Here is a 258,900-nt window from a genome sequence, read left to right as displayed (position 1 = left end):
CAGATAGGGACAGACAGACAGGAACGAAGAGAGATGAGAAACATCAATTCTTTGTTGCGGTTCATTAGTTGTTCATTGATTGCTTTCTCATATGTGCCTTGACCGTGGGGCTACAGCAGACCAAGTGACCCCTTGCTCAAGCCAGTGACCTTGGGTCCAAGCTGGTGAGCTTTGCTCAAACCAGATGAACCCGTGTTCAAGCTGGTGACCTCGGGGTCTCGAACCTGGGTCCTCAGCATCCCAGTCCGACGCTCTGTCTGCTCTGCCACCTCCTGATCAGGCCAAAGTAGTCTTGAACATGCAATATGGTGTACAGAGAGGTCTAGTAGAATTGGGCACCTAAAACCTATAGAATTATGTTAACTAGTATCTCCCTAATAAAAAAATTAAGAAGTAAATCAATTCATATTAAGAAAATAAAAAATAAAATCAAAGTAGTCACTCGTGGTGCCTAAACATAAGCCTACTTATGTTTAACTGAGGCCGATTAAATTGTGTGCTTGAAAAGAAAGAGAAGGGAAAGTATAAATAATTGTAACATTGTGAGTGATTGTGCCTGTTTTATTACATGAGCCTATGTTTCTTTGCTGCCTTGGATTAAATGTGAGTTGGGACTCATGGAGGCTCAGTTCCCTCAGTCTCAGGTCCTGAGTGTCTCTCGTAGCCTGAGCATCTTGCTGGGCTGAATATAGCTTTTGTGTCTAAAGGCATGTAGGTTTTGTACAAGGAAGCCTCTGAGCCTAAGCCATTACCTCATCTGGTGCTCGAGAAAAGCAGACTGCATCCGGTTTATTCGTAGATTTGTTCCTTCCTAAGGGATGTTAAAACTCTTTACAAAGTGAGCAACGAGAAATAATATAGTATAGACACAAAACATGGTAATTACACACAAAAAATAAGCAACAGCGAAATATTTAACAAAGCAAAAATCTATATAATCAGCACCCCGTCAAGGAATACAGCACAACACCAGCACCTCATAAGCCTGCCTGTGTCCCCTTCCATAACAACAAGCTCATGGCCAGTGTATGATCCAGTTTTCATGCATGTTCCTGGTGAGTTTAAAAAGAATGTTTATTCAGCGATGTTAGAGTTCTCCGTATGTGCATTAGGCCATAGTTACTGATTGAATTGTTCAAATCTGTATTGTAATGATTTGGTTTTTTTTTTAATCAGTTTACATGTTTTTTAGAGGTGTACTAGAATTAAAATCTCTTATGACCATGGATTTACTGACTTCTCCTTCTAGTTCAGAGAGTTTTTGTTTGATATATTTTGATAGTGTTACTAGGCACATATGAATTTAGATTCTATTGTCTTCCTAGTAAATTGTTTTCCAATTAAGAAATGTTTCTCTATTTTTAGAAAAAAATTTTTTTTTTGCCTAAATGCTACTTTGTCTAACACCAGCATAATGACCCCAGTTTTCTTTGGGTTTAGTGGTCACATGGAATATCTTTTATCATTATTTTACTTTTTTTTAGCAAGAGAGAGAGAAAAAGAAAGATAGGAAGGGAGAGAGATGAGAAGCTTCAACTTGTAACTACAAGTTGTTCATTGATTGCTTCTCATATGTGTCTTGACCAGGGCCTCCAGCCGAGCCAGTGACCCTTTGCTCAAGCCAGTGACCTTGGGCTTTAAGCCAGTCCATTGGGCTCAGGCCAGTGACCATGGTATCATATTGATGAGCCCATGCTCAAGCTGGTGACCCTGCACTCAAGCTCGTGAGCCTGAGCTCAAGTCAGATAAGTCCATGCTCAAGCCGGCAACCTCGGGGTTTTGAACCTGGGACCTCAGCGTCCCAGGCTAACACTCTATCCACTGTGTCACCATTGGTCAGGCACCATCCTTTTATGTTTAACCTTTGGTAGCTTAGTTTTCTTCTAACATTTTATTTTGACCAATTTTAAACCTACTAAAAAGTTTAAAGAGTTGGCCAGTGAACATACATATGCCTGTCAGCTAAATTTATCAATTGTTAACATTTTGCCACATTTGCCTTTCCTAAGTATACATTAAATTTTTTTTTTAATTTGGAAATAGTGCCCTAGCTGGATAGCTCGGTTTGTTAGAGCATTGTCCCAAAGAACAGAGGTTGCTGGTTCGATACCTGGTCAAGGGCACATAAAGGGACAAATAGATGTTCCTGTCTCTCTCACTCTCTCCCTTCCTCTCACTAAAAAATCAATATAATAAACAAAAAAATAATTTGGAAATAGTTTCAGGTTTACAGCGAAGTTGCATCTATTATACAGAATTCCTGTATACCCTTCATTAAGTTTCCCCTCAAGTTAACATCTTACGTAACCTTGGCTCAGTTGTCAAAGCTAAGTAATTAACATTGCTACATTACTATTCACTAAATTATAGGCTTTGTTTGGATTTCACCGTTTTTTTCACTAATTGTCTTTTTGCTGTTATAGAATCCTGTCCAGAATACCACCTTGCATTTAGATTCTCAACCTGTGGGTCGCGACCTCAACGGGGGTCGAATGACCAAAACACAGGGGTCGCCTAAAGCCATCGGAAAATACATATTTCCGATGGCTTTAGCCGCTGAGAAGCCGCGCTACAGTCTGCAGCAGCGCTTGCTATTCAGCTTGAACGCATGCCGTTATGGTATAGACGTGCGTTTCAAACTGAATGCCTGTGGTCATGCGCAGACATGATTGCATCATCCGTCTGGGGCCTAAGGGGCAGGGGAAGCCGGGGAAATGCTCCACAGTACATAGCAGCGCATTACGTGTGTCCTGTGTCCGGCGCTTGCTGACATCATCAGTGGGTGGGTGCAGCAAGTGCCGGAGGACAGAAGCCTAGGAGGCGGAGAGGCAAGAGGCGGAGAGCCAAGAGAGCCTGCGAGACAGCCTGCTGGTGTAAAAAAGGTTAATGTAAAAACAGTACACACACCATACACACAATACTGTGTAAGTGTAAAGTGCTTTGTGTGTAATCATTACACAGTACACAGAGCAGCTTACACTTACACAAAGCACCATACATTTACACAGTGTGAACTACATCGGTCTTATACTATAAGAGACCACTATAAGATGTAGTTCACACTGTTCCCCAATGTATAATTATCTCCCATGTCTCCCACTATTTTCCCATATTCTGAATGAGGAAACTGCTGAAATCAGCGGTTTCCGGCATTGAATCCACCTCCTATTGATTTCATTGGGAGTGCGGCAGATTTTGTGGAAGAGAGCTCCCGAGAATCTCGGGTTACCACACAATCCGCCACAGCTTCCTTTTGATTTCAATAAGAGGCAGAGAAATGACAGTTTCTGACACATTTCTTCCTCTCCTATTCAAGTCAATGGGAGGCCGCAGCAGATTCCGCTCAAATATAGAGCATGGTGCTTAATTTTTTCCACACTAGAACTTTTTCTAGAGCAGAAAAATTCCGAAGATGGAATCCGCCACCCCCAATAGACTGAAAGAGGCTTCACACTGAGGAATCTGCTGTGCGGATTCTGCAGTGTAAAAGATCTGCCTCCTATAGAAGTCTATTGGGGGTGGCGGATTCCACCTTTGGAATTTTTCTGCTCTAGAAAAAGTTCTAGTGTGGAAAAAATTAAGCACCATGCTCTATATTTGAGCGGAATCTGCTGTGGCCTCCCATTGACTTGAATAGGAGAGGAAGAAATGTGTCGGAACTGCATTTCTGCCGTACAGGGGATCTACTGCGGAATCCACGGGTCTCCCATTGAAGTAAATGAGATGTGGACTCCACCACAGAAACCGCTACTTTATAGTGTGAAAGAGCCCTGGAAGATGCCATGCTGTGCAGAAACTGCAGTGTATCCTATGACGTAGTTCACACTGTTCTATATAGAAAACTTGCCACTAATCAGAAAAACAGATCCATTAGTTAAGCAGCTATTTACAGAATGGTAGCCCCAATACACTAGGTAAGGAGGTCCATTAGTAATAAATATTTCTCAATATATAATTAAATATTGTTTTTGTGATTAATCACTATGTTTAAATTATGTTTGATTTGTAGCAACGAGAACACATAATTCATATCAGGTAGTTACATTCCAAATCATAACTGTAGCAAAATTACAGTTATGAAGTAGCCACCAAAATTATTTTTTGGTTTGGGGTCACCACAACATGAGGAACTCTATTGCGGGGTCGTGGCATTAGAAAGGTTGAGAACCACTGATTTAGAATATACTTTTTAAAAACTCTGAACCATTTGACAGTAAGTTGTTGACACCATGGCACTTGTCTTTCGCTGCTTTAGCCTGTTCCTCCCCTAAGAACTAGAACATTCTCATATACATCTATTTTCCTCAAGAAATTTAACATTGCTGCCATAATATTAGGTAATGCGCTTTCCTAATAAAAATGAAGTCATAAAATTCCCCACTGTCTTCTCAAGGATGGCTTGTTTTTAGCCTTCAAGATCCAATCAAAGATCAAGCTTTTGCGTTTTGTAGTCATGGCTCTTGATCATCCAACTCAGACGGTTCTCTGCTTTCTTTAGTTTTCTTTGTCGGTTTGTCACAATAATACCATTTTTGAGGACTCCATGCCAGTTGTTAGTAGTTGGCCTCATGATCTGGGTTTGTCTGTTTCCTCATGTTTAGATTCAGATTTGAAAGTCTTGGCAATGCTGCTGCATGGGTGCTATTTCCCGTTGTATCACATCAGGACTTAGAATGTCACTGTGTTCCCATTACTTGTGATACTAAGCTTGATCCCTTAGTTAAAGTATCTCCAGATTTCTCCATTGAATTAATAAGTCATCTCTAAGGTGATTTGTTGAGACTTCCCTGAACATTCCTGCTTACCAGCGAACTTTCATGAAATGGGCCATCTTTCTGCTGGTCATCATGACACTGGTGGTTGTAATAAGGTGAGTTCTTAATTTTATTATTTCTTCTACACCTATTAGGTATCATTTTTCTGTAAAGAAGAGGTTTCCCCTTCGCTCCCATTTTTTTTTCTTTCGTCATTCTTTTTCAACCACCGTGGACAGATGGATTTTTTTTGTAAGTGCTGTAATTTATTACCATCATTATGCTTTGACTGCTCAAAATTTTCTACATTACCCCCTGGCGGCCCTGTTCAAGCTGGTTCCTGTCCTTTTGACATCTCCCCAGGAGTCTTGGAATATTTCGTTGCTTCACGGTACAACAAGAACTTCCCAGCTCACCTTGTATTTTCTGGTTCCAGAACTGGAATCGGCTTTTTTTTTTTTTTCTTTTTTGTGGAGAATGCTATTAAGAAACCAAGGCCTGCCTGACCAGGCGGTGGCACAGTGGATAGAGTGTTGGACTAGGATGTGGAGGACGCAGGTTCGAGACCCCGAAAATAGAAATGAATGAACAACTAAGGAGTCGCAACGAAGAATTGATGTTTCTTATCTCTCTCCCTTCCTGTCTATCTGTCCCTATCTGTCCCTCTCTCTGACTCTCTGTCTCTGCCACAAAAAAGGAAGTATAAATATGTTTTAAATCATAATTTTATCTACTATCACAATTCTTTCTTGCCCTCTCCCCTGAAATGTTTGTATCTTCTCACAAAGTGAGAATTGGTTCCCAAGAAACTCAATATATTTACTCATTTGTTTTATTAATAATTTCAGAGTTACCAATCAATACTAGTATTAACAACAAACATGTTATGTAGATATATATATATAAATTTTTGTAGTATTTTGTATCTTTAAAACACAGAGCACTATGTCAAATGTTACTTGACTGAATTCTTTTTGTGTGTGAATGAATTCTTTATTTGAGGTTTTAATATAATCATTTGTTTCTCTCTTTATTTAATTTTGTTTCCTTTTAATTGTCAAAACTTTTTTATCGATTGATTTTAGAGGGAGAGGAAGAGAGCGAAACATCGATTTGTTTCATTTTATCTATGCATTCATTGGTTGAGTCTTGTATGTGCCTTGACCGAGGATTGAACCTACAACCTTGGTGTATAGGGGCGATGCTCTAACCAACTGAGTTACCCGGTCAAGGCCTTTATTTATTTTTTGAATTAAGTAAAATATGTGGTTTAAAAGTAAAACTATGTATATTTTTTAGAGAATTTTTACTCTGTACCACATTCCTCTATAGCTAAACTTTTTCATTAATTTCTGAATTATCTTTCCTGTGTTTCTTTTTCTGTAAATAAGCAGATATTTATGTATACTTTGATTTCTCCTTTCTCATGGGAAAAGTATCATGGTATGTCTAATTATTTTACACCTTGCTTTTCATTTTTATTTTATTTTTTTATTTTTTACAGAGACAGAGAGAGAGTCAGAGAGAGGGATAGACAGGGACAGACAGACAGGAATGGAGAGATGAGAAGCATCAATCATTAGTTTTTTGTTGCGCATTACAACACCTTAATTGTTCATTGATTGCCTTCTCATACGTGCCTTCACCGTGGGTCTTCAGCAGACTGAGTAACCCCTTTCTCGAGCCAGCGACCTTGGGCTCAAGCTGGTGAGCTTTTGCTCAAACCAGATGAGCCCTCACTCAAGCTGGCAACCTCGGGATCTCGAACCTGGGTCTTCCACATCCCAGTCTGAACACCTTGCTTTTTAAAGTTAACAATATAGCTTGGACATTTTCCTACTTTAGTTCATAGAGATGTTTCTTTCTCCTCCTCCTTTCCATCCCTTCCCTCTCTGTCCCTCCTCCCCTCCCCCTGTGTACTATAATTAGAAAGATATATCATGTATTTAAGCAGTCTCTTATGGATGGACATTTAGGTTGCTTCTAATTTTTTGATATTTTACAGGCTCCATATAGAATTATATAGTGAGTAACTGTGAATATATATGGTTTTCTATTTGTGGAGGTGAATCTTAAGAGTAAATTTCTGGAAGTGGACTTGAAGGATAAATGCACATGTAGTTTTGTTCTGGGCAAAAAAGCATTCTATTTATTTATTTATTTATTTATTTAGTATTTTTCCAAAGCTGGAAATGGGGAGAGACAGTCAGACAGACTCCCGCATGTGCCCGACTGGGATGATCCACCCGGCACGCCCACCAGGGGCGACGCTCTGCCCACCAGGGGGCGATGATCTGCCCCTCCGGGGCGTCGCTCTGTTGTGACCAGAGCTACTCTAGCGCTTGGAGCAGAGGCGGAGGAGCCATCCCCAGCGCCCGGGCCATCTTTGCTCCAATGGAGCCTTGGCTGCAGGAGGGTAAGAGAGAGACAGAGAGGAAGGAGAGGGGGAGGGGTGGAGAAGCAGATGGGCGCTTCTCCTGTGTGCCCTGGCCAGGAATTGAACCCGGGACTTCTGCACGCCAGGCCGACGCTCTACCACTGAGCCAACCGGCCAGGGCAAAAAAGCATTTTAGAGTGAGGATACAACAGGTATAAAGGCTGTAAGGCAGGGGCGTGTAGCTGATGAGTTGAAGAAATCGCAGAGGCCGCATAAATGAAGCAGGCCTAGGGCTGGAAAGTGACCTGCCCAGATCCTACACCCCAGGGGCAGAGTGGAATCAGAGCCCTGGCCTGCCTTGCCTTTCCAGTCCCGTGTAGCACACTCGTTAAACAGGGAAGGCATACCTGGGAAACAGGAGTGTATTTGACCAAGGCCGATGTTGTCAGGATGCTTAGATCGGAGGAGGGAGACGTTTACATGGGGCCAGAGTCAGAGAGGACTTCACAGATGAGGTGGGAGTGAAGGGTTATCAGGACTGGAATAGCAGTGGATGGAGAGCAGGACCCCATTTCTGGCATGTAGAACCAGGCATGGATGAGGGCTCGGAGGTGAAAACAGAGGCATGGCTTGTTTGGGAGATGGTGCCAGGAATGGAGTGTTTATCCTGGGGGAATGAGAGAAGACTGAAACAGGTAAGTAAATTGGATGGTATTATAAGATTCTTGGGTTCCAGGATGAAATTCAAAGTTAATTTCATTGTCTGAAGAATCGCTGCAGATTTTTGAAGTGGGAATGAGACAATGTGCCTTCATGTCTTCTGTGGTTTGTGGTAGCCGTGTCCAGGATCTAATGACTGTTTATTAGCTGTCCATCTGCCTGGCTCTGGTAGCGTTCAATGTTAGCTGATACTTTGATGAACTCTTTTTCTCCTTAATATCTTTGACCATAACTTAGCATCTGTATTAGAAAATATCCAGATACCACCCAAGACTTGTAGCATCAATTAAGTTTTCTTATTGCCCACTGTGGTGCTTAGAGCTTAATTGGTTATAAGATGGGGAAAATAGCCTGACCAGGCGGTGGCGCAGTGGATAGAACATCAGACTGGGACGTGGAGGACCCAGGTTCGAGACCTCGAGGTCGCCAGCTTGAGCGCAGGCTCATCTGGTTTGAGCAAGGCTCACCAGCTTGAGCCCAAGGTCGTTGGCTTGAGCAAGGGGTCACTCGGTCTGATGTAGCCCCTCAGTCAAGGCACATATGAGAAATCAGTCAATGGACAACTAAGGAACTGCAACGAAGAATTGATGTTTCTCATCTCTCTCCCTTCCTGTCTGTCTGTCCCTATCTGTCCCTCTCTCTCTGACTCTCTCTGTCTCTGCCACACACAAAAAAATTTTTTAAAAAATGGGGAAAATAAACTCCATATACATGAAAAACAGAAAAACAGCACAGGATATGATCTTTGATCCTAAGGGCTTAAGGAGGATGACAAAGGAGTACTTCCTGTACTTTCAGTTGGGAGGAGAGGGCGGTCATTTGTTATTCTGTCCTCGTTTGCCGTGTATTGGAGTTGAGACTAGAGCTGTGCCGTCCAGTGCCTTAGCCAGGAAGCACGTGTCTGTGGAGCACTTGGAGTGTGGCTACTCTGAATTGAGGTGTTCTGTAGAAGACTACATTTCCAATTTCAATGACTTAGTATGACAGAGAGAACACAAAATATCTCAATAATAACTATACTGACTACATGCTGAAATAATGTTTTCAATAAATTGGGTTAAATACATTAAAATTAGTTTCATCCAGTTTTATTTTTTATTTTTTTAAAACTAGAAAATTTAAATTGCATATGAGGCTGGAATTATATTTCTGTTGGACAGTGGTGGTCCAGAGACAATAAAATTTAGGTTAAATATTGTTTCCTATTGCATCATATCAAGAAGTGTATAATAGCCTGACCAGGCAGTGGCACAGGGGATAAGAGCATCAGCCTGGGGTGCTGAGGACCCAGGTGTGAAACCCTGAGGTTGTTGGCTTGAGCGTGGGGTCATAGACATTACACCATTGTTGCTGTCTTGAGCCCAAAGGTCACTGGCTTGAAGCCCATGGTCACTGGCTTGAGTCCAAGGTCATTGGCTTAAACAAAGGGTCACTGGCTCAGCTGGAGCCTGCCAGTCAAGTCACATATGAGAAAGCAATCAATGAACAACTAAAGTTCCACAACTATGAGTTGATGGTTCTCATCTCTTTCCCTTCCTGTCTGTCCACCCTCCTCCCCCAAAAGAAGTTTATCCCACTCGTAGTGGTAACTAAATTTGATAATTTTCCAAATCTCTATTTTAAAGATACGTTTCAACCACTTCCAGAACTTTCCATTATAAAGATATATGTATTTAAATCACTTCCAGAGTTTTTGTTGTAAAAAAAAAAGAAAAGCACTTTTAGAACTTTTCATTGTAAAGATATATTTTGAATATTTCTGGACCCCTCCCGAGACATGATACATTATTTCTTTTGCAAGTAGAAATCTGTGGAGTTTCCTTTCCGCACCTGAGGAATGTCTTGTTCTCAATTTTTTACCTTATGGTTTTCATATTCTTGGAAGACCCTTTCCTGAAGAAGTTATACTGGGGGCTAACCAAAATGATCATTTTCTGATGCTAGCATTTCTTTTTCATAAATAGTTGTCATTCTTCTATAAAGAAGAGCATTCCTTTTTCTCTTTTTCATTTTATTTTTTAGGTGAAGGAGTTGTGTGACATGTGGATTAGTCTCTTCCAACAATAGATGTTTGATTAGAAAAGTTGGGTACAACCTGACCAGGCAGTGGCTCAGTGGATAGAGCGTCGGACTGGGATGTGGAGGACCCAGGTTCGAGACCCCGAAGTCACCAGCTTGAGCGCGGGCTCATCTGGTTTGAGCAGAGCTCACCAGGTTGGACCCAAGGTTGCTGGCTCGAGCAAGGGGTTACTCGGTCTGCTGTAGTCCCACAGTCAAGGCACATATGAGAAAGCAATCAATGAACAACTAAGGTGTTGCAATGAAAAACTAATGATTGATGCTTCTCATCTCTCTCCGTTCCTGTCTGTCTGTCCCTATCTATCTCTCTGACAAAAAAAAAAAAAAAGTTGAGTACAAATGAAATGTTAAAATATGGGCATCAGCATACATGTATGATGATTCCCTTTTCAAAGGAATCTTATTGTGAATCTTTTTAGCAAAGCAAGTAATTACCTCTTAATTTCTGTTATTCTTATAAACTTGAATTTTCACGTGTACCATGTTTATTTGATGCATTATTGAGTGCTCATTGTTTCAAACACTGTGTTAAGAACTTGGAATAGAGTGTAGAGCTGAAGAAACATGGCTACTCTTCATGAAGGATGCATTCTTATAGTTAAGAAGACAGTGAGTCAAGGCAATTAGGAAGCTATAGCTGAAGAGTCTTGATTTGGGAGGTATGGTACAAGTCTTTGTTAACAACCCTGCTCAAGTAGATGCTTTGACGTTCAGAACCTAAGCAATCCTCCTCTGGGGGTCTGATGACAGAACATAGAGTATAATTGGCAGTTTTCTCCTATCGTCTTTGTAATATCACATTGAATTATGATCACAGATCCCTCCCTTCAGTGTGCAATTTTGCTAATTTTTTTTTTGCCTCTAGGGACATTTCCCAGTGTTGGGGGATTCGCGCCTCCATAAGGCAGGCCCTGGAGGCATATGTCAGAGGCTCCTCAGACCCTGAAGGTTCCGAGTGGTGGGGAGGCGATCACCAGCCCCTCCATGCCTGCTTTTTGTTCACTAGATGCCCTTTGAGCTGGGTGGAGCAGCAGCAAGCGGCCCCACTTCCCTGGCATGATCAGTGAAGTCCATGAGTAGTAGATTTCTAGTTCTAAAAAGCCTTAGGAGCTTAGGACAGCCTAGCGTAGTTCAAAACTTTAAAGGCATTCTTTCATGAGATAGATTCAAGTCCAATATGTGGGCTGGAAGACCTTTTTCTATGTCTGATTTCAGCTTAGTTAGGGGACTCATCTTGCAGAGTTGGACCGTCAGTCCTGGGATGACGAGAGGCCCCTGCTGTTTTTCAGCTACACTGCATGGCAGAAGTCTAGCCTTTCGAGTCCCCTAAGGAAATGTCAAGTGACACCTTGCTAGATAAATGCTTACCAGAGTTATCAAAGTAAAGGGATCTCCCACCAAGGATAAGTTATTTTTTTAACTTGCACTCTATCCTTCAGCAGGGTCTCCCTTTGGATTAGTAAGCTGGACATGCCCGCTGTTAGAGGTGTACCTGTCTTTTAAGAAATAAGACGTCTGTCAGTTACACTGTTATGACCTCAGGTTCCGGAATGTCAAAGTAACATTCTTTAGAAGAGCGGTTTCACTTTGAATTGAGCCTAGTTTAGAATCAGCTTACTGTCAGAGGGAAAAGGATAGCCCATGTGACAAGAAAACACCTATCCCTATGAATTGGTTTGGAAGTGACTTCTTGAAGTTTCCTAAGGATGTTTCCTTACTCAGAGTATACTCACCTCTGCCGCTTTCACTCATGGCACCTGAGGATGAACAACATTTTATTTCCAATCTGAGGTAGGAGTGATTGCCACCCCCCCCAGCTTCAGCTTTTGATCTTTGGTTGGAATGTCAAATCAATCTCTTCTAAGGAGCCAAGGACAAGAAAGGTGGACCTGGGAGGAAAGTTGCTGTCGTTTTCCATGTGTATTTGATCGAGGTGCCACTGATTACTTCCTTCTGGCCTTGCCTGGCTTGTGAGAAGGGCTGGCGTCCGTGAAAGGGATGTCTCTTTATTCTTAAAATGTTGACCCTGACCAAGTGAAACTATTTCTGATGGCTGCCAGTAGTTTCCACCCTTCTGAACTCAAATGGTGATATAACGTTCTCTGGGATAACAGAGCTATGAACTGTGCAGGGAGCTATAATAGCTACTTTAGTCTGATCCCTGTAGCTGCCCCTGAATAATTAAGGGAGCTACCAAGTGCCCTGTATGCAGAAAGTGCTCAGCGAAAGGTAGATATGATTGTTAGTTTTTTTTTAATGCCTTTTTTTTGTGTGTGTGTTTTTTAAGTTTATTCATTTTATTTTTTTTATGTGCCTTGACCGCGGGCCTTCAGCAGACCAGTTTATTCATTTTAGAGAGGAGAGAGAGAGAGACAGAGAGAGGAGAGACAGAGAGAGAGAAGGGGGGAGGAGCTGGAAGCACCAACTCCCATATGTACCTTGACCAGGCAAGCCCAGGGTTTCGAACTGACGACCAGCATTTCTAGGTCGATGCTTTATCCACTGCGCCACCACAGGTCAGGCAACTTGTTAGTTTTTTTTTTTTTTTTTTGTTTTTTTGAAGCTGGAAACGGGGAGAGACAGTCAGACAGACTCCTGCATGCGCCCGACCGGGACCCACCCGGCACGCCCACCAGGGGCGGACGCTCTGCCCACCAAGGGGCGATGCTCTGCCCCTCCGGGGCGTCGCTCTGCTGCGACCAGAGCCACTCTAGCGCCTGGGGCAGAGGCCAAGGAGCCATCCCTAGTGCCTGGGCCATCTTTGCTCCAATGGAGCCTTGGCTGCAGGAGGGGAAGAGAGAGACAGAGAGGAAGGAGGGGGTGGGGGTGGAGAAGCAAATGAACGCTTCTCCTATGTGCCCTGGCCGGGAATCGAACCCAGGTCCCCTGCACACCAGGCCGACGCTCTACCGCTGAGCCAACCAGCCAGGGCCTTGTTAGTTTTTATTAAGACTCATGAGCTATAATATTTTTTTTTTGTATTTTTCCGAAGTTGGAAACGGGGAGGCAGTCAGACAGACTCCCGCATGCGCCCGACAGGGATCCACCCGGCATGCCCACCAGAGGGCAATGCTGTGCCCATCTGGGGCATTGCTCTGTTGCAACCAGAGCCATTCTAGCGCCTGAGGCAGAGGCCACAGAGCCATCCTCAGCACCTGGGAGAACTTTGCTCCAATGGAACCTTGGCTACGGGTGGAGAAGAGAGAGACAGAGAGGAAGGAGAGGGGGAGGGGTGGAGAAGCAGATGGGTGCTTCTCCTGTGTGCCCTGGCCGGGAATCGAACCCGGGACTCCTGCATGCCAGGCCGACGCTCTACCACTGAGCCAACCAGCCAGGGCTATGAGCTATAATCTTGAACTGAAATGTTTTAGCCAGTGCTTGATAATTCAAACATTTTTAGTATAAAAATCACCAAAGAATCAGGGTATAAAGAAAAGAAGCTCAATAATGTACTTCCTGAGGGCAAAATTAGGTAAAACGCCTCAAAAACAACTTTTATTTTCACTAAGGAAAAGATATCCTCTTAGTTATTTGATTTGGAGTAGATAGAGAACTGGCTGCCTCACCGTAATAAAAGGTGTTACACACATAATGCTCAGTGAGATAGAAGCAGCAAATTCTATTCTAGGGCTGCAAACTGCGAACGGTTTATTTCAGGGGAAAATTGAATCCAGGGGCTCAGCGCTGAGAAGTTCCTCTACTGAAAGTCAGAGATAATTGGAAACTGTTAGTATAATGATGGAAATGCCAACTTGTGGGCATCATCACATTGAGAAGTAAATCCTCCGATTGTGTGGAGGGATGCAGGAAGCGTTCAGGCTACTCCGTTTGTGACTCTCAGTTCATACCTGAGAGCCGTGCCTTTCCTAGAGAGTGAAACACAGTGCAGGTCATATAATTAGCAGCTAGATTTGAAGAGGACTCAAATATACGGAAGAGACCTGCAAATTCCATTTAATCTAATCCAACAAATACATGCGCCAGTTAAGTTCAGGGGAGCATGCTGGATCCTGGGGCTACAGGGCGAAGCAGCATGTGCCCCAAACCCCCAGAGCTTACATGGATTAGAGGAAATGTGTGTCAAGGTAGTTTTTTCAGGGCAGGTTGAAATCCTCATAAGTTTCTTGTCAGCTTGGGCTGCAATGGCAAAATACCATAGACTGGGTGGCTTCAAGAACGGAAATCTACTTTCTCACAGCTCTGGAGTCTGGGACTACAGATCAGGGTGCCAGCCTGGTCGGGTTCTGGTGGGAACTTTCTTCCTGGCCGGCAGCCTTCTCACTGTGTGCTTACACAGCCTTTCCTGTTCTTCTAAGGCCAGCAATCCTATCGGACTAGGGCCCTACTGCATTCCTCAATTAACCTTAATTATCTCCAAAAAGCCCTATTTACCAGTATAGTCACATTAGGGATCAGCTTCAACATTTGAACTTGGGGGGCACAATTCAGTCTATAGCAATAGGTCCTCAGCCCATTACAACAAGTATATTAAAATATACTCATACCATACATTATAGCCATGTGGTTTTTTTCCCTGTACAATAAGTGAAAGTGTGTTAGTAACTTTTGCTTTGAAATTATTTGACTGTAAGTCATTTATTCATTTTTCATTTAAATTTTTTTTTTTTTTTTTAGAAAGAGAGGGTCAGATAGGGACAGATAGATAGGGAGAGAGATGACAAGCATCAACTCATATCTGCAGCACCTTAGTTGTTCATTGATTGCTTTCTCATATGTGCTTTGACTGGGGGACTCCAGCCAAGCCAGTGACCCCTTGCTCAAGTCAGCGACCTTGGGCTGAAGCCAGTGACTTTGGGCTTCAAGCCAGTGACCTTTGGGCTCAAGCTGGAGACCCTGCACTCATGCTAGTGAGCCTGCACTCAACCGGATCAGCCCATGCTCAAGCTGGCGACCTTGGGGTTTCGAGCCTGAGTCCTCAGGTGATGCTCTATCCACTGTGCCACTGCCTGGTCAGGCTGGCTGTGAGTCATTTATGATCGGCTGCTGCTTCTCAGCAGTCATTTGTACTTGGGATTTTTTTTTTAATGCGAGAACTGTAAATTCTTTTCAACTGTAATAAAATATTGCGAATTCTAAATTTGACAGTGAGTGGAAGTGACATAATGCTAGATTTTTGTGTTTAACGGAGCATGAATTGATTGCTACTGTACAGTTTTCTATTTAGGTCTTACTTCTGTAGGTTCTTGCAGAGCTTGTCAGGCCCTTCAGCACGGTCTGTGACACCTAATGGGTCATAGGTGGGTTGGCCATGGCTCAGAGCCCCATTTTTCGCTTCTAGACAGGCAGCTCCCAACCCTAAGTCCTTTGATGCAACCCTTCCAGCTGTTGGTCCCCTGCTGTCCCATTGGCCTCTGCTGCCAGCAGCCTCTTCCCTTGCACCTGCTGCCTCTTCCGTGAGCTGGCGTGCTGGGATTTGAACTGAGGCCTCTGGCTTCCCAAATTGCTGAGCCCTGAGGAAGTAGACTGGACATTGAGTTGGACGGGCAGGTGTGAGAATAATGATGCTGAGATGAAGCACGAGGTCAGAGAGGTACAATGGAGGAGGAGGGAGGGAGATGGCCAGGCCAGGTCAGCTTGGGTGCGGCATCAGCGGGTCCCTGTCTCCTCTTTCTGACTCTGCCTTGGCTGAATGGGTGGCCTTCTGAACCACCTTCTTTGTTGTCTGACGGATGAATCACCATCCTTGATTCTCCAGGAACCACACCCCAGCCCCAGCTGTGGTGAAGCAGCCTGTCCCAGGAGCCAGAGGCAGGACCACAATCACAACCATTGTCCAGACGGGCGGGCACTGGAGCACCGGCCTCTTCAGCGTCTGCAGAGATAGGAGAATTTGTATGTTTTTCCTTTTCATTTACGTCCTTCACTATTTTCTTTCCCAAGATAGCAATGGGGAGAAAAGCAGCATCAGGCACAAGGACAGAAATTAAATGGTTTCAGAAGAACTAGACTAATTCTCTAATGACTCAAATGGACTTTTTGGCAGGAAAACCCTTGCCTTTGTGACTTAAAAATTTTTTTTAAACACTGTTGGCAAAGACACATGAAATGGGCTCTCTCATCAGGGGGAATATAAATTGGTACAACCTTCCCAGTGAGTGGTTTAGCAATACATATAAAAAGAACCTTGAGTATTACATAGCTTTTGACCCAGTAATTACATTTTCAGGCATTTAATCTAAGGAAATAAATCACATGCAAAGATTTAGCAGCGACATTAAATTTTGCAACACTGGTTATTACAGCAACAATCTGGACGACCTAAAATGTTCAATGAGGGCATCATACAATGAATTATTATGCAGCCATGAAAAGTCATGTCGGAGGATAACATTTAATGGGATGGAAAGATGTTTTGGAATACATTTTTAAGTTAAAGAAGCAGATTGTAAAACTGCACCGTAGACATCATTTGGGGGGGGGTAATACTTAGAAAAAAAATATCTGGAAGGATACAAATATAAATGTTTACAGCCAGCATCTCCAGATGGTAGGCTAATGGATCATTTTCATTTTAGTTTTGTTTATCTCTAGTAGTTCTATGGGGAATGTGTGGAACTCTTATAACAATAGGAAACATTATAACAGAAGCCCCCTTGACTGAAATCTTTGCAGACGGTGGTTCAGAAGGACCAGCAGCACTGTCCTGTAGCCACGTGATTTCCCCTGGGTTCGAGGTTCAAGCTCATTGAATCTATTTTTACCTGAGGACATTCTGACCCAACTCTGGTGCCACATGTCAGTATCCTCTTGCAGGACCTGATGCTCTCGCTCTAGGGAGCAATTTGATCACTGAATTTTTCTTGGACTCTGTGTGTATGCCTGTGTGTGTGTGTATGTGTATGCCTGTGTGTGTGTGTGTTTGTGTGCACACGTGTGGGGTTGGGTTCCCTTTGATGATCCAACAAATAAATAAGTTCAAAATTTAACAGACCCTGGATCTTATAGTTTTGAAGAATATGGCTCTCCCCACTCTTTGGAAAATCTGAATTTGTCCAGAAGTCTACAGGATGGGTCAATGAGAGTTCTGAACTGTTACAGGATCCACGTCCTTACTTAAGCAAGGGTCTCGTGGAGGGAAGTGTTCTAACATTCCTTGGTGCTCTGATCATCCAGGCTTGCGCCTTTGCTCCCCAAGAAGAGCCTGCCCAGCACCAGGCCCCATCTGCCTTCTATTCCTCTCTCTCTGCCCACCTGACCCAGAGCTCAGCAGGTTTCTTCCGGCCACTGCTACCCATGTGGACATCTGACCAGACCATATGACAGTTCTCTGTTTCTCTCAGGGTCCTTCCTGCTTTTCATCCACATTTTCTGATGTTGGTCGTCACCTAGGGCTGAGGAACAGAGAAGGCAGAACTGCCACGTGGAGATGTGAAGACCTAGCCTCAGATCGGATGAGGACCATTTTTCTTAGCTTGTAGTTGAGGGTAGGAAGCCATCAGTACATTTTGAAGGAGAGCAAAGCCCGTAATATAATGTGGTGGTTAGAAGAATGTGTTTGTATCAGCTATAGACCTTGCCTTGAAACTTAACTTTTTTTTTTTTGGTATTTTTCTGAAGCTGGAAATGGGGAGAGACAGTCCGACAGACTCCCGCATGCGCCCGACCGGGATCCACCCGGCACGCCCACCAGGGGGCGATGCTCTGCCCCTCCGGGGCATCGCTCTGTTGCACCAGAGCCACCCTAGCTCCTGGGGCAGAGGCCAAGGAGCCATCCCCAGAGCCCGGGCTATCTTTGCTCCAGTGGAGCCTCGGCTGTGGGAGGGGAAGAGAGAGACAGAGAGGAAGGAGAGGGGTGGAGAAGCAGATGGGCGCTTCTCCTGTGTGCCCTGGCCGGGAATCGAACCTGGGACTTCTGCACGCCAGGCTGACGCTCTACCACTGAGCCAAACGGCCAGGGCCTGAAACTTAACTTCTTTTTACTGGTTATTTGACCTCAAAGGCCTTCTCTAGGTCTTCATTTTTACCCTCTAAAAAGAGGGTAATAGGCCTGACCTGTGGTGACGCAGTGGATAAAGCGTCGACCTGGGATGCTGAGGTTGCCTGTTCGATACCCTGGGCTTGCCTGGTCAAGGCACATTTGGGAGTTGATGCTTCCTGCTCCTCCCCTTTCTCTCTCTATTTCTCTCTCTTTCTCTCTCTCTCTCTCCTCTCTGAAAATTGAATAAATAAAATCTTTAAAAAAATAAAAAGAGGGTAATAAAGGTGCCCACGTCCAGCGTGGTTGTCAGGATTAAAGCAGATAGTGTATAGAACCCACTCTGAACAGTGGTTTGGAACATAACTGGATCAGAGATTGTTTTGGGTTTAATAGTGTCCCCTCAAAATCCATGTCCATCTGCTACCTCTGAGAGTGACCTTAGTTTGAAACAGGGTTTTTACAATCTAGTCAAGTTAAAAAGAGGTCATACTGAGTAGGATGGGCCCTCATCCATAGCTGGTGTTATTGTGGGAAGAGGGAAGTTTGGTCACAGCACCCAGAGAAGAAGGTCATGAGAAGGCAGAAGCAGAGACCAGCAGCCAGCAGACTCTCGGAGAGAGGCACCGGACGAACTCTCTCCTCAGAGCTTCTGGAAGGAACCCATCCCACCAACATGCTGAGTTCAGACTTCTAGCCTCCAGAATTCTCCAGCGGGAGGATAATTCCTCTTGTTTTACGATGTCCAATTTATGGTATTTTGCTCCAGCCACCCTAGGAAACTCATACACAAGCAAACATTGGATTTCATTAGACGGCTATGGGAGAGCTTACAGAATCAACACATCAACTGAAAACTAAGCTCAGAAGGGATAAGATGTATTATCTGGAGCTAGCTGGCAATCTGGTCAACTCCAAACATTTCTACCTTCTTGTTTTCCAGTCTGAGAATTGATGTTTCAGCAGACGGAGCCCCGTTCGCCCAGCTTAGGACACGTGCTGCTGCTTGGCCAGGTCAGGTCGTTTTGAGTGACAGTTCTATCAATATTGCCCACAACAACAAGGAATAATTTTTTAAGTTTTTCTACTAGGGTGTTGTTACCAGGAAGATCCCAATATATGTATGTAAAATGCACTTAGTGAATCTTAGGTATTATTATTATACAATTTTATTATCTCTCTGCATGTAGAGAGCAATGAGTAGAATCAGGAGACAGACTGGCCATTGCAGAGTGATTTCCACCCAATCCCAAGATTGCCAAAAAAGTTGGTCAAGGGAAGGACCACTCCTCACCACCCCCTCTGCCTTCACTGCTGAGCTCTGCACCCCACCCCCATCACGTTCAGATCAGCCGCACTTGTTCTTCTAAGAATTCCCTGCTTGTCCACTCAAGAGCCCATTCTGGGGGCAAGGAGAAGAGGAAGGACACGTGAAGAAATATGGACGATATTTTTTACAATTGTGCACAATCTATGGAGGACAGGCCACAAATACCCAGTACAGTGATCTCAAATGTTCCATGATCTATTTGTTGTTCCCTAGATGGGCTTCCCCTTTGTGACTGCTCCTCGTTTCTCCAAGCTAACTGTCTAGAGGACAACTTACAGGCAATATGACTCGATCCATGCATTATTGATGCCATAGTTCCCCGGAGGCAGCTGGAGCGTGAGTGCCACGGGTCCGGGGTTTCTTTCTGTCCTTGCTCTAAAGGGCACTTTATCCACACAATTTTATTTCCAGAATTTAAATCACCATGAAACAGTTGTGACAAACTCAGGAACAAAAAGGAGAGCTTCCTGCCACTATTTCATCCTGGGATAGTTGTCCATTCAATGTTGAAAGTTATTGGGAAGGGTACATTATGAGCAGTGGTGATTTCCATTTCTTCTTGACATTTTGCTTCTTCAATTGATCATAATTATATATATATATTATTATTATTTCTTGGCAGATAGAGATGGAGAGAGGGATAGATAGGGACAGACAGACAGGAAGGGAGAGAGATGAGAAGCATCAATTCCTTGTTGCGGCACCTTAGTTGTTCATTGATTGCTTTCTCATATGTGCCTTGACTGGGGGCTACAGCAGACTAAGTGACCTCTTGCTCAAGCCAGCGACCTTGGGCTCAAGCTGGTGAGCCTTGCTCAAACCAGGTGAGCCCTCGCTCAAGCTGACACCTCCAGGGTCTTGAACCGGGGTCCTCTGCGTCCCAGTCCGACGCTCTATTCACTGCGCCACCGCCTGGTCAGGCATAATTCTATATTTTTGAACTGCCTCCCTCTCGCCACCTCTGTGCTTTTATCTGATTTCTCACTGCACTGGTGTGAGCAGACCGGCGCTTCTGTGCCTGGTGAAGACGCGGGTGCCGAAAGCTCGGGTGTGAAGGTGAAGCCGAGGTGAATGGAGCAAGTGCCTGCTGCGTGGCATTGTGGGTAAGAGGCCGGGCAGTCCAGCTTCGGGAATGTTTGTGATGTTGTCCCAGGAAAGATGCACATGTGGATGGTGTAATCAACATTGATTTGTAATTCAATCAATATTTATTGAGTTCCTATTTCTGTGTAGACAGACACGTCATGGGCGTTACAGACAGGACAGTGAATGAGACAGAAGGTTTCTTCGTGGAGATAGGCAATAAGCAAATAACTCAGTCAACAAAAGAACAAGTTGTGATAGGTGCAGTGAAGGAAACAAACAGGGTGTTATGAAAGGAGAGCGCTGGGGTGTGGGGTAAAGGATTGATTACCTCTCCGAGGAACTGACCTGAACCGATACTGAAAGACGGGAAATAGTGAACTGCTCAGCCTTCCCTGCGGAGGGCGCCGCGGCTCCGGGAGCGGCAGGCGGGCGAGAGCTCCGTGTGGACGAGGAACGACTAGATGCTCAGGGTGGGTAGAAGGAAGTGGGCCAGGAGTTTCTTTGGTTTTCTGGGAGGGGAAGGAAGCATGAAAAGGCCTCAGACTGGGATTCACGTCCCCAAACTGTGTCTTGGGTAAACTGTCCACTCTCTGAAAATCAGGGACCACCATTGTCTAGTTCACTGCCCGAATGCCCAGGAAAGCATTGGACAATTTGGAGGTGATTCATAGGAGGCATTGTATTGAGAGAAAGGAAGTGGAGGGAGGGAGCGCGAGAGAGAAGCATCAACTCGTTGCTCACTTAGTTGTGGTCCCATTGATTACTTCTCATACATGTCTCGACTGGGGATCAAACCAGCGGCCTCAGCACTCAGGGATGATGCTCTGTCCACTGTGCCACCAGCCAGGGCTCCTGCATGAATTTTAACCTGTATTCTCACTTGCTTCATTCTTTCTCACACTTCACTGAAACATCATAAGGCCTCAGCGTTAGAGGAAATACGGGCTCAGCTGGCTCAGCTGCTGAACTGAGTCTCCTGCCGCACACATGGCAGGGCCTGACAGCTTCACCTTTCTGAACATTTCCAGGGAGGAGAGCGTCTCCCCTTTGGAGCCAGCTCAGTACTTAAAAAAAAAAAAAGATTTTGAATAGGTTGCCATGCATATGATGCAAAATTCAGACGTGTTTTCTGCTTTGGAACAGGAAAAGCATTGCCCTCTCTCTACCCAAGTTCTCCCCAGAGCAGCAGTTCTCGCCTGAGTCCAGGCGCAGTCTATGTGCTTGTACAAGTACACACAAATTCAGTGAGGATAGATTAATTTTTTTTTATTATGAAAGTACCATTGTAGAAAAGAAACAAAAAACTATGCAAGAAAAAAAGCAGTATTCTGTAATTTCAACTGTCAGACATTACCATGGTTAGTATTTTGGTATCCTTAGAGATTTTTTTGCAGTATGTGTATGTACACAATTTACACAAACTTGCACATTTGTTTTAACAACTTACTATCTAGGTGATCAGACCCTATCAGCACTTCTGGAGCTAGTATTTTAAGTTACAGCATAAATTCCACTATATGAATGTACCATAACTTATTCAAAAATTCCCATTGTGGGCCTCTATGTGGTTTACAGATGTTTTGCTCTTCAAACCAATGCTCTGTGAATATCCTCATATCATACCGAGGTCATTTTGCATGTGTGTGACTTTCTCTGTTGGTTAATTGTTATAAATTGTACATTTACATGTACCATTTTAAAGCTTGCTAGATGTTGCCAAATGGCTCTCCATTTGGAAAGTGTACTTAATTTATACTCCCACCCACAATGCATGAGTGTGCCCCATTCCTATTTGGAGCGATGGTTCTGCCTTTTTGTAACAATTGATCTGCAAAGTGCCTGGCTGCAGTTTCCACCCACCTCTCCTACATGTGCTCTCTGGGCTCCACTCTCTAGCTTTGCGTGGGCTTCTTCTTTTTATCTCAGCTCCCCCCTGTGTTGGAACAGTGAATAATGAACCAATAATGAACTTGGAACGGTGAAAAATGAACCACAACCCATGCACCAGGGTGGAGCCCATCTCAGAGAACAGGCTCTCAGAGAACAGGCCAGGAGCAGTTAGGCTGTGGGAGCTTATGTAACCACCAGGCCTCTGAGTGGACAAAGAAGAGGCTGAATTTCTGGCTCAAATTCCTTTTGAGCCTCAGCACCTTAACTCTTTAAACGAAGCACAAATGGTATTATGCTGTACATATCATTACACAGTTTTATATTTTGTAAGTGAAAGGAAGAGACATAGACAGACTCCAACATGTGCCTTAACTGGGATCTACCTGGCAACCCTGTCTGGGGCTGATGCTCGAATCAACTAAGCCACTGGCTGTGGGAGGGAAAGAGGGAGAGAAGGGGAGAGGGAGGGGAAAGAAGCAGATGGTCGCTTTTCTTGTGGGCCCTGACTGGGAATCAAACGTAGGATGTCCATACGTTGGGCTGACACTCTATCCACTGAGCCAACTGGCCAGGACAGAAGATATTTTAAAGGTTATAATTAGCTTTTTTTTCTGTTTCATAGTTCTAATTAATTTGTATTCATCAAGGTTGTCATCTTTCCCAATGTGCAATGACAAAATGTCTTAACATCCGGGTTTTGAACCTGAGTCCACTAATAGTTTTCAATGGATTCTGAACCTTGTGGAATTGAATGTGTGGAATTGAACAGTTTCGCATGTCTGTGTGTATGTATTTTTCTTTTCCCTTAAAGAGCGAGTTCACAGTTATCTCTATGTTCTCAAAATAGTCTATGATCCAAAACATACTTAAAACAGAGCCTCTGTGTGTATGTAATACCCAGACACAGACAACAGTGTGGCGACAGCAAGAGGAAAGGAAGGGAGGTGGCAGAGAGCAGTGGCAGGGGATGAATGGGGACGGGAAGACTTGACTTTGGGTGATTGACACCCGATGCAGTGTGCAGATGATGTTTTGTTGAGTTGTACACTTGAAACCCCTATGGTTTCGTTAACCAATGTCACCCCGGTAAACTCAGTAGAAAAAATAAAAGAGAAGCTTCAGGGTTAAGATGGTTCACACAGAATGTGTAGGAAACAGTATCAGTAGTTAAAGATGAACGAAGAAACGAATAAATGACACACTGTTTCCAACTGACGTTCAAAGAAACAAGCCTCTTTCAGTTTATAGATTAAAACTGGCTGGTGTCAGTGGCTCTCTTAAACTAGCAAAAATTAGAGCAGCCTCCTGACCTGGGGAAGAGGAAAAAAACAACAACCCTCAGAACAGCAGGCAGAATCAATGTACCATTTAAAGAGCTTTCGATTCCATTTATAGAACAAGGTGCTATATGTGTCTATATTAAATATTGAAATTAGCTAGATATAATAGCAACAGTTGTGATTCAACTGGAAAAAAATGATTTAATGCTTTTTCTTGACAGTAAAAAACAATTACCATAGTGAACACCAACAGAATTGTATCTGGTTCAGTTATGCTGGTGTTTAACAAAAGGAGACAGTTTTGACATGGCTCAGTTATGGCAATTTTCATACGCTGAGTTTTGAGCACTGGTTATTCCTTCTCGGTCCCTGATTACAGGGAGACTGTGCAGCAGGAAACTGATGGCATAGGTTGTAAGTGCTCTTTGAGGTGAGCACTTTCTCTGATCACATCTGAGACCCTCGGCTTTCTTTTATGTGGTTATTGACAGGTTTCTGTGGTCTGTTTTGCCCCATGTGTCTTGAGTGTGACGTCGCCAGGCATTACGGAGAGTGTTTTTGTTGGCCGTTGTTACCTGGCTCCACCTTTGCACTGAGAGTTGGCATCAGAGAGCGACATAAAATATGGGTAAGTGACTTTGAATGTGTACGTCAACCTGGATCTGTGTGAGAACGTGGATGCCTTTCAACCCCACTTTTCAAAGAGAGAGAGAGAGAGAGAAAGAGAGAGAGAGAGAGAGAGAGAGAGAGAGAGAAGTCTTGGCAAGACTGCTTAAAAAGGCACTTAGTGGAAGACTCTAGGAGAGGGAAAGGAAGAAATTTCTGATTTCTTTGTTGCTAGGATGTATACTAACCAGAATGTCACATTGTGAAGGGTATTTCCAAGGGGGACTTATTATAATGCAGATTATTGGTCAGTGGGTTCCTTTTGTTTCTTTCCTTGCATCCCAGAGAAGATGACAGAATTGCATCAAATTTGGAAGATATATTTGGGATGGTCTGACTTAAAATATAGCCTACGGGGGTCTATGTAGTGTTCACTTTGGGTGTTCCCTGGGGCCCTTCAAATTTCCTGCGCAGCTAAGACTGAGTTACAATGAGAGATTGAGGACAGACAGCATACATACTAAGATGTGGACAGTTAAAAAAAGCACCTCTTTATATATTCATATGAAATGGCCCCTAAGATTTTTTTTTTTCATTTTTCTGAAGCTGGAAACGGGGGAGGCAGTCAGACAGACTCCCACATGCACCCGACCGGGATCCACCCGGCATGCCCACCAGGGGGTGTCTCTCTGTTGCATCCAGAGCCATTCTAGTGCCTGAGGCAGAGGCCACAGAGCCATCCCCAGCGCCCGGGCCATCCTTGCTCCAATGGAGCCTCGGCTGTGGGAGGGGAAGAGAGAGACAGAGAGGAAGGAGAGGGGGAGGGATGGAGAAGCAGATGGGCGCTTCTCCTGTGTGCCCTGGCCGGGAATCGAACCCAGGACTTCTGCACGCCAGGCCGATGCTCTACCACTGAGCCAACCGGCCAGGGCCCTAAGATATTTTTAAGTGGAAAAAAGAGCATGCATAAAAGCATAGTGGCACAGAAGTATGTGACTATTTGCATAAAAAGACTATAGATCTGTATATACTTGTGTGGACAGAATTTACTTGGAAGTGATAACAAACTGGCAATACTGCTTGTCCCTGGACAGGTACCTGAGTGGCTGGGGCACCTGAAGAAGGGACATTTACTTTTCACTTTCTCCCTTCTTACTGTGGAAATTTGGGACCATGTGGACTTATTACCCATTTCAAAGAAATAAATAAAATAATTATAAATATTCAGTCCCAAGAGGAAAAAAAGATGGTGACAGAGACAGCAATGGTTTTAAGTATGAAGCCTTTATCAAAAGCTCAAAGGGCAGGTCTTTGAATTTGCAAGGACTGATTAGCCATGGAGCAGCTTGGGACTGCGGTAAGCTGGGAGTGTTGCTGGACTTTGGAAGCGGTACGTGGGATGGGCCCCTGGGTGGTGGAAGGAGCCTGAGCCATCGCGCCAGGACGGACACCCTCTCCCCCCAGGGCACGCTGTGTGAGGACTGGCTGGCCGTGCACTGCTGTTGGCCTTTCTCCATCTGTCAGCTGGCCCGGGAACTCAAGATGAGGACCTCCCAACTCTATGAAATTTCAGCAGCCTCTTCAGCGAAGGACACTTTTATTTGACAGAGCAAGAAAACCCCTCCTCCCTTCCCCTGGCCCTCCTCTCAGAACCCTTCTAAGTAGAGAGATTGTTCTTCTTGTTTTCGCTGAACTAGATGAAAATAAACAACCCCAGTGTCTTTATAGTTGCTCTGTCTTTACTCACTCCCCCCCAGGGAGACTGTTACTTGTCTGGATTCGCTAGGCCTGAAGTTTCGGAAGGCTGCAGTTCAGTCCCGACTGCGTGGAGGAGAGAGCCTCACTTCTCTAGAATTTGCAGATCTTCAGCCCCAGGCTGGTTGCCTCACTGAGGCAACCGTTCTGGTTTGAGTTGACTTGTGTCTCTTCCCTACCCCTTGCCAAAGATAATGCTGAAGTCCTGACTTCTGGTGTCTGTGAATGTGACCTTATTTGGAAATAGGGCGTTCTGGGTGTAATTAAGATGAGGTCATCAGGGTAGAACCTCCTCTAATATGACTTCTGTGCTTATAAGAGGCGAGGGAGAGACACACGAGCAGTCCTGTGACTGTTGGGGCAGAGATTGGAGTGATGCTGTCTTAAGCCACGGACAGACTGGGGCTTCCAGAAGCTGGGAGAAGCAAGGTTTCAGGAAGACTATGCCCTGCCAACATCTTGACTTGGGACATGGTACTTTGTTGCAGCACCCCTGGGAAGCTGAAACACCCACCATCCACTTGTGTGACTAGAACACTCTTGCCTCTATTCTGCACAGCACACTGCTGAGAAGCCTGAGCTTTGCAGCCTGAACTGTCTGCTTCGTACACTAATTGAGACTATAGGCAAATTTGTTCATCTCTCTGTGCCTCGGTTTCCTCATTGGTAAAATGATTGTTCTAACCCAGTGGTTCTCAAACTTTTTTTTTTTTTTTTGTATTTTTCCGAAGCTAGAAATGGGGAGAGACAGTCAGACAGACTCCCGCATGCGCCCGACCGGGATCCACCCGGCACGCCTACCGGGGGGGTGACGCTCTGCCCACCAGGGGGCGATGCTCTGCCCCTCCTGGGCGTCGCTCTTCCGCGACCAGAGCCACTCTAGCACCTGGGGCAGAGGCCAAGGAGCCATGCCCAGCGCCTGGGCCATCTTTGCTCCAATGGAGCCTCGGCTGCGGGAGGGGAAGAGAGAGACAGAGAGGAAGGAGAGGGTGAGGGGTGGAGAAGCAGATGGGCGCTTCTTCTGTGTGTCCTGGCCGGGAATAGAACCCAGGACTACTGCACGCCAGGCCGACGCTCTACCATTGAGCCAACCGGCCAGGGCTCAAACTTTTTGAAGTTGGGGCGCATTTAAAATCCTACAAATAATTGTAGGCACACTATATACAAATTTCTGAGAAATATGTTATAATAAATCAAATATTAAAGAAAAAATATAAAGTCCAAGCATGCTTTTATGGTAAATGAAATAAATGAGACAAAATTAAATTTATTCTGACATTAAAAAACATTTTTATGTTACATTTTTTGAGTTATGCTTTTTAGAATTTGTAAAAAGAGTTAAAAATTAAAAACAAAAGTTATCTTTTTATATATATAGATACATTCTTAGTAAGATTTAGTAAATTCAGCAGGTCCTGATGCGAATGTGTTAAGTTTTTTCATTCTTGTGTTTATGAGAAACATAAGCCTGATGTGTCCTAGTGATTTCTTCAATGTTTGGGTATATGTTTGAAAGGCAAACTTTCATTTCCTCATCAATACATTGAACAATTCCTCTCTTTTTACTCTTAATTGTGCTGAGTGCAGAAAACCCCCACCATGCATATCATCTTAACTTTACACCAAACAAAGGATAGAAGAAACTTGCCTCCAGTCTTTCTGGGGAACATGGGGGGTAGTATAAACAATCTAGCACCACAGCTTAACAGCCTTTTGCAACCTAATCAGGCAAGTGAGGTGGGGGGTTGGGCAACTGTCAGCTTATAGCCAATTCCCCACACTTGTCCCCCCAAAATCTAAACTCCAAAAACCCTATTGGTTTTTTGGTCCCCAACAGGCACATATTTCTCTGGGATACCATAGGGCACACCAGGAAATCTTCTAGGATGCACCAGTGTGCCCTGGAGCACACTTTGAGAACCACTGTTCTAACCTCATAGGGCTGTGAGGACTCTAACAAGTCCAGATACTCCGCACAGTGCCTGGCACGTAGCAAGAACTCTGGACGCGTGAGCTCTTCTGCTGCTACCCGGTAGTCAGGGCACGTTATTCCGTTTTCCCATTTACAGTTGAGGTATAAAGTGTCTCATTAAATTTTAAATTAAAACTGAGTCAGTTAAAGAAAGAATACTAAGTAAATAATAATGTGATACAGATGATGTAGTATAGAATTGCACACTTGAAGCCTACACAATTTTATTAAGCAATGTCACCCCAATATATTTAATAAATATTTTTTTAAAGTAAAAAAAAATTGGATGTTTGGTGGTAAAACACTAATTTTATTATTCGTGTATGCCAAGCATTGTTTTAAGCACTATGCATGTTTTAAGATATTCAATCTTTAACAAACTTCGAGTAGATGGTATTATAGTTTTGTTTTTCAGATAAGAAACCTGAGCCACAGAGAGGTTAAGTGATTTACCCAAGGCCACACAGCTGGTAAGTGATGGGCTGTCAGGCTCTTGAGGCTGTGCTACTAAGCAAGCAGAGGAGACTTCTGGCCAAGAGGCTTTCCTGGGCCTAAGTGGTTGTACAAACCAGGGTTAGTTCTGTGGATGTGGCTCAGCCTGGTTGGAGGAAGTGGTTGTCACTCATCCCTGCTCCCGGCCATGCCCACAGAAACTCAGCAATTCCCCTCCTAGAAAGGGATCGCTCTAGTCTCAGCCCTCCCTTCTGGATGCCCAGAGCAGCTGCCAAGAACCAAAGCCCTTTGGGAAAATTAAATGCTCAGAGCTGATGTTTAATCTATGACAAAGTCCTCTCCTCTCCAGCTACTGAAAAAACCAGGCCTGAGGGACAGCTCTGTTAAGTGAAAATAAATGTTTTATTGTTTCCCACTAAAGTACAGATTGGGCTTTTCAAGCTTACAGCGGGGAATAACATGCGTTTTTGGCAAAGGAGACTTGGGTCATCTCTCCTCTTGCACATGACCGACCCCTCCCTGCGTGGAGAGCTGGTGGTGCTTCGCACACTGGTTTCTGGCCCACTCCTCTCGGCTGATGGCAGAGGTAGGTACGAGTGGACCAGCAAGGGAGTCCCCACGCCTTTCCCCCTTTTCCTCCTCCTGACTGCCTGGGTGGGGAGGAGCCAACTTAACACTGCGTTAGAGCCAGAGCCCCAAACAAGCACAGCTCTGGGTTCTAAAAGCATTGAGCCCATCACCGAATCCACAACATAAAACAGAGAATTCCGACACAGATAGTTCTTTGAAATCCCATGCGGAGAGCGGTCCCGAAGCAGGTGGTTTAGGGCATGGCTTCTGGTTTCCTCTAGAACACATCAGGGCCACAAAAGAAGGGACTTACCCAAAGCATGACACTCCTTCCCAGGAGAAAAGATGTCCAACACCGACTGTTTAAGCAAGAGACAACTCTGATAGTGAACTTCCCATTTCCTCCGACTTACGACAAGCAGTCATGGGCCCAGCCGTGACAGTCACCCAACAGCGAAGGCGTGTTCTGTGTTTTCCTTCTCACTAGAAAGTCCCATTTGGTTTTCCAAGATGCAGAGTGTGGAGCAGATCCCTGACGACTCCGTGTGAGTAAACAACACACAGGCGGCAGACGTGGCCAAGTGATCCACATGAAGGACAAGTTGAAAACGAGAAAACAAGCAAACAAACCCCCACTGGACCTTTTGGCTCTTCAGTGGTGTAGTCTAAGGAAATAAGCTGTCAGGCCTGAACTCGCTACTTTTTTTTAGAACAAGTCTATGAAAAGTTTGAAAGTCTTTAAGTGTCCACTACCCTATACAATGATTTTATATATGTTTATATATTTCATATATCTAGGGCTTATTTATACAATCGTCCAGGATGACTAATATATTATACACTTTTTACAAACATTATTCACACACGTGTTTCCTCACAAAGATCTCTTTTGGTCTATACTGTACTTAAAAAACACTATATTTAAATACATGGCACTTAAAAACAACAACAACAAAAAAGCAGAGACATGGGAGAGTCTGTGGCTTTTCTGCTCATATTTCCATGGAGGAGGGAATTTTTTTTCTCTTTCCTCTCCTCCCCCCCCTCCAAACAACACCCTCTGCCCCCTGACCCAACATGGAGTCATAAGAAGCAACAGTTCCCAAAGATGAAACTCAGACCTCATGGTTAGTACACTCTTCTGGGGCAAAGGTCTGGGCGGACCTCATTCCAAGCATTCTAATTCATCCTCCCCCCCCCCCCCCACCTCCGCCATCTTTTGACTCCTGACTATTTGGAATCTACATCCTGGAACTGACAGTCCAGAGATGAACACTTTAGGAGAATTCTGAAGCTTCTGGGAAGAAATCGGATTCATTTTGTGTTTTCAAGAAATATTTGGTTGCTTGGTTAAGCAGGTTCAAAGGAAAAGCTAACTCTTCGTGAAACCTTCCACCATAGACCCTGGGAAGTGCCCAGAGACTCAGAAACCAGCAAGTCCGAAAATGAAGAGTGGCGGCTCTAGATGAATTAGCGGTTGCTGTAAGTCGGAGAGAGGGATGCCAATGTAAGAAGGAAGACTGAGCGAGAGGGCCTTGGACACAACAAGGCCATGAGTAGTCAGCACAATCTAACGGTTTCTGGGGATTAGAAGTTATGTTGTCTCCCCCGGTTTCTAGAACTTGCTTTCGTGTGGGCAGCTTGCCCTGGCTTACCCCTTCCATACATCACCTATAAAAGCAATAAAAGCATGATTCCTTCCAACTCGGACATTCTATGACTTTACCCTGGAAAATGAAACCATTGAACCTTATAGGTGGGCTGTCAGGCCTCATGGTGGTAACAAGCAGATTCTAGAATCTGAAGGCAGCATCCTGCATTCATTGCTGCTGAGGCTGATGAGGAGCTGACCAAACCAGAATTCATCTCAGAGGAAATGGAACTAACATTCTAGTCTCAGTAGTTCAGAGAAAAGGGATGACCGACGATTGGCAGCACCATCGTTGATCATGTGTAAGAAGATGTCATCAAGGAATTATCCTTTCTGTGGTCTCATCACACCTCCTGCTTTCTCACTTACCACCTGGCAGATAAAGCCAACACTCTGGGGCTTCTCATTGCTTATTATCACCTTCCCCTAGGTTAACTGAGAGAATGAGGAGGTTAAGACGTTCACGTTACTCATCCCATGAAGAGATGGGTGCCAGCTTCATGGAGAAGAAACCATTTCTGTAACCACCAAATACAGTCCTCACTCCGCTCACGGTTTGGCTGCAGTTTGCTCCTGCCTACAAGCAGGACGGAATGAAAGACTGAGGATGCTTCAGGGCCAAATTCTGACCCTGAACTTTAAAACAGCCAGCGTATCCAAATGATGCTGCCTTCTTGTCATCATCTTTGGAAATCAGGGCAGCCTGTGCTTTTAAAAATGAAACTCTTACTGATGTCTTAAGGGAGAAGAAGACAACATGACTCAAAAGACTCAGGGGATTTGTGAATTGCATTTATCTGTGTTAGCACAGATAATTTAAAATAAAAAAATTTTTTTAAACAAGAGAGAGATGGGAGGGGGGGACAGATGGACAGAAAGGGAGAGAGATGAGAAGCATCAATTCTTTGTTGTGGCGCCTTAGTTGTTCATTGATTGCTTTCTCATATGTGCCTTGACTGGGGGACTATAACAGAGCAAGTGACCCCTTGCTCAAGCCAGTGACCTTGGACTCAAGCCAGCGATGTTGGGCTTCAAGCCAGTCACCCTTGGGCTAAAGCCAGTGACCATGAGGTCATGTCTATGATCCCAAACTCAAGCTGGTGAGCCTTGCTCAAGCTGGATGAGTCCGTGCTCAAGCTGGTAACCTGAAGGTTTCGAACCTGGGTCCTCAGCATCCCAGACCGATGCTCTATCCATTGTGCTACCACCTGGTCAGGCTAAAATTACAATTTTTTAAAACCAGGGGTAGATTATTTAAAAAATTTTTTTATTATGTGTGCACATGCGCGTGCGCGAGAGAGGGAGACAGACTGACAGGAAGGGAGAGAGATGTGAAGCATCAACTCACATTTGTAGCACTTCAGTTGTTCAATGATTGGTTCTCATAAGTGCCTTGACCAGGGGGCTCCAGCTGAGCCAGTGACCCCTTGCTCAAGCCAGTGACCTTTTGGGCTTAGGCTAGTGACCATGGGGTCATGTTGATGATCCCACAGTCAAGCTGGTGAGGCTGTGCATAAGCTGGTGACCTCAGGGTTTTGCACCTGGTACCTCAGCATCCCAAGTCAATGCTCTATTCACTGCACCATCACCTGCTTAGGCAAAACCAGGGGCAGACTATCTTTTAATGACTTATCCTTTAAGATGACTTATTTCTGAACAAAAATAGAACACACTTTTTATATTGTTAGACTTGAAATATCCTCTCTGTAAGCATTGCAGTATGTGGCATCTCTCTTGCATCATGGGATTTCTTTTTATCCGAGATTCTTTAGGTACCAAGTCCCTGTTTCCTTGATCAGGATGTTTTAACAGAAACCCTCTGGATCTGAAAGTGTCGGAGGGAAAAGGCAGAATGGAATCGGAATGGAAGAGAATGAGGATGTGGCAGAGGGATGCAGGATGCTCGGTCAGGAGTCAGGGGTGGGGGTAAGGACAGGCACACGCTGAAGTATTGGCCTCTGGCTTGAGCTCCCAAGAGAAGAACACTGTGCTCTCTGCTGCACTGCTCTAAATCTGAGCTGGAGTGTCCGGCCGGCATGGAGATGAAAGGCATTGGACGTCCAGTCTTTCCTTTGTCAGTTAGGCACCGAAGTGTGAGAAATTGGCAAGATGAAATTTGGCTCTGACAACAGAAAGAAGTGACAGGAGGGATGGGAGTCTGGTGTCACCTGAAACAGCACATGACTCCTTGCTTCTCTCTATCCTGGCTCACCACCCATTGACACTGTGGGTAGAGACTGATTTGTTCTTTCTCCTATTACCCTCTGTCTTTTCTGTCTTGGAGGCCAGCCTATGGGTATTTCTGTACCATCCCCGATGTCCAAGCAATTTCACATGGTCCACGAACTGCATTGAGCAGTTTCCATACAATCAGATCATGTGTTCTCGTCAGTATCCCAGTTGTTGCCAGCTCCTCCCGGGAAGATGACCAAGGCAGGGTCTGCGAAGGGGAAAAAGATTTCAGAATCTCTTCTGTGTGAATGCATCCTGGGAAGACTATAGTTCTTTAAAATTCTTATATATGTACTATATAAACATAGTAAAACATTCATATCTGGGAAACCTACCTAAAGACTGTACAGGACTTCTTTGTGCTGTTTTAGCAACATTTTTGTATGTCAAAAATTCTTCTAAATATAAAAAACTTAAAATCCACAAGCCATGAGAATTTTTCTGGTGCCTCAAATGGTCTATTTGGATTACCAAACTCACCCAGCACCCCTCTCACCCCCACGTCTGTAACTATTGTCCTCCCCTCCCTGCCCAGCCCGTAGCCCCTTTTTTTCTCCCTGAGACTGAGAATGGTCATAAGGAGATTCAGCCAATGCCTTGGGCCACACGTGTCCCCGGGATGGCATGGGGTTTGAACGGGCATCACAGGAGGTGGCTGCTCCCTGTGACTTCGTTGCCAGTGCTTGGCTCTTGGCCCTTCTGAGTGCAAATCAACTCCCAGCTGACCATGCTGAAGGGGAACAGAAGGAAGCTAAAAGGATGGTGGGAAATTAGTCCAATAGCATTTAGAAAGACCTGCATGCTAGGAGACCCAGCCTCAGCGTTTGCCCGCATATGAGTTCCCATGAAAACCCAGTAAAACAGGAAATGAGACAGGAGAGGGAGTTTTCCACTTTCTGCCCAATTTCTTTCATCTGAAGCCTGATTTCTTTTCTCACCAAGCACTCTTGCTGACTCAACAGGACCAGTTTTCCCTTTGGGAGAACTTGAATGACGATCACGGCCTCGTTGTTGGAGGGGTGGCGCGGGGCAGACAGACCTTGCCAGCCATAGTTATGGGAAACACTAACTTGGGGATTATTACCCAAACCCCCCGGTCTCCAAAGGCAGCACTGTGATCCATGTCTCCAGAAACAGGGTGTACTGAAGAAGCCTGAGCTTCTAAGCAGGCAGCTACACTGGGACTCAGAACTGAGCTTCTCTGAGCTCCCACAGCCGGCACATGCCACCTGGCACTGACTCATGGGCTGACGAGCCCCACTCAGCACAACAGCAAGTGAGGCTGGCAGAGGCGCCAGGTGGCTGCTTTGCATTCAGCGGAGAGGCAGGCATGAACACAAAGTCTGTGACTACTAGGATGCCTTCTGCATCCCCCATACCGAGAAGTCACACAGTTTTGGAGCCGTGATGTCTTCAGTGTACACCACCAAACGCGGGAGGGAGTTTCCTCCTCCTATTTGCGATTTTACTCCGTAAAAGGAAAGGCGCCTGTGTAAGACATAACCTGCTTCTCTTCCCTGTGCCTAAGCTGGTGCCGGCACGGATGTTGGGCATGTGCCTTTGGAGACGGGTCAGCCCATTACTATCGCCGTGGACCCAGAAATGGCCACTCGGATCTGCCAAACAAGCCTGGCACAGGCAGCTGGGATCCTGTCCTTCCGAGACTGAAGGCCAGGTGGTTTGAGATTACTGCTTCTGGATCCCAAGGGAGTGGAGGGGATTTGTTGACTTTTTTAAAATTTATTTTTATTAATTTTTTTTAAATTTATTCATTTTAGAGAAGAGAGAGATGGAGAGAGAGAGAGAGAAGGGGGAAGCAGGAAGCATCGACTCCCATATGTGCCTTGACCAGGCAAGCCCAGGGTTTTGAACCGGCAACCTCAGCGTTCCAGGTCGACGCTTTATCCACTGCACCACCACAGGTCAGGCGATTTGTTGACTCTTTTACCGACATGATACTCGCTATGATGTAGCATTTCTGACTGAGTGAAGGGGCAGGGAAGTCATAAGGAGATACCTGCTGACCACACATGGCTCTGACCCTCTGGGTTGTGTGCTAGACGATGAAGAAAAAACTTCAGCTCTAAGACTGACTGACATTTTCATAGGCACCTGAAAATCCCATCAATGGCAGGAGGTGTGAACTGACCTACGGCTGGCATTGCGCAGTGCTGGGTGGCAGCCCTGGTTAGTGCTCTGTCTGCAGCCCAGGGGGGTAGGATTTGGCAGGTAATAATTCTTGACTTACTGAGCACTCGGAAGATGGGTCTATCTGAAGTGGAAACTGATGTTGGCAGGAAAGGTTGCATCCCATCTTAAACAAGGTTGCCAGTGGTGAATGCCATAGTCAGAGTCCAGGCAGAGTCAGATTGCCTGATTCCATTCCCAAACTCTCATTCCCAGCTGGGTGCCCTGTGGAAATTGCTTACTTAACGGCTCCAGGTTTTAGTTTCCCTTTCTGTAATATGGGGATAGCAACAGTATTTATTTACTTTGTATGGTTGTGGTGAGATTTTTTAATCAGTCAACATAAGGAAAGCCCATAGGACAGTGGGTGGCACATAGCAGGGTGTATCATTGTTGGCTCACAAGTATTATTACAAATTAAGAGATGTCTTGAAGGCTATTTATTGTGATTCTGCTTTTTGATTGCCTCAGTGGGAAACCTTCCAGGTGACTTCAGATCATTCACCTGGCTCATTGTCTCACACATTACTAGAGTTGACTGTTGTCTTAAAAAACCTAAGTCTCAATTTCCTGATTTGAGGTCTTAAAATCTTACACCCTAACCTACAAAATGAAGGTAATGATAGCTCAGTATTTATTTTATGTGATTGTTATGAGATGACCTTTACTTTTTAATCTCATTTTATAGGTGAGAGAATTGAGATTCAGAGAGGTGAAGTGACTTGCCTAAAGTCACACAGGGAGTCATTTAAAATATTTTACAACCGAGGTGTTCCATCCAATTCCATAGCCTGGGATCTTAACTGCTGGGCCAGAGAAAGGTGGGGAGAAGAGAGGGAGGAGGGTGGGGAAAGAAGGAAGAGGAAGATGAGGATGAGGAGGAAGAAGAGAAAAAGGAGGAAGAAGAGGAGGAGGAGAAAGGGTGGGATGGGGAGAGAGACTCACAATTAGCAGCTAATAATAAATATGTTCAAATGAATAAGTGAGCGTGGAAATTCAGTAACTATACTGCTCACAAAAATTAGGGGATATTTTATAGCTTCATATTCATTTTGAAATATCCCCCAATTTTTTTATTATTTTTATTTTTTTCATTTTTCTGAAGCTGGAAACAGGGAGAGACAGTCAGACAGACTCCCGCATGCGCCCGACCGGGATCCACCCGGCACGCCCACCATGGGGCGACGCTCTGCCCACCAGGGGGCGATGCTCTGCCCATCCTGGGTGTCGCCATGTTGTGACCAGAGTCACTCTAGCGCCTGGGGCAGAGGCCACAGAGCCATCCCCAGTGCCTGGGCCATCTTTGCTCCAATGGAGCCTTAGCTGCGGGAGGGGAAGAGAGAGACAGAGAGGAAAGCGCGGCGGAGGGATGGAGAAGCAAATGGGCGCTTCTCCTGTGTGCCCTGGCCGGGAATCGAACCCGGGTCCTCTGCACGCTAGGCCGATGCTCTACCGCTGAACCAACCGGCCAGGGCATATCCCCCAATTTTTGTGAGCACTATATACCCCAATAATAACAAAAGAGATGACATTTCATATCACGGCTACACAATTCCAAACAACAATTTTGCTTTAAAAAGCGAGTGCTTTTCGCCAGCTATGGAGTCATTGCTTTAAAGCGCCACGAGACCCAATATTTTTGGAAGAAGGGGAATTCTTAAGATCCTGCAGCCCCGGAATGCCAGTGCCTGAGCCAGTCCCCTTGTTTTAGAGATGGGGAACGAGGTTGGAGAGAAATGCTTGTGACATCACACACAAGTCCATCCTTCTTACGAAGGCGCTTCCCTGCAGGAAAAACTAGATTCGGCTGTCCTCCACTTACTCATTCCACACGTATTTATTGTATGATCAAAAATGTTTTTTGATTAGTGAATGAATTTCCCCGACATGGGCTTGTTCCCATTCACCTTGCCAAACTGTGTGTCTGGTTCCTTCTTAGTTTTCAAATCTCAGTACAAATGTCACCTCCTTAGAGAAACCTTTCCTGGCCACCCTACCTAATGTAGCTCCTACCCCTCACCCTTTTTCTGTCCCATCACCTTGTGTCCTTTACGATAATGTCACACAGAGATGATTCTGTGTTAAACTGTCTACCATTTACCCCCACCCACAAAGGCAGGGACCTCAACTGTTTGGAACAAAATCTGGCACTCAGTAGATGTTCAATCAATATTTGTGTAATGAAAATGAATGAGGTGACATTGATTTCTCCCCAGGAAGAAAACACTCTGCAACGTGACGTGGTGATGGCGGGAGAGGTAGGACATTGGCCTGGAGCCCCTTGGCCATAATGGCATGTCCAGCAGGGGTCTAACTAATCAGCGCATGCATTTTCTGAATTACAAAGTGTGCCAGGGACATTTAATTTCTATTAATTGGCACCAAGGAGGAGGGGTTGTTATTGAGATTGCCAGCCAGCTGGAAGCCTGTTTGTATCAGACCTCTTTGCACATCAGAATGGACATTTTGTAAACCCTGTCAACCTTGTGAAGCTGCAAGTCCCCCCAAGAGGGGCTGCTTCCAGGGGTCTCAGACAACAAACACTACCTCGGTGACAGAGGAGGAGGTGAGGTCATGGTGGGGACAAGCAGAAGAGAAAAGACAGCTGAGGGTTATGGCGGAAGATGCATTTAGAAATAATTGTCATATCGCCTCAACCCTGGTGCCATTCACCAGCGTATATGAAAGGCACGGAGCGTGAGGAAGCTGCAATTTCAGGGGCTGGTCCTGCTGCCTCCTCACTGTGACCTTAGACGAGCAATTGCTCCTCGGAGCCTCGGCTGCTTGGTCTATAAATAGGGGACAATAACACCTGCCTCATGGGGTGGTTGTGAGGCTCCAAGGATAAAACGCAATATGATAACTAACCTTACAGAGAATTTCCTATGTGCCAGGCACTATGTGATGGCTTCATGCGACTATCTCGTTTGATCCCCACCTAAGCACTCAAGGAAAACAGTCCCTGCAGTTTACAGGGAGGGAACTAAAAGATTGGGGAGGTTAAATGACTTGCCTGTGGTGATACAGGGAAGAATTCAGACACCTGACTCACTGTAACTGCCCCTCTACAGGGTTACCTCAGTACGTGGCACTTATTACATGTCTGATGAATGACAGCTAATAAGATTCTGTTCTCACTGCTAGCATTTCTCTTGCTCACTGGCTTTCAAGCCTCTGCTGCGCCTGCCAACTCCTCCTCCAACGGCTACCGCTTCTAGGTCCCTACTGCTCCTGGGTCTACCTGTCTCCCTTGCTCTTCCCAACACCCCTACAAAGTGCCCATTATTATTTCCACTCCTCAGATGAGGAAGCCAGTCTCAGAGAGGTTAGTTAACTTGGTCCAAGGTCACACAGCTGAGAAGCGGCGGGGCCAGGATTTGAACTCAGACACATGTGGTTCCAGAACCCAGGTGCTTTTCTCTCCACGTAACATTTCTCCATGTTATCTACCATCTCTCAGAACCCATTTCTTCTCACTGAAGTCCTCCTGACAGCCCAAACCTCCTTGTCGCTCCCCTTTCTCACTTCTGCCTCACGATGGAGCCTCGCTCTCTGTGGCCCTTTGGGTTTGAATTGTGCCTCAGTGCCCGTTTCCTGGGAACAGCCGCCCATCACTGGACACTTCCCTGTACTTAGGACCATGATCAGAGCTGTACATTCATGATCTCAGTTTACCCGCCGAGAACCCTCGGAGGCGGAGATTCTGGTCCCCATTTTACAGAAAACAAGTCTAGGGAGGTGTTGTAACTGTTCCAAGTTTCTTTAGTCATTTGCCAAGGGAAACATTACTAGTGACAAAGCTGGGACAAAACCCCAAATGATTTGGTTCCAAACACTCAACTATCCTAGCTATCATCTCCTAGTGCTTCTCCATCTCTTGTCAAGTTCCAGTGGGTTGAGAACTTTCCTACCCTCTCCTAGTATAACTACCCACCCTCATCCTTGGTGACTAATGCTTTACAATCCAGTCCTCTCTCACAGGTCTCCATGATGAAGGCCTAAGCTCTCAAATGGGCCAACATCTCCAAACAACTTAAGCTTAAAAAAGAATTCAGCTCATAAACAGAATGTGCAAATGGAGTGTTTGGAAATGTGGTTCTGATATCTAAAATTAGCCTTCCCTTCCAAACGGTATCCCCCTCCCTCCCGACGGCTCTGTTTCTTGTCATGGAAGCTGGTGCTATCTCTCCTGAGCTGTGACTGATGTGTCCTATTCATGCGATGTGGCTCTCTAGGTCTCCTTGACAGACATGCAAAACATCTTTCCCCGAGGAACTGGGGCTGGGGGGGGGTGGGGATCAGGATATAGCCCTCTGAAGGTGATATTTATTTGAATTCCTCTTTGGTCCTCCAGGCATTTTCCCTGCCTGCTTGCATTTTGATTCGAGCTTGCTTTTGCTTATTTGTGAGGGTCTCCCGAAAGAAAAGAGCTCTCACTGTCCTCTTGGGTGGTCCAAGGAATCTTTGTTTTCATGGCAAGGACATTAGGGTGGCTCTGGCCTCCAGGACACAGACTCCACAGCAGTCAGACTGACATTGCGAACGGCTTCACAGAGGCAGCCAGTCACTCTAGCACTCAGCCTAACAGCATCAGCGAGGACACAGAATGGCCTTGGCAAATGCCTTTGCCATTTTCCCTGGGTCTCGGCTGGCATCCTTTTCATCCTTACCAGACTGCAGCTCTTGCCCATCCAGCAGTGACCCTATTTGCATAATTAGCTTGCATCCCTGGGTATGTATTTACCCCCACAAAAGCAATTGCCTTTGAACTTTGGATAAGTACCAGCAGGGGACACTGGAAAATGTCAGCTCTTGAGCCCTCTTGTTCCCACAGAGAAGATGACAGTGGGGGTCATTTTGGAGATCGCATCCCCTTCTGCTCTGTGTCTCATTGAGAGCAAGGACAGGCAAAACCAGAGATGAACTCACCAAGAGGGAGGGACTGAGGGAATGCAAAATGATCACCATGTTTTGACGTCAGTGATCCAGAACCGCGTTGTCAGCTTGGGCTCTTTGACCATCGGCTTGGCTGCGTCTGGCTGCCTTTGCAGCAGGGGCAGACGTGTGTTTGGGATTTCTCTGTACAGAACACTCTGTTCCCTTCCTTCCCACGTCTGCTTCTGGGATGACAAGACCCTTGCAGTTTTTCTGGAGGGCTTGACCCTCTGACCCCCTCACCCCGTCTGCATCTCCATGCCTGTGACCTCAGCATTACGTGACCATTTGTCTATATCCTCTCCAAACTCAACCGTGTTATGCATTTATAGTTGTCATGGAAGAAAAGGGACATGGTGAGATAAGATTAAAGTTTAAACTTAGAGACCTGGGTTTAGTCTTTGTTGCCTAGGACAGGTCACTTAACCTCCGAGCCTTCATGCTAATTCTACAATGGGATATCAGCAGGACCTCCCCTCCCTGGTTGGATAGGATTTGATGACATAATGCATGTAGGCACATAGTAGGTGCTCAGTCAATGGTGGCAATTATTGCTGAATGAAGGGTTAGAGATTCTTTTTTTTTTTAAGTCTCCCATCTCAAACTACTTATGTGACCTTGAGCAAGGCATTGAAACATTCTGAGTCTCAGTGTTTTGACCTGTAGTCTGGGGACAGAAAGATGTTTTTCTTGCATATTTCACTAGGTTCTTAGGAAGATTTGTCAGGAGCAGGAGCAGCCGCTGCCACAAGATCTGTTTTAGTCTCAGATTCTGAGGAGTTGCTTCTGCTTTCTGCAGACCACTGCCCAGAGGTGCCAGGCAAGGCCCAGAGGGGCACTGCCTGCGAGCTCTGTGCTCAGACAATCTGGGCACAGCCATCGTTTTCTCTATTCAGGAGCAGCAAGATCTTCCAAAACAGCTGTACTTGGAAGAACTCTACTAAAAATCCTTCTAAACTAGAACTTCTCAAAACCAGACATGCTGTTGTATCAAAATCTCAACTCTAGGCAACTCAAATGCTCAGACTGCCAGTGATGGAAGCCAGGTGGGAGTTGGGAGAGTCAGGCGGGGGAGCTGAGGCCTTAGGTTGCAGTATTCGTTCTGACTAGTGTTCACTGAGCCCCACTATGAGCTACACTGACAATCCATATGGTACACGTGCGGGAAACGTACAAGCGGATGGTAAGTGTGGAGTTTGGGACAGTGGTTGGGGGACACGTAGGAGGAGGGGAAGAAAGGGTGAGAAGTACCCAGCAGGTTTCAATGGTTTTGATAACTATCCTTTTTCTTTTTTTAAAGCTAGGGGGTAGGTGTATGGTTTTATGATCCTCTACAATTATATGTGTGTGTATGTGTGTGTGTGTGTGTATAATTTAAAAAAGGAGGAAAGCAGAAAGGATCCCCAAATCCAAAAAAAATTTAACAAGAAACTACACTCTGAGGGCCATATGTAGTTCACCTATCCTGTAAAGCACTGTATCCCCATTGCTGCTCACAGAGCCTGGTCCAGCGTGGGTAGTGGACAATGGCTGTGGAATGAATGGATGGGTGGGTGGATGGATGGATGGATCTGTAATGCTCCTCCATGCCCCTTACCCCTGTCACCTTTAATCCCACCTCTGTTGCATTCTACTTGTCCAAGTGTAAGCCAGTAGGCAGAAGGGTTTCCTGGGAACATTTTGTTTCTGTTCTGGTCTAGGACACAATACTATGACCTGGCAACCAGATGGACGGATCATTTAACATTGCTCTATTTCAAGCACAACATCCTGGTGAGATTGATTCTCAAGGACTCCAAACTGCTGCAAGGATCTTTGGAATGACTTCCCTTGGTTTGGTTCTGCCTGCCAAACACATTCCCTAAGTGGCTGTCCTTCATGGTCACCTGAGAGTTTGCTGGAAGCGCAGCCACTCCCTTCTCTTAGCCAGAGGGAGAATGGGGTCTTCCCTCCAGAGCTACCAGGAGAAGCGGCAGCGTGGTGGCTGCCGGCCCCGGGGGAGCCCAGCTTGCTAAGCGCTGTTCCCTCCCGGAGAGACTCGGTAGGACTTGGCCATCTTGTCTGCCTCCGCTGCTCTCCTCCCAGGAAGGAACGCTGGAGGCTGAGGCACTGGCCCATGTGGACAGAGGCAAACGACCCCCATACACCTGCTGCCAAGCCAAAGCCAGCGGCACTGGGCAGCTGCAGGACACTGCTCCTGGCTGTGACAGTGTGGGCTGGGAGAGGCGGACTGGCGAGCAGGGGATTGTCCACCCTCCAGGTCAGCTCCTTCCCTAAGACAAGGGCCTGATGAGGGTGACTGTCAAGTTGGGACAGTGGGGAGACTGCTGGGCTTGACAGCAGTGTTCTTGGCCTCTGAGTCACTCTGTGTGCCTTATTCTGTATAACAAGGTAGCAGTCAAGATATTTAACCGTATGGGGTAGGCACTAGCCAATCAGAATGAAGAAGGGCTCTCTTGCCCGAGGTCTCAGCTGCACCTGGCCCTAACCCTTTAGCTGCTGGATCACAGAGTGATGGGGAGGGCTAGGGGGAGGGCCCAGGGTGCAGGGGTGGGGAGAGGTCTTGGGGAGCTCAGAGCAGCCAGTATTTACCTATCAGTACAGGCCTATTTCATATATTAATAGCCAGTGTGGCCATACTCCTGCTGACTGTCAGCTCTGCTATAAAATACGAGAAGAGCAGATTCAACTCTCATACTTGTGGCGCATAAGAATCACTTGGGGAGCTTGTTGAAAACACAGATGCCCGGTTCCCACCTGAAAACTATTGAACGACATGGTCAAGGGCCCAGGTGAGGCTCCCCACGCCCCTGAGACCTGCCTACCCTGAGTCCGCTGGTCTCCAAGGAGCCAGCTCTACTTTCAAGGGGTTTATGATGACTCTAAGATGAAGCCCAGCACACGGTCTCTAGGGGAACATAGCCCATTCAGGTGCCGGGCATGTGACTGAGCGAGGCCCTGGCTTGTGTCTCACTGAAGCAGCCTTGACCCTGACCCAGTTGCCCTGGATTGCTGCTGCTCAGGACCACAGGCCCAGTGTGAACAGACCCGAATGTTCAAGAGAAGTCGGAAGCCAGCAGCCACGTATTGTGCGCTGCGTCTCACCGAGTCACAGGTAGGACACTGCTTTAAACTCTCCTGGCTCTGGCTCCAAAAGCCCTGTCTGTGGGTGGGGAAGGGGAGGGGCGGGGCAGCTGGTCCCACACGGGGAGGGACAGAGACAAGCCCTACGGGAGGGTCTGGATGTGCTTATGAAGAAATCCATTTCCTCAGTGGACCTCAGAGTCTGCCCGCGGCCGGCTGTGCCCTCCTGCACCTCTCAGGTGTCCCCCTCTGCCCCTCCCCCCATTACAGCCCCCTTTGGCAGTTTTCCTAGCACTGAGGTGCCAGGTCTGATCACAGGGCTAAGGGGCACCCCCCTGGGGACTCCGCGTCTCATCTGGTGGGATAGGGCTCTCCCAGGATGGGGTATGTGGGCTCGGATGTGAGGTGCTAGAGTTCTTGGGATTCCTGGAACGTTCCTTGAAGGAGTGGCTTCCTCTACGTATGAGAGAACTTGTCTGGATTGCTCCATTTAAATCCAATTGCCAAACGCTTCCTCTGCTGCTCAGGACGCCCTTCCTCCTAGGTGGTTTCTCTACCTGACTTACTTGTCCTCCAGGACGTGGCTTAGATTGTACTATGACCTCCCTCCATGCATTGGCTATGTTGGTCTCCTTTTAACCCCATAGCTCTGGGCATGCCCTTATTTTCGATTTTCTCACTTGGAATTTCAATGGCGTACTTCCTTAAAAATGGTCAAGTCTAACACCTGTGTTTATGCCAGCATAGTTTAAATCATCTCAGTTATAATATCATCTCAGATATTAATCCTCACACTAGCTCAATGAGGTTGGCACTATTTATCTTTTCTATTTAAGAAAGAAAGGCTCAGAGAGGTTAAGTAACTTGCTGGACATCACAGGGCCGGTAGGTGGTAAAGGAGGCCCTGAATCCAGTCTGTGTGGGGCGGAGTCTCCGTTAGTATCCACAGCACTATGTATGCGCCCTCCCCACAGTCTGAAGTCCGCATCCTCGGTTCATGCAGCGTAGTCTCTAAACTGGGCTTTGAAGTGTGATAGCTTGAACTTGAGGATGTGGGCAGCCATCAAATTCACTCTGCCACTATCTGTGGTTACTCTTCAGGCCTCAGTTTCCTCGGCTCTATAATTTAGAAGGTGAAAGTGGACGTCTGTGGGGTGCCTGGCACACAGGCAATGTCTGAAACAGGGCGGTGGGATAAATGATTGGAGGCACCACTGAGTTAGAGTTTGCTTGAAAGTAACACCCTCTTGTCCTTTCAAATCCAAGACTCCCCAGACACGGGATTTGGTTTGACTCTGGACGTGGGTGAAGAGGTTGGAGGGAGTGGGCGTGGCCAGCCTTGGAGTTGTTTACAGTTCTCAGAGAGAGTGCACAGTGGGAAGAATGGTCTGTTGCATTTGGAAGGCATGGACTGCGTCTCTATGATGCCCAAACAACCTGCTTATCAGACCCAATAGTTAAAAATTAACTGGCTCCATTGTTACCAAGTTGGCTGGTCATGCTATGCCTGCCACCCTGGGTGCAGAGTAGATTCCTAAGCTTATCAAGGGTGCCTTTTTCGGGGAGAGATGAGGCCGAGGAGCTTGTATTTTGACAAATCATACCGTGTTTCCCTGCTCTTGGGACTCTTTCCCATTTCTCCAAGTGGATTATCCAGCTCAGTGGGGCACGGAGTTGGGCAGGTGGATTTGGTGGAGTGGACACGGGCCAGACAGAGGTCAGACACATACGCACTACTCCTTGGAAGGATTACGGTTTTGTTTTTGTCTGATTAAAGGCCTGAAAAAGTCTGTGAACGATTCACTTTCTCAAGTGTGTGAGTGGGTAAAACATCTATGTTTTTATCCCTGGATCTTGAAGAACTGGGAATTCTTCAAGAAGGGAAAAGTTCTAATCAGAGCTGCCCTTTGATACTGGCACCCCGCCTCGGCAGCAAATGGCATGTATGCGTTGAAGTGCCCGCAGTGACGGGCACGCAGTAAATGCTAAACCACAACGGCGAAGTTTAACAAGAATGAATGGCTTGTCTCACAGCACTGCTGTGGCTCTCTGGGATGCCTCTCACCTGTTTACAGGGTTCTGCCTGGGTGGTCCTGCTCAGTCCAGCCCCTTCTTAGTGGGGTCACCTAGTTCTGCAGACTATGTCCTCCATTTCCCGCCTGTCAGAAATGTCACAGCCAATCTCTCCTCTTTGACCTTTCTTGATGCTTTTTCCCAATCCTATCTCTCTCTCATCACCTCCCCACTGCCCCTCTCCAGTATTTTCCTCACCCTCCCTCCTCTCCTCTTCCTCCTTTGTCCATCCCTTTGAGAGCAGTTTTCCCCTAAGAAGGGGCCCCACCCCAGTCGTGGGCTGGCCAATCTTCTCACAGACACTGCTGCCTTACCAGAGACACTATGGTCAAACAGCTAGTCTGCCCCAAATGAGAAGAAATCAGAGAAAGTCAAGGACATTGCAATACAAACAGAATATCTATCAAAACGCAAACCCCTTCCAAGTTCTTCTGAAGCATGCTGTGTTTTCTTGGGGAAGTCAGACTACAGAGCTAGGAAGGACTGTCCCCAAGTCCGTACAGGACCATATCCATGGCTACGTGCTTCCTGCTTCTCTCTCATGTAAGATCGCACGTGGCACAACAGATTGAAATGCTTAAAGCATGGTAACCTTTTGATACTTGGTAGTCGGCTTTCTCTCTGACCTCTTTGTAGCAAGGCCTTTGGTTTTGGAGGTTTTCAGAAGGTTCAAAGGATCCATCTCACACCCTTCCCAGAATTCTCCCTCTGCCACCAGGACTGCGACTCTTTGGAGGAGGGAAAGGTAAGGCGGCTACTAGTGGCCAGTGTACAGGCCCCAGAAGGTGGCAGAAGCTGTTCCAGTACTTGGTGAGAATATGGTGATGAAGTCAAAAGAGCAATGCTAACATTCCCACCGTTGTGACACCCCTGGATAAAGCCCCTTGTAAGATGCCACAGAAATTCTACACAGAGCACTGGGCAAGAGGCTACACACTCCAGGCTGGGAACAGGGTGGGCAGGATGGTCGCCCTCTCCTCGGTCCGAGCAGTGGGCCTTGCTGTGTCAGACCACTGTTTTGGAAAGCCATCAATCTCTCCTCCCAGCCAGGGCAGCAACCCCCACTCCCCCCTTTCCTTTCCTGGGGGTAAAACGGTCAGAGCAAAGACCCGGGCTCCAGTCCCCGAAGAACAGCAGGACACCCTCAGTGGAGGCAGGCTGTATTTAAATGCAATTCACCTCTTTGGGGTCTAGGAAAAGCCACCCGTAGACTCATTTGCTGGAAAACACGGTCTGTGTGGCTGAGGCAGTGGCCACTGGGGTCACGGTCTTGCTGAAAGTTGACTTCCTCCGGGGGTCTGTCTGCTGTCCGGAGTGGCAGCCGCTTCGGTGGGCGAATAGGATGGTCATCTCTGGGCCCAAGGGGGATGCTTCAAGCTGGGACCCCTTAGGGGTGGCTGGATGTTCAGGCTTTCCAGAGAGGTTGTGTTTGGTGGGAGGAGGGCTGTAATTCTGAAATCTCACGGTTTTGACTTGCTGCAAGAGAAAGAAGAGCAAAGGCACACAGGTGAGCCGGGAGGCGTGCTGTTGTCCCCAGGGACTTGGTTCGTGCTGTTTCTCTACATGAGTCTCCACTTGGAAGCCTCATTTACATGTTCATTCAGGAAATATGTGTGTTCTGTTAGGTGCTGTGAATCTAAGAGTGAGCAAAACCATCCTCGACAAGAGGCCAATTTTAATAAGAAGTGCCATGATGGAGGAAGTATAGATGCTAAATGCAAATATGAAACTAAAGCTGGAAGGGGGCAGAGGCAGTCAGGGAAGGCTTCCTGGAGGCAGCACTTTTAAAATTGAGAACTGAAGAATGATTAGGAATTATCCAGAAGGAATCTGGTAGGCCTATCTGAGAAAGGGCCTGAGGCAAGAGGGTATGATCTATTCTAGAAGGTATGAGTTCACCTCCCCTCTCTCCACCTGCCAGTAAGGCCTATTTCAAGGCCACCACTTCCTGCAGCCACCCCTGCCTTCTCCATTTCCAGAGCTTCAGAATGGCCTGACAAGTCCTAGCAGAGTTTGCAAATTGGACAACCACTGGTTGAACTGAATCTGAAGAATGGTTGAGAGGTTTAGTTGCTGATACAGAAAAATGGGGAGACTGCATATTGAGGTCAGCCTTCATATGTCTCTTTAACAAAATCAGAGATCTGGCACACTGGGCCTGTGCCCCATTTTGACATCAACCAGCTGGAGCTGGTTAGCAGTCTTCTCTCTCTATGGGAGGTATGTCTCCTGTTCACACAGCATCTCCTTTCCTTCCTCCCCCCATCCTAGCCTGTTACCTACCTGCCTGGTGCTGATAGGTATCAGCTTTGTTCGTCCCTCTCAGAGGGCTAAATAAAGAGGATACTGCTTAGAATAGTTTCTTTTTTCCATGAAATTTAATCCCACTATGCCCCCCCCCCCCGAGAATCCAAGTTTCTTTATACTTTGACCTTCACCATATCTAGCAGAGGTCTGGGTGTGTTCAATAAGCTGAAAGATAATAAGCATCACCTAATTTCTTTCTCTTTTTTTTTGTGACAGAGAGAAACAGAGAGAGGGACAGAGGGACAGAGAGGAAGGGAGAGAGATGTGAAGCATCAATTTTTTGTTGCAGCACCTTATTGTTCATTGACTGCTTTCTCGTATGTGCCTTGACTGGGGGTCAGAGGGGAGGCTACAGCAGACCAAGTGACCCCTTGCTCAAGCCAGCGACCTTGGACTCAAGCTGGTGAGACTTGCTCAAACCAGATGAGCCCGTGCTCAAGCTGGCAACCTCAGGGTTTCGAACCTGGGTCTTCTGCGTCCCAGTCTGATGCTCTATCCACTGTGCCATCGTCTTGTCAGGTACCTAATTTCTTAGTGTCACCTCCTCCATCTACCATCTCTCCTGCTTTAAGGATGTTACTGAGAACATGCCAAATCTCTTATGTCTTCTAGTGGGAAGAGCCCTGACGTGGAAGTTAACAGGTCTGCCCTTTGCCACAGAGGGCACACTGACCGTTGTAGGAGTTGTCATCCTTCCGAGTGACCTTCCTGAGTCACTGCAATCCCCTGTGTCTCAACTGCCTCTTCTACACCAGGAACAATTAGGTACCAAGCCCTCTGTGGGCACTGTACCTAGCTTATGTCACTTAACCTCCAATCCAATCCTATGTGGCTGCCATTTTATAGATTAGGCAAAAAATAAGGCTCCGAAAAGTGAAGTGTTTTGGCCAAAGGCACCAGCCTGCAGCGGCAGGACTGGTATTCAAATCCAGATCTGTCTGATGCCAAAGCCAAGTGCTTTAAAAGCCACCTCGGGCCTTGAAAGGAGCAGGTATGCCATACTCCGGAGGCATAAGAGGAGCCTAGGTGACACGTCTAGCGAGGCTGTGCGGGTGCCGAGGGGGTTTGTGGGTGACAATTCTTTTGAGGCTCTAATTTTGATGCCTTGTCCACTAAAACCAAAATCTTGGGAGCTGGGCCACCAGGGGTCTAAGAGTCCTGCGCCTCCCCCCAAGGTCACCTCCCGCTTACCTTTTCGCTGCCATTTCTGGAGTTTTCTGGTTTCACCAGGATCGATGGTGGGGCAGACGCAGGCGGTTTGGGCGGAGGCTCACTCTTGACGGGGACTTCCTTGCCTTCCATGATGATGGAGCTGGCTGCTGAGTGGATCCTGGTGTCGCTGCCTCTGCTGACGCACGTGAGGGCAGGCTCCCCAGTGGGAGCCGGCTTCGATCCCACCTCCACCACCACTGGCAAGGGTGAGGAGGGGGCCACCTGTGGCTGGTGGAACTGGAACTGCTGAGGCCGGACAATCATGGTGGGGCTGCGTCGGAGGGAGCCCACCACGAGGGTGGGGATCCCTGACTGCACGGGTCTCTGCAGGGAGCCATCTGGGGAGTCACGTGACAGAGAGATCAGTGGGGGCGGGCAGCAGGCCGGGCTGGGCTGGGGCGGGGCGAGCAGTGTGTCCTGATATCCCAGAATAGCTCAGTGCTTTCTCAGCCTGACTGCACGCACATTCTCTTAGGGTCTCTCAAAGGTGACCTTATTCTTTTTTTTAGTGCTGTTTGCAGAAGCTGCAGCAAATAACTGTATAGCTGAATGTTGGGGACGAGTGTTGGAAGGTATATTACTTTCATTTGCGCCCTCTCTCTCTCTCTCTCTCACACACACACACACAACCTACTCTCTCCCTCCGACCTTCAAGATGAAAAGTGAAGAAGTCAGACCTAGAGATGGGGTTACAGAGAGAAGTGAACACAGAGGTGTGCAGACCAAAGAGGAAACAAAAGGAAGAGAATGGGAGAAACAGAAATTGAGAAACGGAACATAAGTCAACTGAGAGGGATGAGAGGGCGGGAGGGAGGGCAGAGAGGAGGGGAGAGGACTCTGACCAGGTGCTTGAAGAAAATTCTAACAAAGCCTTAGGCTGGCGGGATGGCTTTTAGCTGGGTGAAATGGGAGGAAGGTGAGTGGGGTACCGAGTGTGTGTGTGCTAGGCCAGTGTGACGCCGGGGGAGGTAACTTTGGGAAGGTTACTCCAGAGTTAGGGCTGCGTGTGGATGAGCCCTGCAAAGGCTCCTGACACGGGCCCCAGCATCAGACCTGCTCCCGGGAGGCCGGGACGAGTCAGTCACCTCACCTCCCTGTACCTCAGTCCCCTCATTTGTAAACTGGAGTGAGTAACAGCAGCTCGTAGGGCTGGTGTGACGGTTACAGTGTTAGGACAGCTCCTGGGGCCTAATAAATGGCTGTTTGTTAGATCTCATTATTTGTGGGTACAGGGTAGCAAACCTTGAAAATGCAAGGTCCAGGGGTTTGGTTTTACCCCCTCCCTGAACTTTTATTGTTGTTCACTAAGATGGTTTCCCCTCAGAGGCCATTCCTTCTCCTCAGCTAGCTCCTCTAGGGACAGGGAGCCCCACCTGTCCTGTAGGAGATGATGTCCTGTAGTATTCAGGGAACAATTGGGGTTTCACTGCACTCTGGGGGACGTGGCAGAGACACCCCTGAGGAGCACGTTGGCCATTTCCCCATAAGGGCCTCCTGGCCTCAGAGAACAGAAGGTGACGTCCAGTCAGAGAGGTTAGTTCTCTGCGACACTCCATGGACCCGTGTGGGATCAGTCACCATGTCCAGCATGAAGGGCTCGAGCCAAGGCCATGTTTCGCGCTGTGACTCTTCGTCAGGACGAACGTGAACATGGAAAGCAGAACACTGGCGACACCCGGTCAGCCTTCTCAGCTGCTGCAAGCAAGCCAGTCTCCATTTACAAGCCTGACCTTTCCATGTAGACATTTATTTTCCCACTGCCAGCCCTGTGCGGTGCACGCAGTCAATCCTGCTGTCATTTCTCTCTGCTTTGGGGAGATTGATGGCTTGACCAGCCCCACCTCGGGAAAGGGGGGGAGGGAGTGCCTCCAGGTTCCGGGAGAGCCATAGCCGCTCTGGGCAGACGCAGCCTCGGGCTCCCGGAGACATGTGAAAGATTGGTTTTATGCTTTATCTGTTTGTTTTGTGGGTTCCTAATTTCCAAGAGAGCTAATGCTTTTTTATTACATTGCATGCAATGCAAACAGAGCTCTGAGCTGATCAAGACGTATGCCAAGGAAGAAAGCGAGCCTATGGAACATGAGCGATGGCCAAGGGGACGCTGCCCGGCATTCCTAAGTGGTCTCGGCTGAGGCTCCGGGAGCCCACGCTCGGCATGGAGCAAAGATGATCTGCTAGTGGCAGTAGCAATGATCATACTGATAAAATAATGATACTATAACGAGAGCTAATATTTCTTGAGGGCTTATTACGGGCCAGGCCCTGTGCCATCCGTCTTATGTGGCTTATTTTATTAAATCCATACAATAACCCTGATGAGCTTGGTACTGTTTGTATTTCCATTTTATAAATGAGGAAACTGAAGACTGAGGAGGTCAGTAACTTGCTGAAGGCTGTTATGGTAGAATCAATTATTGTGTGTGTGTGTGTGTGTGTGTGCGCGCACAAGCATGCACGTGCGTACGTGTGGGAATGGGGATAAGGTGGAGGAAGGTATGTGGGGGAGGGAGGACAGTCGGGGAGAACTGAAAGGTGAAACTAGTGGCACTGGGGTCTGACAGGTGATCAGATAAAAGTGCTGGGAGAGGGTGGAGCTCAGACAGTGAATTTTCTTGGGACATTTTCCAGGGTGGTATATTGTCCCACGTGTTACTCTTTTGCCCTGACTCGGTCCTATTACATTTTCACATGGAATCATATTTTTTTTGACAGAGACAGAGAGAGAGAGAGAGAGAGAGTCAGAGAGAGAGACAGAGAGAGGAACAGATAGGGACAGACAGGAAGGGAGAGAGATTAGAAGCATCAATTCTTCGTTGCAGCTCCTTAGTTGTTCATTGATTGCGTTCTCATATGTGCCTTGACCTGGAGGGCTACAGCAGAGTGAGTGATCCCTTGCTCAAGCCAGTGACCTTGGGCTCAAGCTAGCGAGTGACCTTGGGCTTCAAGCCAGTGACCATTAGGCTCAAGCCAGTGACCTTTAGGCTTAAGCCAGTGACCATGGGGTCATGTCTATGATGCCACACTCAAGCCAGTGACCTTGCACTCAAGCCTGATGAGCCCATGCTCAAGCCGGTGACCTAGGGTTTTTTGTTTGTTTGTTTGTTTTGTTTTGGTATTTTTCTGAAGCGAGAAGCGGGGAGGCAGACAGACTCCTGCATGTACCCGACCAGGATCCACCCGGCATGCTCACTAGGAGGGGATGCTCTGCCCATTTGGGGTGTTGCTCCATTGCAACTGGAGCCATTCTAGCACCTGAAGCAGAGGCCATGGAGCCATCCTCAGCACCCGGGCCAACTTTGCTCCCATGGAGCCTTGGCTGCAGGGGAAGAGAGAGATAGAGAGAAAGGAGGGGGGGAGGGGGGGAGAAGCAGATGGGCGCTTCTCCTGTGTGTCCTGACCGGGAATCGAACTCGAGACTTCCACATGCCAGGCTGACGCTCTACCGCTGAACCAACCAGCCAGGGCACGACCTCGGGGTTTTAAACCTCAGTCCTTCATGTCCCAGTCTGATGCTCTATCCACTGCGCCACCGCTGGTCAGGCTGGAATCATTTTTTTAAAAGCAGAGCCCAGTTTAAATCAGAGGACACAGAATGAATCAAGTTTACTTTGCACGGCTCATTGTTTTCTAGAGAGGTGTATAAATAAATACAGAATCTCACTGTGTTGTAGAACAATGGGTCCCACACACTTGATAAAATCCCTGGAAATGAGGTCTTAGGTAGAAGTTCAATGTGTTAGGAGATCAAAGCATGGCCTTTTTTTTTTTTTTTTTCCAAAGCATGGCTTTTAAGAGGAAGGCTCCATATGACTGCCATGTGGGCAGGTGGCTGTTACATAAGTAAAAATAAAAACAAGGTGCATAGCAGTGCAGTGAGTATGATTACAAAAATATATGTATATGAACGAGAACTTGAGACAGGAGGTTAAGGATACGGAGGAGATTTACTTTCGTATACATTTTTTTTTAACCTAGTGCATGTATTAGTTAAATAACAAAGTGGGATTCAGGGGCTCTTAGCATTGGTTTCTTAACTCTTTTTTTTCCACCTCCTTCCTTCTTCCCTTTGTTTCACTTTCAGCAACCCCAAGGGGTTCCCTGGAACACAGTTTGAGAAACACTGACCCAGCAAGTGTTTTGATTGTTCCATGTTAATAAGAGCCAGCATCCACTTGGCTGTGTTCTAACTGCGTGTTGGCACTCAGGGCTGCCAGCATCCCAGCCAATCAACATGCATGTATGAAGTGGCCAGAGGGCAGTGACGTTGGGTTGGTCAGGCTTTATCCAATAAAACACCTCACCCTCTGGGAATCATAGCAGACCCTTCCCAGGGCTGTGTTTTAAAGCCCAGATCCTTGTTTTTGCAGAAAGCACTCTGTCTGCCAGGGGCCAATCCACCCCCCCATCCCCATCCCTTAGCTGTAGGCACATTACATACCTCTCTGCCGCCACTTACTCTTTCTCATGCTGCCCCGCCCCTTGCGAAGAGAGCCCTGTGCTGAAGTCCCCAGGCTGGCGGTGCTCCTCACGGGGTTGACGATGGCGGTGGGTACGAACACGGACTTGAGGGGACGGCTTTGTCGGGGATCACCTTCTGAGATGCTGCCTTGCGAGGACACAGAGGAAGTCGACAACGTCCATGTGGCAAAGAGACCAGGGTTCCGGGAATCTGGAAAACTAGATGTCTTTCTGGTTGTGGGAATAGTTTTCAAAAGCAATAGAGAAAGCGCATGGTCAGTCAAGGGTCCTATTTAAAAAAAAACAACTGCCAGTTCCCAACCTTAGACCAGATGTGGCTGTTCCCCACCATCTTCCTCCACATCAGTATGCTTTTCATCACCACATGGGCTGAACCAAGTGGACCTCCTCCCTCCACCTGGATAACTGGATGTGCTGGAGGGAAGGCGAGGCTCTCTTACTGAGGCCCCGGCTGAACTGGAAGACTTGAATTTCATCATCTCTCACTCCAGCTCCGTCACTTCTCACCCTGCATCCCTTTAGCCCTTGAGTTTAGAGCACAGGTTGTTTATGTATTCACCTTGCTTTGCGACGGTGATTCCTTATTCATGCAGAGACGCTTCCTCTAGATTCTTTATACTCTTTGAAGGCAGAGATTTTATATGACTTCTCTTATGTGTTCTGCATATCTTATTAATACATGCTGGCTGAACGGCTGCCAGGAGGCTTTCCGCACTGGCGCCAGTCATTCTGGCTAGCACATATTGAGCACTTGCTGTATGCCAGGCAGTGGCCAAGTGCTGCTTTGCCCACATTATTTCATGGGCTCTTCAAAACAGCCTTTCGAAGTAAGTTACTATTAGTGCCACTATTTTATAGAGTGAAAAACAGAGTTTTATAGGCACTTGATCAAGCAACTACTACACTCATGAACCCAGGTCCAGGCTGGTTCTCTGCTCTACCACTAAGTGACAGCACCTGTGCTCTTACCACTGAGCTACATTACCTTCTGGCTTGTTAGAGCCTTTATAAAAAAAAAATTCGGCATCCTGCTTGAAAGAAACTCACTAAAGCTGTGAGTTAGCCCTACACATGCCGTCAACAGACACTGATTCTTCAGCCTGGGTTGATTTTAATTTTTTTAAAAAAGATTTTATTTATTGATTTTAGAGAGAGAGAAAGGCAGGAGAAGCAGGAAGCATGAACTCATAGTTGCTTCTAGTATGTGCCTTGACTAGGCAAGCCCAGGGATTCGAACCAGGAACCTCAGCATTTCAGGTCCACTCTCTATCCACTGAGCCACCACCTGGTCAGGTTCTGAGGATCTGATTTTTAAGACTATTCAAGTTTGGTAAAATAGAAAGCAACCCCTGGTCCATTGTTCCCAGCTTGCCAGTCCCTGAACCCCATGGGGAATGGCTGTCATTCTATACGTCTTTCTTGCCCTTGGACCAATCCTACCTCAACATCACAGCCTCTACTAGGCAGTTAATCAATCACCTTGTCACTGTTGATTGACTAACCTTGGCTAATTACCTGGGAACAACCAACGTGACCATGGCCCCCAGCACAGAGATGCCCTCCCTCCTGGTTTCCTGCCTGTCAATGTCTCCAGGTTTCTCTTTAGGTAATTTACCCCTTATTTATCTCTTTTTGCTCAAAAAAGTGAAATGTGGTTTAATAACGAGCCAGCTAGTGTTGCATAAAGATGAATAAGGCATCATTTAATGTGATCAACCCTGCCCAAGACAGATATGCAGCCTGATGTCTGGGAGCCGATGTTTGCAGCAAGGGGACTTTCTCCATAGCCATCAACCTGCCCCTGGTCCCTGGTGATGTGGTCGGTAAAGGGGAATGGCCTGCCCCCGAGGAGAGCGCAGACGACATTGGAGGTGAGGCTGGGCGGTAGAGAGAGACCCCCAGCCCTGGTTCCCACAGCAGCAGCTGCATCTACCTGCCTTTTGAACCGAGAGCTTAAGGTGCTGGATGTTGCAAAATGGGTTGAAAACAGAACAGAATGGTACCAGCAGCAGCAGCAGCGAAGACAAAATACAGTTCGTTAGACCCAAGCCGGCTTTAGTCCACCAGTCCTATCTTCAAACAACTGTTTCCAGACTGAGGTGTGACTCCTTTTTCTAGTCCAGCACTAGGCTGGATTCCAGGTGCTCCGAAATCCCATGTCCCCATCTAACAGGTAGCCCCTCTGTGTCTCTGGCCGAAAGCTCAGCACTTTGAGCACTTCCTTCTATCATAAAGCACTTGGCTCACCTACGTTAACGAAGCCCGGTGCCGTCCCTGACCGGCAGACGTCATCTTTCTGGATGGAGAGACTGAAAGACATTCTGGGTTTGAGGGCAAGGCATCATGCTGCCTCTCATGGGCTCCATGTGCTGCAGAGTGTGCGGGTCCCTGTGTCCCCCTTCCTACCTGTGACCCAGGCCCTTAAGAACTCGCCCCTTGTTCAAAGGGGCGTTACAGATGGCTGCTCTACTGTGCTCATCATCAGCAGTCGTCACCTGGTAAGGCAGGAACTTGGATCTTGACAATTTTTATGCACTTCAAAGTGGCCCCTGAGTCACTAGGAGGGCACACGTGTCAGGGGAAGGTTGTAAGGAAGAGAGACACCCTGGCCACCCGGGCAGAAGGGAGTTTAAGGGGAGGACAGGAGGGTGTGGAAAAGGCTTGGAAACAGGCCCAAGGAAGGTGGCTGTGGAGTCTGAGGCGGGAAGGGTCTGAGCATCTAGATGTTCTCGCCACGGACGGTCTCCTGCTTGACCCACGTACTTCCCTCCCTTGTTCAGGTTTCCAAGTCCCAAGAGGGACTGTCGGGTTGTCAGAGCCTGTCCCTTAGCTGTGGTGATGGATTGAGGAGGAGGAAGGGGAGGGGGAGGGGGAGGAGGAGGAGGAGGAGGAGGAGGAGGAGGAGGAGTTGTTCATTTCTTCAGCTTCTGAACAGAGAGGAAACTTCTGCCTCCCACCAAGACTATGCACAAAGAGGGAACCCAAAGGGTGCCGTTAAGAAGGGGTTTGCATGAAAATGTGACAGACGTTCTGTGCAACCTGAGCCAGTGGATGCCTCCAGGACCTGGGAAAATACAGCACAGTGGCAGGGATTTAGCTGTGGTCAACACAGGTTGGCATCACCATCGAGCAGAGAAGGCCGGGGCTCTGGATAGCACAGCAGCCTTGGCCGCTCTTGGTAATGAAAAGGCTCACTTGCAGAATCTTAAACCGAAACCCTGGCATTTTGGTCAACTCTGGTCTATCCATAGTTAGTTCCAACACTGGCTGGCTCAGTTCATGAGGGGATGATGCTCATAAGAGCAGTGGTTCAAATGCTCAGCGGGTACCTCCTACCTTTGAGCCTGGCTATTTACAAATGGCTGCACTGAACACCAAGGGGCTGGTGCCAGGACAGAGCTGTCATTACAAACAGAAAACAGTGGGGCTGGGAGAACTTCACACACCTGTAGAACCAAAGAACAGAAACGTGTAGTCCAACCCACTCTGTTCTAACATTACCAGTTTAAAGTAGCAGAAAGCCAGTGGACATAGGACAGCATCATTCAGCCCTAAGAAGGGGGAGGAGCTAAACCTCCCACAGTGAAATGGGTGCTTAGGAGCAAGGGTGAGCCACTCCCCAAATAGACACTGGACATAAGTTATCCACATCCAAGTTCAGTGGGGACGGGGACTTTCCTGTTTCCATCAAGGAAAATGGACACACAGAGAGCATTGATCCTCTGTCACCAAATAGCATTCAGGAGAATATACTGTGACAGGGACTTGTTCTTCTTGGACATAATTGTTCTTTGGAAGCAAAAGCACCCATCAGCATAAGTAGCACCTCAATATATGCATCTGTTCAGATGACTGTGAGCTGGGGGTGGGGGAGACAGACTCAATGGCAGTCCACGATGCTGAAACTCTCCCCATTGTCTGACATGGAGCCATACTGGAGGGCATGAGTCTAGATGCTCTGGATGTGCTGAGGCCACAACAGGACAAGAGGAAGGAGCAGAGAAAGGGAAGCAGAAGCCTGGAGATACGCTGGAAAGGAATCCTGCATGCCTTCGAGGTGGGGCGACACGTGTTCTGACTTCCCCAGGAGAGTCTATACCTGCTGTGTTAACGGTGTCCCTCTCATCTCAGAAGTGCCCTAGTTCGGATGATAAATTATATGGCCACTCTTATTCTAACAGTTCTTTCATGGCATCACCAGGACTGGGCTAAGGCCAGAGGCATAAACAAATGTCCTAGTAGTTGGCATGGCCCAAGCCTAGAGAATTCATGTTAGATTCCACAAAATAAATTGTTCATGAGCTTGGGCAGGCATCCTCCTAGCTCCTCACTGTCACTTTCAGACCATTCTCCCGCCCTCCAGACCTCCCAACTTTGACTCATACTGTCAGACTCGACCTTCTTGCTGCAGTCATCATTTCTCCCCAAGTCTCTCTGCTCATTCTTGGAAGATTCTAGCTCCTGGCTCGCTGCCCTTCCCTCTATGACACCTGATCTTACCATAGCGACTTTACCTAGTATTAGGGCTTTCAATGACATCTCAAGCCTGGACCTCTTTCTTAAATCCTAGGCTTGCATTCTTAACCGACATCTTGACTAGGATCACTAACAGGCGTCTGGGACTTAACCTGCTGCAAACAAAGCTTTGGCTTCCTTCCCCTCCCCCAAAACCGGTTCCCAGGTTGGCTTTCACCTCCATCTCAGTAAAAGGCAACTCCATCATCCAGTGACTCAGGGCAAAGAACCGTGGACTTGCCCCAAGTCCTCTATTCTTTCACATCCAATGTTTGGTTTGTCAGAAAATCCTATTGTCTTTACCTTCAGAGTGTAGCCAGAATCTAATCACGTCTCCCCCTCCCACGGCTCACGCCCTGGCTCAATTCACCGCCACTTCTCCCCTGGATTATGACAATATTCCCCTTGTCTCTCTGCTTCCAGCTTTTCCTCTCAATGGTTCATTTCCAACCCAGCAACTGGAGGGATGCTGGTTCAAACTTAAGTTAGACCATGTCACTCTTCTGCTCAAAACCCTGCAATAGGCGAAAGTCAAGTTCCTCATTATGACCTAGGAGGTTCTCCATGATCTGACCCCGTGACCATTCTGACCCCATCTGGCTTTAATCCAGTCTTGTTGGCCTTCATGTCAGGCACAGTCCTACCCCAGGGCCTTTGATCAGGAACTTGCTGTTCCTTGGGCCTGGAATACATTCCCTTCGGAGACTCACCTGGCTTGCCCCCTCATTTTCTTCATTCCTCCTCCTCCTCCTTTTCAGTCAGGCCGTCCCTGCCCAACCTGTTAAGTTTAACCACCCCACACGAGCTCTATCCCCCTTTCCTGATTTATTTTTCTTTTTAGCTCTTATCATGAACACACCAAATACATTACTTTTATACCTTGCTTTTTTTTTCTGTCCCACTAGAGTATACTCTCCTGTGGGCAGGGATTTTGTGGATTTTGTTCACCGGTGTTTCCCCAGTGTCTAGAAAGGTGACTGATAGCTGTCAGTGCTTAGTAAATATTTGTGGACTAAATGAATTAAAGTAACAGTGATAGACACCCTTTGGGAGATTTTGGAACTTGGTAACAAATTCTGAGAACCTTGCATTGAAGGGAATGACTATGATCTTCTGCTCCAACTTTCTGCTAACCTTTTTATACAACAAGCCTGGTACTCTGGGAATACAGACTTTGCCTGTATTCTTAACAAGGGGTGCACCACCTCACCAGCTAGGCTGATGGGAAAAAATGATCTATGCATTAGAAAGTGCAGCCTTTTACTGGAACCAAAACCTTCTAAGTTATGGCCACTGGCTCACTGTCCCCTCAAGGAACACATTGATTTCCTCATGTACACAGTCTATAATGGTCCCTCTGACCCTTCTTTCTATAGTTTAAATAATAACCCTAGTTTATTGGTTTCTGTTGTGATATGGGTTTATCTCCTCACCATTCTTCTTGCCCTCCTCTGGACTCAGTGCCTCGCCTACACGAAGGTCCCCCAAACTGACTCCCGGAGTGAGCCCTACAGAGGACAATGACATGATCACTTTCCTTGGAACTATGACTCACTGCTATGTCATAGAGACAGCAGTTGATGTGTGCTGATGGCCTCATGGGCTTGTGACAGGCTTTTCCTGGGCCGGCTGGAATATAGGCAGGGTAGCGTGGGCATCCGTGGGCATTGCGGTTATGACATGGGTGGCTGGACAAACTCTGGGCCAGTGAAATGAACAGTTGTGCCAGAGAATGAAAAAGGTTTGGGAAAGCTGTTTGGGAAGACCTGCAGGGTCACGAACGCTTGACCTGGGGTGTGGATGGACAGCAGGTAGTGGTCTGGGTTCAGAGCAGCTCTGCTCACGGCCCAGCATACCAGCAAGTTTCCCAGACACTCTGGGTGATCATCTGACCACCACATTTTCCCATGATGCCGCTAGATGGAGTGCCAAGGAGGACATGAAGTGGGATTTTTAGGGTTTGTCCAGAAAACCTGAAATCTAGTTCTTGGGCAGGCTGCTTAACTCTGCCTAGTTTCCTCATCTTTAAAATAATATCTACCTTAAAACAGTGGTCCCCAACCCCCGGGCCATTTGGTACCGGTCCGCAGAGAAAGAATAAATAACTTACATTATTTCCATTTTATTTATATTTAAGTCTGAACGATGTTTTATTTTTAAAAAATGACCAGATTCCCTCTGTTACATCTGTCTAAGACTCTCTCTTGAAGCTTGTCTCGGTCACGTGATATATTATCCATCCCACCCTAAAGGCCGGTTCATGAAAATATTTCCTGACATTAAACCGGTCCATGGCCCAAAAAAGGTTGGGGACCACTGCCTTAAAAGATTCTTGGACATAGCCAGAGAGTTAAAAAATACAAAAGTGCTCGTAAACTGTGAAGAGCTATAAAAGAGATAAGCATTTTGGTTATTATTATTATTTAACTAAAGTGTAAGGAGGGTACTAGAGCTAAAGCTATTCCTTGGCTCACACTCTGAAAGAGGATCAAGCCCTTCAGCAATTCAACCCCCAGATGGCCCCAGCCTCAGTGACTGACACCCGATGCCTGAGATTGGAGGGGACGCACCTGAAAATGGGGATGACGTGGCTGCTGGGGAAGACGCCGATGCGCCCGGTGACCAAGGAGGCGCCCCTGAGCCAGCCATCCTGGTACTTGCCCAGGACCCTGACGCCTTCTCCCTTCTGCAGGTCCAGCTCATCGGGTCCGTGCGCCGAGTAGGAGTGCAGGGCTACAAACCTGGGGGACACAGGGGACCGGTGGAGCACAGAGGTGTACACCCCTGGGGTAGGGCAGGGAAGCAGCCAAGGGCAAAGGGAGGCATGACCTTCAGCCCAGTGGTTAGCAGTAACAACCCTTTAAAATGAAACCTCCATACGTAAGGCAGATGCAAGTGGCAGAACCTGGTGGAAACAGTGGAGGGGTTTGATTTCTGCCCTGTCCATCTCCCCCCCCCCCCCCCCACGGAGTGTTACTCAACAGCAAGTCACTAATTTAGATCACATCAGCATTTTGCCATGAGGAAACTGGCCTACAATAGAGAAAGTAGTTGGTAGCCAGGGATTAGTGGCAGAGCCAGGTCTCAACCCCAGACGTGATGGCTCTACCGAGGATGCTTAGAGTACTACCCAAGAAAACAGTTGCAGCCAGCAAGGTGCAGGGAAAGGAGAGGTCAGCCTCTTGTTCCACTCTGTCTCCTGAGAGTAAGGACCTGTTTGTTCCCAGGAATGGCCCGAGGCGCTGACTTTAACAGAGCCAGGGAAGTGGGCTTCGGGAAGGGGGTGCACACAGCGGAATCCGGCCACGTGGTGCAGTGGATGGGAATGGGCTTAGTATGGCCAACATGTCCTGGGGTTAGAGCAGTGACTTTCCGCTCCGAGGTCCACACAGGAGTCGGGCAGGTCACACTCAGGGGTTTCCAGTACATGGCCCTCAGGCTGGACCACAGGAAGTCCTTCTAGAGTCTCAAGGCTGTGAAACATTGGAAAGTCTTATCAAATGGGCTGGGGGTGGGTGGCAATGTGTCTCATCTGCAAGTTTTCTTTTCAGAAAATGCTACATTTATCAATATTTTTCATTGATTACTATATCAACAACTATTTCCAATCTAACGTTTTGAATCTAAAGGAAAACAATGGCAATTGCTTCCTAGACACTCGCCCAGCAATGGTTTGGTGTGTAACCTGCCAGTCTCTCTCTACTGTAAAATGAGTCAGGGTGATGCGCTTTGCTACTTTGTCCTTTTCAGCATTATTTCCATTGGCAGTTATCACGGGGTGGTTGGGAGTAGCGATGCTCCGTGGCAGAGGGACGGCAAAGATGACGCCCCCATGTCAAGGCCAGGCGCGGTGGGCTGAGCTGTTTACTCACATGTTAGTTGAGAGGTGCTGCTGGGAGCCCGGCAGACTGACGATGGCAGTGGAATGTCCTGGGGGGGCCAGTGTGGGGTGGAACGTGCCGACCTGCACAGACAGGAAAGACAGCCACGCTGAACGGTGGACGCCACCATCCAGGCCCTGATGCAGCTGGAACCCAAGAGCCATGCCCAGCGCCACCCATCGGCGCCCCCCTGTGGTTTGTGGCTCTGGGAAGAACAGGGCAGGGACGGATTGGTTTATGTCCAGCGGCGGTGGGGAATGGCTTGCCAGGGCTGCGGTCCAAAGGACAGCTTGGATCGGGCAGATGGGTCAAATTCACAGTCAACAGGGCACCCCAGACTCCTGAATCTGCTCCCCGCCCCCACCCCCACCCCCTGCACTCACCTCCCGCTATGAAAACCTGCTCTTGGAGTACAATACAACGGCTAATAATGACTGAGAACTTAACACATGCCAGGCAGTTTGAAGTGCTTTGTAAGCAAATTTAATCTCTTATTAAAGGTACTGTTATCCCCATATTTGGATGAGAAACTGAAAGAAAGGTCACCTAACTAATATGAAACAAATGCAAAACCAGCTGGTCTAAGTACCCTCCTCTGCCTCCCCCCCTCCACCAGCTTATCCAGGGACTCACGGAAGGTGAATCTCAATTCTTTTCCCTTTTCCGGGATGGAAGAGAGAGCGATAATGCGCTAAGCTCCTGGATACTGTCTACCATCCTGAGACCTTGCCTGTTACCTAACTGACCACCTGGCTTATTTCCTTCCTGGAAGGGATCACAGATTGGGATTGTTTCTGTACTTCCTGTCCATCCCCCTCAAGACTCTGAGTTCCATGAGCAGGGACTAGGTCTTGTCCATCACTGTATTTCTTATGTACTCAATATATATCATAGTTGTAGCTTGAAGAATACGTAAGTGAAAAAGTTTTCCTACCCAGTACACCAAGGACTACTGACACCTCAGTCGTCTCCACACCACCAGAGTAAATACATTCCATCTGTCGTTAGTGACCACATATAGAGTGGTCACTATATATGTGTGCCTTTTTAGGGCTCTGTTTCTGTGGGTGTGACTACTGTTGTGGACCAGTGTTTGGGCAGGTATGACCGTATTACTGAGAGCATGTGTCTCTGGCTCTCTGTGTAAGTGCGTATGTCTGTTCAGATCCCCTGACTGCTGTATGTAGGTGTGTGATGGCATTGGTCTACTATGTGTCTGATTATGTTCATGCATGTGGGTCTCTGAATTGATATGCACGTGTGCTGTGTGTGTTTGTACGTCTGTGTGGTTGTCTATATGATTGTAAATGTCTATCTTGATTCTGTGCATGTGTACGCACACTCTAGAGGTGTGTACAGGTATATATGGTTATAGTTTTGTGTGTGTGTGAGTTGATGGTTGTGTTGATGTATATGTGGTTGTGTATGTATGTGTGACATTATGAGAATCCAATTATAGGATCAGAAACCATTCCAGTCAGATAATAGCAACTGTTGGCAAGAATGTAGAAAAACTAAAACCCTTACACAGTGCTGGTGGGACTGTAAAGTGGTGTAGCCCCTTCTGAAAACTCTGGAAGTCCCTCAAATGATTAAGTATAGAATTACCATATTACCCAGTAAGCCCACTCTCAGTACATACCCAAGAGAAATGAAAACAGAAATTTGTACACAAATGTTACGACAGCATTATTCGTAATAGCCACTATGTGGCAATAACCCAGATGCCCATTAACTGATGAATGGATATACAAAATGTATATTCATACAATGGAACATTATTCAGCCATAAAAATGAAGTATTGATACATGTTAGAATGTGAGTAAACCTTGAAACCATCATGCTAAAAGAAGTCAGATGCAAAAAGACTGCATGATTCCATGTCTATGAAATGTCCAGAATAGGCAAGTTTATAGAGCTAGAGAGTAGATCAGAGGTTTCTAGGGGATAAAGACATGGGTAGATATAGGGTGATAGTTAAAGGGTATTATAGTTAAAGGGTCCAGGGTTTCTCTTTGTGGTAATGAAATGTAAAATTGTGGTAGTAACAGTTGTAGCTGTTTGTGGATATATCCTAAACCACTGACTTGTATACCTTGAATGGGTTGTATGGTATGTGAATTATATCTTAATAAAACTCTTAGAAAAAAGCACTCCATGGTCACACATCTGAGGCTCTCTAACACTGCATTAGATGTTCCAAGCTTCCCAGTCAAATATTGTCACACCAGTTCCCTCAAACAAAGAGGAAAAGGAACAGGTTTTGGGCTCAGCAGCTCCTTTCCTGTGACTGGGCAGGACACCCCTGGCAGGCTGGGGAGCTGTGCCAATGGAGAGCCCTGTTATGCGAACAACTAATCTCATGTTTGTAGAGACTGTTAAACCTCTGATTAAGCAGCATGAACTTCATTTAATACCCATGACTTTCCAATGTTATGTTTGAGTGAAAAGCCCTTCCATCCCTAAACACTATCCTTAGGGAGGAGGAGGATGCCAGGATGCACAGCCACCCTCCATTACACCCGGCTCTCTCTCTCTCTTTCCTTCTCTGGACCTTTCTCTGGGGAAGGCTCCTTCCCCTTGTTCTGAATCTGGCCAGGACTGCAGTTGGTGGGTTTGTGATGCAATTCTTTCTAATACAGGACAGGAAGGGAAGTCAGAGTCTCAAGTTTTAGAGGTGTCTGGGAGGAAAAGGGTGAACACAGGGGAGAAGGAGGCAAAGGAAGAGGAGAGAGCGGGGAAGTAGTGGGTGACTCAGAGTGGGGGAGTCAGGAAATGATACAGAGGCACAATGGGAGAAAGGGGTCCAGAGGGTTGAGGGAGGAGGAAAGGAGAAGTGGAGATGAAAAAAAGACTGGAAAAATTCTTACAACCCATTCAGAAGAAGAGAAATAACCTAGTAAGAAATGGGCAAAAAGAAGACATATTGAATGGTTAATAGTGCATAAAAAGATTCTCAACGTCAGCAATTATAAAAAAAATGCAACTTAAAACCACCATGAGATACCCAAGACCCAAGAGAATGGCTAAAATGATAAAGACTGACCATACCACATGCTGGCGAGAATGTGGATCAACTAGAATTAATACACTGCTGGTGGGAATATAAAATGGTGCCCCCACACTGGAAAACAAGTTGGCCATATTTTTTGGGGTGTGTGTGTGTGTATTTTTCCAACGTTAGAAGTGGGGAGACAGTCAGACAGATTCCCACATGCTCCTGACTAGGATCCACCCAGCATGCCCACCAGGGGGCGATGCTCTGCCTACTTGGGGCACCGCTCCATTGCAGCCGGAGCCATTTTGCACCTGAGGTGGAGGCCACAGAGGCATCCTCAGTTCCTGGGCCAACTTTGCTGCAATGGAGCCTTGGCTGCAGGAGGGGAAGAGAGAGACAGAGAGGAAGGAGAAGGGGAGGGGTGGAGAAGCAGATGGGTGCTTCTTCTGTGTGCCCTGGCCAGGAATCAAACCCAGGACTTCCATACGCTGGGCCAACGCTCTACCACTGAGCCAACTGGCCAGGGCTGGCCATATTTTTAAATAAAGTTACATATCCATTCACCACGCTACTCAGCAATCCTACTCACAAGTATTTAAGAGAAATGAAAACATGACCCTACAAGGACCTATACCTGAATGTTCATAGCGGCTCTAAACCTGGGAACAACCCAAGTGCCAATCAACTGGTGAATGAATAAACAAATTGTGGTATAACGATGGTGGCATATGTCCCAGCAATACATACAATGATATACATGAATCTTAGCATCATCCCAAGTAAGAGAAGCAGGACCCATGAGACTACATGTCCTCTAATGTCATTTATATGACATTCCTAAAAAAGGGCAAAACTAGAGTGACAGAAAACAGGAAGGATTGCCAAGAGCCAGGGGTGGGGAGAAAGGATTGCAGAGAGGCGCAAGGAAACTTTCTGGGCTGATGAAAATGTGCCTGCCCTATCTAGGTTTTGGTAGTCATTACCAAAATCACCTGTATACATTTGCCAAAGTTCACTGAACTTAAAATGGTTCAACTTTACGTAACTAGCTCAATAAAACAATTAATAGGGATATATTGCCTATTTGGCAGGAAGCATCCAACTGGCCCTTGCTTGACCAAACCCAAGCTCTGGAGTGGTCAGCAAAGAGTATAGGGACGGCTCAGCTTAAGAGTAGGCTGGCAAGTGACCCCCATGTCAGGGGCCACCTGAATAGGAGGAAAGCTACGGATCAGAGAAAGGCTCAGGGAGGCAAAGACAAACAATAAATGAATGAATGGATGGATGTATGATGGAGTGAAAGGAAGAGAGAGGAAGGTAAGAGGAAGGTAGATAAAGGCAGAGAAGAAAGACACTGGCAGGGGGGAAGGAAGACAGAACGAGGCAGAAATGATGACCCTACTCGGTAAATGAAGGCAATCATATTGATGGCTGACTTCTGAGGAGGCAAGTCTGCTCCTGCTGCTGGGATTGGAGATGGAGGCCCAGCCCTGCTGAGTGCAGGAGCCTAGTGCTGGTGCCCCGGGGTCAACTGTGACCTCAGGCCCCCGTGCCACAGAGGCTTGAGGCTGGATGTGGGAGCCTGTGGCAACTTGGTACTTCCTGGCACAGGGTATGGGGACCTGAGCAGGATTAGAGTGGGTGTGTCTTTGAGGGTGGGTATTTCTGCTCTGCTCTAAAAACATTTTTCTTCCCTTTTGAAGGAAGTGACTCATGTAAAAGAAGTCTTTATCAGGAACAGAAGAATCCATAGCTGTGTGGCCCCTGGGTGTTTTCAGGTCATGAGGTATTAAAGGAGGGAGGAAGGTGGCATGGAGCCTGGCACAGGGTTGACCCAGCGTCCCGCTGCCCCTGCGCCTTTCCCAGCAGCTACACGGGTGTAGGGAATGGGCTCCCTTCCGGGCTCAGGAGAGGAGGTCCAGCTTCGTGCTCGGGCCTGGGGCTCTAGCATTTACCAGGATGTGTGATCTTGGGCAAGTGATGGAATTCTGGGGTCCTCCATTTCCTTACCTGGACAATGGGGCAGCAATGGTATCGCTCCCCTAGAGTTATCAGGATTCAGTAGCACAACCCCTGTAAATCGGTTAGCACATTGGAAGTGCTCAATAAATATGACCTATTTGGGTCTGCAAAGAGATTAACTGCTGCATATAGTGTGGGGCTGGGGTGGATGGAGTTCCTCCATGTAACAGTCCTGCAAGGTCTTGGCCTGAGAGCAGGACCCAAGAGTGTGGTGGGTGATGGGAACAAGCAACCCTACTCCCCTCGCTTCTGGAGGAAATGTCTCCAGCTTTTCCATACGTGGGTTTGCTGTCCCCCTCACTCCTCTGGCCCCTACTGTGAAGTACAGCTATTTCCTCCAGGGCTCATGCCTTGGCGGGCATGGGGGTGACTGTCTTCCTCAGTAGAGTGTGATCTACTCAGAGGAGCCCATTGTGGTCCTGCCTGTCAGTATTCCTAGGAGCTAATGAGGGCCTGGAACCTACACAGGGTTCCTTCAGGGCTCAGAAAAGAGTTGCATTTCAGAGACAGAAAATGAGGCATTATTTGGTAGTTTCTATACTCACCACTATGGATAATCTAAAAGCTCCTTCCTCTCTATAGATTGAGAGACATAAGAGCCACAGACAGGATTTGCAGTGTGTGAATCTTATTTGGTCCTAAGCACTGGGGTTAATGCAATAACAAAACATGCAAGGCTCCTTTCCCATGTAGAGCTCACCACGTATACCAGGGAAAGCAATTAATCCCATAGTTACATAAGCACAGGGCATTTTGGGGTGGGGGAAGTGCAAGGAACTCTGGGTGCCACCGTGCCTGGAGAGGGTCATCTTGAATGTCAAGAGGAATTTCACTCTCACAGCTATGGTTCTGAAGCTAACTTATTGTACACAGGCCTCACTGTCCTTATCCTCATATATACAGATGAGGAAACTGAGATAAAAAGATTACATGATTTTTAGCTTGACCAGAAGTGGTGCAGTAGATAGAATGCTGATCTGGGACGCTGAGGACCCAGGTTTGAAACATTAAGGTCACTGGCTTGAACATAGGCTCATCTGGCTTGAGTTCAGGCTCACCAGCTTGAGTGTGGGGTTGCCAGCTTGAGTGTGGGATCATAGACATAATCCCATGGTCGCTGGCTTAAGCCCAAAGGTCACTGGCTTGAGCCCAAGGGGTCACTGGCTGGAGCCCCCCCCCCCCCAGTCAAGGTATATATGAGAAGCAATCATTGAACAATTAAAAATGCTGAAACTATGAATTGATGCTTCTCATGTCTCTCCCTTTCTGTCTGTCTCTCTTGCTTAAAAAAAAGATTACATGATTTTCTGGAGGTAGCCAAAAATTGGGTGGTCAAGTGGATATCAGAAACAAAGACTCAGGAGACCAGGTTAACACTTACCATTTCCGGACCTCAGTATGGCTGAGAGGTATATGTATGAGGCCTGTTTGTACATCCCAGAAAAACAAAACATCCAGCCAAATTCAAGGTTCTGTTTTTAGGCTCCTGGATATATTTTATGTTCATGATGACCACTGTCCCTATCAAGTGTCCCTTGTAATGTGCAACAAACAGATTTAGTGGCAAGTGGAATGTCAATTTTACATTGTGCATCCAAATAAGTGCATATAACTTTATGAATCATTTAAAGAAGAATATAACCAACACCTGTAGAAAAATAGAAATTGAATGTTGTACTTAGGGCTCCTCTGCATATTCCTCTAAAATCAGATCTCCGCAATAACTACAATGCTGAGATTTGTGTTAATCATTCCAATGCTCTTCAATGGGATTTTTACCACCTTGGAATACATCTCTAAATGATGTTGTTTGGGTTTGCTCGTTTTAAACACAATATGAATGGATCCACATCCATTGAGAATTCTTCTGTGACTTGCATCTTTTGCCCAACACTTAAGTTGTGTGTATTTGTGGCTAATTTTCACTGCTGTCTCATATTTCATTATATGCATATGCTGTAATTTCACAGTTCTACCACTTATGTGTCATTTGGGCAATTTTTGGTTTGGGACTGTTATGAATGATGTTGCTATGAACATTCTTGGATATGTCTCCTGTGCACACACATACAAGACTTTTTTCTAGGGTATACACCTACAAGGGGAATTGATGGGCCATAGAGTATCAGCCTGCTCGGTTTTATTAGGTAATTACAAACTTTCACCCAGTGTGGCTGTAACAATTTACACTTTCACAAGTAGCGAATAACAATTACAGTTACCCCAGAATCTCACCAGCATCTGGTAATGCCCAGCTTTCTCATACCTGTGGTAGCTGAGAAATGGTATCTCATTGTGGTTTCAAATGAATCTGAGTAGAAAGAAGCTTGAGTTTCTTTTCAAATGTTTATGGGCTATTCTTGTTTATATTTTTTAAAATTAAATTTACTGGGGTGACATTGGTTAATAAAATTATACAGGTTTCAGGTATACAATTCTACACTATATCATCTGTATATTGTATTGTGTGCCTACAACCCAAAGTCAAATCTTCTGTCACTATATATTTGACCTCCTGGTTTTTTTTTTTTTTGTTTGTTTTTTATGAGAGATACAGAGAGAGAGAGAGAGAGAGAGAGAGAGAGAGAGAGAGAGAGGAACAGATAGGAGCAGACAGACAGAAAGGGAGAGAGATGAGATGAGAAGCATCAATTATTCGTTGCAGCTCCTTAGTTATTCATTGATTGCTTTCTCATATGTGCCTTGACCAGGGGGCTACAGCAGAGCCAGTGACCCCTTACTCAAGCCAGCAACCTTGGGCTCAAGCCAGTAACCTCGGGCTTCAAGCCAGTGACCTGCAGGCTCAAGCTGGTAAGCCTGCGCTCAAGCTGGCAACCTCAGGTTTTGAACCTGGGTCCTCTGCATCCCAGGCCAAAACTCTATTCCCTGCACCACTGCCTGGTCAGGCTGACCTCCTGTTTCTTATATGAAATGCCTATTCATGCCCTTTGTCTATTTTCCCCTCCTACTTGGTTATCTATCATTTTCTTGTTAAGTTATAGAGTTCTAATATTTTGGATATAAATTATTTGTAACTTGTCTTTTAACTCTGTGGTATCTTTTGATTAACTGAAGTTCTTTTTAATAGTAGCTTTATAAGATATTCCCTTATGGGAATCTTAAACACAATTTAAAAAAATCTTGAACATGATCTTTTTTTTTTTAACCTCAGGGTCATAAAGATGTACTTCTATATTGTCTTCTAAAAACGTAGTAGTTTTGTCTTTCACATTTAAGTGTTCAATTCACCTGGGATTGATTTTTGACAAGGGAGGAATCCAATTTCATCTTTTTTTCCACATGGATACCCAGGTAGCCCAGAACCATAGTTCATTCTTCCTCCTGATCTGCAAAGCCCACTCTGTCATAAATCAAGTCTCCATATTGTGTCTATTTCTGGGTTCTCCAGGAAGTGCTGTTGGTTTAATAGAATCCCTATGCTATATCCATGCCCTCTTAAGACTATAGCTTTATAAACAAAATCTGACATCTGATATGGAAGATCCTACTCCTCAACCCAACCAAATTCCATCATCTTCTTCTTTAGAAGCATTTTGGGGGCTCTGGCCAGTTGGCTCAGTGGTAGAGTGTCAGCCTGGTGTGTGAATGTCCCAGGTTCCATTCCCAGTCAGGGCACGCAGGAGAAGCGCCCACCTTCTTCTCCTCCCCTCCCCCTCTTGCCTCTCTCTCTCTTCTCCCCTCCTGCAGCCATGGCGTGATTGGAACAAGTTGGCCCTTGGTGCTGAGGGTGGCTCCCTGGCCTCTGCCTTTGGGGTTGCAGGGAGGAGCTCAGTTGCTCAGCAATGCCCCTTATGGACACCATTGCCCCCTAGTGGGCTTGTCGGGTGGTTCCTGGTTGGGGTTCATGCTGGATGGAGTCTATATCTGTTTTGCCTCCTCTCACTGAATAAAAAAAAAAGTATTTTGGCTGTCGGCTTTTTATTTTTTCATTTAAAATTTAAATCACTTTTATAGTTACAAACAAATGACCCATTGGGATTCAAATTTATAGGTATATCTGGGGAGAATCAATATCTTTAAGGTATTAAGTCTTCCAATCCAAGAACATGGCATAATTCTTCATTTATTTTAGGTCTGCTTTAATGTCTTTTAATAAAGTTTTGTAAATTTTCTCCATAAAAGACTTAAATGTTTTTTGTTGAATTTATTCTCAGGGACTTAAAGAATTTAGTAGCTGTTGTAAATGGCATTATAATTTTTTCTCTACTTGTTTTCTTTTTAGAATAAATACAATTCCCTTTCTTGTATTGATTTGTATCCAGTAACCATGCTAAGCTCATACATATTCCTAATACATTTGTTCTAGTTCTTTTGAGTTCCTTATATAGATAATAATATAATCTGCAAATAATGATAGCTATGTTTCTTCCTTTCAAACACTTAACCTTTTATTTCTCTTGCCGGCTTTATTGTACTGGCCAGGCATTCCGGGAGGGACAGTGTTGAGCAGAAACACAATAGGCATTCTGATTTTTTTTCTTAATCTTAAAGGGAATGACTTCAACATTTCATCATTAAGCATGATGTTTGCTATTGATTTTATATAGATTTCATTTATTGTGTCAAGCCAGTTCCCTTTTATTTCTAGTTTGCTAAGGTTTTATTTTTATATTTATTTATTTATTTATTAGAAGACTTTATTCCTTTTAAAGAAAGGGGAGAGAGAGAGAGAAAGAGAGAGAGAGAGAGAGAGAGAGAGAGAGAGAAGGTGGGGAGAAGTAAGAAGCATCAACTCCCATATGTGCCTTGACCAGACAAGCCCAGGGCCTCAAACCAGTGACCTCAGCAGTCCAGGTCGACGCTTTATCCACTGAGCCACCATAGGTCAGGCTAGTTTGCTAAGGTTTTTAAAAAATATATAATGAATGAATATATAATTTTATAATTTTTCTCTAGCTGTTGGAAAAGATCACTTAGTTTTTCTCCTTTAATCTGCTAATATAATAAATTATGCTGATTAATATTAAACCAACCTTTCAATCTTGGAGGGGAAAAACCAACTTAATCATGATGTATTTTATTTTCCTATATCCCTGGGTTTAGTTTGGTAATAGACACTGGGAGTTTTTGCATCTATGTTTATGAGTGGAGTAGAACTAAAATTTCCTTCTTTATGTTGTTTTTCTGTTTTTGATATGGATAATATCTTAGCCTCAAGAATACATTGGGGAGTGTTTTCCCTTCCACTCTTTGGAAGAGTTTGTAAAAAGTGAAAGTATTCCCTCCTTGAAAGTGTGAAAAAGTCACCTGTATAGCCTGGGGTTTTCTTTGTGGGAAGATCTTCAATTATGGATTTAATTGTTTTATGGTATAATAGTATTCAGAGGGGTTATGAAGACTTATTTACCAGATACCAAATATTTCCTCATAAATTCTGTTTACTGAAGATCATTTCCTGATTTATTTATTTTTCTGCTGGCCTTTGTTGAGGGGAAAGGTGGTGGATCTGCATAGAGGCTTGAAAAGCCCCAGCTGGTATGGACCCTCATGCGGGCAGTTCAAGTCCTCTGATAACTCCCTGGGGGCACTCACTGACTAGGTGGATTTCTATAACTTCTGGGAACATTCTATAGCCATTGTTAAGGGAATGGACTTGTGGGGCCATCTGAACCAGGTTTGAGTTTTGGCACTGTCACCTACTGGCTGTGTGAGAGCCAGACTTAAGTCCTCTGAGCCTTAGTTTTCTCATCTCTCAAAGGGGGCAATAATAGTAGTTACCTCATGGGAGTCATGTGAGAATTCAATGAGGACATGCATGTAAAGTACTTTGCGTGATGTGTGGTATGCATGAAGTACCCAATGAACAGTTACCATCATCGCTACCAAGAGCTGGGGACAGACAAGGTGGATGTGTGAGGAGAGGCCGGCGACAGAACTTTTTCAGGGGACTGATTTAAGAAGGAAAGATGCATTCTCTAGGACATAAGAGCCAGCCACAATAGTCCAGAATCCCCTTGGGTAAGACCCAGTGATGGGTGATTGACCCTATGTGAGGGAACACACAAGGTTCATCCTGCTTAGGTGAGGTTTAGTAGGTTTTTGTCTGAGGACCTACCAGTTTCTAGAGGTCTACAGGTCTCCCTTTGGGAGAGATAGCTGGAGAAGCCAACTGAAGTAGGACTACAAGGGAAACAAATTAAAAAGAAAAATCCCTTCTGAAGACTCTGGTGAGCCCAGAAGTCATTTAACAATGTCAAGTTTACTTGGCCCCTTCAGAAGTTAACTTCTTGACATGTTTGTTGCCACTTTTATAGATTTCATAGATATAAGCAGTAGGGTGGGCTTTGGCTCTGCACAGAAGTTTGGCATTTGCATGGTCACACATGATGCTCGGATGGCCACTAGTCAAAACAAATGTCACTACACCCAGTGTCACTCTACCCCATCACAGGCCAGATAAAATGGCTGTCTCTCATGTAATAGCCACGGGACATAGACTCATTGTGTTCACCATATGAATCTTCAAAAACCTGACCTCTGCCTGACCAGGTGGTGGCGCAGTGGATAGAGCATTGGACTGGGATGCAGAGGACCCAGGTTCGAAACCCCAAGATCTCCGGCTTGAGCACAGGCTCATCTGGTTTAAGCAAGGCTCACCAGCTTGAGCCCAAGATTACTGGCTCAAGCAAGGGGTCACTCGGTCTGCTATAGCTCCCTGGTTAAGGCACATATGAGAAAGCAATCAATGAACAGCTAAGGTGCTGCAACGAAGAATTGATGCTTCTTAGCTCTCTCTCTATTCCTGTCTGTCTGTCCCTATCGGTCCCCTCTCTCTGTCTCTCTCTCTCTCTGTCTCTGTCACAAAAAACAAAACAAAACAAAAAAACCTGACCTCCCCTTGGCTTTAGAGCCCTAGAATGAGACAGCTGGAAGGGATCTAACGATAGTTCAGTTTAACCCTCTGAGCTTCAAGAAGGGGAAATGGTGTGCTAAAGGTCACATGTGGGATCTGGTGGCCGAGGCAGATAAGGGCCACCATTGGCAGGAGGAATCATACCTTGGTTGCTAGCTGACGTGGTTGATTTATGTACTTGACTTGTTTTCCAGAGTATATTTCACTCATTTTCAACAAATATTTACCAAGATTTCCACGTGCCTGGCTCTGTCCTCATGGAGCTTATAGTTTAGTGAAGGGGCAGGCAAAACTACAGTCACACACAAAGCAAAGAGCAAGGAAACAGATTCATCAGATATGGCTATACAAGGAAGCAGAGGATAACCGGAGAGGCCTGCTATAGATAGGGGGTTTTTGATTCTGGCTAGGATGACCCTGGCCATGAGCGTCCCTTGCGCCTGGATAGTATGCCTTTGTGGCTCACTCAGCTTTAGAAATAGGTCCTTTTTACCTGCAGTGCATGGAAAGGATGGGGCTGAGGACACATCAGCAGAAGGCTCAGTTTTTCCACATATGGGAGGCCACAGTCTCGGAGGCACGGCTGCCTGGCTTCAAGCCCAGGGCTGCAGGTGCTTTTGTCCTTCTGACAGAAGCCCCAGATGCGAAGGCACTAAAGCATGGGCATGCCCTGAGCAAGGGAGGGTAGGGATTAAGCTCAAAATCCCCATGGCTGGCAGGGCATGAGCAAGCAAGGCAAAACGATGAGCTTAGCAGAGCTTGGCAGTGACACCCTTGATCCCTTTTATGTGACATTGGTAGAGACCCCCTTGCCTGCCTTTATTTGCTTACTCATCCTACAAATCACATACGTATGTATTTCTTTATTGCTCACTCTTATAAGAACTCCCTCACTCATACTCATTTATATCTTCTCTCTTTCATCAAGTCATCCAATCACGTATTAATTCATACATTATGCAGTCTCCTGTTTGTGTTTACTGACGCACGTGTGTTGGTACATTCACCCATTCAACTAGCCTTTACTAAGCATTTCTCCACTACAGGATCATTTGCGGTTAACCCTGGAGGGGCCAGGGAGCACCAGCTATTCTATCCTTAAAGGGTCAGACAGTAAATATTTGTAGGGACTCTAAATCTTTATTGAATGAATGGATGGTGGGCATGGTAGGCGCACCACGTTTGCAAACAGGCCCAGGAAGGCAGTGCGCTTTCCCTAATCATTGCTGGCTCAGGACACATCCAAAGCGGTAGGGAGAGGCTCAAGAGCTCAGTTGGGCAATCTGAGCTGAGCCCAACGAGTGGGAAGGATTTGTCTGCATTTCTGACTCTGCTGTCTGTGTCCTCAGAGTTGCCGCAATCTCGGAGGCCGTGAGAAAACACACCTTCCCCAGCCGAAGTGTCTGGAAACAGACAGCCTGGTGTTTGCGATGTTCTTCGCATATGCAAGCAGGTTTTATTATGCATCTCATTGTGCAATTTTCCACCAGGGCTTCATTGTTTTTGGAGTGAGAAGTGAAGGAAGAGGATGGACAGTGTATCTTTCCCAAAGCCTGAGCTTTGATATATACATACAAGCAACATTCTTTTCCGATGGAAAAAAATATGGTTCCTTCCTTAAAAACTTCCCTTTCCTTTTCTTTTTGTAGAACATGGTTACTCACCCAAAATAAAATTCCTGAAGCATTAACAAGGAGCTGTGTTAGGGGCCCATATCTTGCTTTTCCATGGGAACAATCTGTTAAGAGCATGCCCCTTTTGTGCCCTCTGTTGAAATCCTCACAGAGAAACCCTGAGGAGAAGACCTGACCTTCAGCTCACACCCTGCACAGCACACCGCACCGTAGTGTCTTTGCTGAATAAACCCACTGGGTCGTGGATCATGGGCCTGGACATAGATGGCAAACACATAGCAGAAGTGCCTCCATTTCCCACGGCCTGGCCAATGACAGACACTGCTAATTAGTCCCATTGTTCTTTCCACTGACCCTGGGTGTCACCCCAGAACGGCTCCTAAATTCTCATGGTGAACAATGAAGTCAGCGTGTGAAAAGCCCCATTTCTGCCACTTAGCTAGAGATGGAACATGAGTTTGGAAGAGAGTCAGACCTAGGTTTTGACCCAAACCCTGAAATGCGCTTGCTGAGTAGCATTGAGCCAGTTACTTAGCCCCTCTGAGTCTCAGTTCCTCCATCTAACGTGAAATAATGACATCTGTTCACATACCCACAGAGGCAGGATGTATGTAAGACCCAGGCACTGGGTTTGGCACCTGCTACCCATGCCATAAAATTAGCTCCTCTTCCTTCAGACTGAGCATAGTGGAAAGTAGACCTGTTCCGACAACCCACTCAATATGCAAATATTGTATTTTCAATGTCTCCAGCCGGGGGCACACCATCTCTCTGTGCATATTTCTAGTGACAGCATTGGCAAGTCTACCTGCCCCACCTTTGCAAAGTTCCAGGTGTCTCCAAAGCCCTTATATCCTTGGCATGTATTTGGAAAGAAGGGCCAGCTGTGGCTCTTTGGAAGGGGCGACCGTCTCACCGGGTCTTATGTTAGCTGCCATGAATTCTGCATTTCTTTGTGTCAGGCCCTGCGCCGTGTCCTGCAGATCAGTGGTTCCCAACTGGGAGGCCATTGGACATTGGACAATATCCAAAGACATTTTTTTGTTACCACACAGAGTGGTGGGTGCTACTGACACTAAGTGCGTGGAGGCCAGGGAGGCTGTGAATTACCCCAGAATGCACAGGGCAGTCCCAACATCAAAGGATTATCTGGCCCCAAATGTCCACAGTGCTGGGGTTGAGAAAGCCTTCTGTGTATGGAGCTCTCCTTCAGTCCCCTTACAGCTCTCTGTGAAAGATGCTATTGTCCCATTTTAAGATGAGGAACCTGAGGCCTTGCAAGGTTGAGGCCCCAGGCCACGTTCCCTGTGCTGTTAAGGAATGTTTGTGCCCCTGTTTTTCTCTCTACGACCGTCCCTGTCCCCCACGACCCTCCTTGTCTCCACCGCTGCCCTGTACACACTGCTTCTCTCCTTTCTTGCTCCCTTATTTTGCTTCTCTTGGTTTTCCTTCTTGCTGAATTCTACGGGAGAGAGAATGTGTGTGTGTGTGTGTGTGTGTGTGTGTGTGTTGCGGGCAGCCCGCCTTACAGGGGCCCCAGTGATCCCTGCTCCTGGCTCCCAGAGCTGTAGGGTCTGTGCTAAAACATCTGAGGTTCAGGCTGGGCTGCTCCCTCCTTCACCCGGGCAGGGCTGGGTCTCCAGGGCAGCTCACCTGCCAGGATTAATTGGGCAAAAGGATGATGTAAAGCTTAACCTCCCATTGGAGAACTGCTGAATCAAGGAAGCAAGCTGAGCAGCAGGATTAATTATTGAATCTGCTTCGGTCACCAGAAACCAGAAAGGCTCTCCCCAGAGGACCCCAGGGAGCCTGGCAGGGCTGGCACCATAGTGCGCCAGAGTGCCAGACTTCTGGGTTGACTTTGGAGTAAAGGGGACTGGGCTGCTGCAGCTGAGGACAGGTGTTGCAGGGTCTCATCTCACCTTTTGTCACCTGGCTAAGTTCTGTCATCCTTCCCTACTTCTGCAATTGTCACTGCATACCAGCAAAGCAGAGGGACTTTGGATGCCTTTGCTTTCTCTGGCAGGCTCCAACAGGTCGTCCTTCTGCTGTGTGTGGCTGGTGAATGTCATTCTCAGAAAGGCCTGTTTGCACAGGCCAGCCCTGGGGTGGTGGGGATAGGAGACAGTTATAGCTCCTTGACTTGACCCAACATTAATAATAGAGTGAACAGTTATTGAGCAATTCACCATGGCCAGACACTGGTCATTATCTCATGGACATGCATTGCCTTGTTTTATCTTCACAGCAATCTTGTGAAAAAAAAAATTACCATCATCAGTTCTATTTTACAGATGGAAACACAGAGGCCCCGTGAGATTATGTAACTCACCCAATGTTATATCTCTCAGTAAGAGGCAGACAGAGAGTTTCATCCCAGAGCTGGCCGACCCCAAAGCTCATAATTTCTGACTATACTCCCTGTGCTGAGAAGCTCTTTGCCTCAGAGAACTCTACCTGACACCAGCTTTGCAGGGGAAAGAAAGGAAACAGGTCTCTGGTGTGAGGTGTGTGTGAGCAGAAGGCATTGTGACATCAGCTGGCATTAACTAATAGCTCCTCCTGGTGTTATCTGTCTTCAGAGTTGTGCTGTTAACTAAGTAATCAACAGGATATGCAGCCAGGTCAATTTTGTCATTCCACCTAGAAAGCACAGTGCCTCGCCCAGGGCCATGCAGTTAATGGGTGGGAGATGGGTCAGATTCTCTTACTTTTAACTGATGACTTGATGGAAACTGAGGTGGTGATGGCTCTTGACTTATAATAATGGCTACTGCAACTTGGGCTATGCAGTCAAGGATGAGGCATGAAATGACATAGGGACTTTCAGTTCTATCTTAAATGCAATTTATTTATTTATGGGGGGGCATAAGACCTCGAATACGTTATGGAAATATCATTTTCTACCAGTTCTCTTCCATATAAAATGAGTCACGATCACCTTCTTATCTGTTAGTATTTGTGAAAAACGCGCCTTAGGGATTGTGATAGGAAGGGTTGTCTAGATTGTGGAAAATGCATGGCTCCTGCCCTAAGTCAGGAAGTCCCTGCAACGACACTAATGACTTGTACTCCAAAGCCTCTGCTTGGAGGAAAAGAGGTACTAGCAACGACTAGAGCTCACTGCGTTATGGCTAATCCTTGCAAAGGCCCTTCAATGAAGGATCTACCCATTTTGCAGATAAAGATACCGAGGCTCAATGGGTACTTAGTTCAATGCCAATTATTAGGCAGCAAAACCATGACAAGAAGTTTGCCTGTCTCAAAGCCTTTTTATTTACCCCAGGCTGTTTTTCCCTACAGAGAAAAGTAAAAAGTAAACCAAAGGCAAACAAGAAGAGCTCCCACAGGCTGCTTCAGCATGTTCAGAACTTAGTTTCTAACAATCCATGTGATGGGAGAGATCTCCCCTTGCACCTCCTGAAATTCTTGATGTTATGATTTATGCCCCTTTTCTCTTCTGAACACAGCAACACAAAACCACTATAGAAACCGAAATTTGGAAAAATAAAGCCATTGCCCGTCCCTACATCAACCCTGCAGCCTTCTGTTCTCCAGGCTGAACAAGCCGAGGCCTTTTCCTCCCAGTCGTACTGCGGTGTGGGAACTGGACCTCAGGAGGGGCGGCAGAAGGAACCCATGGCTGGGGGGGGGGGCAGGACACCGAGGTCAGCCCGGGGGCAGTGATAAGGATATAAACAAGGAGACTGGCACAGACGGGCGGGGAAAGATCAGCCCAGCTGGCAGTGGCCAGTGGAAAAAGGGGCAGCAGTGCGTGCCAGGCAAGAAGGTGGTGAGAAAAGAGTCCTGTCTGTGATTGAGGAATTCCCAGGAGCCAGCAAGAGGGGAAAGAGAGTGAAACAGAGAGAGAGAGAGGGAGAGATGGATGGAGAGAGAGTGTGGTGGGTGAGGCATGAACTTTGCTTTCCCCAGTATATGCTAGGCCTAGGATGTGCAGTTTTTTTAGATCATTATGAGATAATTTAGGTGAAACTCACAGGCTAGCATCTTACACATCATCAGCTCTTAGGAAGTAATCTTATAGAAGACAGGCAGGAAGAATGATAGATTTGGGATGTCACCGTTTTCAATCCCAAATGAAATCTGTTCGTGAATAATACCTCAGATCATTATGTGAAATCCTGGTGGGGAAACTTATAATGGATAGAGAAGGCTGACAACAATCTGAAACAATTTTCATGCAAAATGAGAGGCATTCTTTTACCTTTAAAAGATGGCATTTGGACCCCTGGCTCATGACATATGCGAAAATTAACTCCAACTGTATCATACAACTAAATATAAGTGTTAGAACTATAAAACTATTAGGAGAAAACAGAGAGGTAAGTCATTGTGAACTTGGACTAGGCAATGGTTTCTTAGATAAAACAGCCAAAGCACAAGCAACAAGGAAAGTAGGTAAACTGCACATCATCATCATTAAAAAGCTTTGTACTTCAGAGGACACACCAAGAAAGTGGACAGGCAGCCCACAGATTGAGAGCAGATTTTTGTACCATGTATCTAATAAGAGACTTGCATCTAGAATATGTAAAGAACACACTCAATAAGAAGATAAATCACTCAGTTAAGAAATGGGTGAAGGACATGAACAAACACTTCTCTAAAGAACGGATGTCCGAGAAACACAGGAATAGCTATCATTAGCCATTAGGAAATGAAAATCAAAACCATAATGGGTACCACTTCATACCTACTAGGATGCCTATAAAAAAGAGGCAGATAACAAAACAAGTGTTGGTGAAGACCTGGAGAGACTGGAACCTCGCACAGCGCTGATAGGAACGTAAGAGGGACCAATTACTTGGCAAAATAGTTGGCCGTTCCTCAAACAGCCATAGAGGTATCATATGATCTATAATTCCACTTCTAGGTATAAATTTACTTTTGTAAATTACCTTAGAAGCAGGATTAGCTAAGCAGCTTAACCATAAATTAGGCTGAGAGTGTGTTCAAAGGAAAAAAATATTATCTTAATATTAAGTAAAAACCATCTCTCATGGCACTCCTGAGTACCATAAAGTTGGGTTGGGAGATTCCAGTGAAAGATAAAGACAATGATCCGATGGTAAATCAGAAAAAACCAAGAACTGCATGATTCCATACAGAGGTGGGACATAAAAATGAGACTAAGAGACATGGACAAGAGTGTGGTGGTTACGGGGGGGGGGGGGGGAGGAAGAGGGGGAGGGGGAGGGGCACAAAGAAAACTAGATAGAGGGTGACAGAGGACAATCTGACTTTGGGTGATGGGTATGCAACATAATTGAATGACAAGATAACGTGGACATGTTTTCTTTGAACATATGTACCCTGATTTATTGATGTCATCCCATTAAAATTAGTAAAAATTTATATATATATATATAAAAGATAAAGACAAAGGGATATCCCAGGAGAGGATCTGGACTTACAGTTCAAGCTCCTTGAACTTGAATAAAGTGAATAAAGAAATCACTTTATTCAGAATAGTTCTGAAAGGAGAGTCAGCTTACAGACCTCAGAATTCCCCAAGGTGCATGACAGTTCACCTTCCCAGGGAAGATGCTGGGACTTGTCACTATCATCCCGGGATGGGATGGAGTAGGAGCGGGTGGCAGGGGGGGACAGGGAGTTCTATTCCTTACACTGACTTCGGTGACCTGCCTTTCCCTCTCTGTTATTATATCTCTTGTTTTCTGGATAAACCAAAGAGGGGAAAGGGAATGGTAATTATTTTACTAAGCCAGAGGCTGCTGTTTTGTTTTTCATTCTGGAGGCAAATATGTTATTAGAAACCTTTATTGGGGTCTTGGAAAGTCAACAGCAATGTCAATGAATAGCACACCAGCCTTGCTCTTAAGGCATCAATCTAGTGAGCAAGGTGGTAAGCTTATACACGGTATTTACAGTACGAAGAACAAGAGTGTAAACCGTGCACTGTGAAGACAGAGCAGAGATATTAATTCCACGGTGGAGGGGAAGCAAGATCTCCCTGGAAGAAATGGTATGCATACAGGACTTTGGGGTATGGATAGAATTGTGAAAGGTGAGTGCATTAGAAATAAATTCCTCAAGAAACAGCATTTAATTATTCCACGAACATTTGTTCATTGCCCAGAATAATGCAGGTACTGTGCTGGGTCCAAGGACAAAAAGCAAAGAGGTGGCCTAGTATACGCCGGGCTTAGGAATGTTGAGTAGCTCACTGCAACTTTTGTGTGAGTGGACACTTGTGTGTATCTATGTGTTCACGCACATGCGCGTGGTGAGTTTGCAGTGTGTATAGAGGGCTGAGCGTGCTGAAGGGGCACTGTAGCCAGATCATGGAAGGTCTCGAATGCCTTTGTTTATTTAGGGGGAAAGCACAGGTCTGTCCTCAACTTCTGGGTGTTTCTAGCTTTGAGACTTTGGGCGTGTTATCTAATCTTTCTATCCCAAAGATTTCCCATTGGTAAAGTGGGCATACCAATGCCTATTGTAGTCATAATGTCTGTAAATCATTGATTATAGTTTCTAGTTTTTTTTTTTTTTTTTTTTTTTTTTTTTTTTTTTTTTTTTTTTACAGGGACAGAGAGAGTCAGAGAGAGAGATAGATAGGGACAGAGAGACAGGAACAGAGAGAGATGAGAAGCATCAATCATCAGTTTCTCGTTGCAACACCTTAGTTGTTAATTGATTGCTTTCTCATATGTGCCTTGACCACAAGCCTTCAGCAGACCGAGTGACCCCTTGCTCGAGCCAGATGAGCCCGCGCTCAAGATGGCGACCTCAGGGTCTCGAACCTGGGTCCTCTGCATCCCAGTTCGACACTCTATCCACTGTGCCACCACCTGGTCAGGCAGTTTCTAGTTTTTGAGGGCTTTGGTGAACCGTGGATGGTTTGGGGAAGGAAAACTGACAGAGATTTGAGTTTTTTAGAGCTCCTTATGGAGGCCGTGGTTGGAAGGTTGAATGCGGGTGAGAGGGTGGGTGGGGTGGGGTGTAGCGACTGAGCAAGGTTCTGGGAGACCAGGGAGGAGGGCTGAAGCAATAGGCAAGAGCTGAGGACCAAAACTGAGGCAGTGAACAAACGGACAGAAGTAATAACCATTTAGGTGGCCAAACGAGCTTGCGGACTGTAGGAGGTGAGGGTAAGAGAGAAATCAGGAATGATGACAGGCTCCTGGTTATACCGCAGTTCCGCTAACCTGGATCTGTGACTCAGGGGGAGGGGCAGTCTGCAAGAAGGGGTGGGAAGGATTGACAGGAGGGAGGAGGTGAGAGAGAGGCTGGTTCCCTGGAAGGGAGGTTGAAGGAGCAGACTCCCTCAGAAGGCCAACGGTACGAGAAAATGTGAATGCCTCATTGTTCTGTGAGTGTGGGACACGGGGCCAGCAGGCCCCCATCCCGAACAAGCCAGTTGCAGAACTGTCAGGGTGGGCCTGATACTAGGACTTCTCCTTAAAAGGCATTGATGAAGGGCTTCTTTCTGACCTGTGTCCCATGCAACTGACACCCTTTCTTCTTCTAAGGCAGACCTGGGAATAATCCGCAGGGTTCTTCCGAAGGCCAAGTGCACTGGTTCCAATTCTCCTACGAAACCTCTTCCACCCCAGGTTCTCCCAGAACCTACTCCGTGTTTTCAGGTCTAATTCTGAATTGTTTTCAAGGACAGTTGTTTTTATTTTTATTTGTTTTGTGACACTGTTCCTTCCACTTCCCAATAATGGTGGGACAGAAGGTGGGTTGGAGTGGGGGGGGCAGGGAGTGGCTAGCAGCAGTGGAGTTGGGTGAAATCCAGTCATTGTAGAGGGAAGGTGCAATTGTCTTTAGCCCAAAGCTCATCTCTGAGGTGGTCTGACATTCCACCCAGAGGTGTCAGGTGGTTGCCCGCAGGTGAGAAGACACAGTGACAATAGGAAGACCAAGTTCCCTGCTCGGGCTTCTCCTTATGAGAAGGTAGAAGTCACTGCCCTTTAGTGTTTAAGACTTGAAGGACAACCCAAGGCTTGTCTTTACCCGCAGAGGGGGACGGGGCTATCTCACTAGGGTGACTTTAGAGGTATTTTCAGAAAACTGACTTCATATTCCTGCAATTTCCCTCTGCTGGGTTGGTGGGTCCTGGGCACAACCTCAAGGGACTCTTATCTACAGAATTTCCCTGGACTTATGCCCCCACGGTCACAGAAGGGGCTCACATTCAAATGCTATATGTAATAAAAGCATACAGCGTGGTTCGATTCAGATATGGGCAGTATGTCATTAGGCGCTCCGCATGGAAACACCCAGGCCTGGCTTCAGGGGTGTGTGGCATGTGCCGTCACACAGGGCTCTGTGCTCAGAAGGGCCCTCCACTTGGTTTAATGCTCGACTGTTGCCATCTTGATTCACAATCATTTCTGAGTAAGAGAGCTGCAGTTTCATGTTTCACGGGGCCCTGCAGAACTCTGAGCCTGGTGCCCTGCTCTCTTGTCCTGCTAGGAGGGCGAGCAGCAGGCGGTGGAGAGGTAGGTGTTAAAGGCAGACGAGCATCGAACTGAGGCCTAGTAGCATCAGGGGGCTTGGGGGAAATTGCAAAGGGAATGACTTGCTCAGTCTCCAGTTCTGTGTGGTTAACTTCTGAGTCTCTTCTCCAAGTCAGTCAGCATGGGTGCCCTCGGGGTCCTCATCTCCCTTTAGGAAGCCTAACTCCACTAGAGTCGGTCATTAATTTTTTTGTATCCCTGCTGGATGGTGAGTTCCTTAGGGGCCAGAGCTCACTCCTAGTGTCTGCTGCACCATACGCAAAGCTTGGACACAGTTGGTAGTTTATAAAGAAATAAAATGATAGCAAATTAAAATCTTCTCCAGGTGCAAATGACTTAGGGGTGGGTGGGGAAGAGAATGTTGATCGGCCTTGAAGTCAAGAGAAGATTTCAAGAAAAGAGGGTGCTACAGACAGACATCCAAGACAAACTGCACCAACATAATGATGTTGCCTGACGAGGTCTCTGTTGGGGGCATAGTGTAGTGACAGGGCTTATGCTCCAGACGCAGACAATTCCTGGGGCAGCCCAGGCTCTCACTGTTTACTAATTACATGAACTTTGGCTGAATCATTTTCTTTTGGGGACCTTGCTGTAAAGTGGTGAAAACAATTCCCCTACAAAGACTCTTAGCATATTTTAGGATGGAGGTCAGGGCACAGGAGACTGGAAACAAAAAAAGACTTTCTTATCAGAGGATATCACTCTATCTATGTATCTGTCTATGTATGTATGTATGTATGTATGTATGTATGTATGTATGTATGTATCCATCTATCTGTCCATCCATCCATCCAATTAGATTTAATAAATATTTGAGATTATTATTGCTGTTCTTGTTTTGGTAGTAGAATCCCCAGTACTCATCATGATTATTAGTAGATTGCAAGCACTTAACAGATGTTTATTGGTTGAAAGAGTTACACTGACCTATGAACTTCCTATAGGAAACTATTCTTCCTTCAGTATTTCCTGAGTATATGCCACCACCATCTGCCCAGATATTTTAGTCAAAAGTTTTCATTCTTTGGCCCTGGCTGGTTTGCTCAGTGGTAGAGCGTTGGCCTGGTGTGTGTAAGTCCTAGGTTTGATTACTGGCCAGGGCACACAGGAGAAGTGCCCATCTGCTTCTCTACCCTTCCCCCTTTCCTTTCTCTCTATTTCTCTCTTCCCCTCCTGCAGCCAAGGCTCCATTGGAGCAAAGTTGGCCCAGACATTGAGGATGGCTCCATGGCCTCCACCTCAGGTGCTAGAATGGCTCTGGCTGCAACAGAGCTATGCCCCAGAGGGGCAGAGCATCACCCTCTAGTGGGCATGCCAGGTAGATCCTGGTCGGGCACATGTGAGAGTCTGTCTGACTGCCTTCCTGCTTCTACCTTAAAAAATAAAAAAACAAAAGTCTTGATTCTTTGACTTATGGAGCACCTATTAGGGACTAGGCACTGTGCAGGGTACTGGGATGAGGAAAGCAGGGGAGCTTGATCAGCTAGACCCAACCACAGCTCTACAGGATGTCAGAGAAAAAGGAAACAGGAGAGCTTATCATTTGTTCAGTTTTCTATTCACCATTAGATGTAGCTCAGCTCGTAAGTGGAATGTTTTTAAGAGTTCTTGGCCACACCTGGGAAAAGGTGTAGAGGTACTTATAATCCACAGCCATCTGAATCAAGTAAAAGCCAGTGACACAGTGCAGTGGTTCTCTGGGAATCGGTAATGCATACGCCACATTTTGGAATCCTCCCTGTTTGTGAAAACTAGGAAGAAATACTACTTGTTTTGAATCCTACTGGGATTCCCCATTTCTGTCCAGCCTCTCTGTTAGAGGAGGTAAATGAGCAGGAAGAAGAATTAAAAAGGTACATGGAAAGTGACTTGGCTAAATCTTTGGAGAAGCCAACTGAGTGAGCTAGCTGAGTGAGCTAGCTCCTATCTGCTGAGTGTGGGCTGTGCTTTATATATCTCTGTCTATATATAAAGAAGAGTTTCAGAAAAATTCTGTCACTCTTTGGCTTGTGAGTCAACAGGCCCGTGTGAGTGTGTGTGTGTGTGTGTGTGTGTGTGTGTGTGTGTGGTGGAGGGAGAAATTTGGGCACAAAGCATGTATGTACTTGTAAAAAAGTATTTGGAATGTGTGTGTGTAGAATGGGAGTTTTATGTATTTTTTTTTAACGTGAAGAGAGTGTATATGAAAGGGAAAGTTGACGTGTGTGTGTGTGTGGGGGGGTGCAGGTGGTGGGCAGAGTCAAGGGAACAGCCAGCCTCTCCCAGATGCAGACAGTGGTCTGAGAGATGAAGTGTTATAAAAGGTGATTGTTTTCCTTTTAGACCAGCACACAAGTCTTTCAGAAGCCCTTGACTTCTCTCCTCCTCCCTGTCTTGTTAAAAAGGGATTAGAGTCCAATTAAGCCATTGAATCCCAAGGTAGAGATTCCTGTTTAAAAACAAGACATACAGCTTCAAAAAAAAAATACATCGGTGCAAGTTGAGGTTTGTCCTATCGAGTTGCCACCTGCATGGTTCCAAAGAGTGTTTTCAGCAGAATACCCACCATGCAGTTCTTAATTACTCCACCTCATACCTCCAGTCCTTCACCTTCTAAAGGGCCCTCCAACCTAAATAGCCACATGCTGTAGGAGTCCTTATGCTGCTGGAGTGCCACATCTGCCCCTTGGCTGATCTGCTTCAGTGGGCAACTCAGTGACCAGGCTTATTAGTAATAATATTATTAGCCGATGCTTATCAGGTACTTAGTATGTGCCTGGCATCGTGCTAAGCACTTTGTGTACAGAATCTCATCAGGTGCTCCATATGGAAACACCCAGGCCTGGCTTCAGGGGTGTGTGGCATGTGCAGTCACACAGCGCTTTGTGCTCAGAAGGGCCCTCCACTTGGTTTAATGCTCGACTGTTGCCATCTTGAAATTCACAATCATTTCTGAGTAAGAGGGCTGCAGTTTCATTTCACTAAGCCCTGCAAATTATGTGGCCGGTCCTGAAAGCACCCAACAACCTACCATTCCTTTTTCTTTTCTTTTCTTTTCTTTTCTTTTCTTTTCTTTTCTTTTCTTTTCTTTTCTTTTCTTTTCTTTTCTCTCTCTCTCTCTCTCTCTCCTTCCCTCCCTCCCTCCTCTCTCTCTCTCTCTTTCTTTCTTTCTTTCTTTCTTTCTTTCTTTCTTTCTTTCTTTCTTTCCTTCCTTTCTCCCTCCCTCCCTCCCTCCCTCCCTCTCCTTCCTTCCTTTCTTTCTTTCTTTCGTGAGAGGAGGGGTGATGCAGAGACAGACTCCCACATATGCCCTGATCAGGATCCATCCAGTTGGCAAACCCTGTCTGGGGCCAAAGCTTTGCCCATCAGGGGCCATGCTTGAAATGGAACTTTCTATAGTGCCTGAGATGGAGTCTCCACAAAGCCATCCTCAGTGCCTGGGGTCAATGTGCTCAACTCAATCAAGCCATGGCTGCGGGAGAGGGAGAGGGAGAGAGAGAGAGAAAGGGGAGGGGGAGAGAAGCAGATTGTCACCACTTCTGTGTGCCCTAACTGGGAATTGAACCAGGGACTTCCACATGCTAGGTTGACGCTCTACCACTGAGCCAACTGGCCAGGGCCCTACCATTTCTTTTTATTCTTTACACATGATACATCATACCTTGCCAGAGGATGGAACAGTAAAATTTCAAACTGTGATGCCAGGATCCTACCTAGAAAATGGGTGCCATTTTCTCCTTGAAGGGCAGTTCTTTAAGGGAGCAGACCCATGTAAAGTCACTTAATGTGGGAAAGCAAAGTATCTGTGAGAATTTGACAAGTGGTTAAACTCCTCTAAGCCTCAGTTTTCTCACCTGCTAAGTGGGAAAAACAACAATAATACCTAATGCACAGGCTGTTTCAAGGATGAAATGTCAGAGATCACAACTCTGACACATACTACATAAGGCATTAGTTATTATTATGCATTATGGATGCCTAGAAGGAACTAAATACACGCTTTTGCTTGTGACATGGTGTGGATCACTTGCCCAACTCCGAGGTGCCTGATCCCAGGGCTTTGCTCCCTACCTGTCCCATGGAGCTAGGAAGAACATCTGCTCTCTCCAGGTGCTGGCTGACCACAGAGGGGTTGCTGGAACTGATAAGCACAGGGGTGCTGATCTCCACCATGTGGCGCCCTGAGGGGGAGTGGACCATCCTGTTGAGAGTGTTCAAAGCGGTTGTGATGGAGAACTGCCCAGACCCCTTCCTCCTAGAGCCAGGGCCCCTTCGGAGGGTGGACATGCTGGCAGCTTTGCCTCTGGACGATGAGGACATCAGGGACATGCTTTTTGTGCGGGATGGCTGACGGCCTTTGTGCTTCTCCAGCAGGTGTCTTGCAGTGAGGTTTGGCTGAAAAGACAGAAGGTTTGATGAGAAGTTGGTCCTTCTGATCTGACCTGAGTAGCTAAGCCTCACCCAGGCTCGTCTGAAGCCGGTTCTGAGGCCACCACCTCACTTGCCATTCCTTGCTCACTTCTATCTTTCATCAATCTGTTCCAGTGTCTTTGCTATAGTAATAAACTCTCACACCTCTCTTGAGAGGAGGTCTACTCTTTCTCTCTTCTCCTCAGGTCCAAAGGGTTGATAATAAGCCATGATATTTTTCCCTGGTCGGGAGCAACCCCTCCTTTCTGCATTTCTCCCAGCCACACCTTTCTTTCCACCCGGTGGACTCCCCCTCCCCCTTCGGCCACCCCTCACTCCCCCACGGGGGTGGCTGCTGCTCCTCGGTGTCCCTGTGGCCTCTGTGCTTTCCCATCGTGGCAGCTTTCATCCCTTTCTGTAACCACTGACTCTCCTTGCCCCCACTGGACTGTTAGCTTCTCTGCTGTACGCCAGAGTGGGTGCTGAGTGTTTGTGGAATAACGCGTGAATGAAGTTGCTCCAGTTCATACATTTGGTAAGTGTTTGAGCCAGAATGTAAATCCATTCAGGATCCTGAATCTTTATACTCAGACCATCTTTAACTAGTTTTTTAAAATACTTCCATCTTATCATCATTTTCTTTTGCTCTCTACTTCTTAGTGGTGTGCTGGTAAACCAGCAAAACTAACAAACAAAACCCTGATCTGTAGAGTCTACCAATGTCTCTGGTGTAAATATCTACCAATAGCTTAACAACGGACTAGCAAAATTCCTGAAAATATAACAACCAGTTCTTGCAATCTATTACCAATCTAGTTCCAGCACAACCACTGACCACATTATATTTTGATACCTTGCCCACCAAGGGCCCCTGTAAGTTCATTTCCTTTAGAAACCTAAAATATGTTGACAAAACAGGGGTTTGTGTGAATAAAAGTTTCCAGAACAATTACTTAACTTTGTATTATTATGAGTGTCACCAGTTGCCGCCTAAAACCAAAGGTCTGTCTCGTATGCCCACCTACAAACTTTTCAATGACAATGTACAGATGATGAAAATAGCAAATTAGGACATTTTAAAGCAGATGTAGTTTCTGCCTCAAGAAGCTTGTAATATTGTTGGGGAAAAATCATCAAGTATGAGTTGGATTATTATAACGTCCACTTTAAAGATAAGAATGCTGAGGCCAGGTCGGGGTGACTTATACATGGCAAAGACAAGCATGGAACAAGCGAACAAGAAAATACCTGATAGTGGCCCTGGCCGGTTGGCTCAGTGGTAGAGCGTCGGCCTGGCGTGCGGGGGACCCGGGTTCGATTCCCGACCAGGGCACATAGGAGAAGCGCCCATTTGCTTCTCCACCCCCACCCCCTCCTTCCTCTTTGTCTCTCTCTTCCCCTTCCGCAGCCAAGGCTCCATTGAGGCAAGGATGCCCCGGGTGCTGGGGATGGCTCCTTGGCCTCTGCCCCAGGCGCTAGAGTGGCTCTGGTCACGGCAGAGCGACCCCCCAGAGGGGCAGAGTGACCCCCCAGAGGGGCAGAGTATCGCCCCCTGGTGGGCAGAGCGTCACCCCTGGTGGGCGTGCCGGGTGGATCCCAGTCAGGCGCATGCGGGAGTCTGTCTGACTGTCTCTCCCTGTTTCCAGCTTCAGAAAAATACAAAAATAAATAAATAAATAAATAAATAAATAAATAAATAAAAATAAGTAAATAAATAAAAAGAAAATACCTGATAGTGATATGTGTTCTTCTGTGATAGAGAGTGACGGGGGGAGGTAGCTACTTTGGATTGGGGGATCAAGAAGAACCTGCTGAGAAGGTGATATTTAAACTGAGACATGGCCTGACCAGGCGGTGGCACAGTGGATAGAGCATTGGAATGGGATGCGGAGGACCCAGGTTCAAGACTCTGAGGTTGCCAGCTTGAGCACAGGCTCATCTGGTTTGAGCAAAGCTCACCAGCTTGGACCCAAGGTCGCTGGCTCGAGCAAAGGGGTTACTCGGTCTGCTGAAGGCCCGCGGTCAAGGCACTTATGAGAAAGCAATCAATGAACAACCAAGGTGTTGCAATGAAAAACTGATGATTGATGCTTCTCATCTCTCTCTGTTCCTATCTGTCTGTCCCTATCTATCCCTTTCTCTGACTCTCTCTGTCTCTGTAAAAAACAAACAAAAAAACTGAGACACGGAGAAGAAGAAGAAATCAGCCATGTAAAGCTGAAGGTAGAAACATGCCAGCAGAGGGAATGTAAACTAGCAGAAAGGTCTTGAAGAGGCGGGGGCAGGGCAGGGCTGGGCACACTCAGCCCTCTGAGGGGACGACACAAAAGAAACGGAGAAGGCAGGAATGGAGCGAGCGAGACTGTAGAGATAATCAGGGGCCCAATCACAAAGGGCCTGGGAGGCTTCAAGTTTGTTGTACGCATAAGGAAGCCTTTGGCAAAATTTAGGCAGAGGAGAGACATGATCTGATTTATGCTTTTGAAAGTTCGTGCTATGCTTTGGCAGTTTCTTACAAAGTTAAACACATACTTAGCATCCAACCCAGCAATCCCACTCCTAGATAATTACCCTGGGGAAATGAAAACTCATGCTCATTCAAAAAATGATATGCAAATGTTCATGGCAGCTCTAATTATAGTTGCCAACACCTGGGAACAGCCACAGTGTCTTTCAACTGGTGGATGAATAAACAAACTTTGGCACATGGTACAACGGCATAGGACTCAACAATAAAGAGGGATGAACTACTTGCTACATGCAACAGCATGGATGTGTCTCAAGTGCATTATGCTGAAGGAAAGAAGCCAGACTCAAAAGGCTACATTCTGTATGATTCCATTTCTGTGACATTCTGGAAAGGGAAAACTATATCAACAGAAAACAGATCAGTGGCTGCCAGGGGTTGGGAGTCCCGGAAGGAGCTCTTTACAAAGGGGGAGCATTACCTCATGTTTTTTGGGACTGTTGGAACTACTCTACATCTTAATGATGGTGGGGTTATTCTGAATGCATTAATCAAAACATGTAGAACTGGACACCAAACAGTAGATTTTACTGTATGTAAATAGAAATAAAGATATCAAAAGCTGTTATTCCAGACTACAAGGAGGCAGACCAATTAGGAATTTATTGAAATTGTTTAGACAAGCTCTGATGGCTGTCTGGATTGGGGACAATGTCCTTCCACTCCCCAGAGCACCTATCCCTCCATTGTAAGAGGACAATATACACTCTTTTGGTTTAATGAGTAAAGTTCTTCACGGTCATTCGCAGCTACAATGAAGTTAACTTTTTTTTCTGCTTGCACCTAATTGTCTGTCCCCAGGTGAGCAACACCATCAGCATTTCCATCAGCAGCCCTGACAAAGGGCTCCATGTGACTCGTGTTCTGCCCTGTCCTCTGCCAACGTGATTAATGGCTCAGTCTGGGAAGGATTGCACATCTCTTAAATTTGCACGCACTCACTTGAAACAGTATCCTTCAGGTTCATTGGGCTGAGCAAGATTCCTTTGACCCAGGCAGGGCCTGTCGGAGAAGTCTCGACAAGAATGGGCGTGAGCTCAGTGTTTGTTCTACCACCTTTTCATCCAGGTGCAATTCAATAAATCAAATGTTACATTAACAAGAAAAATCTTGTTTATGCCAACCCCCCCCCCAAAAAAAAAACCCCACGTCCCTCTCATAAGAAAGCTGTCCTTCCTTCCGATCACTTTGCGTGGCACTAGTAATTCAAAACTTCTTTAAAGAGCCTTCAGCAAGTGCTCGTCTTAATAACAGGACCAAAGTAAAAATCTAAGCACTGCTTTAGAAAGCTCAGTTGAGATTTCAAGTTATTTTTGAAAACCAGGTTCCCAGATTAGAGCAGCCACTTGATCATCTTCTTCCTTTCCTAGCAATTAGGAGAACGAATGAAGCCATGCCTTAGTTTGATGATCATCTTGAGGATTCTTGTGATCATCAATTTTTAAAGGATGGGGAGTACTCAATCATTAAATGTATAGGTTTTGGGAAAAAAGGGTGTCAGAAATGGGTACTGAAATCATTGGTGCTCCCCTGCCCCAGTTATGAAGAAGCTTCTTAAAATAACATAAGGGACCGTGTGAGCTCTCATCAGTGGAAATTTTAGCACTTCCTAGGTGACCAGGTAGATATTAGTTGTAGCTGATCTCTGTCCTTAGACCCTTAACCACTGTCTCCCAATCAACAAAATTGTTGCTCTTCAGCTAATATTGCTTGCTGGACCCAGGAAATGGCTTCATCACTAACCTAGATACACAAGTCAGAAAGAGGGTTGGGTCCTTGACCACTTCCTCTCCTTTTTACCCTACTTCTGTCCAAGTCTGGTGGATCTGCCTCTAAAAAGGTCCTTGAATCTGGCCACTTATTTCCAATCTACTGGTTAAAGCTCATGTCACCTTCTAACTGAGCCAGGCAGTAGCTCCTAACTGCTCATTCTGTTTTTCTTTTCTCTCCCTTTTCTTCAAATCATTCTTTCCATTGTCACCAGAGCAGACTTTAAGAAACCCAATCTCATGGAATCATCGACTCACTCTTTCAACAGCTTCTATTGACTTCTGGATCAAGCCCAAACTTCGATGATATGGCACAGACAATAATATTCACCAAATATTCTACATATTCTTCCATATTTCTCAGCTGACCTAAAGACAGGTAGGGCTATACTATATGACTGGTTCAGGCCAATAGGCTATAAGTGGGAGTGACAAGTATCACTTCAGAGCTGAGGCATTTGCTGATATACAACTCACTCTTCCTCACTCTTCCCCTGCCACAAAAATTGGGAAGTCCATGTGATCCAGATGTGCCGCTTACAAGATGGCCCAGCCTTATTAGTCTGGGATCTCGAATGAGTTAGGTGTGCAGAGCCTCTCACAATTCTGTGTTAAACATATAGTGTGAGTGAGCAATAACTTTTTCTTTGTTAAGCCACCCAGATTTGGGGGCTGTTTATTACCGTAGCATAACCTCACTCATCCTCATTAATATAGGATGGTTTACAAAACTCTTGGAACCCGTCTCCCGTTTATTTCCCAGGCTTTATTTTTTAGTCGGTCTATTACACTCTAAGCTCCAGTTCTAGTATTCTTATGGTCCGTCGGATACATCACACTTTCTCTTCCTGCAGGACTTGTGCACATTTCCTGGACCACGCTTCCCTTCTTGCTCACCTACACAACGCCTAATCATCTGTCAGATCTTGGCTTAAGAGGCTTTTGCTAACCCCCAACTCAGACAAGTTGCACATCAGACACTTCCTCCCCGTAAAGTTCCCTTTGCTTCAATTATCACACTTATCATAGCTTGGTTAATATCTGACTTTACAATCTGAAAGTAGGGACCCACATCTATTTTGTATCTTTAGAACTTAGCACAGGACCAGACATAGCAGACATCCTTTGAAAAATTAGTTGAATGACTGAATATATGTTTAGGATGGGGGGGGGTCACATAGTAGTTTTCTAATTTTTTTCTTGGTTACTCTGACAACCTCCTAAATATTTTTCCGTTCATTCACTTGTTAAGCAATTTTTTTTAATGGAGTACTTGTTCTGTGTTAGGCTAGCTTGTAAAGTACAAGTAATATACCCATCAGGTGTTTAGAGAAGATATAAACGAGTATTCAAATAGTTGCTGAAATCTTTTGGAGAAAGCGGGTTTCTAGCTGAGCCTTGTAGAACGAGTGAAATTTGATCAGGTAGAGAGAACTGGGTGGGTGTACCTCGGATGGACCTCAGCAGGAGGAAAGGCATTGGGAGACTGAGTATTTATTAGAGATAGAGGACCGGCCTCTCTGGACACTTCTTCCATCCCTCCCTTCCACTTTTCATCCCTTCAGTGCTGATCCAGTAGATGGAGTATAGAGAACCTTGAAAGCAGTATAGTATTCTGGACACACCATTCACTTCAGAACCTACTTTGGCTCTTATGAATAAAACAACTGGTTCCTTTTCTCCAATTATGCCTCTGTTCTGTTTTCACCCTTCTCTCCTAGAGGGCGGGAAATATGCCTCTTATTTCTTTCATAGCTCCCCACTGCTTACTGTCAATGCTGTATGCCTGGTAAGGACCCAATAAATGTAGTTCATCAATGAATCCTCTCTTAAATTTTTAATGACCTGCTTCAAGCTAAGGTGAGGCTAAAATCTACAGAGGTTAGGGACTCCTGGTTATATTAGGTAAATAGCCCAGCACGTGTTCTTTCTTTCAAAAACAAACAAGTATATACTATGTGCTCATGTCAGAAGATTTACCAAATACAAGCCAGCAGAGAAAAATGAAAGTCACCTAGAATTTCACCATCTGGTCATCACTACTGGTAATATTTTGGTACGTTTCCTTTAAGTTCCTTATCCATTAATACACACACACATATACTTATAAAGCTAGTTTTATATAGTTCAATTTGTTTCTTTTGATTGCGATAAGAAACATGTAACATAACATTTACCCTATGAGCCCCCCCCTTTTTTTGTATTTTTCTGAAGCTGGAAACGGGGAGAGACAGTCAGACAGACTCCCGCATGTGCCCGACCGGGATCCACCTGGCACGCCCACCAGGGGCGACGCTCTGCCCACCAGGGGGCGACGCTCTGCCCCTCCGGGGCATCGCTCTGCCGCGACCAAAGCCACTCTAGCGCCTGGGGCAGAGGCCAAGGAGCCATCCCCAGCGCCCGGACCATCTTTGCTCCAATGGAGCCTTGGCTGTGTGAGGGGAAGAGAGAGACAGAGAGGAAGGAGGGGGTGGGAGTGGAGAAGCAAATGGGCGCTTCTCCTATGTGCCCTGGCCGGGAATCGAACCCGGGTCCCCCGCACTCCAGGCCGACGCTCTACCGCTGAGCCAACCGGCCAGGGCCCCTATGAGCCCTTTTTAAGCATGCATTTCAACAGTGTGAAGCATATTAACATTGTTGTGACACAGATCTCCAGAACTTTTTTACCTTCTAAGTGAAACTCTATACCCATTCAACTTTATTTTACTTAACAACAGATCATAAAACATTTTCCCATAATACTAAATAATTTGTGATACTGAGTATTCTTCTCTAACATTATTTTTAATAAGTATATATTTTTCCAATACCATTGTTTTTTTTTCTTTTAAATACTAAATCCTTATTGTTGTTTTTTTAAAAAGATTTTTTAAGGTTATTTCTTTTCTTTCTTTTTTTTTTTTTACCATTATACACAATGCTAAGATGAATACTTTTGCACATTTTATACCTGTATTTCTACATATTTGTTTTAATATTACCTTACCATAAACTCTCAGATGTGGAATTGTTGATTCAAAGGAGAAGTACATTTTATTTTATTTTATTATTATTTTTTTTTGTATTTTTCTGAAGCCGGAAATGGGGAGGCAGTCAGACAGACTCCCGCATGTGCCCGACCTGGATCCACCCAGCACGCCCACCAGGGGGCGATGCTCTGCCCATCTGGGGCGTTGCTCTGTTGCTACCAGAACCATTCTAGCGCCTGAGGCAGAGGCCACAGAGCCATCTCCAGCGCCCGGGCCAACTTTGCTCCAATGGAGCCTTGGCTGCGGGAGGGGAAGAGAGAGACAGAGAGGAAGGAGTGGGGGGGGGGGTGGAGAAGCAAATGGGCGCTTCTCCTGTGTGCCCTGGCTGGGAATCAAACCCGGGACTCCTGCAGCCAGGCTGACGCTCTACCACTGAGCCAACCGGCCAGGGCCAGGAGATGTACATTTTTAACATTCTCGAAAGGAGCTTGAGGTTTTTTTTTTTTTTTTTTTTTTTATATTTCTGAAGCTGGAAACAGGGAGAGACAGTCAGACAGACTCCCGCATGCGCCCGACCGGGATCCACCCGGCATGCCCACCATGGGGCGACGCTCTGCCCACCAGGGGGCGATGCTCTGCCCATCCTGGGCGTCGCCATGTTGCGACCAGAGCCACTCTAGCGCCTGGGGCGGAGGCCACAGAGCCATCTCCAGCGCCTGGGCCATCTTTGCTCCAATGGAGCCTTGGCTGCGGGAGGGGAAGAGAGAGACAGAGAGGAAGGCGCGGCGGAGGGGTGGAGAAGCAAATGGGCGCTTCTCCTGTGTGCCCTGGCCGGGAATCGAACCCGGGTCCTCCGCACGCTAGGCCGACACTCTACCGCTGAGCCAACTGGCCAGGGCCTGTGGAGCTTGAGTTTTGATGTGAGAGGCTATACCAATTTACATTCCGATCAGCAGAAGGAAAAGGCTCATTGCCCCACACTCTTGCCAGAACTGGATGTTATCATCTGACATCTTTTCTTTAGAGACATTACTTAGTTCTGAATAAGCCTCAGATCAAATAGAAATCGCTCTCAGGAATCACTGTGGGATGTGCATCTTCCTGAGTAAGCTTGAATCAGATGTAGAATCGATACTCACGTACCTCAACAAACAAGATTGGGAAGATGCCTATTTTATCGCCTAACTTTCCTTCTGCCCAGTTCTCGTCCACTCGGCTGATCACAGTGATGATATCATCCTGAAAGAGAAAAGGCCTCATGGTCAGTGAGTATTCACAGTTCTCACGTGGTGAAACTTCTCTGTGGACACCAACTTGGAGTCCCAGATGGTGTAAGGTGCTAGGAATGCAGCTCTTTCATAACTTAGTTACATAATTTTTTTGCTAACTGATCTTTCTTCATAAAGGGCAGGATCTGGATCACCAAGACAAAAGAGAAATACCTTGGAGGATCAATGGACTTAGAGATGTTTCTCATTTTCAATCACTAGCAGAACCTGGACTTTTCATTTAAATTAATCTGATGAGGAAATCAGAATGAAAGCTATCAGGAGACCGACTGATCTCTTTGCAAAAGGAAGAATGAATTTTATTCTGATTTTGAAGACTTTTCGGAATCTATCAACATTTAATGTATCAACTGCAGAGTGACTTTTAATTCAAAATTTTCTTCTTGCAAAAGGTTATATAATATGTTTGCATTGATTGTAGAAACATTTGAAAATACAGGTAAACAATACAAAGACAAAATTCTACCACAAGGCAGGTATAATCACTGTTTATACCTTGGTTAATACCCACCCCGGATCCTTTTCTATGAAGATAAAACACATATTCATGTACATATAAACGTGTTCATTTAAAAAATCTTTTCCAGAAACATACAAATGAATATAATAAAGTAATACATTTTAGCTGTAAAGCTTGGTGAATTTTTACATTGACATGGAACCCCCATCTAGATCAAGAGTCAAAGAACATTGCCGGAATCCAGAAGACCCCTTTGTTCTCTTTCCAATCACCTAGCTAGAGTAACCACTCTCCTGACTCCTAGCATGCAGGTTCATTTTGCCTATTCTTGTATTCATACAAATGCGGGACATGTTGGTTTTTCACTTGATACCATATCAGGGACGCTTTTCCCCATCTGTACCTGCTCATCTGTCTAAACCTGAATACTTATCCACGGATCTCTTTGACCTTCTGATCCACGGCCCTGAGTAATTTAAACAAATCCAGATCTAAATTTGTTTACTGCATTAGGTCTTTTCTTAACTTTCCTGTCTTTATTGCGATTTGCAATTGCACATTTAGAGGTTATTATTTCCTTAATGCCTATCCTTAATGCCCATCGGGACAAAAAGTCTATGTGTGCAGGGCCTGTGTCTATTTTGTTTATTTCTGTGTCCCCGGCACCTAATACGGTGGCTCCCCGTTAGGAGTCATCCACTAAGCTTTCTTGAATGCATGCATCCACGAATAAATGAATGTGTGAATAAACTGTACGACTGAATAAGACAGAAAACGCGAGGGGATGATCATGCATTTAATTTGGATATGCTGAGTTCAGAAAGACCGTGAGATTTCCTTGTGAAGTCTCAGCCTCCCAAAGCCTTCCAGAATGGATTAAATCCTTTCTTCTGGTTCCTCGTCATCATTTCCCATTTCTGTGTTTGTTCCCTCTACTAGACTGCTGGCTCTGTGAAGGTAGGGACAGTGACTCATTACCTTATCCCCAGTGGACAGTGTGGCATGAATGAATGAGCTGGTGGAGTAAGTGTCCCAGTCTGCAATTCCCAGAGGGGGGGGCAAAACAAAAGAAAATAAACAACCCCCCCAAACAAATAATGCTACCTGCCTATGTCTTCCTCCAGCTGTGTCCCCAGAGCCCAGTGTCTAATGTCTGGCACAAAGTAAATACTGAATAAATGCTTGTGGAATTGAACTGTCCTCCCTCTGGCTGTAGCTGATGTATAGACTTGGCGGTTTGGGCTACAGAATGACCTTCCTTAGGGGACTCACTTGGACATGCCAAGACAATAATGGTCAGTATTTCAAATACGGAGGACAGCGAGGTTATCTAGTATGAGGGAATCTGAAGTAAATCTCACTTCTGGTAGTGGTGGGACAAAAATGATTTACAAAAGAGAACACTGTCCCTGACCCAGTCTAGGAGTGCCGTTTTTTTTTTTGTATTTGATTTATCATACAAAGTAAAGAATAAAAACCACACTGACTACGGTGTATATGAGAAAATTTGAATGTTTAAGAAATAATAAATACTGAACACAGGGAATTAAAGTAGTCTAGAGAAGTATAAAGGCCAAAATAAAATTTAGGGTAATTAATGTCCTTGGAAAATATATCTTGTAAGAGGTTATCTGTTTGAAAGGTATAATTATGTTATGGTGTGTGTTTGGAATGTTTGACATGCAATGTTTACAACAAAATAGACTTGTAAATGAGAAGCATTAGTTGATGAGAACTTGGTCAGCAACAACAGCCTTATAGATTCATGATAAAGAGGTGAGAATGGTAGTTTTGCAAGCAGGCTATCAAATGATGTTTGTAATTTTTTGTCCACCTGTCTGTTTTTCCCACTACTCTGTCTGAGGGCGGGGACTGTGACTTGTTCATGCTGTGTCACTGTGCCTGCAAAGAATAGGTTCAACGTGATTGCAGAATGAGTGAATGAAGGCGTAAACACTTATTTTTGTAATTGCAATAGAAAAGGCTTAAGGATTTATATCAAACTGTTATTAGTAGATTTCTCTAGTGACTTCATGTCTGTGTAGTTTGAATTATACACACATATGGCATATATAATCACATATACATATACATACATATATACACTTATGTATAATTAAAAAATAAGCAATTATTAAGCAAACAACTCCAGGTTCTGCCATAGTCTGTATGGGGTCACTTATGACATTGGCGGCTGCCCAGAACCTTACCTTAAGGAAGGTCAGGCAGTCCTGGTTGTCACTCTTGTCTTTATTTCGCAGGTCGAAGTTGTAGAGGGCCCGGCAAAGGGGGGGTGGCTGGGGCAGCTGCTTGATGACTTCTACCGAGTTGGCCGGGAAGAACCCGCTGACTCCATTGACCTCCCCCTGGTACCAGTTCTCGTCCAGCTGTCGCCGGAGGAGAATGACGTCTCCCTTGTTAAAACGCAGGTCACCGGGATTCTGCCCTCGGTAGTTGCGTAAGGCCTTTGCTCGGGGCACCTGCAGTGGCACAGACCAATAAAACAGGTACTTGGCTTAGAGGCTGGAGGGACAGAATGAATCACATTAACAATGAACCACTGAGCACTTCTAGTCATCTTGTGGATCTGTAAACAATGTTGCCAACAAAACAGAGTGTTATGTATGAGTAGAATGAGGCGATGAATTACATGTAGAATTACATAGTAGAATTATATAGTCTGTGGATTGTATCATTGAGATGTACACTCTGATCACCCCCATTTCTAAGTAAGGTGACTGAGGCACAGAGTAGTTTAACACATAACTTGCCTAAGGTGACACGGTTGGGAAATGGCAGATATGAGACCTAAACTCAGGCTACCTGGTTTCAGAGTGATTAAGAAAACTTAATCCCTATGCAGGGAATAGAATTTTGGACTTGACTCCATAGCTATGCGAACTTGAGTGAGTCAGTGACTCTTTCTGGGGCCCGAGCACTGATTTTGAATTCTGGCTCTACCTTTTTTCCCTTGTGTGACCATGATCAAGTTCTTTAATCTTTCTTAAAGCAAACTGACTTATAAAATGGGATAATAATAGAATACCCATCTAATTAGGTTAGTTGCAAGGAATAAGTAATATTCATAATACTTTTAGAATATTGATCGGTGGGTAGTATGTGCTCAATAAAAGACATCACCTATTATCATCACCTGGAATGGAGGGCTAATGGTATCAGTTCTACATGGTCCTCAGTATCTATGGAAAGAAAACTGAGCTGAAAACTCCCTGAAAATAGAAATTGTTATATGATGGCGATGCAATGTAACTTGTCTTCAGCCTGTTCTAGAAACTGTAAATCTTACAAGTGTTTGCATCATTAGGAAGCACAAATGACACAAAGAAATCATTAGTCAGAAATCAATCATCAATTTAAAAAAATTAGCAAAAGAATCGTCACTTGTCAAATTGGTTGTCCATCTTAATAATGATTTTAGTCAAATGTATTCTTTTTTTTTCTAATTGAAACGAGTTTCTCCACACAAAAATGGCCTCACTCAGGCCTTCTTGAAGTCAGTTTGGCAAACTGAAAGTTCTAGTAGCTTAGGTTTAACAGAAAGCCTGCCAGGGTCACCTGGGATTGTGTTTTATTTTGGGCTTCTCTCAGCACCGGGGTGAAGTAGCCCCTCTCCTGGGGGCAGTCTTGCTATTCGTCAGGGGGTGTAAGAAGGCATTAATTCAGTTCTTCAAGGACCTTTCGAGTCTGCAGTGTTCATTTGAAAAGAAATTTGAAGCAGCTTCAGGGCAGAGATGAGACCTGCACATCATCATATTGCTGATGGATGGCAGAGCAGCGCTTTCCTGCTGGTCCCTGGACACCGTAAGGAGAGCCCAAGGAGGGAGAGAAACCGCCGGAACACAGCTCATCCTCCGGAAGCCAGTGAGCGAAAGTGTGCATGCTAGGAGGTTTATCTGTACAGTGTTGTGAATAAATGGAATTGGCTGAATAAATTATGATGCACCCATACAATGCAATACCCTGCGGTTATTAAAATTGATGATGTCGATCTATAATTAATCACATTGAGGTACTCATACTGGTGAATATAATAGAAGAGGTTAAGACAGTTGTGTAGACTAGGTAAAAACACATACACATTTTTACCTGGGGGAAAATACTAGGGGGCTATACTCCAACATGATAAGAGTGGTGATTTCCAAGTAGTGAGATTTTTTAATATTCAAAAAATTGTTTCCCTAAGTGCTTAGCTGTGCTTTCAAACTTTTCTACAATGAAATGATTGTGTTCCTTATTAAAATTGGATAGTAAAAATAAAATAAATAAACCTGGGGATGTAAAAGACGTGGGAGGAATTTAGGAAAAAAAAAATAAGCCACCCTAAGTAGGATCAGCAAACCACACAACCAACTTTTTGGAGACGTTCCTTACCTGAAAAATAAGCTGATAGATGCTAGATGAGAGCAGAGGATTTGTGGGGAGTGATCTGATTCTGATAAACTCTTAGGGTTGGCTATATCAGAGAACAAAGCCGTCCCTCCATATTTCTTCTCCCCAATTTTCCATTGAAATAAATCACATTTTTTTCCCTCTGGTTACACAACCACCTATAACTGTAGTCCCATTTTCCAGCTTCCCTGGCAACTAAGTTCTGGCCAATAAGGTCTAAGTAACCTTTAAGAAGTGTTTTTACTAGGAAAGACCAGTATTCTTTTTGCTTTCCTCCATTTTGCTATGTGGAATGCAGATGTGATTGCTGGAGCTCTAGCTGCCATCCTGAGCAACGAGGATGAATGTCACAGCTAAATAGGAAAGGAGGTAGTCTGGGTCGCAGAGTTGCTACTGAGGTCCTGTACTGCTTGACTTCCAGGCTTCTGCCTGAAAGCTAAATAAACATTCATCTTGTCTAATGCACTGTTATTTTGGATTTGTAAAAGGAAAAGAAACACAAAGAAAGGAAGAATTTTAGGTGATGGCACATAATCAACAGTTAAAATGCTATAGAAGTGTTTACCTAAAACTCATGTACTCTTATTAATCAATGTCACCCCATTAAATTTAATTTTATAAATAAAACTATAAAAAAATTAAAGCCCCTTTGACTTTGCATAGTAATAAGACCAATAGCTGATATTTACTGAATGTTTCTTCCTATGTGCCAGGCACTGTGCTAAGCACTATATACAATATATTTATTCAATTTTCGTAGCAAACTGTGATTGGAAAACCAGGTATCAGAGTTTAAAAAATTGCCCAAGTTCATGAAGCTAGAGAGCTTTAGAGTTGATTTGAGCTCAGGTCTGTCTATCCTCAAGCCAGCCTCTTAACCAGTGTTTCTCAAAATGAAGTCTGGGGTTTACCTCTATTAGAATCCCAACAGATGTTAAGAGTGCAGATTCCTGCACCCCATCCTGGCCTGTTTGACCAGAATCTCTCCAGCTGTGATTCAAGCATCTGCATTTTTATCAAGCTCCCCAGCATCCAAGTTTGATGCCCTCCTGGTCTGAGTTATATCTTATTCTGTTCAAAATAGGAGCAATGAAGTTTTGAGGTGGTTTTGTAAATGGCTAAGCTGATTTTTCTCTTTCTCTTCTGAAAGACAGCCAGTGTGAGTGGCTTATGTATGTATATTTGAATGACTACTGAGCATGCATATAAAGCTAAAATTGCACTAAATACTTCAATCTTTTTGGAGACGCATTAACTTTGAAACCCTAAGATAGTACTAATGGTTTTTTTTTTACTATGAATGAGCCTAGGGCACTGGTGGATTGTCCAGTGGGAGTTGGAGAGAGCTCATAACATCACATGTGTTGTTAAACATACCTCATCTCCCGTAATCTGACACCAAATGTCAACTGTGGTACTTTCTTCACCTAGGATGTTAATTCATAGCTGTTTTTTTTTGTTGATGGTTGATACCCTTTTTACTGATTAAAATTTATCCATTACTTCTACTGTTTGTGCCCAGTAGTAGTCCTATATTCCAAAGCCACTGGACCATTTGCTGTTTAATAAAATACATATATTCAGGCCTGTCACCCCCACAGTGTGACTTGGACTGCTTCCTACAGGTGACTCTGACTGCTGGGTATTCACACGGACCATGGTGATATCCAAAAGAAAAAAGGTTATTTCATTAAACTATATAAAATGGGTATCATTAAGTGTATTTACTCTGCCCCCAAGAAACTCACCATCTTTTCTCTATCTCCCCTTCTATAGATAAGTGTTGTGAAAGTGAATTGTAAATTCTACCTTTAGAATTTACAAAGAAGATGAAAAGAGTACAAAGACTCTTTTCGTCTTCTTTCTCTTCATGTTGGATAATCCCTCCCCTGAGATTCTCAGTGCTGCATTCAAACCTATAGGAAACACTGGCTTCCACGCTGCGGAGAGAGAGGAGAATCTGAGAAGGGGAAGACAATTAACATTTATCGTGGTTCTGGAAAGCCGTAAAAAATTTTCCATGTTATTACACAACTGCACTATCTATGTATATGTCATTCATATGATCTCAAAACCCAATGACGTAGGTGGTATCAGCCCATTTTATTGATGAAGAAGCAGAAGTTCTGAGGGGTCTGACGTCACCACGCAAGGTCACACAGCTTGTGTGTGGCAGCCCCGAGAATGACTTAGGCTCATTTGACCTCAAAGCAGCCTTGCTCTTTCATCCAGCTGGAGTCACCTAAGTATGTTTTTCCATCATAAACCTCATCCGGGGCTCTGTTTTGTAATCAAAATTGGAAGAGAGTGTGAGTATAATTTGCTAGCAGCTGGCTGCATTAGCATGAATTATTGAACTCCAGAGCCCTCACATAAAAGTTAAGCACCTGAAGGCACTCGGCTGGTTGATTCTATCCGGTCCTCAGCTGCTCTCAGGGGAAAAGGACTCTGAGTGCCACATCAGCAATCACCGTTGTCTTGTTGGTGACAGTGTTTGTCACCCATAATTGTTTTCCCAGGTGTGGGCAGGAGGGGGGGGGGGAAGTAGGCACAGAGGTCTCCCAGCCAGGTCATTACCACACTCTCTTTCCTGGTGTTCTCCAGAAAGGCAATCATCCAGGGGGAGCTGGTGTGTCCCTTCAGATTCAATAACATCTGAATACCTAGATCCAGCTATGCCTGAAGCACACACAGTAAAATTAGATTATATCCCCAATGCAGTGTTTTCCGACACTTGAAACTGAACAAGTCCTGACTAATACACATTAAAACCCCAGAAACAACAAGACTGCATGACAACGGAATATTCAAATAGCAGACTTCAGAAACAGCAGGAGGGCTAGCTGCCAATGAGCCTTGTGTCTATTTCCAATTTGAAAATAATGAAAGAGGTGTGCGGATTGATAAAAGGTAAGATAAAAGGAGCCCACGTGGAGCAGAATCACCAAAGTGATGCACAAAAGGGAAACAGGTCGCTGGAGCTCAGAACTCAACCTGCCACTAAGTGACCAGCTCTTCGCCAAGCACTGGTGACCCTGCCCACTCATAGAAAGGAGTTGGCCTGGTTCTCTGTACTCCTGGTATCAGGTGGGGCCACAATCAACATGCTGAGCTTACTGCTCACTTCCCTGAGCTGGTCCTGAGATCACCCATCACTGCAGAATGGAGTCGGAAAAAACATTCTAGCCTTTGGCTCAAGTGATCCTTCACCAGGCTCTGAATTTTCTGCTGGAGAATGCAGGACTGGCATCTGAAACACCTCTGCTTCTCTATATCTGAGTCCTGAACATAAACAGGTGTTTAATAAATGCTTGATGGATGCATGAGCATGTGAATTAATCAAGAAACACCCAGGAATTACCATTCCTGGAGAAAAAGGATGCATGCAAGGTTAATAAATATGACTGATAATAATTATTTCAAATCAGATCTATGGGCATGAGCTGGAAAATAAAAAAAAATGAGAGTTTGATCGTATTTTCCACATTGCCCTGAATTTGGACAATTTGGTGCTACACACACTTGGAAAATGGTCAGTAGTCAGATAAGCTCAGGAAACACTGAGTTAAACAAAGTCACCAGGTTTCTCTGCTGACTGTCTTCTCAGAAGGTTTATTCTGCTGATGGGAGTCTGTTTTTTGCATCTGGCCCACTTATCAGGATTCGCAGAACAGGCCTTGGGAAGGCTGGGTAAGGTCGATGTGACTTCCCGCATGTTTTCACTCTGCTGGTGAGACGAAAGGTCAGCTGACCGTCCTGGATCTCAGCTTCCTAGCCTCTGATTAGCCAGCTGAGCCAACCTGCCTCCCTCCCTCCCTGATACCCCTTTTGGAGTGGCTTTGTGAGGGGCAATGGAGCATATATTAGAAAGTGCTGGCTGGCCATTTGCATGTTTGCCTTCTCTGCTGAGGTGGGAGAACTTCCCAGCAGTCACTCAACAGGACCAGGTCTGGCTGCCCTTGGCCAAGCCAGACTACAGCCCAGAGCCAAGCCATCTGCTGCCTGGGGGTTTGAGATCACCAGAAGGCAAACATTCCTGTGATCCTTCTAAGTGTAAATTCCTGAATGTGGGCGTTCCAGTTTGAGGCCAGGCTTGTGAGATGCTCTAAGTGAGTTTCTTTTTTCTTCATAGAAAATTTTAGTGGTCAGAAGCAGCCCTAGGGTGTGAGAGAACACGGATATTAGAGTCAAGTAGGATGTCACTTTGCATTCTGGCTTCTGTAACTTTGGCCAAATCCCTTCCTGATACTTAGTTTGTGTCACCCACAGATACTAATACTTTGTGCAATAAACGCAGCCAGTCTGGGTTATACACACTGTACCTGTTCCAAAGAAAATTTCAACCCTTGACTGGGATGATAACTTTTAAGCCCTTGAAATATCTTGCCTGATCAGATGACTTTAACTCGCTGCAGCCTTGGGACACACAGGGGAGTCTAAACTGACAATGTGAGTATGGTGGTGGGTGTGGGTCATGCAGCAGAACCTTGACACCTGGAGGGGCGAGGGACTAAGGTCATGTGGGAAGTCAGTCATGCCTACCTAACCAAAACCAGCACAACTCCTAGGACATCCAGTCTCTGGTGAGCTTCCTTGGTTGGCAATATTTCTTTCTTCTTTAAAAAAAATATTTATTTTTAATAGATTTTATTTATTGATTTTAGACAGAGGTGAGAGAGGTAAGAGAGAGAGGGGAGGGAGCATAGTTGCTTCACTTGAGTTGCTCATTGATTGATTCTCGTATGTACTTTGACTGGGCAAGTCCAGGGCTTCGAACCAGTGACCTCAGCATTCTGGGTCCATGCCCTATCCACTGTGCCACCACAGGTCAGGCTTGGTTGGCAATATATCATGTGTGTTGTCACGTGCTATTGCTGGGCAAAATATGTGCTCTCTGCACCACTCCTCTGGGAGAGGACAATGGAGAGCCTGGGTCTGGGCTCTCCTGGGCTCTGCTCTATGTAGCTTCCCCCTTTCCCACCTGAATCTCAATTCTTTCATTGGAATAAATGATCACTGTGAGTGTAACAGCTTTGAGGGTTCTGTGAACCCTTCTAGTGAATTGTTGAATCCGAGGGAGACTTGGGGACCTTTGAACACACTTCCTCATGGATTCAGACAAATTACATGGAGTACTTAGTAGAATGCTCAGCAAATAAGAAGTATTCAATAAACAAGGATTCTTAGAGATTTTGCCCAAAGGAGGTGAGGGGAGTAAAGAGCTTGCAGTGACTCCTTGTGGCCTGACTTTTCCAACCCTACTTGTTATTCATTCTCTCAGTAATTTTTTTTTAGCACCAACTATGCCAACCATTGTGTCGTTGGGTAAAGAAAGGTTAAACTTATAAATAATAGATGAATATATCATTATAAAGTGGAGTGAGTTTTATGGAGAGGTGAGAGATACCGATTTGGGAGAGCACTGATATGAGGGGGTTCTATATAGTTGATTCTATTTCTGTATCTAAGACTCTTCTGTTCTATGATTTTTGTCACGTATTTCTCTATTTCTCCTTCCCCCAGTCTTTTGTCTCACACCCTCTTCTTCCAGTCCTAGGTAGAGAGCTGGGTCATCACAGCTCTCCATTCTTCATTTATCTTCTGCCATTCTGAATCGGTGGGTATTGTTCGCATTCTTTCCTTCCTCTCTTGACAAGTATCAATTTTAAGCACTCTCCCCTTTAGTTCCAGGATGTGCCAGACTTCCTCCCCGTGGTTCCTCCTGCCTCCCATCAGGGGTCCTATAGCAGGGAAAAGGCGAAGGAAGCAGGAGTTCACCAGAGGGCAGAGAAAGAAAAACTCGCCATCGTTAGCCTCTTTGGCATGCTTTCATTTGTCCCTTCCAACATCTTTCTGAGACTGCGCTGGGGCGAGCTCATTCCCTCAGCACAGGAGGTAATCCCTGCCATGTTCATAGCCATACCGCTGGCTCCTAGCATAAGCTGGTTCTTCATAAGTAGCTTGTGATTGCTTCTGAAATGGGCTGGGTGCCAGGGCCCAGAAATGTTCAGTGGAATAGCACTGAATTATCCAGGAAACCAAAGCATTTCCATTGCCATCTCTTGCTGCAGGAGGGCATGGGGCACTGTGAGGAAGGCCGGAGGGGTGCGGCAGCTGGGAGGGCCAGGGGAGGAGCTGCCTTCCTTTCCTGGGGGAGGTGATTCGGCTCCCTTCCATTACCCGCATTTCCAGAGCGAGCTTTCCCTAAAGGTGTGGCTCCTGGTACGGGAGACTTTCCAGAAGGTTTGAGAAACTGAGCCAAATCCACCATGCTGAGGGAGGGAGATGAGTCTAATGACGCTCCCATCCCCTCTGCCCCCTTCACTGCCCCTGACTTACATGGTCACTGCCCCCCCCCCAAGTTGTTTCTCTCTTTTATCTCCACGTGAAGATCTCTGGAGCTGAAGGAGGAATAAACTAGTGACAACACACCCCAGGAAAACAGAGCGTTTCTGATAATGGGGCCATCTCGTCTGGGGCTGGAGTTGGCCCCCTAGATGTGATACCGAACCTGAGACTTGTGTCCTCGAGTGAGGCACTGAACCTCTCTGGGCCTCAGTTTACTCAACTGCAGAGAATAGGGGACTTTTTAAAAAAAGCCATTCTTTCCAACTCTAAAGGTAATGGGATGTTAAGGCAAATGATCAATGCTCAGGAGTATCTTTATAGTACTGCAGAAATAAAGGTGATAGATTTGAAAGCAAACCAAATTGGCAAGATGTAGGTAACTATTGACATTTGAGTCATGGGTAGAAGGCAATTTATCATACTATTCTTTCTACTTTTTTGTGTATGGCCTTCCTTAGCATTGCTGGTGAGTGCAGGTGCCACCAGCAGGCCAAGCTGCAGTGGTAAGGACAAAAGTGACTGTATGCTCCCAGACCCCTTGGGGACAGTAACTTTGGAGAAGAACGCTAAAGTGGCTGGGCTTGTCCTCTGTTGTCAGAAAGCTCCATCTTGATTTAGAAAGGATTGCTCCTCCATTTGTCTTCTTCCTTGAAGACTCACATGTTTGTGTGTATGTGTGGTGGGGAGGCATATTTATACATATTTGCACTTAAACTTGGTGATACCCTTGTTGAAAGCAGAAAGCCTGGGAAGTTAGAACTCTTTGCTCTCAATCCAGCTGTCCCTGAAGCCAATATGTTCACCCCCGGACCTTCTACAAATCTGAATTTGTCTGCCTCTTTCAAATCAAAATTCAGAGCATTCCTCCCATTTATACCGAATAGAACAGGTATGATCTTGGAGAAAAAGTACCTTGCCTGCTGATAGATCTGGACCTCATTTTAGGAGTGAGTGTCCATGTACCAGAAAGGTGTGAAAGACCTACATGTCATCTGTCCCACTAGGCAGGCATAGGGTCATTTCTTTCAAGTCAAAAGCCTAAGTTCAAGAAAACCCTCTGGAATTTTCTGAGAAATGGAAAACATCTCCTATTATTAAGCTATAGAAGTGTTTTAGCAGTTATTTGCAATCATTTTTCACTCTGAGATAGACTTGACAGTCCTCCTAGGAATAGGAGACAGTGCAGAATATGTGCACAGTTCTTTTTTTCCCCCATAAGATCATATCCAGGTAGGAGCCAATATCCTTCTCATTGTCTCCATGTCTTCTGCATATGTGTCTTCAGAGAGCCTTTGCTGTCCCCCAAGGCTTAGGTGGGTCTCCTTTTTGTGAGCCACTGAACCCCATACTTCCCCAACACAACACTTGTCACCTTGTGTAGATGCTGCTGTACTCGTCTGCTGCCCGTCACATCTGAACTCTGCATGATCTGTTGTTCATTTTTATTCTCCCAACACCTGGCAAAGCAATGCCATCTACTCATTCATTCAACAAAAATGTATCAAATGCCTATAATAAGTAAAACAGACATAATGTCTGCCTTAGAGTCTAGCTGCCCCTAGTAAGCACTCAATAATGAATGAATGAACATTAAACCTCACCATGCCACTTCAACTCAATTTCAACTTTGATATTTTGCCATCTCTGCTCCTGACATAAGGTTCCAATATGCCCAGTTGTTATTTTTCTAGGATTGGGGAGTATCCAGGCATGCTAGACACAGATACAAATAGTATTTTTCTAGGTTATTCTTTAAAAAAGACCCCATTTTAAAAAAATGTGCTTTGAGCTATGTCTGTATTTCAGTTTTTCTGAAGGATCCCTGCCTGGGAGACTCCTACTGCTGAAGACTTTTTCTTTGCCGTGTGTCTTCTTTGTCAAGTATATAATCTCTACTGCTGGCAGCCATGATGAGTGACAAAAAGTGCCAGCTGGTAGCTCCAGGAAAGGGAGCAGAAGGGAGCAAGGAGATATCTTTTTCTGCCTGTTCAGAACATTGAAATCCAATTTATCACTGGCTGCATGAGCCAAAGAAAGCAGCTCTTAACAGCTGTTGATCTGAGAAGCCCCAATCTCATTTCCATGACCTGGGTGTCACACTCCTCAGGCACGTCAGGGAATGGGTCGGAGTGAAGGAGTAGCCCTCCTGTTTACTTCCGTAAGAGCTGGCTTTGGGTGCGCCTGTTTTAGATGGCAGAAAAAGTGATAGTCACTCTGTTTTTGTAGTGGATAGACATTCTTTGGTAATTGCTGCCCTGGGGGTTTCTCCTTATACTTTTATCCTCACTCAGTGGTGTGCTGGTACACCAGCTGGGGGTGGGAGCTCTGATTGGTGCCAATTACCATGGTGTAAATACTCCTACCTTGACTACCAGCCTGATGGCACTAAATATGAAGTTGGGAAGACATAAGACAAACATGAGCCTTTCAGAGCCAGTAGGAGCCTGTTCCTACACCACTAGGTAGCTTGCTGTCTAACTCACACTCACTCCAGATGTAGAGGATTGGTCTAGGCTAGTACCATTGTCTTTCTACAATTGGCATTTTAGGATATGGTTGGCAAAATCCTTTTGTGTCTGTTATGTCACTGGGCTCTGACCACAACGCTGCATGGTAAGAATTATGATGCTTATCTGGCAGGGAAAGAAACTGGGTTCTTATCTCTCTACTCTTGACTCTGGCCGTTCGTCTCGCACACTGCACAGTGCAGCCAGACTGAACATCGTTTGGGACTACCAGTGCCTCGTGCACTCTCACTCCTTAAGTTCGTCCCAGAATATTCTTTCTGACTTTCACTCTCACCCTCTCCTGCACAACTGCTACTTGTCTTTTAGGTCTCACCTTACATTGTGTCCCCGAGTGTCCATGTCAGGGTTGGGGATCCCTCCCGTGTACTGTTATGACACTCTCTAGCACCCCATCATGGGTATTGGTCATATAGTGACGAAGTGGCTTGTTCATTGATCTGTCTCCTCTACTGGACTGTAAACTTGGTAAGGGCAGGAACTTTTATCCAGTTCACCCCTGAGCCTCGTGCCGAACACTATGTCTGGCTCAATAAGTAATTTTAGAATAAACGAATCCCTGAATGATAGCCTCCTAAGCTCAAAGTTCACTGAATGCTTTGTTTTCTGTACTGTTGATCAAATAAATTTGTAAATATGCTATATAGGTTTGCTCGCTTATAGTTTGCATTGGGTGTGGGGGACAGGCTGTAAGCAGGCAGGGTTGTTATACCCTAAGGCTTAGTTTTAAAACTAAGTGACTTCATATCAGAGACTTTCTTATTTGTATATTGGATCACAGGTTTTGATTTCTACACTATAAAATGAGGCAGACCGGGAGTTTGTTCTCTCTCGGTTCCTGAGGTTAGCATTAGAGAGGAGAGCAGAGAAAGTAGAGCAGAGAAGGGCCACGCGGAGGAGGCCAGGAGAAGCAGCCAAGATGGCAGAGTGCTGAAGAAGAAGTCAGTTTGTGCAGAGTTTGTGCAGAGAGAAGGAGATGGGGAACAGAGGTGAATAAGGCTGGTGAGTTTAGAAACCTTTGATTCTAGGAAACTCGGATAAGTCAGTGGCTTTGGGAGCCCTGAATGGAAAGGGAAGTGTTTTCCCACTGTGTGTATTTCTTGCCTGCCGGGTGCGAGCTAGGATTAAAGTTAATGGCCCACCAGTTCTTGGCTCCTTTGTTTCATTACTGTCTGTCCAAATTAAACACGAACCTGCATGGGCCAGGCGGCTGTGATGGTGGCCGTGGCTACTGGCTTTACATGTACTATCTCCTGTCTGGACCCAATAGAATCCATTTCCGCATGGCTTGGCTGAGGTTTTTTCCAGGAGTGTGGGGAGGCTCCTGCTAGGATGCTCAGCCAGCCAGACCACTCCCAGGTCAGTTGCAGCTGCTGGCCTCCCTGGCCCTGCCATAGCCCCTCTGGGCTTTACAAAGTGTCGCAGATGCAAGCTGAGAAACCTGTTTGGTGTAGTATGAAATGTGCTTGTTATCCACATGCCAAGACAAAGACACAGGAAGAAGGCTCCAGCCAGAAGCTGCCGAACCTTTGGGAAAGGAGGAATGTTTAGGAATATTCTGAAACTAGCATATCCTATCATAATTGCAGAACTAAGCCTTCTGGATTAGCCTTGATTCCCTCAATTTCCCTCTGCAGAGGCAGAAAAGGCTCAGGGTAGAGATTACGTGCTGGGGATCTGCTGACCTTTTGGCACTATGGAATTGTATACATATCCAGGACACTTATTACAAACGTCTCAGCATCTCTGTAAACACAGGTGCTGCCACTTAAAACGGGTAGGAATAGAGCCTGGCACATGCTAGTTGTTCCCTTTATTTTTACCTGAGCTTGCCTAGTAATACAAACTTCAGTGTGTCCATCTTTGCTCTGGAGCATATGTGAGAAAAGAAAACAGCTCACCAATCATCAGAAGAGCTGGTTATGCCTTCTAGAAGCATTCAGTGCAATAGAATTTGGTGTGAGGATGAAACGTGCTATCCTGTACTGTCTAAGACAGCAGCCCCTAGCCCACACATGGTTACCGAGCCCTCACCATGTGGATAATGCAACCGAGAAACCAGATTTTAAATTTCACTTACTTTTAATTAACTTACGTTTGAAGTTAAGTAGCCACATCTGGCTAGTGGCTACTATATTGGAGAACACAGTCCTAGATCTAATGATCGGTGAGAGGAATTACAGAGGGCTGAAGATCACATTAAATGATATTACAAGGATATAAAAAAAATCCAGAAAGTGGGAAACTATACGACAAGTGCAATAGCAAGGAATAAAAACAACAGAAAGTGTGTGTGTGTGTCTGTGTGTGCTTGAAACCTAGAGATGAAAAGCTATCAAGGAAATGGCAATGTGTAAAACTTGGTGTATTTTGATTCAAACAAACCAATTATTAAAGAATTATGAAACAATTGGGGAAATTTGAACACTGACTAGATATCTGATGGCATCAAGGAATTTTTTAGACGTGATAATGGTATTGAGGCTGTGTTTAAAAACAAACAACTAGAGTCCTTATCTTTTAAAGGTACCCATTGAGTTGTTGACAGATGACAGAGGATGATATAGGCTTTATCTCAATTTAGCCTCGTAGGGGAAGAGAGTGAGCTGGCTACAGATGAAATACGACTGGCCTTATGTTGATAATTGTGGAATCCAACTGATTGGTACATAGCAGTTCATTATTATTATATTATCTATTTTTATATTTAGAATTTTTCCCAATAAAAAAGTTAAAAAAAATCATCAGAGGAATGCCAATGTTGGTGACACGTGGGCAAACAGGTTCTTCCCTTCCTAAATGTTGGCAGCTTAACATTTCATATCGGGAAGGCAATTTGGGTGCATTGATCGAGATTTAAACTACGTGTTCCTTTGGACCCAGGAGTCCTGGTTTTAGGATTTTCTCCTGCAGAAATGTGCAGGAATCCATGTAAAAGATTGTGAATTGCAGGGTTGTTTATAATAGTGAAGAATTAGAAATAGCCTAAATGTCCTTTGGTCATGTAGATAAATGATGGTATATAACTACTGCGGAATGATAAGCAGATTTAAAGAGAACGAGATAGGTCAGTGTGGACTGCCATCAGAAGGATGTTCACAATCTACTCTCAGGTTTAAAAAAGAAAATTCCAAAAAGTACTTGTGACCCAATGAAATATGACCCAATGAAAGCTACATATAGGTATATATACACAGATCAGTGTCAAACAGAGTTAAAACCTGGAAAAAAACATGTATCAGATTGATCTGGGGAGGGGAGGAGCTTACAACTCCACTAAAATGAGTCTGAGTCACTGTGTTATCTGTGGCTGTGGATTAGCTACAGTCTCACACCATCTGTTTCATGACTAATCAACAACAAGCTCTCCCATCAGGCAACCTGGCTGCTATGTTCTGAATGCTGTGTGCCCCCCAAATTCATCTGTTGAAACTTTAACTCCCAAGGATAATGGTATTGGAAAGAGGGGGCCATAGGGAGGTGATTAGGTCATGAGGGTGGAGCCCTCTTTTTATGGAAGAGATCCTACAGAGATCCCTAGCCTTTCCATCATGTGAGAAGACACCAGACCTTGGACAACTTGTGTCAGCTCAGTTTCCTCATCTCTACAATGGAAGGAAAAATAGTACCTATCTCATGGGTATGAGAATTCAATATGATAATACATAGTAAGTGCCTGGCCCATATGTTGCTCAATAAATGCCCACTCATTATTTTCACACTTCAGCATTTCAACCACCTTATGAGGTATAAATATATTATGCGTCCATTTGACAGATGAGAAAATTTAATCTTCGAGACAGTGGTGTGTTGGCACCACCTCACATGGGTTTTTGAGAGCAAATTGTTAAATTTTCACAAATTTTTTGAGTTGGCTGACTAGTAGTAGCTTGAAATCAGTTTTGATAGGATGTGAGTATTTACACCATGGGAATCGGCAAACACGACATTTCCCTGAGAGTTGTTTGTTGAACATTCTCAGAACACTGATGCTAAAGTAGTTACATAACTTGTTCAGGGCCTGGTAGCTGGTGAGTGGTAAACCCCAGATTTGAACCCTGCTCTGCTCAACTCCCAAAGTCTTAATGCTTGAATATACCTTGTCTGAGTTACACACACACACACACACACACACACACACACACACCTCTCCCTTTAAAAGTTAAAACTCTTAGCTCCTGAACAATTCTAGCAGGATGATGATTTTCAACATCATGTCCTTAGAGAAGTAGTTCTCAAACTTTAGGGTACATTAGATTTACTGTGGGGGTGTTGTTGAAACACAGATTTTGAGCCCCACTCCCAGAATTTCTTATTCACTTTCTGGGTCAGGTTCAGTAACTTGCATTTCTAAGCAGTTTCCTGTGATGCTGGTACTGCTGGTCTGGGGACCATACTTTGGGAACTATTGTTCTTGTGCAAAAGCTGAAGCTTTGTGTTATATATCTTGCCCTGATCTTACTGGGGAATGGCTTTATCAATTTTCTAATCTAGAGACGGGAGGGTTTAGACAGTGATTCTAGGCCCTGCACTTTCTGCAGGAGACCATTTTGATTAGATATTTGTGCTCCCAGCACTTGGAGCCTAGGAAAACAAGAACCAAATCTTGGAGCCTCTCTCCAGTTGGCCCCCATTTAGCTCTGGCCAGTATCCCAGGAGCCTGTGCTGCTCCCCACACACAGCAGGAGGCAAATGAAAAAAAATCAAAGTCTATCTTTAAAACCTGGCAGCAAGCTGCCCTATAATTATACTAAGTGAACTAGTTACGACGTCTCTTGTATTGATGTAGGATTATTGAGAGATTGCTCACCCAATCCTGGGGAATTCAATTAACAAAGTTAGAGACTTTTTTATTTTATAAAACCACCTCTCTCTTCTAACCAACCCTGGCCTCCTAAATCTTATAGATAACAAAATCATGAAGGAAAGTGAGGTAAACACTGAGTTAGTGTTCCCAGTCAGAACATGATTGCTACTTAAGAAGAACAACTTTCACAGCCTAGTTTTCTAATTTAAGTATCTTGTGTTTTATAAACTCTTAGGGGAGAAAGCAAGAGAGCATGGATGAATATATAAAAATTCACCTGTGGACACAACTTCAAAAGAATTAGAGAAGTGAGGATGGAGATGTGGCTATCCCAAGTTTGCACAGATTTCATTTATCCTTCTACATTAGTGTTCTATGCATACATCTAGCCAAGGGTATACAGAAGGAAAAATATCAGGCCAAGGGACCTTGGGGTCCATTTTTATAATCCTGGGTTTGGGAGATAGGACTGGCATTCTTGGCTTAAAAGTTACACTGGGCCTGACCTGTGGTGGCGCAGTGGATAAAGCGTCGACCTGGAACCCTGAGGTCGCCGGTTCAAAACCTTGCACTTGTCTGGTCAAGGCACATATGGGAGTTGATGCTTCCTGCTTCTCCCTCTTTCTCTCTCTCTCTCTTTCTTTCTCTCTCCTCTCTAAAATTAATAAATAAATTTAAAAAAAGGTTACATTGGGCTTATACCATTTGGCTTGTTTTGATTGAAGAAATCGGGAAATAGGATTCCAGGAATATGAATTCTTGCAGACAATGGGAATGCCAGTTTTTTGAGAGTAGGAAGTACATCTTATTAACCTTTGTAGCCCCATCTTCCTGAGCACATAGTTAGAGTTCATGAAACTCAACAAATGCTTGAGAATTACAGAATGTCATCATGAAAAGAACAAGGGCTTTGGAATCAGAACAATTTGCATTCAAATCCCAACTATATCTCCTACCATCTATGTCAGGGGTCCTCAAACTTTTTACATAGGGGGCCAGTTCACTGTCCCTCAGACCATTGGAGGGCCAGACTATAAAAAAAAACAACTATGAACAAATCCCTATGCACACTGCACATATCTTATTTTAAAGTAAAAAAACAAAATGGGAACAAATACAATATTTAAAATAAAAAACAAGTAAATTTAAATCAACAAACTGACCAGTATTTCAGTGGGAACTATGCTCCTCTCACTGACCACCAATGAAAGAGGTGCCCCTTCTGGAAGTGCGGCTGGGGCCGGATAAATGGCCTCAGGGGGCCGCATGCAGCCCTTGGGTCATAGTTTGGGGATCCCTGATCTATGTGACTTTAAGCAACTCACCTCTTTTGACACATTGGTCTCTAAAATGGGGGTCTATCTGTCGATTAAATTTATAGAATGCCTGTGTGTGCTGATGCTGTTCTGGGCACGGGTGCTATGTGAGTGAACAGGTAATCCAAATTTCTGTCCTCAAGTTGTATGTAATATTAGAGCCTATCTCAAGCTGCATCAGGATAACCATAGATGGGATAAGGCCAGAGTACCTCACCTATCCTGCCTCTACCACCAACTAGCTGTGACATCTCAGTGAGTGAATGGTAAAAGGACCAGCCACATGGGAATGCTGTCAAGACCTCCACCACACATCTATACTTGCTTGTGTGTATGTCAGAAAGGCATTTCTTTGGGCAGATGAGTTATATAAGGAGGCACTCCTACAGCGGAGCTAATACGGTCCCATTTCAGGGCTTTGTAAGCAGAGGCTGGATTCAGCCTCCAGTGAACCTCCTTGGCTGGGTTCCTTGTATAAAGACATCTAAAGTCCCTACAGTAGTACTTGGCATATAGTAAGTACTCAGTAAATGCTAGCTTTTTACAGGTAAGACTTGAACGCAAGCAAGGCATCAACAGTATACAGTGGCTATTCAATTGCTGTTAGTTCCTGTTCTCTTAGTATGTATATATGGAAAAACAGTGAACATGCACATAACAACCAAGTATAGGTGATGGACAACTATTAGCTAATTTGTCTTTTCTTTTGTTATAGTATGTGCAGGAGAATATTTGGTCTAAGGAAAGGAGTCAATGAGTGAGCTCTTTTCCCTCACTGTTTGCCTAATTGCCCAGGGAAACTTCGCCAAGCCTCTATTCATCTGTCAGTGAGATGAGTGTGTGAGTTGGCCTAGATTATGTGCTGGTCTTACGACATAAATGCATTTCACTGTAACAAGTTCTTCCTTTCCCTAGTGTATGTGTAGACACATACAGGTATGAGACAGTCTCGGGAAAGTGGTGAGTGGGTGAAGGAGGCTTACACTTTCTATTCCAACATGATTTATTATTAAGTACTGATGGAGATGACAGGACTTGCCTAGCATCACACAGTGGGGAAGCTCTAGAAGGTTTCCAATGACCTTGAACTTAGAGAACCATGAAGACAACTGGTTAGAGAGCCTAGCTGTCAACTAGATGGCTTAGGCATGTGAGATTCTGTGTCATGCTTTCGGCTTGCTTGGGCCTACTGGGTGACAGAGGCTCAATCACTCTGGTGAATTCGCTCTAAGATCTCTCCAGCTCAGATATTCTATTAGTCAGTGACTAGTATCTTATAATTCTCACTGACATTTCCTGTTAGAACAAGACCATTCAGAGTCTCCAGTCAGGCAGATGAATGAAACATTCTTTCTCTCAACTTGGGGAGTGAAACTATTGCAGTTGGTGATTTTAGCCTGTAGGCAAGTGCATTTCAGAAAATCCCTTTTTGTTTTCCCTTCTTAACTCCATTCATTCGTAAAATAATAAGTCACTACTTATTGAGAGAGCACATTTGTTATGGTTCAGGAACTGAGCTAAAAGTGTATTTAGATGCAATATCTCAGTGGTCGGCAAACTCATTAGTTAACTGAGCCAAATATCAACAGTACAACGATTGAAATTTCTTTTGAGAGCCAAATGTTTTAAACTTAAACTATATAGGTAGGTACATTCCTTATCGAGGTAGCGCCCACACGGGCTCTTTTGTGGAAGAGCCACACTCAAGGGGCCGAAGAGCCGCATGTGGCTCACGAGCCGTGGTTTGCCGACCACTGCAATATCTCATTCAATGCTTATGACCAGCCTATGAAACAGGTATTATTGTTATTTTATAGGCAAGGAAATTTGAAGCTCAGAGAAGAGAAGCAACCTGCCTAAGGTCACACAGCTGATAAGTGATGGAGTCTGAGGATAAAGCTTGGCCTCTTTGCTCGGCAGCACCCATGACCCCTCTCCATGAAGCATTATGTGATTGGCTTCTCTGCTGTAGTTGCTTAATATTTCAGGTCAATTAACACTTTACAAATAGGTGCTGAAAATGCACTAGGTGCAAAGCAGGTTCTTCGTTGGTGTGCATGTGAACGGTCACTATCTTAAACTGTACAGTTATGTGTCTGTAGATACTGTTCAACGCAGACTTTGAACATTTCAAAAGTCAGCACCATTCATGCCTTATTGAGTGCCTGCTGTAAGTTACATTGATTGGTCAATTACTACTATGTCCTCATGCAGTATCTCATCTAAACCTCACAAAAGCCCAGGAGGTAAAGTCCTTTTATTATCCCCATTTTCAGATAAGGGATGTGAGCTACAGAGCAGGGATTTATCTAGAGCCCTACAGCTTGCAAATGGCAGGGCCTGATATGAGAACAGTCTTCTGTTTTCTTTGCTTCTCCACTGCTCTGCGTAAAGTCTGAACTCAGTACAAGTTCATTGCTTGGTTAGACTGCGCAGGGTTGACGGTGCTCCATATAATCAGTGGTTTTACTCATTTCTCTCTCTGGGCAGGTAGGAACCAGTGGGAGAGCGTTGTCAAGTCAAATAGTGCAGGCAGCTGGGTGGGACAGCCAACCTGTCTGCCCTGAATGGTGCAAGAGGGATCCGATTTCTAAACCCTTTCTTTCCCTCACTCTGCTGTGAGTCATCTTGTATCTGCCTGAAGAGGCTTCCCATGGTGTCTGCAGCTGCCCCTTTAAGACACTAAGTGGGGAGTTAAGGATGGGCCATGTTCAGCCATCCTTCTTGCAACGAATGTTGGAAAATGCTAATTTCTGAGGACCAATGCTGATGCCGAGCGAGCAGCACTTTCGGAGCCATCTTGCTGAAGTGGCTGCTGGGAAACTGAGCTCCAGTGTCAGTTGGGAAGGAATGAGTGTCCAGGAATAGAACGGGACATTGCAAATGAGCCGTGAAACACAAGCCCCGGCCCTGGTCCAGCCGCCTGGGCCCAGATGCACTCCTGCAGAAATTTGGCAGAACATGAGTGTAGGACACTGCCTGGATGAGCTGGGCGTCTCCAAGGTCCTGTGCACAGCCTGGCTGTAGTCTTTAGCTCTAGGTCCTGAAAACCTCACGTGGGCCAGAAAGGGTTCTGAAGCGTGAGACTCATGTATGGTTCTCCTGGCTTCAGTTTAGGATTATGCTTTTTCTAATTGGCTGCTTCCTACTGCAATCAATCCAATATATTGCAGATCTACAGGTATCCTTATTGATGATTATCAACAATTTTAGGAACACATTTGCATTCATTTGGGAACAGTTCTCTGTCATTTCTCCATTCTCTCTTTTATTCTCATTTTCTTTCCTCTGCTCTCTTAAAATATAGCATAGTAGTTATAAACTTTGGCTATGGACTCTAATACAAATGAATGTAAATTCTGGCTTTATTTTTTTACACCATGTAAACTTGAGATACTGACTTCTCTGAATCCTAGTCTTCTCTTTGGTAAAATGGAAATAATAGGTAGAGCGTTGGCCTAGTGTGCGGAGGACCCGGGTTCGATTCCCGGCCAGGGCACACAGGAGAAGCGCCCATTTGCTTCTCCACCCCTCCGCCGCGCTTTCCTCTCTGTCTCTCTCGTCCCCTCCCGCAGCCAAGGCTCCATTGGAGCAAAGATGGCCCGGGCGCTGGGGATGGCTCTGTGGCCTCTGCCCCAGGCGCTAGAGTGGCTCTGGTCACGACATGGCGACGCCCAGGATGGGCAGAGCATCGCCCCCTGGTGGGCAGAGCTTCGCCCCTGGTGGGCGTGCTGGGTGGATCCCGGTTGGGTGCATGCGGGAGTCTGTCTGACTGTCTCTCCCTGTTTCCAGCTTCAGAAAAATGAAAAAAAAAAAAAAAAAAGGAAATAATAATTACAACTTCCACTCAGGGTTTGGAAAAGGTTAAACAATAAAATGGATGTACAGATAACTGGCACATTACCTTGCATACAAGACATGGTTAATTAGTGTTATATGTACATAGATACGTTTCCCTTCTCTTTTCATTTTTCTTTTCTTCTTGTTGTTTTCTTCTCCATCCATATATTGCAAACAGACTCTAAAGTGAATCCTGTGATTCCCCCACCTGAACAGAGGTGTTCATGCCTTTGTGTAACTCCCTCCCTTTGAGTGGAGGCAGGGCCTGTAACTTGTTTCTAAGCAACAGAACATGGCAAAGATGACAAGATGTCATTCCTGTAAATATTTTCCATTATGTAAGACTCTGTCTTGCTAGAGATTCATTCCCTTGCTGGCTTTGCAGTAGTAAGTGGCCATGTTAGGAGGTCTGTATGACAAGGAACCAAAGGAAGTTTCTCGGCACTGTGGGCATCCTTCAGCCAATAGCCAGCAGGAGGCCTGGGCCCTTGGTCTTACACCCACAAGGTAAAGTAATTCTGACAACAACCTCAGGAAGCCTGGAAGTGGATCCTTCCTCAGTAGAACCTCCAGATGAGAACTCAGTCCTGGTTGACCCTTGATTGCAGAGGATCTGTCTGGTTTTACACGTTTGTGCATGAACTGTAGACCTACTGACCCTATGAGATAAGTGTGTGCCATTTTGTGATTCTGAATTTATGGGGATTTTTTTTACATAACCTAGAAAATAAATATACCTTTTCAAATAATTTCTTTTTACTTTTCACTGTTCATGACTTTCATAGTTGCCTTAGGTATATGTCTTAAGTAAAAAATGAAGAGAACCTATTCATACATCCTTTGCTGAAATATTTAGAAGACAATTTTGTCTTAAGGTCCAAAATAACAACAACAAAAAAACAAACCAAAAAAACCCCCCACAAAGAACAACATGAGTTGGGTTGAATGTGCTTAAGTGTCCTTGGAGAAAGATTGAGAGAGCAGCAGTTATTTTTATGGCACAAGAAAAAGCAGCATCTCTTTCCTTCTACATGGGTCAAACAAGATTTCAGCAACTTCTCATCCTTCTTAAAAAAATAGATCGATTGCCCTGGTCGAATAGCTCAGCTGGTTAGAGCATCATCCTGAAACACAGATGTTGCCAGATCAATGCCCAGTCAGGGCACATACAGGAACAGGTCAATGTTCCTGTCTCTCTCTTGCTCTCTCCCTTCCTCTCTCTAAAGGTCAATAAAACAAGCAAAAAAAAAAAAAGATTTTAAAGAAAAGATGGATCTATATTTGGACATTTCAACAGCTAGAACAAATAGTTTGAGAGTGTGACAGAGACTCAAAAGACTTATTTTGGAGGAAAACTCAGTTGTTTTTAGATCCATTGTCTTTCTTGGATGGTGTGGAATATAATGTTGAAAACACTCAGTTCCTAGATGATCATATAACTTTTTTTTTTGCTCAGAACTCTCCAGCGGTCTCCCCACTGCCCCCAAGGTAAAGTCCTGAGTCCTTAACATGGCTTAAAGGACACTGTCAAATTCTTCAGCTTCCTTGTTCCTCTGATGGTCCGAGTTCTCTCTTGTTTTAAACCTTTGCACATGCCGTTCCTCTGTTCTGAACCCTCTTGTGTCATATTCTTTAACTTTCTAACTTGAACCCATCTTTCAAGTCCCAGTTGAGATGTCGTTCACTCCAGAAGGCCTTTCTTGACTCCTAAGCATGTCAGGTGTTCTCTCCATGGGACCCTATAGTTCCCCAATCACAGCCCTTACTACACTGCAGGTTAATTACATATTTACATGTCTGTCTCACTTTACCAGACCACGAGTTCCTTAAGGGCAGGGCTCATACCCTGTTTCTTCTCGTATCTTGCTTGCATGTTTTGCCATATGCCTTCCATTGTGAATGAACCAGCAAATAAAGCAAAGTCTCAACCCATGGAGCTCAAACTAGGACAAGGTGATGTATATTGCCAGCCCCAGCTCCCTGGCCTCAATTACCGTTAACATCTCTCTACCAACTAGGCCAAGTGATTTTTGGTGATGCCATGTAGACTCTGCATCTCCTGTAGGGTGTGGAGGATGGAGGAGCAATTGCAGAGTAGAGGCTTACCTCTGGGGTGACAAGGCCCAGAAGATATTCGGGCTTTCTGTGACATGCACCCCTTGAGGCAGTACTTAGGTTGAAGAAGGACATCACATCTGGTCCATTGCCCCTCCTATGGCCCTAGGCAATGGCCAGTGGTTGCCATGTGAACCACACCTTGGAGCCTGATCTACGAGAAGCAGATCAATATTGTGGTTGAGCAGCAGTGGTAGTGGTGATGCGGGCCACATCCTTCTAATGCCTGTGCTCCTGCACTCCTTCCTCCCTTAGGAGACAGCAAACCAATTTGTCCTGAAGAGGAGAAATTGAGTCTTTGCTATTCTGATGGGATGCTGGAACATTCCCTGTCCTCCCTACTATAATGAAAAGCATGACATATCTTTTTTCCTTCCTCCCTCCTTCCTTCCCTCTTTTCCTTCCTTCCTTCCTTCCTTCCTTCCTTCCTTCCTTCCTTCCTTCCTTCCTTCCTTCCTTCCTTCCTTCCTTCCTTCCTTCCTTCTCTCTCTCTCTCTCTCTCAGATGGTATTACTAGGTTTATTGATTTATTTTCCAGATGAACTGATACAAGACAAGTTAAATAACATGCTCTAGGTCATCAGATAATGAATAGTATAGTAAGGACTCTAAATCTCTCTGGTTCCAAATCCCAAGAAGTATGTTCTTTGAAGAAAGAAAGATCTAGGTTCACATCCCAGCCTTTTCACTCTAGCTGGGTGAACTCGGCTCCATCTCCTCTTTATAAAATGTGTGTGTGTGTGTGTGTGTGTGTGTGTGTGTGTGTGTGACAAAAACATCAATCTCATACAGTGGTTGTGGGAATAAATAAGATCACCCATAAAAGATGCTCAGAACTTGATAAGTGCTCAAAATTTTTAGCCATTATCATTATTATAATTCTTTCTTGATTATTCTAAGCCTCCTGTGTTGTCTCATGTATTAACCTTGATGATTGAGCTAGGTCTGGCCATTCCAGAAATGATAGCCTTGCTTATCAACACTCTGTTGGGATCAGCTAGGACTATGCAATTTTCTTCTTCACCATAGAACTAGGCTTCATCATAGGACTGTTACATAGAATTATTCAATTCTTTTTCTTCTACATCCTACCACCTGGCACATGTATGGCCACAGTAGGCATCCTGGTCAATCCCTGTAGACTATCAGAATGATCAAATTCATTCATTCTTACTTTGGTCTGGATGCTTAATATTTCTGCTTGGCCTTCCCCATCCTTGAAAACAGTATAGTGTTGAGGAATAAACACAGGCTTCAGAGCCATTTGCCAGCTAGCATATTTTGGAAGGATAACCTACCTGTTCTAAGCTCTGGTACAGTCACTGTGAAGGTGAAATGACACATGTGAGGAGCCCTGTATATGTTAATCCCTTTCCCTTTTCTTCAGTCAGCTGTTATAACTAGAATAGTCACTTTCTGATTCCTGGGTTGGGAGGGAAGGCGTGAGGCAGACTGTTGACTGGCTTGTTGCTTTATTTACTTATAAACCAATAAAGTCTGCTCATCAGCTTTTGATGGGTAGGAAGGTTTCCAAGCCCAAGGGCTCAGTTTGCAGATGGAAGAAATATGGTTTCTTGCAGAGTTCTCAAGTTCAGACACAGCCGTGCAAGTAATATTTATAGGTTGTTTGGGGCTGGATTTCCAAATTCTTACAAGAGAAAATGAAGCCCTGGTCAAGGAGAACAAGCCCAATGCAAAGGAAACTTCAAGGCTAGAGAGTAAGTTTGCAAGTCCTTGGAACCAAGTTCCCATTAATATTCTTTATGATTCAAATTTTCTTAAAAAGGTTGCTTGTTTATGTCTTCTTTTCAATCCCCTGAGAATAATGTGGAGATCAAATTTAGAACCATGCCATTAAAACCATGTGCTCATTAATTGTCAGAACATCTTCTGGTATATACCAAGTCTATATAGTTCACGTCCCTCCTGAAATAATCCCCAAGCTCTGAACTCATGTAGTTTCTAAGGGGTTGAGAAAACTGAAAGAATATTTCTTATATTGACTGTCTTTTCAGTTTACTAGGGTAAATAGGGCCCAGTCAATATCCAGTAGAAAGGAAGTCAGATAAAGCACAGTGGTCGAGAGTTCTGGCTTGGGTTCAGATTATACCGAATACCAGCTCCAGCTCTTTTTGGCAGTGGAAATTTGGGCAAGCAAGCCTCTTAATATCCCTGAAACTCAGTTTCCAGTATTTAAAATGGATGATGATGGTAAATATACCAAAGGTTTTGGTGATGTTTAAATAAGTTAGAGCACATTAAGCCATTGTGAGCAAGGGCTTGGTCATGATTAGCTATTATTATTATTATTATTATTATTAGGCAATATGATCAGATTTCTTTTGCACCTGTATTATTTCTTTCTTGGTAAGGTAGAGAGTTTTCAGATGAAAGAGATGGGGAGGGAATAACACAGAGTTCTGGAAGAATGTGCCTATGGGTACAATGCTACCATGTGACCTTGAATCCAGATTCCTGGGAACCAGACACCCATGGCAGAGTGTATACGAACTACCCCATCCCATTCACCTGGTATTCTTTGCAACTCATGACTTGGATCTTCTTTTACTCTATAACCTGCTTGCCTTCTTACCTCTGTAGCTACGTAAACCAGGTAGAGATTCAGGAGGTGTTGGTACCTATCATCTATCCCTGTTCCATCACCAATCAGTGGCAAAGGGGTTCTGGAGTCCACCTGCTCCAGTATACCCATATGGGGCATCTTTTGTTTCTCTCCTCTCTCCCTCCTTTCCTTAGGTACCAGCTCCCACCAACTCTCCTTTCTTTGAATTCCCATTGCACTGTCAGCCATACACTGCCTACTTTACGATGGCATTAAAAGCCTTGAGTTTTTTGTCTATTTTTTCCATAAATAAGTCTTTTCCGCCTGACTAGGCAGTAGCTCAGTGAATAGAGTGTTGGCCTGGAATGCTGAGGATACAGGTATGAAACCCCAAGGTTGCTGGCTTGAGCACAGGTTCATCTGGCTTGAGCACACTCAGTTCCTAGATGATCATATAACTTTTTTTTTGCTCAGAACTAACCAGCTTGAGTGCAGGGTCACTGGTTTGAGTGTGGAATCATAGACATGACCCCATGGTCGCTGGCTTGAAGCCCAAGGTCACTTGACTTGAGCAAGGGGTTACTGGCTCTACTGTAGCTCCCCAGCCAAGGCACATAGGAGAAAGCAATCAATGAACAGCTAAGTGTCACAACTATGAGTTGATGCTTTTCATCTCTCTCCCTTTCTGCCTGTCTCTGTCCCTCTAGCTCTCTCTCTCTCTCTCCCTCACTCCCTCTCTCTCTTGTGCACTAAAAAAAAAAAAAGAAAATAAAAGGTCTTTTTCTCCAGTAAAATTCTAAATCCAAGGGTAGAAATTGTGTCTCCTGCTTCTTCATAACCTCCATGGGGTCTTGCTTTCACTGTAATATATTTTTTCACACTGTAAATATACATATTTAATAAACAGTGATGGCTTGATTTATCTGCTTGACAGCAGCATGTATATGTTTACACACCTTTGGTCATAAACCCTTGGTATAAAGGATGTCTAGATCTGAGAAGCGAGCTTAGGTATCTGTATGCTGCTCCCAACACTTCTTAAAAATATATGTAATTAAAAGGTAAAAAAGAAATAAACCTTTTCTATGAAAAAAAATCTAGGCACTACAGAATGTATCAAGAACATATAACTCCCTTATGTCTCTCTTCTATCCCACTTCCTGGTGAAGACAATCTCCATCTACAGTTTGATATATGTGCTTCCGGACTGGGACTATCCAATACTATATAGCTGCTAGCTACACATGGCTATTGAACACTTACAGTGTGGCAAGTCAAATTATAATGTGTGTCAAATAAAAAAATACACACTGGATTTCAAAGACTTAGTATGAAAAAAAAGAGTTGTAAAATATCTCACTAATATTTTTTGTACTTATTACATGTTGAAATAATATTTTGATGTATTGGATTAAATATCAATACTTTAAAAATTAATTTCAGCTTTCTCTTTTCTTAATGTGGCTACTGAAACTTTAAATTATGTATGTGGCTCATTCTATATTTCTACTGGAAAAATATTCTAGAGTTTTCTTGATGCGTAAACAAACCCATATACACACCCAAACACATATATAAACAATCCTAACAAAAATATGTCTATCGTACATGCAGATATGTTCTGCAACTTGCTTTTTTCATTTTTCTTTGAGTCAGTTGCCTATATGGGAATCTTAAACAGTATTCAGTACAAAACTATGACTTCTGTTCCAATATTATTGTTCCAACTGGCAGATTTTCACCTAAAGTGTAAAAGCAGAAGCATTTTTATTCCTTTGAAGGGTCTTTGGGTCCTTATTTATAAAGTAATTACTTCTATTTGTTTCATGAACATTCATCTTATCATCTCTTCATTTCCACCTATAAAATATTGATTGTTCTCAGTGCCAGAATTCTATCTCATCTTCCCCCAGCATTTGGCACAGTGCTGAATAGAGAATGAGTGTTTCCATTCTTGTGAACTAGAACCCTTGTCTTGGGGCTTCTCAATGGAGAAGACAGATTTTATTCCATTTTCTCCCATTGGTCTGAAAATCATGAAAACAACAATAGCTGACATGTATTGGGTATTTACAATGTGTTGAGCATTGTCATAAACTCATTCCACATATTGTCTTTCTTTATTTTTACAACCCCATGATATCAGTGTTACTGATTCCTTTTTACTGTTGAGGGAGTTGAGTCTCCCAAATAGATCTCAAGTTCAGGGTGGGGCAAAAGTAGGTTTACAGGTGTTTGTATGGAAAATGATGCAATGATTATTAAATGATAATAGCAAGAATAAACTGTTTCTTGTGCACACAGCTATCAGCCTACTTTTACCCCACCCTGGTTGTCGCTTCTCTCTGTCTCCACTGTCATCATCATCTATCTCTGCCAACCTCTCCTATTAGGTTTCCCCATTTTCACTTTGCCCTCGCCCAACCCTTCTTACCAAGGCAGCCAGAATGATGTTTAGAAAATGTAAACTGGACATTACTGTTCCCCTTTATAACTTTTTGTGGCTTCCCACTGTCCTTAAAAGCTGACTGGGCCCCTGTCTCCCTTACCTCTCTCCTCTGACTCCCTTCCCATTCTTTCCAAGGCCTGAGGTCCTATCTTCTAATAGTTCATTCTCCTGACCTCAGGACTTTTGCACAAGTGACTCCTTGGCCTCAAATACTCTTGCCCAACTTTTTAGTTGGCTCACTCTGACTGATAGTTCACTTCCTTAGGAAATATATTTTTTGAACTCTCATTTTAATGACGTCTCCTTTCTAAAGAATAGGCCAGAATTTTAAGGCCATTTTTTTTTCCTAATTTCCAATAACACCTTAAAATGATCTATTTCTTTGTGAGTTTCACTGCTTAACATTTCTCTGATGAGACTACATACTCCTTAAGAGTGAAAACCACCTCTACCTTGTACTCCACTGTATCCCCTCCAGGTCTAAAAGTCTGCCAGGCATATGGTGGCTGATAAATAAATATTTGTTGAAAGGATGAACGCTGCTCAGAGTAGTTAATGTAAGCACTGATGATCTTAGTTCTTTTCAGCTTTGAAAACCCCACGATGCCCAGTCTAATGCTCTCTGTGCAAAAGGCAATGTTTGCTGAAATGAATACAATCAAACTTCCATTTTCTCTCTCCTCTGTTAGTTTTAACAGAAGACTGCCACCACCCAAGTCCAAAACGATGATGGCTCTAGACAGCAAAATAATGATTCCTCAGAATAGTTTTAGGACAATTTATAACACAGCATGTCAGTTGACTGCTGACTATGGGCATAATACAGTGTGTTTGTAAAGTCATGGTGCACTTTTGACCAATCACAGGAAAGCAACAAAAGATAATAGAAATGTGAAATCTGCACCAAATAAAAGGAAAACCCTCCCAGTTTCTGTAGGATGATGTGGCAGCATGTGCGTGTGCACAGATGATGACGTAACACCATGTATACAGCAAGGCAGCCCACGGCTATGCCAGTTGAGATGTGGACGGTACAGAAGAAAGTTCAGTGTGTTCTGTGGCTCGCTAAATTCGAATCTGTGACCAAAGTGCAACGTGAATATCGGCGTGTTTATAACAAAGCGCCACCACATAGGAATAACATTACTCGGTGGGATAAGCAGTTGAAGGAAACCAGCAGTTTAGTGGAGAAACTCCATTCTGGTAGGCCATCGGTCAGTGACGAGTCTGTAGAGGCTATACAGGATAGCTACCTAAGTAGCCCTAAAAAATCTGTGCATGAGTCCACATCGAACTGCACTGAATAGGTATGAAACTGGGAGGGTTTCCCTTTTATTTGGTGCAGATTTCACATTTCTATCGTCTTTTGTTGCTTTCCTGTGACCGGTCAAAAGTGCACCATGACTTTACGGACACACTGTATAATCCAGATAAATAAGTGAACTAATGTCACTCTTTTCTGAATGGTTAATTACAGAATCAGGCATAACCTGAGGGTAAACGCCACTGACAAAAACAGGGCAGTGCCCTTTCTAGGAGGAAAACAGAAAAATTACGATGGGTTACCAGAGGTTTTTTTCTCATTTTTGCTTTTTGAACAGCCTTGTCAGAAATAACAAAAGCCTCAAAACTGAGCTCTCCCCTTCAATTCATTCTTCTCAGAATATATAAGAAAATGTCTTTCTCTTGGGGCATTTCTCATGAGAACCAGTGGAGCCCCAAGGGGGGCTGGATCGCTGAGAAGGAGCCACAGTCAGAATTGACAAGGGCAAGTCTAAACAACATACTCACCTCTCGTTTTTGCTGCAAGTAGAATTTAACTGGAACATCAGTTTTTGGACTTTCTGGTGATAGGGAAATGCAGCAATAAAGAAATCCAAAATGATTAAGGGGAACTCCAGGGAATCAGAGCTGGGGATGAGGAGATAGGGTTGCAGAAAGTCACCTGATGTCATTTAATCCAGCCCTTTGTCCTTTAAGCAGTTACAAGTGATGATAAAAGGAGTTGCGGTGTTTAATCAGCTTGGCAGGAAGTAGTTTTATGTTAAAACAAATTCTCTTGTGCAATTCTTTAAATGTATAGTGTTCCGTTTGTTTTCAATGCGGTTATGATACCTTCCATTATGAAGTTGTTGGTTGCTCACTTAGCGGATCTTAATCCCTTCATTTTTCGTAACACTTTCATGTTGGGATAAGTCACCTACAACCAACACTACAAAGTCATTCATTTATCCATCCATGCATGCATCCAGTGTTTATTTATGCAAGCTATAAAAAAAGGCATGGTTGAACACCACAGAGCCATTGCTCTAAAAAAACTGAGTCCAGAAAAAGCAGCAGATAAGAAACACACGTCAGTAGAGGGAGGTAAGTGTTGTGACGAGGGAAGTACAGACACTGGAGGTCCTGATTTAGCCTCTTATCTTTCTCGTTTTCTTGCCTCCTTGTTATTTTTCTTCTAAAGTATTTTCTGACTTTCAATCTGGTGGTGGCAGTTAGGGGGGTGGGGCATAAGACAAAACCATGCATGTAGAAGACATATGAAGACAGGACAGGTAAGTGCCAGGTGAGTTTTCTACAGGAACTAAAGACAGAGACAGAATCTCAGAGCGAGGCTAACCGAAGATTTTTTTAAAGAGGCAGCATTTGAACAGGACCGTAAAAGGTGTGCACAAAATTTTGATAGACTGATGTGTAGAATGGTGGTGAGCTTGGGGAGGGTTCAGAGAAATAATAATAAGGCATTGGGAAGTTCTTTGAATTTTGGTTCTTATTTGCTTTTAACTGATGTACATAAAAAAAATTTAAATCCCCCAAATGTACCCATGGTTTAAATGCATTCATACTGAGATATCTGTCTGCACAGAATCTCTTTTGTGAACCATTGGTCCTTCCTTGACTCCCTACTAATACTGCTCAGTCTTGAGGATGCAGGTGGGCTGACCCTGCCCTGCCCTCTGGCTTCAGAGTTGGTCATGTGACCTAGGCTTGACCAATCAGAGTAGTCCTTATATCCCATCATAGCCAGGGCTCAGAAATGCACACAGGATCTATGGCAAACGAACTGAGTGTCTTTGGCAGACCTGTCTTGGAAGACACCTTCCATTTCTCTAAGATTAAGAGCTTGAAGCATGATGTGGGCCTTGGCTGCCAGTATTTTTCTCCTAGAAAGAACACTCCTGAGAACGAAGAATGCAACAGCAGGCTGAGTTAAGAGGCAGATACAGAATTTAGATGACTGTGAACCCATAGATTTTGCTATGCCTAAGCTCTGCTCTTCAAATCCCCACGACGTTACAAATCCTCTAGTCACCTTATTTTCCTCGCCCACTTTTTTATTTGGCTTAAGTCAGTTTGACAAGGAATTTTACAAAGTAACACTAAAAAAGTCCTCATACATAGAGTTGACAAACTGTGTTAACTCAAGAGGAATTTTCTCTCAGATAAATTGGTCATAGCATTAAAAAAAAAAGGATACTTCAGGCTAGCATCTAGCTTGGCCAACTTTTCTTTCTTGCTGAACTGATGGTCTCAACTAGCAATTTCAGTTAAAAATAATAAAACCACTGTGGTTATAGTACATGGCCAAGTGCATGTCCAGACTTCTATTATTTTAGATCAAAGCTCCAAAATTCTTTTAACTGTCACTCACTATGATTTTTTCTTCTATTTTCAGAATTTGAGTCCTTTCATTCTTTGGAGTCCTGAAATAGTTTCCTATCTGCACCCAGAATTCTGAGTGTTACTTCATCCACGTCTGAGATGTTCTCTCTCTCCTTGGCTTTCTCCCTCCCCCCAGGTCGGAAAGAGGCAGTGCTAGTCTGGAAGAGTCAAAGAATGTGATTTCCTGAGAAATAAGAAAATACTAATGAGTCATCACTTCTTCATTGCTACCACCAAATTAGGGCGACTGTCACAAGTGACGACAGAACATGACCCGCCCCCTCAGGATTTTTCCCTACTACAAACTGTTTTGAAATGACATTAAGAAAAAAAAAAGATGCAGGAATTCAATGGCTCATGAAAAATCCTGCTATTTATGGAAAACTTTGCCAGAGTCAAAGCTGGGTGGTACTCACTGCAGGAGTATGTGTTAGCAAAGCTAATTCCAGCATCTGCATAGAAATTTCCATCAGTTGCTTGCTGCTATCGAATACCATGCTACCTGTGAAAGCTCTCCGATGTACTGCATTTTAACTTCCTGCCCTGTTTTTGGATGAAACTAAGGACTGTATTTGCCATCTTCCCTGTCTATTGGGTTCTTCTTGATCCCACTTTTGATCCTGCTAATGTTTGTAAGTGCCAATAGCAGTTTTACATCCTGTTACTGTTCTTCCTACGTAAGACTCTCATTTTGTATTTTAGTCAACTTCCTTTGGTAAAAACGCCAGCTTTCCATTTATCAGAAATGTTATGTCGCTCTCCCCCAAATAAAGAAAGTAGCTACAGAAATTAAACACAAGTGAGGTAGGTCAGGCTGCCCATCTTTAAACAAGAATTCAAGGAACAAATATTTTAGACAGGGGAATCTAGGAGTACATAGGACTTTCATTTTTTTTCATAACAACGCTCAAGTGTTTATTAAGAATTAAAACTACTGCAAATATTCTGTCAGTGCTACTCAGGAGCCAGGATTTGAAATCAGGGCTTATTTGTTAGAGCTTCTGGATTTAGTCCAACAGGTGTTCACCAAGGGCGAGGTGCTGAGCTAGGCGGTGTTGAAAGAGACTTTCCTTTTTTGCTGGGGTTGTAGAGCTGGCCAGATGGAAATCAGAGCTGGCAATCTGTTGACATGTCTCTTGTAGTGCATATTCGTGTAGTACAGGGGTAGTCCACCTTTTTATACCTACCGCCCACTTTTGTATCTCTGTTAGTAGTAAAATTTTCTAACCACCCACTGGTTCCACAGTAATGGTGATTTATGAAGTAGGGAAGTAACTTTACTTTATAAAATTTATAAAGCAGAGTTACAGCAAGTTAAAGCATATAATAATAATGACTTACCAAGTACTTTATGTCGGATTTTCGCTAAGTTTGGCAGAATAATTCTTTATAAAACAACTTACTATAGTTAAATCTATCTTTTTATTTATACTTTGGTTGCTCCGCCACCGCCCACCATGAAAGCTGGAGCGCCCCCTAGTGGGCGGGAGGGACTAGGCTGACTACCACTGGTCTAGTACATATTCGTGACCCCCCTTTCTATGATTGGGAGCTTACCTAACTTATGAATGTTGGTGGCTTGCAGAAACTGCCTCAATATTAAGAAATTGAAAATGCCAGTTTTATTAATATTGCTTTCAGCTAGGGTTGTTAATTATAGGGACTTGGCCCTGGCAGGTTGGCTCAGTGGTAGAACATCGACTTGGCGTGTGGATGTCCTAGATTTGATTCCTGGTCAGGGCACACAGGAGAAGTGACCATCTGCTTCTCCCCCGACCCCTTCTCTCTCTCTCTCTCTCTCTCTCTCTCTCTCTCTCTCTCTCTCTCTCTTCTCCTCCCAGTGCATTGGCCCCAGGTCCTGAGGATGTTTCCATGGAGCCTCCACCCCAGGTGCTAAAAACAGTTTGGTTGTTTGCCAGATGGGCAAAGCAACAGCCCCAGACAGGGTTTGCCGTGTGGATCCTGGTTAGAGTGCATGAGAGTCTGTCTCTGTATCTCCCCTCTTCTCATTAAAAAAAAAAGAAATTATAGGGACCTGACCTGAACTTCAAATCAGCAATTTGTGACACAAAGAGGGGACCAGGGAAGACTTGTTTCCACCTTTGTGGGAAGGCAGTGGAGGCCAACACCCAAGTTCAATCTCCATCTGTAGCCACAGGACGGGGCCTCAGTGTTTAGGGCCAGCAGGATCAGCCCTGGAAGTTAGCGTTTGGTCATTTGGGGTATTGTTCCTGGCAAGGTAGCCTCAAGTTAGGCTTGGTATCCCTCCCAGAAATTCTGTGAACTACCTAATATCCTTTTTTATTAATCCTGCTTCTTTTTAAATCTTTTTATGCAGTGGATTCTATTTGTGACTAAGAAACCTGGGGGATGCACCGCCTACAATCAAATTCACAGAGAATGTCATCCGCAATGGAGAACACGATACCAGCATACAGAGAGAAAGAGCGGAGTCAAGGCAGAGGAGAGTGACGCATTAGGACAATCCGGGTTCTCAGAGGCCCTGGGACCAGCTCAAACTCTGAACTTTCCATTCTATGAGCTAACACATGCCCAGTTGGCTTAAGCTAGTTGGAGGTGGGTTTCTGTCACTTGCAACTAAGAGTTCTGGCAAATACAGATGAAAGCAAATTGATAGTCTGTATCAGGAATCTCAAAAAGATCCATCCCCTTTGACCCAGTCCTCGTTTTTTTATTCTTCAGAAAGAATTTAAAATGTAACAAACAAACAAAAAACAAAATGATGGGTCGGATTGAGTAAACGTTTGCATAAGAAAGTGCTTCTTAGGCCCTGGCCGGTTGGCTCAGCGGTAGAGCATTGGCCTAGCGTGCGGAGGACCCCGGTTTGATTCCCGGCCAGGGCACACAGGAGAAGCGCCCATTTGCTTCTTCACCCCTCCGCCGTGCCTTCCTCTCTGTCTCTCTCTTCCCCTCCCGCAGCCAAGGCTCCACTGGAGCAAAGATGGCCCGGGCGCTAGAGTGGCTCTGGTCGCAACATGGCGACGCCCAGGATGGGCAGAGCATCGCCCCCTGGTGGGCAGAGCATCGCCCCATGGTGGGTGTGCTGGGTGGATCCTGGTCGGGCGCATGCGGGAGTCTGTTGCTTCTTAGATAACAACAGCCATGAAGTTGGTGGCTAGTCTTCCAATTCCATGCTCAAAGTCTGCATACCTCTTGCTTTACACTTGGAAGATTTTTCTGTCATTGCCACCTTAGTTTTATTCTATGTCTCTCCATATAGCTTGTCCCTTGGCCTTTCCTCCTAAGTCTCTGGAAACTGCTTTTTGAGGAATGAGATTCTAGAATACAAAGGAATTAGAAGAGTCACCAGGCCTGCACACACAGCTGGTACGATGTAATTCTGGAGTGCCAAGATTTACACAGGGAACATGACTTGAGTTGAGTTTTTGTTAATAATGCCATGTTAATAAATTTAAATAGGTATGTGCCCTGGATCCTCTCTGTATCAGGGAAGCAGAGCAACAGTGCTTAGGATGAACTACAATATAACGTGGTTGGTGGTCAAGAATGTAGGATTGGAGTTAGTCTACACAGGACTCTGTGGGCAAGCTATTCAGTACTCCCAAGCTTCAGTTTCCTTATCTGTAAAAGATAAGACATAAGTCTTAACTGCTCTATGAATTAAATGAGCTTTGCAGGTAAAGTATATAGCACAGGCCCTTGAAGACTGAAAATAAGGTAGCTGTTTTTCTAAACACCTTTAAATGTATCTATGTTTTCCTTAAAAACATTAATACAAATATTTCTGTATCATTTGCATATTCTGCAAAATATGAAAATGACACATTTTAAAATTGAGTGTATGGATTCCTAAGACTCAGAGATTCTGGGACTCTTTCTGTAACCATAGTAATTGCTAACATTTATTAAACAGTCCGATATATTTCATGTCATGTGGTCGGTTGCTCAACTAACACAGGCTTCATTAGAAGCTGACTTTCCTGGCCCTGGCCGGTTGGCTCAGCGGTAGAGCGTCGGCCTGGCGCGCGGGGGACCCGGGTTTGATTCCCGGCCAGGGCACATAGGAGAAGCGCCCATTTGCTTCTCCACCCCCACCCCCTCCTTCCTCTCTGTCTCTCTCTTCCCCTCCTGCAGCCAGGGCTCCATTGGAGCGAGGATGGCCCGGGCGCTGGGGGTGGCTCCTTGGCCTCTGCCCCAGGTGCTAGAGTGGCTCTGGTCGCGGCAGAGCGACGCCCCGGAGGGGCAGAGCATCGCCCCCTGGTGGGCATAGCGTCGCCCCTGGTGGGCGTGCCGGGTGGATCCCGGTCGGGCGCATGCGGGAGTCTGTCTGACTGTCTCTCCCTGTTTCCAGCTTCAGAAAAATACAAAAAAAAAAAAAAGAAGCTGACTTTCCTGAATTTCAGGCTCTATGTTTCCCTACATTTAATGGACCGTTTTTGCCATTCCAGATGACAGGTTTCTGAAGAAATGGGGCATACATACATGGTCCTGACTCTGTTTACAGGTCAGGGAGAGCGGCCACGTTCTGGGTCAGAGCTGGTCATATCTCCCCAGGTGTTTCTCCCTGGTCCACGTGCTTCCTCCAGCAGCGTACCTCCCTTTCCTCCTTCCTTCTTGGTTTTTGTTGCCTCATCTAGATCTTACACGTTCTTTTCCTACCTTTCCCCAGCCTGCCCCTCCTCCTTTCTCTGACTCCATTTCCCTCTCTCTTGTCTCCCTCTAGACTCAACTTATACCACTTAGATCTTTATGTTTCTGACCAGGTGGCACCCACTTAAGACACAGCGTTATCATTAACATGGAGTTGGACTGGCTATGGATTACGTCATGCTCCGGAAGTTTATCAACCATGTTAGCATGGTGGTGTTGGTGCCAACAGGAACTGACCAGCAGCGGCCGATAGTGCAGGGCTCCACGGGGCTCTCAGGGAATAATATATTTGTCTTAATTCTGACTGATCTGGTTAAGAGTCCAGACTTTGGATGCAGGCAGACCTGGTTCAAATCCTAGCTCTGCCACTTCTTAGCAGTTTCCTTATCTGTAAAGAAAGGTAATAGCTCGGACCTCCAAGGGTTGTTGGAGGGATTCAAGGAAACCTAGCTTATTTTGCCTGGTGTCTGGCACATGGCATGTGCTATGTGATAGTGACAGTCATTAAGATGCTGATTAGGATCTATGTCTGCCTCCTCTCTGTCTCTTCTCTTTCCTGGTCCCTCCCTCCTTGCCCAAGCAGTCGGGACAAACACACTGTGATGAAGTTTGTTTGCTTTTCTCGGCCTTGGGATAACAAGTGAAAAGGAGAAGTTAGGAAATCCAGGATATGTCTTAACCACAAAGCTTTATGATTATGAAAAAAAAAAATCCTAGTGTTTCAAAACTTTAGGAAACAAAAACAAAACAATAAAAAAATGTTCAATTGTAAATTCTTTTCCAGCCCAAAGGAAGGTGAAAGGAGGAGGTGGGGAATGTTTTGTTAAAGGGCAGCCTCCTGCATCCCGGATCCTTTTTCTAATCTCTCAAGAGAAAGAGGGCACTGCCGTCTCCTTCCAGTCTTCAATCGTCCTATTTCTTCTTCCTTCAAGCATAGAACCAATCTCCGTAGATGTCTCTCATCCATGGGGATTCACCACTCCAAAGAGAAATGTGAAATCCAGAAGATGCTGTCTTCTGCTTCTCCAGAGAACTAGGAAGGGACGTGTCCCCTTCTGCCCCTCCATTTGCCTGCCGTTCCTGTTTATTAAGCAAAACTCCCAAACAAGGTTTATTGCAGCCTTGTCTTTCTCGTACCCAGGGAGCTTGTTAATATCCCAGCCGCACCCCTTCCTGAACGCAGCTCTGCAGCGCTCTGTTCCTGCTCCATGCCCACCAAATCTGCAGCATTGCCTTGGCAACCGATGCTTCCTTGTGTGGCGGTATCATCCTTGATTCTGCAAAACCAGGGCAACCTGCTCGGAGGCCCGCGGCATGCCAGTTGGTTGGTGTTCTGCATTCTGGTTTGACTTCTTTTTTGCACCTCCTAATTACCTCTGAATCCCCTGCGAGCACCTACATGCCATTCCTAACACACCTGGCCTTAAGTCAGGAAACGCCCTTGTCCACAGGACAGGGGCTGGAAGGGATCCTGGGGACAAAATGGCTGGTATATCTCCTTTACCTCTAGGCTCAGGAAAGATACCAGGATCTCCTCAGCCATGAAGCTGCTGAATCTAACTGCAGTTTCTTATAAGACAGGGAACGTTATGCATTGACTAATTAAGTATTTATTGAATGCTGGTTGCCATTTGGGGCACTGTGCCAGGGACAGAGGAGAAGTGATGTCTCCTTAACCTCGTGCGCTGCTGTGTGCTGTGGAGGCCAAGGCCACAGGATAGCACTGGGGACTCTGAGAACCACAGGAGAAACTATGGCCCCCAGCTTGGGATTTGGGACGGAGGACTGGCTTCCCGGAGGAGTGATAGCTATGTTGAGACCTGAGGATGGGTTGATGTCAGCCACGTGGGCCAGTTTTCCAATTGGGTGAATGGTTTCATCTTGCCTCCTCTAACACGGGCAGTTTGCTGGGCGCCCTCAGCTTGGGGAGGTTTGCTTCAGATACCCTGTGGGGTTATTTGTCTTATTTCTCCTGTCTCCAGGCTAAAGTTTTCCTACTAGCCTTTCAGGGAAGGGTAACAGTGAATGATTCAAGTTCTCATACCTCTTCTCCTGGTGTTCTATGTTGTGTATGGGAATGGCGGCCACAAGGCACATTTCCCAAAGCAGGACTCACCACCAATGTGTGTGCCTTGCACAGTGTTCCGAGTTGGCGGTCCTCTGTGTCATGGGTTCTGCAAATGCCTGGATGACTAGGACTCAGATCATGTGCATTGTAAAAAAGCGCAACCTCAGTAACTACCCCCGACACAAATATGGGAGTGTTAAATTTTGATCTGTAACCATTTTCTTTTCTTATATTAACATTACTAAGCACAAACCTCTTGTGTGTAAGTGAAAAAACAGTACCATCCACCTCAGCAGGCTGCAGAAGGAGTTAAGTGAGATTCTGTGGGTGAGAATACTTTACCTGGTGCTTGACACACAGTGAGTCCTTTGTTTAAGATTTATTAAGTGCACCATAATTACTAGTTTACATGGCTGTCTCCCAAAAGAACAGGAGCTATTTGAGGGCAAAGACCATATATTATTTGCTCTTGTTCCTCATCGGAACCCATCATAGGGTCCTACACATAAAAGACCCTTGTACACATCTGCTGAATAAATGAGACACCAAAAATGAAGATAAAAATGTGTCCCTGGCTGGTTGGCTCAGTGGATAGAGTGCTGGCCCGGTATGTGGCTATCCCAGGATCAATCCCTGGTCAGAGCACACATGAGAAGCGACCACCTGCTTCTCTTCCCCTCCTCCTCCCTGTTCTCTCTATTTCTCCCTCTCCCACAGCCAGTGGCTCAGTTTTGAGCATCAGCCTCAGGCACTAAAATGGCTCAGCTGATTTGAGCATTGGCCCCAGATGGGCAGAGCATTGTTCTCTAGTGGGGTTGCTGGGTGGATCTCGGTCGGGGAGCACACAGGAGTCTAGATCCCCTCCTCTTGCTTAATAAATAAACAAACAAATAAAAAGGAATAAAGAAAATAACGATGCTCCATGCTGTTGTCACTGAGTTTACAGTGTCACATCCTATGCTAAGAACTTCACAAGAATGGCATTACATTGCCTTCCAAACGATGCCGTGGTCATTGTTACCCCCATGTCTACAATGCAGTAAAATAGCCATCCAACTGCAATCAGCATGCTAGTACTTTAAAAGGTTAACCTACCTGGGTGAGTGCAAGCAGACAGTGAACCTTTACTGGGAGTTTGCTTTGTCCAGACCCTGTGCTAAGCACTTTCCAGATACCACCTCATTAAATCCTCCCAATAACACTATGAGGTGAGCTTACTATTTCCATTGTATAGTAGTGATGACCAGAGTTTCTGCGTCACTTGCCCAGGGGCGTGCAGCCGGGACACATGAAGGGAGAGCGCTCTTTTTGTTCTGAATCATAGGATTATCTTGTTTACTTATCTCATTGGAAGTCTAAGTTCAGAAGCAGCAGGAATTTGGAATACAATGAGTATTTTAAATATGATACTAAACCACTATTTCTTTTATTCAGAAAGAAGGTTTGTACTGGAGGCCATGGGATGGTTAGTGTTTAATGGGTACAGAGAGCCAGTACGGGGTGATGAAAAAGTTCTGGAGATGGAGAGTGGTGAGATTGCACAATGTAAATGTACAGTGTAGATGCTACTGAGCCATACACATGGCAAAAATGGCAAATATGGCCCTGGCTGGTTGGCTCAGTGGTAGAGCACTGGCCTGCCACATGGATGTCTTGGGTTCGATTCCCAGTCAGGGCACACAGGAGAAGTGACCATCTGCTTCCCCACCCTTCCTCCTTCCCCTTCATCTCTTTATCTCTCTCTCTCTCTTCCCCTTTCACGGCCAAGGCTCGATTGGTTTGAGTACATCAGCCCTAGGCACTGAGGTTGGCTCCATGGAGCCTCCACCTCAGGCACTAAAAGTAGCTCGGTTGTGAGCATGGCACTAGATGGGCAGAGAATCAGCCCCAGACAGGGATTGCTGGGTGGATCCCAGTCAGGATGCATGTAGGAGTCTGTCTCTCTAGCTCCCTTCCTCTCACTTAGAAAAGATAAAAAAATAAAGGCAAACATTATGTAGGTTTGGCAGTATGAGAGATACAGGGGCCACATTCCTACTTAATATAGTGGCAAAATCTTTTAAAGACCCTTTTCTTTTGTCACTTGTATCCCTGTGATTAAGTATCAATGAACTCAAGATAAAGCATTTCCTCCAAGAGCAAAGAAACACATGGTTTTGTGGTGTCTGACGTAGTTTAGCCACATATGGAATGGTGTTTTCTGTCTTTGAAGGGTTAGCAACTCATGAGCTAAGTGTTTTTTGAACCTGGCCCACTGTGTTTATAGGAGGGTGCTATTAGTCATGAAAAAAAAGGTATTTAATAAGGTAATCCAGAGCTAGAATATTTCAGTCACCACATGACTTTATGCCTAATATAATGTGCTGCTCATTCTGCACATAGCTCAGTAATGGCTTCTTGACTCAGGAAGAGATCATTTCTGTATCACGAGGAGTCATTCTACGATTCCATGAAGAGACGTGAATGTGTTCATTTATTTATTCACCCATTCCAAAAATATTTTGAGATTCCACATATGAGCCAAGCTGTAGGCTGGGTGCTCCGAGCAGAGTGTTGAGAGATAAGACTAGTTGCCTGTTCTCCTTGTGCTTGACTAGAAGAATGAGAGAGCTCTGAGGTGAACTCAGCTACTATTTGAGTCTGGGAGTCTGAGCCTGGGAGCATCCCTAATATGAGCTTTTAATGGTGTGAGCTTTCAAGACAGAGCCTAGCACAGAGTAAGCACTTAGGAGCAGTCTGTTGAATGCCCGGGCTCCTGGGCTGGGGATCTGGAGTGGTGTGACCCTGGGGGCTGACACAGACCCACGTTGCAGGATGGACTTGTCTTCCTTTGCCTGTGTTTGACCACTTACTTTGGAACTGCTGGCTGGCTGGTGTTCCTGCATGCTGGGGTTACCAGGATACTGAGCATTTCACTGGCAAAGGAGGACTGTCTGCCTGCTAGTGAGGTGGAGACTGCTCCTCAGTTACCCAGTAGGCTCAGCCATCTGCTTGGAGCAGAGGAGCCTTGCTTGGCTGCATTGAATTCAGCAGGCAGATACAGCCCATGGGCTATGGAATGACATGTAACCAGTTTGGCTGTGGACAGACTTTACTACAGACTGACTGCCATGTGCCTTCCTAGTGGTGGTTTTGAAGCCAGTATCCAGTCATTTAGTCTCTTCTCCATCTATGTCCTTCTCTCTCTTCCAACTGCCATTCTATTTGAGGTATCCTGTCCCACTTTTCCTACCACCCACATATCCACACTAGACCCCACCTTTCTGTCCTTTGACTATGTCCTTTGACTATGTCCTTCCTGACCATTAAAACACCTATTTTTTCCCTTTCTTTAGTCTAAGACTTCTCTGTCTTCATGAGCTTTATTAGGTTGTAATTTACGTACCCAAATGTGCTCTTTTTAAATGTACAATTGGATGAATTTAGACAAACCTGTGTATCATTGCATAACACAATGGCATTATCCCCCAAATCACTATAGCTTATAGTTTTGCCATTTCTAGAATTTTATATATATGGAATCAGACAATATGTACTCTTTAGTAAGACACATCTTTTTTTCATATCTTAATGCTTTTAAAATTAGATGTATCTTACAGTAAATATCTAACATGGTAGTATTTCTTTTTTCCCATAAGAGCTACAACTAAATAATATATCTTATAATGGATAAGGGATTATAGATCAGGGATATATATGTGTATATATATATATTTTATATATTTGTAAATAAATATATATAAATATATATATTTATATTTATATATAAATATATATCTTATGTATCATATATATACATATATAAAGACATATATATATCTTATGCATGTGTGTATGCATGTATGTATGTGTACATATATAGATCTATACTGGCTAGTTGGTGTCACCATTGGACAGGAAACTCTGGGAAGGTGAGAATCTTGACCTTCCTGTGTGGAGATGCCTATAGCTGGATACTATTGATAGGAGCTAAATAAATACTGCAGAAGGTGGTGATGAGTTTCAAACAGTTTTCCAAAAATATCTTCTAAGAGCAAGAACTTATGTAAAGCTCTTCTTGGAATGAGTCAGTGGTCTGTAACTACAGCAGAGGTTCCCTTTGGTTTCTCAGCTATCTCTGTAATAATATGAGACAGCATTCTCCAAAATTTGTTCTATGGATGGTTAATATTACTCAAGGTGCTAATAAAAGGGGGTTGGGGTGCCGCTGTCAAGGAAATTTGGAAAACGTTTCTTATTATAATCTACCACTTAGACATTCACAATTCATGCTAGAAGTTCTGATAAGTCTAGTAGCCAAAAGAGAAAAAAAAGTTTAACTCCATTTTAATCTTCGGTTTACTCTGAAGCTTGATGAAACATCTATTAATAGCTTATAGATACACTTCGTGAAAGTCTGGTCTAACATGTAAGCATGAGTTAAAAGTGAGAAAGAAAAGGAGAAGATAGACATTGAAGAGAGATGTCTTTGAGCTTGTCCCATATAATCCCCAAGCTATGTTCATTACAACACATCTGGACGGGGATGGATGAGGATGCTCTGCTCGAGTCAAGGGCTAAGCAAGCACTTTCCCTCGTTCCATAATCTCTCTAGAATATAAAGGGACAAGTGGCTGGCAACCATTTACAGGAGGAAATGAAAACAACACAAAAATATGCATTGCCTAATTCCTTAAGTGATATGCCCTTAATGCACGTGGTGGATAATTGAAGTTGAGTAAGGAGAGCCTCCTGCCCTACCCATCTGAGTAGGTCATCCCGTGGGCGATGCGCTGTGCTGTTTGTCACTGTTTGGCCAGACACCTTTAACTGGTGAGAAAGCTGAGGCAGGGAAAAGAATGGCTCACTAAGAACAGACAGGGCTCTGCGTGCAGGAATTACCCTGGTTGTTTCAATGATGGCATGGTCCTTCTGAGAGATGAAAGAAAATCAGTAGGCGAGGTGAAAATCAGGCAGATACTAAAAGAAATGTACAAGTGTTCCCTTTCATTAAAAAAAAAAAATTTAGCCCTGGCTGGATAGCTTAGTTGGTAAGAGCACCATCCCAAAGCACAGAGGTTGTTGGTTTGATCCCCGGTCAGGGCACATACAGGGACAGATTGATGTTCCTGTCTCTCTCTCTCTCTCTCTTCCTCTCTCACTAAAATCAATAAAGAAAAAAATATATTTTAAACATTACCTATCATATAGTAAAATTGACTTTTTTCTCCTTTTGGTATATATTTCTATGAATTTTAACACATATATAGATTCATTTAACTGCCACACAATTAAGATACTAACTAGTTCCATCACCCCATAAATCTCCCTCATGCTGTCCCTTTAGGGTCACATCCTCCCCCAACCCATGACCCCTCGCAACCACTGAAAACGACCATTTTCCATCACAGTATTTTTATCTTTTTGATAATTCCCTTTACTTTGGCTCTTCCCTTTCCTGAATTTTTTAGTGGAGTTTCTGTTGTGTTTATAAGTGAGTTCAAAAACTCCAGACTCAATGCCAGAAGTGTTTCTCCACTTTTGTTACTGTTTTTATTTGCTGTTGCTAAAATTTATTAGCATCTATCACGTACTAGGCACTTGTACTAATCTTTGTACACACATTAACCTTACACTAGCCTTATGGTATATGAACACCATTGTTAGCCCCATTATACAAATATGAAAACTGAAGGTAGGAGGGATTAAGTGACTTGCCTATAACCTCAAAGCTAACAAGTAATTGAATCCCAGTATGAACCACTATAGTAAGGAGTAGAAGGCGGAGACTTTTAACTAGGAGGCAGGTACAGCAAGAGGTGTTGGGGGCAGAGCCAATTTGGGGCCATGTGGTTTTTAAACAGGTTTGCAAATGTGTGTGAACCTGGAGAACCTCTGTGTCTCCTGACTTCTCAACCCCAGTTCCTGCCTTCTGGTTTTCCCCACCTGCCCCGTGCGGTTTTCGCTGACCCAGGTGGCACCTGCCTGCTGTTTTGGGGGTCTTGGGATGGTTTCAGTCCCCTTGCAAACTTAGCAAAAATTGCAGTCTGTGTCGCAGCTCTGCCTCAGGACACAGCAGCTGAGACTCAGAAACGAGGCTGGATGCCTTCTGGTTTCTACCCAGCCTCAGTTCCCACGTGGGCTCTCTGACCTCATTCCCCCCGTCTCGGTAGCTTGCGATACCATCTGAAAGTTTCTAGGACACAGCCAGCTGGTCTGTGTGCTGGAGGTGGCAGGTGTGTTCTGGCTTAGATAGGGCAAGTGAGACAGGAATGTGTGTGGTTGGCATGATGCTTAACAAAGAAGGGAGAAAGCCGGCCCTGCAAGACCCAGGGCGGGAACGTTTGTGCAGGGGACAGTGAGAAGCAGGGGAAAGGAAAGAGAGAAGTTAATGAAGAATTGGGCAATATTGGGAAGTGCACCAGGCTCTTGCCCCACATCTGGTGTTCCTCTGAGCTTGCTATGTGGGGACATGAAGTTGGCTAGCAAGTTTCCTCATAGAATCAACTCCGCTCCGAAAGGGGTCTTGAAGTGAGCGGCCATGCCAGCACGTGCCGGGAAGAAGCACACATCTGAATCACAGCCGTGCATCATTTGGAGACAAAATAAGCCAGAAATCAGGGGACCTAGGACCATCTCTGGAAGACATCTAATTAAAAGTTAAGGAAGTGAGAGAGGGCGTTTAATTTACAATGAAAAGTGTTGGGTCAGTTCGATCACGATAACAAGTGACACGTATGGAGCACTTCATCTGAGCCAGTCTCTGTGCTGAGAGCTAACTGACGTGAATCATCTCACTCATATCTCACAACAACCCTCTGAGGCAGGTATTACTACTACCTCTGATTGACAGATGGGGCATGGGAAGCCCTGAGGTTTAAGCGACTCACTCAAATTCTAAACTATTGAGGGGCAGAAGCAATATTTAAGTACTGATATTTTCCAAAGCTAAGCTCGCAAGTACATAGCTTCGCTGCTTTACTGCCCACCTGAATTCGGAAATACTGTTAAAAGGGCGACAGAGTGAGGAGGAAGAAAGGTCAGATAATCAGGAGCCCCCAATCTTCTCGAAGGCTTGCAGAGTTCTTTCGGCTTGCCTGCAATCTGGGCCGGAATAGTAGCCAGGGGGATTTTCAGTGAGGGGCCTCCCAGGAGTCTGTGGATCTTACCTGCTGGTTTGAAATAATTGCATGCCAGAGAAACCTACAGCCATTTCTCAAGTTTTCTTTTTACACAATAGGCTTGGGAGGGGTTTAGGTGGGCAGGCACAATGAGTTATTTTTTTTACCTTGAGCTGGCACCATGAAGTGTGACTATTGGTTCCACCTTACCATACTGGCTGGATTGGAAAAGCCCGTGGACAGGAAGTTAAACGAACCCTTTCAGAGTTCCAGGTTAACATCAAGTCCTCCAAAAGAGGTGTTTTATGAAATGGTACCCTGTGACAACATGTTATTTATGTCCTCTTAGAGGAGTCCTTTATACTTAGTATTATCCTAGCCTGGATTCATCATAGACTCAAGTTCAGTAATAATACCCATTATACTCTCCAGCAAGGCTACCACCCCTTCTGTGTTGGTAGAATGCCTCATCCACAGCACGGCACAATAAACAGTCAATAATGAGGTTTACTAGGATAATGATGTTCCAAATGCCTTTCATCTGAGGATCTCAAAGTGCTTTACAAACACTAATTAGTTTTTTTTTAATTTTGAAATGAAATTTAATGGGGTGGCATTGATCAATAAGGGTGCATAGATTTCAGGCGAACATCTCTCTAGCATTGGAATGGCTGAATGTGTCGCAAACACAAATTAGTTAAGCCCCATGATGGCTCTCTGTTTTTACAATACTTTTCCCCATTTTACAGAAATTTCCACTGAGACCCAGCAAACTGAAGCGGCTTGCTCAAAGTCATACAGCAAGCTTGACTTTGAGAATGAGGATGCCTTGCATTTCCTGTAATGCACATGCATTACATGGCAAATATTTGCAAAGGTGACCTGAGGACGTTGCAAAGATAATTTTCACACTCTCCTGGAGGAAGGTGGATAGTGACTATTATTGACTGTTGACTAGATTAGGTAAACTGAGGCCAAGAGAGCAAGTCTCCTCAGTGAGGATTTGACTAAGGATGCAAGCTGACTCTCAGAAGAGAGTGTGCAACCCAGACCGCCCTCCGTTCTCTGCACTGGGGGATGCACGACTGCTTTCACACTCATGGGAGAGATAGCTGGGTTTGGGGAGTAGAGCAGGTCGCAGAATGACAGCCAGGAATGAGTTTGTTCATGTCCCCATTGAGGGAGGCTAAAAGGATGAGATGAGGCACTTCAAGAAAGGTGGGCTCAGAAAATGAAGGAAATGGGTGGATGGAGGTGGCGGCCTGCTCTGTTCTCTTCCATCTTTACCAAATCAGGTCCTGCCTGAGAGCAGCAGCCCTCATCGGCTCGGTTCTGTGCTTCAGCCTCCTGGACAGGACTTGGTCCAGTGGGACTCGGGGGATGGGCCCTCACTGGCACGTTGGTCTGATGTTATAAGTCCCTGTGAAAGAGTTCCAGGGACATGCAGTATCTGAACGGCTGTCTCTTACGTATGGCCAGCTCTCCTCCCCACCAACCCCTCTGCCAGGAGGGGCCTGGAAGCCTCCAGGGTTCAGACACTTAGTAGCTGTGCATCCACGCACTGCTCCCTTTTCTGAGCAACACAGCCACGTTGCAAAAGATGAAAACAAGAACAAAAACATTCAAAGGCGATAAGGGACTTGGCTCCTCCCAGTTTGGCAACACGGTCTTAGTGAATAATGATACTCTACCAAGAGGCAAGTCAGACTCTGCAGAGTAGGGGTGGGGAGGTGTTGCTGGGTCTTAGGCATTCAAAGGGAGATTTGCTGGCTGGAGATAGAGCCCATTCTCTGTAAGATTCCCTACAAACAAGGCACATTTGAGAGACGTTTGGCTCCCCGACCCCTACCCTGCCTTTTCCCAGCCTGTGGATTCTGACTGATGGCTAGACCTAACAGGGAGCCTTCATGAAGGGCACCAAGCCCTTTCCTGGAATGTGTTTTACACACATAAGCACAATGGCAATAAGAAGTCTGTGGCGAAGAGGTCGCACGATGCCCCGCTTCTCCCTGCGCCCATTTTTGAACGTTTCCACACTCCCCTACCGCCAGGGCGGCTGGACAGGCGTGAACCTAAGGAGGGCTGAGCTCCTGCAAGCCGTCTTTAAGAGAATTGTTCTGAACGTACATCACAAGCCTGTTCCTCTCCCTCGGGAAGGAATCCGGAAGACCCTCCCACCCACTGCTACTCTTCGCAGCAGGGAGTCCTGGGGCTCTGCCACCGGCGTTGAAGCTCCCTTTCTAAGTGTGCCAACAACTCCGGCCTCCAGATAGCCAGGTCCACTCTGGCACCCTGGCTTCTGGGGTGACAGTGCAGATAATCCTGCTGGACTCCCAAGGACCACGTCCTTCTTCTCTCAACAAGGCTCACCGCCAGGTCAGACAAGGTCCTCAGGCCGTGCCTGCAGAGCGATCCGCACTGTCCAAACACCAAAAGCATTACCGGGCGATATCCTCGGTAGCTCTACTGGGTCCGTTTGTGTTTTTATTGCAGCCGCTGATGTGCATTTTATGTGTTTTATTCTTTGTTTTTTTTTTTAAAGGAGTCTCATCCGCTGTACTCGGCCCTGCCTTTCCTATCACTCACTGCACCCACATGTCCGCTCCACTCCTGCATGACCTTCGGGTGGCAAGCATCCTGATAGCTTTGAGCGGATTGTGAACGAACATCATCATAATAGCACTTTCTGACGGGGGGGGGGGGGGGAGGGTAGGGGGTGGCGGATTTGGGTAAAAGCCAAACAAAACCAGACATTTGAAAGTTTCTCAGACATCCCCAAAGCAACAAGCAGTGGGATATGTTTGGTCTCTTTCCCATCCCTCATGCATTTTCCATGCCCTGGGTCGGCCTCAGAACGAAGTGAAAAGACCAAAAGAATATCATCAAGAAGGCTTTCCTTATCCGACCACCTTCTGCACAAGAAACAGGGGAGCTTTGAGAGTTCGAAGAACTCCAGGAAGGATTAGACAGGCTCAGGATCCCACCAGATTTCGGGACAATGCTCACTGCCCACAGAAGCTTATCTGGGGGGGAACCCTGGCAACACGCCTTCTGCACGGTAACTAAAAAGAGAGAGATCCTAACTGTGGCATACACAAATCCAGCCTCCGGGGGACAGAATAGGAACAAACGAGATCTTTCTTACCCCATCCATGTGGATCCTGATATTAGGCACGAGCCGGAAAGGGCTGGACGGCAGACTCCTGGGGTTAGTCCTGCTTCTCCTGGTGTCCTGCAAGGTCAGCACGCCCGGCCGGCGGAGGGAGCCCCCTCGCCCCAGGCTCTGCCCCGAGCCCGAGCGCATACCGTCCAGCAGGCGCACGAGCAGCAGGTTGGCCGGCAGCGCCTCGATGCTGCAGAACACCGGGGTCCTGCATTCGGGGCACCTCAGCTCCTTGTGGGCCTTGAAAATCCTCTGGAGACATGGTTTGCAGAAGGTGTGCTGGCAAGGGAGGACTTTGGCTGTGACATCGAGCTTTTCAAAGCACACGGGGCACTCCAGAAGATCAAGTAACATCAAATCATCCATCTTATTTTAAAACGCCAGTCCAGACCCAGAGGGGCAGAGTCCACATGGTAGGGTCGGCTGAGCCGAGGGCGCCGAGCTGGTCTCTTGAGAGCGGCACAGTTTCTGCCTGTTTGAAGGAGAAAGGAAGAGAGGAAAAAAAAAATGTGAGTGCTCTGTGAGAGATGTCCCACCTACATGGAGGCAGTGTCTCATTAGGCAGTTTGCAAGTCCTCGGTGCCAGCACCCAAGTTTCAGATGACTCATTCTGATTCAGTGCTAGCAGGTATGAGACCCGACTCCCGCCTGTTAAAGGATCCGAGCGAGCACTCAGCTCAGTGGCGGCTCATTCACTGCCTCCTCTCTGTGGGCAAGGCAAGAGCAGGGAGACGAAACTGGCCTGTCCGAGTGGCATGCCCGCTCCCTCTCCCAGCCAGGGCTCGAAGGGGGTCCTCGACCCCTCCAGAAGGCCAGTCTCAATTCTCAAAGCAAAGCGTTCTTCCCTAGGTCTAAGTTTGTCATCTGTAGCACACACAGATAAGCTGATGTGGATAAGGGCAGATGCAGAAATATTATTGCCTTCGCACTGCATCTCCCCCCTTCGTTTTGTTCAAGCAAGGCACAAGGAAAGCTTCTACTACAGAGCCGTTTTCAAAGACAGAGGCCATAGCCATAGAGACAATATTCCTTTCCCAAGATCGAGTCAAGCAGCCTGTTTACTTTGGCAATTGTTCTCAGTTTCAACTGAAGCAGAAATTCTGAATTGTGCAAATACCAAGATAGGGCAGAGTATACAGGTGTGCGTGTGCACGTGTATGTGAGTGTGTGTGTGTTCCTGTTACAGAAAGTTTCCTTTTGGATGTCTGAAAAGAAGTCTCCAGTTTCGAAAAGTCTCCCAGGAATAGGTGCAGTGTCCCTGACCAGCCCAGGCGTGGGTGAAGGCAGCAGCCCGGAGGATCGGCAGGGGGGCGGGTGGCCCCACTAGGAAGCAAAGCGGACATGGCACACGGGGATGAGAGATGGCGCCTCGCCTTCCTGAGACAACGCTCCGAAGATGTCAGCGCCGGGGAGGCGCGCGGGGGGCGCCGGGGGGGGGGGGGGGGGCACTGACCTTGAGCTTGTAACCCCGGCTGAGTTCAGCTCAGCGCTGTCCTCTGGATCCTCTGCTCCTCTGTCCAACTTGCCTCCTTTTCCCCCAGAGCCAAGCCGCTGCTTTGAAAACTTTAACAACTCGACTTACTCATTTCAAGGGATCGCCTTACCAGCCCCGTTAACCCTTTCACCGCTGGGCGGCCACAGCGGGTTTTGAGTTCGCTTTCTGCTACTGATCTTTCCTTTATGTAACTGAGTGGATTTCTGGGAAAAGGTGATAAAGCGGGGAAATACAAATCAGCCTCGAAGGCCAGGTATTTACAGTTTATATTTTTGCCTTTCTCCACTTCTCTCCTATCCAAGAAGTTGAAATGCATTCAGATAATTATACACAGGCGAAGGTGACTGTATTTATTTTAAACCTTTATAAGGATTCCTTGAAAAGGTCAAATGTATTAATGGTGGCTATGACAACAAAGATAAACTGGCTACCTAATCTAAAAAGTACGCTCCTTAAAAATCAGAGTCAATTCTTGAATTTAGAGATTTGAGAGGGACTTTAGTGATCTTATTGTTCAATTTCTTTAAATTAAAAAAAAGTGTTATGATAGTATTTACACATCCTTGAAAAAAAATCAAAGCATAAAAAGGGCTTTAAAAAAATAAAAAGCAATGGTCCCAGCTCTCTCCCGCCCCCCACCCACTGGAGACTTCATAGCTCCTAATAATGCTTATACTTCTATTTCTTGATTTAACAGTAATGTATTTCATGTAAAATTACAAAGGTATTTAATAAAGTAGATAATAGTAATATCATTTAAAACTAGAGTAGCCCTTATCTGTGACGAGCACCGTTCTAAATATTTCACCTGTATTAACTCATTTCTTCCTTTTAATTACCCGCTGATACACTCCTCTCTCCTTTACCCTCATTTTACAAAGGAGGGAAGTGAGACACAGAAATTAAAGAACTCATCCCAGGAGTCACCGCACCACTAGCAGGAGGCAGGGGGTCGGAGCTCCTAACCACCATGTCACATGGTGATACAGCTTTAAGGGGAGGAGAGATGTTTGAAGGGAGATACACCTTCTCTGGTTATGGCAGGAAGCACAAGATAATGACCCAAATTGACCAATTAACTTCTTCTGCAGATGAGGAAGCTGTGCGCAGAGAGATCAAAAGGTTCCTTGAAGTTGTCCAGCAAGTTAAGGGCAGAACTGGGGGACTAGAAGCTGGTGCTACTTTTCACTGGACTTTTTCTCTCAACATAAGATGGCATAGCTTTTTTTTTTTTTTTTTTTAATAAGAATAGGAGTTTACTGGTCTTCTTTATGTTTATTTTATTGATTTTAGAGAGAGGAAGGGAGAGAACAGGAGAGAGACAAGAATATCTGTTCCTGTGTGTGCCCTGACCGGGATCGAACTGGCAACCTTGGCACTTTGGGATGATGTGCTAACAGCAGAGCTATCCAGCCAAGGCGAGGATGGCATATCTTTATTATGCGGAAAGCACTTAGACACAGCTCCTTGGGCAAATCTTAAGAGGGGAACAAGAGGTCTGGGAACAGATTGTGGTGGTTCACATTTTTCAAAGTTCTTCCATATCAGATCTAAAAAAAACATGCCTGAAGCTCAAGACAGGGGAGGGCTTTAGGACGGAGCCAATTAGAGGCCTAATTTGGATATGACTCAATTTTAGAGACCATTTTCAATCCTCTCTTTATTTTATTTTATTATTATTTTAAAAAATTTATTCATTTTAGGGGGAGGTGGGGGGGGACGATAAAGAGCAGGAAGCATCAACTCCCAGATGTATCTTGACCAGACAAGCCCAGGGTTTTGAACCGGCGACCTCAGCGTTCCAGGTCGATGCTTTACCTTTTTTTGAAAATCTCCCTTTTATGGAGTTTTTTTTTTTTTTTTTTTTTTTTTTTTTTAGCTTCCACAACATCACTTCCCATTCTGTTGCCTGTCTCTTTCACTTTTATAGATTCCATGCTCACTGGGAAGCCTCTTGTCTGAGGCCCTTTGCTGTCCCTTACTGCTTCTCTTTCTGGAAGCTCTGCCCTCTGTGAGCTGTCCTGTGGCCCCTCACCCTCTGTGAGGTCGGCTCCAGTGCCTGAAATCCTGCTGTGGGGGTGGGCAACCCTCTCCTTCCTTTCCTCTCTTGTTCTTTAACATGCTACCGTAGATGCCCAAGCCCATGCACATACATGCTTGCATAAGGACAAATGCACACGTAATCTTAACAGCAATATTATGGAGCACATACTATATGCCACAGACCAGTGCCAAGACTTTAAACAGATTACCTCTAAATCCTCCCTACCACCCTGTACAATAAGCGCTGTAACTTTCCTAGGGTTACAAAGATTGCGATCTGAACCCAGGTTGGTCTAATTCCAGGGCTTGTGTTTCTTCCCATTATGGCTTCCCATGTTATAAAGTCAGGTATATATGATAAGCATATCCATATACCTTTGCTGTATAAATCCACACACATTTATACAGATGTCCATATTGCATATACCAACTGATCCCTGGGTCAGCTCAAAACAGTAATGAAGTCAAAGGAACTTGGGCTACTTTGACTCTTTTTTTTGGGGGGGGGTGGCAGACAGGGACAGACAGACTGGAAGGGAGAGAGATAAGAAACATCAAGTCATAGTTATGGCACTTTAGTTGTTCATTGATTACTTTCTCATATGTACCTTGACCATGGGGCTGGCTCCAGCTGAGCCAGTGACCCCTTGCTCAAGCCAACAACCATGGGCTTCAAGCCAGCAACCATGAGGTTATACCTATGATCCCATGCTCAAGCTGGTGAACCCGCACTCAAGCTGGCAACCTCGGGGTTTCAAACGTAGGTCCTCAGCATTCCAGGCTGATGATCTATCCACTGCACCACCAACTGATCAGGCTGACTGTTACTCTCTGTAACCTGCCCAGTCTAATGGCCCCACCATGCCCTAACTGATCAGTGGTCTCAAAAAGCTTCAAACCCTCCCATCCCTGAGAAAACACTAAAAAGTCCAGTTCTGTCCCAAGAAAGCAGGATAGATTCAGTGGGCTGCTCTGTGCTGGCGTATCTGGCCACTGATGGAAGATGCAGCAGAACAGAATTGTGACGGTAGAAACTTAGAAGCTAGTGGAGGACAAAGACAGTTTACACTGACCAGGAGTGGTCTTTCAGCCCCTCTCAAATCACACCTTGTAGGTGGTCCCCAACACCACCCACATATGAGGTTAGTCTTGGTGGAAACTTGAGGAGAAATTTTCTTTTGAAGCTTCTGCAGAAGGAGGAGAGTTTTAAATGGGGATTTTATCCTGGCTTACCCAAATGCTACCTTGGCGTCAAATCAGATGAACATCTAGTCCTCAAAAACAAACAGAAAGGTGACTTATGCATGCCTTCCCAGACTCCAGTCTCAGCCCCCCACCCCTGCTCCCATGCGACCAACACTCCTGTTTATATTTATACTGTTACGTAGTGATTATACGCTGTACTTAAAAAATAAAATACCCGTGTGACATTTATGAGCTTCTACTGCTTGTATTTACAAGTATATCTTGGTTTATGTAAAAAAAAAAAGAAGCAAATCTGATTATATTGTTCCCCTGTTCAAAACTTTTCAGTAGCTTCCCATTGACCACAGGATAAGATCTGAATCCTTTTTCTCATCTAACAGGCCTGACATGATCTGGTTCCGGCCCACCTCTCCTGCCTTGACTTACCCCAATGTCCCCCCCACCACTCCCCCACTCCAGTCCCACTGGCTTGCTCTTTACTCAGGACAGTTTCAATTTTTCTGCCATGGGGTATTTGTTTATGCTCTTCTTTCTCTGTGTCATGTACTTTCTAGTTCTACTAGTCCTCCTCCTCTCTTCCCAGTCACTCCCCTCATCACGCCTTTGTTTTCTTCACCCCCTTCTCTGTAAGTTTAATGCTTAAATGCCACTTCCTCAGGGAAGCCTTCCTTGATTCTCATGACTAGAAAGTTAATCATCTTTCCCTTCTCTTTCATAACAGTCATCACAATTGTAATTTGGTAATTAACCTATAATAATTTATTTAATGCCCAATTCCTCCCAAATAGACTGTAGGTCCAAGAGACCAAGGCACTTAGGTATCGTGTCACCACCCTATCCCTCATATCTGACACAGTGACTGGCATGTGGTTGATGCTTAATAAATAATTTTGAACTGGTTTATAAATAAATAAATTCTTTTTTTCTTTTCTTTTATTTATTTATTTTTACAGAGACAGAGAGAGAGTCAGAGAGAGGGATAGACAGGGACAGACAGACAGGAGCGGAGAGACGAGAAGCATCAATCATTAGTTTCTTGTTGCGCATTGCGACACCTTAGTTGTTCATTGATTGCTTTCTCATATGTGCCCTGACTGCGGGCCTTCAGCAGACCAAGTGACCCCTCGCTTAAGCCAGCGACCTTGGGTCTAAGCTGGTGAGCTTTGCTCAAACCAGATGAGCCTGCGCTTAAGCTGGTGACCTCGGAGTCTCAAACCTGGGTCCTCGGCATCCCAGTCCGACGCTCTATCCTCTGCGCCACCGCCTGGTCAGGCAAAAATAAATAAATTCTTAAAAAATCGTGTCTGGGCAGATGTACATCTGTAAATGAAAAACCAGTTTCATTTGCTGCAATTTGATGGCAAAAGCAATTGCACATTTAATTAAAACAATAAAACATCACTGGAATTTGGTTAAATGCTCTTGCCTGCCTAGATCTGAATGTGAGGCCTGAGCAATTTGCTAGAAAGGAGGATTAGCAAATGTTAGAGGGGCTTTCAAGACTAGTGCTAGGCTGAGGCTTTCTCCCTGATAGAAGCAGGGGAGTGTGAAGGGGCAATGAGTAACTTTCTCACTGTGTGCTGCCATGTTCTTCATTGTGTGCTGGGCTTCCCCAGCCTGTGGGCCACTGCTCTGGTGTATCATAGGGTCATGGGTGACTGTGAAGAGCCAAAGGGAGGGAAGAACCTATCCACTTCCTGCCCCATGAATGGTGTCTCACCACCTCTGCATCTGCTGAGAGACTCTTGCTTACATGTCTTCCTCTTGATTTTCAATAAAAGACAGTAGTCTAAGAACTGTGGTTGTATCCCTTCCTCTACAGAAGACTAGGAGAGAGTTCTTAAGGCAGCTGTGTGAGAGGAGAATGTAGAAGAGCAAGAATGTATCTTACCATTGTTGCAGCATTGTTTACAATAGCCAAGATCTGGAAACAGCCCAAGTGTCCATAAGTGGACGAGTGGATTAAAAAGCTATGGTACATGCAGTGTGTCCATAAAGTCATGGTGCACTTTTGACCGGTCACAGGAAAGCAACAAAAGACGATAGAAATGTGAAATCTGCACCAAATAAAAGGAAAACTCTCCCAGTTTCATACCTATTCAGTGCAGTTCAATGTGGGCTCACGCACAGATTTTTTTAGGGCTCCTTAGGTAGCTATCCCGTATAGCCTAAGGTATCCCTTAGGTAGCCTATCCCGTATCACTCGTCACTGACTGATGGCCTACCAGAATGGGGTTTCTCCACCGAACTGCCAGTTTCCTTCAACTGCTTATCCCACTGAGTAATGTTATTCCTATGTGGTGACACTTCGTTATAAATACGTCGATATTCATGTTGTACTTTGGTCACAGATTCGAATTTAGTGAGCCACAGAACACACTGAACTTTTCTCTGTACCATCCACATGTCCGTGGGCTGCTTCACTGTATATACCAGTGGTTCTCAACCTGTGGGTCGCGACCCCGGCGGGGGTCGAACGACCAAAACACAGGGGTCGCCTAAAGCCATCGAAAACATGGTTTTCTCAACCCACAGGTTGAGAACCGCTGGTATACACAGTGTTACATCATCATCTGTGCATGTGCACATGCTGCCACATCATCCTACAGAAACTGGGAGGGTTTTTCTTCTATTTGGTGCAGTTTTCACATTTCTATTGTCTTTTGTTGCTTTCCTGTGACCGGTCAAAAGTTGCACTATGACTTTACGGACACACTGTATATAAACAATGAAATACTACATGGCTATGAAAAAGAAGGAAATCTTACGTTTTGCAATGGCATGGACGAACCTGGAGATTATTATGCTAGTAAAATAAGCAAGGCAGACAAAGACAAATATCATATGATCTCACTTATATGTGGAATCTAATGAACAAAATGAACTGAGGAACGAAATAGAGGCACAGGTGGGATCACAGAAAGCAAAGGGACAGCTGTCAGAGGGAAGGAGATTGAGCGGATGGGATCAGAGAAGGTGAAGGGATTAGTGAAATTATATGTACATAACACAGAGATATGGATAACAGGACAGCAAATCCCAGAAGGAAGGAGGGAAGGAGTTAGGGAGAGGGGGGCAAAAGGGGCATAATGGGGGACAAGAAGGTGGGGGGTGAGGGAGTTATATTGAGTGGGACACTTGAATCCATGTTAACACAACAAATTAAAATTAATAAAAATTAAAAAAAACCCAAAAACGTAATTCAGCTGGTCAAATCCAAGGCAAGTTTGTGGTCTAGTTATTTCACTACTCACAAAAATTAGGGGATATCTTATTGCTTCATATTCACTTTTGTGAGCAGTATATATTGCACTCAGGTCAATTTTCTGGTTTTTATAATGTGTTATAGTTATCATATATATGGTATTATCATTGAGGAGAGACTGGTGGAAGTTGCAAGGGACTTCTCGGTACCGTTTTTGCAATTTCTTGTGAGTTATAATTATTCTGAAATAATAAGTAAAAACCAAAAAGGGAAACCAGATACATATATATATATATATCTCCAAAGCCTTACAAATATATCCCTACCCTGAAATACCACTTCTAGAAATTTGTACCAATTAACAGATATATAGCCCAAGTATGTTCCTCATATAACTACTTACAGCAGTGAAAAAATTTAAACATCCGTAACGTTGAATAATAGGGCAGTGAGTAAATAAATGATTATATATATGTATGTATGTATATGTCTATATATATGTACACACACACACATATATATATTTACTGTTAAAAACTATATAGTGATGTATATTTATTTAAAAAAATTTTTTTTTTCTGTATTTTTCTGAAGCCGGAAACAGGGAGAGACAGTCAGACAGACTCCCGCATGCGCCCGACCGGGATCCACCCAGCACGCCCACCAGGGGGCGACGCTCTGCCCACCAGGGGGCGATGATGCTCTGCCCATCCGGGGCGTCGCTCTGTTGCAACCAGAGCCACTCTAGCACCTGGGGCAGAGGCCGAGGAGCCATTCCCAGCGCCCGGGCCAACTTTGCTCCAATGGAGCCTCGGCTGCAGGAGGGGAAGAGAGAGACAGAGAGGAAGGAGAGGGGGAGGGGTGGAGAAGCAGATGGGCGCTTCTCCTGTGTGCCCTGGCTGGGAATCGAACCCAGGACTTCTGCATGCCAGGCTGATGCTCTACTACTGAGCCAACCGGCCAGGGCCTATAGTGATGTATATTTAATGGCACATTCACAATTAGGTGAATATAGAAACTTACAAGCCATATGAGCCCAGGTTATTTAGGAATGATGCATAAATATAATAATATTGAGTCTAGAAAAATGTATGCCAGAAGTTCCGCAATAGTTTTTTCTGGCCTCTGGAGTTATTAGTTGATTTTAATGTTTTCCTTCTGCTCATGTGTATTTGGATTTTTTTCTACAATGAACATGTTACTGGTGTATGAAAGTTTCAAAGATAATAATAGTTTAAATCATTATAATTTACTGTAACCTTTGCAACAGCTAGAGCTAAATCCTCTAACAGTAATAGCCTATGCATTACAAAGGTGATAATATAGCCATGAAAAAGAAAACTAAATTGCAAAGCTCCGAAACTGTTATAAGTCGATGTTAATCCATAACAGATACTGTGCATTCCAAAAAAAGGGCTGTGATCAGTCACTTTACTCCTAAACGGTCTTCTTCCTCTTTCTTTACTGTTTCCTTTCTGATGAAATTAGTAAATGTTTTGATTTAAAACCAGGAACAGGATACAACCTTAATTCTTCTTAAACTCAGGGCAAGTCTGTGCAAAAGCTGAAAATTTGCCTAGGCTATTGGGTAACCACAATCTTGTACTTTTGATCACAGGTGGGAACGTTGCAAAACTCAGTAATTCCTTAAGTGCCCTGATTTGTCCTAGGAGTCTCTCTTCGTAGGAAGGTCTTCTAGGGTCTTCTAGGATAATATCAAATACATCAGAAACAAATGTCTTCCTTTTTTGTTTTGAATTAGAATTATTTTTCTAAAACTAACTGTAAACTCTGGCTGGATGGCTTGGTTGGTTGGAGCGCAAAGGTTGCTGGTTCTCTCCCCAGGGTCAAGGTACATGCAGGAACAGCTTGATGTTCCTGTCTCTCTGTCTCTCTCTACCTGCTTCTCTAAAAAAAAAAAAAAGGAAAAGAAAAAGAAAACTTAACTGTAAAGTCAATTGAACCTTTATGGGCCCTGTCATTGTACTAATATTATAAACATTACATATGCTTTACTCACTTGTCTCCATCTTCCACGTATCTCTCTCTGTTCTATGCTATAGGAACCATGTCTGTGTTGTCTATTTGTGCCTGACACAAGTACGTGCTTAATAAATATTTGCTGAGTGATGAGGATGACTCATTAGTGTTGGAATTCCTGTTGCATTCCTAGGGAGAAAGCTTGGGAGTGGACTCTGCAGATGTCCCTTGGAAATTCACCTTTACCACTAACAGCTCTGCGACCCTGGTGTTCACTAGCTCTAAGCCCCATCCATAAAACTGCTATCAGTAATACGTAATTCTTGGCTTGCCATAAAGAATATACTTCCTAATATGTGTTGGTAGCACTTAGAACAGTGTCTCACACATAGAAGTTGCTTGAAAGATATGGGTTGGCAATCTAAAATCTTCTTTTTGTCCTAGCTGCAACTGACCTCTTTCTGCTATTGTTTCTAACTTACTATTGTGGTTAAGAGCATAAGCTCTGGAATCAGAAGGCCTGTGTCATTTTATTAGATAAGAGTGTGACCTAGAAGAAGTTGATTAAACCCTCTGCACTTGGTTTTCTCATCTGTGAAATGGGAATGATAGTAATAGCACTTACTCCATAGGGTTATTGTGAACCTACACTGAGAAGATGCTTATAAGATTCTTCAAAGAGTGTGACACAAAGTAAGTGCTCAGTAAAGGTTAGCCATCAGCCTCTCACCAAGCCTCTTATTATCTATTGTATTGCATTGAATGTATAGTTTAAACCCGAGCCCAACTCCTGCTTCCTTTCCTGAAGGAATTATTCAATTTCATTTGGCCATTTTACAACTGTCAATTCACAGACTAGCTTGCCAGAGGCCTATGTGGTCTCGGGCATTGCAGCACCCTGTAGAACTTTAAGAAGGGATGCTTGGCTATTATTTTACAATAAGTAATAACAGTTAATCTTATTTTGTGCCCGATTCTTTGGAAAGAACTATAACCTTATTATTTCCATCTTAACAGATGAGGAAACAGAGGCTTTGAGAGGTGACATTTTGCTCCAGCTAGTGAGTGCCTAGGGAAACCAGGACTTATATCCAGGCAGTCTACACTGCTAGCCTTCAGGTCATCCCATTTGCTGCATTTATCATATAAAAAAAGAAGCTATTTTAATCAATATTTTACTGCAATTTTGATCCCATCAAAATTTTGATTTTCACCTATAATTCCATTCAGTAGAACCCAAACCTTAGAAACATAAGCAGCCTTCACACAGTAATATCAAGCTAATCTATAAGAATCAGAAAGAGATATAAGCCTGAAAGAGAAGGGGAAGGAATATAAGATAATGAGAAATGCAAAACAACAACAAAAACAAAACAAAGCAACCCCCCCCACACACACACAAAAAACCCCACCAAAACAAAGAACAAAACTAAATAAAGATCAGTCAATATATTTGGATAAAAATTTCCTTTGGTCCCCTGGTTGGTTGGCTCAGCGGTAGAGCATCAGTCTGACGTGTGAAAGTCCTGAATTCGATTCTCAACCAGGGCACACAGGAGAAGTGCCCATCTGCTTCTCTACCCTTCCCCTCCTCCTTTCTCTCTGTCTCTCTCTTCCCCTCCTGTAGCCAAGGCTCCATTGGAGCAAAGTTGGCCCGGGTGCTGAGGATGGCTCCATGGCCTCTGCTTCAGGCACAAGAATGGCTCTGGTTACAACAGAGCAATGACCCAGATGGGCAGAGCATCATCACCCCTTGGAGGGCATGCCGGGTGGATCCTGGTTGGGCACATGCGGGAGTCTATCTCTCTGCCTCCCCGCTTCTCACTTCAGAAAAAAAAATTTTTCTTTTGTTTTTTTAATAAAAAAAATCCCATAAATATATATAATCAGAATTGTTATCTCATTTTGTTTTTATACCCAATTTGTAAGTGTGAATTAATTTTTCACCCAGAACTTTGAAATATATTTGTCCTGCTAGATCTGGCTCTTCCATTTGTAATGTTATCTTTGTGTCAATGAGCTAGAGGTGGACTAGGAGGCTAGGAGTATGATTGTTGAATAAGAGGGCTCAAATAATGGACAGTTTATCTCTCAATGTCACTCTCCAAACTGAACCATTCCTTGCCCCTTAGTTAGGGCTAAAAATGACTTGGACTCTAGGACAACTTCAGCATCGTCTATTGAAATTTTGAATAAATGTTCCCCCTTAGTATTTTTACATTTAGTTCATACAAGAGAAATGCACACACAATATATATAAGGGAAATTACTGTTGTACTGCTTGTAATTGAAGACAAATGAAGCTAACCTAGATATCCATCAGGAAGGGATTGGTTTTATATATATCATAAGGTAGTTACATAGAGGAATATATAGGTAGGTGCCGACACAGATATACTGGAAAAGAGAAGATTGTAGGCAGTGCTGATAATACTCATAATATTATAGAAAGGGTTTGTGAGGATAGACATCAATGATTGCAAACTCAAATGCATATGGGGATCAGACTGTTTTTATAAGTGGTCAGGTAGGGGCTATGACAACCTTGAGAAAACACCCTCTGAAGCAATGGGCATCCATCACTTGGCCTCAGCTAATCATTGCTAATGGGGTGACAGATCTTTGGATTTTCCAAGAAAAGCTATAAATTATGATACTTGTCATGTTACCTTCTTTGTGATTGCCTATTTATTTCTCTGCCACCTTCAAAGCTCCATGAATATATCTGTTATGTGAACCTCTTGATTTCTATTTTGTGGCAACTAGTAGAACTGTTTTTGAAAAATATATTTTATGTGATCTTATGTGAACTGGATTTGTCTTGCAGGCTCCTTGCATATCAATATTCTTACCTCTAAAGCATTGTATTGTGGCCAACATCAAGTATGGTCTTCCAGTGTCTAAACCAGTGGTAGTCAACCTGGTCCCTACCGCCCACTAGTGGGTGTTCCAGCTTTCATGGTGGGCGGTAGCGGAGCAACCAAAGTATAAATAAAAAGATAGATTTAACTATAGTAAGTTGTTTTATAAAGATGTATTCTGCCAAACTTAGCAAAAATCCGACATAAAGTACTTGGTAAGTAATTATTATTATATGCTTTAACAACTTGTAACTCTGCTTTATAAATTTTATAAAGTAAAGTTACTTCCCTACTTTATAAATCAACATTACTGTGGAACCGGTGGGCGGTTAGAAAATTTTACTACTAACAGAGATATAAAAATGGGTGGTAGGTGTAAAAAGGTTGACTACCCTTGGTCTAAACTGTACATTTGTGTTTGAAGGTTTTTTTGTTTGTTTGTTTGTTTTTGTTTTTACTATGGCAAGAACCAGTTTATTGGTCAAGGTGAGGTGAGAGGCGAGGGATCTACACCCATGAAGAGTGAGGGCGAGGGCCTCCCCAGTGACCTGGAAGTCTACTTCCTGGACCAGGAGGAAGGCCTTTTGCTGGTCCAAGGTGAAGGGGAGTGGGAGGCTACTGGAAACGCACAGGTCCACCACGTTCCCCAGTAAGGATGTGCCTCCTAACAGGGCCATGTCGAGCAGGGCCCTGAGACAGATGGGAGTAACCTTGGTTGTCAAGAACCACTTGATCCACCACTGGTCCTGGGGCCACAACTCCCCCAGAGGGTGTAGCATGGCAACTATCCCTTCCTTCAGTGAAGATGGTCAGATCTTCCACCAAGGGCACCACCCAGGGCACCACCAAGGGTGGAATACACCTCCTGTCTTGTCCTTAGGGAGGGACCTCACCATTAAGCCCATCCCACAGACAGGCAAGAGCTCCTCACTCATGTCCCAGTACGTGTGGCAGTGCCCCCAACCTCTGGGCTCAGAGCCACTGCCCCAGCCTCCACACAGCTGGTCTGGTGTGACCTGCCCCCTGGCCCCTAGCTTACACCCCAGGAAGCTCAGCCCATGCCTTACTAGCCTGTCACCGTCATGCCCCTGAGTGTTGTCCTGTCTTCTGATTCTGACCCCACCAGCTGCAGGCCCCTCAGGCAGACACTCTGCTGGAAGACTCGGTGGCTCCAGTAGAAAGTGGTCACCTCAATCTCCCACTCTGTGCAGCCGCAGCAATGATGTAATGGGGGGAAGAGACTGAGAGAGAATAGGGGACCCATTGCCCCGGCTCCTGCGTCCCCCACCCCACAAGGGGCATTTAACCTTCCCCAGGCCGCAAAAGCCGCCTCAGTGGGTTTTCCAGGGGGTTCCTAGTTTGGACAGGGAACAGGGACGTCTAAGTTGGGGCTCAGCAAGAGCTGAGGGGGTGCTCGGAGACCACAGCCAGACTGGAGGGCCCCCATCTAGGACTAGGGCCAAGACTATGTTACTCACTAACTCTTCCAGAATTTTCCGCTGGGTCTCAGAGGTACTGCATCTGAAATTGGTGTCTGGAGAGACATCCAGAGCAGGAGAGTCCCCAACTCATGAAGTTACAAACGCCCAGATCCTGTGTGGGCCCTGAGGGTCCTTGCTCCAGCCTTGGGCTAAATGCACACAACATTTCCTTCCGGTTCGGAGTGGACCGGAATTCCGCTTCCACGTCGGTGCGTCGGCCTCTCTCAGCAGCGTGGGCACCGCTGACCTGGCCCGGGCCCAGGAATGCCGGGCTCTGCCACACAGGCCACTCTTCCAAGGGATGCGGAAGTGCGTGCAGCTCCGGGCCAGTGCCGGTTCCGCTGCAACACCGCCAGGGGTAGGTTCTGCGGCTTCTGGGTCCCCCTGGTCTGCGTCCAGGGTGCAGTGTGCAGGGTGCTGGTGCTGGGGCCCACTCTGGCCTTGGAGTTCAAGTAACTCTGGAACTAACGCGTACCCCGCCCCCACCTCTTCTTAGCTGAGCTTTTAGAGCAGTGGGCTTTCTTGTCCATCTACTGCTTTTATAATAATAATAATAATATAAATACACAAAACGTACTTCCACAGGCCTTATGCTAAGAAGATCTAAACCAAAGTGAATTTCTAGACCATTTAGACCAGTGGTCCCCAACCCCCGGGCCGCGGACCGGTACCGGTCTGTGGGCCATTTGGTACTGGTCTGCAGAGAAAGAATAAATAACTTACATTATTTCTGTTTTATTTATATTTAAGTCTGAACGATATTTTATTTTTAAAAAATGACCAGATTCCCTCTGTTACATCCGTCTAAGACTCACTCTTGATGCTTGTCTCGGTCACGTGATACATTTATCCGTCCCACCCTAAAAGGCCAGTCGTGAAAATATTTTCTGATGTTAAACCGGTCCGTGGCCCAAAAAAGGTTGGGGACCACTGGTTTAGACTGAAACCTGCTTCAGGATTTTGGTCTAGCACTGGTTTTGTTACCGATCTCAAGAATATTGAATTTGGTGGACACTGCTGGGCTCATGTAGATGATGCTTTGGACTGGGGGTTCTGCAGCCTGGAGATACTTCTGGTCGTGTTGGACTATATGAGTCTCTGGCGATGGAAGCAGCATTTTAAGGATATTGGAAGAGAACAATCATGTATCATATTTCCATGGTATACCTTGAGCTTGTGGGAAAATGAATAAGAGATCATTATTCATTCACTCACTTATTATTGCGACAAAGGTGTTTTGAGTGCTTTCTATGTGCCTGTTCCTCTGTTGGACCCTGATGATGCTGTGATACTTTCATTGAGCTCCTGGTTTTGTTTTGTTTTTATTTTTATTTTTCTGAAGCTGGAAACAGGGAGAGACAGTCAGACAGACTCCCGCATGCGCCCGACCGGGATCCACCCGGCACGCCCACCAGGGGCGACGCTCTGCCCACCAGGGGGCGATGCTCTGCCCATCCTGGGCGTCGCCATGTTGCAACCAGAGCCACTCTAGCGCCTGGGGCAGAGGCCACAGAGCCATCCCCAGCGCCTGAGCCATCTTTGCTCCAATGGAGCCTTGGCTGCGGGAGGGGAAGAGAGAGACAGAGAGGGAAAGCGCGGCGGAGGGGTGGAGAAGCAAATGGGCGCTTCTCCTGTGTGCCCTGGCCGGGAATCGAACCCGGGTCCTCCGCACGCTAGGCCGACGCTCTACCGCTGAGCCAACCGGCCAGGGCGAGCTCCTGGTTTTGAAGGTGACCCAAAGTAAATAGGTATCACAACATAGTGTGAAAAGTAGTGTGATGAGAGCCAGCGCGTGGTACCTTGGGAAACCCCCACTGGAAGTCAGGGAAGACTTCCCTGAAGAGGTGGCATCTGGGCTGGGTTTTGAGGGGTGAGCAGGAGGAGTTAGCCTGGTAAAAAAATGGAGGGGGGGCAGGATTCCAGGCTGACAGACACACAGGTACAAAGAAAGGAGTGAAGGCAGGAGAGGACCCAGGGCTCTGTGGGAACAGTCTGTACTCTGCACTGCCTGAGCGCTGAGTGTGTGTGGCAGGGAGAGGCTGGCTTTGGGGCTGGAGTATGATCAGCCACCTGATCATAAGTGCTTGACAGAGCAGCAGCCAGGGACACCTGGGCTCAATCCTCAAAACACCTGAGAGTCCATGACAGGTTTTAAGCTAGGGAGTTTAGGAGTTGTTTGAGATTATATATATATATATATATATATATATATACACACACACACACACACACACACACACACACACACATATATGTAAACAAATATTTTCACCCAGAGTTTTCATTTTATACATCATTGGTTTTATGAAGAAAGTGTGTGTGGGGGGGAATACTGTATTTTTTTAAGTGAAAAGAAATAGCAACTTATTTTAAAAAACCTCTACACGGCCCTGGCCGGTTGGCTCAGTGGTAGAGCATCGGCCTGGCGTGCAGGAGTCCCGGGTTTGATTCCCAGCCAGGGCACACAGGAGAAGCGCCCATCTGCTTCTCCACCCCTCCCCCTCTCCTTCCTCTCTGTCTCTCTCTTCCCCTCCTGCAGCCAAGGCTCCATTGGAGCAAAGATGGCCCCGGTGCTGAGGATGGCTCCATGGCCTCTGCCTCAGGCACTAGAATGGCTCTGGTTGCAACAGAGCAATGCCCCAGATGGGTAGAGCATTGCCCCCTGGTGGGCATGCCGGGTGGATCCTGGTCGGGCGCATGCGGGAGTCTGTCTGACTGCCTCCCCATTTACAACTTCAGAAAAAATAAATAAAATAAAATAAAAAAACCCTCTACACAACAATGGCTGAGAAACTATTGTTAATATTAAAATATATTAAGGTTTTATACCTTTGTGTGCCGCTTTATTTTGGAGACATTTCATGACATGTCATACACAGCCGGCAAGTTAATTAAGCCACCAACTTGGAAAGTTACTGGTAAATTCCAAGCCAGTTTCGAGGGTGTGTATGTGTTCTGTGTGGGAGTTGGTTAAAGGTATCCATAACATTATGATAATCCTCAGTGAATATTGCTAGGGTTTCAACTGGCAATTCATCCCATTCCTGGCATCATTGCCCATGAAGGGCATTGCTTCCCCGAAAAGGTAGGTGAGTACTCAGTCAGCAGGAAAAGACTCAACGTGTTCAGTATGGTGCGAACCTGACTTCCCCGTCTCACAAAAGGAAAGGGAAGAGTCGGTGGTTTCTGAGAGGGCAGGAAAAGTGGGGAGGGAGGAGCCGACTCGGGTGACTGGTGATGCAGTGAAAGCCCCACGATTGCTGTCGAGGTGGTTTTTCAGCCCTGGAGCAGGGTGATCTCATTTGCTGCTGCACATTCATTCATCCCTGGGTTTCTGGTCCTTTTGCCATGAGGACACGTGTATATGCTGTGAGGAATGTAGAGGCAGACTTAGCAGGATTCAGATTTTACTCTGCAATGTACAAGAGCCTGGAAAAGTTGCTTAACCTACCTGATCTAATTTTAGGATGTCTACTTGGCATGGGCTTTGGTGACAATTAAATAAAATGAGATATTTATGGATAGTGACTTGCACAGAACTGATGTTTAATAGATGCTAATTTCTTTCTTGACCCTGGACTGAAGCTACCTTTAATTGGTTTCCAGGGGAGTCGCCATTTGTCTCCGTGCCTCTCATGCTTCCTTTTAACCAGTGAGAAAATACATGTTTAGGGAAGCGGGAACTTGGGTAGCAGAATGATCCGCATTTCAATCCTGGTGTTACTACTCACTTTGGCAGGTGACTCAGTATTTTTAAGACATAGGTTCATTCTCTGTAAAATGGGAGCCTGTACCTCCCACAGGCATTGTGAGGATTCGCTGAAGTAAGGCAGGGTTCTTAAACTGGAGAAGACAGTAGAATCACCCAGACAGCTTGTTAAAACAGATTGCTAGACTCCATCCTCAGGGGTTCTGATTCTGTAAGTCTGGGGTGGGGTCTGAGAATTTGCATTTCTTTTTTTTTTTTTTAATATTAATATTTTTTTATTAAATTTAATGCAGTGACATTGATAAATCAGGGTACATATGTTGAGAGAAAATATCTCTAGATTATTTTGACATTTGATTGTGCTGTATACCCCTCCCGCAAAGTTAAATTGTCTTCTGTCACCTTCTATCTGGTTTTCTTTGTGCCCCTCCCCTCCCCTAACCCCTCTCTCCTTCTTCACCCCCTCCCCCCTCCCCCAACCCCCCCGCCCCTGTTGCCATCACATTCTTGTTCATGTCTCTGAGTCTCATTTTTATGTCCCTTCTATGTATGGATTCATCTCAGTTTTTTTTCTGATTTACTTATTTCACTCCGTATAATGTTATCAAGGTCCATCCATGTTATTGTAAATGATCCGATGTCATCATTTCTTATGGCTGAGTAGTATTCCATAGTATATATGTACCAAAGTTTTTTAATCCACTCGTCCTCTGACGGACACTTGGGCTGTTTCCAGATCTTCGCTATTGTGAACAATGCTGCCACAAACATGCGGGTGCATTTCTCCTTTTCGAGCCGTTCTATGGTGTCCTTGGGGTATATTCCTAAAAGTGGGATAGCTGGGTCAAAAGGCGGTTCGATTTTCAGTTTTTTGAGGAATCTCCATACTGTTTTCCACAGTGGCTGCACCAGTCTGCATTCCCACCAGCAGTGCAGGAGGGTCCCCTTTTCTCCACATCCTCGCCAGCACTTATTCTGTGTTGTTTTGTTGATAAGCGCCATTCTGACTGGTGTAAGGTGATATCTCATTGTGGTTTTAATTTGCATTTCTCTAATGATTAGTGATGTTGAGCATTTTTTCATATGCCTATTGGCCATCTGTATGTCCTCTTTGGAGAAGTGTCTATTCATCTCTTTTGCCCATTTTTGGATTGGGTTGTTTGTCTTCCTGGTGTTGAGTTTTACAAGTTCTTTATAAATTTTGGTTATTAACCCCTTATCAGACGTATTGTCAAATATGTTCTCCCATTGTGTAGTTTGTCTTTTTATTCTGTTCTTGTTGTCTTTAGCTGTGCAAAAGCTTTTTAGTTTGATATAGTCCCATTTGTTTATCCTGTCTTTTATTTCACTTCCCCGTGGAGATAAATCAGCAAATATATTGCTCCGAGAGATGTCGGAGAGCTTACTGCCTATGTTTTCTTCTAAGATGCTTATGGTTTCACGGCCTACATTCAAGTCTTTTATCCATTTTGAGTTTATTTTTGTGAGTGGTGTAAGTTGGTGATCTAGTTTCATTTTTTTGCAGGCAGCTGTCCAATTTTCCCAACACCATTTGTTAAAGAGGCTGTCTTTACTCCATTGTATTTCCTTACCTCCTTTGTCAAATATCAGTTGTCCATAGAACTGTGGGTTTATTTCTGGGTTCTCTGTTCTATTCCATTGATCTATATGCCTGTTCTTATGCCAGTACCAGGCTGTTTTGAGTACAATGGCCTTGTAGTATAACTTGATATCAGGAAGTGTGATACCTCCCACTTTATTCTTCTTTTTAAGATTGCTGAGGCTATTCGTGTCCTTTTTTGGTTCCATATAAATTTTTGGAATATGTGTTTTATATCTTTGAAGTATGTCATTGGTATTTTAATTGGTATTGCATTGAATTTATAAATTGCTTTGGGTAATATAGACATTTTAATGATGTTTATTCTTCCTAACCATGAGCACGGTATATGCTTCCACTTGTTAGTATCTTCCTTGATTTCTTTTATCAATGTTTTGTAATTTTCCGAGTACAAGTCTTTAGTCTCCTTGGTTAAGTTTACTCCTAGGTACTTTATTTTTTTGGTTGTAATTGTGAAGGGGATTGTTTCCTTAATTTCTCTTTCTGACTGTTCATTGTTGGTGTATAAAAATGCTTCTGATTTCTGAGTATTGATTTTATATCCTGCTACTTTGCTGAATTTATTTATCAGGTCCAGTAGTTTTTTGACTGAGACTTTAGGGTTTTCTATATACAATATCATATCATCTGCAAATAATGATAGTTTTACTTCTTCTTTTCCAACTTGAATGCCTTTTATTTCTTCTTCTTGTCTGATTGCTGTGGCTAGGACTTCCAGGACTATGTTAAATAAGAGTGGTGAAAGGGGGCACCCCTGCCTTGTTCCTGATCTTAAGGGTATTGCTTTTAATTTTTGCCCATTGAGTATGATGTTGGCTGTGGGTTTCTCATAGATGGCTTTTATCATGTTGAGGTATGTTCCCTGTATTCCCACTTTGCTGAGAGTTTTGATCATGAATGGGTGCTGGATTTTATCAAATGCTTTTTCTGCATCTATTGAAATTATCATATGGTTTTTCTCCTTCTTTTTGTTTATGTGATGAATCACATTGATTGATTTACGAATATTGTACCAGCCTTGCCTCCCCAGAATAAATCCCACTTGATCATGGTGTGTGATTTTTTCCATATATTGTTGGATCCGGTTTGCTAATATTTTGTTGAGGATTTTAGCATCTATATTCATCAGAGATATTGGCCTATAATTTTCTTTCTTTGTGTGGTCTTTGCCTGGTTTTGGAATCAGAATTATGCTCGCCTCATAAAAGGAGTTTGGAAGTCTTCCTTCCTCTTGAGTTTTTTGAAATAGTTTGAGAAGGATAGGAGTTAGTTCTTCTTTGAATATTTGGTAGAATTCACTTGTGAAGCCATCGGGCCCTGGACTTTTCTTTGTTGGGAGTTTTTTGATAACTGTTTCGATCTCCTTGGTGTAATTGGTCTGTTTAAGTTTTCTGATTCTTCCAGATTGATTTTTGGAATATTGTACGTTTCAAGGAATTTGTCCATTTCATCTAGGTTGTCTAGTTTTTTGGCATACAGTTCTTCATAGTATTTTCTTAAAATATTTTGTATTTCTGTTGTGTCAGTTGTTATTTCTCCTCTCTCATTTCTAATTTTATTTATTTGAGTCCTCTCTCTCTTTTTCTTGGTGAGTCTACTTAAAGGTGCATCAATCTTGTTTACCTTTTCAAAGAACCAGCTCCTAGTTTCATTGATCCTCTGTATTGTTTCTTTAGCCTCTATGTCATTTGTTTCTGCTCTGATCTTTATTATTTCCTTCCTTCTACTACATTTGGGCTTTACTTGCTGTTCTTTTTCTAATTCTTTTAGATGCAGGGTTAAGTTGTTTATTTGAGCTTTTTCTAGCTTCTGAAAGTGTGCCTGTAGTGCTATGAACTTCCCTCTCAGCACTGCTTTCGCTGTGTCCCATAAATTTTGAGTTGTTGTATGCTCATTGTCATTCGTTTCTAGGAATTTCTTTATTTCTTATTTGATCTCATTCTTAATCCATTCATTATTTAACACCCTGCTATTTAGTTTCCATGTGTTTGAGAATTTTTGAGCTTTTCTGCTGTGATTCATTTCTAGTTTCATGCCGTTGTGATCGGAGAAAGTGCTTGATATGATTTCAGTCTTCTTAAATTTCTTGAGAGCACTTTTGTGCCCTAACATGTGGTCTATCCTAGAGAATGTACCATGAGCACTTGAAAAGAATGTATATTCTGCTGCTTTAGGGTGAAAGGTTCTGAAGATATCTATTAAATCGAGTTGATCTAGTGTTTCCAATAAGTCTGCTGTTTCTTTGTTAATTTTCTTTCTTGAGGATCTATCTAGTGACGTTAGTGGGGTATTGAAATCCCCTACTATTATAGTATTGCTGTTGATCTCGCCCTTTAAATCCATCAAAATCTGTTTTATATATTTGGGTGCTCCTATATTAGGTGCATAGATATTTATAATAGTTATATCTTCCTGTTGGATTACTCCCTTTATCATTATGTAGTGGCCTTCTTTATCTCTTACTATATCCTTTGTTTTAAAGTCCAATTTGTCTGATATAAGTATTGCTACCCCAGCTTTTTTTTCATTTCCGTTTGCATGAAACATTTTTTTCCATCCTTTTACCTTCAATCTGTGTGTGTCTTTTGTTCTAAGGTGTGTCTCTTGTAGACAACATATGTATGGGTCCTGTTTTCTTATCCACGCAGCTACCCTATGTCTTTTGATTGGATCATTTAATCCATTTACATTTAAGGTTATTATCGATATGTAGTTGTTTATTGCCATTTTCTTCTTTAAAGGTGTATTCCTTTTTCTTTTTTTTTTCTGTATTCTTTTCCCACTTTATCTGTTTACACCAGGCCCCTTAATATTTCCTGCAGCATTGGTTTGGTTGTAATGAATTCCTTGAGTTGTTTTTTGTCTGGGAAGCTTTTTATTTCTCCTTCAATTTTAAACGATAGCCTTGCTGGATAAAGTAGTCTTGGTTGTAGGTTCTTGTTCTGCATTACTTTGAATATTTCTTGCCATTCCCTTCTGGCCTCAAGTGTTTCTGTTGAGAAGTCAGATGTCATCCTTATGGGGGCTCCTTTGTAGGTGATAACTTTTTTTTCTCTTGCAGCTTTTAATATTTTCTCTTTATCGCTTAGCTTTGGTATTTTAATTATGATGTGTCTTGGTGTAGGTTTCTTTGGGTTTCTCTTTAATGGAGTCCTCTGTGCTTCTTGGATTTGTGAGAGTTTCTCTTGCATTAATTTAGGGAAGTTTTCAGCTATGATATGATTGAACAAAGTCTCTATCCCTTGTTCTTTTTCTTCTTCTTCAGGAACCCCTATGATGCGGATGTTATTTCTCTTCATGTTGTCACAGAGCTCTCTAAGAGTTTCCTCTGACTTTTTGAGTCTTTTTTCTCTTTTCTTCTCTGCTTTCATGCCTTCATTCCAGTTGTCTTCTAACTCGCTGATTCAATCCTCTGCTCTATCTATCCTGTTTTTAATTCCTTCCATTGTGGTCTTTATTTCTGATATTGTATTTGTCGTCTCCAACTGATTCTTTTTTTTTTTTTTTATATATAAATAAATTTTTATTTTAATGGGGTGACATCAATAAATCAGGGTACATACATTCAAAGAAAACATTTCCAGGTTATCTTGTCATTTAGTTATGTTGCATACCCATCACCCAAAGAGAGATCGTCCTCTGCCACCCTCCATCCAGTTCTCTCTGTACCCCTCCCCCTCCCCTCCCCCTCTCCCTCCTTCCCTCCCCCCACCCCCCCATAGCCACCACACTCCTGTTCATGCCTCTCAGTCTCGCTTTTATGTCCCACTAATGTATGGAATCCTGCAGTTCCTGTTTTTTTCTGATTCGCTTATTTCACTCCGCACAATGCTACCAAGACTCCACCATTCCGCTATAAGTGATCCAATGTCACCATTTCTCCTAGCTGAATAATATACCATGGTGTATATGTGCCCCATCTTCTTCATCTAGTCCTCTATTTTTTTTACAGTGATTAAAAGCCTTTAAGCAAACTCTTGGCCAATACAGCAAGAATCCATAAATGAGTAGTGTCCTTAACATGTTCCCCAAGTCCAAGTTGGCCCCCTCACCTTGCCAAATCCCTGAAAAATGCAACCCAACCACAGTTCAGTCTGTTAGGAGCTGTCACAGGGAGCAGGAGTCCAGGAAAGTTCCCCACAGGAAAAGTCCGTATGGCACTGGAATTGTTGTCACCATTCTATACTTTGCAGCTCATGTCCAAGTCCCAATGACCGCTGCTTCTAGCTGGTAATGATTCAGGTAGACTGGAAAAAGCCATTTGCAGCATGCGTGGATATGGAGCTTTTGTTCTCCTCTGCCTGGAGAGTTGAGACCAGGTTGCTTTTCCCTGGAGCTCTGTGACTGTGGCCTGGTAAAGAGAACCTTGGGATACACTAAGCTGGGTGGCAAAGGTAAATTCATAATACAAGTTGGCATAAGGAGGAAAGAGAGCTCTAAATTAAGAGTAGGTCCCAGCCTGAAATATGAGTGGGACATTGAGGTAGGAGGAATAAAGGAAACACTATATATTAAGCAAAGCAGCAGAAAATAGGACTATCAACACCCACAACAGAGATCTTTGAGGGAAGAATAAAGAACCTGACTATTCAGGCAAAACATAGTTAAGTGGCCCTTGTGCAAATGAGATCAGTTTACCTGCTTCTTGGAAGAAATACCCTAGGCTCGTCCACAGTGTCGTAGATGGGGTCGACGGCCCTGGGCACCTTCAGCCTTCAGTGGCAAACCCCAGCATTCTGGGCAAGGTTAGGTCATAGGTGGCTGGAGCAGGCCTGGAAGAGCCTGAACCCTCCCTTAGAGGAGCGAGGGGGAAGCCCACCTTCCAGTGTCCCTGTTTCCTCACAGTAGAGGTGTGTAAGCCTGGCAGGCTTTAGCTCAATGACCTTCCTTTCCACTATTGAGCAGGACCCAGATGGCATCCTATGAGACCCCTTTGGGGTGCTGGAGCCTTTAAGGGTGTATCCTAAAAGCTGGTAGTTCCCCCTGATCTCTATTGGGCTTTTTCTGCCTCTAGGTATCTTAAAAGCCATTCTCAGAAGATCTCGCTGAGGGGTTTGAGGATCCCCATCCGCCTATATAAATCTTTTCCATATATCTGGAGCTATTTGGAAAAAAGACAGAACAGTGTTATTAGCTAGATCTAATAAAGAAGGTAGATTTGGTGTCTCCTGTTCATCAGCTTTCAAAAGAAATGTAAATTTTTTTTTTTTAAGTAAAAAGCATGATATGGTAGACCCGTCGGAGTCATTGGCCTGGTGTGCAGGATTCCCGGGTTCGATTCCCGGCCAGAGCACACAGGAGAAGCGCCCATCTACCTCTCCACCCCTCCCCCTCTCCCCCCTCCCGGTCCCTCTCCTCCCGCCCACAGCCAAGGCTCCACCGGAGGAAATCCACCCTGGGCACTAAGGATGGCCCCATGGCCTCCGCCCTAGTTGCTAGAATGACTCCGGTTGTAACAGAGCAACATCCCAGATGGGCAGAGCATTCCCCCCGGTAGGCATGCCAGGTGGATCCCAGTCAGGCGCATGCAGGAGTCTGTCTGCTTGCCTCCCCATCCCCATCCTCAGAAATATACAAAAAAATAAATAAATAAAAGAAAAAATACAAAAAAAATACAAAAAAAAAAAAAAGGGGGGGGGGCATTCCCTTGTGCTAAAGCACCAGGAAGCATGGAGTGAGCTTGAGTATGTCCTATGAAACATGGAGCTCTATGTTTACATATAAGTCTTTGAAGAAGGAGGAACTGCTGAAATAGTTTGTCAGCATTTGTCCCTAAGACAGCAGTCTTTATAGTGGGAACACCATATGTAAATATTTGCTGTCTGTCTATAGATTAAGGGGGGAATATGGCCAATGCTGAAAAGCCATGATCTTTGTGCCCCTCCCCTCCCCAACCCCCTCCCTCTCCTCCCCCTACCCTGTAACCCCAACACTGTTGTTCATGTCTCTGAGTCTCATCTTTATGTCCCACCTATGTGTGGAAACATATAGTTCTTAGTTTTTTCTGATTTACTTCTTTCACTCAGTATAATGTTATCAAGGCCCATCCATGTTGTTGTAAAAGATCCTATGTCATCATTTCTTAGGGCTGAGTAGTATTCCATAGTATATATATACCAAAGCTTTTTAATCCACTCATCCTCTGATGGACACTTGGGCTGTTTCCAAATCTTTGCTATTGTGAACAATGCTGCCATAAACATGGGGGTGCATTTCTTCTTTTCAAACAGTGCTATGGTGTTCTTGGGGTATATTCCTAACAGTGGTATAGCTGGGTCAAAAGGCAGTTCGATTTTTAATTTCTTGAGGTATCTCCATACTGTTTTCCACAGTGGCTGCACCAGTCTGCATTCCCACCAGCAGTGCAGGAGGGTTCCCTTTTCTCCACATCTCGCCAGCACTTATTCTGTGTTGTTTTATTGATGAGCGCCATTCTGACTGGTGTGAGGTGATATCTCATTGTGGTTTTAATTTGCATTTCTCTAATCATTAATGATGTTGAACATTTTTTCATATGCCTATTGGCCATCTGTGTGTCCTCTTTGGAGAAATGTCTATTCATTTCTTTTGCCCATTTTTGGATTGGATTGTTTGTCTTCCTGGTATTAAGTTTTACAAGTTCTTTATAAATTTTGGTTATTAACCCCTTATCAGACGCTATGTCAAATATATTCTCCCATTGTGTAGTTTGTCTTTTTATTCTGTTCTTGTTGTCTTTAGCTGTGCAGAAGCTTTTTAGTTTGATAAAGTCCCATTTGTTTATCCTGTCTTTTATTTCACTTGCCTGTGGAGACAAATCAGCAAATATATTGCTGCGAGAGATGTCAGAGAGCTTACTGCCTATGTTTTCTTCTAAAATGCTTATGGTTTCATGGCTTACATTCAAGTCTTTTATCCATTTTGAGTTTATTTTTGTGAGTGGTGTAAGTTGGTGGTCTAGTTTCATTTTTTTGCAGGTAGCTGTCCAGTTTTCCCAACACCATTTGTTGAAGAGGCTGTCTTTACTCCATTGTATTGTCTTACCTCCTTTGTCAAATATCAGTTGTCCATAGAGCTGTGGGTTTATTTCTGAGTTCTCTGTTCTGTTCCATTGATCTATGTGCCTGTTCTTATGCCAGTACCATGCTGTTTTGAGTACAATGGCCTTATAATATAACTTGATATCTGGAAGTGTGATACCTCCCGCTTTTTTCTTCCTTTTCAGGATTGCTGAGGCTATTCGTGTTCTTTTTTGGTTCCATATAAATTTTTGGAATATGTGTTCTATGTCTTTGAAGTAAGTCATTGGTATTTTCATTGGTATTGCATTGAATTTATAATTTGCTTTGGGTAATATAGACATTTTAATGATGTTTATTCTTCCTAACCATGAGCACGGTATATGCCTCCACTTATTCGTATCTTCCCTGATTTCTTTTATCAATGTTTTATAATTTTCTGAGTACAAGTCTTTAATCTCCTTGGTTAGATTTATTCCTAGGTACTTTATTTTTTTGGTTGCAATGGTAAAGGGGATTGATTCCCTGATTTCTCTTTCTGACAGTTCATTATTAGTGTATAAAAATGCCTCTGATTTCTGAGTATTGATTTTATATCCTGCCACCTTGCCAAATTCTTTTATCAGGTCTAGTAGTTTTTTGACTGAAACTTTAGGGTTTTCTATATACAATATCATGTCATCTGCAAATAATGATAGTTTTACTTCTTCTTTTCCAATTTGGATGCCTTTTATTTCTTTTTCTTGTCTGATTGCTGTGGCGAGGACTTCCAGAGCTATGTTGAATAAGAGTGGTGAAAGGGGGCACCCCTGCCTTGTTCCTGATCTTAAGGGGATTGCTTTTAATTTTTGCCCATTGAGTATTATGTTGGCTATGGGTTTGTCATAGATGGCCTTTATCATGTTGAGGTATGTTCCCTGTATTCCCACTTTGCTGAGAGTTTTGATCATGAATGGGTGCTGGACTTTATCAAATGCTTTCTCTGCATCTATTGAAATTATCATGTGGTTTTTCTCCTTTCTTTTGTTTATGTGATGAATCACATTGATTGATTTGCGAATATTGTACCAGCCTTGCCTCCCAAGAATAAATCCTACTTGATCATGGTGTATGATTTTTTCCATATATTGCTGGATCCGGTTTGCTAATATTTTATTGAGGATTTTTGCATCTAAGTTCATCAGGGATATTGGCCTATAATTTTCTTTTTTTGTGTTGTCTTTGCCTGGTTTTGGAATCAGAATTATGCTCGCCTCATAAAAGGAGTTTGGAAGTCTTTCTTCCTCTTGAATTTTTTGAAACAGCTTGAGAAGGATAGGAGTTAGTTCTTCTTTGAATATTTGGTAGAATTCACTTGTGAAGCCATCAGGCCCAGGACTTTTCTTTTTTGGGAGTTTTTTGATAGCTGTTTCAATCTCATTTGTTGTAATTGGTCTGTTTAGGTTTTCTGATTCTTCCAGATTGATTTTTGGAAGGTTATATGATTCAAGGAATTTGTCCATTTCATCTAGGTTGTCTAGTTTTTTGGCGTACAGTTCTTCATAGTATTTTCTTACAATATTTTGTATTTCTGTTGTGTCAGTTGTTATTTCTCCACTCTCGTTTCTAATTTTATTTATTTGAGTCCTCTCTCTTTTTTTCTTGGTGAGTCTTGTTAAAGGTTCATCGATCTTGTTTACCTTTTCAAAGAACCAGCTCCTGGTTTCCTTGATCCTCTGTATTGTTTCTTTAGCCTCTATGTCACTTATTTCTGCTCTGATCTTTATTATTTCCTTCCTTCTACTAGCTCTGGGCTTTACTTGCTGTTCTTTTTCTAGTTCTTTTAGATGCAGGGTTAAGTTGTTAATTTGAGCTTTTTCTAGCTTCTTGAGGTATGCCTGTAATGCTATAAACTTCCCTCTCAGGACTGCTTTTGCTGTGTCCCATAAATTTTGAGTTGATGTATGCTCATTATCGTTTGTTTCTAGGAATTTTTTAATTTCTTCTTTGATCTCAATGTTAACCCATTCATTGTTTAATAACGTGCTATTTAGTTTCCAAGTGTTTGAATGTTTTTCAATTTTTCTAATGTGGTTGATTTCTAGTTTAATGCCATTGTGATCAGAGAAAGTGTTCGATATGATTTCAATCTTCTTAAATTTGTTGAGCCCGCTTTTGTGCCCTAACATGTGGTCTATTCTAGAGAATGTCCCATGAGCGCTTGAAAAGAATGTATATTCTGCTCTTTTAGGGTGAAAGGTTCTGAAGATATCTATTAAATCGAGTTCATCTAATATGTCCTTTAAGTCTGCTGTTTCTTTGTTAATTTTCTTTCTTGAGGACCTATCTAATGATGTTAATGGGGTATTGAAATCTCCTACTATTATAGTATTGCTGTTGATCTCGCCCTTTAAGTCTATCAAAGTCTGCTTTATATATTTAGGTGCTCCAATATTAGGTGCGTAGATATTTATAATGGTTATATCTTCCTTTTGGATTGCTCCCTTTATCATTATGTAGTGACCTTCTTTATCTCTAACTATGGTCTTTGTTCTAAAGTCCATTTTGTCTGATATAAGTATTGCTACCCCAGCTTTTTTTTCATTTCCATTTGCGTGAAATATTTTTTTCCATCCTTTTATCTTCAGTCTGTGTGCATCTTTTGATTTAAGGTGTGTCTCTTGTAGACAGCATATGTATGGGTCCTGTTTTCTTATCCACGCATCTACCCTATGTCTCTTGATCGGATCATTTAATCCATTAACATTTAAGGTTATTACTGATATGTAATTGTTTATTGCCATTTTTTTTCTTTAAAACTGTTTTTCTCTTTTGCTATATTCTTTTTTTCCTTTGATCTGTTTACAACAGGTCCCTTAGCATTTCTTGCAGCCTTGGTTTGGTTGTAGTGAAATCCTTTAGTTTTTTTTTGTCTGTAAAGCTTTTTATTTCTCCTTCAATTTTAAATGATAGCCTTGCTGGATAAAGTAGTCTTGGTTGTAGGTTCTTGTTCTGCATTACTTTGAATATTTCTTGCCATTCCCTTCTGGCCTCAAGTGTTTCTGTTGAGAAGTCAGAAGTCATCCTTATGGGGGCTCCTTTGTAGGTGATTGTCTTTTTTTCTCTAGCAGCTTTTAATATTTTCTCTTTATCATTTAGCTTTGGTAATTTAATTATGATGTGTCTTGGTGTTGGTTTCTTTGGATTTCTCCTTAATGGAGTTCTCTGTGCTTCCTGAACATGTGAAATATTTTCCTGCCTTAATTGGGGGAAGTTTTCCGCTATAATATGTTTGAACAAAGTCTCTATCCCTTGTTCTTTCTCTTCTTCTTCAGGAACCCCTATGATGCGGATGTTATTTCTCTTCATGTTGTCACAGAGCTCTCTTAGAGTTTCCTCAGACTTTTTGAGTCTCTTTTCTTTTTTCTGCTCTGCTTCCATGCCTTTATTTATTGTGTCCTCTAACTCACTGATTCGATTCTCTGCTTCATCCATCCTGCTTTTAATTCCTTCCATTGTATTCTTTATTTCAGATATTGTATTTGTCATTTCTGTCTGATTCTTTTTTATTATTTCAATGTCCTTTTTTATATTTGTTATCTCTTTATTTAGGTTTTCGTAATGGCCATCTGTGGTGGTTCTAATATCTTTGAGCATCCTAACAATCGTTATTTTAAACTCTGCATCTGGTAATTTGGTTATATCTGATTCACTTAGGTCCTTTTCTGGGGATTTCTCTTGGTTTATTTGTGTTGTATTTCTCTGCCTCCGCATTTTCTCTTCACGAGAGTGGCTGTGATCATGTGCTCGGGTGCACAAGGGTTGGTGGCCTTGGCCTTGGCCTTTGCCCCGCCCCCGTGTGTGATGTTATGCTCGGTCCTGAGGGCACTGGCGAGCACCTTTGCTCAGCTGCGGGTCTCTGCCTGTTTCCGAGCTTTCGCCCTGCCTTTGCAGGATGATCCCACTCAAGGAACAGCTGCTAGCCTTGGCTCTACCACCAGGAAAGGCTGCGTGCCCAAGCTCAGCTTCGTAGCGGAACTCCGCCTCTTCTGGGCTTTTGGCTCCACCCCCGCGGGAGGAGCCTGCTACCAAGTCAGACTGCAAGCCTGGGTTGCACAGGCGGGGCAGGGATGTGCTCCTCTGCCCTTGCTCCGGGGCTGGTTTCTACCCTTTCTGGGTTTCCCGCCCTTCTCCCGGAGGCTGGATTACAGGCTGCCGGCAGCTGAGCTTAGCCGCTTTTGCACGCCCCCTTCTCCCTAGCCGGGCAAGATTGAGCTCACACCTGAGCCCACTAGTGGCCAGCCGGCTTCCGCCCCTGCCAGCAGAACTGCGCTTTTGTCTCCCGCTGCCACCCGCTCTCCGGTGCGCCCTCAGCCGTGTGGGTGGGGGCGTTGCAGCTCGGACCCTAAGACTCACTACCGTAGACCCGAAAGCTCCCTCCTTCTATGCGACTCTGCTCTGAATGCCGCGGGGGAGCTTGTTTGGCTGCTCTCCTGCTTCCCTTTGCTGGTATTGCTGTTTCCGGGGGAAATATTCACTTCAGCTTTGGGGAGTGACTCGTCCCAGGGGTTAGAGTGGCTATCTCCCAAAAATGTTTCTCCCTATGCCTCCTAGATTACACTCTCTTCCTGTTACTGTGGTTCTCTCCCCTCTCCCTCCGTCTCCAGGAGCCCCGGGTGAGTGTTTGTGAGAGAGATGTTCTGCGTGGTCCCTTTAAGAAGGATCCTGGGTCTGAGAAATCAGACTCTCTCACAAACAGTATCCTGACTTGTTTCCAGCTAAATACTGTCCTTATGCTTCTTCTGGGCTCTGGGGCTGCAGGCTGGGGCTTTGTTCCTGGGGCTCAGGGCCCTTTCCCCTCTGCTAAACTCACTTCCCACCACGCGAGTCTCTCCCTGCTGCCGTTCGCTCCGAGAAGCTGGGCAGCCTTCTCCGCGTTTCCGCTTTTCCTACCAGTCTCTGGGTGGCTTCTTCAGCGTTCCTGGGTTGAAGAGTCCTTTTAGTTTAGTCCAAAGTTGGTTTTTCCAGTTGATAGTTCATAAAATTAGTTTGTAATCCACATTGGTTCTGGGAGGTAGATGCTGGTACGTTCGCCTACTCCAGCGCCATCTTGTCTCTCCTGATTCTTTTTTATACTTGCTATTTCTTTATTTAGGTTTTCAAACTCCCCCTCCATTGTTGTTCTAAGATCCCTAAGCATCCTTACAATCATTATTTTGAACTCCGCATCTGGAAGTTTGATTATTTCCATATCACTCAGTTCATCTCTCGAAAGTGTCTCTTGTGGTTTCATTTGGATTGCACTCCTTTGTTTTCTCATCTTCTTTTTTTTTTTTTTTATTTGTAGAGTTGATTGAGTCTAGGCTTGGTGTTGTCTGCCTCCAGTTTTCAGTTGTGTTATTTTTAGGTCTTCGTGGGTTGGTATCAGCTATTATTTGTAATCCACTTTCTGATTTGGGCAGCTTTGAAGTCTTGATTTGTTTGTTTTCTTAACAGGTGATAGTCTTGTTAACTGATCTCAGCAGGGGGCTTCCTTGAAACTGTATCCAGGAATGCTGTGGGTGTAACCTGAGACGCTGAAGGTCTCTTCCTCCAACTAATCTCACTGGGGGCAGGGTTTTTTTCTCTCAGCTTCAGTAGGGGGAGGTGTATCTCAGATCTCCATGGAGACCTGAGTTACTGCCCCTCCTCCCCACTTCTTGTTTTCAGCTGTGTCTTGTTGTGCTGATTGGAGCTGGATAGATGTCCGGAGATCTCTGATCCGGAAGCACTTCAGCTCTGTTTTGTGAAAGGTTCAGTCCCTCCCCCAGCTATGGCCGCCTCCAGCACGAATGAGTCAGCTTTTTTATTTTGTTTCTTGCATACCTTAGCCCCTCACAGTCTGTCCCTCTCCCTGTCTTTTCCACTTGGGAGATAAGCTGGTCTTTTCAACCCACCTTGCTCCCTGGTCGCCAGGTAAGTGGCTGTGAGCAGTAGTTTCTGCTCTTTTTCCTCTGTGAAATCCTCTCTGGGCTCTCAGCCTCACCCCCCTCCTTCCCTTCCTGTAATCAGAGGAGATTCAGGCACTCCTTACCAGGATTATTGTGGCTTCCTCTTTGCTCCTTGGTTTTTGAGAGCTGTTCTTGCAGTTCAGTGTTGGTTTTTCATGCTGATTTTTTCTAAATTGATTTGTGTTCCAGTTTGGTGTTGAGAGCTGGGTGTCTGTGCATCCGCCTACTCCGCTGCCATCTTCTCTCTTGAGAATTTGCATTTCTAACTAGCTCCAGGAGATACTAATGTGGTAGGCCCGGTGCCCGGCACGCAGTGAACACCAGATAGTTGTGGCTACCAGGACCCTTTGTCTTTTGAAGCAGGGATAATATAGTTTCCACCACCAGGCAATAATTCTAACCTTGGGGTTATTTTGGCTGAGTCAAATAATTGCTTTATTTTCAACTTACGTAGAACTAATATAAGCAGTGAGGAGGAGGAATTCAGTGTTCTAGGGAATTAGCATCCACAAGTTGTTATTGTTCAGCACATCTGTGTCACCCTGACCTAGGAGTGAGGGGCCCAGACTGACCAGGTCCCTTGACAGTTATATCAGCCCGGCCTCCGGGAAGCATGCCTGGATTAAAAAGCAAGTTTCCGGAACACTGTCTCATCACACAATACTCACCGCTAGGTGTGGAGGGCGTTTGGGGAAGTTGGGGAAGATGACAGGAGACTTCCATAGACTAGAGTCTCCTTTGGTGACTTGTAAAAAGTCCTCTCATCCCCAGAGGTGTTACGTTTGTAAAGGATGTGTCTTCCCACTGAGGAAATCATAAGCCCTGAGTCTTTTATTTTAGAAGATGGATAGCAAAGATAAGGGGCATGGTGACATTTTGTCACTTAATGAGCAGTCTGAATTGCAGATCAAAAATTAACAGCTTCTCCTCCTCCCTCCCACCCACTCGCTCACCCACCCAATACTTAAACTCTCCTTTGTCATTCTTTCTCAGAGCAACTGAGTCAGAAGAAGTGTTATCCTTCAAACACAGCCAGGAGTGAGACTTAGTGTTGTTTTAGGATTAAGAGTTTAGGTCCTGGCGTCAGCTAGATGGGCCCCATCTCACTTCCTGGCTCGGAGAGTGTCACCTCAGCAAGTGACCTTTTAAGCTCTCATTGTCTTATCTAAACTGAGGACAGTAATATTCCGAAGGGGTCTCATGAGGCTCAATTAGGCAAGCAGGTGAGGACTCAATAAATGACAGCTGCTGTTACTATGGGGGACTTTTCAAACTTTAGGGTTGGGACTACTTCTGCATGGCCTCTCTGAGCTGTTACTCTTCCAGAATTTTCCAGCAGTGTTCAGGTGGTTTGTGGGGCGTAGATCCTCCACTCCCCTCAATTTGTATTTATGGCTTTGGACTGAAAAAGACAGGATGAGCTTTTGCATAGGACACAGGGACAGTGGAAGGAATATGAGGAGTCTGGCTCTGCTTGATCCCAATAACTGCTCTCAGCTGCTGTGAGGCGAGGGTTAGAGCTGTAAGCCGAAGGAGCTGTTCTGCCCAGGCGATGTGGGACACCCAGGGCTCAGAGACAGAATAACTGCAGAGCTGGGGAAGGGCTTGTACTCCCCTATAGATACTGCAGAGTTGGCGCCAGGGGGTTTGAGGCCCCAGGAGACAGCATCCTGGAGAGGGGAGTAGTGTTTTCACCCAGGCCACAGCACCCATGGACAGGACAAGGTAAATCCCACAGGGACTTATGGGGGAAGGGATAGTAAATCCTAATGAACACTAGAGGTCTTGTTCCTAAGGTTATCCTTGTATGTGGGGAGAAATCCCTACATGGTGGGAGGGGCTGCAGTTATGCAGGCGGGAGCATGACGCCTAGGGGCATTTGGGTGATGTAGCTGGAGCCTGTTGAAGAGAGCTGGGCATGTGGTGAGAACCCAGGAACCGGCCATTATTACTGGCTGTTTCCTAGCACCCTGACCTGATGCTTCCCTGTGCCCAGGGGACTGGGCAGTCTCTGCTTTGAGTATCAAAGGACAAGAGAACTCTTAGCCCCTGCCTGGTTCCATGGGACTCTGAAGAAGGCAGAGTGGGATGTTAATTCTATACCAAAGTCTGTTTTCTATAACCGAACTACAAAGTATCTATCTACATTTGACAAGAAAGTGTAACCTAGCCTTAGGTGATGAAAAACAATGATGAAATTGGCTGGTTTCACTGAGCACTAGATTTGAACCTAGAAGATCTGGGTTCAAGTCCCAGCTCTGTTACCTTTGAGCTGTGAGGCCACAGGCTAATTATCTCACTTTCTCTTGTGTGACGCAGGGACAAAGCCGCCTGCCCTACCACCAGGTAATAAACGGAAAAGCGTTTTATGAACTGTGAAATTCCGTTAAAGGAATTAAGGAAAGTGGTTTTGGTGTGGCTGATGACGATGATGTTTCCTAGGGCTACTGGCATTCAGCCAGCGAAGACTAGTGACAGAGTTCAGCCATGGGGACAGGTACAGTGTGGGGAGGTTTTTGGGGATAGCCCTGGGAGTTCACTACCTACACCTGAGGCTGGTCCACGGGACATGAACCCAATAATACGATTAGACAGTGTCACTGGGCCAGTCCTGAGGATGTAATCGGTATCCTCCTCTCTTCACTACTGTGGTCATTTACCTCTGTCTACTGTCCAGACCAGGGGTCCCCAAACTATGGCCCGCGGGCCGCATGCGGCCCCCTGAGGCCATTTATCCGGCCCCCGCCGCACTTCCGGAAGGGGCACCTCTTTCATTGGTGGTCAGTGAGAGTACTGTATGTGGCAGCGCTGCAAAGTGGGGCATCACTCACATACAGTACTACTTCCGGTGACGCGAGACGCACGCCTCACAGGTCTGGAAGCGCATCATATCACTTGTTACGGCTAGCAGTGACAAATATGGAACCGGACATTGACCATCTCATTAGCCAAAAGCAGGCCCATAGTTCCCATTGAAATACTGGTCATTTTGTTGATTTAAATTTACTTGTTCTTTATTTTAAATATTGTATTTGTTCCTGTTTTGTTTTTTTTACTTTAAAATAAGATATGTGCAGTGTGCATAGGGATTTGTTCATAGTTTTTTTTTATAGTCTGGCCCTCCAGTGGTCTGAGGGACAGTGAACTGGCCCTCTGTGTAAAAGTTTGGGGACCCCTGGTCCAGACCATGAACGTCTAGCTCAAAGACTGTTCTCTTTTTGTACAATAGTTGTCTGCCCCCAGCATGGGGCCTGCCACTCTGTGGGCATTCTGTTAAGAGTTTACAGGAGGAATCAGAGTGAGTGGGAGGATGTGTGGGGTTTTCTGGAGGGGGGAAGGGCAGGTGGTAGTCCTTGTATATATACTGCATACTTCCTCTCATTCTCATACCTCTCTTATTTCTAAAATGTCCTAGAAGTAATCCACAGCTCTGGGGAGACTGGGACCTGGAAATACAAATTCGTGGGCCTAGAAAACAGGGAAACTTGAGAAAGGACAACAAGAGTTGCGTTCCTTTCTGAACCATTTGATTTGTGGTTTGGGGATCAACTCTGTGGAAGAAGGGAGATTTGGGGATTGGTTGCTGGTGGAGGGGTGAGGTGGGAGCAATGGGCAAATTTGGTGGAAAATTTGTCAGTCTTGACACAACAATACCATTCTGTCTTAAAGGAGAAGTCCCCTTGCTTCTTCCAGCCCTGGAAATAGTGACCCTTTCAACAAGGACAGGGAACTTACAAAATAAATCTGCAGATGGCCTCCATTATTGTTAGGGTTGAAACAGGTGATCTGTGTGTTTTCTGAATGCTACTATGATTCTAAGCCAGGGAACTTCTTGGTTTTATGTTGGTTTCCACTGTTACTTCCTAACCACTTAGGAATACTGACAACAATGATACTGATGAGGACAGTACCCTTTCTCTGTGTGCTTTGTCTTATTTCTCATGACTCTATAAGGTCTGTTAAAAGCTTGATCCCATTTTACAGGTGAAGAAACTGAGGCTCAGAGAGTTTTAAGTGATTTCCCCAATGGTAACACAGTCACCTTAATTTGAACTGTGTTGAATCCAGGCCTGATAGCTGCTTCTATGCCTTTCTCCTCCCCTGATCTGCCTTTTTTGAAAAGAAGGTTAAGTTTATGATGAGATTGTACAGACCTGCCTCTGAACTATTTTCTAAGCAGTTCAAATAAAGCACTTCAAAATACAGATTGTGTGTATTTCCATGACAAGAAATCCTCCCCCTCCCCGACACCTCCTTTCAAAAGCTTTTGCCTCGCCTCTGCCCAGGGTTCAACCTGGGACCTGGGCATGAAAGTAGAACAAGGAAACAAGACAACAATAGACCCCCGAGGCCTGGAACCGATCATGAATGAACCACGGTTCCCCTGGCCTCACAAGATGTCAGTCTGATTCTCTTTGTTCTAAACACTCTGGTTTCACAGAACATCGATTTTCCCAAATTATAAGCTTTTTAATTCTTCAGCTAATGACGCAGTCTGGTCTTGAGGATTCTCATCATCTCTATTGCTCATCCAGGGTGACAGATGTGTGCATGGGGAGTTAGTTACTTCCTTTCTTTCCTTTTTCTGTTCGGTCACACACGATTCCCACCCCAGCACGATCAGGGGCTCTGAGCAGTGTCGCCCCTTTTCCTCCACCTTCTCGCCTCCCACACAGCTGAGCTCTCTGCAGACCATCATCTGCCTCTCCATGAATAAGCTCGCCTTTCTTTTTTCCCACCCCTCCATGGTGATGCTTGTGTCAGCCGGACAAGCTGCAGGCACTCCCTCATGGAGGTGGGGGACAGTATTTTCTACTGGTTGTCTGTCTGAGCTAACATCATGCATAAACTCTGTTCTGGGCACATGCTGAGAGTTTTGGATAGATGATCTCATTTGCTCCTCATCACACCTGGGTGAAATGGGTCCTGGTGATAAACCCATTGTATGGATGGGGAAACTGAGGCACAAGGAGATGTCTAAAGACATACAGCCTCCTAGTGTGTGGATTCTAGAGCCTATCTTTTTAACCAGCAGGACTCACTGGCTTGGGGTTTTTCTGGAATCTTTTATGTGAAAATTGGAGAGTACTGAGAGTAGTCTCTGGTTTTTGAAGTTTTCAGCCCAAAGGACCCTAGAGAATCAAGGTGGACAATAACCACAGGAAAGTTCAAGCCAAGCAGTAACAATAATTAGATGGGTTTACAGAACATCTGCAGTCCGTTTAAGATGACCCACGCTGACCATTCCGAAACTACAAGGAGAGCACAGGAGTGGGGGTGGGGAATGGCCCCTTGCCTCCTCCTGTCACCTCCCACGAGACCTCCTCCCTGTAGTCCTCCCTGTCGTTTGCATCTATCCAACCCGTCACTCTCTGTCACTCTCGTGGCCATTTACAGACAGGTGGGGAGCCCTTAGGGCCGCAGTTCTCAAGGTTTCGGGTAGGTCAGGATCACTTAGGAAACTTATCTAAACCACAAATTCTGGAAATTCCAATCTGGGAGGCCCCCTCTGGAAGAGGGTCCCGGGGCTTTTATTTTTACAGAGCATCTCTGAAGATCCTAAAGCAGGAGGTCTCCAGGGCACTATTTAAAAGTAACCACTGCTTCTCAGATGGTGGCATTGGGCCAAGTGAGCAGAGTGCCAGCTGGTCAGGGCTGCTTTGCCTCAGGCAGCCTCTCACAGATGGCCGGGAGCAGGACTGTACTCCCTGACCCCAGCGTCACCGTCACCACCACTCTGTGCTCTCTACCTCTGCTGCTGGGGAGGATGCAGCCGGGGAGCTATGCTGAGCTTATTGTAGGAGCTCAGTAATGTTTGTTTTTATTTTTTAACCTTTTTAACTAGGATCAAGATTTCTATCTTTTGATCTAAGATCTCCTACCGAGAGATTCCCTAACCTTTGACTCCCCACTGAGACAAACGGAAATGATCAGGAAAGAGTAGGGAGGAGATACCACATTAAAGGCAGGGTATAGAGACTGCTGCTTGTTGAGATGTAGACACAGCAGTTGTGGCCCCAAACTCAGTTTCCTCTGATTCAATTATCCTGGAAGCCCGGCTTCACACAAAGGGCATTTTTTCCCAAGAAGAGTCGTGGCCACCCATCCTGTCTCAGGTATGATTTCCTGTGTGGCACTCCCAATCTTTATGCTCAATCTACAGCCAACACTCCAATGTCAAGTTGCCTATAATCACTAGCCCCCATGAGGTTAGTATTAAATCTCTGAATAGTTCTCTTCTGCAGTTCTCGATTTTCCATGGCTCACAGCATGCTTCTAAAACCAAAACCCTTCTGATGTTGGTATAGACTCTGCGAGGGCAGGAAACACATCTGTCTGGAGGGAATGGCATGGAGCCTGCAACATTGAAGGTGCTCAGTAAATGTTTGTTGGTTGAGTGATTGTAATTTTGTGAATTTACATTTTTTTAAAACAGTTTTCCCCAGAGGAGACTCTATGGGCTGTACCTGTATAAGTCCATATGAGGTTTCAGTCTCCTCACACAAAAATGATAAAATTTAGGGCAATGTATTAAGATTTTTATGAAGCTAAATGTATTGTTGAGAGATTATTCTGAGACTGTGTTCTTTCTAATTTGGGACTGTATTGATTAACTTGATACCCACCCTGTTCTTTTGTGTAGGCTCCCTCATCTGTTGCTTAGATGACTGAAGAAGCCCCTAAGGAGCCTGTCTGAGCCTGTTCCCCCTGATCCATCATGACTTTTATTCATTTTATTTTATTTTCTATCAGGACTTTTAGTTACAAACCAGAGAAGCTGATTCTCGCCGAGGTGGGTATTTCCTCAAATACAGAAAAGGTGTTTAAAAGACAATGGGTCTAAATGCAATATACTGTCCTGAGTTGGATCCTGGACCAGAAAAAGGACATTAGTAGAAAAACTGGGAAAATCCAAACGAAGTTTGCTGCATAGTTAATGGTAACCTACCAATGGTGATGTTTTCGTTGCGCCGATGATAACAGTTGGAGAAGCAAGGCAAAGGGTATATAGGAGGTCTCTGTACTGGTTTTTAAAATTTCCTATGAATCAAAAACTATTCCAAAATAAAATGTTTATTGAAAAAAAGATAAATGCTTAGAATCTAAGTTTTCAACAATCCATTTGATCAGAGTTACTGTTTGAAAATGTAAATCAGAGCATGTCAATATCTCTTAAAATCTCTCAAAGGCTTCCCATTGCACTGTGAGAAAAATTCTAAACTCCTACCAGGCTCTGGAGAAATGGCTCTGCTTACGTCCCAAACTTCACCTCCTGTCTGTCCACTCCACCTTTGATTACTCTGGCTCTACTGACCTTCCCATAGTTTCTTGACTGGGCCACACTGGCCCTGCGTTGGTCCCCTGCCCTGGCCTCTGCCTCAGACCTGCTCCGTCCAGGACTTTGTGTGGCCGGCTCACCTGTGTGGGGGCTCTTCTCCAGTGCCATTACTGCCCGCTGCTCTGAGTGGCTTCCCCACCTCTGTTACTCTCCTGCACTTCTCTCTGCTTTGTGGTCTTCAAAACACTCAACACTGTCATAGGAAGGATTAGTTTGCTTATTATTTATGTGTTTATTGTCTCCCCTCCCCCTCTGGGACGTAAGCTCCGTGAGGGCAAGGGTTGTACTGTTTATCACCATACCCCCAGCACCCGAGCCCTGCCCAGTGCACAGTAGGACTCTAATTATTTGCTAAATGAATAAAAGAAGGGGCATTTTATCCATTTGATGGCCTCCCGTACTTTTCTCTCACACAGCTCTTGCTCTGCTGGTTATAACTGTCTGCAGACCCAACTGTCTTCTCCCCAGAGCCCTGTGCTCCGGTGGATGAAATGATGTTAATCCCCTTTGTCCTCCTAGACGTGGCACAGCGCCTGGCTCTACGCTGGCACTCGACAGCGGTGGGACTCCTTTGGACCCTTGGCTCAGGCACTTGCTCCTGTCAGCCATATTTTCTCAGGTGGCGTTTCTCTCGGCCTTCCTCTTTTCCTTCCCTGTGAGGCTCCCTCACCCCCTTCTCTCTCCTGTTCCTGAGCCAGGCTCTTTTCTAAACTGCAGACCCCCAGCCGCCAGCACTGCTTCCTGCAGCCTCGCTCAGCAATCCCACAATGCTCAGGGGCCACCCGGGGGGAGGAGCTTAGCCTCTCCCGAAAGAGGTGGTTCATCTTCTCTGACTTGGGCAAGAAATCGCATAGTACCGTAGAGAGTGTGCAACTTGGAGTTAGCCTGAAGGCATTTCCAAACCCTGTGTCATAATAAGTGAGATGGGCAGGAAATGTAACCTCTCAGAGCCTCGGTTTACTCATCCACAGAATGGAGGTGTGGCCTTTGATGGACATGTGCATGCACACGCACGCACACGCACACGCACACGCACACGCACACCCCTCACATAGCTGACCTTATTACTCTTTGGAACTTAGCTTAAACCTTACCTGTGTTATCTAAAGTAGGCCCTCGGCCTCAGCCCTGTATGAGTTTCATTCATAGCACTTTTCACAATTTATAACGAATTGATTTGTATATGTGTTGTGTTGTCTGCCCCATTAGATGTAGGTAGGAAGTTTAGCTACTTGTTACCGCTGTATCCCAGACATGGCAACAGTGGCGGGTATAAACTTGATAGATTATTAAGTCATAATTAATACTTACATTATTTTTATGGACAGTGGGGGAAATTATTGGAAAGAAGGCAAAAGAAAACCTCTTTGCTTGATTAGTGGAAAGGAGAATTTAGATTCACAAAGGTCAAGCTATGGTCTGGGAATGCTGGACAGGAGAATCTTATCTTCCAATGAGAGATGGCACGTGTTTCAGTGGCTGTCAATTTATGATCAGCCCCCAAGCTTGAGGAGATAAAGTTGGATGCTTCTTGTGTACTTTCGATTTATTTTAGTGATGAACTCAGTTGGCATTTTCCCTCTGGAATGCTGCTATTAAAACAAACCTGACAGAGACTCCACTTGCAGGTACAGCAGCGTAGGATTGAAATGAACTTCGGTGTACAATGTGAATCCCAATATTGGTTCAGCCATGGGCTGACACTTAGAATGAGTGAGAGCAATGGGAACCACGTTAATCCTCACAATTTAGCACCAGCCTCCCAGAGAGGAGAAGATCCCATCTGATCGTACTGTCCTGTTACTCTTGTAAATGTGCAGAACAGGGAAATTGATGGGAGGCAGGAAAGGCAGCAAGAATATTTATCCCAAGTCCTTTGTCATTTGGGGACAGACCTAAGACAGAAATAAAAAGTAAAAAGATCTATAGAAGTAAATAAGGTCAGGGTCAGTAGGCTCAGATAGGTGGAGAGAATTGTTATTAGGCCTTCATTTGTTGTTTATTGAGCATCTACTATGGGCTAGGCTCTATTCCAGGCCATGGGGATTGAGTGGTGCAGAAGCCAAAGTCCTTGTCCTCATGGAGCTTACAGTCTGGTAAGAAGAGAAAGACAACAACCAAATAAGCAAGTTAATCAATTATTTCTGCAAAGAAAGTGAAACAGGGTACTGTTACAGGCAGTTACTGTGATAGGGTTGGTGGGGACTGTGTTAGGTTGATGGTCAGGAAAGACTTCTCTGAAAATGTCCGATTGGATGGAGGCAGCTGCACAGAGCTGGAAGTTAACAGCATCTCAAACTGAGGAACAGACAGGGATGCCCTGCACCTGAAATGAGTTCAGCATTAGGGACCAAATCAAAAGGCCTCTCAACCCCTTCCAAATATGGAAATACAAATAATGAACATTTCTACATTTTTTACTACTTATGAGTGATGTTTATTAAATACCAGCAATGTGACCTTGGACAAGTTATTCAATCCCTCTAATTTGACAGCAGTAACAATGACTGCACACTTCAGAGACTTGTTAGGAGAACTACACATGATAGTAATAAATGCTAATAGCTATCGAGTACTTATTATGTACTGGGCACGATAGTAAGTGAGGCATATATAATACTTTACTTAACCTTCTTGAAATCCTTCTTAATAAGGTAAGAAGCATTGTAATCCCCATTTTGCAGAGGAGAAAACAGTGCAGAGAGGAAGAGTAAATTGCTCAGGGTCACCCAGAATTAGGATTTGAATCCAGGTACTCTGTCCAATGCCCTCAACCTGACACCCACGGTTTCCGGAAGTAGAAGCCTCAGAACAGCGTCCCTCCATGTGGCTCAGCCCACCGCTTGGTGAGTGCTGGCTCTCAATGCGTGTAGTTCCGCATTGCCACGCATGTTGTCTTCCTTCCACTTCCTAGCAACTGGGAGTGATCTTAGCATCTGCATTTGAACGTGTGACATTTAGAAATCAATGACTTGTCACAGAGCTGGAGCTGGGAGCCAGATCTTCTGATTCCCAGTCCCATCCCAGGGCTTCTCCCTATGATGTGGCTCCATGGAACTTTTGCTTATTATAAGTAAGCACATTTAGAAAGAAACCCTCAGAAATATACATTGAATTTCCTTCAATAGATCCAGCTGTGTGCAAACAGTATGTTCAGTTTTCTTCCTTAATACCACTTCTATTAACATTGAAAACATCCTTCCATATTCATTGTTCCTATTTTAAGTGAAAAAAAGTCATCAGAACATCCCAGTATTCATCAGTCGATGAAACCCACGAGGATCCTGAAACTCCACCTGTTGCCCAGGTGTTACTCCCTGTGCCTGTCTTGCTCCTCCTTGTGTCCGTCCGAGGAATTTCCAGGTTACCTGGGGACTTTTCAGATAGGCAATTTTGTTCCTGGTGAGTTTTTAATTTTTTGATCATGGTGATTCCTATTCTCTTAGATTTCTAAAGCTGAAAAACTTTTTAAAAGAAGTTTTCTTGGGTAGAATTGTTAGAGTATTGAATCAAACTCCGAGACTGGAGGAAAGCACATCTGAGCTCACTGCCTTGCAAAGCAATTACAGTTACAAATGGGAGGAGGAGGATGGGACAGAGGACAAATAAAGCAGCAAGAGCATCCTTACCCTTGAAATTGATGAGGCTGAAGCTTCCTAGGGTCTTTCTCTGAGCATGGTGCACATTCAGACTTTCGGTTCAGACGTTTTCTTTGGACTTGAGACCCTGATGATGAACCATCTACTCTGGGTCTCCACTTAGAAGTCCCACAGGCAACTCACATGTAACGTGATAAAAACAAGCCGCTGACCTTCACCCACACACTTGCTCCTCTCAGTCTTACCCATCTCTGTTAATAATAACTTGATCCTTTGAGGTGCTCAAGTGAAGATGGAGTTTTCTCCAACACTTCTCTTTCTCTTACATGACTCTGTGTCTGATTCATCAGCAACACCTGTTGGCTGATACCTTTGAAATAGATTTAGAATCTGACCGGGTCTCACCGCCTTCACAGCTGCCACCACGGAGCAAGCCACCATCTGCTCTTCCCTGATTTCCCATGTCCGAACTGGCCTTCTCCTTCCACTTGGGCACTTCCATTGCAGGAATCAAAGGAGGACAAAGACGCCCAGACAACTTGATGAAAGAAGTAGGATTTATTAGCTGGAGGAGCAGCGTGACCCCAAAAGAGGCAAGCCAAACACATGCTTCCTGAAGTTAGACTCCTTGCATCCTATATACCCTTTACAGAACACAGGTTTACATGCAAGGGGCTTGCGATCCTTTTGTCTAGAGGTACACGTCAATCACACGACTCCAGGATGGGAGGGTGAGCTTAGGTGAGGTCAGAGAATAAGCATTGGAATTTGTTTAAGAAAAGAGAAAAGGAAAGGGTTTTCAGATAAGTTCTATCTTTCTCTGTTCAAAACTTTATTGGTGAGAAAACCTCTCCATTACCAAAATAATGGCCCTTCCCAAGCAAAAGGTAATTTGCAGTTTCACAGACCACATTTAGCTGGCACTGCCCAGCCCCCATTGCAAACTACAGTGTGTCTGTAAAGTCATGGTGCACTTTTGACTGTTCATAGGAAAGCAACAAAAGACGATAGAAATGTGAAATCTGCACCAAATAAAAGGAAAACTCTCCCGGTTTCATACCTATTCAGTGCAGTTTGATGTGGGCTCATGCACAGATTTTTTAGGGCTTCTTAGGTAGCTATCCCGTATAGCCTCTACAGATTGGTCACTGACTGATGGCCTATCAGAACAAGGTTTCTCCACCAAACTGCCAGTTTCCTTCAACTGCTTATCCCACCGAGTAATGTTATTCCTATGTGGTGGCGCTTCGTTGTAAACACGCCAATATTCACATTGCACTTTGGTCATGGATTCGAATTTAGCGAGCCACAGAACACACTGAACTTTCCTCTGTAACGGCCACATCTCGACTGGCATGGCCGTGGGCTGCTCTGCTGTATACACGGTGTTACGTCATCATCTGCGCATGCGCACATGCTGCCACATCATCCTACAGAAAACTGGGAGGGTTTTCCCTTAATTCGGTGCAGATTTCACATTTCTATCATCTTTTGTTACTTTCCTGTGACCAATCAAAAGTGCACCATGACTTTACGGACACACTGTATAAGCAAGCACACATAAAATCATATTTACAAACTTATTTGGCTAACATTCTACCCCTTTTGCTCTCTTTGTAACCCATACCACAGGCATTCCTGGGCAGGGAATGAGGTACATTGTACAAATTACAGTAACAGTAAACATACAATTTCAACAATTACAAAGGTGCCTTCTCTGAGCACTTTGCCTAAAATATAAAATTATGTCCTTGAAGCTTCTCTCCAACAGGAAGAAAAGCTTCCTGGTTCGGAAGGGCTTCCTTCCTTCTTTTTTCAGACTCAATGTGGCAAACAAGCAATCCTTTCAAGTCTGAGTTGTTAATGCCCCACCTTTGCTCAAAACTTATTGATGGTTTCCCGTTTCTCAGAACAAAAATGAAATCTTTAAACTGGCTTAAAAAGCCCTCTAATATCCCGCCTCTCCCTCCATTATCACTCTTGTCATCCAGGCTACCCCCTTGTCTGCTCTAGAATGTAAGTTCTATGAGAGCAGGAACATTTGTCTGGTTTTTTACTCTATTTCCAGCGCCTAGAGTAGTCCCTGGCGCACACTATGCACTTCAACATATTTACTGAATGAACGAATAACTGAAGGATTAACATAGCATCTGACTATATTAAGTTGGGAATCATTTCATTACAAAAGGACTGAAGACCATATCAGACGGGAATGTGGCTGGATCGCTTCCAGTGTGGCTGGAGATTCAGAGGTGCTTCACTTTCAGGGAGCTCTAGCCAGGCACTGAAATGAAGCTGTCAGTCACTGACTCCCCTTGTCGGTTGTGTCTGTCTTGTTTCCTGTCAGCTTCCTTCTCTGACAGGCTTTCCCGGTCACCATAAACTGCAGGCTTCCGTAGTACTGCGTTAGCAACGCCAGTGGGGCATAGATAGAGAGCATGTCTTTTCCAGCGTTCCAGCCAGCGTCCTGAGAGACCGTCTCACTGGCCTCGCGTGAATTGGGTGTCTCTGCCCGCACCAGCCACTGTGATCCAGGGGGATGAGATGTCCCCGTTGGCCAAGCTGAATCCTCTGACCACCACAGCAGTAGAGAGAGAGAGCATGGCTCTCAGGCCATGGACTCTGCATAGACTGGGTGGGAGGGGGCACTTCTGTGAAGGGAAGTATAACAGCATTGTTGGGCTCATCCCTCATGACCGCCAGACTGGTTTTTGCGAAACATGGTTCTGATCTTGTCGCTGTTATGCTCCAGGATCCTCAGTGACTGCCCAGGTTATAAATAAAGGTCAAATCTGGGACTAGAACTCAAGGCTCATCACCACGGAGCCCCGATCCATTCCTCCAGTTTTCTCTCTCACCATGGCTCCCGTAGTCCCTCTGTTGCAGAAATACTAGACGATGTGCTATTCTTGAAATACCATTTGTCATTCGAACATGTACATACACACAATTTATTTAGCATGTACTGTACGCTTCCCAACCTTTGTTTATTTAATGACTGCTCTCCTGAACGGTGGCCTTTTGCCACCTTTATGTATATGAAAGCCGACATATTCTATACAGCGCGGGTTAAGCACCATCTATCCTAAGATGTTCTTGCAGCTCAGAATGATGTATTTCTCCATCTCTTTCCACAGTGCTTCATTCATTCCTCTCTTGAGGCAGCATTTTTATAGGGGGGCTTCAGGTTAGTGGTATACAAGTACCTACCTATTTTCCCTGTATGGGCTCTAAATTCTTTGAGGGCTTTGTCATCCCCTCTTCCGACACAGCCAGCCAGTTAAAATAGTATTGTACACATAATAGATAACTAATAACTGTGAAATGAATCAACAACAAACTGAACTGATTTAAACTTTCAGTTCCTTCTTTATCATCACCATGATGTGTTCATTTGTATAGCACATCTACTCGTTTAGCACGTTTGGATTTATAAAATGTTTGTGGGCCTTTTGTTCTACTTACTTTTCATAATGGTATTCTAGACAGAGTATATATATATAATCTCTCTTTTAAGGAATCTCAGAGGGCTCAGGTAAGTTTTTGGCTACACAGTGGTCAGGATAAGAATTGAATTCAGATCTTTCCACCCTGTATTTGTCATGAGTTGTTTGGTAACAAGTGACAGCAACTCAAACCAGCTTAAGCACAAAGGGAAGTTTATTAGTTCATTGGCGGCCTCCAAAGAGTCATGCTTTTTTGGTATTCATGTTTTAATATAATGCTATCCCTCAGTGACTCTGAGCTGGGATGTGTGACTTGTTTTGGCTGATGGGACTTTAGCTAGCATGATGTCAGCAGGGGTTAGATGGTGCCTGGAAATTGGAACTTGCGTACTTGGAAGGCTCCCTGTCGGAACCCAGCCAGCGTGCCCTGTGAAGTCCAGGCCACGTGGAGAGACCTGGGGAGAAGAGGCACGTTGCTGCAGTCAGCGACCCCCACATCGACAGCGGTGAGAGCAAGCATCCCAGCTGCCCGGGCCAGTCCGGCCTCTGAGGCCAAAGAACCACGAGGGAGGATCGAATGGGTGTCATTCAAAGCCATTAAGTTTCAGGACAACTTGGTCTTCTGGAATAGGTAACAGAAACACCAGGAAAGGATTTGATTCGTTCTGTTTCAGTGACCTGCCTAACACTGAACCAATCTCTGTGGCCAGGTGGTAGGGTCTTGTGCTTCCTGCCAGGCCCAAATGGAGCAGGAGAAGAGACCCTCAGAGATGGGGTTGGGGAAATGTGGGTATCGCAGGGGAGGCTCAGAGAAAGTTGTGTCCAGGGTGAAGGTCCATCAGCTGTGAGGACAGAAGCCCAGTATTCCAGCTGCTGCTCTGAGTCTCTTTCTATCACCCTGTGTTCCCTCAGAGGTGACGGTTCACAGGGGTGGGGTGGAGGTGGTGCGTGTTTGTGTGAACGTTTCCTGGGGCCTGACCCGGGTGGGGTGCAGGGGCCTTGGGTGGAAATGGTGGCGGGGCGTGGGGGGGGAACGAGGCCATCCTGCCCGAGCTCTGTCTCCAGCCTCTCGTGCCCCTCTGGGCAGGGACCCGTGCTCACACACAGTCAGCTCCCTGAGCTGGGCGTCAGCCAGGCCTAACTCAGCCCTGGTCACACATGCTCCTCGGCCTTGCCCGACTAAGCCGGTTGTTTAAACCAAGCCGCCCAGGCTGCCTCTTTGAGGTCTGGTCAAGTTTTCATAGGGGAGAGGTACTTCCAGGCAACATTTGAGACCTCAGGCTTCATGCAGTGCCCTGCTTGATGTGAATTTGTGGCTCTTTTGACAATTTAAGAGCAATTTTTGTGAAATTTCCCAGAACATTTTGTTTCCTCAGGCAAAAAATGGCTTTCACTGCATGAGCAACAGTTGTGCTTCTACTCCAGAGAAAGACGGTCAGCTGAGGCCTCTCACGAATCAATAAATATAGGTAGGAGGCCTGATGCTTTGTTTACGGTATCCATCATTCTCTTCCTCCCCATCACTGCTAGAGACAGAGGGTAGCACGTCTGTTTCTGAGGGAGACTTTAGAGCTGATTTAACTGATGGTTTTAGAGATGAGACGGAAGTTCAGAGACGTCTAGCGCTTTCTTTGTCACGCAGTAATTCAATGGCTGGAGTTGGGAGTAGAGCTCTCGTCCTTTCGCTCTGAGGCAGATCCTTTTTCCTCAGCCCTGAAACCTTGCAATGACGTCATCGGGAGCTCTGACACAGGTTAGGGAGTGGGTCATGGAGAGGGAGATGGAGGGATGCTGAATGTTATAAACTTAGTTATAACGGGCACCTCAGGGAGCGAAGGGGATGATCTAGATTTCTCCAGTCGAGACTGGACTTCTCTGCCACCTTTCAGCCATAAATAGGACACTTGGATCTAAAATCTGGAAGAAGTTTTTATACTCACAGGTCTCGGTAGAAAATTAGTCAAGCTCTGTTTTATCTTCCCAGTCGTTTCTCTGAGGTTCAGAGAGGCTAAGCATTTTACCCAAGATCACACAGCCAGAAGGAGTTGATTTCAAACTTGTGCCCCTTGCATTACATTGCACTGCCTTTTAGGGGGCTAGGCATAATGCTGGCTATAAGTGCAATTGAAAGTATTTTGTCTCTTGGCTCAGTGGTAGAGCGTCGGCCTGACGTGCAGGGGTCCCGGGTTTGATTCCTGGCCAGGGCACACAGGAGAAGCGCCCATTTGCTTCTCCACCCCTCCCCCTCTCCTTCCTCTCTGTCTCTCTCTTCCCCTCCCGCAGCCAAGGCTCCATTGGAACAAAGATGGCCCGGACGCTGGGGATGGCTCCTTGGCCTCTGCCCCAGGTGCTAGAGTGGCCCTGGTCGCGGCAGAGCGACGCAGAGCGTCACCCCCTGGTGGGCGTGCCGGGTGGATCCCGGTCGGGTGGATGTGGGAGTCTGTCTGACTGTCTCTCCCTGTTTCTAGCTTCAGAAAAATACAAAAAAAAAAAAAAAAAAAAAAAAAAAAAAGGAAAGAAAGAAAGAATTTTGTCTCAAGGAAAAAAAATTGCAGGGTAATGTAGGAGTTTATTTATATTTAAAAGCTGCATAATGTAGCTAGTTGAGGTTGTGGGCTCCATGGTCAGATTGTCCAGGTTAAAATTCAAGTTCCATCACTTCTAGCAATGTGGGTACGTTTGCTCCCTGCAAGGTCATCTTTTACTTATCTTTACAGTGGACATAACTTAAACATTTACTTCATAGTGTTGTCATCAGGGTAAAAGGGAGTTTGTGAATCATTTAAGTGCTTAAAAAGGTTTGCTGTTACTTGATTTTATAATGTACAATATTAATGGGGGAAATGGGCTGATGCAGGAAGGGAAAGTATACAAGATAAAAGACTACCTGTTCCTCATGCTGAACTCAGTTTCATGCACTGATTTCTCCACCCATCCTGAGACACACCTGTTCTCCCTGGTGGATTAGTCTAGATCAGCTCATTCCAAAGGAGAAAGCTATGTAAAACAATTCAGTGGGAGGCCCACCTGGGCGTGCATGAAGGTACATGTAAGAGTATAATCTTTGCAGGATCATTTATAATAGAAAACCCAGAATAACCCAAATATTATTTCATAAAAACAGGTTACCAGCTATGGTGCATCTCAGTTAATGCAGTACAATACTTTCAGAAACTTAGGAGAAAACCTTGGAATCATCTTTGATTCCACCCCCTACCCCTCCACCTTACTCCCCACCTAAATACCAACAGTAAAACCTGTTAACTCTACCTTCAAAATGCTGTGTTCAGAATCTGACTCGTTCTCATTGTCAGCACAATTACCACCTTAATCTTAATTCAATATATCTTTCATATATTTTTTTGTAATTACCTTTGACTTGGTCTTTCTGTTTCCACTCTTGTCCTTTCTAGCTACAATAGCATCCTACTGTTTCTTTAACCTGTTAGTTACATTTCTACCACAGGCCATTGTGAATTGCACTGGCCATTCCTGCTGCCTGAGAAACGTCCTCTCACAGTGTCCTCATAGCACTTCTACCTCATCAGCCTAAGCCAGCTTCTCAGTGAGACCTGCTCTGTTTACCTTGTTTTTAATTTCAGTCCACCCGTCTCTGAGTTTAGTACCCTGGTCTATTTATTTTCATAGCAATGATCACTTTTTCATGTACTATATATTATTAATTTACTTGTTAAGTATAATGTCTAGTTCCCTCCATTGGAATATATGCTACATGAAGGCAAGGATTTTTGCCTCTTCTTTAAACTTTTGTTGTGTACTGTTATACCCTCAGCACCTAGAAAACTTTCAAGCATAATAGGTACTTAATAAATATTTGTTGAAGAATGATTTATAATTAATTGGTATGGAATCTTAAACTCAAGGAAGAAGAGCTCTATGAATTGACATGGAAAAATCTCTACTATATATTTTGAAATTTAAAATTAAGTTGAAAAACTATTAGTATATGTATTTAAACATAAATTTAGTTATATATAAATATATTATAACTTTATGTTTAAAAACAACAAAACCATCTATTTGTATCTGCATACATATGTATATAAATGTATAAAACATTGGGAAGGCCATATTCTAGACTTACAGTAATAGTCATTTCTTAGGAAGGGTAAAGGAGACCTTTTGTTCTATTCTTTAGTCTTCTCTGATTTTAAAACTTTATTTCACAAAAGGCTATATTTATATATTGCTCACATAAGTTTTTATGTAGGTTTTCCAAATTGGTAAAAATTTTGATAAAAGAATTAAGTATATGTGCAGAAAATCTAGCGCTCCTGATGCATTTTCCTAGGTTATCTAACCTGGACACGTTGCTAGCAGAGAGGCTTGACAGGCTATTTACTCTAATGTGCTGAAGTCTCTGACCAGCTGATTATTCTTGCCTACTTGACCTGAACCCCATCTCCCCGGACCCACAGACTTTCCCATGCTAAACTGTGAGTTCCTTGGGAGCAGAGGTATAATTGTTTAGGTCACTGCTGCAGCCCTGTTTTCTAGTGCAGTACTTTGGGATTTCGAGGTGCAAAGTACATATTTGTTTAATGAAGCAGCTCTTTCCTGTCCTCCGGAGTCATTCAGCGGCACCCATTTCTAACTGGTGCTGCGACACAGCCTCAGTTCTCCCTCTTCCCTGCAGGTGGCAGTATTCATCGGCCTGAACTAGCCTTACTTCTTTGTGGTTCTCAATCCATCAGACACAGTGCATGCTTTTAGTAAGTTATTTCTTAATATGCCTTTGTTATTCTGAAATGAAATTAGTAAATCAAATATTTCCCCTACAAATATAACTTCAAAAACCATACAACACCCTTGGTCTAATATAAAGAGAAGTAAAAGGCAAGTAATTGATAATAAAATACATATTTCAATTGCAAACTCTTGGGTGTGATTTTCCTGGAAGCAGTCATGAAGAAGTCAGATGATCTACCTATGTCTAGGATCCCTGTGAACATGACAGTGTCTGATAGAGCAACAGCATTCAATCTGTGAAGTAATTGCCAGAATGGTAGACAATTCTTGGTAGAGCTCTAAATAAAACAAAATACAAACTCCCCTTACTTTATATGCATTCTCAGTCCCCCCAAATGTATTGTATGTTAAAGCCAAGTGCCCCACTTGCATCAATAAACCAACCAACCAACCAGCCAACCAACCAACAGGTTCTGGGCTCAGGTAATTTTTTTGTGTGTGTGTGTGACAGAGACAGAGACAGAGAAAGGGACAGATAGGCCCAGACAGACAGGAAGGGAGAGATATGAGAAGCATAAATTCTTTGTTGCAGCACCTTAGTTGTTCACTGATTGCTTTCTCATATGTGCCCTGACTGGGGGCTACAGCAGAGCGAGTGACCCCTTGCTTAAGCCAGCAACCTTGGGCTCAAGCTGGTGAGCCTTGCTCAAACCAGATGAGCCCACACTCAAGCCAGCGACCTTGGGGTTTCAAACTGGGTCCTCCACATCCCAGTCCAATGCTCTATCCACTGCGCCACTGCCTGGTCAGGCAGCTCAGGTAATTATAAAGAGGAGTTTTACTTATGTGACAATCAGAGATGTGGGAAAATGTCTTGTTGTGCAGGACTGCCCGTTATATTGCAGGATGTCCACATCCCTGGTGTCTCACCCACTAATGTCTGTGAAGTTCATTCACTGTGAGTACAGTACTGAAAAGTACATGTTTCCACACATTTCCATAATACCCCATGGGGGCACTACTGACCCTGTTAAGAACTTTTGCACTAGCTTTGCTAATAGAGTAGCCACAGGACATTGTGGCCACTGAGGCTTGAAATGTGGCTAGTGCTACTAAAGGACTAAACTTTTTATTTAATTTACACATACATGTTAAAACTGATGCTCAACTCAGTTACTGGAAAACTTTTAAGTGTGATTGTAACAATGTGGTCTGTGGATCTATTTCATCAGTGATACATTACATGAAATCTGAATACAGATCACAGTTTCTTTTTTATTTTTTTATTTTTCTGAAGTGAGAAGCAGGGAGGCAGAGAGACAGACTCCCGGATGTGCCCAATTAAGATCCACCAGCCTGCCCACTAGGGGGCGATGCTCTGGCCATCTGGGGCATCACTCTGCTGCGACCAGAGCCATTCTAGCAACTGAGGTGGAGGCCATGGAGCCATCCTCAGTGCCTGGGTCAAATGCTCCAATGGAGCTTTGGCTGCAGGAGGGGAAGAGAGAGAAAGGAGAGGGGGAAGGGTGGAGAAGCAGATGGGCACTTCTCCTGTGTGCGCTGGCTGGGAATTGAACCTGGGACTTCCACACGCTAGGCTGACACTCTACCACTGAGTCAAATGGCCAGGGCCAGATCACATATTTCTAATACAAAGTTTAGTGCCCTAATTGAGATGCTCTAAGTGTAAAATAGGAGTTTGAGGATTGAAGAAGGAAAAAGGAATACACAATATCTTATGAATACCATTCTTATGTTGCATCACATGTTGAAATGATAAAGGTTGGATAGATTAAATGTTACTAAATGAGTTTCACTTGTTTTTGCTTTTTTAATGTTGCTACTGGAAATTATTAAAATACATTTATAGATTACATTATTCTTCTATGAGAAAGTGCTGGGGTAGATAAAGCTTGAAACCAAAGTTTTGCAGCCTCTGAGATCTCTTCTTTCTGTCTGTCTAATAGGAATGCAGAGTAAGTCAGAAGTGAGAGAGGAGTTAGAAAAATGAGCTCCTTCTCTAGCTGGCAAACCAGGCCCCACAGGGACAGGGTCTTTGCAATGGTAGCATAGCCCCAGGTGATTATTATTTATTATATAGGTCATTGTGATCTCCATCACAGATTTTGGCCTGTGGTACCTGGCACGGGTGATGTTTTTCCACTGCCGCTACCCTCTGCTGGGTCCTCTGGGAACCTTCCTTTTACATTCGGACATGGGGGGTGTTGGCCTGTGATGCAAAGACCTGTGCCAGCTCTGCTTGGAGGCAATGAGGAAAAGGCATTTCAAAGTACAGGGAAGATGGCTTATCTCTCCATCCCGCGATTCACAGATAATGCAGGTGGTTAAGTTTCAAAGCCGGCTGTGGGGTCTTCTCTCAGGCAAGGCGCAGAGAACCGACCTCACAGGTAGCTCAGTTACATTCAGCCATGGGCAGGCCTCACTGATTGTCTAGTCAGAGGTCTGTTACGGATTTTAGATTTGACTAGCCTGGTTAAAAGTGTTTCCTATCCTACTTTTAAAGAATTGGACTCTTTTCCCCCCAAGCGGTCAATTTGATGATGTGAGCGAAGCATTATTAATGGTGGGAAGCATGAGCTTTGGGGTCAGGCCTTGGTGAGGATAATGGCTGACCTTTCATGACTCGGGGGCCCTGGGCAGATCTCGGAGCATCAGTTTCCCATTTTCCTATCTGTGCAGTACCTTCCTCATACACAGCAAGTGCTCAATAACAGCAGCTGCTCCTCCCATGGAGAGGGGGGGAGTGGGAGGCGGGGAGATTTGTATGCAGGCCTGCAACTTGGGACAGCCTCTCCACGACTGTTTTTCTCAGGGCACTGATCCTGTGACACAGAATTCCAACAATGGAAAGAGTGTTGTGGGCATTTCATTCTGGAAATGGTGGGTCCCCAGGCCGAGATTGACAAAGTACATTAGTGTATTTAATATGCTGGGAAGTCTTGCAACAAGGAAATCAGTTTAACTTAGCTTCACCCAGCATTTCCCAAACTTAGTTTATTTTTTCCAAGAAGTAACTATGAACTCTTTGGCAAATGACAGCAGGGATCTACCTTCTAGCCAGAGCTTCTTGATCCCATACTTTGAATGGGCTGACTTCTCATCACATTGTCATGTGACCTGGGGGGAGACAAGTCAGGCAAGCCAGCAGACTACGTCTCATGTCACCTGAATCCATAACGCAAACCCATTCCTGAAGGAGCTTAAGCAGCCTAGCGGGGAAAAAAAAGCAGACACGAGGCATAATACTTTCTTAAAGCATTGGCTTGGAAATTTCTATTTTGACTGGTTATGGAGCAGGTGGGGGATGGTAAATTCAGATTTTTCTTTTCATGTGTTTTTTTTTTTTTTTTTTTATTTTTCATTTTTCTGAAGCTGGAAACAGGGAGAGACAGTCAGACAGACTCCCGCATGCGCCCGACCGGGATCCACCCAGCACGCCCACCAGGGGCGATGCTCTGCCCACCAGGGGGCGATGCTCTGCCCCTCCGGGGCGTCGCCATGTTGCGACCAGAGCCACTCTAGCGCCTGGGGCAGAGGCCACAGAGCCATCCCCAGCGCCCGGGCCATCTTTGCTCCAATGGAGCCTTGGCTGCGGGAGGGGAAGAGAGAGACAAAGAGGAAAGCGCGGCGGAGGGGTGGAGAAGCAAATGGGCGCCTCTCCTGTGTGTGTTTTTTTTTTTATAAAGTCCCATGAACTTTCACAATTCTCTACAAACGATCAATAACTATAATACTCTTCTGCCATAACAATATTTCAAGAAGAAATGACAGACTGGGGTTTAAATACACACACACACACATACACACACACACACTCACCCACACAAACACATACTCTCTCTCTCTGCATAGTAATGTATGAGCAGATTAAAAGGATATGTTTAATTTATAAGTCCTACTCTGATTAGAAATGATAGATGTGGAAAGATCTCTAAAGGATAATGTTCATACTCAATTTGTAATAATTGCACATGTCTTTGATCAAGACACATATCTAGTATAATCTCCCAAATCCCAGCGTACACATAAAAATAAGGTCCAGTAAATGACATCAGACAGGATAGGATGAAATTTTTACTCCTAAGAAGATTCAGAATGCACTAGGGTCTAAATCAAAATGCATAGAAGCAAACCTAGATATCTGAATATTTTTTTAAGAGCATTTTTTGCTCCCAATTTTTATTATAAACATTTTAAACATAAAAAATTGGAAGAATAGTACAATAAGCAACCATCAAGAATTGTTAATATTTTTTCTATTTTTACTTCATATATTTATATATGCATATATAAACATTTTCACAATAAACTGCAGACATCATGACATTTCATCTTAAATATTTCAGCATGTATTTCCTACATAAAAGGACATTCTCCCACATAATCACATAGCATTTAATAAAAAAATCACATAGCATTTAATAAAAAATTAGCAATTAGCAATAATTATCTAGTTGCATCTGATACTAACTCTAGAGTCAGGTTTCTCCAGGAACCAGACAAGGTTCATATATTATATTTGGTTGTATCTCTTTAAGTTTAGAATGTCTTTCTGCCTCAACATTTTCCCCAGGATACTGACTTTTTGGTGAGACCAGTTGTCCTGCAGGATGTCTCGCATAGTGGCTTTGTCCCTCAACCTGGTTGTTTTCTCTTAGGGTCATTTAGCTCATTCTTCTAGCTTCTATGCTTCCTGTACACTAAGAGTTAGGTCTAAAGCTTTGATTAGATGGATGTTCAACATTTTTTGGTCAGAACACCTCATCAGTGAGTGATGATTTATTCCTGCTTGCCTCCTGTCCCAGTTTAACTGTAAACCGTGCCTTTCATCGTCAAAAATGTCCTGGTTTGGACACCTTATCTTTAAATGAAACATCACATTAGGAGCTACAGAATGTCACTTTGTCCCACCATTAGGGACACTAAATCTAATCACCTGGTTAGATGTCCATGAGAGCTTTGAAAAAGGGTGGCGGTGGGGGGAGGTAGAAGAGGTCAAAGGAGGATGACTGGTGATGGAGGCTTGACTTGGGGCGGTGGCCACTTGGTGTAGTGCACAGATGATGTATTGTGGAATGGCTCACCTGAAGCCTATGTAATTTTGTTGATCAATTCCATGCCAAGAAACTCAATTAATAAAAAAAGTAGTGGTCCCCATATGAGATTAGAAATTGATTGAGTATGTTACATAAGTCATCTCTACATTCAGTAATCCAGCAAAATTTTCTGCAGCTAGGTATAGTCCTGAGTAAACGATTCTACTTTAACTTTGATTTTTAAGTCAAAGTCACTTCTTTTTACATTTAAATGGTATGAGAAATAACAATAAACATATGTCTTATTATTTGAATAAGACATATGTTTTTAACAATAAAACATGTCTTATTATTTGAATTCAACCAGAGGAAAAATGGTGGAATGTTGAAGATTTAATTTTCTCCAGCAAATTGCACAAATTCATTTCTACTTTAAAATGTAGTTACAGTTGACTTTAAAAATACTGTGTTTTCTTATATTAAAGTCTATACTAGTTCATCATGGAAAATTTAGAAAAATATTTTAAAATGTGAAAAAATAAAAATTACCACTAATCACCTTCTTAGAGCCACTGTTAACATTTTAATGTATTTGAGTCTTTTTCTCCTATATAATTTGACATGCTGAATTCTAAATCACAGGACAAAAAAGAATTGTGTGAACGTTTCCCCACTTAATTTGTATCATAGGTATTTCTGCATATTATTTCAAACTCTTTGTAAATCTTTAAAAAATGACTACATAATCTTTCCTTTGTAGAATTCCTACTGTTGAACATTGAAGCTTTGTTTTCCTACTGGTTTTTCCTACTGTGAATAATGTTATGGAGAACATATATATCTATATAAATATTTTCCTCCATTTGACCTTACTTCCTTGGGAGTGCTCCTAACCACTTCTGGTTGGCATTGTCCGATTCGATCAATTTTTGCTCAAATGCACTCTTAAAGTTTTTAATATGCCTCCCTCTATCTTTTAACAGTTCTGATGTCAGTAAGGGGAGCTGAAGGAGACCACAACAGCCCCCAGGAGCAACTAGCAGCCAGATCTGGGTGCCTGTTGAGCCCTAAAAGCTCAGTGTTTTCTCGCTACTCCTGGTGGTTGGGGGTAAGCCCCAGGTCCTGGATCCTACTCCACAGCTTCGGAGCTATGAGCTTTTAGACTTATTTGAGCATTTCCTTTTGGAAACTGCCAAAGTTTAACTGGATCCGACTTAGAAACTGAACTGGGTCCAGGGTTGAACGGGTTCCAACTTAAACTGTGAGGCCTCAATATTTGGTGGCTCGTAGGAGACCTGCTGGGACATTCCGCTCTCTCCAGAGCCTGCAGGCGGTGTTCTAGGGAAACTGGCAGAAGCCAGCCAAGGTTAAAAATTCTTCCCAAAGCCAGCTCGTCCAGATCTCTGTCAGTGGTGCTTGGTGGAGAGAGGGGGGTGAAAATTCTCGTCCCTTTCTTTCCAAATTCAGATTGGCAGGGAAAAACATTAGTTATCGATCCTTTCTCTCCCACGGACAGCTAGTGCCTTCTTGTCTGTCTCATTTTATGTCTTGAATAGTTTGCTTGGCAACTGTCAGATTGGGGGCTCCCAAAATCCGGCTGGACAGAAATGTGAGCTGCACTCCATTTGTGGCTAGGCTCCTGTCGGCTGGTGCCAGCGCCCAGCGGCAATTGTCTGAGTCTTGCTTTCTTTCTTTTGGCTATCTTTGTTAGTGGCTCTGGATCTTGGGCAGGTAGCATCTTTTGCACCCCCATTGGAGACACCTTTTGTGCCTATGGGGTTGTTCAATACTGCCAGGAATGTTTTCTCTTTGTCCCGGTGAAGCCTGACAAGATATTCAAAAGGATTTATTGTTTTATTACTATTTTTTAAGTAGCTCTATAGTCAGAAGTTGGCCACATTGGAAGTGGATATTCAGAACCTGATAGGAACCTCTTTTTAAAACCTTCTTCCCTCAGCTAAAATAAAAATGTGTGCCCAGAGGGAACGAAAATATTCTGAAGCCATTATGGAAGGGTATACGAAAACATTCTAAAGAAACATAGCTCTAAATCTAGAACATAGGAATCTCTTTTTTAAATTAGGTTTATTAGAGTGACAGTGGTTAATAACATAGAATAAGTTCCAAGTATACAGTTCTATAACATATCACCTGTATATTGCTTTGTGTGCTCACCACCCAGCGTCTAGTCTCCCTCCATCGCCATATATTTGGCCCCCTTTTGATTTCTATCTTAGTTGAAGATGTCCCTGATATAAATAAGCAAATTAAGGATAATGCAGTTGAGTGGCTAGGTCAGCCTCTTGATGCCATTCAGGCTGCGATTCTTTGTGGAATTTAAAAAAATTATAGTTGTCTTACAAATCAAGTCTTATCCTTCCTCCTTCTTCTTCTCCTCCTCTTCTTCCTCCTCCTTCTTCTTTCTCTTCCTCTTTTTCTCCTCCTTCTCCTCCTCTACCTTCTTCTCCTCCTCTTTCTCTACCTCCTTCTTCTCCTTCTTCTTCTCCTCCTTCTTTTTTTCTTCTTCTTTTCCAAGTGAGAGGAGGGGAGATAGAGAGACAGACTCTTGCATGTGCCTCAACTGGGATCCACCAGGCAACCCTGTCTGGAACCAATGCTTTGCCCATCTGGAGCCATACTTGCAACTGAGCTGTTTTTTGCACCTGAGGTGGAGGCTCCATGGAGCCATCCTCAGCACCCAGGGCGATACACTAGAACCAAATCGAACCATGGCTGTGGGAGGGGAAGAGAGAGAAAAAAGAAAAAAGGGGGGAGGGGTTGAGAAGCAGATGCTTGCTTTTTTTATGTGCCCTTACCAGGAATTGGACCCGGGAATCCACATTCCAGACCGGCAGTACCACTGAGGCAACCATCCAAGGCCAAATCAAGTCTTTATAAAAACAGAAATTTGGCTCTAGAAAAAATCCAGTGCTCCTCTATTCTTTTTACCAATCCCCAAATCTCCTCTGTTCATTTCAAAAGGCTAGCAAATATTGTAGACCTGGATTTAGGGGTTGAGCGAGCCCTTCTTGGAGAAACTTGCATCCTTTCTCTGTGTCTTTGAGATATAAATGTTCTGCCTGGTCTTCTTTAGGAGCCTGGTCTTCTTAAGATGCAAACTTCAGGGATATAGTTCTGATCAAGAAAATAAAAGCTATGTGGAAATTAGATGAATGAAACATCTTAAAAGTCTTTTCTGCAAATACTGCTAAAAGCTTTAGCTGCCTTAACATATTCAACCCACAGGAAACACATTTGGATCAAACTGTTCTTTTATAAACTAGTGAGTTTTGCATTATCGACCTGTCTCTTAGCTAAAATATAAAAACAAAAGCCATAAGATCTCTGCACCTGTCTATATATTTATGTACAGTATGTATATATATGTATGTTATAGATATGTGATAATTTTATATCTCCAGGTGGTACCGCCAAAGTTAATTTGTAAAGAGCTTAAGGACAAACAAGCAATTTACATAAATCAAATATACTCTTAGAAATATAGAAACTAATCCAAATGTTTTTCAAGTTCATGTGAGCTAGGATAAGTCTTTGGTAAATAAAAGCTAGTTTAAGCTTGTTGGTTTAATTAAAACAGGCATGTCTTTAGAGTTATTAGTATTAAATATAAACTTTATTCTACCTAGGTTTATTAAAAGTCAAATAAGCTCATGTTATCTCTGTTGCCATATTTGTCAGCAAGAAAGAGAACAAAACGATTGTTAGCTGTTTAATGTCTCATGAAATTTTCATGAGTGAGCTAAACGTAATTGTTAAGAACAAGGAAATTAAATAAATGCAAGTAAAATAAAAATTTATAAATGGACTTTTCAGTAATATTTATGCTTTATGGTATGTCTACTTAAAATAGTTAAAGCCCTAACCCTCACCCTAACCTGAAACCTTACAGTTATACTGAGATAAGTTAAATGATGGATATTCATTGAATATCTAGATAATTTCCAAGTAAGATAGAATAAGATTAATAACATAGATTTATCTATTTTTAGCTTCCCTTTATAGAGGAACTAAAGATATTTAGATCTATTAATAAACATATTTTGTGCCACATTAACAATTTTATTATGAGGAAAATATACTTCCAGAAGTTGTGATATGTACTTATAAGTTTGATAGCCCTCAGAATGCTACTGTGACAGACATTCCACAATACTTACTAATTAAAAAAAAATTTTTTTTAAGTATTCATTTTAGAGAGGGGAGAGAGAGAGAGAGAGAGAGAGAGAGAGAAGGTGGGAGGAGGAGGAAACATCAACTCCCATATGTGCCTTGACCAGGCAAGCTCAGGGATTTGAACCAGGGACCTTAGTGTTCTATGTCAACGCTTTATTCACTGTGTCATAATAGGCTAGGCCTACAATGCTTACTTCTTAGTTTTCACTAGGAATAAAGGATTCTAGGGTTAAGAATTCTAATTAATATATGTAATTAAAACTACTTAGAAATGCCCTGGCTGGTTGGCTCAGTGGTAGAGTGTTGGCCTAGCGTGTAGGAGTCCCGGGTTCGATTCCCGGCCAGGGTACACAGGAGAAGCGCCTATCTGCTTCTCCACCCCTCCCCATCTCCTCCCTCTCTGTCTCTCTCTTCCCCTCCTGCAGCCAAGGCTCCATTGGAGCAAAGTTGGCCTGGGCGCTGAGGACGGCTCTATGGCCTCTGCCTCAGGCACTAGAATGGCTCTGGTTGCAACAGAGTGACACCCTAGATGGGCAGAGCATCGCCCCCTGGTGGGTATGCCGGGTGGATCCCGGTTGGGCGCATGCGGGAGTCTGTTTGACTGCCTCCCCGTTTCCAACTTCAGAAAAAACAAAATAAATAAATAAAAAAAATAATAAAACTACTTAGAAATAATAAGGGTGAAAGGAAACAGTTATGTATTAAAAGAACATAAGCAAAGTAGAAAGACTGGTTGTTCCAGAATGAGAAAGAAAAATGTAGAACAAAATTTAGATGGATATTAAAAAATGTTGTAGAAGGTTTGTAGAAAATGAATACTCAAAAATGAATTTTATGTATAGTCAAGCTGACTAAAATGGGAATGGTTATACTTACATTTTTAAAGAATGAGTTTTCATGTCAAAACTACACTGCTACAAAATTAGAATTTGACTTTCTGTTAAAAGGATGTAGTTTTTTTGCAATACTGCTCTGACCTTGATAAGGGACTTTGGAAATTTTCTTTCTTTTTTAAATCTTTTTTTTTTTTTTTTTATTTATTCATTTTTTTCTAGAGAGGAGAGGGAGAGACAGAGAGAGAGAGAGAGAAGAGACAGAGAGAGATGAGGGGAGGAGCTGGAAGTACCAACTCCCACACGTGCCTTGACCAGGCAAGCCCAGGGTTTCGAACCGGCAACCTCAGCACTTCCAAGTGGACGCTCCATCCACTGCGCCACCACAGGTCAGGCCTCTTTCTTTTTTAAAAAAAATCTTTTGGGTAATCTACTTGGAAGCAAAGATTTCTGTGTCTTATCAAAATAATTTACCGTGCTTCCCTTTGTCTTATCAGGTATTTGATTATTTAAGAAAACCCAGTCTTCTCACTATCAAAAGAGCTAAGTTTTGCCTGATCAGGCGGTGGCGCAGTGGATAGAGTGTTGACCGGGATGCCGAGGACCGAGGTTCGAGACCCCGAGGTCGCCAGCTTGAGCGCGGGCTCATCTGGTTTGAGCAAAGCTCACCAGCTGGACCCAAGGTCACTGGCTCGAGCAAGGGGTTACTCGGTCTGCTGAAGGCCCGCGGTCAAGGCACATATGAGAAAGCAATCAATGAACAACTAAGGTGTCGCAATGTACAACGAAAAACTAATGATTGATGCTTCTCATCTCTCTGTTTCTGTCTGTCTATCCCTGTCTCTGACTCTCTCTGTTTCTGTAAAAAAAAAAGAGAGCTAAGTCTTATTCACAACTAGGTAACCTTCTGTATTTGCCTTTTTGCCTTTAACATCTTTTATTGTCATTTAATTTAAATTGACAACTCAGTATTGTTTCATAATGATTTGAGATCTTATTTAGTCGAAAGTTCAAACTTTTGATATTTTGACAACTTCCCCAAATCAAATTCCTAATGTAGTCCTTTTAACCTCAAAATAAATTTGAGATTTTAAAGGGGGCCTATGGAAAAATATCAAAGGATTTGCCTCTCACCTTTAAAAGAGAGATGTTAAAATAAGTAGGTTTATTTGGAATGTTAAATTATGTGGGAAACATTGTCAATAAGTGATAATAAACCTTTTCAGGTTATAAGTATATGGATCTGTTATTAACATAGGTAGTCTAAACATTGTTTGAAGTTTCTAGAAATCTGTCAATGCTCTCACTGTCCAGTTACCATGCTAAATGATTTTATGCCACAGAAATAACTACATTTCTTTATCAAATGAACTCTCATTAAATTTTAATCGTGGCCAGTTTTGCCATTTTTAAAAAGGGTTTATTTTATTTTTGTCATTTATAGGCCATTACTGTTTTACTCTGATGCTTTTGTGATGGTGTTTGATCTTCATAGTGATTCATGAAAAGGACTCTGATAAGTACTCTAGAATATAGTTTCTGATAACTTTAAGATTATAAAACTGAATTGGGTGAGAATTTTCAGAACTATTAGAGAAACTGTATTCAAGCAAAATAAGAATTAATAACATGATATTGAATGAACTGATGAGGAAGATTATAAGTTTTTTCAACTTGTTTTTGAAACAGTGTTGGTTCCTTACCCCCCCCCACACACACACACTTAAGGAAACCTTTTCCCTCTTTTCTCTTAAGCTTTCTACAGTTTACAGTAACTTTGTAAAGTGTGCCTTTGCAAACAGAATGGAGGCTTTGACCTTTTCTCCCTACCTGATTCCTCCAGAATTCAGAAACGTATTGAATATTCTTATTTGCATGTCAAGAGAATTAACTGCATGAGTCAATAAGAATTTGTTCTCCTTATAACAGAACACAATTAAAATCGTTGGTTAGTTATATTACCAAAGCTTTGACTGGAATGCCATATTTGAGAATATGCATAAAATCAGATATGACAGGACAGTTTTAAGAAATTAAGTTTGGCTTTATAGAGCCACTAAAAGCCCTTTGGTAAAACCGGCCTGATAACTTGCCAACAGGACTCCTGTTAGCCTTCCCAGATGAGTAAGAAGGGCCATTTCCTGGCAGGCCCAGGAACCTCAAGATGCCCTCAAGAAGAGAGGAATTCACACGAGTCTGTATTCCAGGCAAAGTCCTACGGTGAGTTCTTGGCTTGGTTTCTTAGCCTGGAGAGGCTTGTAAAAGTCCAATCTAAGGTTTCTTATGAAAAGTTCTAGCAAAGCAGATTTAAAAGGCTTCTGTAGGCTCAATCACTATTCTTGCTGCACTTGCGTAAATAATTAGGCCAAGTGTCATGAGACTAGACTTATTTTGCAAACAAATTAGTCTTTCTGTGATTATCCTTGATAGAAATAAAGGTGACTGGGAGGAAAAGAAATTACATTTCATAGACAATTGTAACACACCTTGTGGACATCAGATTCTAGTCCTGTTTATTATCTTTGAGGTTTTGTTATATACCTGTAAATTGAACTGGACCCTGAATTGTAGTTCCCTCAAATATCTGGTTGCTACTCTCCAAACTAATGTTCCCAGGGTTCTCCCATCCTTCTGATTCGGATTCACCAAGAACAGAGACTGCCTCAAACCTTTTCGGAAGGGGACCACAGCAGGTCTTCCTTACCACCCAGATGATGACCAGACTTGGGGATTTAAACCTTGGGGCCACGTTCCCCAATCACAAAGGGCTCCTCTAGACTCTTGGAACTGCACACCAGCTGGAAGTCTAACATTAAACTTGACTAGAGTGTTTTCTCGCCAGAAGAGGATGGCTCTCCTAAGATCATGGATTAAGATCTTCATCTCCAATATCAAAACCTTATTCCTTTTACTTTTTTGCTGATTGTTTTTTCTGTCTGTTAATGCTTGGGAAGGCAGTGAGCCTTCACTCTGGCAGCCATCGCTGAAGCTCCTGGGCCATAGCTGTACCACAGAGATCCCTAGACTTTCTAGCTGTGGTGGTCTTAGATGGGAGCTTTGCTCTAGATTACTTACTAGCCAAACAAGGAGTAGGCTGTGCCATTGTAAATACCTCCTGCCGCACTTGGATCAATACCTCTGGTATTGTAGCAAATACAAAAATTAACACACAGGCCACTTGGCTAAAATGGGGATATGCTGTCAGGTATAGCCTTTGATTTATTTAATATGAATTGGTTTGGTTCATGAGGGCCCTGGGTAAGGAATATCCTTAAGTATCTCTTGGCATTACCCTCCTAATTGTAGTCTCCCTGTGTGCTATGTTCTCTCAAAGGTCTTACCTACATCTTTGTTGAAACCCTCAGCAGTGCACAGATTGTCTCACTGCACTTGGAGGAACAGAAACAAGTTAAACAATGAGTTGAACAATGAAACAAAATTGTTTGGATCAAAACAAATTTCCCTTGGATCTGGCATCACACCCTATGAGTTTCACAATGAGACAGAGCATCTTAACTTTCGTGTGACTGAGAGGAGCACCAACACCAAATTTTAGGTCCAGCTCTCATATATGAGAAGATGAGCAAAAGGGGAGGATTATTAAACTAATAAACATATATTAGTTTATATATATAAGATATATAAATTTAAATAACATATATACCATAGGTTTTTTGCTCCATAAGATGCACCTGACCATAAGACACACCTAGGGTTTTAAAGAGGGAAATAAGAAAAAAAATATTCTGAACCAAATGGTGTATTAAAATATTTAATAAAATATACTACAATAATATTTCAACAATGTAGGCCTGACCTGTGGTGGCGCAGTGGATAAAGCGTCAACCTGGAATGCTGAGGTCGCCGGTTCAAAACCTTGGGCTTGCCTGGTCAAGGCACATATGGGAGTTGATGCCTCCTGCTCCTCCCCCTGTTCTCTCTCTCTCTCCCCTCTCTCTCTAATAAAAATGAATAAATAAAATCTAAAAAAGTAAATAAATATTTCAACAATGTAAACTCAACAGCAGTATTTTTTTTTTCATTTTTCCAAAGCTGGAAATGGGGAGGCAGGCAGACAGACTCCCGCATGCGCCCGACTGGGATCCACGCGGCATGCCCCCAAGGGGGTGATGCTCTGCCCATCTGGGACGTCGCTCTGTTGCATCCAAAGCCACTCTAGCGCCTGGGGCAGAGGCCACAGAGCCATCCTCAGCACCCGGGCCAACTTTGCTCCAATGGAGCCTTGGCTGCGGGAGGGGAAGAGAGAGACAGAGAGGAAGGAGAGGGGGAGGGGTGGAGAAGCAGATAGGCGCTTCTCCTGTGTGCCCTGGCCGGGAATTGAACCCGGAACTCCTGCTTGCCTCTGAGCCAACCGGCCAGAGCCTCAACAGCAGTACTAACAACCATTACACTGTTATTAACAAATGAGAAGAGACTTTAATGTTCAAATACTCTTTTAGTTGTCCAGGAACCCCAGGAACTCATCATTGCTAGTGTCAGAATTTAAGAAGCTTAGTTGCTCACAATCACTGGTATCACTTTCTTTGCTATTTTCATATATGATACCATCTTTAGTGCTGTCTAAGTCGGGTCAGGAAACTTTTTGGCTGAGAGAGCCATGAACGCCACATATTTTAAAATGTAAGTCAGTGAGAGCCATAAAATATGTTTAACACTAAATACAGTGTGTCCGTAAAGTCATGGTGCACTTTTGACCGGTCACAGGAAAGCAACAAAAGACGATAGAAATGTGAAATCTGCACCAAATAAAAGGAAAACTTTCCTGATTTCATACTCATTCAGTGCAGTTCAATGTGGGCTCATGCACAGATTTTTTTAGGGCTCCTTAAGTAGCTATCCCGTATAGCTTCTACAGACTCATCATTGACTGATGGCCTATCAGAATGGGGTTTCTCCACCAAACTGCCGGTTTCCTTCAACTGCTTATCCCACTGAGTAATGTTATTCCTATGTGGTGGCGCTTTGTTATAAACGCGCCGATATTCACGTTGCACTTTGGTCAGGGATTCGAATTTAGCGAGCTACAGAACACACTGAACTTTCCTCTGTACCGTCCACATCTCGACTGGCATGGCCGTGGGCTGCTCCGCTGTATACACGGTGTTACATCATCATCTGCACATGTGCACATGCTGCCACATAATCCTACAGAAACTGGGAGAGCTTTCCTTTTATTTGGTGCAGATTTCACATTTCTATTGTCTTTTGTTGCTTTCCTGTGACCGGTCAAAAGTGCACCATGACTTTACGGACACACTGTACAAGTAAATGTGTGCATTTTATGTAAGACCAACACTTTTAAAGTACAATACGTCTCTGTATTCTTTTTAATAACATTGTTATGCTGTTGCTAACTGATGATGAATAAACTACTTCTTACCATTAATGTGACTTCTGATGCTGCATGGTTTTGCTGATGACTTTGTAGTCTGATTGATATGTGGTGAGGTTAAGCTTCATGAAGGCATTGAGAATTCCATCCATTAAACGTGATCGTAGATTGGTCTTAACGTTCTTTAGATGTGAGAAAGACTGCTCACATGCATACGGAGAGCCAAACATTGTCAGTAGAGCAATACTCACATGCTGTGGTGTGTGGTATGTGATGAGAAGCATGTTCCAAGTTTTTTTTTTTTTTTTTTTCATTTTTCTGAAGCTGGAAACAGGGAGAGACAGTCAGACAGACTCCTGCATGCGCCCGACCGGGATCCACCCGGCACGCCCATCAGGGGCGACGCTCTGCCCACCAGGGGGCGATGCTCTGCCCATCCTGGGCGTCGCCATGTTGCGACCAGAGCCACTCTAGCGCCTGGGGCAGAGGCCACAGAGCCATCCCCAGTGCCCGGGCCATCTTTGCTCCAATGGAGCCTTGGCTGCGGGAGGGGAAGAGAGAGACAGAGAGGGAAAGCGCGGCGGAGGGGTGGAGAAGCAAATGGGCGCTTCTCCTGTGTGCCCTGGCCGGGAATCAAACCCAGGTCCTCCACACGCTAGGCTGACGCTCTACCGCTGAGCCAACCGGCCAGGGCGCATGTTCCAAGTTTTGACAATCAGCTGGTCTGTGGGTTGAAGTTTTTTCATTTCTCCCCACGTGTGTTTGCTCACTCTACTTGCTGTTGTACAAGTCTTTCCAAATCTTTATTCAGTGACTTGAACTTATTCACCCACATGTCTGAGGCCTTCAGGTCAGCAGCTTATAGCTCAAAATCTCTAATGGAGACACCGGGGATGTAACTCAGGTCGGCACTGTCCACTGCACACTCGTGTGGATGGGTGATGAACTTAAAAAGACGAGTGTTCTCATGAAATTCTTTAAAGCATGCTTTGATTGACTGCAGGAGATTAGATGTGAAGCCCGCTAGCTGTTGGAGATCAAGATGTTGAGCAGGGTCACTTGCTGTGCATGTATCTTTAAACTCTCCCAGTTTTTCAAAGAGTAGTAAATGACCTGTTTCAATGTCTGCGATGAAGAGTTCCAGCTTGTTTTCAAATGCAAACACTGCTTGTTGAAGGGATAAGACTGTATTTCCAATGCCCTGCATTTTCACATTGAGCTGATTCAGATGTTCAGTCATGTCCATGAAATAGTAGAACTTCAGAAGCCATTCAGTGTTAGCTAACTCAGGATACTTGACATTTTTCATTTCAAGAAAAGTCCAGATTTCGCTCAGACAAGCCACAAAATGGCTGAGCACCTTCCCTCTTGACAACCGACGCACATTGCTGTACAGAAGCAGACCAGGATAATTATTCCCAACTTCATCCAGCAGAGTTTTAAACTGGCAATCATTTAAAGCTCGGGCAACAATAAAGTTGACCACCCCAATGACCAGTGACATCACCTCACCAAGCTGCTTGCCCACATCTGAGCACAAAGCGCCTCCTGATGTAGGATGCAGTGAAAACTTAGGATGGGCCTCTTTTCAGGGTCACGAAGAAGTGCTACGAATCCTGTTTTTCCCCACCATGCACGGAGCACCATCAGTACACACAGAAATAAGTTTATCCATCAGTAGACTTTTTCTTTAGTGAACTTAGTGAAAGACTTGAATAAATCCTCCCCTCTTGTGTCTCTTTCATAGGCAAAACAGCAAGACTTTCCTCATGTAGTGTGTCACGGACAGCATACCTTGCAATCACGCTGAACTGGGATAAATGGCTTACATCTGTTGACTCATCCAAAGTGAGAGAAAAGAATGATGCTGCATTTATATCCTTCACTTGTGTTGCCTCAATTTGATTTGCCATTATGATGATACAATCGTGAACAGTTTTTGCTGACAGAGGCATGTCTTTTATTTGTTTGATTATCTTTTCTTTATCCAAAAAGTCGTCAAAAAGTTCATTGGCAACATCAAGCATGAATGTTTTGGCATACTCCCCATCTGTGAATGGCTTTCCATTTCTCACAATTGCTAAAGCACCAGCAAAGCTAGCCGAATTCCAGTCACCTTGTTGGGCCCAAACACGGAGTTGCTGCTGACTAGCTTGCACTCTGCACAGTAGCTCTTGACATGCTTTCTTCCTGCTGTCCCCTGCTGGATATTTCTTTCTTTCTTTTTTTTTTTTGTATTTTTCTGAAGCTGGAAACGGGGAGAGACAGTCAGACAGACTCCCGCATGCCCCCGACTGGGATCCACCCGGCACTCCCACCAGGGGCGAGGCTCTGCCCACCAGGGGGTGATGCTCTGCCCCTCCGGGGTGTCGCTCTGCCGTGACCAGAGCCACTCTAGCGCCTGGGGCAGAGGCCAAGGAGCCATCCCCAGCGCCCGGGCCATCTTTGTTCCAATGGAGCCTTGGCTGTGGGAGGGGAAGAGAGAGACAGAGAGGAAGGGGGGGGTGGAGAAGCAAATGGGCGCTTCTCTTATGTTCCCTGGCCGGGAATCGAACCCGGGTCCCCCGCACGCCAGGCCGACGCTCTACCGCTGAGCCAACCGGCCAGGGCTCCCTGCTGGATATTTCAATGCAAAAGTAGTATGGTGTGTGTTGAAGTGCCGGTTTATATTTGACTGTTTCATCAATGCAATTTTATCGTTGCATATTAGACACATTGCAGAATCTGCTCTCTCCGCAAAGGCGAATTCCTCTGTCCATTCCTGCTGAAAAGTATGATACTCATCTTTTTTTTTTTTTTTTAGCCATCTTCTTCGTTTAAAGGGTTTCTGCAATTAGCTAGCTGACTACTTGATTAAAAGAAGGGAAGTTTACTTCCTGACCTCACAACGACCTATGTACATTATGCATTATCCAATAAAAATTTAGTGTTGTCCCGGAGGACAGCTGGGATTGGCTCCAGCCACCTGCAACCGTGAACATGAGCGGTAGGAAATGAATGGATTGTAATACATGAGAATGTTTTATATTTTTAATGTTATTATTATTTTTATTAAAGATTTGTCTGCGAGCCAGATGCAGCCATCAAAAGAGCCACATCTGGCTCACTAGCCATAGGTCTAAGTCATTGCTAATACCACATTGTTTGAATGACCATACCACGATTTCGTTCTTCACTAATGGCCATGATGCTTTCACCCATTCACAAATGTGAGTAATAGTGGGTCTCTTCATTCATCCAGCTGGTGTCAGATCATGATTACCAGCAGCCATCCATTTGTTCTCCTCTTCTCACATAAAGACTTTAAATGGTTTGTTGATGGAAATGTCGAGAGGTTGTAACTAGCTGGTAAGACCCCAGGAATTACAGCTAGATGAGTCTTCACTTCTTTAAAGTTTTTTTTTTGCGGTTTCACTAATATGTGCTCCAAACTGGTCAAGCACTAATAGAGCAGCAAGTGATGTCAGCACTTCACACAGAGCTCCAGCAGCTGCAGCGCAGTCCTCCACCGCTGCAGCGGGCCTCTCAGGTCTGCCCTCGATGATGCCGGATGAATGCGCCCACACAACGTCGTCGCTCGCCTTCTCTCCTGCCCTGCATGCAACCGTGGAAACCAGAACTAGGAGATCACTCAGCAGATGCCAGGGTTCCACATGCCACCCTGGCAGGTTAAATCACGCTCCCACTGGAGCTCATTCTACATATGTTTACTGGCCTAGTGCCCTGCAGCAGCTAAAAAAAAAATGAACATTTGCTCCATGAGACGCACGGCCATTTCCGCCTCCACTTTTGGGGGGGAAAAAGTGTGTCTTATGGAGCGAAAAATATGGTAAATATTAAAGAAGGAAGCCATTAAACTGATGTGGGTCTCATGCCATGGTGATCTACCAAATTCTAAAAGTTTTGATTTTGGCATACCCAAATCTAGACCTGTTACAAAATCAGAATGCTAAGGACAGCCAATCACAAACAGCCAACTAGGCTTTGCACTACAGCCAATCAGTAATTTCCATACTTTGCTCCCCCTTTTTCTCTATAAAGGTCTTTCCCCAAGCTCCTGCTGGGGAAGCTCTCCTAACCACTTCCGGTTTGGAGCTGCCCAATTTGAATTGATTTTGTTGCCCAAACGAACTCTTAAAATTGAAAAAATAAAATTTCTTTAAGAAAGATTATTGGGTTGAAAGGAATGGATTTTTTTAAAATTTATTTTTACCCTGATTATCAAAGTAAGATAAGTTTATCATAGACAATTAAAATATAATGAAACTAAGAAAGAAAAAAATCTTTCAGAACCTTTCACCCACTGGCAATCAATGTTAATGTTTTGACATTGTTTCTTCTGACTTACGCTGTTATTTTCTTCCTTAATAAGGTTCAAAGATAGGGACATTTTAAAGGTTTTTCTGTAGGACACCCAAAATTGTTCAATGTATCAATTTTATCCTCTGTCTGGAAATGTGTAAGTTGTGACTGTTCTGAAAACATCTAAAAATTATCAAGTAAGCATGATTCTTTCCAAGCTTCCCATGATTTTGGTCTGGTTCACTCAAAGTCTGTTGTGAACATTGGACAAGCCTTAAAAAAGTATAGAACAAGTGCGACTTAGAAAAACTCATTTCCAGCTTTTGATTTCTTCACATAATTAAATGATTCTTTTTTCATTGTCAGGATCCCGTTTCACTCAATTGTGTCGGTATTTCTAACCTACTTTTAACTTAACAATCTTCCAGGTGGCAGAAGCATGATTGTGCAGATGCATCAATGCCAAGGCTCTGGTTGAAGCCCACCCTTCTGACAGGCTACCTTTGTTAATGGTGTTCATTTCCTGGGCAATTGACAATGCCTATTTGACACATAGCTGTGGAAGTCAGCTCACTGATCCTTCCAGATAAGGACAGGCGTCTGGTCATTTATTCATACCTGTTTCCTGGGGCGAATAGAAGAAAACATTCCTCTCTTTAGGGCTTCTCAATCTTTTTCATGGTGTGACACAGAAAATCATGATATTTGTTCTGTACACTGGAGTAAATGAATGAGGGTGATGCAGTCAGAGGTGCCTGCGTGGAAGCCCGGGGCCGCACGTGGCTGGTCCTAAGGCCTGAGGGGTCCATGTCCCAGCCTCTGTAAACCATGCGTGGTACAGTGGGGCCAGCCCTGCATCCCAGGGAACCTAGAGAGAAATGTATCTTCTGATGTTATGAAGAGCATATCTATCTTTTAAAAACAATTTTTTATTGACTTGAGAGAGAGACAGAGAGAGATTGATTTATTGTCCCACTTATTTATGCATCCATGGATTGATTCCTGTGTGTGCCCTGACTGGGGATTGAACCCACAACCGTGGTGTACTGGGACGACACTCCAGCTGACTGAGCTACCACATCAGGGCTAATTTTTTTCTTTTTTAAAGGTACTGTTTCTCTGTCTATGTGTTTAACCTACTCTTTGTATTGATCACACGGCGGGCCTTCTCACTGTGAAACCCCTCCTTTGTAGAAATGTATTTTTCTTGATGACTTTCTGATTCTACTAGACCTCTTTACTAATGTCCACAGAATATACTTAACTTTACTTTTAAAAGTTTTATTTATTTGATTTCTCTCACTTGAAACTCATTCATTCAATGATTCTGACCGGAGTTCTATGAGGTCCCAGGCCCTTCGGTAGATACTGGGGTAGAGAGATGGTAAAGACAGCTCTGACTTTAAGGCGCTCCCACTTTAGCGGAGGGGACCACAGGAATCTAGGTAAAGAAGGTCACAGAGCAGGTCCCAGTCCCATGGCACTCTCCCTGGGGCAGGTAGGGAGGCTTTCCTGAAGCAGTGACATTTGAGGTGTGACTTCAGGGAAGAGGGGAAGTTTGACATTTCAATCAGGAAACAGAGTCCTGGGTGAGAGACAGAAACGGGGGGGGGGGGGTTGAGAAAAGGCGAGCTGGTCAGTGTGCCCGGAGGAGTAAGAGGACGAGGCTGGAAAGGAAGGTGGGGTTGGGTTCTGAGGACCCTTGCCTGCAGAAAGGAAGGGTTAGGACCTTCTATGCAGGAGAGTGACATTTGCAGACTTGTGCTTTGGAAACCTGGCTCTGGCCTGAAGGTGGGGGCCAGACTGTGGATGAGAGGGAAAGTCATTAGGAGGCTGCTGCAACTTTGAAAAGAGAAGTGGTGAGGCCTTGACCTTGGGTGGATGAGAGGAGACAGTGGTGGTAGAATTCCTGGGCATGGCTGCCAGAGTACGGAGTACCCAGGAGAGAAGTCTGCCTGGGCAGTGAAGGCAATGATGATGTCTACCCAGGAGAGAAGTCCGCCTGGGCAGTGAAGGCAATGATGATGTCTACCCAGGAGAGAAGTCCGCCTGGGCAGTGAAGGCAATGATGATGTCTACCCAGGAGAGAAGTCCGCCTGGGCAGTGAAGGCAATGATGATGTCGTTAGCAAAGACAGGGTGGGAAGTCGAACCCCCACCGCTCTAGCTCTTCAAACCCAGCCCATCCTTTTAGACCCAACCCAGGGGCTTTGTTTACAAGGCTTCATCTGCCCCACCCTTGACCCCTCCTTCCCTTCCTACTCTGCTCTTTTCTCAGAATAGCTATTCTGGGAGTCAGCAGAGGAGAGTTTGCTCCCTAAGCAGGGGGCTGTTTCCCGTGTGTTAGCTCTGTTTCCTAAACCAGCTTGTAGTACTGTCATTCTCAGGCCCGGGTCAGGCTTCCTCGACACTCATCCCAGCGGCTGTCCCGCAGTGTTGGGCACAGCCAGCACCTAGGCAACGGGCCGAGTGCTGTGCTTGCAAATCCTTTTTTTCCTTTCTTTTGTCTTTTAAAAACAACAACAAAAAATACTTATTGAAGTATAATTGACATGCACAAAACTGCCTATATACAATGGATATAAAGTGGGAGTGGTCTGGGTAAACACGGAGGCCGAGGGCCCAGCATCCAGGACCTGGGGCTTCCTCTTCTCTAGGATTCCATGAGACACAGTTTGAAAACTTCTGACCTGGTAGACTGGTCCTGGGTTTGGGAGTCAGAGAGAACCGAATCTGAATCAATCCCTGCCCTGGTACTGCCTTTGCTATCATACAGTGGATAAATGGGGGAACTGCTTACCCCATTTGTAAGTCAGGGACAATAATACATTCATTGCAGGGTTGTTGTGAGGACGAGGTAAGATATTGCATGTAAAAATCTCTGGCATTTATTGAATGCTTATTAGGTCAAAGCTGTTGGTAAGGAGAGCAGGACATTTGCTAACTGGTTGAGTAACTGATCCTTATTGAGCTGGTACTTGTTCAGTCTAAATAAACCTACTCAGGCTCCTGTTAAGAAGAGCCAGGGTCGGGGCGAAGTTCTGGGTGAGTTTGGGATTCAGTGGGGACCCAATCTTGTCTGAGGCTCTCTCCACTCCATACAGCCAGTCGCCTGCCTTTGCATGAGGGTCTATCAATGTTTAATGTGCGGGTGTCAGTTGCTGTAAACCGAGCACATCCCAGCAGCGACTTGAATTAATTATACGCAGGAGGAGAGAAAATAAAGTGCCTTTTTCTCAGAGCCCCAAGCTTCACCGGCTCCAGCGAAGCCCGACGGCACCGAGGGAAGCCTGCTGATGGAGGACCCCGAGAAGAAGCCGAGCCAGAAGAGTGACGGCAAACCCCGGAAAGTACGCTTTAAAATCTCTTCCTCCTACAGTGGCCGAGTGTTGAAGCAGGTCTTTGAGGATGGGCAGGAATTAGAATCGCCAAAGGAGGAATACCCTCACAGTTTTCTCCAAGAGTCCCTTGAACCAATGGATGGTGTTTATGGGTCTGGGGAAGCCCCCAAACCCCGACCATACTCCCCTAAGCTGACTGCTCAGAGGATCAGCGTGTTTAGAGAGGGCAATGCCTATACCTTGGCGGGCAGCCAGCCTTTCTTCAACGATTACAAGGCAAATGACCATAAGGTTGGTATTGCGCATGGTATATACGCTTTAAGGACTACAGTGTGCGGAGAGAAACACCTAAACGTTTCAAATTTGTATCATGCTCACGCTCCGGTACAAGCCAGGGCTATAGGTTGTAGGTGCACCAAATGAGAAGTTGCTCTCAGAATAATATTTCTGGGACAAAAATAACATGCTTGATGACTGCTTATTGGAAAGTTCAATAAGCATGGGATAGTATTCAAATTCTATCCAGGGAAAAAAAATTGTCACTGGGTCTTCAGCTGGGTTATCTCAGTAAGTGAATTAAATAGAGGTGCACTGGTTTTCAGGTCGCCTGGCTGACGTATTAGAAAATGATGCAGCAACGAGTTGTCCTATTTCCTGAAAGAGCGAAGTGTTTGAAGGTGCTCATTTTACTCCAGGCAGTTATTCAGCTTGTGGTTTATTCATGTCTTATTTTTTCCCCCCCTGCTGTCTCCCTCTTGCTGCTGCTTTTTAAAAATACCTGTCTGCCGGTTAGTTTATTTATCTTGCCTTTGCATTCCTCATTAGCATGAACACGGGGTAGGTGGAGTCCTGGGAAGAGATGGTGAAAAGTAGATCAACCGGAAGGAATGTTACATGGGGCAGAAGTTTAAGCTGCTGGTTCATTTGAAACATGCATTTTACTTGTGAATTTCAATTATCTTCTCCAGTACCATGGATAATCAAAAGCCCATACATGATTTTTTTTTTTTAAGTTAAAAGAGCCTGGAAAAGTAGTCACGGATTTCCAAACTCAAATAGGAGATATGTACATGCTTTCTGCCAGTGGGACTATGAATATGTTTTCTTAAAAAAAGAAAAAGAGATTAACTACAATTGCATAATGTACCAGGTTATTAATGAATAGCGCGTCAGGATTTGTACTCATCTTTGAAGTGTGAAACTCAGATAATTACTCTCTAATCATTTTTTTTGGTAGTTTCCCAACAGAACAAATAATATATCTAAAGCAGATGAATATATTGGCCTTGCTAGCACAGATAAAAGTATAATTATGGGCATGTCCACATTTATCAAAGATAACACGAGGGTTTTTTAAAATTTTTATTATTATTATTTGGTATTAAAGGGGGCTGGAATGAACAGCCCCTCATGTTACTGGAGTGGCTTATGCCTTGCTAAGCACTATTACATACTATGACATTAGGTCTTCACCACAACCTTGAGGGAAAAGCCAGGTATGATCATTCCCATTTTGCAGATGAGAAACACTGAGTGCCACATTGCTAAGGGACTCACCCAATATTATAGGTGCGGAGTCAGAATAAGAGCCCAGGTCTCCTGATTCCCCATGCTTTTTGCCCTATGGAATATTCCCTTTCAGAGAATACGATCACTACTTAAAATGTTGATGATAATAATAATAGTTACCATTTATTGAGTGCTTATTATGTCCTAGGTACTTAGCTGTTTGTGCTTATAGCATCTCTTACCTAAATCTTATTTGTAGATGTGGAATTTACAAAAGTTGTAGTTTATACAATACCTTGCTTAATAAGGCCACAGTAGATAATATTGGACTGCTTGATCTTCATAAGTCAGTATGTCCAACTTAGCATTCATGCAAATGTATGATTAAGCATGGATTTATAAAACCAGAAGTCTGAGTCTTCATGGCAGGATAGCTCAGTTGATTTAAACAACAGACTCCAGAGGCCATATTTCAGGGTTAGATTCCTGCTTGGTCCAGTTATCCTTGTTTTCTTTGTTGCCTGATCAAATGCCACATCCCAATCTAGCCAGCCTCTAGGTATGCAAATGGTCAGGAAGGATTCACATACCTGCATCCACTGAAATAGGCTGTCAATGTGGTAGTTATGGAAAAAAAGAAACTGAGCGCTGGTAAGTCATGATTTTTCAATAGTGAACCCAATTGTAAAATAGCCCTTAGTTGATATTGGCTATAAGCCAACCCTGGGTAATTGTTAAGCACAATAATTAAAAGTAAAGGCTCTGAACTTGAACAGATATCTTTATACCCAGGTTTATAGCAGCTTTATTCACAATTGCCCAAAGGTGAAAACAACCCAAATATCCATCAGTAGATGAATGAACAAACAAAATGTTATCTATATTGATACATGTAATGGGATATTATTCAATCTTTAAAAAGAAGGAAATTCTGACACATGCTACAACATGGATGAAATCTGAAGACGTTATGCTAAGTAAAATAAGTCACAAGAGGACAGTTGTGTGATTCCATGTATATGAGCAGTCAGATTTAGAGACAGAAGGTAGAATGGTGGTTGCCAGGGGCTGGGGGAGGGAATATGGGGAGTGAGTGTTAAATGGCGACAGACTTTTATTTTGGGAATAAGAAAAAGTTTTGGAGATGGATGATGATGACAGTTATACAACAATGTGAAAGCTAATTCCACTGAATTGTACACTTAGAAATGCCTAAAATGGTTATTTTATGTTATGTATATTTACCACATTAAAACATATATATATATATATATATATATATATATATATATAATTTTTTTTTAAACAAGGGCTGTGAGGTCAGTTAAACCTGGGCTTGATGTACATTTTACCACTTACCTGTGTGAGCGTGGGCCAGCCACTTAACCTTGCTGAGCTTCAATGTCATAATCTGTGATATGACGGTAACAGAAGTACCTGCTTACAAAGATTGTGGTGGTGATTAAAAAGAGCTAATACTTAAGAACTTAGCATTGTCCCTGGCACGTTGTCTGTGCTCAGTAAATGTTACCTACCATTGTGACCAGGTTCTTGTGAAAGACATATTGAGTCTTTTAAAATTATTATGTGATGGATAGAGAAAGTGGTTATAAGCAATCAAATATTTTAAGGAATTGAAGCTGATGGAAGATACGTAAAAAATGGAAGGAAAAAAAAGAGAAGTACGATTTACTGAACACCCACCTGATAAAGAATATGTAAATTCCATCTTCACAATAATTCTCTGAGAATTTTACAAATTGGAAAAAAACAGAAGTTCCTAAGGGTTCAATAATTTGCACGTCTCACACAGCTCTCAAATGATATTTGGATAAAATTTGAACTCAGGTCTGCCTACCTCCAAAGCCCACTGAGTTTCTGGTACCCAGTATGGGGTCTCTGCATTTAAACACAGAGCCATGGAAGGGTCTCATGGTGACTGAATGGCAACCTGGGCACGTTGCCAAGGATATCAGTGTATTTATGAAGCTCAATCACACAGATGACCATTCTCGGCATGATGGAAGGAAACAGAAATTCCTGGCTCCATCCTGGCCCTCTATAATGTAAGGGTAGGCATTCCTCACGGGCCATTGGATGTAACCAGATAATGTGCAGTTTAGTTACACCCGGAGAGTTTCCTTAGACACATGGAAGAACTTGGCCGTCAGGGCGACTGAAACTTAAACACACCTTAAGGGTGATTTGGGGTTGTCCATCTTTGGAATGCATTAAAAATAAATTAGCTCTCCTAAGTGTCTCAGATATTGACCAGCTTCAAGGCAGGATGTCGAACCAGATGACCACAGGGTTTTTAAAGTATATTGAGACTTTTGCTTTGGAAAACAACAACAAAAATAACCCAGCTGTAGATGCAAAAAAACCCCCAAAAAACCTCCCTGGTAACTGAACCTCTTCAGTTATTACTGGAAGTGGACATCGAACCTTCCAAAGGTGCCAGCATCTCTATCTCCTGATGTTCAGAAACTGATAGTCCAGAGTGTGAAACAGGAACCCCGCATGCATCAAACAGTAGGAAATGGAACCTGCCACACGATCCCTAGAGGAGAGGGAGGGAAAACAGGGCCAGGTAGGAAGTTTGTAGCTTCATCAATAATTATTGAAAACTCCATGGATGTTTCAAGGAAGGGGACCTGAATGTTGAAGTCCCGCTCCCGCTGGGCTGAGACTGCCTATGTGCAGCATCTGAAAAGATTTGGTGGATGCAGCTCTAGAAGAGCAGGGCCGAGTATTTCCTGCCGAAGCATGGAGCTGCGTAGCAGGATCGTGCCGGCACTACTAAGAGAACAGTGTTTAATAACAGCGGTAACAACGCCTACCCTTGGCATAGTGTCTTCAGCTTGTGCACACTCCATTTTATATATTCTTCCTAGCACCTCCACCCCTGGGAGATGATATAAGTAGCCTCAGGGAGGAGAGGCAAATGTTTCATTGCTTAATTGTCCCAGAAGCCAGCAGAGTGTTGGGACAGAGTCCTAACACCAGAGGTCCTAAGTCTTCACTTTTATGTTCCTGGTCTTGGAGATGTCAGTGGCACCCTGAAGAGAGGCTGGGGCGACAGGAGAGCACTTAGGAATCTCAGAACAGCCCCTGTTTACCTCCCAGTGTCAAAGTATTTCTATGTTTAAATAGTCTGTGGTAGTTAGTGCCTACCAGCTAGGTGGCAGCCCGTTTACAGATGAGCAAACTGAGGTTCGGAGAGGCCAGATGACTCTCCTGGGTGTCATAGTGGTGAACAGTAGGATCGGGATCCGGTGTTGTTTTCCTGCAGGCTGTCCTGGCTCTGGGAAGAAATATGTGTTCTTAGTTGAGTAATCCCTCTGCTTCTCTACTGCACTGTGGTATTGTCCAAATTATTCCTATGTGGATGATTAAAATACACATGAAAAATCCAAGCCAGGGTACATAAGCTCTTAATAAATGATGCTCTAAAAGTATATGTATTGACACCAACAGATTTTCAGCAAGATACAACAGAATACATATAAATTTGTAAATAAATATAATGATCTTATATTTGGGGGAAGGTGCTGTGAATAATTTAGTATAGGTGTTAAGGATATAGACTTCAGAATGAGACAGAGTTGGGTTCGAATTCCAGCCACAGACCCTGCATAACTTTGTCACCTTGAGAGGCACTTGACCCCACTGAGACTTGATCTCTTCAGCTGTAGAATGTGGAAATCATAGCATCCACCTCAGCCAAGTTCAGGGGAGAAGTGAGGTGATGCTTGCAAAAGGCTTAGCATAATGCCTGACTCAATAATAATAATAATAATAATAATAATAATAAGCTCAATAAATTATATCTACTATTATTATTATTGTTTATGCGTAGAAAAAGTTTTAGAGTGATATATATTGAAAAATAGTATTCCTTTGCACTTATTAAGCACCATTGTGCAGGGCTCTGCACCAGTGGCTGTGGTACGTGGTTGAAGTGGGCACCCTGCATCTTACCCTACAGAGTCTTACGTTCTAGTTATATGACTAGTTCAGCTTTGGTTGGTGACTGTCAACAGGAGAAAGGGAGATGGTTGTCATGGTTTTCACAGGAAAACCAGACATGGACTGTAGCTTTGTGGTCTGATGGGATCACTGGTGCTGGAAAGTAGAAGTTTCTCCTCTCCTATTTCCTTGGGTGTGGGTAGGTTTGGCAGCCCTGCGTTTATTTGGTGACTGTTGGTGGAGGTTCCATGCTCATTCTCCATTTCTCTAGTCCCCACCCATTATAGATTTTGGAAAGATAATCATCTACACGAATAACCTGAAAATCATTCGAACCCCAATGGACAAGAGAGACTTCATGAGGAAAATTCTCCAGAAGGAAGGGGAGATTGAGGAAGAGTCTCTGATGACCAAAGAAGAACTCTATGGTGACAACGACCAGAACCACGGGCCCTTGGCAGGGACCGAAAACAGGTTCTCCCACAACCAGTACCCACAGGTGCGTCCAAGCGGCTCACGTGTCCCCCTTGGAGCGGCCCTACTGCAGTGGTCTCCATATTGTCTGAGTTGTACGCTACTTAAGTAAAAAATGTCACATGTGACTACCTAAGGTGTCTAAATATGAAAGATGTTAATGGACCTATTATACTTTAATGGTACACTGTTAGCAATAATTGTTATAAGTCCACATTTCAGACACTCCTAATTTTAACTTTCTGATGATTTCTTTTGAGATCTGATTAAGTATCTATTGTTTTCACTTCACAGCGTGGCTTAGAACATCTTGCTGCAGAGATGGAAAAATGAGCTCTGTCCTTTTCTCACGGGTTTGCTTGTGCTTCTATTCCGGGTGTTATCCTCAACCCACAGTGTCCTTGAAGAGATCTAATAAAGCTGTGGTCTTTGTAAATCCACTAGACCAGGCACCAGAATGTCGCAATACGCTGAAAGTGAATGAATGAGCCGGGGCACCCTTGTCAGTTTATGTAAAGTGGGGTCACTTCACATCACGCTTATTCCAGGGTCCCTTGGGTACATTTTTCTAGTGACTTCCTATCTTAGTGAGGGTGCCGTTGTCCACAAGTTTATTAAAATTGAATATAACAATTTTTCTTGGCAATACTATTGAAGCTTACTTTCTTGCCTTCTTTAGATAAAAATATAAATAGTTCAAGTGTTTTTCTTCCCACACCTCTCGGTGGTGTGCACGCCCCACCTTGGGAGCCACTGCTCAGACCTGCTCCGATGAGGGGGAGACTGACAATACTCACTGGTCCACAGTGTGGGGCTGGGGGCGGGGAAAGCGATTTGGATGAAATGAGAGTCAAAGCTTAGAGAGCAGCAGAAGTGCTTGCATTCTCTTTAGACTCCATCTTTTGAGACTTGAAGCTTTCTGTGGGGCTCACTCTCACCTCCCACTTGTTTGTGGGACAAAGTGGGCCAAGGGTTTCCTTGCACTTGAGTGATGTCCCACCTTGAAAGGGGTGAGGGGACAAAAATAAGAGGGTCATGACCAGACTCCAGCAGAGAACTCTTGTTAAAAGTTCTGTTCACAACTACTCATGTCTCTTTATTTTTTTTAAATTTATTTATTTATTCACTTTTTAGAGGGGAGGGGAGAGAGAGAGAGAGAGAGAGAGAGAGAGAGAGAGAGAGAGAGAAAGGGGGGGAGGAACAGGAAGCATCAACTCCCATATGTGCCTTGACCAGACAAGCTTGGGTTTTGAACCAGCAACCTCAGTGTTCCAGGTTGATGCTTTATCCACTGCACCACCACAGGTCAAGCTACTCATGTCTCTTTCTAACTGGACCTCACACTCATAAGATACTTTTGATATGCAAACCTGATCATGTCATCCCTTCGTCACCTTTCCCCCTCCCCCCACCCCAAACTGTCCATGGCGTCTCTTCACCTGGGTTAAAACCCAAACCCCTCCCTTTTCCTGGAAAGTGCTGTGTGGCCTGGTCACCCCTGGTCTCTGTGTTCTCTGCTTTTTCTTACCAGAGGCAACTTCCCTGTGCCTAGAATGTTCTCCAGACCCCCTACAGCCTCTGAGATCTTAGTGGAGGCATCACATCCTCAGAGGGGTCTTCCCTGGCTTCCATGAGGAGAAAATTCCCAAGAAGGAACCCCTCAGGGAACCCACATCCCTCCTCACAGTTGCAGCCTTCCATTTATTTGCATAATTATTTCATTAGCACTTGTTCTCACTGTGTAAGATTCAGTCTCCATGAAGGCGGGGGCCATGTGTATGTTGGGGGGTAAGATTACTAGTTCCATTGCCTCAGAATAGAGCCTGGTGCATAATAGGTGCTCAGTAAATATTAAATGTGTATGAAAAGAATATTGAAATTTGGGACCATAGTGCCACCTGGTAAGATGTATTCTGCCTCTGCCTCCTCTAGATAGCACTATTCAGAACGTGGCATAGCAACGGGCAGACAACTGAACATTGTCACCCAAATGTTCACTCCCCACTCGAACTTTCATTCATTCTATTCTTCCTCACACTATAGCCTCACTGGCAGGAGCATGTATTTTCAGAAGAAAGCCAGAAACACTCAAGTACAGGTCACACTGCAGCCTGGAATGAAAAAGCAACAACAGGCCAGATATGACAATTACCTCTAAATTCAATTTAGAGAAAGCCATGTTTCTTAGCAATACTGCCAAACACCAGGACAAGGGGTGCGGCGGAAAATTGCTGTGAGAGGTTATACTTCACTCACCTGTCCTTTAAGCTCTGTTTTAAGTTGCTGTTTGTTTGCCCAGTTCCTCACGTAGTAAATGCCCAGACAAGTGTATTTGAGAAAAGAAGGTCAAAGAGTGACGAGGAGCCCCTTCTGACCAGGAGGCTCAGTGGTGTTATGTGGAACAGGGGCCCAGTGGGGACCTCGATGAGAGGGCAGGGTAAGGCCGACCGCCAGGCCAGTGGAACCCCTGTAATGAGTATAAAAGAAAGGCAGAGGGATCACTGAATTGAGCCGCGTGGGAACACGGAAGGGGGAAACCTAGCCCTGGGTTCAGTGGGTTCAAGACCATAAATCATCGGGCTCCATTATGCTTCATGAGATCTTGCCTTTGAGCTAATCATAATGAACAAAAAGGAATAATAGTACAATTAGCTACCATTTCTTGAGGATGCATGAGTAGACAGGCACCATGCCTAGTGCTTTCTGTGCCACGGTCCATTTCATGCTCACAGAGACTCTGGGAGGTAGATGCTATTCGTAGTCTCCTTCTGTAGCTGGGACACTTGGGCTCAGAGACATAGAGTAACTTGTCAGAGATCTTTGGAGCCAATAGGCAAACCCACGCCCAGCTGACTACCAATCTCATGATCGTAACTGCTGGGCTAAGCAGCCTCCACGTTGGCGCTGGTTACCATCTTCAGGGCTACACGAGCCTTTGGATCTTCAAAGAAAGCTGAGGTCCCTTTCCTCGGCCTTGGAGCTGATCCAAGGTGGTCTGGGGAGGTTCATCAGTTCTAGAAACTAAGCTCTGCTCTACAACTGTGTTGTAAGGCCTCTTACTAAATATTTTCTGAGAAGAATTTTCAACAGTGATGCAAATGGAAGACGATGCTTATATCCTGCATGCCTTGTATAGAGTAGAGGCTCAGTCAACACTTGATCTGATCATTAAATAATCAAATGATCACGTTGAGGGTGAGTGGTTGGAATTGGAAAATGGCAGTCACCCAGGGTAAGTACAGAAACTCCAGTAAGAGCCCCACTAACGCACCTGATAGAATTTGGCTGATGGTTTGGTTTTGTTCTTGACAGCAGGCTCACCAGGTCATTTTATTAATCTTTCAATATCTGACCCGGCATTCTGTACAAACTAATTTTTGTATCCCAGGCGTAGCATTAGGTCAGGATTTTACTGTCCTTTCTTGGACAGCCTTGACTTGTACCATTAAAATCTCCCTGGGATCAAGTATAAAGCATGAAACATGGATTTTGCAGAAAAAATGGACGGTGACAATTTGCTTTAAGAACATTTTGGCAAATATACTTATTTTGAATACTTGAAGGGAAGACAATACATTTCTCCCTTGTTAATATTATGAAAATATGGCGACAGTTAATAATATAGCAATAAAAGGGTGCATAGACACGATTTAGATTTTTGTCAGTTGGATAATAACTTCCATTCCCTAAATCCACCATGAATAACATTTAATACCTTCCTCGGCACAGTGCAGCCCAGTGGAGCTATTTTCAGAACAAATGCCTCCCTTTTCAGAGATTACTTTTATTATTAGGTTTTAAAGAAAGCCGATTAGCTGGGTGGAGCCCCCCAGTGGACTCCAGCTGTGTTGGTAGTTCCTAGAACCATGATGGAGAACCTTTTTATAAAAACCATGCACTTTTGCAGTGCTGGTCAACCTGGTCCCTCCCTGGTCCCAACCTGGTCTCCAATACTGCCCACCATGAAAGCTGGAAGGCCCACTAGTGGGCAGGAGGGACCAGGTTGACCAGCACTGCAAAAGTGGGCGGTTTTTATAAAAAGGTTTGCCATCACGGTCCTAGACTATAACAATAGGAAGGGATCTCTAGACATCATTGTATTATTTGTTTATTCATGTGGCAAATATGCTACCAGCAAATATTTTTCCTGGCACTGCACTAGATGTCCAGAAAGTGATGGTGAAAGGGACCAGCTCAGAGCCCTTCCTGTCTAGTCAGCAGGGGCTTTCAGTAGAGTATGAATCTGTGGTGCTTGGGCCAGTCCAGCCCTGGGGACCTCTGGTCCAGAGGTGTGGGTGGGCAAGGCTTCCTGACAATTGACAGCAGTAGGAGTTGGCTGGGTTGAGAGGGGAGGGGAAGGTTCCTGGAGGCCAGCTGGAGAGAGACCTAAGGACAAGAGCCTGAAAAAAGATGTAACCAAACATTTAAGTCAGCCCAGAAGATTGGGTTTTAATCTGAAGTTTACCTGGAAGGCAGGTGCTCATTGAAAGGTTTCTTGAGGGCTATGTGGCAATCACAGCTGCAGGCAACTTAGTGAGTTTGGCATCAGTGGGGAGGACAACCCAGAAAACCAGAGGCAGGCACCCACCCTGACTTCCTGCCAGAGTTGGGAGGTATCCAGACTAGGAATGTGGCTGTACAGTGGGAAGTACTGGATGGATTCGAAGGCGAAATGGACAGGACCTGGTGCCGGACCCACCTGGTAGAGATCCGGTATTGCCCCTTATTTCTAGGAAGGTTGCAAGTCTATGCATGGTCTTCCCAAAGGAGTGTGAAGACTGCAGTTTCCCTGAGATGTGCTGAGCACAGCAGTAGACGGGGGCATTTTCTGGAGGGTGGGGATCAAGGACTGGAGACTTACTAGAAGGCTTAGAGGTGAACTAACTCTTATAGAGGACTCATATGACATGCTAAGTAATATATTTTTCATGTACGCTCTTATCTCATGTTCCAGCTACTCAGAGATGCAAGCATTATCACTCCCATTTCACAGATAAAGAAATAGAGATTAGAGAGGTCGAGGGAACTGTCCAAGGTACACAGTTGATGTCAGAGGTAGGCCTCAGTCCAGGCTCCTGGAGCAGGGCTCACAATCCTGGGGCCCCTCACTGCAGGAATTCAGAACCAAGCTTCTAAGGATTGTAGCATTGATTCATTCATCCACTTAGTTTCTCAGTCACACAAAATAATCTTCCTTTTGTGTGTGTGTGTGACAGAGACAGAGACAGAGAAAGGGACAGATAGGGACAGACAGGGAGAGAGGTGAGAAGCATCAATTCTTTGTTGTGGCACCTTAGTTGTTCATTGATTGCTTTCTCATATATGCCTTAACCAGGGGGCTACAGCAGAGCGAGTGACCCCTTGCTCAAGCCAGCGACCTCGGGCTCAAGCTCAAATCAGATGAGCCCGCGCTTAAAGCAGTGACGTTGGGGTTTCAAGCCTTGGTCCTCTGCATTCCAGTCTGACGCTCTATCCACTGTGCCACTGCCTGGTCAGGCCAAAACAATCTTCCTTGAGCACTTACTTTCGACAGTTTTAATGAGGGACTTTGTATATAGTCAACTGGTGCTCAACAGCCTCAGATCAATACCTGCCTCTTCTTCTTCTAAGCTGTGGGACAACTGTCTCATTTCCCCATCTGTAACGTAGAGATGATAATCCTTATACTATCTCATGGGATGTTGTGGGGTTAGATGGATTGATAATGAAAGAAAGTTCTTAGAACAGTACCTGGCACTTACGGGCGTGCTAAAAATGTTCAGTATTTGGTAACAAGAAGAACTAAGTATTTGCCTTTATGGAACATACAGAAATAACATGTCAGACTGGGACAAGGACGATGAGGAACATCGCTGTGGAATGCAGGGCACAGTAGCAGGAGCACAGACGCTCTCTTAGAGATGACCATAAGGGAAACTCTCTTTGATAACATTGCTGCGACTGCTCCATGCCTCAGGCCAGTCCTCTCATTGACGTTTGTGGGAAGCATTTCCCTCCCGTTCCGCCCCAGCCTTTGCGGCAGCCTGGTATTATTTTGACCTGCATGCGACCCATGGACTTGGACTGCTGCTGTAACTAAACCCTGACCCATCTCTTGCAGGAAGGGGAGCTTCCAGATGACAACTGTTTTCACTGCCGAGGGTCAGGCAGTGCCACCTGCTCTCTGTGCCACGGCAGCAAGTTCTCGATGCTGGCCAACAGATTTAAGGAGTCCTATCGGGCCCTGCGGTGCCCTGCCTGCAATGAGAATGGCCTGCAGCCTTGCCATATTTGCAATCAATAGCCCGTGGCTTTGTGTGTCTGCTTTTATCACATCCTCTCTAAGGTGATTTCTAATAAACTGTCCCCTGCTCTCCTTCTCCCAGTGCAGAAGCCACAGCATCTGTGATCACTTCCACCACTGGCAAAAAAAATAAAAATAAAAAAACAAAAAAACGATTCAATTACTTGATGACATTTCATGAGGCTGGTGACATCTCTATGTGGGTCTAAGTGACAGAAGCATTTTTGAGTTAAGAGCCGACTTTGAAACTGGTTCTGAAATTCTCCTTCCAGGAACGTGTATGTGTATCTCCCTTGATTTAGCTCAGTGTTCTTGTGCTAGCGAACAAAATAAATGTACACTCCAGGCAGCAGGATGGGAGTCGTTTTCTGATGGGGAGTTAATTTGCAAACTTGCTCAGTGAGAAAGGAATTGAAAAAGGCAGGTTTCTGATGAGCTGAATTCCTGTTGCTTATAACGCATTTCAAATGGTCATTGGTCAGATTGAATTTTTAATTAAGCAGCAGAAGAAAAGGATGCTGAGCATCCTGAATGCACTAACAGGCCCCTGAAAACAGAACAGCAGGCGCATGCTCCGTGCTGAAGATAGGCCCGAGCCCCTCCTGTGTGACGTGCTTGGGTAATATTCACGTGGGTGACAACAGTGCTCCTTCTTAGGACCACATGAAATAAGACATTTCTGCGTGCCTCTATATTACCGAGGATACAAGCCAAGTAAAAGCTTTTTACGATAAATTTGGTGCTTACGTACTTGTGTGTGATATGACTTCTTCCAACCCTGAAGTTATTACCAAATAATCAATCTATTTTAAGTCTAAGATATAGCCACTATCTCTTCATTAAAGGCTGTGGGTATTTTCTAGGTGTCTTATGCGAAACCTCTAAAAGAAAAGGCAACAAGGCCTGATTTTTAGCAATTATATGTCTACTGTCTTTGAACGCACATACTAAGGATAATTCTTTTCTCTTAAAGTTGGATTGTCAAATTAGGAAAATGCTTTTGTTAATGAACTTTTTGCCCCCACGCCCACTCCCCTTGATAATAACACTGTAAACACTGTTGTCTGGTGCACTGCGTTGCTTTTCTATGATAATTTTTGGATTTTCATAACTTAAGTTTTTTCAAGATTTGTTTGTTATCCTAGAACTTTCAGCTATTAAAATAACTCACCCATGGAATGCTTTTCAGGCGATATAAAAACTTCTAATAAAAGGATTCAAATATTCTCCGGAGCCATGACAATTCTTGCTTCCCCTCGCTTAGCTGGAATGCTAGACCTGCTCTGCCTGCCTTTGCTTTTGTACTTAACTATTTCCTGACTCTGTGTGTGTTTTCCCACTCTTTCCAGAATATCAGGGGCAGGAATGGTGTTGAGAGACCTTTAAATGTATTTTTCTGCTTTTTGGTGGGAACACTGGGCAGCAGATACTGTTTGAGCCCTGCATGCAGGACACAGGATGGGAATACCCTGTGCTCAGCATGCCGTGTTACCCAGATGGGCGGTAGAGGAAACAGATGTGTCAACACGTAATTACAACATAGCGGGGCACATTCTGGGATGAGGGAATTACGGGCAGCGTTAGGAGCACATGGAAGGGACCCCTGACGTAGCCTGAGTGGGGTTAGGAGAGGAAGAGGTGTAGCAATCTTTCTTTTCCTTCCCCCATGCTCTTAAGAGCCTTTAATGCTTTTCCTCTCATAATAAATACATTAAGAATAATTACATTTATTTATTCAATCAAGAAGTATTTACTGAGCACTGGCCTATATCAGTAGAAAAATGCTCCCCTGACAGAGCTTACATTTTGGTGGGAGGAAATATTGACAATATATATATAATATATATATATAAAATATATAATATAGAGTAAAAAATATATATAATGAAACTATATATAGAGAGATATATGGTGCAATGTGTTAGAAAAGGATAAATACTGTGAAGAAAAATAAACAATGAAGGGGATTGGGAGTTGGGAGGGTTGCAGTTTTAAACTAGTTTTCAAGGAGGCGTCATTGAGAAGGTGTCCTTTAAATAAAGGCCTAAAGGAGATGAGGATGAGGGAGTGACTTAAGAAACAGTCTGGGGTAAGCTTATCTCAGGCAGAGCAAATAACAAGTGTTAGACCCCTGAGAAGGAGGGCCTGGGCTGTTTGAAGAGCAGCAAAGAAGCCAGGGTGTCTGGAGCCCAGTACAATGGCAAGGGGCAGGGGATGAGGTCAGAAAGAAGGTGCGTAAGTGTTGGGGTGAGTGGGGTGCCTTCCTCGGAAGTCTTTGTAAGACCTTGGGTTTTACTGAGTGAGGAGCTGCTCTGGATGGGGTCTGTTTTCTGTCAACCTCACACCTTCTCCTTCCATACCCTCCTCCTACTGCGGGGGTCAGGAGACTTGTAAACTACATTTCCCAGACTCCCTTGTCTGCTGGCTTCCTATTAGGTTCTGCTCCTGGGAGGTACTGGTGGACTGGAAGGTCAGAGGAGGGAAGAGTTTGCCTTTTTCCCTCGGATGAGGATCCTGGCAGCTGCGTCTGCAGCAACAGCAGCTGGGGATGCTGGCCTGGGCAGCTCGGTTCCGGTGGCAGTCAACTTCTGTAGCTCCGATGTAGGTTTGATGTGACACTATTTTTATGGTGACCAACTTTTTTACAATGAAAAGGAGGACAAAAATAAACTGAAGAAACCAATATCGTAAATAAAACAAACATTTTATTTATTGCAACAATAATACACTATAATATGATAAATGCATAATAAAAACATTTGTAATATTTTATATTGTAATTATGCTTACATGCCTATTAATTTTTAATAATAGTAAGAAAAAGGTACTCATTTAGTAAAACTAAATATCAAACAAAACCATTAATTTGGAGTGATATTTGGGTGTATTTATCATTTTCTAATTAAAAAACATCTGTTTTATGCAACTATTTAATCAAAATGTGTTATTAATAGATATGGTTTGAGGTTAGACTTCCACTTTAAAACTCAAATTTCAGGAAAATAGATACTTGTAAATAAAATTATACATATTTGGAAGTTATTAAATAGATAATGAATTAATAAAACGTGAAGTGTGCTTACCTGTCTATGATTGAATATTCACTGAGAAAGAAATAATCGTGAGTCTACAATGTCGTATGTGCCGTGTCATGTTTCAGTAAGAAGTACACAAAGCTATTTGCACACTCGGTATATCGCGCGCTTTCTTAAGGTCTCCCGTGTGAAGCGCTTGTATCTCATAATTGCATCTCGCTGCACTGTACTGATCCTTGACGAATTGTCAAGTCAAATACAAACACGTCACATCGCACGCAGTGGATCAACTCTGCATTGATTGAATACGGACATTTACAGATTAGTCTTCTGCCGCGAACCAGCGCAGCTATTAATTCCAGGTCCTGAGAGAGAACTGCCCGGAATTAAGAAAATAGACCCACCGAGAAAAGAAGATGGGATCCGGAGGCCTCTGCAATGTTGATGGCAAGATCAGAGAAAGAGAGCCCCTGGTCTTGCTTTATTATTGTAGACAATTAAAGCCTTTAGGCCAGTATACAAAAAGGAAGTCTCTGATACAAAGCCACTTATCTGAGGCATAAATGAGATTCCTCTTAAGAGTGCACTGCCCCACATCATGCAACAGGGGAAAAAGCTTAGTTTTGAGAAGGTGTTGAGAAGATCTTAGTCTTAAAAGGGTGTGTGGAAGATCTTAGTATTAGAAGGCTGGAGAAGAGCTTAGTCTTAAACTAAACCCTCGGCCAGGCATGGCCAACATACGACCCGCGGGCCGGATCCGGCCTGCATAATGAGTTTATGCAGTTCGCGATTAAATTTTTAATATTCTCCACTACTTTAAAATCTCAGCTACTCAGAAGTGGAAGAATCTTTGATTATTGGAAATTGAGATATTTAAGAAGATAGTGATACGCGGAAAATAATTCCACATGTGACTAATCTAGGGTTAACTTTCAATAATTGGTCGAATGGATTCGCGATACTTCTTTATTTTTTTAAAAAAATTCCATTATAAAGATTTACAACTTTTGTACTCTTCTGTACTCGATATGAACTGTTTGACGTTTAGCGGCGATGTGAAACCCACATTCTTTTAGGTGGAGTTTGCCAGTGTGCACCCAAGGTCAAACAATTCATTATTTTTGTGGTCAAGTGTGCTGAGTCAAGTGGCATTGTAGCATAGACAATAGCTGCAGTTGGTAACTGAAAACATGTCCAGGCTGTTTGTAAAACGAAATAATTGTTTTATTTGCAATATAACCTTTTCAAGCTCATTCTATTAATTAAATATTGTTTTGATTGTGATACCATTTGGATATTTATACGGTATGTAATTATATTTTTATTAAAATAATGTTGTAAATTAAAATTTTTTCACTCACATTTATTCATAAACAAATTACATAAGATTTTGTTTACTTAAACAAATCATTTTTGTATTTAACATTTTTTAATTTTAATATTTTGTCCAGCCCATGAAAAATGTTTTCTAATCTGGCCCGGGGGCAAAAACTCTTGGCCTCGCCTGCCCTAGGCTTAAGGATTTTGTCAGTTTACAGCCTGTCTCCCACAGTCTTCCAATATCTAAAAGGAGGACATGTAGGAGGCCACTTTTCGAGGAAGGACAGAACTTAAAAAAGAAGGACTGTCCTCCCTAAAGGAGGACGATTGGTCACCTTACTTTTTCCTCTCTGGTTCCTCCAGCCAAAGGGTGGTGGTGACTTCCTACCATTGCCAATCGTTGTAATCAACTCCCTATGATGCACATCCTCTCTCTTTGAAATATCTAGAGTGGTTTCTTGTTTCCAGATTGGACGCCAATTCGTACAAATGCTTTCAGCAGAGGAGGGTCACAGTCTGATTTATGTTATAAGAAGCCATTCTGGTTGCTGTGGTGTGAGAACACTATGGGACGAACGTGGAAGTGGGAGCCCAGTATGGAGGCCATTGCCAAGAATCCTGGTGACAGCTTACGGTGTCCTAGGCCAGTGTGGTACCAATAAAAGTGCTTAACATTGGTCCGATTGTAGATATATACCAGTAGAAGTGCCTAATACCGGTCTGAGTGTAGATACAGTTTGAAGGTACAACCATAGGATCTGCCTACTGTCCGTTGTACTGAGAAATACTGCTGTGACCTGCTGTGTGCCAAACCTATCTGAGTTCTTTGCCTACTAGTGGAGATGAGTTTGCACTAAAATATTCACTTCCTGATTGTGATCTTAAAAACAGTCAGTGATCTGGGTAGTTTCAGGCAGAAGTTGAGGGCAAGATTGGCCACCTGGCACTCCTTAAACAAGAATTCCTTCAGAGTTAGTTAGAAACAAATATGAAGGTTAAAAAAATATATAGTATTGCTGTGATTGAATAATGCTATATCCTTGGAAAACTAAAAAAAAAAATTTTAATGAATAAAAGACATCTATCTACTTATTTATTCATTGAGCAGATTTTCACTGGATATCTGCTATGTTCCGGGCACTTGTCCTAGGTCCTCGGGGTACAGACTGGGAAAAACACTTAGTAGTTATCGCTAATGAGATGATAATCTTGGGCATCTAGTCAGTGTAATACATGAATCTGGCCTCATAACTTGGAGAGGTCACTGTTGCTGCCCCTGCTACTTGCGCCTGCGACTTGTAGGTCCTTTGCTCAGCCAGGTTAGCTGGGCCAGCTGTCGGGGATGTGTTGCAGAATTTGTTTATCTGTCTCTCTACATTTTTTTTAATTTAATTTTTTTTTTAAGTGAGAAGCAGGAGGCAGAGAGACAGACACCTCATGTGCACCGACCAGGATCCACTTGTCAAGCTCCCTACCTAGCGATGCTCTGCCCATCTGGGGCATTGCTCCATTGCTCAGCAACAGAGCTATTTTAGTGCCTGAGGCAAGGCCATGGAGCCATCCTCCACACCCAGGGACAACTTGCTTGAACCATTTGAGCCATGGCTGTGGGAGGAAGAGGAGGAGGAAGAGGAAGAGGAGGCGGGGGAGGAGAGGGAGGGGTGGAGAAGCAGTTGCTTGCTTCCCCGATGTCCTGACTGGGAATCGAACCCAGAACTTCCGTACACCAGGCCAATGCTCTACCACTGAGCCAACCGCCTCAAGCCCGTTTATTTCTTTTAACAGGTATATATCGGCTGTACTGTGTGCAGGACGCTGTTATAAGGACTTTACACTTCCTAAGTCCTTGAATCATTTTAACCATTGCATTAATTCAGTTTATTGATCATCTTAGAGCCACATCACACCCACGTCCCATCCACGCAGACTGTAGACATGCAGGCCCTCTCTGCAAGCCTCGCGCACCTCTCATCTTACTAGGCCTTTGTGAAAGTAGCAAGCTCTAGTGGAGCTGGGGGAGATGCCCAGGAGGCTGATACCGTATTATAGTCACGAGACAACTTAGCAAGGCTTCTTTTGCTGACTGTGCTGGCCACTTACTGCTCCCTCCTTTCTTTTCTGTCCTTCCATCCCACTTTCTCTCTATTCTTCTTAACACCGGCAGTCGGCAAAACGTATTTTCACGGCTCCCATTCCTACATGGGGCTCAGCCCCCAGGCCTATCTGCTCCTTTGCACATGGAAGATCTGCTGGGCCAGAAGGTTCTTTGTGCAGAGACGCCACCCTTTTTGGAAGATATGTGTGGTTTGATACGGCTCATGTTACCTTCCCTGCCTGTGTAGGAGATTCGTGGGGTGAGGGGGCAGGGCTCACACGCCTTTGCTCCTAGAACAACTCTACTTTTTTTCTGGTTTCATTTTGGTTTCCAGGTAAGATCCCTTTTGAAGAGGAAGTTGCATATTTAATTTTTGAAATTCACATCAGGCATTAACTTTGTTTTCCATAATTTCCAGATGAAACTGGCCAAAGTTATCAATTAAACCTAAGTTTGTAGAAAAGATAGTGTTGTTCTTGTTCTAAGTCTTCCGCAGATGTGAAGTGCTCTGATAATAGATTCATTTAGATCGGTGCCGGTGACATTTATGAAAAAATTTCCGTGGTTCACTAGAGCTTACTCGGAGTGAATTCTATGGTAAAGGTAAATTTGAAAGAAATGTTCGCAGTTGTTTTTAACACCTGTCCTCATTAGTTGCATCTCCTCATTTTCTAATTAAACGCAGTAATTACAGAGAGTTCACATTCATGCAATTATGTGTAAGAGTAGTGGAGTTCTGTTAGCATCAGAATTACAGCACGTAATTATGGCCTGTGTTAAAGAACATGTGAAACCGGAGAAGAAAAGACCACAAACCACAATGCAGTAGGATTTCCTCATTGCTTGGGGGTGGGGGTGTGCCAGAAGGAGGTAGGAATGGGGCAGGTAAATAAGCCTTTGCAAAACTACAGTTAATGTTTATCTCTTAACACTATGACCTTCCTCTTTGTACAGTCCCCTTGGTATCATTATTGTCTAGCTCCCAAGTACGTCTTCCTTTGTTAATGGATATTTCTCAGAAGATCAGGAGCCATCAATTCACACTAAAGAGTGAATGGCTAATAGATTATTGACCACCTCTGTTTTTGAAGTTCAAAATGTTATTTTTTTTTGAAGCCCTGGCCATGTGCAAGACACAAGGAGCCAGAAGATGGAACAGACATAGTACCTCCTCTCGGGAACATTATAGTCTCACAGGAAACCAGAAATTTAAACAAATATTTGCAAAATATAAATAAAATGATAGGTGCCATGGGAGGGAGGAGTAGAGAGTGGTTAAATCGCTGCTAATTGTTGGTCTCCTTCATTCAGCTATGAGCTCTTTAATTGCAAGAAGTGTGTCTTCTCTCTCAGGGAATCCCCAGCCTCGAACACTGCCTGGTGCATAGGTGTTCAGATAGTACTTGGTGATGCATTGTTTGCAGAAACTTGATGTTTGGTTGCACCTGTAGAGTGCTCAGTGTATTGCTGTCTTATGGGCTGAGGTCTTGGGAAAAGTTCACAGGCCGACAGCTTCTCAAATGGTTCCCAGGGATCCTCACCTCCTGGTATTCTGCCCTTGGGCCATCCCCTTGAGTGTGGACTGGACTTGTAACTTACTTCTAACTATAGGGTATGGAAAACATGATGGGAAGTCACCTCTGAGATTAGTTGACATAAACTCTTATAAAAAATTTAAAAGAAGGGCCCTGGCCGGTTGGCTCAGTGGTAGAGTGTTGGCCTGGCGTGCAGAAGTCCCGGGTTCGATTCCCGGCCAGGGCACACAGGAGAAGCGCCCATCTGCTTCTCCACCCCACTCCCTCTCCCTCCTCTCTGTCTCTCTCTTCCCCTCCTGCAGCCAAGGCTCCATTGGAGCAAAGATGGCTCGGGCACTGGGGATGGCTCCTTGGCCTCTGCCCCAGGCGCTGGAGTGGCTCTGGTCGCAGCAGAGCGACGCCCCAGAGGGGCAGAGCATCGTCCCCTGGTGGGCATGCCGGGTGGATCCCAGTCGGGCGCATGCGAGAGTCTGTCTGACTGTTTCTCCCCATTTCCAGCTTCAGAAAAATACAAAAAAAAATTTTTTTTTTTAAAGAAGAGGCTGTGACGCTTTCTCTGGCCTTGCTTGGTCCCCTGATGAAGCCAGCTGCCACGGTATGAGCTGCCTTATGGAGAGGCCCACATGGCGAGGAACAGAGGGTGGGTTACAGCCAACGCCCAGGGAGGAGCTGAGGCCCTCAGTCCAGCGACCTGCTAGGAACTGAATCCTGCCGGTCACAAGTGAGCTTGGAAGGGGCTCCTTTCTTAGCTGAGCCTGAGACTCAGCCATAGCTGACACTTTAATTACAGCCTTGGGAGAGATTTGGAGTCAGAGCTACTCGTGAGCCCTGCCCAGATCTGTCACTTGTGGGTTGATAAACTCTGAGATAATCAATGATGTTTTAAGCCAGGAATTTGGGGGGCCATTTGTTTCATAGGGATAGATAATTAACACAAGGTAATATTACCTTCTGTCTTGGTCTTTATTGATAGATCCTTTTATGTCCCAAGGGTTTTTTTTCATGGAGAGGAAATACTTACCATCATTAGTTCTTTGTTTAATGCTCAGTTTATTAAGCTCATGAATCAAATACTCCAAACTAAAAACCATTATTAACCATAGGACCTTTATAACATTGATTATGAATTTATTAAGTATATCATTTAAACAACTTAAACTGAGTGCCATTATACGTTTAGAATGGCTGAGCCTTTTAGACTCTTCAAAATCTTTATTCATAAACACAAAGATTACAGAATTGATCACTATTGTTTCACTAAAATCTACTCTAAAGCATCAATGTCATGAATTTAACACCTTTCTTACTTCCGTTCTTGATTTTCTATGCTTCTTTTGATACACCCTCAGGGTTTCAGTATTATTATTTTTGTCTCTTTCTTTACGTCACAGAATTCTTACCAGATCTCAAAGAAAAGATTACCTTATCAGAGCAGCCTAGGCTGCAGGACTAGGTTTATTGACTGATTAATCCTTGGTCAGACTTGCTTGTTTCTCCCAAGGTGATTCTAACCCAAACCACCTTTTTATAGTGAGGGTTTTTTTTTTTATAGTTAAATGATATCTGTTATTTCAGGCCTTATCTTATGCATAGGGCTTAATTTTGTAACCTAGTATCTATCTCTGAAATTGTTTTTTTTTAATGCCATTGTTATATAACTGATTATCCTGCCATAATCAAATATTAATTTGGTGTCTTAGCATTAAAAATTTACATTTTCCTTACTAGCATTGAGATTTAATCTCCTAGGAGTTGAGGGATTGAGTCTGTGTAGTTAGCGTTCTTTTGTAGGTCATGTGGCTAGTACCTTTAATTTAGCAAACACTGTGGAACTCTCTCTGGCTGGTGATTGTGGGTGCCCACCCAACCTGAGTGGTCCTTCTGGTTCTTAGCATTTACATTTGCTGGGAATTCTTGGCTTGCAGTGTCCAATATTTATTCTCCTTAAACAGATAGAAATAGACATATGATTGTGCTTTTACACCATAAAACGTTAAGAGAAGAAATATCAAACTCTCCTAGTTATTAAAATCAGTAAAATATAAACATGGGCTGTTGTAGTCATTGTTTTCTATTACAATAACCTTTTAGGAGGACTTATATTAACTTTTCTATTTTAAGTCATTTTGAATTTATGGCCTTTGATAAGACTCATCTTGACCTATAAGCCATGATGATGGTGGTGGTGATGATGATGGTAGTGATTTTGATGCTCAAATTGTTGCTTCATCTTAGATACATATCATTTCTCTCCTTCTTCTTCTTTTAATGGAGACAATGAAACTCTAGTGTGTAGGGATGCACATTTGAAGAAAAAATATATTTATACAAGAAAGTCATTCCTATAAAAGGATATGCAGAAAGGGAAGGGGTATGATAGGGAAGATTCTATGGAAGGATCTTGCAGAATGAATGACAAAGTCCTATCTTTTGTCCTGGGTGTACACATTTGATTGTGTGTGTGTGTGTGTGTGTGTGTGTGTGTGTGTGACGGGGTAGTGGTACTTTATTTTTACAATACAAATTTTATTTAAAAAATTGTCACCCTATAGTCAGTAGGGGCCCTTTATGTTGACTCCTTTATCTTTTATTCATTGCCCCTGACATTCTTGAAAACATTCTTGATTTTTGGCAACAAGAGGACATTGGAGAAATGTCCTATTTTTTTTAATGCCTTAAATTATGGAATTAGCTATCTGCTAAGGCCCTGGTTGGCAAACCGCGGCTCACGAGCCACATGTGGCTCTTTGACCCCTTGAGTGTGGCTCTTCCACAAAAGACCACGTGCGGGCGCTACCTCGATAAGGAATGTACCTACCTATATAGTTCAAGTTTAAAAAATGTGGCTCTCAAAAGAAATTTCAATCGTTGTGCTGTTGATATTTGGCTCTGTTGACTAATGAGCTGGCCAACTACTGCCGATTCTGTTTCCATTCAGTAGGAAATAATTCCAAAGGCCAGGACCTGGACGCTGGGGGTGCCCATGAGAATGAGAATGTGGTGAGCAGGAGTGCACTGGTGTTGCTGCTGGGTCAGAGCGGAAACCATACTTACTAAGGTTATCATTTCACACTGATATTTCTAATTTAACTTACTACTGAATTTTTTGCTCCATAAGACACACCTGACCATAAGACACACCTAGGATTTTTTTTTAATTATTTTTTTTCCCACAGAGACAGAGAGAGTCAGAGAGAGGGATAGACAGGGACAGACAGGAACGGAGAGATGAGAAGCATCAATCATTAGTTTTTCATTGTGCGTTGCAACACCTTAATTGTTCATTGATTGCTTTCTCATATGTGCCTTGACCACGGGCCTTCAGCAGACCGAGTAACCCTTTCTCAAGCCAGTGCCTTGACCTTGGGCTCAAGCTGGTGAGCTTTTGCTTAAACCAGATGAGCCCTTGCTCAAGCTGGCGACCTTGGGGTCTTGAACCTGTGTCTTCCGCATCCCAGTCCGACACTCTATCCACTGTGCCACCGCCCGGTCAGGCAAAACACACCTAGGATTTTAAGGAGGAAAATAAGAAAAAAAATATTCTGAACCAAATGGTGTGTTAAAATATTTAATAAAATATCATATTTTTCACTCCATAAGATGCACAGGCATTTTCCCCTCCACTTTGGAAGGGAAAAGTGCAGCTTAAAGAGCGAAAAATATGTTATATTGCTATTCCATACTTTTCCTATATTATATAAGCTTTATTTCATCAACTTCAAACCTTTCTCCTGAAATTGACAGTCTTGTTGATAAGATGAAACTCCTGGATGGAGCCATGGCATTGCCTTATAGCACATTTTCCTCTTTGGTACAGTACTTTCCAAATTTCTGTCATTCCTGTAATTCATATATTTTTTCATATTTGCCAAATTTATAATTTTTTTAACTATATCTATTGTCTTCCTAATATTTTATTCAATCTACATTAAGTGGACCCTCTTAAAAGGGTTCTATTTATATTAAGCAATATTGTGGAATCATAGGGTTTAATTAACTGGCCATATTTATTTCCAGCATCCATTAAGATGGATGGATACGTAAGTGTCAGAACTTGAGGGGCCTCAGTGAACATCACTTTCCCTCACTCAAGTTTAGCACTGCCTGAAGGACAGACAAGAATCAGGTAAGAGGAGCTCAAAGTATCAAGGTCATTACGAGGAAAAGCTGCCCAGGGGGATGTCGTTCAGGTGCTGGCCAATTCTGGGCTCCCCACAGCATGGCCCCATTTGCTCCACAGCCAAGGACTGCACAGAAATTGTCATCCCTGAAGGAAACAGATTTTAAAAGATAGATGGAAAGCTTGAGTTTTCCCCCCAAACTCACCAATTGGGCAGGAGTGAGTAAGGGAGCAGAGAAGGCTGTGAACATTAAGAGAATGGATATTTCTGCAAATAAAACACAAAGGCAGGGGAAATAACTACTTAAAACACAAGTTTGTCTGTGTCTTAAGGCAAAAGCATCTAAGTACACCTCTTGGGAAATCCTGCTGTAGCGAACATGTTATGATAAAGTACCTGTGAAATGCACCGTGTCCAATATTGCTTGGGTACCTTTTCTGCATCTTGGTTCATTTATTATATTTGGGAAAACAGATTTAATGTAGAAGAGTCTGTCTGAATCCAAATCAGAGTGAGTCCCATTGACAATATTCCACATATACCATCTTGGCTGTTTTTTCAGATACTTGTGTTAAATAAACTTCTTCCTGCAAAATTATAATCAAAAAGTTCTACATAGCCCTTCTTACACCCCGGGTGTTATTTTACCCTCACCACTCATGAGGTGAGATGTCTTTTTATATGACCTTTTAAAGGTGAAGAACTACACAGGAGCTAGGGGAGTTTGTCAGGACATTGTATTATTCAGGAGCCATTAGCCACACTTGTTCTTTAACATGCCAGAGAAGAGAGCCCTGATGTTCCTGGGGTTATTCTCCTTTCTATGTGTTGTGTTCAGAAGAGGAGTGTATTTGAAGTGAAATCCATGTTAAGATGGCTTTAAAAGTTTGTTTTCCTTTTTTAGCCAATGTGACTTTGATGCCATTAACTCCTAAGTGTCATTTTCTAAGAGAAACATCACCTTTTTTTTTTTTTGCCTTTTTAAAGCTTTTGAGAGCATAACTCTTTTGTGACAATAAAATTTTTATTCTTATCCCTATGTGCGTGTGTGTGTGTCTTTTTTTTTTAAGGTGAGAAGAGGGGGAGATAGGGAGACAGACTCCCATATGCACCCTGGCCGGGATCTACCCAGCAACCACTTTCTGGGCCGATGCTCCAATCAATTGAGCCACTGGCTGCAGGAGGGGAAGAGGGAGAGGGAGGGTGAGAGAAGCAGATGGTTGCTTCTTCTGTGTGCCCTGGCCAGGAATCGAATCCAGATATGCACATGCCAGACTGATGCTCTATCCACTGAGCCACTGGACAGAGCCATATATATATATTTGACAGTACCTGCTTAATATTACAAAAAATATGTACAAAAACTTCACTGTTTCATCATTAAAATACATCTTTTAAAAAAGAAAATGGCTCAGTGGTAGAGCGTCGGCCTGGCATGCGGAAGTCCCGGGTTCAATTCCCAGCCAGGGCACACAGGAGAGGCGCCCATCTGCTTCTCCACCCTTCCCCCTCTCCTTCCTCTCTGTCTCTCTCTTCCCCTCCCGCAGCCGAGGCTCCACTGGAGCAAAAGGTGGCCCGGGCACTGGGGATGGCTCCCTGGCCTCTGCCCCAGGCACTAGAGTGGCTCTGGTTGTGACAGAGTGACTCCCCGGATGGGCAGAGCATCGCCCCCTGGTGGGCATGCTGGGTGGATCCCATTCGGGCGCATGCGGGAGTCTGTCTGCCTCCCAGTTTCCAGCTTCAGAAAAAAAAAAAAAAGAAAATCTCAACCTTCTTCAGTGCTAGAAATCATTATACCAACAATTATACTTATTCCACTTACATGACTCTCAAAAAATAATGTAATTTGAATTAACACCACAACTTACAGATTGGTAATTAGTTTAGCATGTTTACTATTGCTCAACTAATTCAAGAACAGTATTCATCTATCATTACTATTTTTTCCGATTGTCTATCTATACCACTACTTTTACTAACAACATGACTTACCATTAATAATTATTGCTAGCCAGTTCCTTAACCAAAGAATCTCAAACACACAAAAATGATATAACACTATACCAATTTATTGCAAGCATTTCTAATTATAACATTTACAGCCACAGAATTGATCTTATTTATATTGGAGCCAAATTTGTTCCAATCTTAACTATTACCACTTGCTGAGGAGGACAGACAGAATGACTTAAGACAGGACTTGAGTTGTTTTATATGCTATGTTTTATACATTTTACTATGGCAAGAATCCCATGAATTTTTATTCTCTATTTCCTTAACTAAGTCAGGAACACTTCTCCCATTTATATATTTTGATATGGTAGCTTCCTATGGCCAGACTCCATTGAATGTCAGTGCTCATCTGAAAAAGTAGGGACAACGTACCTAAATTCCCCTTCCTTTTACAGAGATGATCAAGTGAAGGCAAAGGACTTGTCCAAGGTCACATCCTACTTATTAACTGACAATCCCAGAATTGGCGTCTTCTAATTGTCACCTCATTTTTTTTTCTTTTTAATGCTGACCCTGAGCCTTTAAAAAAAAATCAAAATGAGAAATCCTTAGATCTTGGCAGAGAAAAACTATTTTCTAAAATATATTTTGATTCTCTCCATACTTTCCGACATTCCATCCCATCACCCAGTCCAGTCAACACCGCCCACAGGCACGTATCACTGCAATAATCTCAAAACAAGTCTTCCCCATTCCAGCCTCCGACTCGGTTTCTTCCTTCATGTGAGTTTTTCACTGGAATACTTTATATTTTATTTTTCCACCACCTTCCTTGTGCTTGCGTTATTTAGGGCTATTTCTGTTACAAAGGGTAGAAAGACCAATTCAAAGGGGTGGAATAAGTCAGTTTGGGCTAAGTTATGTTGCAATAAAGAACAACTTCAAAATTCCAGTGCTTTCGTTTCTCCTTCTTGCTTGATGGAGAGCTCTGCTTCCTGTCATGCGCAGTCAGGATCCAAGGCTGACGGTGCTTTCACTACTTAGCGTGTATTTGACTGTCATGGCAGGAAAAGAAAATGTGGTGGGTTGCTCTTAAAGACTTCTGCCCAGAGTGACATACATTAAGTCCGCTCACACTTTACGGGTTAAATCAAGTCTCATGTCTAATGCAAAGGAATGAGGAAGTGTAGTCTTACCATATGTCCAGGAGGAGCAGAACCAGAAAAAATAAAGTGACTGGCACTAATGACTACCAACCACACTGGCTTTAGATGCAAAGGAATGTGCTGTGACTCATATAGGTGAACAGTTCCTGAGTGGATGCTCTCGGGTGCAGCTTAAATTAGAACTCAAATGATGCCAGGGGGACTCATTCCTTAATCTATTTATCTCACAGTTATATGTCTTTCCCCTCTAGTTCCAAGGTCATATCTTCATAATACATAATGCAGTGGATAAGATTGCATAAACCAAAGGCTCTAGGTAAAGCCTAGCTGCTGTGATTGGCCTAATAAATGTTAGGTGCTCATCCCTGAACAAACCAAAAGCATGACTGGCCAGGAGGTGGAATGCACTGATTGGCTTAGCCTTGGTCTTGGCTCCACCCAGCAGTGGTGTGTGTGTGTGTGTGTGTGTGTGTGTGTGTGTGTGTGTGTGACAGAAATGTCTTCAAAGTTCACTGCAGTGAGCTCAGAAAGAGTGTCCAAATATTCTCCAGAAATACTTGGGCTGTGGTTAGAGAAGAATGAGAATTGATACTGGGTAAGAAAATAACAAAATATATCTACTGCTCCTTTCTTTCAGGCCTCATGTTTTTTTTGTTTGTTTGTTTGTTTTTTGTATTTTTCTGAAGCTGGAAACAGGGAGAAACAGACTCCCGCATGCGCCCGACCGGGATCCACCCGGCATGCCCATCAGGGGCGATGCTCTGCCCACCAGGGGGCGATGCTCTGCCCCTCCAGGGCGTCGCTCTGTTGCGACCAGAGCCACTCCAGCGCCTGGGGCAGAGGCCAAGGAGCCATCCCCAGCGCCCGGGCCATCTTTGCTCCAATGGAGCCTTGGCTGTGGGAGGGGAAGAGAGAGACAGAGAGGAAGGAGAGGGGGAGGGGTGGAGAAGCAAATGGGCGCTTCTCCTGTGTGCCCTGACCGGGAATCGAACCCGGGACCTCTGCACGCCTGGCCGATGCTCTACCACTGAGCCAACCGGCCAGGGCCTCAGGCCTGTTTAATGTCACTTCCTTAGAAGGTTTTTTTTTTGGCATACGCAAAAACTGAATTAGATACTCCTTTTATTACTTCTAAGCAGTCCCTTTACTTTTTCAAGACAAAAATATGTATTTTTTTATGACAGAGATAGGAAGAGAGAGAGATAAGAAGCATCAACTCATAGCTGCAGCATTTTAGTTGTTTATTGATTGCCTCTTATATGTTCCTTGATTGGGGGGGGGGCTCCAGCTAAGCCAGTGACCCCTTGCTCAAACCAGCAACCTGGGAACCTGGGGCTTCAAGCCAGTGACTATGGGATTATGTCGATGATCCTATGCTCAAGCAGGTGAGCCTGTGCTCAAGCTGACGGGCCTGAGCTCAAGCCAGTGACCTTAGGGTTTTGAACCTGGGACCTCAGCACCCCAGGTCACTGCTCTATCCACTGTGCTACTGCTGGTCAGCCCAAAATATGTAATTTTGTATCATCTGTGTAATGACTTGTTTAATATCCATTTCCCTCACTAGATGGGTAAGCTCCTTGAGGGCCGTAACTATGTCTGTTTTGTTTATTACTATGTCCTCAGCATCTAGAAAACTGCCTAGCAAGTGGTAGGTTCCCAAAAAATATTTATTGAAAGGAGTTACAGCAAGTACTACATGTTGGATATTTACTGATTTTCAGAAAACAAATATAAGACAGACATTTGGAGTTTTTGGCTTAAGATACAACGGCCTAGAATGTCTATGCTAACAAGTAGGCTACATTTTAGTAAGACAGTACAAGTAACAGATTGGGCTAATAGCATGGATTTCAAGTACTTCTACAATAACCTTTAGACTACGGGAAAATGGGGGGGGCAAGTTTCTAAGACCATAAATCAGGGGTCCCCAAACTACGGCCTGTGGGCCGCATGGGCCCTCTGACGCCATTTATCCGGCCCCCGCCGCACTTCCGGAAGGGGCACCTCTTTCATTGGTGGTCAATGAGAGGAGCACTGTATGTGGCGGCCCTCCAATGGTCTGAGGGACAGTGAACTGGCCCCCTGTGTAAAAATTTTGGGGACCCCTGCCCCATAAATCAACATATGAAAGCGTTAGTGAGAAACAAAGCAAATCTCTATTTTTCACCCCCTCATCTGGCCTAGACGAAGCATGAACTGTCTGAGATAAGCCTACTGGTTGACACACAGGGATGTTAAAGTTTTATTTTTATTAGTCATTAGTTATTTAACTATTGAGGATTTTCATCTGAAACAGGTAGACTTATACATATCTGAGCAAACACATTGTGCCTCTGCTTTCACCTACACAACTGGACAGTAACAGTACCTGGCTATTGTGGTGAGGGTGGAACAGGTCAGTACACTGAAATTACTCAAAGTAATTACACAAGGAACAGTGCCTGGAACATCTTAACCCTCTCAGTAGTGCCAACGTTTATGGATGTCCTCATGCCTCCTGACCATCCGGAGTATGATCGATTTATTTTAAAAACGTGTAAGGTGACATTAAAAAAAAAAGGCAAATGTATGTTCTTCTTGTTTCCATAAACTGGTTATCAAACAAACATGATTTTAAATTAATAAATAAATTAGTGAGCGTGAAAAAACCCCACTAATCAAAGGATTCAGTGCCCAAGACATACTGCCTGTTATGATGAAGAACTTGTATTAGGGCCTTATTTCCTTTATTATTTTATTCAAATAGCCATTTCCTCTACCAGAGAACTTATTTATACATGATCTTAGCTGAATGCATGAGAGATTCAGTATTTAGCGTTTGTAGGATGCCAGAGATACAAGGAAATACTAGACCTAGCCCCATCTTTGAGAACTTTGCAAGCTTGTTCCAGCAGAGTATTTCACCCACTGGTTTGATTTCCGAGCATACCTGTCAGCGGAGCTAAGTTTAGACTGTTAGCTTTTCACCAATTAGGATTCTCTAGGGTGAAAGGAACAGAATCCAACTCAAAGTGGCTTTTTTAGCTCACGTACGATCGGTCAGGGTCGCCACATTGTTCACCCAAGGCCCAGATTTTCCCATTTGTGGGTCGGTGTCATCACAGGGATGGCGTCAAACTAAGGCTGTTTCCCCATAGGATGTCTGCTAGCCAGATATAGGGATGCTTCCTTGTTCAGGTCCTGGAGAGAAGGAGCTATGCACAGAAAGCCCGAGTCAACCTCTCTTTATGTCCAGACGGGGTCATATGCCCATTTTATTGCCAATCACTGGCAACGGAGATCACTTAGGCCAATAAGGTCTACCTCTGGAGCTGGGAGTGGGGTGAAAGCCAAGAAGACAGGATTCTATTTTGAAGACAGAAGGGGAGAATGAATGGAGAAGAAACAGCCCATAATTCCCAGTCTACCCTCTGAAGGGGGAACCACTTCTTACTTCTCTTTATGTTCTAATCTATTCTGTGCCGAGTGCCGAGAAGACAGTTACCACACACTAATAGAAGGAATGGATAGTAAATAGACCTAACGAAGAAGTATTTCTTCACCTTCCTTAAAGCTTCAGAGTCCTGGAAATGCTTGTCCCAGGAACTCACACAACCAGTCTTTCCTTGTTTAATTGTCTTCTCTCTTGGTAATGTGGCCATGGACTCCATATAGTCCCAGGAGTGCTAGGAGGGAGGTCTGGACGGGCCCTTTCTGCTAGAGTCCCCTGGGATAAGCTGTGATATCCCAGGTCATGGGTCATCTTTTGGCTGGTTGGTAATTTATGTCCTGGCTGATGAGTCAATTTTTTAAGGTTTGTGCTCAGAGAAATTGGCTTTTAAGCTTCCTCTTTATTCCAACTCTGAGGGTAGGGAAGCAGCTGTTGATGAACTAATTAGCATCTAGGAGGACTAAGGATGATCTCTTCATCCTTTTAACAGTTATTTAATTGCCTGTCCCAGGGAGAGTCTGAGAGCATCACTGGACTGTTTGTTATTTCATGCAGAAACTACAGGCTGGCCTGGCCTCCTGGTCACCATATGTAGCACAGTAGTAGTAATAACTATAGAACAAAACCAAACCTGTTATGCCTGGTCTAATGGAAGGATAGTGTTAGGAGTGCATGTGACATATGTATATTTGTTACATCCCTGGAATTAACCCTTTGGCTTGCATGCTTAGCATCGGCTGTATCTGATCTCTAACTAGGAGAGGGTTGATGTCTTAGAGAGACTCGGGGTAAGCAGGTACACACAACCACTGCATGGTATTATCCACAACACTCACTTGAGTAATTGGGAAGCTAAAGCAACATTAGGAACCACTTTAGACTTTGAGACACCACTACCACACTGACTGGAAATGTTCTTACTGATAAGATCAGCCTGTCTGGTGAGTAGACAAAGGTAGGAATCAAGCAGCTGCTTGATAATTTAGGGTAATCTTGATGCAACCATTTTAGAAAAACAATGTATCTTTTCCAATAAGGAAAGAATTATTCAAAGTCCCAAATTACTTATGGGGTAATTTCTCCAGTATCTATACTTACCTCCTGAATTTTATTTGCTCAGGCTTTCATAAGTCACCAATCCCTTTTTTGATTGGCATATTCTTTCTATAGAAACATCAGTGTCTTTAATCTGGACATTCCTGTGTGTTCTGCCTTCAAATCATTTGTTTTCTTCCAGTGACTTTGCACTGATTGGCTTACCTTTGCAAATAAAAATTTGGAGAGACTGGGTTCTACTCTCTTTGGAAACTTTAGTTTATTTGTCTGTAAAGTGTGGATAATAATGGTAATAGATGTCGTAGTGCTCCACCTAGGTTACCTCTTTGGGGCCTGTGCTTCCCCCAAATTTACTGGGAACTGTCCCCACTGCAATCCCCTGACCTCAGTGGGAGTCTGCCAGAGTCAGCGCTTCCTAAGGATTGGCTGAGGCCCCAGGGGGAACAAAATTTTGGAACAGGCATACTGTTCTTTTGCCCAATCCTGTATTCTTCATTCTTTATGGATGTATCTCACCAAATCACCCACAGTCCTCCTTTATGTAACTTCTTGTCTCAAAGTCTGTTTCCAGGGAGCCAATCTAAAATAAATGCTGCTCCTTCAGATTGTTGCTAAGATGGAATATGTAAAGCCCTTTGGAGAGCAATCTCTTTGGAATTTGGATAGCTGTCATTATCGTTGGGTGGTATGCCATTGACGGAAGCATTCTCATTTCTGTCTGATCTCATCAACCAGATAAGACAAATAATGTAGTAACTAGCTCAAGGCAAAGTTAAGTTCTGTTAAGTTTATTTGTCCTCATCTCGAGAACCCTGCCTTTGTCCTGGTGCCCTTTGTGGCTGCCCCTTTCCCTGCCCCTTCTTGTCTCCCTGCTTCCCCTGGACCCATTTCAACCCCCCATCATCTTTCTGATCCCACTTTCTTCCCCTGGAAAAATAAAGTGGGAAGAGAAAAGACTTGGCAAACTCATTCACACTGAGGCCTAATATGTTACTCTCTAGCTTTCTAAGTTATTTCATTTGAAATTCTGCGTGCCTTTGCTTTTATCACTATTAGTCTTTGTGTTATGCCTACAACTGCCCCTCAGTCATTTCTGTGAGATCAGACTTAAAAATTGGTCTTCCCAGATCGGAAGTATCTTAAATAGGTTCTTTTAAAAGGCATGGCATTAATTGCTACTGCTATTACAAAGAAAATTTCCCCTTTTGTACTAATATTGTATGAGCTGAATTGGCCTTAAAGGATGCAATTTTACCAAGCAAACAAAATTAATAAAATTCTTACTGCATTTCTAAGCAATCAAGGTGAAAAGAGAAAAAAAAAAAACAAAAAACCAGAGAGTGGAAAATGTATATGTGAAAGGCAGCTCACCTTTCAAAGGTCTCAGGAGCTGGGTTGATTAGAGATGGAAAAAGATCTTGTAATAAATGGTTCTTTTTTCCATTCTCTTTCCTCTGACACATGAACTCATAACAGCTAAGTTTTTCTTCCACATGATATTAGGTGGGAGTCTGAGTAGAAAGTGATAGAAAACTCAACTCAAATTAAGTTAAACACAAAAAGGGAATTAATGGAAGGGTCCAGGAGAAGCTCAGAAAATTCTGGTAGGAGCCACAGGAAATAGGGTAATTTGTGGGATTAGGAGACCAGAACTGGAGGTCTGGGGCCCCCAGACTCTTCATCCTCTATCCATGCTTGTTTGTGTCTGGTGTTACTTGAATGATGACCTCCAAAAGATGATGAAGTCCTAACCCACAGAACCTGTGAATCTGACCTTATTCAGAAAGAGGGTTTTAGCAGTTAATCAAGTTAAGATGATATGTTAATAATATATTAGTTTGCCAGGGCTGCTATGACAAAGGACCACAGAGGGTTGCTTAAACAACAGAAATTTATTTCCTCACTGTTCTGATGTCTAAAATCAAGGTCTTGATAGGGTTAAATGATCCTCAGGAACTACCTTTTTAGAACTCTGTTCTAAAATAGCAATAATATTACCCAAAGCAACCTATAGATTAAACACAATTTCTGTCAAGATACCAAAGGCATATTTCATAGAACTAAAAAAAAAATTCCAAAATTTTATATGAAACTACAAAAGACCTTGAATAAACACAGCAATTATGAGAAACAAGAACAAAGTTGGAGGAATCATGCTACCTGATATCAAACTATACTACAAGGCCATAGTAATCAAAACAGTATGGTACCAGCATAAAAGCAGACATATAGATCAATGGAACAGAGTAGAGAGCCCAGGAATAAACCCACACCTTTATGGTCAATTAATATTTAACAAAGGAGGCAAGAACATAACCATGGGGTAAAGACAGTCTCTTCAATAAATGGTGTTGGGAAGATTGGGCAGATACATGCAAAAAAAAAAGTGAAACTAGATCACTGTCTCACACCATACACAAGAATAAATTGAAAATGGATTAAAGACTTAAATGTAAGACTTGAAACCATAGAAATCCTAGATGAAAATATAAGCAGTAAAATCTTGGACATTTCTCATAGCAGTATATTTTTCTGATATATCTCCTTAGATAAAGAAACAAAAGAAAAAATAAACCAGTGGGACTACATCAAAATAAAAATCTTTTGCACAGCAAAGGAAACCATCAACGAAATGAAAAGACAACCCACTGAGTGGGAGGAGATATTCACCAATGATACATCTGATAAGGAATTAGTACCAAAATTTATAAAGAACTTATAAAACTCAACACCAGTAAAACAAACAGTTTAACTAAAAAATGGGCAAAGGACCTGAATAGACACTTCTATAAAGAGGACAACAGATGGCCAATAAATACATGAAAAATTGCTCAATATCACTTATCATCAAAGAAATGAAAAGAAAAACCACAATAAGATATCACTTCACTGGCTCAGCGGTAGAGCGTCGGCCTAGCGTGCGGAGGACCCGGGTTCGATTCCCGGCCAGGGCACACAGGAGAAGCGCACATTTGCTTCTCCACCCCTCCGCCGCGCTTTCCTCTCTGTCTCTCTCTTCCCCTCCCGCAGCCAAGGCTCCATTGGAGCAAAGATGGCCCGGGCGCTGGGGATGGCTCTGTGGCCTCTGCCCCAGGCGCTAGAGTGGCTCTGGTCGCAACATGGCGACGCCCAGGATGGGCAGAGCATCGCCCCCTGGTGGGCAGAGCGTCGCCCCTGGTGGGCGTGCCGGGTGGATCCCGGTCGGGCGCATGCGGGAGTCTGTCTGACTGTCTCTCCCTGTTTCCAGCTTCAGAAAAATGAAAAAAAAAAAAAAAAAAAGATATCACTTCACACCAGTTAGAATGGCTATCCTCAATAAACAAACAGTGTTGGGAAGGGTGTGGAGAAAAGGGAACCTGGGTGCACTATTGGTGGGAATACAGATTGGCACAGACACTATGGAAAGCTGTATAGAGTTACCTCAAAAAAATTAAAAATGCCTTATCACCCAGCAGTTTCACTTCTGGGAATGTAACCGAAGAAACCCAAAACACTAATTCAAAAGAATATATGCACCCCTATGTTTATTGCAGCATTATTTAAAATAGCTGAGATTTGGAAGCAACCCAAGTGCCCATCAGTAGATGAGTGGGTAAAAAAGCTGTGGTATGTTAACACAATGGAATACTACTCAGCCGTCAAAAAGAAGGAAATCTTACCTTTTGTGACAGCATGAATGGACCTGGAGAGTATTATGCTAAATGTAATAAACCTGCGAGAGGGAGACAAATACCATACGATTTTACTTATACATGGAATCTAATGAACCAAATGAGCAAACAAAATAGAAATAGATGCATAGATACGGAGAACAGACTGATAGTTGTCAGAGGGGAGAGGAGTTATGAGCTTGGATGAAAAAAGTGAAGGGGTTAAGCAAAAAAAAGAAACCCTCCCACAACTCATAGAAACAGACAACAGTACAGTGATTACCAGAGGCAAGGGGGGGGGGTAGAGGCAGGTAGAATTGGGTAAAGGGGGGATCAGTGGTGACTTTGGGTGGTGAACACACAATACAATATACAGATGATGTGTTACAGAATCATCTACTTGGAACCTCTACAATTTTATTAACGCATGTCAGCCCAATAAATTTAATAAAAATTGAAAAAATAAATAAAAACAAAAAAACAATAAAACATGCTGGTAAAAATTTATTCACAAGGATTTTCATGACCGCAATAGCTATATAATAAAAGAAAGACAGACAAACCCTGGTCAGGTAGGTAGCTCAGTTGGATAGAGCGTCATACCCATATGCCGAAGTTGTGGGTTGTTTCTCCATCAGGGCACATGCAAGAGTCAATCAATGAATGCATAAATAAGTGGGACAACAAATTGATGTGTTTTTTTATCTCTGTCTCCCTTCCTCTCTCTCTAAAATTAATCAATAAAAATGTTTTTAATT

At 44.3% G+C, this 258,900-nt stretch overlaps 3 protein-coding genes across 4 annotated transcripts; 2 read left to right on the top strand and 1 right to left on the bottom strand.

Annotated features, from left to right (window-relative positions):
* Window positions 1-11,596: 11,596 nt before the first annotated feature.
* Window positions 11,597-25,768, top strand: PLAC8L1 (PLAC8 like 1). Its single transcript, XM_066277853.1, has 4 exons — window positions 11,597-11,721; window positions 15,647-15,783; window positions 23,944-24,080; window positions 25,523-25,768. The coding sequence occupies exons 1-4, from the start codon at window positions 11,597-11,599 to the stop codon at window positions 25,661-25,663; spliced, it is 540 nt and encodes a 179-aa protein (XP_066133950.1). The 3' UTR covers window positions 25,664-25,768.
* A 2,853-nt stretch (window positions 25,769-28,621) lies between these two features.
* Window positions 28,622-149,383, bottom strand: SH3RF2 (SH3 domain containing ring finger 2). Its single transcript, XM_066272881.1, has 11 exons — window positions 149,259-149,383; window positions 147,788-148,277; window positions 99,017-99,286; window positions 96,201-96,296; window positions 87,454-87,777; window positions 61,356-61,447; window positions 60,054-60,224; window positions 52,946-53,178; window positions 48,469-48,827; window positions 46,150-46,446; window positions 28,622-32,899 (listed from the first exon to the last, which is right to left on the bottom strand). Exons 2-10 carry the CDS (start codon window positions 148,169-148,171, stop codon window positions 46,183-46,185), a joined length of 2,193 nt encoding a protein of 730 aa, XP_066128978.1. The 5' UTR covers window positions 148,172-148,277; window positions 149,259-149,383; the 3' UTR covers window positions 28,622-32,899; window positions 46,150-46,182.
* A 116-nt stretch (window positions 149,384-149,499) lies between these two features.
* GRXCR2 (glutaredoxin and cysteine rich domain containing 2) lies at window positions 149,500-235,966 on the top strand. 2 transcript variants are annotated; one of them, XM_066272883.1, is made up of 4 exons: window positions 149,500-149,553; window positions 222,446-222,837; window positions 228,296-228,523; window positions 234,599-235,966. In XM_066272883.1, exons 2-4 carry the CDS (start codon window positions 222,502-222,504, stop codon window positions 234,779-234,781), a joined length of 747 nt encoding a protein of 248 aa, XP_066128980.1. In that variant the 5' UTR covers window positions 149,500-149,553; window positions 222,446-222,501; the 3' UTR covers window positions 234,782-235,966. The 2 variants fall into 2 exon arrangements, with proteins under 2 accessions (XP_066128980.1, XP_066128979.1); XM_066272882.1 differs by lacking the exon at window positions 149,500-149,553 and adding an exon at window positions 179,887-180,338.
* The last annotated feature ends 22,934 nt before the right edge of the window (window positions 235,967-258,900 follow it).

This window comes from Saccopteryx bilineata, chromosome 4 (genome assembly GCF_036850765.1).
Source record: "Saccopteryx bilineata isolate mSacBil1 chromosome 4, mSacBil1_pri_phased_curated, whole genome shotgun sequence".
Lineage (NCBI taxonomy): Eukaryota > Metazoa > Chordata > Mammalia > Chiroptera > Emballonuridae > Saccopteryx > Saccopteryx bilineata.
Note: the sequence above shows the minus strand (reverse complement) of the source record. Positions and strands in the feature narration are given on the sequence as shown.

What these genes read in the sequence shown, in the direction of transcription:
- PLAC8L1 (XM_066277853.1), top strand. Translation starts at nt 11,597, where the DNA reads ATGAATTGGTTTGGAAGTGACTTCTTGAAGTTTCCTAAGGATGTTTCC. An exon ending in CATTTTATTTCCAATCTGAG is followed by an intron (nt 11,722 to 15,646) that starts GTAGGAGTGATT and finishes TTGATTCTCCAG; the next exon opens with GAACCACACCCCAGCCCCAG. An exon ending in GAGAGCGACATAAAATATGG is followed by an intron (nt 24,081 to 25,522) that starts GTAAGTGACTTT and finishes CTCTCCCCCCAG; the next exon opens with GGCACGCTGTGTGAGGACTG.
- SH3RF2 (XM_066272881.1), bottom strand. Translation starts at nt 148,171, where the DNA reads ATGGATGATTTGATGTTACTTGATCTTCTGGAGTGCCCCGTGTGCTTT. An exon ending in TCAGGATCCACATGGATGGG is followed by an intron (nt 99,287 to 147,787) that starts GTAAGAAAGATC and finishes GTGCCACTGCAG; the next exon opens with GTGCCCCGAGCAAAGGCCTT. An exon ending in CCAGAAATGGCAGCGAAAAG is followed by an intron (nt 46,447 to 48,468) that starts GTAAGCGGGAGG and finishes TTTCTCTTGCAG; the next exon opens with CAAGTCAAAACCGTGAGATT.
- GRXCR2 (XM_066272883.1), top strand. Translation starts at nt 222,502, where the DNA reads ATGGAGGACCCCGAGAAGAAGCCGAGCCAGAAGAGTGACGGCAAACCC. An exon ending in ACAAGGCAAATGACCATAAG is followed by an intron (nt 222,838 to 228,295) that starts GTTGGTATTGCG and finishes CCATTTCTCTAG; the next exon opens with TCCCCACCCATTATAGATTT. An exon ending in CCCACAACCAGTACCCACAG is followed by an intron (nt 228,524 to 234,598) that starts GTGCGTCCAAGC and finishes CATCTCTTGCAG; the next exon opens with GAAGGGGAGCTTCCAGATGA.